Source organism: Hypanus sabinus, chromosome 6 (assembly GCF_030144855.1).
Source record: "Hypanus sabinus isolate sHypSab1 chromosome 6, sHypSab1.hap1, whole genome shotgun sequence".
Lineage (NCBI taxonomy): Eukaryota > Metazoa > Chordata > Chondrichthyes > Myliobatiformes > Dasyatidae > Hypanus > Hypanus sabinus.
The window spans coordinates 7,738,536-7,968,512 of record NC_082711.1 but is presented as its reverse complement, the minus strand read 5'-3'; the positions used below and the strand labels follow the sequence as shown (position 1 = coordinate 7,968,512).

Sequence of the window (229,977 nt, the reverse complement as noted above, 5' to 3'; positions counted from 1 at the left end):
ACTATAGACTCCATCATATCACACTGACTCCTTCTCAACTCCAAGCCCCCCCCCCCCCCGAAATGGAAAATACACTTCTCATTTGTACATTTCCAGTGAGGAATCTGTTGGTGGTCCGTTGAATCTAACAATGATAGGAGACCTGTGCAGGAGAATTTTTAAAGTGGTAAAGCTGTTGTACTGGGCAGTTCCACTCTCTCAACCTCAGAAGTCTGTGTCCAGTGGTATGAGTGGTCGTCACAAACTGGCTCTTCCTCGGGTGCAGTGGATGACCATGACTTCTTCGATGCCTCGTCACGTCCTTCGCTTTCCAGAATCGCCTTAGTAGATTTGGATCAGGCATGGATTTCTCTGTAACTCTCATTGGGCCAGGCTGCCAGAGCTGACTTCACACGCTAGGGCAGGCATGTCCCTATCTCTTCAGGGAATGAGGTCTGCTGGTGACCTTCACCTGGTTTAGCCCACTCGTCAAAGTGGTGTACCAGGTTGTGGTGGGTGGCAAAGGGAAAGCCAGCCCAGAATGGACAGGACAAGCCCCTTAACTTGACCTGAACAGCTGTTTCTCTCCCTATAACTCCTACCTGATCTGTTGATCAGATGTGTGGGAGATAAATTCATGGAATGAAGATAAAACGTTGTTCAAGAACACAAAAGGTGAAGACTATTTTAGTGTAATTGGGGTGTAGGGTGTCCAGGGAGGGGTAGCACCTTTCGTGAAAGGGCTTGTCGTGTCCATTCTGGGGCAGCTTGCTCACCTCTAGCTCAGAGTAGCTGTTTGCACCACACCCCAGTACACTACATCGACGGGTGGGCTCCATACCCCAGTGAGATGGGAACATGCCCATCTTTGCATGCTCGATGAGTCTTTCACTACAACCAAGGAAGGGCATACAGAGGAGTCACTTTAAAATCTCACTCCTGCCACATGGCCTTGTAGCATGAGGAACCACACATCATCTTCCATCTGGACCGGCTGCAGTTTTCAGAACAGTGTCTGTGCAGGGATATGGACAGTCACCACTTTGGGTTGAGATGGTGGATATTGAAGGAACCAAGGGATCACTGGTGAGACCAATGGCATGAGAGCTGTGTGGCCTCAGTTGCAGCACAGATCAGGCTATTGGGTCGCTCCGGGAAAGTGATATGACGTGGTGTCCGTGCTGGGTTGGGGGGCAGGCCCTTCCTGTTGGTGCTGCCCTCTAGTGTTCGCTTGGTGGAAAGCAAGCTGGCTTGCCTGTCTCCTGTTGCCCTTCCTGTTGGTGCTGCCCTCTAGTGTTCGCTTGGTGGGAAGCAAGCTGGCTTGCCTGTCTCCTGTCGCCCTTCCTGTTGCTGCTGCCCTCTAGTGTTCGCTTGGTAGAAAGCAAGCTGGCTTGCCTGTCTCCTGTCGCCCTTCCTGTTGCTGCTGCCCTCTGGTGTTCTCTTGGTAGAAAGCAAGCTGGCTTGCCTGTCTCCTGTCGCCCTTCCTGTTGCTGCTGCCCTCTAGTGTTCGCTTGGTAGAAAGCAAGCTGGCTTGCCTGTCTCCTGTCGCCCTTCCTGTTGCTGCTGCCCTCTGGTGTTCTCTTGGTAGAAAGCAAGCTGGCTTGCCTGTCTCCTGTCGCCCTTCCTGTTGCTGCTGCCCTCTAGTGTTCGCTTGGTGGAAAGCAAGCTGGCTTGCCTGTCTCCTGTCACCCTTCCTGTTGCTGCTGCCCTCTAGTGTTCGCTTGGTGGAAAGCAAGCTGGCTTGCCTGTCTCCTGTCGCCCTTCCTGTTGCTGCTGCCCTCTAGTGTTCGCTTGGTGGAAAGCAAGCTGGCTTGCCTGTCTCCTGTCACCCTTCCTGTTGCTGCTGCCCTCTAGTGTTCGCTTGGTAGAAAGCAAGCTGGCTTGCCTGTCTCCTGTCGCCCTTCCTGTTGCTGCTGCCCTCTGGTGTTCTCTTGGTAGAAAGCAAGCTGGCTTGCCTGTCTCCTGTCGCCCTTCCTGTTGGTGCTGCCCTCTAGTGTTCGCTTGGTGGAAAGCAAGCTGGCTTGCCTGTCTCCTGTTGCCCTTCCTGTTGGTGCTGCCCTCTAGTGTTCGCTTGGTGGGAAGCAAGCTGGCTTGCCTGTCTCCTGTCGCCCTTCCTGTTGCTGCTGCCCTCTAGTGTTCGCTTGGTAGAAAGCAAGCTGGCTTGCCTGTCTCCTGTCGCCCTTCCTGTTGCTGCTGCCCTCTGGTGTTCTCTTGGTAGAAAGCAAGCTGGCTTGCCTGTCTCCTGTCGCCCTTCCTGTTGCTGCTGCCCTCTGGTGTTCTCTTGGTAGAAAGCAAGCTGGCTTGCCTGTCTCCTGTCGCCCTTCCTGTTGGTGCTGCCCTCTAGTGTTCGCTTGGTAGAAAGCAAGCTGGCTTGCCTGTCTCCTGTCACCCTTCCTGTTGCTGCTGCCCTCTAGTGTTCGCTTGGTGGAAAGCAAGCTGGCTTGCCTGTCTCCTGTCGCCCTTCCTGTTGCTGCTGCCCTCTAGTGTTCGCTTGGTGGGAAGCAAGCTGGCTTGCCTGTCTCCTGTCGCTGCTGCCCTCTAGTGTTCGCTTGGTGGAAAGCAAGCTGGCTTGCCTGTCTCCTGTCACCCTTCCTGTTGCTGCTGCCCTCTAGTGTTCGCTTGGTAGAAAGCAAGCTGGCTTGCCTGTCTCCTGTCGCCCTTCCTGTTGCTGCTGCCCTCTGGTGTTCTCTTGGTAGAAAGCAAGCTGGCTTGCCTGTCTCCTGTCGCCCTTCCTGTTGCTGCTGCCCTCTGGTGTTCTCTTGGTAGAAAGCAAGCTGGCTTGCCTGTCTCCTGTCGCCCTTCCTGTTGCTGCTGCCCTCTAGTGTTCGCTTGGTGGAAAGCAAGCTGGCTTGCCTGTCTCCTGTCACCCTTCCTGTTGCTGCTGCCCTCTAGTGTTCGCTTGGTAGAAAGCAAGCTGGCTTGCCTGTCTCCTGTCGCCCTTCCTGTTGCTGCTGCCCTCTGGTGTTCGCTTGGTGGAAAGCAAGCTGGCTTGCCTGTCTCCTGTTGCCCTTCCTGTTGGTGCTGCCCTCTAGTGTTCGCTTGGTAGAAAGCAAGCTGGCTTGCCTGTCTCCTGTCGCTGCTGCCCTCTAGTGTTCGCTTGGTGGAAAGCAAGCTGGCTTGCCTGTCTCCTGTCGCCCTTCCTGTTGCTGCTGCCCTCTAGTGTTCGCTTGGTAGAAAGCAAGCTGGCTTGCCTGTCTCCTGTCGCCCTTCCTGTTGCTGCTGCCCTCTAGTGTTCGCTTGGTAGAAAGCAAGCTGGCTTGCCTGTCTCCTGTCGCCCTTCCTGTTGCTGCTGCCCTCTAGTGTTCGCTTGGTAGAAAGCAAGCTGGCTTGCCTGTCTCCTGTCGCCCTTCCTGTTGCTGCTGCCCTCTAGTGTTCGCTTGGTAGAAAGCAAGCTGGCTTGCCTGTCTCCTGTCGCCCTTCCTGTTGCTGCTGCCCTCTGGTGTTCTCTTGGTAGAAAGCAAGCTGGCTTGCCTGTCTCCTGTCGCCCTTCCTGTTGCTGCTGCCCTCTAGTGTTCGCTTGGTGGAAAGCAAGCTGGCTTGCCTGTCTCCTGTCACCCTTCCTGTTGCTGCTGCCCTCTAGTGTTCGCTTGGTAGAAAGCAAGCTGGCTTGCCTGTCTCCTGTCGCCCTTCCTGTTGCTGCTGCCCTCTGGTGTTCGCTTGGTGGAAAGCAAGCTGGCTTGCCTGTCTCCTGTTGCCCTTCCTGTTGGTGCTGCCCTCTAGTGTTCGCTTGGTAGAAAGCAAGCTGGCTTGCCTGTCTCCTGTCGCTGCTGCCCTCTAGTGTTCGCTTGGTAGAAAGCAAGCTGGCTTGCCTGTCTCCTGTCACCCTTCCTGTTGCTGCTGCCCTCTAGTGTTCGCTTGGTGGAAAGCAAGCTGGCTTGCCTGTCTCCTGTCGCCCTTCCTGTTGCTGCTGCCCTCTAGTGTTCGCTTGGTAGAAAGCAAGCTGGCTTGCCTGTCTCCTGTCGCCCTTCCTGTTGCTGCTGCCCTCTAGTGTTCGCTTGGTAGAAAGCAAGCTGGCTTGCCTGTCTCCTGTCGCCCTTCCTGTTGCTGCTGCCCTCTAGTGTTCGCTTGGTAGAAAGCAAGCTGGCTTGCCTGTCTCCTGTCGCTGCTGCCCTCTAGTGTTCGCTTGGTGGAAAGCAAGCTGGCTTGCCTGTCTCCTGTCACCCTTCCTGTTGCTGCTGCCCTCTAGTGTTCGCTTGGTAGAAAGCAAGCTGGCTTGCCTGTCTCCTGTCGCCCTTCCTGTTGCTGCTGCCCTCTGGTGTTCTCTTGGTAGAAAGCAAGCTGGCTTGCCTGTCTCCTGTCGCCCTTCCTGTTGCTGCTGCCCTCTAGTGTTCGCTTGGTAGAAAGCAAGCTGGCTTGCCTGTCTCCTGTCGCCCTTCCTGTTGCTGCTGCCCTCTAGTGTTCGCTTGGTGGGAAGCAAGCTGGCTTGCCTGTCTCCTGTCGCCCTTCCTGTTGCTGCTGCCCTCTAGTGTTCGCTTGGTGGAAAGCAAGCTGGCTTGCCTGTCTCCTGTTGCCCTTCCTGTTGGTGCTGCCCTCTAGTGTTCGCTTGGTAGAAAGCAAGCTGGCTTGCCTGTCTCCTGTCGCTGCTGCCCTCTAGTGTTCGCTTGGTGGAAAGCAAGCTGGCTTGCCTGTCTCCTGTTGAATAATGATTGGACTGCTGTAGGCTTATTCTTGCCAACAATATCCCAAGCACCAATAATCAACAGCACATGACAGTCAGAGACTTGGGCTATTTTCTTTTGTATGTCTTGTGCTGTGTATGACTGACAGTACGATGCAGTGCAACTTGGCCCCAGAGGAACGTTGTTTCATTTGGCTGTATTTATGTATGGTCAAATGACAAACACCTTGGAAGAGGGTGTTAGTGGAGCTGCGGTAGATCAATTGTGATCATACACACTAGGATAGGCACGAGGCAGTGAATGCCCATCTTGTACCTGTCTCACCTAAAAGACCGTAAGATAAAGGAGCATTTAGGGTTAATGAGCATTTAGCCCATTTAATCCTAGCTGAGCCAAAGGATTGCTCAATGCTGGATTTACAGAAGAGTCTTGAATCACAAAGAATTTATATAAGAACAAGCAGATTAATTTGGTGAGTTCCTTAAGATTCAGGATATAAAATTATGATGGTATAGGTACAGTGAATGCAAGCAGGCTTTTTCCACTGAAGCTAGAGGTTGAAAAAAACTCGAGGACATAGGCTAAGGGTGAAGGGGAAAAGTTTAAAGGGAACATTTGGGGGGGGGGGCTTCTTCACACAGAGAGTGGTGGGAATGTGGAATGAGCTGCCAGATGAAGTTGTAAATGTGGGCTCACTTTTAACATTTAAGAAAAACTTGGACAGGTACATAGATGAGAGGTGTATGCAGGGATATGGTGCAGATGCAGGTCAGTGGGACTAGGCAGAAAAATGGTTCGGCACAGCCAAGAAAGGCCAAAAGGCCTGTTTCTGTGCTGTAATGTTCAATGGTTCTAACCCTCACCAATGGCCAAACAAATATAACGCACAGTGGACATTACGTAGGCAGAAGAGATTAGTTTCACTAGCCATTTGATTTCTAATTGGTTTGGCTCAATATTGTGGGCTGAAGGGCCTGTTCCTGTGCTGTACTGTTCTATGGTCCAGAGGGGGCAGGAACCAACAGAATAGAACCGGGGAGGGGGGCTGTGGAGGAACTAATGAAGGATAGGCCTGATCGTGAAGTGGTTAAACTTTGCTTTGTCAATAGAAGAGCTTTCTAACCTGGGTGAAATTCTTAAGGAAAGACCATTATCCTTCAGCATACGTTGACAGATATCATTATGGGTGCTGGGCCTTACAATCTAGGGCACGTGTCCTGTAGCTAGGCAGTCAGAGTGTCTAGTACTCCTCTGTAACTCTTGTGAAGGCAGAGAACACAGTACAAACAAATAGAGAGCAACACACACAAAATACTGGAGAAACTCAGGTCAGGCAGCAGCTATGGAAAAAAGTAAATGGGTAACGTTTCGGGCCGAGATCCTTCATCAAGTCTGGAAAGGAAGGGGAGAGGAGGACAAACTAGAAGGTGATTGGTGTGTGTGGGGGGGGGGGGGGGAAGGGAAATAAAGTAAGAAGCTGGGAGGTTTTAAGTGAAAAAGGGAATGGGCTGAAAAAGGAATCTGATGGGAGAAAGTGAAGAAGGGACACCAGAAGGAGGCAAGGAGAGGCAAGAGGCCAGCGTGGAGAATTAAAGATGATGAATGTTTATGCCGTCAGGTTGGTGGCTACCTACATAGAACATGAGGTGTTACTTTTCAAATCTGGGAGGGGCCTCATCATGGCAGAATAGGTGGCCATGGACTGTCATGTAGGAATGGGAATGGGGACAGGAATTTAAATGGCTGGTCTCTGGGAAATCCTGCTTTTTTTGGAATGGACCTTTTATGGTAGTCATGGGGCTATCTTGTCCACTTGTGTGTGCCTACTCTTTTCACTGTATACACACCGGGAACTATGAAAGGCCTCAGTCCAAACACTTTGCAAAGCCAATCAGACTTAGTTAAAGAAAAACTACCTCAGAAATCTTGCCCCCACCCCCATAATTTCCTCAAATCACCTTAAAATGTTAGAACACAGCCGAGAAACAGGCCCTTCAGCCCATCTAGTTCATGCCAAACTATTAATCTGCCTAGTCCCAGCGACATGCCCCCCAACTATAGCAACCCCCCATGCCCCTCCCATTTATGTACTTACCCAGACTTACTCAGACCCCTCATCATTTTGAATAATTATGCTCCCCTCACCCTGGGACAAAGTCTCTGGATGTCCACTCAATCTATGCCTATGCGTCACAGGAGCTGTGCTTTTGCTGTTATGTGTGTCTAATGTGCTTAATGTTTCAGAAAATACAAAGGCAGAGGCAAAATACAGTCCTAATGCTGGAAATGAACTTCCAGACTTCGACCGTTGCTTCTGCCACACGTGGAAAGTAGTAGCTGCTGTGTGATGTACAGTGCATTCCGGTTCACTGGGTCATCGGGGGACAACTCTTACACTAATCGAGAAAATAACCAGGATTCCCTTTACTTGGGACAGGAGGCTATTGACACTTTCTAACTAGCATCAGTATGTGCACTTGTGTGGTTGTTAAACTTTTCACTGTGCTTAGAGCGACCAGTTTTTAAATAGTGATTTTTGTCATTGAGGTTTCAAGCATTCAGGCTTGGAGATGCCAGAAACAGCCAGGAGTGAAAATAAAACTATTCCACTATTTCAACAAATTAGGAACTACCAAGAACTTGAAGGTAGCAACAATCCTCTTAAAAATGAAGATTTGGAGGATGTAATTGTCAACAGCAATGTACGAAGGCAGTCCAAATTAGCTGACTGTAAATGAACAAATTTTTATAGTACTGTTGCAGTATTGATAGTGTTCTAATTAGTTCTGTATTTTATTCAAATGCATAATCTGCTACTCAGTTTGTTTTTTTTTTAAATACCTTTTTAGCTATTTTCATGAAACTTTGGCTAACTAGGTCAAAATGTACTGGTCCCAATTAACTGGAATCCACTGTACTTCTTTGAAACTGAAGCTCAAGACTTCTTTTAGATGGAAGAGGAAATAATGATGAAAGTGGGCCAGATTAAAAAATAACTTTTTTTTCCCCATCTGTTTTACAAAACGTTTTAAATACGAAAAAGACACAAAATACGTTCAAGCTAACTCATATAAACAAATGAAGTCCTAAAACCCATCTCCAGATCCTCTGCGGCTCATGACTCAGTCACAAAGGGGGAACCTTTAAGCGACACCCTTGTGTCCAGGTGGTGAACTTTAGAAAGCGCACACACCAATGCAAAAATGAATGTGATCACAGTGTTCCTTGTATTTCCGCCTTGTTTCCATCAGAAGTGGGCAGTAACCCGATCAATCTCCAGCACGTCTTCCAAGATCTGAAAGAAGAGGGGTGGGGAAAATGTAACAAGAGCATCCAGATATTCACAGGTAGGAAAGGTGCACTTTTAATCCCCAGACAGACAAGTTGACTGTGCTCAGTAGAATCAGCCCGGGGGAGGGGGTGGCAGCACAGTAGCAAGGTGGTTAGCGCAATCACTTTACAGCCCTGGAGTTCACTTCCCGCCACTGTCTGTAAGGAGTTTCTGTGTTTTCTCCATGACTGTATGTGTCTCCGGCGGGTGTTCCAGTTTCTGCCCACATCCCAAAGACATATGGGTTAGGGTCAGTGAGTTGTGGGCATAGTATGTTGGCACCAGAAGTGTGGTGACACTTCTGGGATCATTCGTTGGTGACACTAACAACATACTTCACCGTATGTTTCAAGGTTCCTGTGACGAATGAAACTAATCTTTAAAATCCAGACAACATGGTGGAAAGGCTGGAGATTGAATTGTTGGTCTCGGGACCCCACTAGCCCTGCTCGCATCATCAACCTTCAGGGATCCCTGTGCCACGCTTCCCGGGAGCCCGTTAACCCCGCACGTGGCCACACTCCCCAGAGGAAGCCCGTAAGCCCTGTACAGGCAGTCTCCGGGTTACGAACGAGTTCCATTCCTGAATCCATCTTTAAGTCGGATTTATACGTAAGTCGGAACAAATACATCCGGTATAATTTAGCGCCAGTTAGTCAAACGTTTGTCTTAGTATATAGTATATATTTTACCTTTCTATGCATATAAAACACTTAAGAAACATATGTATTCCAATAATTAAACCACTGCGTTGCTTAGTAATAATTGTAGCTTTCAATTGGGGCAGGGCCTTTCTCATGCTCCGTTATTCTCACTTTATCCTTTAAAATTGCTCCGATCTTTGACTGACTGTAGCCTAACGCTTTTCCAATGACCGATGGCATTTCACCTCTTTCCAAACGTTTTATTATTTCCACTTTTATCTTCAATTGCGATCACTTCCCGTCAACAGAAATGAAACACTGTGGGTGGCGGGTCCCAAGCTCCGCTGGGTCCTAAGAACCACCGCACTGAGACAGGTTAAATGGGACAAGTGCGGGCTGTGCAGGGTCTGGGTGTTTGATCCTCCACAATATTCCGCGTGGGTATCTAAACTGGAGGTGGCAGTGTTTGTTTTTTTACGAGGGCGAGTTGCAAGCTCGACATCAACCTGGCATCGATGGTACGGGAGTCACTGGATCGAACTCAGGAACCTCCGTTCTCGAGCTCGATGCTGATCTCACTGCGCCACCAGCCGACCAGAATTGGGGGGTGGGGGGGGGTGGGGTCAGGGTGAATCTTGCTAAGAAAAATTTAAGACAAATATAAAGTTACACACTTAATACAGCATCAATGGCAATGACTTAAAATGGCGGACGGCGTTCTCCTTCTTCAGTTTGTAAGTACAAGTTGTACGTAAGTCGGACATTCGTAACTCGGGGACTACCTGTACACCATTAATACTGTGCGTCCTGAGATACTGTTGCGTGCCTTGGCCTCAGACACCGATATAACCCCGTGAGCCGATGTCTAAGGTGCTGTACGTCAGATACTGCACACATTAGTTGTGCCCGTTAACGCACCACGCTCTCACCATATCTGGCGTGGTGCCGATTTTCTTGGCCAGCTCGCTGCGCTCCATGGTGCTCAGGTAGAGAAACTTGTTGAGCAGGTCACCGTCCAGGATGTTGCGCACGGCGTTCTGCAGGGCTCGGCGATCACAGTGCAGCATCCTGGGGAGCACAAAGCGGGCAGAATGAGACCATTACACCACAGTGGGCCAGTCTCCAGGGCAGCAGACAGCATGTGGACGTCCAGTGACCCACATCATCCACCCCCCAACCAACTGTAGCAGTTCAAAATGGCAGCTTCTCAAGGGATCTGGACTATAGAGTTAGGAAATAGGGCGGCTTCCCACTCCCATGACAAAGTTGGTCACATTTCCACAGCGGCAGATCGAGTCTGCTCTGCCTTCCATTATGTCTTATTTATTGTCCCTTTGAACCCTAATCTCATAAAATCATAAGATACAAGAGTAGAATCTAGACATTTGGCCCATTGAGTCTGCTCCGCCATTCCATCATAGCTGATTGTGCCTCTCAACCCAATTTCTTGCCTTCTCACCAGAGGGCACCACAATATTCACCTCTTTTAAACTAATCAACTTCAGAACTTTCCCTCACTGACCGCCTTTCACCAACTACCAACAAATTGGGCTATGAAATCCCTGTGAGGTGATGGTCTAGGGCCGATCGACGTGCTTAGAGAGACACAGTGAGTTGTTTTACACCAGTTTGAAAGAGCAGGTACTGAAAGACAGATGGTGACAAGAGAAAGTTCTGCTTACCTGAAGGCTTTGGGGTTGAGGCCAGCATGGTGTGGGATCATTGTGATCAGCGCATTCTGTAACATCAGAAGCCGCCTGTATGTCTTCTCCTGCATTGGTAACAGGAACCCAATCCCACCATCCAGCGTAGCTAGAAAACAAAGCCAAACATACAAAACCAGCTCCACAGTTGGACACAAGACGGTGATGGTAGAGGGTCGTTTGCTAGATTAGAAGCCTGCTACCAGAGGTTTGTTGGGTCCCCTGTGGTTCATCATTTATATTTACAATTGATATTACAGTGTACAGTAGGTGGCGTGATTAGTCAATTTTTGGAGAACACTATAGGTGGTGGTAGAGCAGAGACTGAAGAAATTTACCATGGGGTGCCACGGTAGGGTGACACCATCACAGGTTGGGTCACCAGAGTTCAACTCCAGCGCTGTCCATAAGCAGCTTCTATGTTCTCCCTGTGAACACATGGGTTTCCTCTGGGCGCTCCAGTATCCTCCCATATACTGAGACATACTGGGTAGTAGGTTAATTGGTCAGTGGAAATTGTCCTGTGATTAGGCTGGGCAGTGCAGCTTGTTGGGCTGGATAGGGAGAGACTGAGTGATAGGTGGCCCTGGGGAGTTGGAGAACAGTGAAACCAGTGGGTAAAGGTACACAGCTCCTTCAAAACGATGACACAGGGAGAGAGGGTAGTGGAGGTGTTTGGCACACTGGACAGGATGCTGAGCTTGTATGTTTGGAGTACCATGCACAGCTCTGGTTGCCTTGCTTTAGGAAGGACGTTGTGAAACTAAAAAGTGGGCAAACGAGATGGAAGTGAAAACGAGGCGACACACCAGCCTAGCGTTCAGCATAATGTTATCACTGCACCAATGACGTGGGTTTAATTCCCACCGCTGCCTGTAGGAGTTTGTACATTCTTCCCGTGACCACACAAGTTTTCACCGTGTGCTCCGGTTTTCTCCAATATTGATCACGTGTGTAATTATGCGGTAGGGCTCATTGGGCCAGAAGGGACTGGGACTGGAGTGTTTGAGTTATGAGAGGCTGAGACTCCCCCTACCCCGCACCCAGACAGCAGGAGGTTTACCAAGTGATAAGGTGGGTGGTCACAGGGCAGTGGAGAGTAAAACTGGAAGACAAAGGTTTGAAATAAGAGGGGAGAGATTTATTAGGAAGATGAGTGGCACCTGTTCTACAGAGGGTGGTGGGTATGTTGAACGAGCTACCAGAAGCTGTAGAGGCAGGTGCAATTACAACATTTAAGATATTTGGACTAGTTCAATGATAGACACAAGAGATCCTGCAGATGCTGGAAATCTAGAGCAACACACATAAAATACTGAAGGAACTCAGTGGGTCAGGTAGAACCTATGGAAATGAATAAACAGTCAATGTATTGAGACGAAACCCTTCATCAGTCCCGGAGAGGAAGTGGGTAACTGCCAGAGTAAGAAGGTGGGGGAGGGAAAGGAGAACAAGTTAGAAGGTGATAGGTGAAGCTACGTGGTGGGGGAAGGGGATGAAGTAAGAAGCTGGGAGGTGATAGGTGAAGCTACGTGGTGGGGGAAGGGGATGAAGTAAGAAGCTGGGAGGTGATAGGTGAAGCTACGTGGTGGGGGAAGGGGATGAAGTAAGAAGCTGGGAGGTGATAGGTGGAAAAGGCAAAGGACTGGTGAAGAAGGAATCAGAGGAGAGTGGACGATGGGAGAAAGGAAAGAAAAGGGAAGAGAATCTCTCAAAAGATGAAGAGGGATTTGGGACAAACACAGGTGAATGAGACCAGCTCAGGTAGGTACGTTGGTCAGCATGGACGAGTTGGGCAAAGGGTCTGTTTTCCCTATTGTCTGATGTCAGGACAAACACTGACAATGTAATGAACCAGAAACCTGATAGTTACCAAACCAGGTGATGTGCTTGTTCTCCCAAGCCAGGTTTTTCTTATTGGAGCCGTCCATGATGCCACGGCAAGGGGTTCGCCAGAAGGCATTCACATGAGCTCCCACATTGAAGTCAGCTCTCCGCAGCAGCCGTGTCCCTCCGTAGCTCTCTCTCGCTGGAAAAGAAAACCCAGAGTTTCTCTGAATGTCTACTCCTGTCATTCACTGGCCAGTGGTGATGCCCAATGCACTGAATAATATGCTCGAAGATCCTTCAAAGTTACCGCAAAAAACGGCAAAAGTTGTGTTGGCATTCTTCAGTGCCATGACTGAGTTTGAGAGCCATGACGCAATGTTGCATCTCTACCAAACTCTGGTTAGACAACACTGCGTTCAAATCAGGTCGGCTCATTACAGGAAAGATGTGAAAGCTCTAGAGAGGGTGCAGAGGCGATTTACCAGGATGCTGTCTGGATTAGACAGCACGTCTGATGAGGACAGGTTGAACGACCTACAGCTTTTTTATTTGGAGTGAAGGAAGATGAGAGGTGACTTGATAGAGGAGTACAAGGTAAGTAAGATGCACAGATAGAATGGACCAAGTGGATTTTCTCCTAGGGTGGCACAAGGCAATTGAAGGAAAGATAAGTGGGGATGTCAGAGGTAGTTTTATTTTAATGCAGAGAGTGGTGGGTATATGGAGGCCACTGCCTGGGACGGCAGTAGAGGCAAATACATCAGGGACATTTCAGAGAAGGCACATGGATGAAAACAATAATGAAGGGCCATGTGGGAGGGAAAGTTTAGATCAGGGGTTCTCACCTTTCTCATGTCATGGGCCAATACCATTAAGCAAAGGGTCTGTGGAACCAAGGTTGAGAACATCTGGGTTAGATTGATCTTGGATATAGACTTTGGATGAGAGTGGAAAGACTTTAAAGGGAACAGAGGGGTAAAATTTTCACACACAGGATTATGAGTATATGGAATGAGCTCCCAGAGGAAGTGGTTGATACAAGTACAATAGTATAATTTAAGAAACACCTGAACTGGTACATGGAATGGTGGGGCTTAGAAGGTAACTGGGAGCAGTTGGGTGAGCACCATGGTTGGTATGAACTGGTTGGGCCAAATGGCCTGTATTTCTTCACAACTCTACAACTACAAAGAGGCTACATAAAAATAAGTGGAAGCAGAAATTCAGCTATGACATTAGAATCCTAGATAAGCTCAGCACTGAAAAAGGCCCTCTAGCACATCTAGCCTGTGCCAAACAATTCATACTGCCGACTCCCATCGACCTGAACCAGGACCATAGCCCTCCATACCCCTAGCAACCGCATACCTATTCAAACTCAACTTAAACCCAGGAAGCTCAGCAGAAAAAGCCTGTTTGCATTTACCCTATTTATACCCCTCATAATGTTGTATACCTCTATCTAATCTCCTTTCAATCTTCTGTGTTCCAAGGAATAAAGCCCTAACCTATTCACCTTTCCTTATAGTTCTCGTCCTTCAGGCCCAGCAACAACCCTGTACATTTTCTCTGTACTCTTTCAACATGATTTACATCCATCCTGTAGGTAGGTGACCAAAACTTTACACAATAAACCAAATTAGGCTTCATCAATGTCTTACACAACTTCAGCACAGCATCCCAATTCCTGCACTCAGTACTTTGATTTAAGAAGGTCAATGTGCCAAAAGCTTTCTTTACAACCCTATCTACCTGTGACACCACTTGCAAGGAATTATGGATCTATATTTCCAGATCCCTTTGTTCTGCCACACTCCTCAGTGCCCAACCATTCACGGTGTAAGACCTACCCTGGCTGGTCCTACCGAAGTCCAACACCTCATGCTAATCTATATTAAATTCCATATGCCATGTTTCCAGCTAATTCAGATCCCACTGCAATCCATAATCGTCTTCAACACTGTCCACTATACCACGTCGTGGTGTAATTGCAAATTTGCTGATCCAGTTAACCACATTATCATCCAGTTAGTTGACACACGGACCCAGCACCGAACTGTGTGGCACTCCACTAGTCAGACAGGCACCCCTCTACTAACACTCTCTGGCTTCTTTCACAAAGCCACTGTCTAATCCCGTTTACTACCTCATCCTGAATGCCGAACCTTCTTGACCAGCATCCCGTGTGGAACCTTGTCAAATGCCTTGCTGAAGTCAATACAGACCACATCCACTGCCTTTCCTTCATCAACTTTCCTGGTAACTTCCTTGAAAAACTTGTTAAGATTGGTTAGACGTGACCTACCACATATGAAGCCATGCTGACTATCCTTAATCAGTTCATACATATCCAAATATTTATATATCTGGTCCTTCAAAACACCTCCTGCTGATGTCAGGTTCACCAGCCTATAATTCCGATTTATTTTTAGAGCCTTTCTTGAACAGCAGATCAACATTGGCTATCGTCCCATCCTCTGGTACCTCACCTCTTGCTAAGAAGAATTCAAATATCTCTGCTAGGGCCCCAGCAGTTTCAGCATTGATGAATACAGAGCAGGCTGAAAGGGCCACTTGGTGACTTTGCTACGCTTTCTGTTCTTAAGCAGATGACTGAATTAACAGTGTAATTTATAACTGACGAGTTGCTGCACTGTGGGAGTGCTGCATAGTCAGACATGATGCCCAGAGTAAACATCGAGGCCCTGTCTGTTCTTGAGTGGACAGGAACAATTCCATTATTTTGGAGAGCTGAGGAAATCTCCCCGTATCCTGCCCAACTTACGTGAGACTGGTGATTAGCTTTATTTGTCACGTGGACATCAGAACAGTGAAATACATTGTTTGCGACACCAACCAACGCAGTCCGAGAATGTACTGTACAGCCCACAAGCGTCACCATGCTTCTGGCACCATCATGGCATGCTGACAACCCAGTAACCCTGACCTTGGGAATGTGGGAGGAAACTGCAGCATCCTTAGAGTCAGCAGAGGGAACTGACCAACAGAGTCCTGGTTCTGACTGTTCAACTGATTAATTACCTGCTAATATTTTATGTAGATCTTATACATATAATTGTTTATTATGCTTCCTAGTGACAATAGTATATAGAAGCAAGTTCAATGCGTCCCCTAGTGGTTCTATAGGTATAATTCTGGAAACTTTTCCTGGTACTGAATTATTTGAATAATGCAGTTAACTCTTATTTATTCCCATTTACTTCAATTTCCCTTGTTCTATCAGTGTTTAGTAAAATCACTGTGAAACAACAGACTTTGTGCCTCTTTCCTGACCTCTGAAAGAAGCCTGGATCAGCGTCCACCAACCGCTGGCGATGTAAAGGCCGCGCTGACCGCTCCCCACACCCCAGTGCATCTGACTGCTACATCTTCAACATCACACTGCACACCAACTACCAAAGGGATTCCCTTGGTTATAGAACAGCCATGGATGTGCTGAGGTTGTGAAAGGTGACTAGGAGGGTGACTTGAAAGGTTCTTACCCGAGTTAACACCGAGTCAGATTAAAAAGATTGAGGTGTCGAGGCCAAGGGTGAATGATGAAACAGTATTCTCCTCACTACCTCATGAGGCTTTACTCACCTCAGCACTGAACTGTCTGTGTGACTGTGGCCTGCAGCCATCGACACTCACCTCAGCACTGAACTGTCTGTGACCGTGGCCTGCAGCCATTGACACTCACCTCAGCACTGAACTGTCTGTGTGACTGTGGCCTGCAGTCATCGGCACTCACCTCAGCACTGACCGACTCTGTGACTGTGGCCTGCAGTCATCAACACTCACCTCAGCACTGACCGACTCTGTGACTGTGGCCTGCAGTCATCAACACTCACCTCAGCACTGACCGACTCTGTGACTGTGGCCTGCAGTCATCGACACTCACCTCACACTGACCGACTCTGTGACTGTGGCCTACAGTCATCAACACTCACCTCAGCACTGAACTGTCTCTGTGACTGTGGCCTACAGCCATTGACACTCACCTCAGCACTGAACTGTCTCTGTGACTGTGGCCTACAGTCATCAACACTCACCTCAGCACTGAACTGTCTGTGTGACTGTGGCCTGCAGCCATCGACACTCACCTCAGCACGGAACTGTCTGTGACTGTGGCCTGCAGCCATTGACACTCACCTCAGCACTGACCGACTCTGTGACTGTGGCCTGCAGCCATCGACACTCACCTCAGCACTGAACTGTCTCTGTGACTGTGGCCTACAGTCATCAACACTCACCTCAGCACTGACCGACTCTGTGACTGTGGCCTGCAGCCATTGACACTCACCTCAGCACTGACCGACTCTGTGACTGTGGCCTACAGCCATTGACACTCACCTCACACTGAACTGTCCATGTGACTGTGGCCTGCAGTCATCAACACTCACCTCAGCACTGAACTGACCCTGTGACTGTGGCCTGCAGCCATTGACACTCACCTCAGCACTGAACTGTCTCTGTGACTGTGGCCTGCAGCCATTGACACTCACCTCAGCACTGAACTGTCTGTGTGACTGTGGCCTGCAGCCATCGACACTCACCTCAGCACTGAACTGTCTGTGTGACTGTGGCCTGCAGCCATTGACACTCACCTCAGCACTGACCGACTCTGTGACTGTGGCCTGCAGCCATCGACACTCACCTCAGCACTGACCGACTCTGTGACTGTGGCCTGCAGCCATTGACACTCACCTCACACTGAACTGTCTGTGTGACTGTGGCCTGCAGCCATCGACCCTCACCTCAGCACTGACCGACTCTGTGACTGTGGCCTGCAGCCATTGACACTCACCTCAGCACTGACCGACTCTGTGACTGTGGCCTGCAGCCATCGAAAACTCACCTCAGCACTGACCGACTCTGTGACTGTGGCCTACAGCCATTGACACTCACCTCAGCACTGAACTGTCTGACTGTGGCCTACAGCCATTGACACTCACCTCACACTGAACTGTCTGTGAATGTGGCCTACAGCCATTGACACTCACCTCAGCACTGAACTGTCTGTGTGACTGTGGCCTACAGCCATCAACACTCACCTCAGCACTGAACTGTCTGTGACTGTGGCCTGCAGCCATTGACACTCACCTCAGCACTGAACTGACTCTGTGACTGTGGTCTGTAGCCATTGACACTCACCTCAGCACTGACCGACTCTGTGACTGTGGCCTGCAGCCATTGACACTCACCCCACACTGAACTGTCTCTGTGACTGTGGCCTGCAGCCATCGACACTCACCTCACACTGAACTGTCTCTGTGACTGTGGCCTGCAGTCATCGACACTCAGCTCACACTGAACTGTCCGCATGACTGTGGCCTGCAGCCATCGACACTCACCTCAGCACTGAACTGTCTCTGTGACTGTGGCCTGCAGCCATCGACACTCAGCTCACACTGAACTGTCTGTGTGACTGTGGCCTGCAGCCATCGACACTCACCTCACACTAAACTGTCTCTGTGACTGTGGCCTGCAGCCATCGACACTCACCTCACACTAAACTGTCTCTGTGACTGTGGCCTGCAGCCATCGACACTCACCTCACACTGAACTGTCCGTGTGACTGTGGCCTACAGTCATCGACACTCACCTCACGCTGAACTGTCTGTGTGACTGTGGCCTACAGCCATCGACACTCACCTCAGCACTGAACTGTCTCTGTGACTGTGGCCTGCAGCCATTGACACTCACCTCAGCACTGAACTGTCTCTGTGACTGTGGCCTGCAGCCATTGACACTCACCTCACACTGAACTAACTGTCTGCGTGACTGTGACCTGCAGCCATTGACACTCAGCTCACACTGAACTGTCCATGTGACTGTGGCCTGCAGCCATTGACACTCACCTCACACTGAACTGTCCGTGTGACTGTGGCCTGCAGCCATTGACACTCACCTCAGCACTGAACTGTCTCTGTGACTGTGGCCTGCAGCCATTGACACTCACCTCAGCACTGAACTGTCTCTGTGACTGTGGCCTGCAGCCATTGACACTCAGCTCACACTGAACTGTCCGTGTGACTGTGGCCTGCAGCCATTGACACTCATCTCACACTGAACTGTCCGTGTGACTGTGGCCTGCAGCCATTGACACTCAGCTCACACTGAACTGTCCGTGTGACTGTGGCCTGCAGCCATTGACACTCAGCTCACACTGACCGACTCTGTGACTGTGGCCTGCAGCCATCGACACTCACCTCAGCACTGAACTGTCTGTGACTGTGGCCTGCAGCCATCGACACTCACCTCACACTGAACTGTCTCTGTGACTGTGGCCTGCAGCCATTGACACTCAGCTCACACTGAACTGTCCGTGTGACTGTGGCCTGCAGCCATTGACACTCACCTCAGCACTGAACTGTCTGTGACTGTGGCCTACAGCCATCGACACTCACCTCACACTGAACTGTCTCTGTGACTGTGGCCTGCAGCCATCGACACTCACCTCACACTGAACTGTCTGTGTGACTGTGGCCTGCAGCCATTGACACTCACCTCACATTGAACTGTGTGTGACTGTGGCCTGTAGCCATTGACACTCACCTCAGCACTGAACTGTCCGTGTGACTGTGGTCTGTAGCCATTGACACTCACCTCAGCACTGAACTGTTTGTGACTGTGGCCTGCAGCCATCGACACTCACCTCACATTGAACTGTGTGTGACTGTGGCCTGTAGCCATTGACACTCACCTCACACTGAACTGTGTGTGACTGTGGCCTGCAGCCATCGACACTCACCTCAGCACTGAACTGTCTCTGTGACTGTGGCCTGCAGCCATCGACACTCACCTCACACTGAACTGTCTCTGTGACTGTGGCCTGCAGCCATCGACACTCAGCTCACACTGAACTGTCTGTGACTGTGGCCTGCAGCCATCGACACTCACCTCAGCACTGAACTGTCTGACTGTGGCCTGCAGCCATTGACACTCACCTCAGCACTGAACTGTCTGTGACTGTGGCCTGCAGCCATTGACATTCACCTCACACTGAACTGTCCGTGTGACTGTGACCTGCAGCCATTGACACTCACCTCAGCACTGAACTGTCTGTGACTGTGGCCTGCAGCCATTGACACTCACCTCACACTGAACTGTCTGTGTGACTGTGGCCTGCAGCCATCGACACTCACCTCAGCACTGAACTGTCTGTGACTGTGGCCTGCAGCCATTGACATTCACCTCACACTGAACTGTCCGTGTGACTGTGACCTGCAGCCATTGACACTCACCTCAGCACTGAACTGTCTGTGACTGTGGCCTGCAGCCATTGACACTCACCTCACACTGAACTGTCTGTGACTGTGGCCTGCAGCCATTGACTCTCACCTCACACTGAACTGTCTGTGACTGTGGCCTGCAGTCATCGACACTCACCTCACACTGAACTGTCTGTGACTGTGGCCTGCAGCCATTGACATTCACCTCACACTGAACTGTCCGTGTGACTGTGACCTGCAGCCATTGACACTCAGCTCACACTGAACTGTCTCTGTGACTGTGGCCTGCAGCCATCGACACTCAGCTCACACTGAACTGTCTCTGTGACTGTGGCCTGCAGCCATCGACACGCACCTCACACTGAACTGTCTGTGACTGTGGTCTGCAGCCATTGACACTCACCTCACATTGAACTGTGTGTGACTGTGGCCTGCAGCCATCGACACTCACCTCAGCACTGACCGACTCTGTGACTGTGGCCTGCAGCCATTGACACTCACCTCAACACTGAACTGTCTCTGTGACTGTGGCCTGCAGCCATCGACACTCACCTCACACTGAACTGTCTGTGACTGTGGCCTGCAGCCATTGACACTCAGCTCACACTGAACTGTCTCTGTGACTGTGGCCTGCAGCCATTGACACTCAGCTCACACTGAACTGTCCGTGTGACTGTGGCCTGCAGCCATTGACACTCAGCTCACACTGAACTGTCTCTGTGACTGTGGCCTGCAGCCATTGACACTCAGCTCACACTGAACTGTCCGTGTGACTGTGGCCTGCAGCCATTGACACTCATCTCACACTGACCGACTCTGTGACTGTGGCCTGCAGCCATCGACACTCACCTCACACTGAACTGTCTGTGACTGTGGCCTGCAGCCATTGACACTCAGCTCACACTGAACTGTCTCTGTGACTGTGGCCTGCAGCCATTGACACTCAGCTCACACTGAACTGTCTCCGTGACTGTGGCCTGCAGCCATCGACACTCACCTCAGCACTGAACTGTCTCTGTGACTGTGGCCTGCAGCCATCGACACTCACCTCAGCACTGAACTGTCTCCGTGACTGTGGCCTGCAGCCATCGACACTCACCTCAGCACTGAACTGTCTCTGTGACTGTGGCCTGCAGCCATCGACACTCACCTCAGCACTGAACTGTCTCCGTGACTGTGGCCTGCAGCCATCGACACTCAGCTCACACTGAACTGTCTGTGACTGTGGCCTGCAGCCATTGACACTCCCTCAGCACTGAACTGTCTCTGTGACTGTGGCCTGCAGCCATTGACACTCACCTCAGCACTGAACTGTCTCTGTGACTGTGGCCTGCAGCCATTGACACTCCCTCAGCACTGAACTGTCTGTGTGACTGTGGCCTGCAGCCATTGACACTCACCTCAGCACTGAACTGTCTGACTGTGGCCTGCAGCCATTGACACTCACCTCATGCTGAACTGTGTGACTGTGGCCTGCAGCCATCGACACTCACCTCAGCACTGAACTGTCTGACTGTGGCCTGCAGCCATTGACACTCACCTCACGCTGAACTGTCTGTGACTGTGGCCTGCAGCCATTGACACTCACCTCAGCACTGACCGACTCTGTGACTGTGGCCTACAGTCATCAACACTCACCTCACACTGAACTGACTGTGCGATTGTGGCCTGCAGCCATTGACACTCCTTCAGCGCTGAGCTGTCTGTCGAGTCACTGAACTGTCTCTGTGACTGTGGCCTGCAGCCATTGACACTCACCTCAGCACTGAACTGTCTGTGACTGTGGCCTGCAGCCATTGACACTCACCTCACATTGAACTGTGTGTGACTGTGGCCTGTAGCCATTGACACTCACCTCAGCACTGAACTGTCCGTGTGACTGTGGTCTGTAGCCATTGACACTCACCTCAGCACTGAACTGTTTGTGACTGTGGCCTGCAGCCATCGACACTCACCTCACATTGAACTGTGTGTGACTGTGGCCTGTAGCCATTGACACTCACCTCACACTGAACTGTGTGTGACTGTGGCCTGCAGCCATCGACACTCACCTCAGCACTGAACTGTGTGTGACTGTGGCCTGCAGCCATCGACACTCACCTCAGCACTGAACTGTGTGTGACTGTGGCCTGCAGCCATCGACACTCACCTCAGCACTGAACTGTCTCTGTGACTGTGGCCTGCAGCCATCGACACTCACCTCACACTGAACTGTCTCTGTGACTGTGGCCTGCAGCCATCGACACTCAGCTCACACTGAACTGTCTGTGACTGTGGCCTGCAGCCATTGACACTCACCTCAGCACTGAACTGTCTCTGTGACTGTGGCCTGCAGCCATTGACACTCAGCTCACACTGAACTGTCTGTGACTGTGGCCTGCAGCCATTGACACTCACCTCAGCACTGAACTGTCTGACTGTGGCCTGCAGCCATTGACACTCACCTCAGCACTGAACAGTCTGACTGTGGCCTACTGCCATTGACACTCACCTCAGCACTGAACTGTCTCTGTGACTGTGGCCTGCAGCCATCGACACTCACCTCAGCACTGAACTGTCTCTGTGACTGTGGCCTGCAGCCATCGACACTCACCTCACACTGAACTGTCTGTGACTGTGGCCTGCAGCCATTGACATTCACCTCACACTGAACTGTCCGTGTGACTGTGGCCTGCAGCCATTGACACTCAGCTCACACTGAACTGTCTCTGTGACTGTGGCCTGCAGCCATTGACACTCACCTCACATTGAACTGTGTGTGACTGTGGCCTGCAGCCATCGACACTCACCTCAGCACTGACCGACTCTGTGACTGTGGCCTGCAGCCATTGACACTCACCTCACACTGAACTGTCTCTGTGACTGTGGCCTGCAGCCATTGACACTCAGCTCACACTGAACTGTCTCTGTGACTGTGGCCTGCAGCCATTGACACTCAGCTCACACTGAACTGTCTCTGTGACTGTGGCCTGCAGCCATTGACACTCACCTCAGCACTGAACTGTCTGTGACTGTGGCCTGCAGCCATTGACACTCACCTCACACTGAACTGTCTGTGTGACTGTGGCCTGCAGCTATCGACACTCACCTCACACTAAACTGTCTCTGTGACTGTGGCCTGCAGCCATCGACACTCACCTCACACTGAACTGTCCGTGTGACTGTGGCCTGCAGCCATCGACACTCACCTCAGCACTGAACTGTCTGTGACTGTGGCCTGCAGCCATTGACACTCACCTCACACTGAACTGTCTCTGTGACTGTGGCCTGCAGCCATCGACACTCACCTCACACTGAACTGTCCGTGTGACTGTGGCCTGCAGCCATTGACACTCACCTCAGCACTGAACTGTCTCTGTGACTGTGGCCTGCAGCCATCGACACTCACCTCACACAGAACTGTCTCTGTGACTGTGGCCTGCAGCCATCGACACTCACCTCAGCACTGAACTGTCTGTGACTGTGGCCTACAGCCATTGACACTCACCTCACACTGAACTAACTGTCTGCGTGACTGTGACCTGCAGCCATCGACACTCACCTCACGCTGAACTGTCTGTGTGACTGTGGTCTACAGTCATCGACACTCACCTCAGCACTGAACTGTCTGACTGTGGCCTACAGCCATTGACACTCACCTCAGCACTGAACTGTCTGACTGTGGCCTGCAGCCATTGACACTCACCTCAGCACTGAACTGTCTGACTGTGGCCTACAGCCATTGACACTCACCTCAGCACTGAACTGACCCTGTGACTGTGGCCTGCAGCCATCGACACTCACCTCAGCACTGAACTGTCTCTGTGACTGTGGCCTGCAGCCATCGACACTCACCTCACACTGAACTGTCTGTGACTGTGGCCTGCAGCCATTGACATTCACCTCACACTGAACTGTCCGTGTGACTGTGACCTGCAGCCATTGACACTCACCTCACACTGAACTGTCTGTGACTGTGGCCTGCAGCCATTGACACTCAGCTCACACTGAACTGTCTCTGTGACTGTGGCCTGCAGCCATCGACACGCACCTCACACTGAACTGTCTGTGACTGTGGTCTGCAGCCATTGACACTCACCTCACATTGAACTGTGTGTGACTGTGGCCTGCAGCCATCGACACTCACCTCAGCACTGACCGACTCTGTGACTGTGGCCTGCAGCCATTGACACTCACCTCACACTGAACTGTCTCTGTGACTGTGGCCTGCAGCCATTGACACTCAGCTCACACTGAACTGTCTCTGTGACTGTGGCCTGCAGCCATTGACACTCAGCTCACACTGAACTGTCTCTGTGACTGTGGCCTGCAGCCATTGACACTCACCTCAGCACTGAACTGTCTGTGACTGTGGCCTGCAGCCATCGACACTCACCTCACACTAAACTGTCTCTGTGACTGTGGCCTGCAGCCATCGACACTCACCTCACACTGAACTGTCCGTGTGACTGTGGCCTGCAGCCATTGACACTCACCTCACACTGAACTGTCCGTGTGACTGTGGCCTGCAGCCATCGACACTCACCTCAGCACTGAACTGTCTGTGACTGTGGCCTGCAGCCATTGACACTCACCTCACACTGAACTGTCTCTGTGACTGTGGCCTGCAGCCATTGACACTCACCTCACACTGAACTGTCTCTGTGACTGTGGCCTGCAGCCATCGACACTCACCTCACACTGAACTGTCCGTGTGACTGTGGCCTGCAGCCATTGACACTCACCTCAGCACTGAACTGTCTCTGTGACTGTGGCCTGCAGCCATCGACACTCACCTCACACTGAACTGTCTCTGTGACTGTGGCCTACAGCCATTGACACTCACCTCACACTGAACTAACTGTCTGCGTGACTGTGACCTGCAGCCATCGACACTCAGCTCAGCACTGAACTGTCTGTGACTGTGGCCTACAGTCATCGACACTCACCTCACGCTGAACTGTCTGTGTGACTGTGGTCTACAGTCATCGACACTCACCTCAGCACTGAACTGTCTGTGTGACTGTGGCCTGGAGCCATCGACACTCACCTCACACTGAACTGTCTGTGTGACTGTGGCCTGCAGCCATTGACACTCACCTCACACTGAACTGTCCGTGTGACTGTGGCCTGCAGCCATTGACACTCACCTCAAACTGAACTGTCTGTGTGACTGTGGCCTGCAGCCATTGACACTCATCTCACACTGACCGACTCTGTGACTGTGGCCTGCAGCCATTGACACTCACCTCAAACTGAACTGTCTGTGTGACTGTGGCCTGCAGCCATCGACACTCACCTCAGCACTGAACTGTCTGTGACTGTGGCCTACAGCCATTGACACTCAGCTCACACTGAACTGTCCGTGTGACTGTGGCCTGCAGCCATTGACACTCACCTCAGCACTGAACTGTCTGTGACTGTGGCCTGCAGCCATTGACACTCAGCTCACACTGAACTGTCCGTGTGACTGTGGCCTGTAGCCATTGACACTCACCTCACACTGAACTGTCTGTGTGACTGTGGCCTGCAGCCATTGACACTCACCTCACACTGAACTGTCTGTGTGACTGTGGCCTGCAGCCATTGACACTCACCTCACATTGAACTGTGTGTGACTGTGGCCTGTAGCCATTGACACTCACCTCAGCACTGAACTGTCCGTGTGACTGTGGTCTGTAGCCATTGACACTCACCTCAGCACTGAACTGTTTGTGACTGTGGCCTGCAGCCATCGACACTCACCTCACATTGAACTGTGTGTGACTGTGGCCTGTAGCCATTGACACTCACCTCACACTGAACTGTGTGTGACTGTGGCCTGCAGCCATCGACACTCACCTCACACTGAACTGTCTCTGTGACTGTGGCCTGCAGCCATCGACACTCAGCTCACACTGAACTGTCTGTGACTGTGGCCTGCAGCCATTGACACTCCCTCAGCACTGAACTGTCCGTGACTGTGGCCTGCAGCCATCGACACTCACCTCAGCACTGAACTGTCTGACTGTGGCCTGCAGCCATTGACACTCACCTCAGCACTGAACTGTCTCTGTGACTGTGGCCTGCAGCCATTGACACTCAGCTCACACTGAACTGTCTGTGACTGTGGCCTGCAGCCATTGACACTCATCTCACACTGAACTGTCTGTGACTGTGGCCTGCAGCCATTGACACTCACCTCACACTGAACTGTCTGTGACTGTGGCCTGCAGCCATTGACACTCACCTCACACTGAACTGTCTGTGACTGTGGCCTGCAGCCATTGACACTCACCTCACACTGAACTGTCTGTGACTGTGGCCTGCAGCCATTGACTCTCACCTCACACTGAACTGTCTGTGACTGTGGCCTGCAGTCATCGACACTCACCTCACACTGAACTGTCTGTGACTGTGGCCTGCAGCCATTGACATTCACCTCACACTGAACTGTCCGTGTGACTGTGACCTGCAGCCATTGACACTCAGCTCACACTGAACTGTCTCTGTGACTGTGGCCTGCAGCCATCGACACTCAGCTCACACTGAACTGTCTCTGTGACTGTGGCCTGCAGCCATCGACACGCACCTCACACTGAACTGTCTGTGACTGTGGTCTGCAGCCATTGACACTCACCTCACATTGAACTGTGTGTGACTGTGGCCTGCAGCCATCGACACTCACCTCAGCACTGACCGACTCTGTGACTGTGGCCTGCAGCCATTGACACTCACCTCAACACTGAACTGTCTCTGTGACTGTGGCCTGCAGCCATCGACACTCACCTCACACTGAACTGTCTGTGACTGTGGCCTGCAGCCATTGACACTCAGCTCACACTGAACTGTCTCTGTGACTGTGGCCTGCAGCCATCGACACTCACCTCACACTGAACTGTCTGTGACTGTGGCCTGCAGCCATTGACACTCAGCTCACACTGAACTGTCTCTGTGACTGTGGCCTGCAGCCATTGACACTCAGCTCACACTGAACTGTCCGTGTGACTGTGGCCTGCAGCCATTGACACTCATCTCACACTGACCGACTCTGTGACTGTGGCCTGCAGCCATCGACACTCACCTCACACTGAACTGTCTGTGACTGTGGCCTGCAGCCATTGACACTCAGCTCACACTGAACTGTCTCTGTGACTGTGGCCTGCAGCCATTGACACTCAGCTCACACTGAACTGTCTCTGTGACTGTGGCCTGCAGCCATTGACACTCACCTCAGCACTGAACTGTCTCTGTGACTGTGGCCTGCAGCCATCGACACTCACCTCAGCACTGAACTGTCTCTGTGACTGTGGCCTGCAGCCATCGACACTCACCTCAGCACTGAACTGTCTCCGTGACTGTGGCCTGCAGCCATTGACACTCACCTCAGCACTGAACTGTCTCTGTGACTGTGGCCTGCAGCCATCGACACTCACCTCAGCACTGAACTGTCTCCGTGACTGTGGCCTGCAGCCATCGACACTCAGCTCACACTGAACTGTCTGTGACTGTGGCCTGCAGCCATTGACACTCCCTCAGCACTGAACTGTCTCTGTGACTGTGGCCTGCAGCCATTGACACTCACCTCAGCACTGAACTGTCTCTGTGACTGTGGCCTGCAGCCATTGACACTCCCTCAGCACTGAACTGTCTGTGTGACTGTGGCCTGCAGCCATTGACACTCACCTCAGCACTGAACTGTCTGACTGTGGCCTGCAGCCATTGACACTCCCTCAGCACTGAACTGTCTGACTGTGGCCTGCAGCCATTGACACTCACCTCACGCTGAACTGTCTGTGACTGTGGTCTGTAGCCATTGACACTCACCTCAGCACTGAACTGTTTGTGACTGTGGCCTGCAGCCATCGACACTCACCTCACATTGAACTGTGTGTGACTGTGGCCTGTAGCCATTGACACTCACCTCACACTGAACTGTGTGTGACTGTGGCCTGCAGCCATCGACACTCACCTCAGCACTGAACTGTCTCTGTGACTGTGGCCTGCAGCCATCGACACTCACCTCACACTGAACTGTCTGTGACTGTGGCCTGCAGCCATTGACACTCCCTCAGCACTGAACTGTCCGTGACTGTGGCCTGCAGCCATCGACACTCACCTCAGCACTGAACTGTCTGACTGTGGCCTGCAGCCATTGACACTCACCTCAGCACTGAACTGTCTCTGTGACTGTGGCCTGCAGCCATCGACACTCACCTCACACTGAACTGTCTGTGACTGTGGCCTACAGCCATTGACACTCACCTCACACTGAACTGTCTGTGACTGTGGCCTGCAGCCATTGACACTCACCTCACACTGAACTGTCTGTGACTGTGGCCTGCAGCCATTGACACTCACCTCACACTGACCTGTCTGTGACTGTGGCCTGCAGCCATCGACACTCACCTCAGCACTGAACTGTCTGACTGTGGCCTGCAGCCATTGACACTCACCTCAGCACTGAACTGTCTCTGTGACTGTGGCCTGCAGCCATCGACACTCACCTCACACTGAACTGTCTGTGACTGTGGCCTACAGCCATTGACACTCACCTCACACTGAACTGTCTGTGACTGTGGCCTGCAGCCATTGACACTCACCTCACACTGAACTGTCTGTGACTGTGGCCTGCAGCCATTGACACTCACCTCACACTGAACTGTCTGTGACTGTGGCCTGCAGCCATTGACTCTCACCTCACACTGAACTGTCTGTGACTGTGGCCTGCAGTCATCGACACTCACCTCACACTGAACTGTCTGTGACTGTGGCCTGCAGCCATTGACATTCACCTCACACTGAACTGTCCGTGTGACTGTGACCTGCAGCCATTGACACTCAGCTCACACTGAACTGTCTCTGTGACTGTGGCCTGCAGCCATCGACACTCAGCTCACACTGAACTGTCTCTGTGACTGTGGCCTGCAGCCATCGACACGCACCTCACACTGAACTGTCTGTGACTGTGGTCTGCAGCCATTGACACTCACCTCACATTGAACTGTGTGTGACTGTGGCCTGCAGCCATCGACACTCACCTCAGCACTGACCGACTCTGTGACTGTGGCCTGCAGCCATTGACACTCACCTCAACACTGAACTGTCTCTGTGACTGTGGCCTGCAGCCATCGACACTCACCTCACACTGAACTGTCTGTGACTGTGGCCTGCAGCCATTGACACTCAGCTCACACTGAACTGTCTCTGTGACTGTGGCCTGCAGCCATCGACACTCACCTCACACTGAACTGTCTGTGACTGTGGCCTGCAGCCATTGACACTCAGCTCACACTGAACTGTCTCTGTGACTGTGGCCTGCAGCCATTGACACTCAGCTCACACTGAACTGTCCGTGTGACTGTGGCCTGCAGCCATTGACACTCATCTCACACTGACCGACTCTGTGACTGTGGCCTGCAGCCATCGACACTCACCTCACACTGAACTGTCTGTGACTGTGGCCTGCAGCCATTGACACTCAGCTCACACTGAACTGTCTCTGTGACTGTGGCCTGCAGCCATTGACACTCAGCTCACACTGAACTGTCTCTGTGACTGTGGCCTGCAGCCATTGACACTCACCTCAGCACTGAACTGTCTCTGTGACTGTGGCCTGCAGCCATCGACACTCACCTCAGCACTGAACTGTCTCTGTGACTGTGGCCTGCAGCCATCGACACTCACCTCAGCACTGAACTGTCTCCGTGACTGTGGCCTGCAGCCATTGACACTCACCTCAGCACTGAACTGTCTCTGTGACTGTGGCCTGCAGCCATCGACACTCACCTCAGCACTGAACTGTCTCTGTGACTGTGGCCTGCAGCCATTGACACTCAGCTCACACTGAACTGTCTCTGTGACTGTGGCCTGCAGCCATTGACACTCACCTCAGCACTGAACTGTCTCTGTGACTGTGGCCTGCAGCCATCGACACTCACCTCAGCACTGAACTGTCTCCGTGACTGTGGCCTGCAGCCATCGACACTCAGCTCACACTGAACTGTCTGTGACTGTGGCCTGCAGCCATTGACACTCCCTCAGCACTGAACTGTCTCTGTGACTGTGGCCTGCAGCCATTGACACTCACCTCAGCACTGAACTGTCTCTGTGACTGTGGCCTGCAGCCATTGACACTCCCTCAGCACTGAACTGTCTGTGTGACTGTGGCCTGCAGCCATTGACACTCACCTCAGCACTGAACTGTCTGACTGTGGCCTGCAGCCATTGACACTCACCTCACGCTGAACTGTGTGACTGTGGCCTGCAGCCATCGACACTCACCTCAGCACTGAACTGTCTGACTGTGGCCTGCAGCCATTGACACTCACCTCACGCTGAACTGTCTGTGACTGTGGTCTGTAGCCATTGACACTCACCTCAGCACTGAACTGTTTGTGACTGTGGCCTGCAGCCATCGACACTCACCTCACATTGAACTGTGTGTGACTGTGGCCTGCAGCCATCGACACTCACCTCAGCACTGAACTGTCTGACTGTGGCCTGCAGCCATTGACACTCACCTCACACTGAACTGTCTCTGTGACTGTGGCCTGCAGCCATCGACACTCACCTCACACTGAACTGTCTGTGACTGTGGCCTACAGCCATTGACACTCACCTCACACTGAACTGTCTGTGACTGTGGCCTGCAGCCATTGACACTCACCTCACACTGAACTGTCTGTGACTGTGGCCTGCAGCCATTGACACTCACCTCACACTGAACTGTCTGTGACTGTGGCCTGCAGCCATTGACTCTCACCTCACACTGAACTGTCTGTGACTGTGGCCTGCAGTCATCGACACTCACCTCACACTGAACTGTCTGTGACTGTGGCCTGCAGCCATTGACATTCACCTCACACTGAACTGTCCGTGTGACTGTGGCCTGCAGCCATCGACACGCACCTCACACTGAACTGTCTGTGACTGTGGTCTGCAGCCATTGACACTCACCTCACATTGAACTGTGTGTGACTGTGGCCTGCAGCCATCGACACTCACCTCAGCACTGACCGACTCTGTGACTGTGGCCTGCAGCCATTGACACTCACCTCAACACTGAACTGTCTCTGTGACTGTGGCCTGCAGCCATCGACACTCACCTCACACTGAACTGTCTGTGACTGTGGCCTGCAGCCATTGACACTCAGCTCACACTGAACTGTCTCTGTGACTGTGGCCTGCAGCCATCGACACTCACCTCACACTGAACTGTCTGTGACTGTGGCCTGCAGCCATTGACACTCAGCTCACACTGAACTGTCTCTGTGACTGTGGCCTGCAGCCATTGACACTCAGCTCACACTGAACTGTCCGTGTGACTGTGGCCTGCAGCCATTGACACTCATCTCACACTGACCGACTCTGTGACTGTGGCCTGCAGCCATCGACACTCACCTCACACTGAACTGTCTGTGACTGTGGCCTGCAGCCATTGACACTCAGCTCACACTGAACTGTCTCTGTGACTGTGGCCTGCAGCCATTGACACTCAGCTCACACTGAACTGTCTCTGTGACTGTGGCCTGCAGCCATTGACACTCACCTCAGCACTGAACTGTCTCTGTGACTGTGGCCTGCAGCCATCGACACTCACCTCAGCACTGAACTGTCTCTGTGACTGTGGCCTGCAGCCATCGACACTCACCTCAGCACTGAACTGTCTCCGTGACTGTGGCCTGCAGCCATTGACACTCACCTCAGCACTGAACTGTCTCTGTGACTGTGGCCTGCAGCCATCGACACTCACCTCAGCACTGAACTGTCTCTGTGACTGTGGCCTGCAGCCATTGACACTCAGCTCACACTGAACTGTCTCTGTGACTGTGGCCTGCAGCCATTGACACTCACCTCAGCACTGAACTGTCTCTGTGACTGTGGCCTGCAGCCATCGACACTCACCTCAGCACTGAACTGTCTCCGTGACTGTGGCCTGCAGCCATCGACACTCAGCTCACACTGAACTGTCTGTGACTGTGGCCTGCAGCCATTGACACTCCCTCAGCACTGAACTGTCTCTGTGACTGTGGCCTGCAGCCATTGACACTCACCTCAGCACTGAACTGTCTCTGTGACTGTGGCCTGCAGCCATTGACACTCCCTCAGCACTGAACTGTCTGTGTGACTGTGGCCTGCAGCCATTGACACTCACCTCAGCACTGAACTGTCTGACTGTGGCCTGCAGCCATTGACACTCACCTCACGCTGAACTGTGTGACTGTGGCCTGCAGCCATCGACACTCACCTCAGCACTGAACTGTCTGACTGTGGCCTGCAGCCATTGACACTCACCTCACGCTGAACTGTCTGTGACTGTGGTCTGTAGCCATTGACACTCACCTCAGCACTGAACTGTTTGTGACTGTGGCCTGCAGCCATCGACACTCACCTCACATTGAACTGTGTGTGACTGTGGCCTGCAGCCATCGACACTCACCTCAGCACTGAACTGTCTGACTGTGGCCTGCAGCCATTGACACTCACCTCACACTGAACTGTCTCTGTGACTGTGGCCTGCAGCCATCGACACTCACCTCACACTGAACTGTCTGTGACTGTGGCCTACAGCCATTGACACTCACCTCACACTGAACTGTCTGTGACTGTGGCCTGCAGCCATTGACACTCACCTCACACTGAACTGTCTGTGACTGTGGCCTGCAGCCATTGACACTCACCTCACACTGAACTGTCTGTGACTGTGGCCTGCAGCCATTGACTCTCACCTCACACTGAACTGTCTGTGACTGTGGCCTGCAGTCATCGACACTCACCTCACACTGAACTGTCTGTGACTGTGGCCTGCAGCCATTGACATTCACCTCACACTGAACTGTCCGTGTGACTGTGACCTGCAGCCATTGACACTCAGCTCACACTGAACTGTCTCTGTGACTGTGGCCTGCAGCCATCGACACTCAGCTCACACTGAACTGTCTCTGTGACTGTGGCCTGCAGCCATCGACACGCACCTCACACTGAACTGTCTGTGACTGTGGTCTGCAGCCATTGACACTCACCTCACATTGAACTGTGTGTGACTGTGGCCTGCAGCCATCGACACTCACCTCAGCACTGACCGACTCTGTGACTGTGGCCTGCAGCCATTGACACTCACCTCAACACTGAACTGTCTCTGTGACTGTGGCCTGCAGCCATCGACACTCACCTCACACTGAACTGTCTGTGACTGTGGCCTGCAGCCATTGACACTCAGCTCACACTGAACTGTCTCTGTGACTGTGGCCTGCAGCCATTGACACTCAGCTCACACTGAACTGTCCGTGTGACTGTGGCCTGCAGCCATTGACACTCATCTCACACTGACCGACTCTGTGACTGTGGCCTGCAGCCATCGACACTCACCTCACACTGAACTGTCTGTGACTGTGGCCTGCAGCCATTGACACTCAGCTCACACTGAACTGTCTCTGTGACTGTGGCCTGCAGCCATTGACACTCAGCTCACACTGAACTGTCTCTGTGACTGTGGCCTGCAGCCATTGACACTCACCTCAGCACTGAACTGTCTCTGTGACTGTGGCCTGCAGCCATCGACACTCACCTCAGCACTGAACTGTCTCTGTGACTGTGGCCTGCAGCCATCGACACTCACCTCAGCACTGAACTGTCTCCGTGACTGTGGCCTGCAGCCATTGACACTCACCTCAGCACTGAACTGTCTCTGTGACTGTGGCCTGCAGCCATCGACACTCACCTCAGCACTGAACTGTCTCCGTGACTGTGGCCTGCAGCCATCGACACTCAGCTCACACTGAACTGTCTGTGACTGTGGCCTGCAGCCATTGACACTCCCTCAGCACTGAACTGTCTCTGTGACTGTGGCCTGCAGCCATTGACACTCACCTCAGCACTGAACTGTCTCTGTGACTGTGGCCTGCAGCCATTGACACTCCCTCAGCACTGAACTGTCTGCGTGACTGTGGCCTGCAGCCATTGACACTCACCTCAGCACTGAACTGTCTGACTGTGGCCTGCAGCCATTGACACTCACCTCACGCTGAACTGTGTGACTGTGGCCTGCAGCCATCGACACTCACCTCAGCACTGAACTGTCTGACTGTGGCCTGCAGCCATTGACACTCACCTCACGCTGAACTGTCTGTGACTGTGGCCTGCAGCCATTGACACTCACCTCAGCACTGACCGACTCTGTGACTGTGGCCTACAGTCATCAACACTCACCTCAGCACTGAACTGACTGTGCGATTGTGGCCTGCAGCCATTGACACTCCTTCAGCGCTGAGCTGTCTGTCGAGTCACTGAACTGTCTCTGTGACTGTGGCCTGCAGCCATTGACACTCACCTCAGCACTGAACTGTCTGTGACTGTGGCCTGCAGCCATTGACACTCACCTCACATTGAACTGTCTGTGACTGTGGCCTGCAGCCATTGACACTCACCTCACATTGAACTGTGTGTGACTGTGGCCTGCAGCCATTGACACTCACCTCAGCACTGAACTGTGTGTGACTGTGGCCTGCAGCCATCGACACTCACCTCACATTGAACTGTGTGTGACTGTGGCCTGCAGCCATCGACACTCACCTCACACTGAACTGTCTCTGTGACTGTGGCCTGCAGCCATCGACACTCAGCTCACACTGAACTGTCTGTGACTGTGGCCTGCAGCCATTGACACTCACCTCAGCACTGAACTGTCTCTGTGACTGTGGCCTGCAGCCATTGACACTCACCTCAGCACTGAACTGTCTGACTGTGGCCTGCAGCCATTGACACTCACCTCAGCACTGAACTGTCTCTGTGACTGTGGCCTGCAGCCATCGACACTCACCTCACACTGAACTGTCTGTGACTGTGGCCTGCAGCCATTGACATTCACCTCACACTGAACTGTCCGTGTGACTGTGACCTGCAGCCATTGACACTCAGCTCACACTGAACTGTCTCTGTGACTGTGGCCTGCAGCCATCGACACTCAGCTCACACTGAACTGTCTCTGTGACTGTGGCCTGCAGCCATCGACACGCACCTCACACTGAACTGTCTGTGACTGTGGTCTGCAGCCATTGACACTCACCTCACATTGAACTGTGTGTGACTGTGGCCTGCAGCCATCGACACTCACCTCAGCACTGACCGACTCTGTGACTGTGGCCTGCAGCCATTGACACTCACCTCACACTGAACTGTCTGTGTGACTGTGGCCTGCAGCCATTGACACTCAGCTCAGCACTGAACTGTCTGACTGTGGCCTGCAGCCATTGACACTCACCTCACGCTGAACTGTGTGACTGTGGCCTGCAGCCATCGACACTCACCTCAGCACTGAACTGTCTGACTGTGGCCTGCAGCCATTGACACTCACCTCACGCTGAACTGTGTGACTGTGGCCTGCAGCCATTGACACTCACCTCACACTGAATTGTCTGTGTGACTGTGGCCTGCAGCCATTGACACTCACCTCAAGCTGAACTGTCTGTGACTGTGGCCTGCAGCCATTGACACTCACCTCAGCACTGAACTGTCTGTGACTGTGGCCTGCAGCCATTGACACTCACCTCAGCACTGACCGACTCTGTGACTGTGGCCTGCAGTCATCAACACTCACCTCAGCACTGAACTGTCTCTCTGACTGTGGCCTGCAGCCATTGACACTCACCTCAGCACTGAACTGTCTCTGTGACTGTGGCCTACAGTCATCAACACTCACCTCAGCACTGAACTGACTGTGCGATTGTGGCCTGCAGCCATTGACACTCCTTCAGCGCTGAGCTGTCTGTCGAGTCACTGAACTGTCTCTGTGACTGTGGCCTGCAGCCATCGACACTCACCTCAGCACTGAACTGACTGTGCGATTGTGACCTGCAGCCATTGACACTCCTTCAGCGCTGAGCTGTCGAGTCACTGAACTGTCTCTGTGACTGTGGCCTGCAGCCATCGACACTCACCTCAGCACTGAACTGACTGTGCGATTGTGGCCTGCAGCCATTGACACTCCTTCAGCGCTGAGCTGTCTGTCGAGTCACTGAACTGTCTCTGTGACTGTGGCCTGCAGCCATCGACACTCACCTCAGCACTGAACTGACTGTGCGATTGTGGCCTGCAGCCATTGACACTCCTTCAGCGCTGAGCTGTCGAGTCACTGAACTGTCTCTGTGACTGTGGCCTGCAGCCATCGACACTCACCTCAGCACTGAACTGACTGTGCGATTGTGGCCTGCAGCCATTGACACTCCTTCAGCGCTGAGCTGTCTATCGAGACTCGTCTCAGCGCTCAACTGTCTGTCGAGACTCGTCTCAGCGCTCAACTGTCTGTCGACATTTGTCTCAGTGCTGAACTGACTTCACGGTTGTGGACTCACTTTTAGAGACTCAGCAGTTCATGTCTGTCGTTTACTTTTAATTGTTTGAATGATTCGTTCTTTATTCACACATTGGATGTATGTGACTCTTCGTGGTGTGGATTTTTCTGTGAATTCTACAGAATTTCTTTGTTTTGTCGCTGCCTGTATGGAGACAAATCTCAAGGTTGTATATGGTATACACACTTTAATACTAAATGCGCTTTGACTTTGACACAGTAGGTAGTGCAGAGACTAGCACAATGCTTTACAATGCCAGCGTTCTGTGTTCAATTCCAGCTACTGTTTGTAGGAGTTTGTACTTTTTACCCATGACTATGTAGGTTTCCTCTGGGATCTCTGGTTTCCTCCCAAATTCCAAGACATACTGATTAGGGTTAGTGAGTTGTAGACTGCCACCAGCATGTCCTCAGACTGCATTAGTCACCGATTCGAAAACAATTTTGTTTCGATGTACACAAGACAAGGGGTGTATGGGGTGTCCGGGGAGGAGTGGCACCTCTGGTGAAGGGGCTTGTTGTGTCCATTCTGGGGCTGCTCACTCCCCCTTGGGCCATGCCGGATGCTCAGTCTCACCTGTGGTCCAAAGGAGCTGAGTACATGCCATAGCGACCACACCCCGGTACACTGCTTCAACAGGTGGGCTAAACCAGCAGGCTTCATACCCCAGTCTGTCCTAGCATGTGAAGGCAGCTCCAGCATTCTAGGTGGGCGAGAGCCAAGAAGGCAACTTCTGAGAACAAAGGGCATGACAAGACACATGGAAGTCATGGCCATCCACTGCAATCAAGGAAGACTGCAGTTGTGATTACTTGTTGTACTGTGAGGTTGAGAGAGAGCGGAAGTGCCCCAGTGCAATGGTTTTTCCACTTTAAAAACTCTAAGCACAAGTCTCCTGTCAATTTTGGATACAATGGACAACTAATGCATGTGATAAAGAAAGCTAATTTTTGAGTCTTTGCTTTTTGTGTTAAGATCCTGGGTTCACTCCTCAAACTGTGCTGGAGAGGTAACTGGGACACAGTAGCAATCATGCCAGGGGAACAAGAGATTGTGACAGAGGCTCCTTACCTTCAGGCTGATACATGTACACTAGCAGATTCTTCTCACGGTCAGACACTGAAATCAAAAGGAAAGAAAATCAGGCATCACCTCCCCAGTGTGCTTATAGAAAGAGGCAAAGAGAACAAAGTGTACACGGGCAAAACAAATGGCACGAAAACAATGAGTGGTACAACTCTACAACTCAGTATTATATATACACATTTTAAAAATTATCTGCATGATTTGTTATCTTATGCACCTTAGTTGTTTGTCAGTCTTTGTTATTTAGTTTTTCATAAATTCTATAGTATTTTATTTTCCTGCAAAATGAATCTCAAGGTAGTATATGGTAACAGATACGTACTTTGCTAATAAATTTACTTTGAACCTTAAAGCTGACTCACGTCTTACTCCATAAGATACAGGAGCAGAATCAAGCTATTGGCCCACCGAGTCTCCAACAACAGCCCGAGATTCAAAAACCCCAGTCAACTTTTCCCCTCACACATGTTAGCAAGAAGGGAACCATCCTGGCAAGATACAGAAAATACGGCATAAACTAATTACCAGGAGTGTTGCATACAGAGGGCAACATTTTCGATGATCTCTCCCACCTGCCCAACAATCTCTTTGACCCTCTGCCGTCAGGTTGGAGGCATCAAAGTATTTTGACAAGGACTGTTAGGGTGGGAAACAGCTTCGTCCCCCAGGCGGCAAGACCACCGAACTCCTTGGCACCATCCAGGTCTCATCATGCATGAAGCAGCAGTAGTGTTATACTGTTTAATTTTTAAACTTGTGTTGTAGATGTACCTTATTACTTGTTAATTTACTCGTAGTAATATTACTTTGTATTATGTACTGTGTTGTACACCTTGGTCTGGAGGAATATTGCTTCATTTGGTGATATACCTGTGTACGGCTGAATGACAATAAACTGAACTGGAAAAGTTACGGGGAGAAGGCAGGAGAATGGGGTAGAGGGGAGAAACAAATCAGCCATGATCAAATGGCACAGCAGACTCGATGGGCTGAATGGCCAAATCCTGCTCCCATGTCTTATTAAACATCGCAGAGTCCTATCCAGTTTTGCACTGGTACGTTGACACAGAACAGTACAGTGTGCAGAAGGGCAGATGGATTCATAACTCACCAAGGAATCCCAGCTGAGAGTTGTCCACCATGAATTCAATGCTGTAAACTTCCAGAAGCTTCGGATCCTGAGGGACACATGAATGCTGGAGGTGAGCTTTGGTAAAACATTGCTCCTAAATTTCCCATACCAGTCTCCTTCCCTTTCTTTCCCTGGGGTACAATTCCCAACCACTGCTCATGCACAAACTGAAAATGGTCATTGAGCCATTGTTTCGATGCTGGCCCTACTACCTCTGTTGGATCTGACTGTTTAGTTTGTAGATTAGACTGTTTAATTGTTATTCCCTTTGGAGCTTAACAATTAATTGTTTACTTGTATTTTATATAACTACTTACATACAAGTTAATGCCTATATGCTTCCTCGTGGTTACAGTACGTATATGCATTTGTTCAGCGGGTCCTTTAGTGGTTATATTGATATGAATCCGGAAGCTTCACTTGGTGCTACATTCTTGGAAAAAGAGCTTTTTCATTGGCTGATCCTTATCTACAAATTTGAATGAAATTTCCCTTATCCATTGGTATAAAAGCTGATCACAAGAAAGCACCACCTTAGATCTTAGCTCTTCTGATTCAGCCCCTCTTCAATTAGTAAACATCACTGTCCGTTTACAACTTGTCCTTATTATATTGATGCTTAATAAAACAATTGTGAAGAGGCAGACTTTGTGCCTCTTTTCTGACTTGGATGAAAACATCAGAATCCAGCAGCTTCTGGTCCAGCGTGGCACCCAAGCTCTCTTTAGATGCGACCCACCATCCCCTGAATGAAATTACTCTCCCCTCAGCTCTTCAGTGAGATGCAGCAACCAAGAACAAGTGGTCAAAACTAGAAATGTTTGAACAGCTTCCCCACTCTCCCCATCCGAAGGTGAACTGTCTTGTTCAAGAATGCATGGAAACAGTCTTTGGCCCAACCCATCCTTGCTGACCACCCACCCATCTGGCCTCACCTATCAGACGCCAGCTTGCACTCCTTCCCCTCCCACCCACCTTCTTATTCTGGCTTCTGCCCCCTTCCTTTCCAGTCCTGAAGGACCTTGGTTCAAAACGTCAACTATTTATTCCCCTTCATAGGCGCTACCTGACTTGCTGAGTTCCTCCAGCATTCTGTGTGTGTTGCTCAACACTTTTGGCACCTGCAGAACATCCCGAGTTCCCATCTAAGGTGGTGTCGTTTCTCTGCATTTGGCCCATATCTAAATTCTTCCCATTCATCTACCTGTCCGATTATTTTCTTCTTAAAACACTAACTGTACCGGCCTCTTTCACTTCCTTTGACAGCTTGTTCCTCCCAGCCACTACCCTCTGCGTGAAAAACTTGTGTCCTCTCAACTTAAACAGCACAAGATTGTACAAGCTCTCCTTATTGCACACGCTCTGTAATGTAGGTGGCATCCTGGTAAACCTGTGCTGCATCCTCTCTGAAGCCTCAATATCCTTCAACAGCCCACAATACTCCAAGCAGGACCTAACCAAAGCTTCCCCCTCACCTTGACAGCGCACCTTCTGGTATCGGACATTTAAACCCCGGAGAGAAGAAAGCAACTACCTAAGATTTTCCTAACGAACTTCTCTCACATATCCTCTCCCCTTAGCCTCTGCTGCTCCAGGGAAAACTGCTGATGCTTGTCCACCTCTCCTTACACCTCATGCTCTCTCATTCAGGCAGCATCTTAATAAACCTCTAATGCAGCCTCTCCAAAGCCTCCACATCTTTCCTGTCATGTGATTTACAAAGCTATCTTCACCACAGATATACCCGTGTTTCTTGTTCACAGGGAATACACAGTATCAAAATTAGCACCTTTCATTTCATATGAAAGGAACATGGAACAGTACTACACAGGCTACTACATGATTTTGTGCTGACTCTTTAACCTACTCCAAGATCAATCTTTCCCCCATATCCCCCCATTTTCCTTTCAACTATGTGCCTATCTAAGAGTCTCTTTAATTTCCCTAATGTAAATACCTCTACAATATCCTGGAAGCACGTTGCACACACACTTCACTATGTGTGTAAAAAATTGCCTCTGATTTCCCAACACCTTAAAGTTATGCCCTCGTATTAGCCATAATACCATTCATCTCACCTATTCCACGCACCCACCACTGTGTAAAAACATAGCTCTGACATCTCTAACTTTCTTTAAAGTTACAACCCCTTGTATTAGCCATTTCTACCTGAGAACAAGTCTCTGGTTGTTCACTCAATGCCTCTTATCATCTTTTACATCTCTATCAAGTTACCAGTTGTCCTCCTTTACACTAAAGAGGAAAGTCCTAGCGTCACATAATTTTATTTCTCAGGAATGCATCCCTTTTGCAAATTGAGGAATGGCTGTACTGGTTTAAACTCCCAGCAGTGAGTGGCAAAATGTCCATGTTCATCCCACTAACCCACTGGTGACCTACCCTGCTAACCAGTGACAGCGTTTTACTCTCCTCCTGATAGCGAAGGATGGAGACACTCTTCATGATGTCTGCAGCCAAGATGAAGTTCTTGACACTGATCATCTGGTGAATGTAGAGCTGGGTGTCAATGAAGGCCATCCCTGTCAAATCGTTGTCCTTCAGGCTCCACAGGAAAATCTGTACCACAGAGATAAGAGAGAGGGAACAGAACATCAGAATCTTTTTGCTGGACTAGGGGAGTCTAGAACCAGAGGGCAGCACAGAAGCAGACCATTTTCCAGCTTCAGCTGTAAATGGTAGGCTCATGGGGAGAATGGGGTATGGGCTAGATGGGCTGAAAGGTCTGTTTTTATCCTACAGTGCTCTGTGACTTTATGTAGTGTTGAACCGAGGGGCATATCAAAATGGGATCAGATTGGCAAATTGCAGGATTGAGGTTGGTGTCCTGTATGTGACTTTTTTAAGGATTCGGGGAACTGGGGCAGTGGGATTGGAGCTCCACTTTGTTTCATCTCCCTGTAGCCACATGGGTTTCCTCCCACATTATAAATCATACGGTTAGGGTTAGTGTGTTGTTGGTACAGGAAGCGTGGTGACACTTGTGGGCTGTCCCCAGCACATCCTCAGACTGTGTTGGCCGTTTTTTTTTCTCCACTGAGGCCAGGGGAGAAAAAAACCAGAGGTCATCGGGTAAGGGTGAAGAGGGAAAAGTTTAACGAGAACATTATGGGGGAGCTTCTTCACACAGAGAGTGGTGGGAGTATGGAATGAGCTGCCAGATGAAGTTGTAAATGCGGGCTCACTTTTAACATTTAAGAAAAACTTGGACAGGCACTTGGATGAGAGGTGTATGGAGGGATATGGGCCGGGTGCAGGTCAGTGGGACTAGGCAGAAAAACAGGTTGGCACAGCCAAGAAGGGCCAAAAGGCCTGTTTCTGTGCTGTAATGTTCTATGGTTCTAAATGACACATTTCACTGCATGTTTCAACATACATGTAACACATAAAGGTAATCTTAATCTTAAAATCTTACCTCAATTCTTAAAAGTGACCAAATTCAAGTGTTAGAATGACAGAGAGGTGGAGAGGATGGCAGCATCTGTTGACCATGAGCTGGAACAATTTGATTCATACTGGGAAAAATGGTTTGACTGCATGGTGCCTCGTAGGTCTGATTTTGTACTCACAAATCAATGAATCTGTTATGGGGGAAGGATCGCTCCCTACTTGTGCATAGTTCTTTCCTTTTGCTTGTTTTTTCTTTCCACTCTTTTCTGTGGGTGTTTGCCTCAGATAAATGCTTTGTGGAGATTTGTGATATACATGATTGTATAATGTATATGTACAACATCTGAAATACATCTTATGGAAATGTTTGTTTGATGATGAACTTCAATAAAAAAATAAATTAAAAAAAAATGACAGAGAAACAAAGTGATACAACCTGAACCAACCAGAATCTTTGAGACATCACTCAAGCAAAAAAAACATCAAATAATCATTGGACTCCTGACCTCACAATCCATCTCGTCATGACCTTGTACCTTATTGTGTTATTTCTCTGCAACTGTTTGACTTTATTCTGCATTCTGTTATTATTTAACCTTACTACCTCAATGCACCATGTAATGACCTGACCTGCACGAACATTATGCAAGGCAGTTTTTACTCAGTACATGTGACAATAATAAACCAATACCAATTCCAGGAATTTCGCCTCTAGCAGCAGGAAGAATTAAGGAAAAGAAGATAGGGAGGGATAGAACACAAGTACCAACATCACCAGGCAAGTGTAATGTGGAATCCCCAAGGGAAGCAGAAGAGAGACCAGTCAAAGAACACATTGCAATGCAAACTTCAAACTGACACCAACACGGGCTATAATTGTGGAAAGACAGGCCCCAGGACGGAAGACTCTGGTGAGCTGCTGTCAGCAGCCTATGCCCCAGTAGGGGTGATGGGCATAACTACCTCCAGCAGATTGAGCAAGAAAGACTCTTGCAGCGGGTTATGGGAGACTGGGAATACTGTGGTCTGGTACACAGGATCACAAGCAGCTGCAGAGTAGTGGACTTTGTCCAATAAATCACGGGCACATCCTTTCCCAGCATCGGTAGTATCTAGAGGGACTGCTTTAAGAACAGCTATTTCCCTTCAACCATTTGGTTTTTTAACCAACTGACAAAATCCTAATTACTTCAGTTCAGCAACACAATGACAACTTTGCCTTTTCTCTTGTTTTGATTGTGTTCTTTCTCGTCATAACTGCTGATAATATAGGTTTAATGTGTTGTTATTTTCCTTGTGAATGCTACATACATTATCATAAGAGCAAAAGAAATAAAAGCAGGATAAGGCCATTCAGCCCATCATCTGCTCCACCATATCATCATGGCTGATTTATTATCCTTCTTCACCCTATCTTCCTGCCTTTACCCCATGATCTTTGACACCCTGACTAAATAACTTATCAATCTCTGCGTTACATATGCTCAATGACTTGGCCTCCACAACTGTTTGTATCAATGAATTGCACAAATTCACTATTATTTGGCTACGGAAATTCTTTATCTCCTTTCTAAATAGACATCCTTCTAATCTGATGATGTGCCCTTTGGCTCTAAACTCACCCATTATACCACCCCACAATTATCAGGCTCTTGAGCAAAGGGGATAACTACACTCACTTCCCCATGTTCCCACAAGCAATGATCTCACATTTTATTTAGTTATCTCATGTTCTCATTTTTATTGCTGTATATCTATTTTTGTATTTACCCAGTTTATTGTCTTCTGTACTCTGATCCTGTTATAGTTACTATTCTATAGATTTGCTGAGTATGCCCGCAGGAAAATGAATCGCAGGTGACATATACGTACCTTGAACTTTACAGGAAACATCTTCTCCACATCCACTTTATTTAGGCCTTTCAGTATTAAACAGGTTTCAATTAAATACCCCCTTCATTCTTCTAAACTTCAGCGAGTACAGCCCCAGAGTATTGTGGAGCGTGGTGGTCAATTCCGGTCGCCTGATTAGAGGGGGGGTGTGGAAGCTTTATTTATTCCGAGATACGGCGTGGAACTGGACCCTCCAATTGCTGTGCCGCCCAGCAACCCACCTATTTAACCCTAGCCTAACCACTTACTAAGCAGTACCATTTTGGACTGTGGGATGGAACCCGCAGCACCCAGAGGAAACCAACAAGGTCACGGGAATAACGTACAAGCTTCTTACAGACAGCCTCAGAATTTTATTCTGATATCCAACGCCCCGAGCTGTAATAGTGTTGTGTTAACCGCTACGCTACCACTTTAGAGAGGAGAATTATCAGCATTTCTTACGTGACTGAGTGAGCTCGGGCAAATGACATGAGAGGTGACTTGATGAAATGATGAGGTGTAGATTGAGCGGACAGCCAGAGACTTTCCCCCAGAGTGGAAATTGCAAATACAATAGGCATAATGTTAATCCAATCACAGACAGAGAAAACTTGCAGATGCTGGAAATCCAAGCAATACACACAAGATGCTAGAGGAACTTGGGAGGCCAGGCAGCATCTATGGAGAAGAGTACAGTCAACATTTCAGGCCAAGGCCATTCAACAGGATTGGAGGAAAAGGCATAATGTTAAGGCAATTGGAGGCAAGTAAAGGGGGGCGTAGCAGAGAGATTTATTTATTAATTTTACACACACAGAGCAGTGGGTCAGTGGTGGTGGTAGAAGTAGGTACACTAAGAACATTTAAGAAACTCTTAGTGGATGAAATAAAAATGAAAGCCTATGTGGAATGTTCCGACTGATCTTAAAGTAGGTTAAAAGGTCAGAAAAACGTTTTGGCCCACTGTTCTGTTCTATGATACTATCTGCCTGTGATGCTGCTGCAAATTAGTCTTGTACATACCTGTATTTGTGCAACTGACAAGAAACTCTACTTTGAGTGGAACATAACTGAAGCTAAACTGGCAGTTATACACTACAGGGTCATCACCAAGACCTATGTAAACATCTGTGGGGAAAAAACTGAACAGTTAGTACCTATAATCTGGGACGAACAGCTCAGTGGACTATAGAGCTGGTGTGCTCGTTAACTAGGGACTGAATGAGGGTTGTGGTGACAGTGCAGTGCAGGTGTCAGGGGCTACTGTTACCTTCTGTCCGATGGCTGAAACAAGGTACCCGTTGCAGTTACACAGGGCGGTCACCGGGCCTTTTTGCTCCTTCTCGTACAGCACCTTGAATTTGTTCTTGGTCAGAGGCTGGCCAGGTTCAGGCACAACTTCGATCACATCAAGGATCAGAATCTGGAGAGAAGTGAAAACTATCACAGTCTGTGCTTTGATTTGAACTTTACATTCACAGCTTTCTAAAGGAGTCACATTCAGATTCACTCATTTATCACATGTACATTGAAACATGCAGTAAAACGTGCTGTTAGAAAACGGCTAACGTAACTAAGGATGAGCTGGGGACAGCCCGCAAGTGTTGCCACACATTATGCACCAACACAGCGTGCCCACAACGTTTAGCACAACAACCAACAGAACAAAACAAGCCCCTTTCCTCCCACTCACCCACCCAGATTCAGAATCAGGTTTAATACCACTAGCACATGTCGTGAAATTTGTTGTTTTGCAGCAGCTTTACATTGCAACACATCAATAAAAGGGCACCAAACAATAGCAAATTATTAAAATAAATACGTAGTGCAAAAAGTGTGATTGTCTATATGGGTTCATTGTCTATTCAGAGGTCAGACGGCAGAGCAGAAGCAGCTGTCCCTAAAAGGTCGAGTATGGGTCCTCATTGATGGTAGCAATGAGAAGAGGGCATGTCCTGGGTGATGGGGTCCTTAATGATAGATCTGCCTTTTTGAGGCATCACCTTCTGAAGGTGTCCAGGATTCTAGTGCTCGTGATGGAGCTGACTGAGTTTACAACATGCTGTAGCTTTTTCTGATCCTGTGCAGTGGCCCCTCCATAACAGATGGTGATGTAACCAGTTAGAATGCTTTCCACTGTACATCTGTAGAAATTTGTGAATCTTTGGTGAAGTAACATCTCCTGAAACTCCTAATGAAATACAGCCAGAGCAATTGGATCAATATGCTGGGCACAGGTAGGCCTCCAGTGAACATGCATGGCCGCAACTTGCACTTCCCTCATTTTTCACAGAAACTCCAGCCACTGCTGCTCTGCTATCCTTCCTGCTAGTGTCCCTTTCCAAGTCAACCTTGGCCAGTTCCCCTCTCATGCCATTGTAATTTCCTTTATTCCACTTTGTAGTTCCTCACTCCCAGCTGCTTCTAGCATCTCCAAGTCTGAATGCTTGACACCACGGTGAGTAAAACAGTCCCAACTTGTACGACTGCTTATTTTTCACCAACTATTAGAGATAAAAATCTCTGCGTTTTGAAAACAAGCATACTTAACTGATTCCACTTAAAAACAGTTTGCTCTAATGGCCTCAAGTACACGTGACTGACACTAGTTAGAAACTCTTCAGCAACAGTCTCCTGTCCCAGTTAAGCGGCATAGTGTCCCAAATAAACAAATGGAATTGCAGCTATTTTCGATTAGTTTTTGTTCTTTAAGATGTCCCAAATCAGTGGTTAACCCGATTAACCGATGGCCCAATATGAACCATCCCAATGAAAGACAAGGTTTTTCACTGCAGCTCAGTAAATGTGATAATACTAAACCAATTTCATCTCCACCCACCCACAGATGCTGTTCAGCTCACTGAGTTCCTACAACAGACTGCAACATCTGTAGTCTCATGTCTACGTAGGTACATAACGTTGATTACAGACAGAATGTAAGATTTCTCACTCACCCGGCCCCTGCATGTAACCTCCTCCCCTTGGGTGAGGCACGTCCCCACGGCGATGTAACCTTTCAGTCCTGACACAGTCTCCTCGCTTCTCAGGGACACCGTTTTCATGCAGGTTATGTGTTCCCAGTCTTCCATGTCAATCCTACATCAATTGAGAAGTGGAAGTCAGGAGAGTTGTGTTAACAAAGGCACTGGGTGCACAATCAGCTCTTCCGCCCCACCCTAACCACTGTTCTGCTCAACCATCAACACCCCATGCTCAACAACCTGCAGCAAGCCCAAGCTTAAATCCTTCCCAACCCTCCGTCACTTCAGCATGGTTCCCATACAGCACAGGAACAGGCCATTTGGCCCCCAATGTCCTGTTGATCCAATTCAATTAGCAATCAAATGGCTAAACTAATCTAATCTTTTCTCCCTACACAATGTCCAATTCCCTCACATTCATGAGCCAATCTAAACATCTCTTATATGTCCCTATAGCTTCTGCCTTTACCAACACCCCCGACACTTACCACTGCCTGTGTAAAAAAAAATCCCTCATATCAAATTACCCAATTCTCACTCCGTACTGGCAGCCTTGTCTCAAGGGTCCAAGTAAGGGAAATGCCCCATTGCAGCTCTCTTACCACTTGAGGTCAGCAACCCCACTGCTGATGAAGTTTTAAGAGTATTGGGGGACATAGTTAATTTATTGTCCCTCTGAGCACCATTCTCTTGCCTTTGACACCCTAACTAATCAAGAACCTCTGCTTTATATTATCTTCAGTGATCTGGCCTCCATAGCAGTCTGTGGCAATGAATCCATAGATTCACCACCCTCTGGCTAAAGAAATTTTTAAACTCTGATTTAAATGGATGCTCCACTTTTCTGAGGTGGTGCACACTGATCCTAGACTCTCTCACTATAGGAAACATCTTCTCTACATACACCCTATCCAGGTCTTTCAATATTTGCCGGGTTTCAATGAGACTCCCCCTCCCCTTATTCTTCTAAACTCCAGCAATTACAGGGCAGAGCCATCAAACACTCTTCATATGTTAACCCTTTCCTGCTTTGTTAAATTCCTCCAGCATTTTGTGTAACTCTTGCCACCAAGTCAAGTTGCTCTGACTTACCTGGTATTAGGAATGGCTTCCCAGCTGACAGGAGAGATCAGCTGAATAGAGAATTTATCCAGCACTGGATAGATATAGCGGTCATCTGCCAAAAGAGCATCATAACAACTTACACAGAATAACTAGAGTTTAGGTGCCACAGTAGCACAGTGGCTAGCGCGATGCTATTACAGCTCGGGCACTTGAGATTGGTGCTTAATTCTGATGACACCTGCACAGAGTCTGTACGTTCCTCCCATAGAGTGCATGGGTTTTCTCCGGGTGCTCCGGTTTCCTCCCACACTCCAGAGAAGTACCAGTTAGTAGACAAATTTGTCATTGTAAACTGTCCTGTGATTAGGCTACGGTTAAATAGGTGGGTTGCTGTGTGGCATAGCTCCCGGGCGTGGAAAGACCTGTTCCACACTGTATCTTTAGATAATATAAGAACCAGTGAGGATATATGGGGTGCCTGCAAGTATCATTATGCATCCGGTGCCAGCATAGCGTTTCCACAACTTTTACCCTAACTACATCTTTGGAATGCTGGAGGAAACTGGAGCACCAGTGGAAATTCACAAGGTTACAGGGAGAACTCCTTTCAGAAAGTGGTGACAATCAAGCCCTGATCTTACAGCTGGCACTGTAAAGCGATCCACCAGCTGCTACACTGAGGGCACCCTGTTACGTTACCATGTCAAGGAGAGCAGGTCTGTCCTTTTCATCATTGGTTAGAAGCTGCTGCCATTCATTTCAATAGAACATGAATGGGACAATCCCACAGTGCAGTGAGGAGCTAGTTGGGCTGTATAACTCATCTTTATACTTTTCCTTGAAATTCCTATTTCCCTTGGTTCGTTGCTGTGGACTTACTCACCACGTTCGACGTTCTCAAACTCTTTATCCTCCCCTGTCATCTTCGGTATTCGACTACAGATCTCTGGCACGCTCGTAGTTACAGCATACACCTGAAGAAGAGACACGAACATAGTACATACATACATGAACATACATTGAGGGGAGATTGGATAGAGGAAAAAAAAATTACGAGGGGTATAGATAGGTTAAATCTATGCAGGCTTTGGGTGGAGCTACGATATGGATTAAAGGTGAGAGATGAACATGAGGAGAGCATCTCCACTAAGAAGGCGGCAAGAGTGAGGAAGAAGATGCCAGCGGAAGTGGTGGGTGCATGGTCCATTTCAACATACAGGTGTCCCCCGCTTCACGAATGTTCGCTTTACGCCACTTCACTTTTACAAAAAACCTACATTAGTAACCTGTTTTCACATTACAAAGAGGATTTTCACTTTTACGAAGAATTTTCCCATATAAATTAATGGTTTTTCACTTTACACCATTTTGGCTTAAGAAAGGTTTCATAGGAACGCTCTACCTTTGTAAAGGGGGGGGTGGAGACACCTATACAAGAGAAATTTCGATAGGTACACAGATGGGAGGGGTACAGAGGGCTATGGTCAAGGTACGGGTCAATGGGACTAGAGTAACAGGTTGACAGGGTTTAATGTATATTATCAGTAAAGGACAAACACACTGGATTTCTTTTGTTGTGAAAAAGTACTGCAGTGACCTAATACAAGTCTATAAGATTAGGATAAACTATTATAGATTGAAAATGTTTCCACAGTTGTAGGGAAAAGTTTAATAGGTTAGGACTTTATTCCTTGGAGAACGAGGGGAGATTTGAGTAGGTACATGGATGGGAGAGCTATGATCTAGGTGCAAGTTGCTAGGACTAGGATGTTAATGGTTCAGCATGGACTAAATGGGTCAAAGGGCCCAATTCTGTGGATTATAGAGGACATCAAAGTGCAGATGACTGTGGCAGTGTGTAGTCACACTCAGACAAGGGAAACCTTTGAAGTGAGACTGCAACAGTCTGTATCAAGTCGACAAGCAAGGCCTCCAAAGTGAGACTTTTCTGGAAAGGTCTAAGAACATAGTGTCCCTTTACACAAGAGGGAGTGTCAGAGACAGATGATTTAGGAATAACAAAAGGATGGAGAACACACACTAACAAGCAAAGGACAATTGCTTTACTAACTTCAAAGTATCATTGGTTGTCAGCTTGTAGTTTCTATTGGCTTTTAACATCTCTATTGTGAATGGCAATTAATCTTGCAAATAAGGACATAATACAATTTACCAAATGGTCAATTTCTGTAACTGGTGACACCAACAGAATCAACAAACTCATTCGTAAGGCCAGTGATGTTGTGGGGGTAGAACTGGACTCTCTGACGGTGGTGTCTGAAAAGAGGATGCTGTCCAAGTTGCATGCCATCTTGGACAATGACTCCCATCCACTCCATAATGTATTGGTTAGGCACAGGAGTACGTTCAGCCAGAGACTCATTCCACTGAGATGTAACACTGAGCGTCATAGGAAGTCATTCCTACCTGTGGCCATCACACTTTACAACTCCTCCCTCGGAGTGTCAGACACCCTGAGCCAATAGGCTGGTCCTGGACTTATTTCCACTGGGCATGATTAACTTATTATTATTTAACTATTTATAGTTTTATATTGCTATATTTCTTCACTATTCTTGGTTGGTGCGACTGTAACGAAACCCAATTTCCCTCGGGATCAATAAAGTGTGTCTGTCTGTCTGTGACAGCATTCTGTTCTCCTTTTGCACAAGTGTGCAAGTGTTCTGCATCCAGTTATTTTATTTTATTATCAGCGATGACAGGACTTACAAAGTAGATTTCTTTCCTGCTTTAGCAAACAGCCAACCACCAACTGTTTAATTCCCCCACATTCCCACTAACTCCACTCTGCACATATCCAGACACTAGGGGTAATTTACAGCGACCAATTAACCCACCAACCCACACGTCTTGGGGATGTGGATGTGGGAGGAAACCAGAGGAGATGTCAATGTACCCACCCAGGGAGAACACGCAAGCTCCATGCAGGCAGCAGCCAAGATAAGGGTCCAACATGGGTCTCTGTTCAGGTAAGGCTGTGGTTCTACAAACAGCTGCAGTGTGCTGCCCCAAGATAAGAAAATGGTGAATAATTTCTTTTACTGTCATTATTTGGTGACTGATTGCTCTCTCGAACCTACCACATAGAAAGTTTGAAGACCTCTGCTTGAGTATCGGGCAACCTTTTTGAATTGAAATTATGAGAGGCATAGGCAGTCAGAATTTTTCCCCCAGGGTAAAAATGTCAAGTACTGGAGGATATACATTTCAGATGAGATGAATGAAGTTTCAAAGAGATATGCAAAGTAAATTTTTAATTTAAAACAGAACATTAGGTGTTTGGAATGGGCTGCCAGGAGTGGTGGAAGAAGCAGACACAGAAGTAGTAAATAAGAGGTTGATAGAGTGACACGTCAACAGGCACAGCATGGAGGGACATGGATCATGTGAAGGCAGAAGGGATTTAGTTTAATTTGGCATTGCATTTAGCACAACATAGTGTGTCAAAGGGTCTGTTCCTGCATTGTACAGTTCAATGTTTTACTTGAATTTAGTAAGGTGGAACACATTCCCAAATTCCTTGACTTATAATGAAGTAAACAGGACTAGATTTTTTAAGTGTTTTACCTTAGTTTCTACATGATAAGATACATAGTGTGCTGTGCAACGTAGAGGAATCTTCCGAACAGGCCACGGTGCATCGTACGACAAGTAGGTTGGCAACACGCTGATTCGGAGATCGCCCTACAGCAGAGGGAAAGACTGTAGATATGAAAAGGCAAGTGGGAGGGAAATGCCCTCAAATTCATGCTTTTAAAAAGAAACCTCCCGGCTGTAGTGTCTGCTAGGCCACTCCTCCATGGACTCTGTCTACACTTCATACTCAGTAATGCAACCCACATAATCAAAGACCTCAACCACCCTGGACACTCTCTTCCCTCTTCCATCAAACAGAAAACACAAAGGCATGAAATCACATGGCTTAAAGCAACTTCTTGCCTTGGGGTGACATAGGATCAGAAGACATAGAATCCCTGTGGGTACAGTTAAGAAACTGATGGGAATTATATAGAAGCCTCTGAATAGTAGCCAGGATATGGATATAAATTACAATGGGAGATAGAAAAGGCATGTAATAATGGCAATGTTACTATTGTAATGGGGGATTTCAATATGTAGCTAGATTAGGAAAATCAGATTGGTGCTAGATCCAAGAGAAGAAATCCAAAATGCCTACAAGATGACTTTATAGAGCAGCTTGTAGTTGAACCAACTAGGGGAAAGGCAATTCTAGATTGTGCAATAAATCAGATTTGATTAGGATGCTCAATAGGAAGCTTAAAGTAAAGGAGCCTTGGGAAGCAGCTTTCAACATATACATATTCTCAGTTCTAATCAACAAACTCCAAAACACAGGTCTCTGTACCACCTTCTGCATCTGGGTCCTTGATTTCCCCACCAGGAGACCATAGTCTGTGTGGATCTCCTGCTCACTGACAATCAATACTAACACTGAAATAGTGTACATGCTTAGCCCACAGCTCTACTCTCTCAACACCCACGACCCTCTGGCTAGGCAGAGCTCAAACACCATCTTTAAATTCGCCAATGACACAACTATTGTTTGCAGAATTCCAGATGGTGATAAGGTGGTGTGCATGAGCAAGGTAGATCAGCTGGTTGAATGGTGTTGTAGCAACAACTTGGTGCTCGACATCAGTAAGACGAAGATTGTGGACTTCAGGAAGAGGAAGTTGAGGGAATACACACCAGTCCTCATCAAGGGACCAGAAGTGGAAAGGGTGTCAACATCTCCAACGAGCTATCCTAACCTGATGCAATTACAAAGGCGGCAGCTATACTTCATTAGGAGTTTGAAGGGATTTGGTACGTCACCAAAGACACTCACAACTTTCTATCATGGAGAGCATTCTAACTGGTTCATCACTGCCTGGTATGGAGGGGCCACTGGACAGACTGGAAAAACCAGCAGAAGTTGTGAACACTGCCAGCTCCATCATGGACACTAGCCCCACCAGCATCCAAGACATCTTCAAAAGGGAATGCTTCAGAAAAGCAGCTTCCATCATTAAGGATCCCCCATCACCCATGCCCTCTTCTTACAGTTACCATCAAGGAGGTACCATCAAGCGGGGTAAATAGTGTTTATGGAAGCAGGGAGTCTGCAGAAGGACAGTTTGGGAGAATAGGCAAAGAGTGTAGGAAAGTGTATTCACTTTGGGAGCAAGAATGAAGGTGTGGATTATTTTCTAAATGAGAAGAAAATTCAAAAATCAGAGGTGCAAAGGGACTTGGGAGTTCTTGTGTAGGATTCCCTACATGTTAATTCTGACAACTCCCTTTACTTTCCTCCAATCACCTTAAAATTATGCTTCCTCATAATATCTATTTCCATCCTTGGAAAAAGTCTCTGGCTACTGCTTGAAGTACATCTCTTATCATTTTGTACACATCTCATTCTCCTCTTCAACATGAACAGCCCTAGCTTACTCACCCTATTCTCATGAGACGTACTCTCTAATCCAGGCAGCATCCTGGTGAATCTCCTCTGCACCCTCTCTAATCCAGGCAGCATCCTGGTGAATCTCCTCTGCACCCTCTCTAATCCAGGCAGCATCCTGGTGAATCTCCTCTGCACCCTCTCTAATCCAGGCAGCGTCCTGGTGAATCTCCTCTGCACCCTCTCTAATCCAGGCAGCATCCTGGTGAATCTCCTCTGCACCCTCTCTAATCCAGGCAGCATCCCGGTGAATCTCCTCTGCACCCTCTCTGATCCAGGCAGCATCCTGGTGAATCTCCTCTGCACCCTCTCTGATCCAGGCAGCATCCTAGTGAATCTCCTCTGCACCCTTTCTGATCCAGGCAGCGTCCTGGTGAATCTCCTCTGCACCCTCTCTAATCCAGGCAGCATCCTAGTGAATCTCCTCTGCACCCTCTCTGATCCAGGCAGCGTCCTGGTGAATCTCCTCTGCACCCTCTCTGATCCAGGCAGCATCCTGGTGAATCTCCTCTGCACCCTCTCTAATCCAGGCAGCATCCTGGTAAATCTCCTCTGCACCCTCTCTAATCCAGGCAGCATCCTGGTGAATCTCCTCTGCACCCTCTCTAATCCAGGCAGCATCCTGGTAAATCTCCTCTGCACCCTCTCTAATCCAGGCAGCATCCTGGTAAATCTCCTCTGCACCCTCTCTAATCCAGGCAGCATCCTGGTAAATCTCCTCTGCACCCTCTCTAATCCAGGCAGCATCCTGGTAAATCTCCTCTGCACCCTCTCTAAACCTTCCACATCCTTCCTATACTGAGGTGACCAGAACTGAACACAATACACCAAGTGTAATCTAACCTTGGCTTAACAGAGCTGCAACATTACCTCGAGGCTCTTGATTCAATACCCAGACTAACGAAGGCCAAAAGAAGCCTTCCGAACCACATTATCAACTTGGACAGCAACTTAGAGGAATCTATGGATGTGGATCCTAAGATCCCTCTGCTCCTCCACAATGGTTAGAATCCTGTCGTTAATTCTATATTCTGCCTCCAAATTTGACCTTCCAATTGAATCACTTCACATTTTTCTGGGTAGAACTCCATGTGCCACTTTTCAGCTCTGCATCCTGTCAACGTCCCATTGTAACTTAAACACCCTTCTACACTATCCACAACTCCCATCAACTTTTCCGTTATCTGACAGCTTATTAATTTGCCCTTTCACTTCTTCAACCAAATGATTTATAAAAATCAAAGAACATTACCTTCTAACTTTTGGGTCAAAAAGTAAAAGTAAAGAGCTTCCCTTTAAAACACAATTCGTCTCTATTGACTGATTTCCACGAGAGAGTCTGAGCTCCTCAACAAGAACCAAAGTTGCTCTGTCAATCAGCCTCATGACATGCTAACATGCATCTCTCCTCCATACCTGCTTGTTGAAGTACAAGAAGCCTTTCGGACAGTTGACATTGTGAAAGGGCGCAAAGGATTCAATCGGTCCATCGACCGTCATGGGGTGCAAGCGCAGGGCTCCTCGTGACGTCATGAACAGCCAGTGCGGGGATGGGCCACAGATGAATACCTAGGAACAGGACAGAGGGCACGTCAGCCATGCATTGAAAGCAATGTTTGCAGTACATTCCTTCTATCATATAACAGTGTGATGGATCTCTGAACAACACAAGAACGAGCTGAATGTCTCATACCACTTCTGGTGTTTCCTTGTTGAAGTTTCAGTACTCAGACACCTACAATAGTGATAAAATCAAAAATAGAGGGGTCGAGAAAGTTAAATTCAAGCAGGCTCTTCCCACTGAGTTTCGGTGAGATCAGAACTAGAGATCATAGGGTAAGGATGAAAGGGGGAACTTCTTCATTCGAAGTGTGGTGTGAATTGGAGCAAGCTTCCAGCAGAAGTGGTGGATGCAGATTCGATTTCGACACAACACAAGTACATGGATAGGAGGGGCACGTAGGGCTATGTCCAGGAGAAGATCAATAGGACGAGGCAGAATAATAATTCTAACAGACTAGATGGGCATCATAGTGCTCTTCAACCATCTGGGAGGAGATATAGGAGCCTGAAGACCCATACTCAATGAGTTAGGAACAGCTTTTTTCCCTTTGCTATCAGATTTCCGAACAGTCCATAAACATTATCTCATGACACCTCTTTTGCACTATTTATTTATTGTAACATAGTAATTTTTGTAATACTTTACATTGTATTGCTTCCACTAAGTGACAAATTTTACAACATGTCAGGAATAATGAATATGATTCTACCAGGACAATACAAGTACCGGGAAAGATTGCCAAAATCTTAAAATAACACGCTGGCCACTCAGGCAAAGATGAGGAGAAAACGCTTTCACCCAGATGGTGGGGATTCTTTGCATTTCTCCTAACAAGGCTAGTCAACAACAATTAGCAAACTTCTGGGTATTAAAGGGGGTTAATGCCAAGGTAACAGATTCGCCATGACCTTAACTAAAGGGGAGCACGTCATAGAGTCTGAGTCATACAGTAAGGAAATGGGCCTTTTGTCCCAACAGGCCCAAGATTAATTCCTAAATTGGTCCTGTATCCCTCCAAACCTTTCCGATCCATGTACCTGTCTAAGCGTCTTTTAAATGTTGTTAATGTACTTGCCTCAATTACTTCCTCTGGTAGTTCATTCCACATACATACCACCCCCTATGGAAAAAGTTGCTCCTCAGGTTCCTGTTAAACTTTCCTCCCTCCCTCTTCTGCCCTCCAGTTCTCGATTCCCCAACTCTGGGGAAAAAAATGACTCCCTCATGATTTTACACATATTTATAAGATCATCTCTCAGGTTCCTAGTTCCAATGAAAAAGTCCATGATTCAGACCCTCAAATCCTGTCTGCACACTTTCCTGCAGCAAGAGCTGAATGGCCTACTCCTGCTCCTGTTCATAATATTCTTCTACAGATATAGAACCAAGACCCTCAGGACTTGCGATTCAACACTGAACTGCATATTGGACACGAGTAGATAAAGGCTCTCGACCCAAAACGTCAACTGTTCATTCCCTTCCATTGATGCCGTCTGATGCTGAGTTCCTCCAGCAGATTTTTGTGTATTGCTCACAGGTGCAAGTCATTATTATTAGTGGGGGTGGATGAGGTGTCCAGAGAGGGGTACACCTCTGGTGAAAGGGCTTTCCATGTCCAATCTGGGGCAGCTCACTCACCTTTGGTCCCCACTGGACACTCAGCTCTTACCTGTGGCTCCAATGAGCTGTTTGTACATGACAGCGGCCACACCCTGATACACCACTTCAACAGGCTGGCTAAACCAGATCAGGTAGCCTCATACCCCAGTAAAGGAGGGACATCACTATCCGAGCACATGAAGTCAGCTCAGATGGACTGGGTGGATGAGATCCAACCGCCAGGAAGGTGGCTCTGCAACACTCCATGGAGAGCAAAGGGCACAACAAGGCACAGAAGTAGTGATGGTTACCCAAGGAAGACCCCAGTTCTTGACAGCTATTTGTACCACTGGACCCAAATTTCCGAGGTCCAAGAGAATGGAACAGCCCCTATTATGATGGCTTTTCTACTTTCAAACTGCAGCTGCATGGGTTTCCTATCATCGTCAGGTACAATGGACAACCACCAAAGTCATTATTTAAAAATTTGGCCAAGTTCTCAAAATTAAGATTTAGCAGCCCTGCATTTATATGGTGGCCACAGGATATTACAGTCAACCTAGGCACACTGTGGTGACATAGCAGCACTGGGCAGATAAAGCAACATCACTCGCAGAAAGATCCTACACAAAATCTGTTAGAGGAGCTCAGTGGGTCATGTAACATCTGTGGGGGGGAGAGAAATTGCCAGACTGATCCAGGGTTTCGACTGGAGATGTTGACAATTTCTTTCCCCCAAGAGGTGCTGTTCGACATGCAAAGTTCTTCCACCAGAACATTTGTTTCTGAGGCACACGCTTCTCAGATAGAACAGGAGACTGTACGACTATGACTTGTAATTTATGCACTATATTATTCCAGCGTTACGTTTCTGCTCAAAAAATGGATACTTCTACAATATGTCTACACATCCCTTACCCCCGAGTATCCAGATATATCTTCAAAATAGCGAAAGCGAGCAACCCTTGCTTTTGGGACTATCAGCTCCTCGCCCGTGGCAGACTCAACCTTCTTCTCCTTCTTGGACTGTTTGAGCTTCTTCTCCCTGAAGTTGATATTATGCGGCACCTGGGAAGGAATCGATTCATCATTCGACTAGCAGAAAAGAAGTGGCTTATTAAAACTGCCTAACAATTTCAAAGCATGCACGGAGGTTCTAACTCATCATTATTATGTGCCATGTCAGATGATGTTGGCGATTATGGTCTTACAACTGTTGACCATAATTATTCTTGGGTCGCGTCTTTACATTACAGATGACTAGAAGCCATTATCAATACTTTTCAGAGACCGTCTGTCTGGCATTGGTGATCACGTAACCAGGACATGTGATATGCACTTGCTTCTTATACCACCATCCACCACCTCCTCCCATGGCTTAGTATAATGCCAATTAGGGTGGGGGGGCTGAGCACACCCTACACCTTGCCCAAAGATGACCAGCAGACTAGCGGAGGGAAGGGAGCACCTTGCACCTCCTTTGGCAGAGACGTAACTCCACCCCATTCTAACTACATGAATGAAATTCAGAATGATGTAAGAGACAAAATCAATGAGGTTGCTCAATACTGAAATAGCCACTCCAATGTAAGGGTTTCTGTATGAAAAAAGACAATGAATTTCTGCACCACATACAAACTTCTAGAGTAGCTCAGCAATTCAGGTAGGATCCTCTCCGAGGCTTTAGAGAGGCTGCAGGAGGGGTTAACCAGGACGCTGCCTCGATTAGGGGGCACATGAGGTTGGGCAAACTTGGGTTGTTTTCTTCTGAGTGGCAGAGCAGGCAAATAATATCTTTTTCCCAGGGTTGAAATGTCTAACACCAGAGGACATGCATTTAAGGTGAGAGGGGGTAATTTAAGGAGATGTTAGAGGCAAGTTTTTTTTTAATATAGGGTGGTGGGTGCCTGGAATGCACTGCCTGGGGTGGGGACAGTGGTAGAGGCAGATACACCAGAGACTGTTAAGAGAAATTTAAGTAGGCACATGAATGTGAGGAAAATGGAAAGATATGGACATTGTGTAGTCAGAAGAGATTAGTTTATATGATAATTTATTTGTTTCACCACAATGTTTCTTTCTTTCTTTTTGTATTTGCACAGTTTATTGTCTTTTGCACCCTGGTTGAACGTCCATGTTGATGCGGTCATTCATTGATTCTATTGTGATTATTATTCTATTATGGATTTACTGAGTATTGTCAGAAGAAAACGTATCTCAGAGGGACATGCATGCACTTTGATAATATATTTATTTTCAACTTTGAACATTGGGCCTGTGCTGTATTGTTCAATGTTCTATCAAGACTGCATCTTCTGATGAAGGATCTCAGACTGAAATGTCGCCTGTTTAAACTCCATAGATCCTGCCTGACCTGCCAAGTTCATCCAACATTTTGTGTGTGTTATTCAAGATTTTCAGTATCTGCAGAATTTCTTGTGTATATAAAATGCAGTATTATAATATATAATTATACTTATAATATGCAGTCTTTCTATCCAAAAATACTACAGGATGAGTTTTTTTTTAAAAATGTTGCTACTTCTGTACATATGACAAAATATCTCTGCACTGCAAGGTCAAGGACAAACCAGTTAATTAGGTTAATTAATTAATTAACATTAATTTAAAATGCTCCCAATGGCATGCATCTCAACCAACCTCTGACAAATCCAGCTCCTGGCTTTTCTACTAACAGGAGAAGGGGTTGGTTACTAGCACCTTAAAACCAGTCGTTCCAGGCAAATGGGGCTCATCAGCTGTAGTTGGCAGCTTATCTAGAAGGAAAGTTCTATTCTCAACTCTCCACTGCCTTGCAGTCATACTTCCTCATGGGGAAGGCTCCGGGAGTAAATCCAGAGCTGCAGCACCGCAGCTGCCAAACGGCATCAGGTTCTGCCAATCCACTGGATTCATCAGCCGTGTGGAGAGGGGAGCGTGCTGCACAGGCGACAGCTTGCTCACTATATTGTACTGCCCTAGCTTGCATATACGTAGACAACTAGGACGCAACAACTATGGTTGACCCCAAACAACGGGGAGCCTCACATGTCTCATTATCTAAAATGGTTCATTTTATGGAGCCAGTGATATGGATGAGAGCCTTGAACTCACTGTTTCCACAGTGGTGTTACGTACCTTTTTAAATCGGACCTTCAAGTTGTTCTGGCTTTGCTGTGCGTCATAGGGAAAAGCCTCGTAGATCAGAAGCTCCTGTTCCACATGAACCTGCAACAGACAAGTTGCAAAGACATTTACTTCTGTTCCCAGAGCTGGCACTTATGGGCAGCACAGCAACACAGCAGGCAGCCTAATGGTGTACATTGTCAGCAATACCAAGGTCAGGGTTCAGTTTCCGCTGCTGCTTGTAAGAAGTTTGTACGGTCTCCTCCATATGGGAGCATGGGTCTCCTCCCATATTCAACAGGCTTAGTAAAGTTGGTGCCAAACACACCCATGGTTGTGATGGATCATTGACACATTTCATTGATGCATTTCACTGTATGTTTCAAGGTTTCAACGTACATGTGACAAAGCTACTGTTCAAACTGCTTTATGCAGGGATATATGTGGTGACAGATATGTACTTTAATAATAAATTTACTCTGAACTTTGAGATGGGGACACACATCTGCAGTATTTGTTAAACTGTCATCTGCTTTATTTTGTGATCTAGCCGCTCTTCTCTCGCCTGAAGCCTAACAGCTTGCAGCAAAACTTGTCCTGTGGGGAGGAAAGAGGGTGAGAACAAAGCCAAGGGAAACTGATGCGATGCATTCAAGTGTTTTGCAAACAATGGTTGAGGGGAGCCACAGTTCAGAAAGAAAGACAACATTTTGGAGATACCTGTACAGAAAATCAAGAGCATGAGATGAAGTGTCCTTGAAAGTGAGTCCATAGGTTGTGGGAACCATGCTCTTGATAGTTATTTATTTACATTATTATTTTATTTCTTTGTACTTACTGTGAATGAGTCTCAGGGTAGTATATAGTGACAGACACATACCTTGATAGTAAACATCAACACAATATTGTGGGCCAAAACAACATCTTTTCCCCTGGGTTGGGGTATCAAGAACTAGAGGGCATAGGTTTAAAGTAAGAGGGGAAATACTTAATATGAGCACATAGAAAATGGAGCATATATGGAAAGAGCTGCCAGAGAAAGTGGCTTAGGCAGGTAATAGTGACAAAACTCAAGAGGCACTTGGACAGGTACAGGTAGAAAACACTTGGAAGGTAATGGGCTGCCAATTACCGGCAAATGCGACTAACTTGGAAGGGGCATCTTGTTTGGCATGTTTCCGCACAGTGTCGTTTTATGACTGACCAGTTGAGAAGTCCAGCAGAAGTTCAGATTTCCAGCAGCTGCGGATTTGTTGATTTTCATCCACAGTCCTGAGGTAGGGAATTACCACAATTTCCAAGATTTTTAAAATTTTTTGAGATAAACCATGCAACAGGCCCTACTGGTCCAACAAGCTGCACTGCCCAGAAACCCACCTATTTAACTCTAGTCTAATCACAGGACAACATACAATGACCAATTAACCTACTAACCAGTATATCTTTGGACTGAGGGAGGAAACCAGTGAACCTAGAGGAAACACACACGCTCACAGGAAGGAATGTACAAACCTCCTACATGGGCATTGGAATTGAACTCCAAACTCCGTCATCCCCAAGCAGTTACAGCATTGTGTTAACTGCTGTGCTACCATGGCACCCCAAATACACTGGATGTACATTCACCACGCCAGTGCTTACCAGAAGGAAAGGCCTGGTCTGGCGATTACCGAGCCCAACCAACAGGACCTCTCTCACTGCTGGCATCTCAGTAAGGCGGGCAAACTCCTCTTTCTTGACCTCTCCCTGGGTAACGTGCTGTCCGGAGGAGCTGTCCACCAACACGCGCTGACCCACTGGAAAATTCTTCACCAGGAACACCAGGCGCCAGTCAGGCAGCTGGTAGATCTACACAGAAGCAAAGGTAGGGTTCAATCATGGCTGCTGGTGCTGGTCCCCTAACAAAGAACAAACTTGGTCATTTTGAAGATCAGCATGGTCATTTATGCATGGAGCCAAAAGAAATGGGGCAGATCTTAAATGGATTTTTTGCATCTATGGAACAGAGGCAAAACAACAGTGAGGTCATGGATAGTATACAGTTCACAGAAGAGGAGATGCTTGTTGTCAAGGCAGATTAGGATGGATAAATCCCCAGGGCCTGACATGGTGCTCCCTTGGACTCTGCATGTTTCAATGTACATGAGATAAATAAATGAATCTGAAAAGTTAAGAGAGGGGCAGGTCCGCCTTCTAATATTGTAGTTAATGGTTTGTTGCTGCACAGAGCCATTACTATCCCACTCATACAGTTCTGTAATACAGTTACAGGCCCTTCAGCCCAACTCATCCATGTTGGCCAAGCTGCCTATCCGAGGCCTTAGCTGACAGTTGCAGCAGGCACAGAGAAATCTTGAGGTTTATAAAAACATGAGGGATGTAGGTAAGGTGAATAGCCACAGACTTCTCCTCAGGGTAGGCGAATCCAAAATGAGAGAGCGTATATTTGGAGTGAAAGGTGGAAAAGTTCAAAAGGGACCTGAGGGGCAACTTAATCCATCCAGAGGATAGTGCGTATATCAAATGTCTGCCAGCGAAAATGGTTGAGGCTGGTACAGTTACAATGTTTAAAACTCATTTGGACAGGTACATGGATAGGAAAGGTTTTTAGAGGAACATGAGCAAAATGGGAATTGATCAGTTAGGCATCTTCGACAAGTAGGGCTGAGGGGTTCACTTTCCGTGCAATATTTCTATCTCTGGTCAGAGTCTATAGTGATTGAATAAAACAGAGAAGGTCACAAGGTGGAGAGTGATTCCAAGAATGAAAGTGTTGGACGGCTCTGGGCCACGCTGGGGGGTGGGGGGAGAAGAGGAGAGATCTCATTGAAATCTATCAAATATTGAAAGGCCTAGGTACAATGGTTTTGAAGAGGACGTTTCCTGTGGTGGGTTGTCTAGGACCAGAGGCACAGTCTCAGAATACAGGATGTCCATTTAGAACAGAGCTGAGGAGAAATTTCTTTACCCAGAGGGCAGTGAACCTGTGGAATTCATTGCTACAGACAGCTGTGGAGGCCAAGTCATTGGGTATATTTATAGTAGAGGTCGATAGGTTCTTGATTAGTGAAAGCATCACAGGTTTTGACAAAAAAAAGTAGGAGAATGGAATTGAGAGTGATAATAAATCAACCTTGACGGAATGACAAAGTAGATTCGATGGGCTGTAGGCCCTAATTATTCTATGTCTTATAGAAACAGCTTACAGAAAGCTAAGTTACTGCAAACATAATAATTCCATTGATACATTCACTACAAAAGAGATTTTACAGTGAAGCAGAACATGAGCTGACCTGATAGAGGTGTCCAACATCTGACAGATTGGACAGCCAGAGTCTTTTCCCCCAGGGTGAATATGGCAAATAGGAGAGGGCATAATTTTAAGGAAATTGAAGGCAAATACAGGGAATGCTGGAGGTAGGTTTTTTCTTAACACAGAACAGTGGGTACATGGAATGCACTGCCAGGGATGATGCTGAGGCAGATACATTAGGGATATTTAGATAGGCAGATGGATGAAGTAAAAATGGAGGACTATGTCGAAGAAAAGGGTTAGATTGACCTTAGAGGAGATTGCAAGGTCAGCACAAAATTGTGGGCTGAAGGGATTGTACTATGCTGTGCTGTTCTATATTTTATGTTCTCTAGAACCAAAGTTAGCAATCAACGCACAGTACCCTAACTAATGGGGGTGGTCCCAAGCCCTGTTGAAGGAGGAGGGGTAGCAACCACATTTCATAAAATCCCAGCACTACAAAAACTCCAAAGACCTCATCACTGGGAGAGGAAGGATCTTTGCTGAATTACACCTTGAATCACTTGCCCAGTACTGAGGATTCCTGCAAGCTGCTGTCGGTAGCATATGCCCCAGTAGGAGCAATGAGCTTAAGATGATAACAACACAGAGTAAACTGATAGGGAGGCTTTGCTGGCCCAGCCTCTGATTGGTGGCAAGCATGGGTGGGAGATTCCCCAGTGTGGTTCTTACAACACACACAGTGTGGCCAGACATAAAGGATTCCCTCTCCCTATTGTCCCTCCGCTCACCCATCACAGGACCCATTCTCACCTCCATGACGCCGTTCTCCCTCACCAGCATGCACCAGTTGGTGGGCTCTATTTTGAACTGCGAAGGCTCCTTCTCAGCCATCGGCACGGAGGTACGACTTGGCTCCTCTTTGGGAGGGCTGAAGAGTGCCGACCCTGACTCTCCATACAGCATCTCTTCCTCATCATCCACGGTGGTGCTGTTAGGGGTGGGGGGGTGAGGAGGAGCAAGTGAAAGCAACACATCAGTGAGGCAACAAAACTCTTGGAGGTCACAGACAAGGAAACTATTCAGCAAGTGTTAACCACGATGGAATGGCAGAGCCTAATTCTGCACCAATGTCTCATGGACCAACGTAGTCAGAGGATGTGGAGAGAGTGCCATACTTCCGGAGCCAACATTGCATGCCAACCCGTACATCTTTGTGGGAGGAAGCCAGACTGCCCAGAGGAAACCCACTTGGTGATGGGGAGAACATACAAACTCTTTACATACAGCAATGGGAATTGAAACCTGATCTTACAGCTGGTGATATAATAGCATTATGCTACCGTGCCGCCTCTACACCCTGTATGACCATGGAGTGATATGGAATTAATGCATGCAACTGGGATTAGCACAGATGAGCTGAACGGCCTGTTTAACAGACAAGTATTGTAGCTTTGCTATTTTATACTGGGGAGCAAGGGAGATAACCACGAGCAGAGAAATGTATTTGCCCTTTCCAGTACCAAAGTCTCAATGTGAATCGAAATCCAGGTTTAGGAATAGTTGTTACCTTTCAATCATCAGAGCCCTGAACCAGCATGGATAACTTCACTCAGAACTCTGTACTGATTCTACAACCTACAGACTCACTTTCAAGGATTCTACAACTCATGTTCTCAGTATTATCTATTAATTAATAATAATTATTATCATTAGTTTATTTGTATTTGCACATTTTGTCCTCTTTTCCACACTGGTTGTTCGTCAGTCCATGGTTATGTACAGATTTTCATAAATTCTGCTATATTTCATTAATTTCCTATAAATGCCTGCAAGAAAATGAATCTCAAGGTAATATATGGTGACATACAGGTACTTTAATAATAAATTTACACTGAACCTCTCTATTCCAGGCACCCTCTCTTCCGATGAGACGACCATAACTGAACTTTAGTAACCATGTGACTAAATTTGAGAGGGTGCAGCAATGATTGACAAAGATATTCAAAATTCAAAGTTCCATGCTCAATGTAAATTTATTATCTAAGTACCTATATGACACCATATAATACCCTGAGATTTGCTAAAGGTTATGCTAGCGTGCAGTTCTGGTCACCACACTACAGGAATGATAAGTGATGGGAGTCGTCAGAGCAAGAACATAAATACTTATAGTAAACCAATGGATGACTATTGGAGACAGATCTAGAAACAGGAATAGTAGGGTCGACAGCGTATACACTGTTAATATTCTTGTACGCCCCTCAAAATTTAACAAGAACAACCATAAGCACTGTTTAAAATCCTGAAGGCAAGGTATTAAACATGAGGGTTCAATGTCCTTACCTGATGTTGGTGATCATGGTTTCCATCTCTGACAGGCTCCCTTTCACCATGTCTTCCTTTATGGTGGAGGCTCGGCTTTCTGTGGTGAACATTCCACTGACATCCCGATAGGCACAAAGCGCTATCACCTTCGACAACTAGAGAGGCAGAATTTGAAAATGCAGTTATGGTATTTATTCCAGTACTTGCACAGTAAGGCATAGAACCGGGATAGCACAATGTCATGGTATCATCGCGGTTAGCACGACAGGACATTGGAGTTCGTTCAATTCCAGCATCCTCCATAAGCAAGTTTGGTATGCTCCTCCCTGTGTGCGCCCGAGTTTCCTCCCACAGTTCAAAGCTGCACAGGTTAGTAGGTTAAATGGTCAATGTAAATTGTCCTGTGATCAGACTTGGGTTAAATTGCTGGGTTGTTGGGCGGAAGGGCCTGTTCCACTCTGTACCTCTAAACAAAATAAAAATTTTCTGCAGAAAGTTTTTTTATCCAGCTATCTAGCTAACCTGCAACCCAAGTGAAAATACAATAATGGCATTTATTTGAGCACCTGCACGGTAGAGCACAGAATCAGGAGATCACTAGGTCACGGTATCGTAACTGTTAGCAAGGCACTATTACAGCTCGGGGCATCAGAGTTTTCTATAAACAAGTTTGTATGTCCCTTCCTGTGTGTTTCCTCTGAATGCTCCGGTTTCCTTCCACAGTCCAAAGACATACCATTGTAAATTATCCTGTGATCAGGCTAGGGTTAAATCGATGGGTTACCGGGAAATGTGGCTCAGTGAGCTAGGACTGGTCCACACCATACCTCTAAACAGAAGACCATAGAAACACTAACTTCACTGTTCCCTCAATGCAAGAAAAGGCCCATTGGAGCATAAACTGTACACAGGCCTGTTACGGCACAAAATGGTTATTCATGCCATTCCCAGTTCCATCCCCTTTCTCCAAGCACCTGTCCAATTCACTTCAAGCTCTCCTTGAATGTTTCCATCATCCCTACAAGCAAGTAGTTCCAGGTCAGTAAAATAAACATCTCCCACTGTCCAAAAGCCCCTCTGCAGAATCTTAAGCATGTCCTCCTTTTAAAAAATATTTAGAGATACAACAGGCCCTTCCAGACCAATGAGCCGCTGCCACCCAATTACACCCATGGGACCAATTAACCTACTAATCCAAGCTGTTATGCATCCAGATTGAATGTTTTTTAATCCTGTTCAGCTCTTGGGTCTTCTTCCACTGGTCTGTTAAGTTGAAATAATTTCCCTCAAAGATAATCTGCAGATCAGCATTTTTGAACTATGCTCCTAAACTGTAGACTTCAGAACCTAAAACTATACGGGATGCAACTTCAAGCACCAGCTCAAAACCTATTTATTTAACCTTGCTTTTAAAAGACAAAGATGTCAGTTACTTCCATGTTTATTTTCATTATTATATATTTTCATGTTTGCTCTTTATTCCAATGTAAAGCACTTCAAACTACATCATTGAATAAATAAGTTAATATTATTATTTATTCTATGGTACATCAATAAAATCCGTGGAGAACTTGGAGAGAATAAAATTAGGAGTCACACTGAATTAATGCGAATAGGTGGTGGAGAGACAGTACAGACTCAGTGGGCCAAATGGGGAAGCAGCTTCAGTCCTATGTCCACTATATTGATATAGTGATCCACAAAGGCACGACATCAGTCTATTTTGTCAGAGTGTGAGGACATTTGCTATGTCACCGTGTTTAGCTGATTTAAGTACCAAGCCAGATTAAAAAATTAAGATGTTGAGACCAAGGGAGCTTCAGGACCAGGTTCACTGGCTTCAGCGCTGATCTGCTTCCATGCCGTGGACTCATCTTCGCAGACTCTGCGGTTTATGGTCTGTGTATTATTACTTTTTTTAATTGTTTCACCATTCGTTTTTCTTTGCACATTGAGTGCTTGGCAGTCTTATTTTTGAATCAGTCTTTGCTGTGTAGGGATTTCTTTTGTGAACTCTATTGTGTTTACTTGTTTTGTGTCTGCTTATAAGAAGATAAATCTTCAGGTTGTATAAGGTACACATATTCTAATAATAAATGTACTTTCAATAGGCGTATGGTGGAGAACACTCTGATTTGTTGCACGAACGCTTGGTAAGAAGGCTCTAATGGATAGGATCACGAGGCTGCAGAGTCAGCCTTCCCACCATCGAGGACCTTTTCAAGAGGTGGTGTTTCAAGGCGGGGGCATCTAACATTAAGGACCCTCACCATCCCAGACCCCATCCACTTTTCTCATTACTACCATCAGGAAGGAGGTACAGAAGCCTGAAGACCCATACTCAACAATTCAGAAATAGCTTCTTCCCCTCTCCCATCAGACTTCTGAATTGTCCGTGAACACGACCCAGTTATTCCCTTTATTTTGCACTATTTTTTTATTTTGTAATTTATAATTATTTTACATCTTTGCACGAAACTGCTGCCACTGAACAAATTTCATGATAAAAAAAACCTTCATTCTGCTTCTTCAAGGACCCTCTTAATTGCTGCATTGCTCTCTGAATATCTCATTATTCCTGTTTTTATTTGCACTTACCTTGTTTTTTTTTGTACAATTTTGTAATTTAAAGTAATTTTGTTTTGCACAGTATTGCTAACACAAAACAACAAATTTCATGTCGTACAAGTTGGAAACAGTCAAACTTATTCTGATCTGTTTCCAACTGTAAGTTTGTTAATGTTAGCGAGAGCACCCTCGTTTCCTCAAGTTGTGATCGGAAAAGGCACGATGCTTTGCACATGACCAGGGAATTTGCTCCTTAGCCTCGTGTTATGCTGGAATGCTTACCATATGTATCTGTGGTTTCTGCATGGTCAGTCTGTGGGTGTTTCCTCCATACGTGTCACGCTTCAGAACAAACATGGTGACCTGGCCTTCCCCACTCATGATCACCACGTAGGGATCACACACTGCGCAGTGCATTATTGGCGAGCCCAGATCCACAGGAATGAAGTGCAGCTGGTTCACTGACAGGAAAGGAAGAGTTATTCAGAAGCAGCAAACATTGGAATTGAACAAAGGGCAGTACAGCACAGGAACAGGCCTTTCAGATAACACTGTCTGTGCCAACCATGATGCCAAACTAAATCTGTTTGCCTTCAATCCATATCCCTCCGTCCTCTGCACATTCATGTGCCTGTCCAAATGCCTCTTAAACGTCACTTTGTACCTGCTTCCACCGGCTCACCAGGCAGCATGTTCCCTGTACCCCAGTGCAGACTGTTGGTACAATAGTTTTTTTTTAAGATTTAAGTGTGACTGGAACTAAGAACGTAAACAGATTGAATCTGTGGTAAGACAAGCCAATACGAGGACTGGGTGTATCTATTGGGCTGCATCCACTGGGTGTAATTACTTACCGCCCTCCAATAACCGGATTCCCAATGGCGAAACCTGTACAATGTATTTATTGTCTCCGATGTTGCCTGCAAAAATGGTGGGACCTTGAGTGGCAAAACCACTGGCATCCAGCTCCATGATCTCCTGGCCCGTCTGCAGGATCTGCCATTAGGAGAGACAAACAGACAGACCAGCTAGTGTTAGATAGATATGAATGGATGTGGTGAGAATGCTTCCTCTAGTGAGTGAGTCTAGGACGAAAGGGCACGCTTCAGAATACAGTGATGCCCCTTTACAAGAGATGAGGAATTTCTTCAGCCAGAGTGTGGTGAACCTGTGCAAATTCATTGTCACAGATGGCCAGAGAGGCCAAGTCAATGCGTGTATTTAAAGTGAAAGTTGATGGGTTCTTGATTAATAAGACAAAGGTTATGGGAAGGCAGGAGAATAGGGTTGAGAAGGAAACTATAGCAGTCATGAGTTGAATTGACTTTGTTTCTTACATCCTCACATACATGAGGAGTAAAATACTTTATGTTATGTCTCTATCTAAATGTGCCATGTGCAATCATAGTAATTTACAATTTATAATAAATAGAACAGTAAATGTAGTATAGAGTACACTCAAATCGGCGTGAGTTCATCAGTCTGATGGCCTGCTGGAAGAAGCTGTCCCAGAGCCTGTTGGTCCTGGCTTTTATGCTGTGGTACCGTTTCCCAGATGGTAGCAGTTGGAATAGATTGTGGTTGGGATGACTTGGGTCCCCAATGATCTATGGGACCTTGTTACACACCTGTCCTTGTAAAAGTCCCGAACATGAGAAGTTCACAACTACAGATGTGCTGGGCTATCCACACCACTCTCTGCAGAGTCCTATGATTGAGGGAGGTACAGTTCCCATATCAGGCAGTGATGCAGCCAGTCAGGATGCTCTCAATCGTGCCCCTGTAGAAAGTTCTTAAGATTTGGGGGTCCATACCAAACTTCCTCAACCATCTGAGGTGAAAGAGGCGATGTGCCTTTTCCACCACACAGCTGGCCTGTATAAACCACGTGAGGTCCTCGGTGATGTAGATGCCAAGGAACTTGAAGCTGTTCACCCTCTCAACCTCAGATCCATTGATGTCAATATGGATTAGCCCCTCTCCATTCATCGAATAATAGAGCAGACACAATGGGCAGAATGTCCTAATTTTCTCCTTTGTCCTATGGTCTCACACATGACCTTACCAATTCTCGGAGTGTGCTGTAATTAGTAATGATGTTTCCTGCTTTATAACATTGATAACACTTAAAAATAACTCCATTAACTTAAAATATTATGGGTCAAACTGATTCTGTGAAATATACTACACACAAAAAAAAGATACTTGGTTCCTAAGGAATAATAAAGCACGTCAGCTGCTAGAATTGAATGCAAAAGCATCTTTTATAGATTATTCATGGAAATCCAAATGTATCAGAAATTAAATGTTATTCTTATATCACTCCAAGAGAGGAAGGTACAATGGTGATTATTCAGAAAGCACTGCCTACCATTGTTGAGTCCTCACGACTTAAAATAAGGAAACCATGTTTCTTCACGTCTTCCTCTGGGGTGACATCTTTAGATTCCTTCTCTGCCTTCTCTCCATCTCCTGATTGATCCTAAGCAAAGAATACCAAGATGGGGATCAAGAAATGAAATGCTCAGACAGAAACAACAAGTTTCATATAAAGTACGATCCTTCTAACAATTACCCAACCAATAATTGAACAGGTTAACATAGAACAGTACAGCACAGGAAAGGCCCTTTGGCCCACTATCTCTATGCTGACCACAATTCCAAATAGAACTAATCTCATCTACCTGCGCGTGGTCTATACCCCTCTATTCCCTGCCTGTTAAAGAGTTGCTATTAAGATTCAAGATTGGTTAACGTCATTTCTAGTACATAAGTGTTAAGCAAAACAAGACTGTTACTCCTACCCAGTCCAGCACAAAAAAAGATAAAGAACATAATAATAAAACACAATAAATATAAATAATAAGACAGTTTATATGCACAGATTGATTGTATGTCCATGAAGTGAGACTAGGCACAAGAGTGTCTGTACACAAGATGACTGTGACAGGAAATTATAAAATAGTGGTGTTTGGGGGTATGGAGGGGTGGGTTAGCGTTGATCAGCCTTGAGGAAAGTAACTGTTTTTGAGCCTGGTGGTCCTGGCGTGAATGCTACGTAGCCTCCTCCCTGACAGAAGTGGGACAAACAGTCCTTGAGCAGGGTAGATGAGATCCTTTGTGATGTTTTCAGCACCTTTCTGTTTACATGCCGGTAATGCATTGGGCAGTTTTGACTATCTATTGTAAAGCATTGTAGGAGGATTATTTGAATGAAAATATCCAGTTTGTACTGTATTTGTCAACGTGGAGAGGATAGCAAGTTTCTCAATCTGGTGGGAGCAAAGGTGGTTGGGATGGTAAGTGTGGAGCGCTGTGAGACAGGCTGCAGAGAGGGAGTGCAAGGGTGGGAAGGGAAACATGGGTTCAAATAGACCCAGCCCTGAGACACCAGGTAAGGTCATTTGATTCTAAACAATTGGTTTATTGCTCATTACAGAATATCTCCCTGGTGCTTCCTGCTCCCTACCCTCTCCCTTCCCCCTTTTCCCAACCATGATTCCCTCTCCCTGCCCCCTTCCCACTCTCAGGCCACAATAGCGATATCAGAATCTTGCCTAACAAATCTTTTGGAACCCTTTGAAAAAATAACAAGCAGGATAGACAAAGGAGAATTGGTTGATGCTTTCTACTCTGTTGGTCAGGGTCAATCTAGCTGTCTTTGTATATGCATGTCAGGCCAGTATGATATGGAGAGCAAGCTGTTGCCCTTGTAGCAGGCTCCCCTTCTCCATGCAGCTGATAAATCCAAAAGAATAACAGAGACTGATACAGTTTGGCACCAGCAGCATCACAGGAGTTGCCAGTCAACTTTGCACTCAATGTAGGACTGCCTTTGGGATTCCAGCTCCAGAATTTTCCTCAGAATTTATTCTCGAAGCCTTCTCCATGACTGGGTATAGCCGCAAGGCAGTGGAGGTTTGAGATCAAAGTTTTCCTTCTACCACTGACCTATAATTTCCTGGATTATTCCTACTGCCTTCTTATACAAAGGAAGGGTAGCTATTCCCTGGTCTTTTAGCACCTCATTGAGGCTCAGGTGGAATATATTTCAAAACTAAGTTTTTAGGGGGCATACTGAGGAATTGAAAGGTACCACAAACAAAAGATTCCCACAATCTCTCCTGTCACCTTGAAATTATGCCCCAGTATTAATTAGCTCTTTCCACCTTGAAAGGAGTCTTCGGCTGTCCACTCAATCTACGCTTCTTACATTCATTCATTAAGTGCCCTGTTGTATTGACACGGGTGATCATGCTCTATGACCATGATTGTTCTTGACAAATTTTTTACAGAAATAGTTTGTCATTGCCTTTTCCTGGGCATTGATTTTACAGGATGGGTGACCCCAGCCATTATCAATATTCTTCAGAGATTTTCTGCCTGGCATCAGTGGTTGCATAACCAGAACTTGTGATGTGCACCAGCTGCTCGTACGACCATCCACCACCTGCTCCCATGGCTTCATGTGACCCTGTTTGGGGTTGCGGGCATGGGGAGGGGGCTAGACAGCTGCTACACCTTGCTCAAGGGTGACCTGCAGACCAGCAGAGGGAAGGAGCTCCTTACACTTCCTTTCGTAAAGTAGTATCTCCACGCTGCCACCCAAACTTGTATACCTTTATCAAATCATCTCCCAACCCCCTTCTCTCCAAACAGAAAAGTCATAGCTCTTTCAACCTATCCTCACAAGATCTTCTCTCGAATCCAGGAAGACCCCTGGTAAAACTCCTCTGCTCCCTCTCAAAGTGTCCACATCCTTCCACCAATTAGGCAAGCAGAACTCATAATTTTAAGGGACCCAGTTTTATGGTGATTAGAGGAAAGCATAGAAGGTGATGTCAGAAGCAGCTATATTAAGGAAATTCAAGAAACTCCTATACGTGGATGATAGAAGAATGGAAGAGTTGGAAGAGTTAGATTGACCTTAGAGTAGGTTAAAAGGTCAACATAACATTGTGGGCTAAAGGGTCTGTACTGTGCTGTAATGTTTTATCTTCTAAGTTCTAGAATTGAATACAATACTCTATGTGATGTGCAATATACTGTGCTGGGAGATTAGGTTTAAATAACTGGTTAAAACATAAAACTTAACAGAAACTCCTAACTATCTTATTGCATACCTTTGTATTCACCTCATCCTTCTTATCGGAAGCAATCACCGTCCACATGTCGTGGCAACCAGGAAGTTCAAAGGTTGTCACCACCTGGGCTCGGATACTTCGCTGTTTGAAGACAAAGCACAGGGTTATCTGGTTAGCTCACCTTTCGGAACAATCACCATTGCACGCACTCTGGCAAGCCTCACTATTGTATGGGACAAACATTTTTAAGGGGATTTAAGCACTTAAAATATCCATTTAAGGGAATGCTACTCTGGAGCATTCCATGAGGAAGTGGAATAAATTGATCCAGAGATCAGTCACAAACAAATTTCTTTGGAATGACAAATGCTTTGCCACCTTGCATTATCTGCTGACCCAAAGCAAAACCAATGTTTAGATTCTTCGTAGAAGGCATGGCATAGTCGCAGCAACTCAAATCGGAGAAGGCAAAGTGTCTACGGGATAGAAGTACTGTAATAGCATGAAGAGACCCCACCATCCAGGTCATGCTCTCTTCTCACTACGGCTGTTTCCATTTAGCAGGAGCTCCGTAGCCTTACTTCCCACACCACCAGGTTGAGGAACAGTTATTACCCTTCAACCATCAGCTCCTGAACCAGCATGGATATCTTTACCTACAACACTGAACTGATTCCACATCCCTCTTTCCAGGACTTACCAACTCAGGTTCTCAGTTATGTTTTAAACTGCATAAATTGTCTTCCCTTGCACATAGATTTTTAACCTTTATGAATAGTTTGTCATAAATTCTAGTGCGTCACTTTATTTTTCTGTAAATGCCTGCAAGAAAGTGAATCTCAAGGTAGGATATGTTAACGTAGTGTGCGATAATAAATTTTACTTTCACTTTGATGAGTCATCGGCCTGGAGGAGATGGTGGCCAGCAGCAGCAGGTTAAACCAGAAGGGATATACAATAAAACTGAGCATTTTAATATCAAAAACATAGCTTGACAGGAAACCACATCAGTGAGAACGGGAATGACAGTCTTTGCAAAGGAGCTTTGGATGTCTTAAGTTTATAGAAACTGGATTAGGTAAGGATGGTTAAGGCAGCATTAGGAAAATGAAGTCTTATAGTTATGGATGGGACAGTATCATATCGCCAGCAGTCGGGACTCAATTCCTGCCATAGTCTGTAAAAGGTTTGTATGTTCATCCTCTGACTGCATGGGTTCCCTCCCACAGTACAAAGACATACGGGTTAGTAAGTTGTGGGCATGTCGGTGCTAGAAGCATGGAGACACTTGCTAGCTGACCAGCTCATCCTTGGACTATATTGATCTTTGACACAAATAATTAATTTCACTGTGTTTCTATGTATATGTGACAAATAAAGCTAATCTTTCATCTTTTAACTGAGACATGGATAAAAACCATTACTCATAACAAGTATAATGTTGTCTTCCACAGCTCAATGCTAAAGATAAAAGGTTACTTGAAGAATTGTGCTACTTGTCAAAGAGTCAGTTAAATAACAGAACTATCCTTGGGTGTTTACAGACTTTACCAATGATCTCTGGAAAAGTCCTGGTAATCCCAAGAGTTAATTTAGCACCACTGGCACTAAAATCTGCAAGAGTAATGTCTCACTAAAGCAGATAGTAGCTGGGTGCAAACTGATAACCAAGTCAAGAGTTATGCAGCACAGAAACAAGCTCTTCAGTCCATGCCAGCAAACTGCTTACTTGACAAGAGTCCCATTTCAGAATCACAATCAGGTTTAATATCACTGACGAATGTTGTGAAATTTATTTTGTGGCAACACTACAATGCAATATATATATATTTTTTTAAATCTAGAAATTACAATAAGAAATATATAGAGTGGATCCTAGCTCATCAGGACCAGTACATTTTGGCCCAATCAGACTGCTGCCCCAATTAGCTGGAGTTTCATGGCAATAGTTAAAAGGTAGAAAAAAGACAAACCAATGTTTAACTGAGTAACAAATTATGTATATAAATGAAAAAGTAAATTAGAACACTATCAACACTACCACAGTACTATAAAACTGTAATAGTTCCTAACAGTTGTTTTAGTGGTTGGCTGTCATATCCAACAATGACAGGGAACCTGGGCAGGAGAGTTTTTAAATGTGGAAGCTGCTGCATGGGGCAGTTGTGCTCCCGACCTCAGAAATCCAGGTCCAGTGGTACGAACAGCTGTCACAATTAGGCCTTCCTTGGTTGCAGTGGGTGACCATGACATCTTCTGTGCCTCGTCATGCCCCTCACTCTTCAGATTGTAACAGAACCATCTTCCCAGTCATCAGATCTCATCCAACCAGTCCGCTGGAGATGATTTTGCATATTAGGACAGGTAATCCACCAGCATACAAGGTCCACAGTTTATTTCTCGTGTCAGAGCAGGTAACCAGGTGTGCCCGCTGTCGCATGCAAACAGCTCCTTGGTGCCGCAGGTGAAATGTGAGTATATGCTGCCTTGTTCTTTTGATTGACTGTAAATGAATAAAAGTTTCCAAGGTTGTCAAGCCGAGGAGTGGTAGTGGGGACAAGCTCCTCACGTCGTGCGCCTGAAATAGCCTCTGACAACCAAGTCAACTCCTGGCCTTCTCGTGTGGCTTAGCCTCTAAGCCCAGCAGAACAGTTCCTACTGACAGGAGAAGGGGCAAAGGTGAGTCCTGGCACTTTAAAACCAGTGCTTCCGGTAGGTGGAGCTCATCAGCCTGGGAAGGCAGTCCATCTAAGAGAGGGAAAACTCTGATTTAAAACCTTGCGGCCATACCCACCTATGGGAAAGGCTTTGGGAGTAAACCCTGAGGACAAATCCGGAGCTGGAGTCCCTAAGGCAGTCCGATGTTGCCTTCAACCTCATTCTGGCAACTCCCTTGACGTCACCAGAGCCAAGTTGCATCGACCCTTGCCCTTCCCTTGGACAACGTTGGTGTCGTGGAGAGGGGAGACTTGCTGCTTGGGCAACTGCTGGTCTTCCATACAACCTTGCCCAGGCCTGCACCCTGGAGAGGCTGAAGCAAAACTTTCTAGGCGCAGATCCATGGTCTCTCGAGACTAACGGATGCCATTCAAATGAATAAAATCAGTGCAGACAATGAACTACCTTCATACAAGTTTTGATAATTGCATCCTCCAAATCTTCATTTTCATTGTAACATTCAAGATGATCGCTTACACCTTCAAATTCTTCGTAGCCCTAACTGGCTAAAGTAGTGAAATCATTTCATTCTCACTCCCGTCTGTTTCTGCATCTACAAGTCCAAATGCTTGAAAATACAGTGAACAAGACTGTTCTGAATTGTCTATCTGCTTATTTCTCACCAACTATCAGTGACAAAAATCACTGCCTTTTAAACAGAAGCACACACAAGCGTTGCTATTTCAAGACTGTTCACTCTAAGCACAGGTAGTGTGTTATGGCCACACAAGTGCACGCAACTGATGCTAGTTAGAAACTGTTCGACAACAGTCTCCTGCCTGCAATTAAGTGGCACAGTGTCCCAAATAAACAAAGGGAATCTCATCTATTTTCTCAATGAGTTTTTGTTCTTAACAGTTGTCCCAAATAAGCAGCTGCCCCAATTTACCAGAATTCACCATATATGATAAAAAATAAATTAAATAAGTAGTGCAAGAAGAGAGTAAAAAAAATAAGAATAGTGAGGTAATGCTCATGGATTCATTATCCATTCAGAAATCTGATGGCAGAGGGGAAAAAGCTGTTCCTGAAATGTTGAGTGTGTGTCTTCTTGCTCCTGTACCACCACCTTGATGGCAGTAACAAGAAGAGGGCACGTCCTAGCTGACGGGGATCCTTAACGATGGATGACTCCTTTTTGAGGAATCACCTTTTGAAAATGTCCCTGATACTGAGGAGGCGAGTACCCCTGCTGAAGCTGGCTGAGTTTACAACTCTCTGCAGCTTTTTCCAATCCTGCACAGTGGCCCCTCCATATCACACAGTGAGGCAACTAGTTAGAATCTGTAGAAATTTGGAGAGTTGCTTGTGACCTACACTGAATGCTAAGCTTGTAAACCATAAACCTTTTCTATCCATGTACTTGTCCAAATTCCTCTAAACAATAGACAATAGGTGCAGAAGTAGACCATTCGGCCCCTCGAGTCTGCACCGCCATTCTGAGATCATGGCTGATCATTCACTATCAATACCCAGTCCCTGCCTTGTCCCCATATCCCTTGATTCCCCTATCCATCAGATATCTATCTAGCTCCTTCTTGAAAGCATCCAGAGAATTGGCCTCCACCGTCTTCCGAGGCAGTGCATTCCACACCTCCACAACTCACTGGGAGAAGAAGCTCTTCCTCAACTCTGTTTTAAATAACTGACCTCTTATTCTCAATCCATGCCCTCTGGTACTGGACTCTCCCAACATCTGGAACATATTTCCTGCCTCAATTCTATCAAATCCTTTAATTATCCTAAATGTTTCAATCAGATCCCCTCTCAATCTCCTCAATTCCAGTGTGTACAAGCCCAATCTCTCTGCATAAGACAGCCCTGCCATCCCAGGAATCAACCTAGTGAATCTACGCTGCACTTCCTCAATTGCCAGAATGTCCTTCCTTAAACCTGGAGACCAAAACTGTACACAATATTCCAGGTGTGGTCTCACCAGGGCCTTGTACAAATGCAAAAGGACATCCTTGCTCTTGTACTCAATTCCTCTTGTAACAAAGGCCAACATTCCATTTGCCCTCTTCACTGCCTGTTGCACTTGCTCATTCACCTTCATTGACTGGTGAACTAGGACTCCTAGGTCTCTTTCCATTTCTCCCTTACCTAACTCTACACCATTCAGACAATACTCTGCCCTCTTGTTCCTGCTTCCAAAGTGGATAACTTCACATTTATTCACATTGAATGACATCTGCCAAGTATCTGCCCACTCACCCAGCCTATCCAAGTCTCCCTGTATTCTCCTAACGTCCTCTTCGCATGTCACACTGCCACCCAGTTTAGTATCGTCAGCAAACTTGCTGATATAGTTTTCAATGCCCTCATCTAAATCATTGACATAAATCGTAAAGAGCTGTGGTCCCAATACAGAGCCCTGTGGTACCCCACTAGTCACCTCCAGCCAGTCCGAGAAACACCCATTCACTGCTACCCTTTGCTTTCTATCTGCCAACCAGTTTTCTATCCATGTTGAAACCCTGCCCCCAATGCCATGAGCTCTGATTTTACTCACCAATCTCCTATGTGGCACCTTATCGAATGCCTTCTGAAAATCTAGGTACACAACATCCACTGGCTTACCCTCATCTAACATCCTTGTTACACCCTCAAAAAACTCCAACAGATTAGTCAAGCATGATTTGCCCTTGGTAAATCCATGCTGGCTCGGCCTAATCCTATTTCTGCCATCAAGATGTGCCACTATTTCGTCCTTAATAATGGACTCAAGCATCTTCCCCACGACATTGGAATTGTATCCATCTCTACCACTTCCATTGGCAGCTTGTTCCATATACTCACCACCCTCAGTGTGGAGAAAACTTGCTCTTTAAATTGTTCTCCTCTCGTCTTAGATCTATGGCCTGTAGTTTTAGAACTCCTCTACACTGGAGAAAAGACTATGACCATTCACATTTTTTAAATCCCTTGTGATTTTCTATGCCTCTACTGTCACCTCACAGCCTTTCACTCTGGGGGAAACAGTCCCAGTCTCTCCTTATTGTTTCTGCAAAACCCGTCAACCTTTTCTGCATCCTCTCTAGATTAATCACTTCCAATCCTTTCTATAGCTGGTTGAACTAAACTGTGCACAATAGTCCAAGGGCAGTCTCATCAACATTAACATAATGCCCCCAACTACTGTACTCAGTGCCCTGATTGATGAGCCATACATCTTCTTTGTCACCCTGTCTACCAAAGTTGCCACTTTCAGAAGAACGAGGGGAGAGTTTAAAAGGGGGAGAGAAGGAATGTCTCATCGAAACTTAGCAAATCATGAAAAGGCCTATTTAGAGTGGATGTCTTCCATAATGGGGAGCCTAAGACCAGCGGGCACAGCCTCAGAATAGAAGGACGGAGATGGGAAGGAATTTCTTTAGCCATTGGGAGGTGAATCTGTGGAACTCATTGTTAAAGATAGCTGTGGAAGCCGAGTCATTGGGTATATTTAAAGAGGAGGTTGATAGGTTCTTGATCAGTCAGGGCATCAAAGGTTACAAGGAAGAGGCAGGAGATGGGGTTGAGAGGGATAATAAATCAGATATGATGGAACGGATGAGCAGACGTGATGGGCTAAAATACCCAATTCTGCTCCTATGTTTAATGGTCTTTCCAGGGAGCAATGCATTTATATCTCCAAGGGTGTTCTACAACACCCTACAGCCTGCCATTAATTGTGCATGCCCAGCCCAAAATGCATCGCTTCACACTCGTCCAAGTGAAATTCCACTACAACTTCCCTCTTAACCTAACCAGATTCAACTTCTCAGATACATACCACAGGCAATTTACAATGGGAAACTAACCTATGAAACTCCACTACAGACTGTCCCTGTTGGAAACCAATGACGTACAGAGACTCTTTACAGAACAACACTGGAGTTGAACTCTGAACTCCAGAACACCCCGAGCTGTACCAGCGTTACTACCATGGTGTTATTTCTAGGATCATTCTTGTAAATCTCCTCTGGACCCTCTCCAATGCCAGCATAGTCTTTTTCAGACATAGATCCCAAATGATGCTGTTGATTAGCAAGAATTCTTAGGTTAGAAAGGAGAGATAAATCAGAGTGGAGAAGTCAAGAGTTCTGCAGCTTTGCTTTGAGGAGTTTTGGAGGAAATGAAAGGTGAGCTGATTCTAGCTGTATTCATAACACCCAGGAACTCAGTAAGCCAGGCAACATCTATGGAGGGGCCTAAACTGTTGACATTACAGTCCGAGTAGTGTCCCATATCCTGCACTACTTTTTTTCTACCTTTTCCCCAAGATCCACAAACCTGACTGTCCAGGTAGGTCCACTGTTTTAGCTTGCTTCTGCCGCAGTGAACTCATGCCTGTATAGCTCAATTCCGTTTTGTCCCCCTTGGTTCAGTCCCTTCCTTCTCAACCATTTCAATCACTTTAAACTCCCTGGCCCTGATCGACTCATCTTCACTGTGGACAGACAGAACCTATAGACTTCCAACAGTCCTGATGAAGGTTCTCGGACTAAAATGCCGATTGTTCATTCCCCTTTATAGATGCTGCCTGTCCTGCTGAGTCCCTCCAACATTTTGTGTACATCATTCAAGGTATGCAGAATATCAGCATATGCAGAATATCTTGTGTTTATAAGACAACAAATGCAGTTAGATAAGGTTTGCAGCGTCTACACATTGCATGCAAAGTCTTGTCAGAGTCTAAGCTGATATCAAGAGGCTGAGTGCAGCCCATTACCTGCAGAACAGAGAGTGCACCATTCTTTCCATATCCTGAACATACCACTACCTCCAGGTCAGGCTCCGGATTATTCTGAAACTAAAAACAAAATGGAAGGTTAAACAAAATGCACTGAGACAGAACGCAATATAGAAGATGCAAATAACTCATACTGACCACCACCATTGTGCAGGAGCTTCAGGAGCCTTAGGTCCGCACAACCAGGTTCAGGAACAGTTAATACACCACAACATCAAGCTCCTGAGCTAGTGTGGAAGACACCACTCACCTCAACTCTGAACTGATTCCACAACCTACTTTCAAGAACTCTACAACTCATGTTTTCAGTATTAATTAACCATCTGTTTGTTTATTTATTACAGTCTTCTTTTGCACATTTATTGTCAGTTTCTGTTTATGTATAGATTTTCATAAATTCTATCGTATTTCTACGTTTCCCTGTAAATGCCCACGAGAAAATTAATCTCAATATTTATTATATTAACATATTGTACTTTGATAATAAACTTACTTTGACTTTGGAAATACCATATGAATCTGTCAAATTTCCTTTTAAAGAACAATAATTACACATCGTCCCAAGATGCTGATGGTGACTTCCCCTGGCAGAGGGATGAGATCTGCACTAACTGGGCTTGTCTCGCAAAGGAGTTATTTCGTAAAAGTAAAGAACAGCAAGGTGTTTAAGATAACCGTGCAGGACCATTTGGCTAAACTGTTATTGCATTAGGGGAGGGGGCATTCATCCCATTAGGTCCATTCTGGCTCTCATTTAGAAACACCACCAATTCTGTTAAGTCATTCAAATCCACCCACCTCACAGGCAACATACTTTGGGTGTTAACCACTTTCCGTGCCAGAACAGCTCCTCTTATAATTTAAAGATTAAAGAAATTATTTGTCACATGTACATCGAAACATTGAGTGAAATGAGTTGGTTTATGTCAGTGACCAGCACATTCCGAGGATGTGCTGGGGCCAGCATACAAGTGTCACCACAGTATGCCCAAAAATTACTAACCCTAACCCATAATTTGGAAATATGGGAGGAGGAAACTTAAAACAGCCACAGGGAGGACACACCAACTCCTCACAAGCAGCAGTGGAATTGAACTCGGGTCACTGGCACTGTAAAAAAGTTACATGAACCACTACACTGACATGCCACCCGAAGTTTAAAATCTGTGTCCCTTGGTCACAGACTGAACAGAACACAGAAAATGGCCTTTCAGCCCATCAAGTCTGAGCTGAACATCAAGCACTCATTTCCACTAATCCTACACTGCCCATTTTCATTCTCCCTTCATTCCAATCCACCCATCCCTAATTCTACGGCTCACCTATATACAGTGGTACTTGAAAGTTCGTAAATTTTCTCAATTTCTGCATAAATATAACCTAAAATGTGATCAGAGCCTCACATAAGTTCCAAAACTAGATTAACCCAATTAAATATCACAAAAAATGATACAATATTGCACATTTGTTGGGGAAAAGGTAGGCGAACCTTTGCTTTCAGTAACCGGTATGACCCAATTATACAGCAATAACTCTAACCACACGTTTCCGGTAATTGTTGATCAGTTCTGCACATCAGCCTGGAGGAATTTTAGGCTATTCCTCCTTACAAAACTGCTTCAACTCTGGGACGTAAGTGGGCTTCCTTGCGTAAACTGCTTACTTCAGGTCTTTCCACAATGTTTCCATAGGATTAAGTCAGGACTTTGACTTGGACATTCCAAAACATGAAATTTCCTTTGCTTTAACCATTCTTCGGTGGACCAACTTAGCTTAAATGTTTAGTGTCATTGTCTTGCTGTATGACCCACTTTCTCTTGAGTTTTAGTCCACAGGCATTTTCCTGTAGAATTTGCTGGTACAATTCAGAATGTGTAGTTCCATCAAGGATGGCAAGCTGTCCTGGTCCTAAGGCAGCACAGCAAGCCCAAACCACGACACTGCAAGCACCATGTTCCACAGGTGGGATAAGGCTCTTGTGTTTGTCAAATGTAACACTACTCATTTAAGCCAAAAAGTTCTATTTTGGACTCATCCATCTACAGAACATTCTTCAATAGCCTTCTGGCTTATTCAGAAAACTTCATAAGGCAGCAATGCTCTTCTTGGAGAGTAGTGGGTTTCTCCTTGCAATCCTACTAAGCACACCATTGTTGTTCAGTGTTTGCCTGATGGTAGACAAATGAACACTGACATCAGCTAATGCAAGAGAGGCCTGTAGCTCCTTGGATGTTACCCTGGAGTTCTTTGTGACCTCCTGGAATATTACACACCCTGCTCTTGGAGAGATTTTTGTTGGTTAACCAGTCCTGGGGAGAGTAACAATGGTGTTGAATTTACACCATTTGTACACCATCTGCCTGACTGTGGATTGGTGGAGCCCAAATGGTTTTGTATCCTTTTCTAGACTGGTGACCATCAATAACTTTGTTTTATCTGAGGTCCTCAGAAACTTCCCTTGATCAAGGCACGGCACACTTCCAAATGTGTGGTCAAGATTTACTAGAACGTTACCTGGGTTTCAGCACCTAACTTATAGGGAAAGATTGAACAAGTTAGGTCTTTATTCTTTGAAGCATAGAAGGTTGGTTGAGGGGGGACTTGATAGAGGTATTTAAAATTATGAGGGGGATAGATAGAGTTGACGTGGATAGGCTTTTTCCATTGAGAGTAGGGGAGATTCAAACAAGAGGACATGAGTTGAGAGTTAAGGGGCAAAAGTTTAAGGGTAACACGAGGGGGAATTTCTTTACTCAGAGAGTGATAGCTGTGTGGAATGAGCTTCTAGTAGAAGTGGTAGAGGCCAGTTCGATATTGTCATTTAAAGTAAAATTGGATATGTACATGGACAGGAAAGGTATGGAGGGTTATGGGCTGAGTGTGGGTCAGTGGGACTAGATGAGAGTAAGCGTTCGGCACAGACTAGAAGGGCCGAGATGGCCTGTTTCCGTGCTGTAATTGTTATATAGTTAAGATCATACTTTGATAGTGAAGACACAGGTTTATGTTCTTTAAGTAGGGCAGGGCTTCCCACACTCACATCTGATTGTCATCCCATTGATTGAAACACCTGACTCTAATTTCCCATTTAAATGAACTGATAATCCCAGAGCTTCACATACTTTTTCAAATAAATACATGTGATATTAGATTATTTTTCTCAATAAATAAAGAAGTATAATACTTTTGTGTTACTTATTTAATTGGGTTCTCTATCTAGTTTTAGGACACATGCAAATCTGATCACATTTTAGGTCATATTATTCAGAAACAGAAAATTCTGAAGGGTTCACAAACTCTCTAGCATCACTGTACAAGTTACAGCGGCCAATGATCCGACTAACAGGTGGCACAGTAGCATTATGATTAACAAACAGTTTACCAGTGATCCCAATCAGGATTCAATTCTCGCTGCTGTCTGTAAAGAGTTTGTATGTTCCCCCATGTCTATGTGGGATTTTTCGGAGTGATCCAAAGGGTTAGTAAGCTGTGAACACGCTACGTTGGTGAGGGAAGAGTGCCATTACTTGCAGGCTGTCCAGCACAATCTTCCCAACGCAATAAAACTATTCTTTAATCTCCTTTAAGTCTGTCATTCTACTAGTCCTTTCTTCATCCCCAACACTCTTTGGAAAGTGGGAATGTATCCGATTTTCTCATAGGTGGAAAAATCCATACCCAAGACACTACCCTCCCACTCAGATAGACTGACCTGCTACATTTTTACTCTTCTTCTTAGCAACCAATTCTCACTCACCTCTTCAGAGAGGAAAGCAGGTTCTCCCATGGAAGCATTCACGCAAGGACCAATATTCAATATACTGTCACAGACCTGCAGGAAGACACCAAGGTTAAAGCAGAAGTTGATAGGTTCTTGATTAGTCAGGACGTTAAAGGTTATGGAGAGAAGACAGGGGAATGGAGTTGAGAGGAAAATAAATCAGCCACGATGAAATGGCAGAACAGAATTGACTGGCCAAATGGTCAATTTTTGTTTCTATGTTTACGGTCTTAAGTAAATTACTTTGACAGTAGGGAAGCCGGTGCATTTTCAAAACAGGCTTCCCTTCTTCTTCAGTCCTTTACCTCTTCCACCTATCACCTCACAGGTTCTCACTTCATCTCCCATCCCCACCCAACATTCTCCTCACCTGGTCTCACCTATCAACTTATATTACCCTCCTCCAACTGTGCCCACCCCCTAATTCTGACTTCTCTGCCCTCCCTTACCAATCCTGAAGGGCCTTGGTGTGAAACATCGACTGTTTATTCATTTCTGTTGATGCTGCCTGACTTGCTGAGTTCTTCCTGCATTTTGTGTTTGTTGCTCTGGATTTCCAGCATCTGCACAATCTCCTGTGTTTACAGTTCAAATTCTGGGTTTTAGCCCGTAGTGAGTCAAGGTACAGATAATACTTTCAAATCATAAAGTTCCTCAGAAAGGTAGCTCAACATATGTAACAAAAAGTTTGAAACAAATAGACAGACTTGAGCACAAAAATTTCTGCAGATGCTGGAAATCTTGAGCATCATTGTATGTTTTAATGTACAAGTTTTATTTTTATTTGGAGGTGCAGCTTAGAGTAGGCCCTTTTTGACTGCACTGCCCAGCAACCCACCAACTTTAACCCCAGCACATTCACAGGAAAACACAATGACCAATTAACATATTAATCGGTATGCCTTTGGACTGTGGGAGGAAACAAGAACAGCCAGAGAAAGCCCATATGCATGCGAGAAGAAACGCACAAATTTGCTTATGGTTGATGCCAGAATTTATACCTGACGTCCTAAGTTGTAATAGTATCCTGCAAATTATTAGCTACTATGGCACCCCGTGATAAGTAAATCTGAATCTGTGCTAAATTGCAGCATTTGCAATATTTTGGGTCTCCATGGTCACTGGCTCTCCATTAGCAGTGCAAGGCAAGTGAAGACAAGTTGTGCTTATTGTTATATGGTGAATGAGGATGCCCTTGGCCTGTGACTAATAACAAAAACTCAAGAGATTGCAGATGCTGGAGATCTACAGCAACGCACACAAAATGGTGGAGGAACTCGGCAGGTCAGGCAGCATCTGTGAAGGGGAATAAACAATCAATGTTTTGGGCTAAGACACTTCATCAGGACTCAGGTGCAAAACACTACAGCACAAAAACAGGCCCTTTGGCCCATCTACTCTGCCGAAATGTTAAATTGCACCCAGACCATTGCCCTCCATAACCCTCCCATCCATGTACCAAAAGTTGAAATCAAACCCAAATCTTACCACTTCCCTGGCAGCTCACTCGCACCACTCTGAGTGAAGACACCCCTCATGCTCTCCTAAAACATTTCACCTTTCACCATAAGCCTATGACCTCTTGTTCTAGCCTCACCCAACCTCGGTGGAAAAAGCCTGTTTACATTTATCTTGTCTATAACCCTCATCATTTTGAATACCTCTGTGAAATCTCCCCCATTCTCCTATGCTCCAGAGAACGAAGTCCTAATCTATTCAACTTTCCCTATAACCGAAGTCAATTCCCAGCATTATCCTTGTAAATTTTATCTGTACTCTTTCAATCATGTTGACATCTTTCCTGTGGGTAGGTGACCAGAACTACACACCATACTCTTTCATTCACAGCAGGAACACCCAAAATTAACAATTCTTTCTCCTCTTTGGTCACCTCAGTTGTGACTATGCAAAGAGAACAATTTGTCACAAGGAAGTGCGTCCCTGCTGAAATACAGACATTATCTATTAGCAGCAGCTTTACATGAATTGTTAAAGCCTGCAGGGTTTCAAAACCATTGAAAAAAGTGGTGAGTGTTGTCCACTCAGCCAGCTCCATCATGAGCACAACCATTGAGCACATTTTCAAAAGGCAATGCCTCAAAAAGGTGGCATCCGTTACTGACGATACCCATCACCCAGGACATGCCCTCTTCTCACTGACGACAAGCACTCAACATTTCAGAAATAGTTTCTTCCCCACCATCATCAGACTTCTGAACAGTCCATGAACCCATGAACATTACCCCACTATTTTTGCATTACTTATAAGAAATTTGTAAGAAATGTATAATAAATAGCAAATAACATAATAGTAATTTTTATGCACTGTACTGCTGCCGCAAAGCAAATTTCACGAAATAATAAACCTGATCCTGATGACAACTGACAAATCACATCGTACCTCAAAGGAATAGGTGGCTAGCTGAGTGCCTGATTGGGCCTCGTTCCCGTACACTTCAATCTCATCCATGTCATCCAACAGAGCAACATCACCAGCTGGAATAAACAATAACCATCGAGTTAAAACCTAGGACGAGAGATCATAGGTTAAGGGAAACCCAATGGGGAACTTCTTCACTCAGAGGATGGTGGGAGTGTGGAATGAACTGCCAACCGAAGTGGTGAATGTGGGTTCAACTGCAACAATTAAGATAAAGTTTGGATATGTATTTGGATGGGAAGGGTAAAGAGGGCAATAGTCCAAGTGCAGATTGATGGGTTTGGCATGGACTTGACGTTGCAAAGGGCCTGGGTCTGTGCTGTATTGCTCTATGACATAGGGTGGTGAAGTTGGAGAACAATCTCTCTCTACTACTGGTGGAAGCTAACTGTGGAAAGAGATGGTACCGTAAGGGACCGAGGCCGCCAACCATACACCATCAACTTGTCAGCTTTCTATTACAAATTCAACTTTATATCATGACATACTGCACACTGAACATGCTGCAGCTGTGTAAACCTTTGCTTCATTCCAGTTGGAATATTATATGGAGCACCCCTTGACAGGATGCTGCCTGGATTAGAGGATACGAAATGTAAGGAGAATTTGAACAAAGCTGGGTTGTTTTCTCTAGAATGAGGGAAGACTTGACACAAATTTATAAGATGACAAAAGTATCAGTGAAAATGTTATTCCTGCCAGAGCAGAATATCAAGTACCAGATGACGTTTTTAAGGTGAGAAGGGTGAAGTTTAAAGGAGATGTGAAGGGCAAGTTTTATTTGTATCATTATATCAAAGTTCAAAGTAAATTTATCATCAAAGTACATACAGTGGATTCCAGTTAATTGGTCCAATGGTGATCAGGGCAGCTGCTTATTTGGATCAACTGTTAAAGGAACAAAAACTAATTGAGAAAATAGCCAGGATTGCCTTCTTTTCTTTGGGACATTATGCCACTTAATTAGAACAGAAAACTGTTGCCGAACAGTTTCTAACTAGTGTCAAACATGTGGCTGTTAAGACACTGAACCGTACACAGAGCAAGCAGTTTTTAAATAAAATCATTTGCATGTGTTTGTGCTCAAAATGCAGTGACTTTTGTCATAGTTGGCGAGAAAAAAGCAGTAAGACAATTTGGAACTGTTTCGGTCACTGGCATTCAGGCTTGAAGATGTCAGAAACGGCTGGGAGTGAAAATGATTTCACTTCTTCAGGTTAGGGCTATGAAGAATTTGAAGGTATCAACAATAATCCCCACTGTTGCAATGGAAGGGAATAAAGATTTGGAGGATGCAATTGTTGAAAGTATTGTGTGCAGGCTGATCTTGTTCATTTAGTCAATTAAAACACAGCAGCGTATTCATTGTCATATGATTATTGCAGTGGAATCCGTGCGGGAGAGTTTTTAAAGAGTACATAAGCTGTTGCTCTAGGACAGGTCCACTCCCTTGACCTCAGAAGTCTGAGTCCAGTGGTACAAGTAGTCATCACAAACTGGGCCGTTCCTTGGTTGCTCTTCGCTCTCCATGAAGCGATGCAGAACATCCTACTTGTCCCTTGGATTTGATCTCATCCGCCCAGTTTGCCGGAGCTGACCTTACAGGTTAGAACAGGCATGTCTCCATTTCACCAGGGTATTGGGACTCACCAGCTACCTTCACTTGATACAGCCCACCCGTGAAGCAGTGTAGCGGGGTGTGGCCGCTGTTGCATGCAGTTACTCGGAGCCACAGGTGAGTGTCAGTGGGGTCCAAAGGTGAGTGAGCTGCCTCAGAATGGATACGACAAGCTCCTTCCCGAGAGGTGCTACCTCTCCATGGACACTCCGTACACGACAGTGTACACTGTGAATAACTATTAGGAACTAACACAGTTTTATAGTACTGTAGTACTATTGATAGTGTTCTAATTTGTTCTGGATCTCATTTAAATACATAATTTGTTACTGAGTTGTACAGTAGTTTGTCTTTTCTTATTCCTTTATCACTACTGGTCCCAATGTGCCCCAAATAACTGGAATCCACTGCATATGGCACTCTGTACTACTTGGAGATTCATTATCTTGTGGGCATTCACACTGGAGACAGAGTGGTTGGTGCCCTGAAGGGGTTGCATGACAGGAGTGGTGGAAGCAACTAAGTAGGGAATGGGGGATAAGAGTGATGTGCCACACAGGCAGAAAGGATTTAGTTTAACTCTGCCTTGTGCTTGGTGCAGACAGCCTTTGCTGAAGAACGTGTTCACTTGCTATAATGTTCTGTGCAGCTACTGATGAGTTGCACCCACTCCTCGGATGTGTAAGGAAACAGCCAATGGTTCCAGGAGATGCTCACCAATCCAGCCAGCAGACAAATCCAGGCGCTTCTTTTTGTTGGGTGGCTCTTCCTGCAGAACAGAACAAAACTTGAACAATCAGCAATACTGGCCAGGAAAATAATGCTTTTACCTTCTATACTACAAACTAACATTTCCCTGTGGTAGCAGTGAGCAACTAACCTTTCCCCATAGATTAACCTGAATGTGAACAGTACATTGACCTGCGATTTCGGCCCAAATGACCACTCTTCAATGTCCATGGATTTTCTCCTTATTTAGAAAATAGTCTGCACATTTATTTCTATTCCCCAGGGCTGAAATGGTTGCCACAAGTGGACACAGGTTTAAGGTGCTGGGGAGTAGGTACAAAGGAGATGAAAGTGTCATTTATTTCAGCCCTGGCAAAAGTCTCTGACTGACCATTCTATGTATGCCTCTCATCTTGTACATCTCTATCAAGTCACCTCTCATTCTCCTTCGCTACAAAGAGAAAAGTCCTAGCTCACTCAATCTATCTTTATAAGACATCCATGTACCCACCCACGTTTTATTAAATGAGATTTTTTTTTCACTATTAAACACTAACAGCAAAGGTAAATTACAGAACATTACACGTAATACCTGTTTCTCACGATCTTTTCCAACGTCCATTGGAGCTTCCTGCAGTTTCTCTGTATACCTCAATAGAAGGGAATTGCCCAAACGGGACCCAAGGAACAGATAGCCTGGCTCCAGAGTAGTCATCTGTGAACACAGAAGGACCAGATTCAGATTTATTTATCACATGTACATCAAAGCATGGAATGAAATGCATCGCTTGCATTAACAACCAACACAACCCACAGATTCGCTGGATCGCCCCACAAGTGTTGCCACAATAGCCGTGCTGTTATAGCATGCCCACAATATTCAACAGCACAACAGAAGCCGCAGCAACAAAACAGTAAAAAAAACAACAACAGCAAAACAAGCCCATTTCCCACCCACTCACACACAAAGACAGGCCTCTAACCCCAGGACAGGCCACCTCTGGGCCTCTTGTCCTTGGCACGAGGCTCTCAGACATTGGGCCACAGGCCACCAGACAAGTTGACCTCGGGGTTTCAAGCATGATGAAGGGTCTCCCCCGAAATGTCAACTGTCCATTTCCCTCCATAGATGCTGCCTGACCCAGTGAGTTCCCTCAGCTTTGTGCATGTTGCATCAGGGACAGACCTTTAGTTCTACCATTCCACTGGACTCCATTTATCATACCATACATGGGAAGATATCACTCCAGGTTCTGTAAGCTCCAAATACCCTCAACCACTGAAGTCATTTCATGGAAAAGTTCCAGATTTTTGGCATCCTTTTGTGGAAAAACAGCTTTCTAATTTTTCTTCTTTAAGTAACTAACTTAATTTTACCATTCATCACACCTCATCAGTTCTCACCACATCAGAATATACCTTTCCCATTTCCAGTCCATCACATTTCAAAAGTTTCAACTCCAGAGATTCTGCAGGTGTTGGAAATACAGAGTAACACCCAAAAAATGTTGGAGGAACTCAGTAAGTCAGGCGGCATCTATGGAGTGGAAGAGTCTCAGCCCAAAATGTCGACTGCTTACTCCTATCCTATGATTGATTATTCCTGGCCTGTGAGTTCCTCCAGCAATTTGTGTGTACTCAAAATTTTAAACTTATTCAAATTGTACTTGATTGTCTAATCTCAAATCATCAGTAAATATGACGGAAACTTCTAAGCAATTACAGTAGCAGTTCTACAACAGCTCTTGTTCACACTCATGCGTGTGTGCATGTGTGTATATAAAAACACACATACACAAACAAACAGCACTGATAGATCAGGAAGCAACTTGGTGTTAGAAATCTAAGATCAGGGGGAGACATTACAGCCCTCCCATTTTTTTTCCAAGATAGTTCTAGCAGATGGTATGGCGGCAGGATAGTGTAGCAGTTAGTGTAATGCACCCAGAGAGAGTTGCCCAGGTTTTTTCTGTGGTTTATAATGACGACTTGGACTATAGACTTTTTTTTCAAGTCTTATAGTTTTTATATTCTGTGTTTTCCCACCCAGTCTTCTCATTATTTTTTTTGTGTCGGAGGAACAATTTGAGGGTTGAAGATTATGCTGCCTTTCTTTTCTTTCTTGGTTTCATGGCTACCCGGAGAATTGAAGAATCTCAGAGTTGTATACTTTGATAATAAATGAACCTTATTAGCACCAGTTGTAAGAACAGGGTTCAATTCTCACCGCTATCTGTAAGGAGTTGCTATGTTCTCCCTGTGATTGTATAGGTTTCCTCTGGGTGCTCTGATTTCCTCCCACATTCCTAGGCCATACAAATTACTGTTCGCAAGATGTGGGTGTGCTGTTATTGGTGCCAGAACCATAGCAACACTTGCAGGCTGCCCCCTGCAGTCTATGACTGTACTGCTCGTTATCAAAAGCGATGGATTTCACTGTATTTTTTGATGCACATATGACAAATAAAGCTAATCTTTAACATGCAGAATTCCATATAGGATTGAGTATGCTTACAAAACTTCTATTAGTACTTAACAAGGAGCTCATAAAAGAAGAAAAATCAGAATAAGTGAGTGCTAGAACTTACACAAGTGGTAAGGACACTGGCCGCTGCCTTGTCGAAGTGGAAAGCACGGACACTCCTCATTCCGTCAGTTATCAGAGTCAACACATATCTGTGGGGATGAAACAATGACAGCTGCTCAGATGTCATTTCCAGTACACATGAGCAAAAGAGAATGAAACTCCATCAGTAACTTTCCCCAAGCAGTAAGGCTGATCCACCCACCAACTCCACCGCTACTTCGTTATTTCCCACCAGTCACCTTATGTACAGTCTAGTATCGCTTTATGGACATATTATGTGATCCTACTATTTTTGTTATTGTGTTCATTGTCTTAGGTGTGTTGCTTGTGCTGCATCGGATGTGGAGCATTTCATTCTCAATACACTTCAGTACAGAAAATAACATCAATCTTAAATCTTGAAATAATTGTTATTCTGAATCTGAGTCAGCACAAAAAACACAAGATAACTAACACAATAATAAAAAAAACACACAAAAAATATAAGTACATAAGATACATATATTGATTGCATGTCCAAAAAGTGATGTTAGCCACAGGAGTGTCAGTACATAAGGTGGCTCTGACAGGAAGTGATAAAGTCAGCTGGGCTGGGGGTGTTGAGAGGTGGGTTACTGGGTGGATGTGTTGATCAGCCCTACTGCTTGGGGATACAAGACCACAAGGTAAAGAAGCAGGAGTAGAACATGGATGGGTAGTGGCTAACGCAACGCTTTACAGAACCAGCGACCCAGGTTCCATTCCCGCCACTGTCTGTAAGGAATTTGTACGTCCTCCCATGACTTGGGTTTCCTCAAAGTGCTCTGGGTTCCTTCCACAGTCCAAGGACATATCGATTGGTGGGTTAATTGGTCATTGTAAATTGTCCTGTGATTAGGCTACGGTTCAATCAGGAGTTGCTGACCAGCGCAGCTCCAAGTGTCATAAGGTCCTATTCCACACAGAGGGTGAGCGCTGGCTGCTTGCCTATTGATTGGTTGCTCTGAACTGGATTGGGGAGAGCCTGCCACTGCACCCAGAGAGTGCTGACCAGGGTTTTCTGCGTTTTGGATGTGGACTTATACGATACTCTCTTTTTTCTTCTGTCTTCTTATATTCTATTTTTTTTTGCCTGATCTCATTATTTTTGTGTGGAGAGAGGGATCTGGGAGCCAATGTACCTGATCCATTCTGTTCATTTTATTGCGTGGGTGCTGGGATTTGCAGGGGAGTCGGGGGGTGGGGGGGTGATGTGCCTGATCTGTTTTGCCCGCATTTTGAGTGGGAAGAGAGATCGGGGGGGGGGGGGGGGGGTTGATGTGCCCATTCCGTTTTTTTCTTGCGGGGAGGTGGGATTCAGGAGTTGATGATCGTGCTGCCTTTCTTTTCTTTCTTGGATTCATGGCTAATTGGAGAACTGAAGAAGTTCGGAGTTGACTATTTGAAAATAAACGAATGTTTGGATCTGCCATTCTCTTGCCCACTTTGCCAATTGATTTAGTAGATAAACAACTTTCTTGGCTGGCCACTATACCATCAATTTTAGTGTTATCTGAAAATCTCTCCCTGCATTCATTTCCAAATCATGTGACAAACAGTAACGGACCCAGTACCAATCACTGTGGCACAGTACCATTAGACTCCTACCACAATGTTGTACCAACTTTACTAATCCACCCTGCAACCGTGTATTTAATTCTCTGGACATGCCTACCATGCAGGATGCTGTTAAAGGTTTCACTGCCTTATCAATACTGGGAACCAGGATGATAGAGCTGAGGATGAGCCAGCAGGTTTACAGGTAGATTATGGATGAACATGAATGTAAGGAAGGACAAGCCAATGATTGGATACAAATGCAGACAGAGCAAAGAGTTAAATTGTACCACAGAGGCAAAGTTCAAAAGGAGCAAAGTTCAAAAGGAGGCTGAAAGTGTTGTATTTAAATGTGCAGAGCATTTGGAATAAGGTGGACGAACCTGTGGTGCAATTAGAGACTGGTCAGTACGACATTGTGGGCATCACCAAGTCATGGGTAAAAGGCGGCCATAGTTGGGAGCTTAACATCAAAGGATATATCGAAAGGGCAGGTAGGAAGGCATAGGAGGTGGTGTCGCTCTGTTGGTAAGAGATGGAATTGCATTTTTAGAAAGAGGTGACACAGAGTTAAAAAACTGCAAGGATAAAAAAAACAATTATGGGAATCATATATAGGTCTCCAAATAGTAGCCAAGATGTGGGGCTGGGATAGCAAAGGGAGCTGGAAACAGCATGTAATAAGGGTAACATCACAATTGTAGTGGGGGACTTTAATATGCAAGGAGATTGGGAAAATCAGGTTGGTATTGGATCACTAGGAAGGTCATTTGTTAGATGGATAGCATTGTGCCACGGAAGTATTATTTCTCAAAGGCAGGGGTAGACAACCATGGCTGACAAGGGAAGTTAAGGATTGCATAAAAGCCAAGGAAAGGGCATATAAGGTAGCAAAAATAAGTGGGAAGTTGGATGATTGGGAAGCTTTTAAAATGCTAGAAAAGGCGACTAAAAAAAAAGCTGTAAGAAGGGAAGAAATGAAATATGAGGGCAAACTAGCCAATAACATAAAGCAGGACACTAAGTTTTTTCAGTTATATAAAGAGTAAAAGGGAGGTCAGAGTTGATATTAGACCACAGGAAAATGATGCTGGTGAGTTAGTAATGGGGAACAAAGAAATGGCAGATGAATTTAACGAGTACTTTGCATCAGTCTTCACTGTGGAAGACACTAGCAGTGTGCCAGAGGTCTGTGAGTGTCAGGGAGCAGGAGTGAGTGCCATTGCTATTACAAAGGAAAAAGTGCTTGGCAAACTGAAAGGTCTTAAGGTGGATAAATCATCTGGACCAGATGGACGACATCCTAGAGTCCTGAGTGATGTTGCTGAAGAGATAATGAATGCATTGGTCATCATCTTTGAAGAATCACTTGATTCTGGCAAGGTCCAGAGGACTGGAAAACTGCAAATATCACTCAACTCTTTAAGAAAGGAGGAAGTCAAAAGAAAGAAAATTATAGGTCAGTTAGCCTAACTTCAATAGACAAGTCATTGAATATATTTACAACGGAGTTTGAAAGGTCCTTCATTAGCCAGGGCACCAAAGGCTTTAGGAGAAGGAAGAAGAATGGGGTTGAATCGGCCATGATGGATTGGCAGAGAAGACTCAATGGGCTAAATAGCCTTATTCTGCTCCTATGTCTTATGGGCTTTCCATTCAAAGAAATCTTAACCTTTTTTTATTAAATTCACATTCTCCCAATCTATTTACAGAAGAAAGTTGCATTTAGAGCCCCTCACATAGAGTCTAATCTTCAAATGTTATGAAAACTGTTTATGGGAAGATACTTTGTTGCTTATCATATTATTATGTACCAAATACTTATTGAAATGAAAGAATAATACTTACATTTCACCTCCCTTTAAGGAAATGACCACTTTGTCATAGGACACAAAAGCAGCCTGGGCACAGTCCAGCGTAATCTTCACCGCCTCCTGAATCCCTTTATGATATAAACATAAACACTCAGAGCAATGGTTTCTGATACACAGCTAAAAGATGACCTGGTAAATGGTGAGAAGTCCTAGTTATATGAATATATCCCACAAGAACAATTATCAAAATCACAAGCACAAGAGATTCTGCAGATACTAGAAATCCAGAGCAACACACACAAAATGCAGGCAGAACTCAGCAGGTCAGGCAGCATCTTTAGAATTGAATAAACAGTTGATGTTTTAGGAAGAGACCCTTCATTAGGACTGGAAAGAAAGATGCCAGAATAAGGTGGAGAGAGGGGAAGGAGGACACAGCAGAAGGTGAATTGACAATTATTAGTTCACTGTACTAATAATTAATCTTCCCAACTATTCAACCAGTGGTGATGTAGATTCTAATCTGGTACTAAGCTATGACAAGCTTCATTCAGAACACAAGCACTATTAAAGGAAGGAAACAAAAGATAAAAGATGGCAAAACCAGGGATATATGGACAACTGACTTTTATTAAAATGTTATGTAATATATGTTGTTTTTTGGCAGCAGTACATTGCAATACATAATTAAAAGCTGTAAGTTATAACTAGAAAAAATATTAACTTAAATAAATGGTGCAAAAAGAGAGCAAAAGAAAAACAAAAGTGAGCTAGTGTCCATGGTTCACTGTCCATTCAAATCTGATGAAGGTGAGGAAGAAGCTGTACCTAAAACATATGATGTGTCTCTTCAGGCTCCTTGACGGTAGCAATGATGGGGGTCCTTAATGATGAATGCTGCCTTTTTGAGGGACTGATTCTGAAGGCGTCCTCAATGCTAGACAGGCTAGCGCCAATGATGGAGATGGCTGAATACTATTTGTATCCTTTCCTGTCACCACTGTGTGGAATTTATGTGTATCTTGTGAAGGCTGCAGATAAGGGCCCCCATCACCCAGGACATGCCCTCTTCTTATTGCTACCATCAAGATGATGGCACAGGAGCCTGAAAACTCAGCATGTAAACATGATTCACATTTCAACACACACCTGGGAGCTCAACAGGTCAGGCAGCATCTATGGAAGTGAAGTTGACATTTCAGACTGAGGCCTTTCATCAGGACTGGAAAGGAAGTAGGATGATACCAGAATAAAAAGGATGGGAGGAGGGGGAAGGAGGACAAGCTAGAAAGTGATAGGTGAAGCCAGGTGGGCGGTAGAAGGGGGTCTGGGAGGGAAGAAGAAAGAAGCTGGGAGATGATGGGTGGAAAAGGAAAAGGGCTGGAGAAGGAGGAATCTGATAGGAGAGGAAAGCGGACCATGGGAGAATTGGGAAAGGAGAGACACCAGAAAGAGGTGACAGGCAGGTGAGGAGAGGAGAAGAGGTCAGAATGGGAAACAGAAGAACGGAAGAGGGATAAAGAATTACCAGAAGGAGAAATCGATGTTTATGCCATTGAGTTGAAGGCTAGCTTATAAAAGATGAGGTTTTGCTCCTCTGTCACGGCAGAAGAGCAGACCATGGACTGACATGTCAGAATGGGAATGGGGACAGGAAGGAAAATGGTTAGCCACCAGGAAATCGCACCTTTTGCAGGTGGAGCAGAAGTGCCCAACAAAGCAGTCTTCTGATTTATGTTGGGTCTTACTAATGTAGAGGAGGCCACATCAGGAGCACCGGATACAATAGATGACTCAACAGATTTGCAGGTGAAGCGTTACCTCTCCTGGGAGGACTGTTTGGGGTGTTGAATGGAGATGATGGAGGAGGTGAATGGGCAGGTGTAGCATTTCTGTCACTTGCAGGGATGTGTGTCAGGAGGGAGATTAGTGGGAAGGAATGAAAGAACAAAGGAATCATTGAGGAAGTGATCCCTGTGGAAAGCAGAGTGCCCCGCGGGGGGAGGGGAGGTAAAGAAGTATTTGGTGATAGGATCCCGTTGAAGATAGTGGGAATTGCAGAGAATCATATGTAGGATGTGGAGGCTCATAGGGTGTTAGGTGAGGACAAGAGGAACTCTACCCCTGTTATGATGGCAGAAAGATGGGGTGAGTGTCGATGTCAAGAAATGGAGAAGATGAGGGTGAGAGCAACATCAATGGTGGAGGAAGGGAAACCCCATTCTTTGAAGAAGTAGGACATCTCTGATGCCTTGAAAAAGGAAGCCTCTTACTGGGAAGAAATCAGTGGAGACAAAGGAATTAAGAAAAGAGAATAGCATTTTTAATGCAGACAGGGTGGAAAGAGGTAAGTCAATAGCTGTGGGAATCGGTAGGTTTATAAAAGATGACGGCAGACAGTCTGCCTTCACAGATGGAGAGGGGGGAGAGGAGGGGGGGTGAGAGAGGTTGGAGAAAAGTGTCAGAAATGGACCATGTGAACTTAAGCCTGAATGGGGAGAAGACAAAGGAAATCATTGTGGACTTCAGGAAGGAGCAGATGAACCACCCCCTCTGCAAATACAAGACTCCTCCGTAGAGGGAGATAAGTGCACCAAGTTCCTGGGAGTTCACATCACCTCCCTGAACAAGACAGCACAGCAGCACCTCCACTTACTAAGAGTAAGACAAGCAAGGGTCACACACCCACCCCCCCCACCACAAAGGATTGTGAGAACAGCTGAAAGGATCATAGGGCATCTCCCTACCATCCACTGGGAACATCTATCAGGAGCGCTGAATACATAGGGCCCCAAGTATTATTAAGGATCCCATCCATCCATTCAGCATCCTCTCTGACATGGTACCATCAGGCAGGAGACATAAAAACAAGAACAGTTAGAATGAGAAAGTTACTTCCCCAAAGACATTAGGCTGCTGAACTCCCCCTCCACCACATTGTATTCGGAGGTCCACTGGTTAATCTGTTCTGCATCTTATGATGTTTAACGTTAATGCACTTTATTTGTGTGTGATTCATCCTTATCCTTAATATCATGTTAACTTGTGTTATGTGTACAACTGCGCTTTACATCCTGGTTCAGAAACATTGTCTTGTTTCTATCTACATTATAATGTTACATATGTTATATACATAGAAGTAGCACCAATGCAGTTGTTAATGTAGCAAGGAAAGAGATGGGGGAGCATTAACAGGGAAGGCTTGGAAGATGGATTGTTCGACATACCCAACGAAAAGGCAGGCATAGCTGGGACCCAAGCGGGTCCCCCACAACTACCCCTTGAGTTTGGTGAAAGTGGGGGGAGCCAAAGGGGAAATTATTGAGGGTGAGGACCAGTCAGGGTGGTGGTAGAGGAGGGGAACTGATTGGGTCTTTTGTCAAGAAAGAAGTGGAGAGCGTTAAGGCCTTCTTGATGGGGGAACAGAAGTTATAAGGACTGGACATCCATGGTGAAAATGAGGCACAATCAGGGCCAGGGAATTGAAAGTTGTTGAGGAGATCGAGAACATGCGAACTATCCTGGATGTTGGTGGGAAAGGACTGAAACAAAAGGACAGAATGAGTCGAGGTATGCGTGCATGCATTCAGTGTGACAGGAGCATCCAACTTCTGCAGAATCTCTTGTATTTACGATTCACATTTCAGATCTTTAATTAATACATGTCCCATGACGCTCCAGACCAGGGAAGACAAAACAATGTAAACTGACAACTTACGGAGTGGGAAAGACGTTGTCCCATTAGTCAGGCTGTTCAGGGACACCCCGTAGGGTGGGACACTCTGGTTGAGGTACAGTAATGAGTTTATTGCAAAGATGACCACACCACCTGCAAAATGGAGGCAGTCCACATCATTCTGACAGAAAATGAGTTTACAAGGCACTGGACTAAAGTAAAACCTGCATTACCCTAGCGTAGTGGTCACCAACCTTTTTAAGCCCAAGATCCCCTACCACGGCCTTAGTGAAAGGCAAGATCGTCCAAATCGGTTGGTCACACGCATGGCACTAGGCAGAAAAGACCGGGTTAAACCCCACAACCCGGAAGTAGAAATAATGTATGAACACCAGGGGTCACCACCCTTTCTTTGCACCACCGACCGGTTTAATATTGACAATATTCTTGCGGACTGGCCAACTGGGGGGGGGGAGGGGGAGGGGGGGGGTTGGGGTGTTAAACACGACCGGAATACAACGATACTCAAAGCAGGTTCCTTATGTCCAGTCTAATCCGCAATTTAGTTTTCATGGCTCTCAGCACTTGATTTTGTCCCGCTTGCTCATGTTTTTTCACTCAAAAATATTCAACGGGTTTGCTTTTAAGTGCAGGGTGCTTGGACTCAAGGTAGCGAAGCAGTTTTGAGTGCTTCATTGCCTCATTAGACAGCCTCCAGGCCCGAAATCCAGCCTCTGCCCACCTGCCGCCAGACGCCTTGGCTAGGTGCAGCTGGTTGTGGGTGGGGTGAGAGGACAAGGTCAGGACTGGAGGTCCCCGTGCCGGGGCCGCGGTGGTCACAGCCCGGAGAGAGCGAACGACCGAGCGAGGAGTGCGACAGGGTGCGCACCCGCCCCCCCCCCCCCCCCCCCCCCCACCCCTGTAGGATCTATCGGCCAACAAAAGTTTGGCTTGAGGGTAGATCGCAGCAAGGTAGCTGCTCTGCTACTTAGGTCGCCTGTGAATATTTTAGCACTGGGTTCCCCACAAACACTCTGTGTGCTAAGCAGGTTCAGAGGTGGCGCCCATCTGTCCGCACTCCAGGCCAGTAGCAACAGCACTTCCCGCTGCTGGTTACCCGAGGCTAACCAGTGATCCCTGGCGCAAGGGTATCACTGCACTTAGGCGACTGATAACCTCGCGTGGGTTCAATTTTAACAGTGGGCGTGACAGGGAATGAGGAAAGGTGCAGCTGACTCATATCGTTTCATATCGACAAATCATATCTATTGTAATGTGAGTATTATTAAAAGTACGTTAATATTAATCGGGAAGCTGTTGGCAACAAGATGTGGGTTCCGGGTTGGCGGGGTTTTTACTTCCGCTCTTTTCACTCCTGGTATGAATTGTATATGGTTCCTCCACCCATGCCGTACGAGGTACCTGGAAGCCTCTGTATTGTAAATATCATTTGCCGTCCCAGATAAAGGTGCTCTTTTGGCCATCAAATTGTCGAGTGGTTTTTTGTAAAGTAGAAGTTACCACAATATGGTTAACTCACAGCCCGGTGGTCGGGGACCACTGAAGTACACTGTGTGGTGCGTGGCGGGGGAGCTACACGCATGCACACTGGGCAGAAAGAACAGGTTAAACCCCGCAACCCGGAAACAATCTCTTAACAGTATTTGTGTATTTAATTTTCTTTTTTTTCCCCTCGGGATCTACAAGGAAAGTCTCAAAGATCGACAGGTTGGCGACCATTACCCTAGCTTGACTGGTGTCTGATTATGCAAATAAGCAATTTGAACATCCACAAAGTTACCAATTGGTCAATATCCGTATCCTAGCAGGGGTTCCCAACATAGAGTCTGCAGACTCCCTCGGATAATGGCAGGGATCCATGGCATAAAAAAAGATTGGAAATCCCTGCATCAATTTCTGTACTTGGGGAAAAAAGACATTTCATTATCTGAACTTCAGAACGATTTGATGAGAGGCAAGGCCGATCTCCTTGTGAACACGTAAATAAAGTATGATTGAGAAATGAGTGAGTTTTCATAGTCCAGTTCATCAGCAACATCCTCTTCCCTTCCTGAGACTCCACTACATCACCTTCCTTGCTGCAAGCCTGATTGTGCTCTCTTTGTCTTTCAATCCCACATCCTTGTGAACTTTCTGTTATCAGCCCTGTTTTAATTTGTATTAACTGACATCTGTCATACGCTCTTTTTTCCTGCCACTGTTTTACTCTGCAGCTTTTTTTTAATAAATGGGATCTGGAACTAATTCAGGAAGTGAAGGCATTTGCCGAATGTGATTACCTGAAAATGACTGGCTTCAGTTTCCCAGCCACTGACAGCAGAAACACGCACCAGTTGCCAGACATTCACACAAATACATTTTCCATCTGTGAACATGATGTTTCATCTGAACCCGAAAAAAAAACAGTACAGGAGCGGACTGATCACTAATTTACAATTGTGAAAGGCCAAGAACTTGACCAGCAGCAAAGAAAATAGAATATGGAAAGATTAAAAATAATGGCTTTATAATCCTCAGTAATCAACTGGTGCGTTGTAATTAAACAAAACAGACAGATTAAATCAGAAATGCAACATCCTTCAATGCACAGATGGAATGAAATCGAAGCTATGTAGTCATGCCACATATAATCATGGACAATGAATCAGCTGGCAGAAAGAGGAAGCTACAAGAACGTCTCCTTCATCAACAGCCTACCAGCCTAATGAGCCTGTGCCACCCAGTTATCCATGTGACCAATTAATCTACAGACTCTTGTGCTTTTGGAATGTGGGAAGAATCCCAGAGGAGCGTGGTCACAGGGTGAATGTACAAACTCTTACAGACAGCAGTGGGAATTGAACCTGCGTCATTGCCGCTGCAACAGTGTTCCAGTAACTGCCGCCTTTCCATGCTGCCCCTTTATTACGCTACTATCTCGTACGTCTTTGGAATGTGGGAGGAAACCAGAGCACCTGGAGGAGACCCACATAGTCACAGGGAGTATATGCGAACAAGCTGCTTACAGATACAGCAGAATTGAACGTGTCACTGGCATTGTAATAACAGCTACACTATCGTCCACCATACTATCAAAACAGATGGGCGCTAATCAGGGAACTACCCACCCCAAAAAGACGCAGTAGGAATAGCTTCATTACATTGTCTGTCACAGTTCAAGGATGAAACTCATCTCTCCACGGACAATTAGGAATGAGCAATAAATGCTAGCTAAGTGGGGCTCATTGCTGAGAAAATGAATTACAATAAAGACAATCACAAATGCATATATACATGGGCAATGTAGCAAACACACAGTAAGTCAAAGTATAACTTATTATACCTTAGACCCTACCAACTTAGAGGAGTACACAGCATCAGTGACCAGCTACATCAGCAAGCACATAGTTGATGCCACTGTGGCCAAGACCATCACTACACTCGCTAACCAGGAGCCATGGATGACCACGGAGGTGCGTGCGCTGCTGAAGACCCGTGACTCCGCCTTCAGAGCAGGCGACAAGGCAGCCCTAACTACAGCGAGAGCCAAACTGTCCCAGGCCATCAGAGGGGCAAAGCATGCACACGCCCGGCGAATCCATAGCCACTACCAGGACAGCAGCGACACACAGCGCATGTGGAAGGGCATCCAGGACATCACCAATTACAGGACAACATCACCTGACTGTGCGGGTGATGTCTCCCTCCCAGATGCGCTGAATAACTTCTACGCCCGACTTGAGGCGGAAAATGACGTCGCAGCAAGGAAGTCCACCCCTCCTACAAATGACCAGGTGCTGTGTCTCACTGTGGCCGATGTGAGAAGAACCCTGTGTGGGGTCAACCCACGGAAGGCTGCTGGACGAGAAAACATCCCTGGTAGAGTGCTCAAAGGATGTGCAGACCAGCTAGCAGATGTTCTCACTGACATCTTCAACATCTCCCTGAGCAGCGCCACCGTTCCAACATGCTTCAAGGCCACCACCATCGTCCCCGTGCTGAAGAAGTCTTCACTGTCCTGCCTAAATGAGTACACTCACGTCCATCATCATGAAGTGTTTCGAGAGGCTCGTCACGAGGCATATCAAGACCCTGCTGCTTCCCTCACTGGACCCCTTGCAGTTTGCGTACCATCCCAACCACTCAACAGACGACACCATTGCCACCACCCTCCACCTGGCCCTAACCCACCTGAACAAAAACAGACACGTATGTTCGTATGCTGTTCATAGACTTCAGATCTGCATTGAACACAATCATCCCTCAGAAACTGATTGGAAAGCTGAGCCTACTGGGCCTGAACACCTCCCTCTGCAACTGGATCCTAGACTTCCTGACTGGGAGACCTCAGTCTGGATCGGAGACAGCATCTCCAACACCATCACACTGAGCACGGGGGCCCCCCAGCGTTGTGTGCTCAGTCCAGGCTGTTCACTCTGCTGACCCACAAATGTGCTGCAACACACAGCTCGAACCACATCATCAAGTTTGCTGATGACACGATCGTGGTGGATCCCATCAGCAAGAACGCCGATTCAGCTTACAGAGAGGAGGTGCAGCGGCTAACGAACTGGTGCAGAGCCAACAACCTGTCTCTGAATGTGAACAATACAAGAGATGGTTGTTGACTTCAGGACGGCGCAGAGCGACCACTCACCACTGAACATCGACGGCTCCTCGGTAGAGATCGTAAAGAGCACCAAATTTCTTGGTGTTCACCTGGCGGAGAATCTCACCTGGTCCCTCAACACCAGCTCCATAGCAAAGAAAGCCCAACAGTGTCTCTACTTTCTGCGAAGGCTGAGGAAAGTCCATCTCCCACCCCCCATCCTCATCGCATTCTACAGGGGTTGTGTTGAGAGCATCCTAAGCAGCTGCATCGCTGCCTGGTTCGGAAATTGCACCATCTCAGATCGCAAGACCCTGCAGCGGATAGTGAGGTCAGCTGAGAAGATCATCGGGGTCTCTCTTCCCGCCATCACAGACAATTACACTACACACTGTATCCTCAAAGCAAACAGCATTATGAAAGTTCCCATGCATCCCTCATACAAACTTTTCTCCCTCCTGCTGTCTGGGAAAAGGCACCAAAGCATTCCGGCTCTCACGACCAGACTATGTAACAGTTTCCTCCCCCAAGCTATCAGACTCCTCAATACCCAGAGCCTGGACTGACACCTTACTGCCCTATTTATTATTTATTGTAATGCCTGCACCGTTCTGTGCACTTTATACAGTCCTGGGTAGGTCTGTAGTCTAGTGTAGCTTTTTTCTGTGTTGTTTTTTACGTAGTTCAGTCTAGTTTTTGTACTGTGTCATCTAACAACATGGTCCTGAAAAATGTTGTCTCGTTTTTACTGTGTATTGTACCAGCAGTCATGGTCGAAATGACAATAAAAAAGTGACTTGATTTGATTATCAATGTACTGTACATGTTCCTCTATTAGTGGTCCTCTATTGGTTGAATCGACCATGGACGTTGCGTCCTAGCTCTGTCAATATGTCAGCCAGGGCAGTACGAAGTGGAGAGCAAGCTGTTACCCATGCAGCAGGCTCCCCCTCTCCAGCCAGCTGATGAATCCAAAGGAGCAGCAGGTTGGCACCATCAGGAGTGGCCAGTCAATGTTGAACTAAACCTAGGGAATCCAGCTCTGGATTTTTCCCTCGGGGTTTACTCCCAAAGCCCTTCCCGTGAGTGGGTATAGCCAAAAGACGGCGGAGGTTTGAGATCAGAGTTTTCTTACTCCTTGATGAGCTGCCAACCACGGTTGACAAGCCCCATCTGCTCATCTACTACCCTGAGATTCACTTTCTTGCAGGCTTTTATAGGAAATTAATGAAATACAATTTACAAAAAAACTAAGCATACACAGTGACTGACACACAAATAATGTGCAAAAGAAGACAAGTTGTGAAAATTAAATATTCTACTGGCATTTAGAGGAAAATAAAGAAATACAAGGGCTAGGTAGACTGGATGTGGAGAGGATGTTTCCTATAGTGGGGGAAGACAAGGACCAGAGAGTTCAGCTTCAGAATAAAAAAAATCCCTTTAGAACTGAGATAAGGAGGAATTTCTTCAGCCAGAGGACGAATCATCTGTGAAATTCATTGCCATAAGCGGCTGTGGAAGCTAAGTCGTTGGGCATATTTAAAGTGGAGGTTGATAAGTCATGACATCAAAAGTTATGGAGCGAAGGCAGGAGAAAAGGGTTGATTGAGATGATAGATCAGCCACAATGGAATGGTGGAGCAGACTCAATGAGCCACAAGGCCCAAATCTGTTCCCAGGTATTATGGTCTAATTGGCAAAAAAAAATCCAGTAAATGCCTGCAAGGAAATAAATCTTAAGGTAGTCTATGGTAATACAATTTACTTTGACTTGATGTGCATGTCTACAGCATTCTCCGGTCACCAGCTTGGTCACTCACTCACTCACCTATGGGCTTTGGTACCGCCAGGGCCTGGGTGCAGTCAAATGGCAGGTTGCTCAACGACCAGATGACAGGATGAACCTTCTGCATGATATTTAACGAGATTGCAACAATACTGCAGGTGTCCTGTCGCACTGCCACTCGTCTACAGAGAGGGAAAGCAAAGAGAATTACAATGAGAAACACATTGTTCATGGTACTTCTAAACATTCTACACAGGTTGACTCTGTGGTTAAGAAGGCATACGGTGCATTGGCCTTCATCAACCGTGGGATTGAGTTTAACAGCCGAGAGGTAATGTTGCAGCTATATAGGACCCTGGTCAGACCCCACTTGGAGTACTGTGCTCAGTTCTGGTCATCTCTCTACAGGAAGGATGTAGAAACCATAGAAAGGGTGCAGAGGAGATTTACAAGGATGTTGCCTGGATTGGGGAGAATGCCTTATGAGAATACATTGAGTGAATTCAGCCTCTTCTCCTTGGGAGCGACGGAGGATGAGAGGGTACCTGATGGAGGTGTACAAGATAATGAGAGGCATTGATTATGTTGACAGTCAGAGGCTCCTTCCCAGGGCTGAAATGGTTAACACAAAGGGCATATTTTTAAGGTGCTCGGAAGTAGGTACAGAGGAGATGTCAGGGGCAAGTTCCCTTATTTTTTTACATAGCGAGTAGTGAGTGCTTGAAACGGGCTGCTGGCGGCGGCGGTGGAGGTGGAAACGATCGGGTCTTGAAGAGACTCCTGGATGGATACATGGAGCTTAGAAAATTAGAGGGCTATGGGTAAGCCTAGGTAGCTCTAAGGTAAGGACATGTTCTGCTCAGCTCTGTGGGCCAAAGGGCCTGTATTGTGCTGTAGGTTTTCTGTGTTTTTATTTCACCTCACAAACTACCAGAATCAGAGAAAAAGAAATCATTTTTGCAGAATGCCTGTGTACTGCTGAGTATCAACCGATTTGGAGTTTTCAGAAAAAATGTACTCAAGAACCTAATCCCAACTTCCAACTTTCCAGCTGGTTTAGGATTGAGTGGCTCTTCAGAAAATACATCCAAACTTTTTACATGTGCTCAGGGTTTGTGCTTCCATGATCATTTCAGGCAGTGAGCTCTGGACCCTCACAACCAATTATATTCAATTTTCATTTTCTCCCCCTCTCAAAGTAATGACTGTACAGTGCTAGCAATCTCCTTATAAACTCCTCCATACACTAATCGGTGCGATCAAATCTGCAGCAGCAAAACTAAACCAAAATCAAAAACAAAACAATGGCCACTATCCTACAACTGCCATGGGTTTGTTATACTTGCATGAAGCACCCACAGCTCCAATGCAAGAGTCCAATCCCTTATTTAATCCTTTATTAGCAATGAACAAATATACAATCTTGAACCGATATTAAGATACGATCTCTGCCAGCCCCGAGCTACAAACTGCCATGAAATAAACAAGAATATGTAACATACTCCCTTCGCTTTAACCACACCCCTAGTATGTAACTAATTACCATAATAAACATAAAAAACACACAGAAGATAAAGCAAATAGAGAACAAGGCTCCTATAAATTCTTTCCTGTAATATGGTGACCAGAACACAAGCAAGCATGAGGAGTGTTTGATGGCTCTGGACCTGTACTTCCTGGAATTCAGATGAATGGGGGTGGGGGGGGGGGGGGGGGGAGAAAGGGGATCTCATTGAAACTTAGTGAATACTGGAAAGCCTAGATAGAGTGGATGTGAGGAGGATGTGAGGGAGTCTGGGACCAAAAGGCACAGCTTTACAATAGAGGGATGTCCCTTTAGAATATAAGACACAGAAGCAGAATGAGGCCATTAGACCCACGTAGTCTGCTCTGCTATTTCATCATAGCTGATCCACTTTTCCTCTCAGCCCCAATCTTCTGCCTTCTCCCAGTATCCCTTCGTGCACTGGCCAATCAAGAATCTATCAATCTCTGTCTTAAATATATCTACACACTTGGGCTCCGCAGCTGCCTGTGGAAATAAATTCCACAGATTCACCACTCTCTGGATAAAGAAATTTATGTTCTAAAAGGATGCCCCTCAATTCTGAGGCTGTGTCCTTTGGTTCCGCCACAGGAAGCATCCTCTCCACATTCACTCTATCAAGACCTTTCACCAATCAATTGGTTTCAATGAAGTCACCCCCATTCTTCTGAATTCTAGTGAATACAGGCCCAGAGCCATCAAACGCTCTTCACACAACAAGCCATTCAAACCTGGAATCATTTTCGTGAACCTCTTTGAACACACTCCAGTTTCAGCACATTCTTTCAAAGACAATGCTCCAACTGAGGCCTCACCAGTGCTTTATAAAGTCTTAACATTACATCCTTGCTTTTATATTCTAATCCTCTGAAATGAATGTCAACATCACATTTGCTTTCCTCACCACAGACTCAACCTGCAAATTAACCTTCAGGGAATCCTGCACAAGGGCTTCCAAGTTCCTTTGCACCTCAGTTTTGTGTATTTTCTCTCCATTTAGAAAATACTCAGCCCTTTAATTTCTTCCCTACAGTGTATGGTCATGCACTAATCTGTCTAAATCCTTCTACAGCCTCTCTTCTTCCTCAGAACTACCTGCCCTTCCACCTATCTTTATATCATTTGTAAACTTTACAGCAAAGTCATCAATTCCATCATCCAAATCACTGACATATAACATAAAAAGAACCAGTCCCAACAGATCCCTGTGGAACACCGCAAGTCACCGCAGCCAACCAGAAAAGGCTCCCTTTATTCCACTCTTTGTCTCCTGCCAATCAGCCATTGCTTAATCCATGCTAGAATCTTCCCTGTAATACCATGGGCTCGTAGGCCGTTAAGCAGCCTCATGTGTGGCACCTTTTAAAGGTCTTCTGAAAATCCAAATATACAACATCAACCGATTCTCCTTTGTCTATCCTGCTTGTTATTTCTTCCAAGAATGCCAACAGATTCTTCATCAGGCAAGACTTTTCCTTAAAGAAACATGCTGACTACGGCCTATTTTATCATGTGCCCCCAAGTACCCTGAAACCACATCCTTAACAATTGATTCCAACATCTTCCCACCCACTGACGTGGGATTATAACTGGGCTATAAATTCTTTTCTTCTGCCTCTCTCCCTTCATGAAGAGTGGAGTATCATTTGCAATTTTCCAGTCTTCTGGAACCATTCCAGAATCTAGTAATTCCTGAAAGATCATTACTAATGCCTCAACAGTCTCTTCTGCCACCTCCTTCAGAATCTGGTCCAGGTGACTTATCTACATTCAGACCTTTCAGTTCCAACAGCCTTCTCTCTAGCTATGGTAACTTCACACACTTCATGACCCTTGACGCCTGGAACTTCCAGCATACAGTCACAGTGAAGACTGACACAAAATACTTATTCAGAGCGTCTGCCATTTCATTGTCTCTCCAGCACCATTTTCCAGTGGTCTGACCTCCACTCACCTCTTTTACACTCTATGTATCTGAAGAAACTTTGGGTATCCTCTTTAATATTATTGACTAGCTTACTTTCATATTCCATCTTTACCTTATTATTGACTTTTTAGTTGCTTTCTGTTGGTTTTTAAAAGTGTCCCAATCCTCTAACTTCCCACGAATTTTTGCTCTATTATGTACTCTCTCTTTGGCTTTTATGTTAGCTTTCACTTCTCACAGTTGTGTCATCTTTCCTTTAGAATACTTCTCCCCCTTTGGGATGTATATATCCTGTGCCTTTCCAAATTGCTTCCAGACACTCCAGCCATTGCTGCTCTGCCATCATCCCTGACAGTGTTGTTTTCCAATCAATTTTGGCCAACTGCTCTCTCATGCCTCTGTAATTCCCTTTACTCCACTGTCATACTGATACATCTGAATTTAGCTTCTCCTTCTTAAAATTCAGGGTGAATTTATTTATACTATGATCACCTCCCCTCCACCCAGCCACCAAGAGTGGTCTTTTACCTTAAGCTCTTCCAGTTCATTGCACAACTTCCAATCTAGAATTGCTGATCCCCTAGTGGGCTCAACCATGAGTTGCTCTGAACAGCCACTAAGTAGGCACTCTAAAAATTCCTCCTCTTGGAATCAAGCACCAACCTGACTTCTCCAAACTACCTGCATATTGAAATCCCCCATGACTATTGTAACTTTGCAGTTTTGGCATGCATTGTCTACCTCCAGTTGTAATTTGCAGACCACACCCTTACCACTGTCTGGGGTCTTTTGATCTCTGCTGTTCCTTAGCTCAATCCACAATGGTTCAATACCTCCATTCTTAGCCTTCCTATCCTTTTGATACAGTGTGCATCCTTGGACATTAAGCATTGAGTTATAAACTTCTTTCAGCCATGATTCAGAAATGCCTTCATTCATACTGATCTGTAACTATGCTACAAGTTCATCTACCTTATTCTGCATACCGCACACATTCAAATATAACACCTTCAGTCCTGTGTTCATCCTTTTCAATTTTGTCTTCCTTTTACATCGCAACTTATCCTGTTGACTGCAATCTTGCCCCATCATCAACCTCTCCTCACTCGGAGTCTCACTACACATTGCCTCTGTAAACCAACTACCTCATCTTCAGCACAATCACCGGTTCCCATCCCCCACCAAATTAGTTTAAACCCAACTGAACAATTCCAGCCAACCAGCCCACAAGGATATTAGACCCCCTTGGGTTCAGGTGTAATCCGACCTTTTGTACAGGTCATATCTACCCCAGAAGAAATCCCAATGATCTATAAATCTAAACCCCTGCCCCCTGCACCAGTTCCTCAGGCTTGGATTCAGCTGCCAAATCATACTGTTCTTCCCTCACTGGCACAAGCAGCAATCCAGGAGATCCTGTTTTACACCTAGTTTCCCAAAACCTCTCTTCAGGATCTCCTCAATTTATCTATCCATGTCATTGGTACCAATATGTACCAAGACTACCTGGTGCAGATGTGTATTTCTGGGAAGCTGGAGGTCTCCCAGATTTCTCACACCCCACACAAAGTACAAAACACTGCCCGTGGAGCCATTCTCACTAACCTACTATGCCCTTACAAATAAGGACAGAGAGAGAAACTTACAAGACCATTAACCACACCCAAGCCAGATGAGCCAAAGCCACTCTAAACACTGGCATACTCACAAGAATGGGAGCTCCACTTGACCTTGAATTATATTTTTTTGCCTTTCCTAATGAATTCTTCTTACTGAACGGTCGCTCCGAAGCTCTCCCTCTGAAACCTTGATCACCCTCCTGATTAAAAGGTCGCTCTTTTTACACAGCCCTGATGTAGATTCTCCAACTCAGAGAAACTGCTGCAAAACTCTGCCTTTGAAATCTTGATCTTTAGAACAGAGATGAGGAGGAATTTCTTAAACTAGAGGGTTGTGAATTATGGAATTAATTGCCATGGATAGCAGTGGAGGCCAAGCCATTGGGTATATTTAAAGTGGAGATTGGTAAGTTCTAGATTAGTAAGGCAAGAGAATGGAATTCCGAGGGATAATAAATCAGCCATTGAGCAGACTCAATGGGTTGAACAGCCTAATTCTGCACCTACGTCTTATGGTCAACAGGCCTTTCGGCCTACTGTGTACGTGCTAACCATCAAGCATCCACCCATCTACACTAATCACATCCACAATATCCTGAAGTGGGAAGGAGAACAGTCAGGAGCCGTGGTACACATTGGTACCAACGACATAGGTAGGAAAAGGGAGGAGGTCCTGAAAACCGACTAAAGGGAGTTAGGAAGGAAGTTGAGAAGCAGGACCTCAAAGGTAGTAATCTCTAGATTACTGCCTGTGCCATGTGACAGTAAGTATAGGAATAGAATGAGGTGGAGGATAAATACATGGCTGAGGAATTGGAGCAGGGTGCAGGTGTGACCTGAACAAAAAGGATGAGTTGCACTTGAATCCCAGAGGGACAAATATCCTGGCAGGAAGGTTCGCTAAGGCTATTGGAGAGAGTTTAAACTAGACTTGCTGGGGGGTGGGAATTGAACTGAACAGACGGGGGACGGGAGGTTGGCTCACAAATAGAGAAGGCTTGGAGACAGTGCGGGAGGGAGGATAAGCAAGTGATAGAGAAGGGATGTGCTCAGTCTGATGGTTTGAAATGAGTCTATTTTAATGCAAGGAGTATTAGGAACAAAGTGGATAAGCTTACAGCGTGGATCAGTACTTGGAACAATGATGTTGTGGCCATGACAGAGACTTAGATGGTTCAGGGGCAGGAATGGTTACTTAGAATAGATGTAGTAGGCTTTAGATGTTTCAGAAAGGACAGGGAGGGTGGAAAAAGAGGTGGGGCACTGCTGATTAGAGATAGTGAAGAGGCTGCAGGAAAGGAGGAAGTTATGGAGGGATTGTCTACTGAGTCTCCGTGGGTGGAAGTTAGGAATAGGAAGGGGCTCAATAACTCTACTGGGTGCTTTTTTTTTTTAAATAGACCACCCAATAGTAACAGGGACATTGAGGTGCAGATAGGGAGACAGATCCTGGAAAAGTGTAATAATAACCACATAACCATATAACAATCACAGCACGGAAACAGGCCATCTCGGCCCTTCTAGTCCGTGCCGACGCTTACACTCACTTAGTCCCACTGGCCCGCACCCAGCCCATAACCTTCCATTCCTTTCCTATCCATATACCTATCCAGTTTTACTTTAAATGACAATACTGAACCTGCCTCTACCACTTCTACTGGAAGCTCATTCCACACAGCTATCACTCTCTGAGTAAATAAATTCCCCCTTGTGTTACCCTTAAACTTTTACCCCCTAACTCTCAAATCATGTCCTCTTGTTTGAATCTCCCCTACTCTCAATGGAAAAAGCCTATCCACGTCAACTCGATCTATCCCCCTCATTATTTTAAATATCTCTATCAAGTCCCCCCTCAACCTTCTACGCTCCAAAGAATAAAGATCTAACTTATTCAGCCTTTCCCTGTAACTTAGGTGCTGAAACCCAGGTAACATTCTAGTAAATCTTCTCTGTACTCTCTCTATTTTGTTGATATCTTTCCTATAGTTCAGTGACCAGAACTGTACTCCAAATTCGGCCTTACCAATGCCTTGTACAATTTTAACATTACATCCCAACTCCTATAATCAATGCTCTGATTTATAAAGGTTAGCATACCAAAAGCTTTCTTCACCACCCTATCCACAAGAGATTCCACCTTCAGAGAACTATGCACCATTATTCCTAGATCACTCTGTTCTACTGCATTCTTCAATGCCCTACCATTTACAATGTATGTCCTATTTGAATTATTCCTACAAAAATGTAGCACCTCACACTTATCAGCACTAAACTCCATCTGCCATCGTTCAGCCAACTCTTCCAACTGGCCTATATCTCTCTGCAAGCTTTGAAAACCTACTTCATTATCCACAATGCCACCTACCTTAGTATCATCTGCATACTTACTAATCCAATTTACCACCCCATCATCCAGATCATTAATGTATATGACAAACAACACTGGACCCAATACAGATCCCTGAGGCACACCACTAGACACTGGCCTCCAACCTGACTAACAGTTATCCACCACTACTCTCTGGCATCTCCCATCTAGCCACTGTTGAATCCATTTTACTAGTTCAATGTTAATACCTAACGATTGAACCTTCCTAACTAACCTTCCGTGCTGAACCTTGTCAAAGGCCTTACTGAAGTCCGTATAGACAACATCCACTGCTTTACCCTCATCAACTTTCCTCAAAACCTCTTCAAAAAAATTCAATAAGATTTGTCAAACTTGACCTTCCACGCACAAATCCATGCTGACTATTCCTAAATCAGACCCAGGGCTGTCGTGGTGGGAGGTTTTAATTTCCCAAATATTGATTGGCATCTCCCTAGAGCAAGGGGTTTAGATGGGGTGGAGTTTGTTAGGTGTGTTCAGGAAGGTTTCTTGACACAATATGTGGATAAGCCTACGAGAGGAGAGGCTGTACTTGATCTGGTAGTGGGAAATGAACCTGGTCAGGTGTCAGATCCCTCAGTGGGAGAGCATTTTGGAGAAAGTGATCACAATTCTATCTCCTTTACCATAGCATTGGAGAGGGATAGGAACAGACGTTAGAAAAGTGCTTAATTGAAGGGGAAATATGAGGCTATCAGGCAGGAACTTGGAAGCATAAACTGGGGGCAGCTGTTCTCAGGGAAACGTACGGCAGAAATGTGGCAAGTGCTCAGGGTATATTTGTGTGGAGTTCTGCATAGGTATGTTCCAATGAGACAGGGAAAGGATGGTAGGGTACTGGGACCGTGGTGTACAAAGGCCACCACTATCTGATCAGAGGTGTAAATCTAGTCAAGAAGAAAAGCTTATGAAAGATTAAAAAAAAAACAAAGTAACGATAGAGATCTAGAAGATTATAAGGCTAGCAGGAAGGAGATTAAGAATGAAATTAGGAGAGCCAGAAGGGGCCATGAGAAGGCCTTGACAGGCAGGGTTAAGGAAAACCCCAAGGCATTCTGCAAGTATGTGAAGAGCAAGTGGATAAGATGTGACAGAATAGGACCAACTAAGTGCGACAGTGGGAAAGTGTGTATGGAACTGGAGGAGAGAGCAGAGGTACTTAATGAATACTTCAGTATTCACTACAGAAAAGGATATTGGTGATTGTAGGGATGACTTATAGTGGACTGAAAATCTTGAGCATACAGACATTAAGAGGATATGCTGGAGCTTTTGGAAAGCATCAAGCTGGATAAGTCACCAGGACCAGACAAGATGTGGGAGGCAAGGGAGAAGATTGTTGGGCCTCTGGCGATGATCTTGGCATCATCAATGGGGACAGGAGAGGTTCTGGAGATTGGAGGGTTGCAAATGTTGTTCCCTTATTCAAGAAAGGGAGTAGAGATAGCCCAGGAAATTATACACCAGTGAGTTTTACTTCAGTGGTTGGCAAGCTGATGGAAAAGATCCTGAGAGGCAGGATTTGTGAACATTTGGAGAGGCATAATATGATTAGGAATAGTCAACATTCTTTGTCAAAGGCAGGTCATGCCTTACGAGCCTGATTGAATATTTTGATGATGTGACTAAACACACTGAGGAAGGTAGAGCAGTAGATATAGTGTATATGGATTTCAGCAAGGCATTTGACAAGGTACCCCATGCAAGGCTTATTAAGAAAGTAAGGTGATATGGGATCCAAGGGCAAATTGCTTTGTGAATCCAGAACTGGCTTACCCACAGAATGCAAAGTGTGGATGTAGACAGGTCATATTCTGCATGGAGGTTGGTCACCAGTGGTGTCCCCCAGGGATCTGTTCTGGGACCCTTATTCTGTGATTTTTATAAATGACCTGGATGAGGAAGTGGAGGAAAGGGTTAGTAAATTTGCGGATGACACAAGGTTGAGGGTGTTGTGGATAGTGTGGAGGGCCATCAGAGGTTAAGGCAGGATGTGATAGGATGCAAAAGTGGGCTGAGAAGTGGTAGATGGAGTTCAACCCAGGTAAGTGTGAAGAGGTTCATTTTGGTAGGTCAAATATGATGGCAGAATATAGTATTAATGGTATTAATGACAATGAAGAGGATCAGAGGGATCTTGGGGTAAAAGTCCATAGGACACTAAAAGCTGCTACACAGGTTGACTCTGTGGTTAAGAAGGCATACGGTGCATTGGCCGTAATCAACCGAGGGATTGAGTTTAGGAGGTGAGAGGTAATGTTACAGGTATATCGGACCCTAGTCAGACCCCACTTGGAGTACTATGCTCAGTTCTGGTCACCTCACTACAGGAAGGATGTGGAAGCCATAGAAAGATGGCAGAGGAGATTAACAAGGATGTTGCCTGGATTGGGGAGCATGCCTTATGAGAATAGGTTGAGTAAACTCGGCCTTTTCTCCTTGAAGGTACAGAGGATGAGAGGTGACCTGATAGAGGTGTACAAGATGATGAGAGGCATTGATCATATGGATAGTCAGAGGCGTTTTCCCAGGGCTGAAATGGCTAACACGAGAGGGCATAGTTTTAAGGTGCTTGGAAGTAGGTACAGAGGAGATGTCAGGAGTAAGTTGTTTGTTTTTTTGGGTTTTTTTTATAACAAGAGTGTTGAGTACACTAATTTCATTGATTCCAATAAAAGGAAAAGACCCACTGGAGTGTGCATTCTATAGACCTAGTTCTTTACTGAATGTAGATTTTAAAATTTTCTCTAAGATTCTAGCAAATAGGCTTGAGAATATATTGCCTAATGTTATCTCAAATGAGAAAACAGGATTTATAAAAAAAACTCACATTTTAATATTCAAAGATTGTTCAGTATCATTTATTCCCCCTCAGCCAAAGAATCTGAAAGTATTGTATCTCTGGACGCAGAGAAAGCCTTTGATAGGGTGGAGTGGCCTTATCTATTTCAGGTTTTGAAGAAGTTGAATTTTGGTCCAGGGTTTATTTCCTGGATTAAATTGATTTATCATGCCCCAGTAGCTGCGGTTCTAACTAATAATCAAAAGTCTCCTTACTTTAGATTATATAGAGGTACCCGTCAGGGATGCCCCCTAGTCCTTTATTATTTAATTTGGCTTTAGAACCACTTGCTATTGCTCTTAGGGATTCTAATTCTGTGCAGGGTATTAGGAGAGGGGATAAATTACATAAGGTTCGTTATATGCGAATGATTTATTAGTTTACATCTCAAATCCTAAGAAATCTATTCCTTTTATGTTATCGATATTTATGGAATTTGGTATTTTTTTCAGGATATAAACTTAATTTACATAAGTGAATTATTTCATATCAATAATTATTCTGATTATTATGATCAAATACCTTTTAATATCGCCAAAAACCATTTTACTTACCTTGGTATCAAAATTACTAAAAATTTTAAAGACCTATATAATTTTTTTCCTTTAGTTGAATGGAACAGATTGACATTAGGAAGGAAACAGAGATGAGAAGACTGATGGGACTGAAGGCTGACAAATCCCCAGATCCAGATGGTCTGCATCCTAGGGTACTAAAGGAGGTGGCCCTGGAAATTGGTAATTATTTTCCAATGTTCCTTAGATTCAGGATCAGTTCCTGAGGATTGGAGAATGGCTAATGTTATCCCACTTTTTAAGAAAGGAGGGAGGGAGAAAACAGAGAACTATTGACCTGTCAGCCTGACATCGATGGTGGGGAAGATGCTAGAGTCCATTATTAAGGATGAAATAGTGGCATATCTAGATAGCAGTGATAGGATTGGGCCGAGCCAGCATGGATTTACCAAGGGTAAATCATGCTTAACTAATCTGTTGGGAGTTTTTCGAGGATGTAACCAGGAAGTTAGACAAGGGAGATCCAGTGGATGTAGTGTACCTCGATTTTCAGAAGGCATTTGATAAGGTCCCACATAGGAGATTGGTGGGTAAAATCAAAGCTCAGGGCATCGGGGGGAAGACATTGACATGGATAGAAAACTGGTTGCCAGATAGAAAGCAAAGGGTAGCAGTGAATGGGTGTTTCTCGGAATGGCAGGTGGTGACTAGTGGGGTGCCACAGGGCTCAGTATTGGAACCACAGCTGTTTACAATTTACATCAATGATTTAGATGAAAGCATTGAGAATAACATCAGCAAATTTGCTGATGATACTAAGCTGGGTGGCAGTGTGACATGTGATGAGGATGTTAGGAGAATTCAGGGTGACTTGGATAGGCTGGGTGAGTGGGCAGATACTTGGCAGATGACGTTTAATATGAATAAGTGTGAGGTTATCCACATTGGGAGTAAGAACAGGAAGGCAGATTATTATCTGAACGGTGTAGAGTTAGGTAAGGGAGAAATACAAAGAGATCTAGGAGTCCTTGTTCATCAGTCACTGAAGGTGAATGAGCAAGTGCAGCAGGCAGTGAAGAAGGCTAATGGAATGTTGGCCTTTATTACAAAGGGAATTGAGTACAAGAGCAAGGAAATCCTCTTGCATTTGTACAGAGCCCTGGTGAGACCACACCTGGAGTATTGTGTACAGTTTTGGTCTCCAGGGTTAAGGAAGGACATCCTGGCTGTAGAGGAAGTGCAGTGTAGATTCACGAGGTTAATTCCTGGGATGTCTGGACTGTCTTGCGCAGAGAGGTTAGAGAGACTGGGCTTGTACATGCTGGAATTAAGGAGATTGAGAGGGAATCTGATTGAAACATATAAGATTATTAAGGGATTGGACAAGATAGAGGCAGGAAATATGTTCCAGATGCTGGGAGAGTCCAGTACCAGAGGGCATGGTTTGAGAATAAGGGGTAGGTCATTTAGGACAGAATTAAGGAAAAACTTCTTCTCCCAGAGAGTTGTGGGGGTCTGGAATGCACTGCCTCAGAAGGCAGTGGAGGCCAATTCTCTGGATGCTTTCAAGAAGGAGCTAGATAGGTATCTTATGGATAGGGGAATCAAGGGATATGGGGACAAGGCAGGAACCGGGTATTGATAGTAGATGATGAGCCATGATCTCAAAATGACAGTGCAGGCTCGAAGAGCTGAATGATCTACTTCTGCACCTATTGTCTATAATATACTCAACAGGCGCTTTCTAAATGGTCACCTATGTCGATGTCATTGATAGGTCGAATAAATGCTATAAAAATGGTTATTCTACCAAAATTTTTATACATATTTCAAGCAGTTCCCTCTTTTGTTCTAAAAACATTTTTTGATAAAATAGATTCTCTAATTTTGTCTTATGTTTGGAATAATAAAAGCTCTAGAGTGAATAAACTTTTATTGCAAAAATCAAAAAAAAAAGGAGGACTGGCTTTGCCAAACTTTAGATTTTATTATTGGGCAATTAATATTCGTTGTATTACTTTTTGGATTTATGATACAGACGACCAAGATCACCCTTCATGGCTACAGCTGGAGGAAAATTCAGTAATGGGGTTTTCGTTGGCTTCTTTATTAGGAGCTCCTCTTCCATTTTCGCTCTCCAGAATAGGTAGACAAGCTCTTAACCCTATTGTTAAACATATTTTAAAAATTTGGTTTCAATTTTGTAGATTTTTTAAATTAATTGATTTTCTACTTTCTAGTAATATTTATTCTAATTTCTTTTTTAAACCATCAACTTTGGATAAGGCTTTTTTAACATGGAAAATTAAGGGAATAATAACTTTAATTTAGATTTGTTTTTACAAGACTGTTTAAGGTCTTTTTCACAGTTAATGGATAAATATGATATCCCCAATACACATTTTTTCAAATATTTACAGGTTAGGAACTTCTGAGGTGATTTTTTTTTACCGAATTACCCCTCAGCCTGCTCTTTAAATTTGGCTTATGCTATTTTTCAGTTTAAACCTTTTCAAAAACAATTAATAGTTATCATTTATAAACAGTTAATGTCACCTAATGATAGGGTTCAACGTACCTGGGAAGTAGAATTTCAACATTCACTTTCAGATAATCAGTGGAGTAAAATTTATTATTTAGTCAATAATTCATCTATCTGCGCACGCCATATCTTAATTCAGTTTAAGATAGTACACAGGGCCCATATGTCCAAAGATAAATCGGCGCATATTTTTCCAAATATAAGCCCTATTTGTGACAGATGTAATGCAGAAATGGCTACTCTAACTCACATGTTTTGGTCATGTGTAAGTTTAAACAATTTTTGGAGGGATGCGTTCGGAATATTTAGAAAGTTATAGATGTGGATGCTCAACCTAATCCACTTACAACAACTTTTGGGATTTTTCCAGAGGAACCAAGCAAAGTGTCTGCTTCCGCCCAACGTGTGATAGCTTTTTCAACTTTACTGGCTAGGAGAGCTATTTTGCTACACTGGAAGGAATCTAACCCACCTACTGTTTTCTATTGGCTCTCCTCCATTATGTCATGCCTAAGTTTGGAGAAAATTAGAAGCCGGACACTTGATACATCCTTTAATTTTGAACAAGTCTGGCGACACTTTATTCAATATTTTCACATGATTTAATTTATTTTTGTTTATTTATTTTTCTTTATTCTCTTTGGGGGAAATCCCTATCCATGAAGGGTTGGAGATGACTGGAAGGATGTTTCTTCTCTCTCTTTTTTTTAATCCTCAATTTTCAGGTTATTAGTGGGTTTTTTTTTCCTTATCAATATAATTTCCAATTTTTTTCTTTATGATTGCTATGAGGAGTTGTAGTTTCTTTTTTACCATTGTATATATAACAGCATAATATTTTACCTATTTGATTTTGACATTATATACTTTCTGTTTTTATTATTGCTGTTTATATGTCTTTTATATTATCTGTTTGTTAAACTCCTCTGATTTGTATATTCTTTATTTGAAAATCAATAAAAAGATTGAAAAATGAAATGAGTGTTGAGTGCATGGAATAGGCTGACAGCGACGGTGGTGAAGGTAGATACGATAGGGTCTTTTAAGAGACTCCTGGATAGGTACATGGAGCTTAGAAAAATAGAAGGCTATGGGTAACCCTAGGTCATTTCTAAAGTAAGTATGTTCGGCGCAGCGTTGTGGTCTGAAGGGCCTGTATCGTGCTGTAGGTTTTCTATGTTTCTATACGTTTCTATAAAGACAATCTTTGCTTTTCAGCAAGCAAAACTCTCAACTGACAGAAACATATGCACAAAAAGATTAGATTTGATTCAGTGGCAAATCTAGTCAATTGAATTGTAGCTTGGAATAAAAGCTTGGGCAAGTTGACAACAGATTGGAATAAAACCAACCCTTATTGGGCAAAGTGACAACGCAGATTGCTCAACCTAAGTAATTCTGTTAGGGAAGACAACTGCTAAATTAGGCAAATCACAGCACGATGCAATATGCAATTAGCCAACTATATGACTGCTGCAAAATCTATGTGCTACTAATGCAGTCTCCTCTGCACTGGTGACACCCAACATAAATTGGGAGACTGTTTTGTCAGCCACCTCAGCTCCATCTGCCCAAAGTGGAATTTCCCAGCAGCCAACTGTTTTAATTCCTATCCCCATTTCCATTCCGACATGCCAGTCCATGGCCTCCTCTTATGCCACGATGAGGCCCTCTCAGATTGGAGGAGTAACTCATCATATTCCATCTGCCTAGCCTCCAACCTGATGGCATGAACATCAGTTTCTCCTTCTGGAATTCTTTTTTTCCCTTCCCCCCCTTTCCTTCTTCTATTCCCTACTCTGGCATCCTACCTCTTCTCCTTACCTGCCTATCACCTCCCCCTGTGCCCACTCCTTCTTCCCTGTTCTCCCACAGTCCACTCTCCTCCCCTATCAAATTCCTCCTCCTCCAGCTTTTTGCCTTTTCCACCTGTCTGGGTTTCTAGCTGTCCTCCTTCCCCTACCTGCACCCTCTTACTCTGGCTTCTTCCCCCTTCCTTTCCAGTCCTGATGAAGAGTCTTGGCCTGAAATGTCAACATTTCTATAGCTACCGTCTGACTTGCCGAATTCCCTCCAGCATTTTGTGTGTGTTGCTTTGGATTTCCGCCATATGCAAAATTTTGTCTTAAAATTAATATAAAGTCTTGTTTTGTAAAATGCAGCAGTTGAACTATCCTTGAAAAAGCTTAACAGCAACTTCTCTTTAGAGTTATAGAGCACTACAGCACAGATACAGGCCCTTTGGCCCATCTAGTTCATTTGGAACTGTTAATCTGTCTAGTTCCATTGATCTGCACCTCGACCAGAGACCTCCATGTCCTTCCCATTCATGTACATATCCAAACTTCTCTTAAGCATGGCAATCAGGCCCGCATCCACTGGCAGCTTGCTCCACACTCACAGCATCCTCCAGTGAAGAAGTTCCCTCTCAGGCTTCTCTTAACTATTTCATTTTTTTAACCATTAACCTATGACCACTGGTTCTAGTCTCACCCACCTCAATGGAAAAAGCTTACATTTATCCTATCTACACCCTCATAATTTTGCAAACCTCTATTGAATCTCTCCTCATTCTTCTACACTCCAGGGGATAAACCCAAATCTATTCAATCCTTCCCTATAACTCTGGTCCCAGCAATATCCTTAACTGCAATTCAGGACTCTCTCTGTAAAAAATTAATTCATTTACTGCAGCTCGGGACTCCAAATTTTTCTGTAAAAAAAACTAATTGGTTCCGAAGAATATTATACCTTAGTATTTGTAGCTATAAGTCTTCTCCACAATTGTTCTTTCTAGCTCTCAGTCACTAATAACCATTGCCATTCCCAATGACCTCCAATTGTGTAATTTCCATTATGTTCTGCTTCCTTTTAATTAGCAATATCTTTTTTTCACCTCATCTGTATCACTGCGATTCCTCTACAGGGCGGCAGCAAAGTGTGTCACACAGCTCTGGGCCTAATTAAAAATCTGCATCTGTGCCTGTATTTCTGGGAGTTAATTGCCAGCACCAAAGCCATGAGCTGCAACAAGATTTGAAGAGGACATGGCTGAGTGAACACCACACAACTAATAATAACGGCTCAGCACTGCAGTTTTCTGAGACACCTCTCAGACAATACTCTGCATCTCGTAATCCCAGATTTGCTAATGAACCTTGCTGCACAAGTTGATAGGATGTTAAGAAGATGTATGGCGTGTTGGCTTTCATGAGTCGGGGATAGAATTTAAGAACTCCAAGGAAATGTTGCAGCTCTATAAAACCCTGCTTAGACCTCACCTGGAATATGGTGTTCAGTTCTGGTCATCTCATTATAGGAAGGATGCGGCAGCTTTAGAAAAACTGCAGGGATTTACCAGGATGCTGTCTGGACAAGGGAGCTTGTGTTGAGTGAGCTAGGCCTTTTCTCTTTGGAGTAAAGGAGGATGAGAGACAACTTGATAAGAGGAGTACATATAAGAGGTATAGGTCGAGTGGATAGCCAGAGACTTTTTCCCAAGGTGGAAATACCAGAGGCATAACTTTAAAGGAACAGGAGGAAATCATTGGGGGGGGGGGGGGGGAAGAGAGGCAAAAGATGTCAGACACAAGTTTGTTTTTAAACACAGTGGCAGAGGCATGAATGCCAGGGGTTATGGCACAGGCATCTATGTTAGGGTTATTTAAAAGACTCTCAGATAGGCACATGGATGATAGAAAAATGGAGGGCTATGTTGAAGAAAATGGTTAGATTGATCTTAGAGTAGGTTAAAAGACTGGTACATCATGCGCTGAAGTGCCTGTACCACGCCCTAATGTTATATGTTCTAACATTTTACAAAGGTTCATCAGTGTGGGTGAAAGCTCTGAAATTATTAATAAATGACTCAATTCCGACAAATAGAGTAAGTGCACAATTGAAATGCAGAGAATGACTGACAGAAGGGTCAGCAGGAGTCACTCACGGAGTGAGCACTGTTTCAGATTCGCTCCATAACCTTTACTTTTCTTAACCTATGATCACCCCTATTTAACTTACTTTTACCTACACCAAAAGATTCTTGCTACTTTTTTGGACTTATCTTTAAGAGTTTATTGTGAATTTTTGAAGAAATGAATACAGAAATGGCTCTTAGATCTAAAGGGCGAGAACCTGGGAAGGATCCTAACGGGAACGGGAAGAAGAAAAAGACCGATTTAAGTAAGTAAGCACACTGAATTGACATATGAAATATTACTGGAGGTTTTAAATGAAAAATTTGAAGAACAACGACAAATTTTTAAACAAGATATAAAGGCTTTTCAAGATTATATAGACAATAGACAGTAGGTGCAGAGGTAGACCATTCGGCCCCGAGTCTGCACCACCATTCTGAGATCATGGCTGATCATTCACTATCAATACCCAGTCCCTGCCTTGTCCCCATATCCCTTGATTCCCCTATCCATCAGATATCTATCTAGCTCCTTCTTGAAAGCATCCAGAGAATTGGCCTCCACCGTCTTCCGAGGCAGTGCATTCCACACCTCCACAACTCTCTGGGAGAAGAAGTTCTTCCTCAACTCTGTTTTAAATAACTGACCTCTTATTCTCAATCCATGCCCTCTGGTACTGAACTCTCCCAACATCTGGAACATATTTCCTGCCACAATCCTATCAAATCCTTTAATTATCTTAAACGTTTCAATCAGATCCCCTCTCAATCTCCTCAATTCCAGTGTGTACAAGCCCAATCTCTCCAATCTCTCTGCATATGACAGCCCTGCCATCCCAGGAATCAACCCAGTGAATCTACACTGCACTTCCTCAATTGCCAGAATGTCTTTCCTTAAACCTGGAGACCAAAACTGTACACAATATTCCAGGTGTGGTCTCACCAGGGCCCTGTACAAATGCAAAAGGACATCCTTGCTCTTGTACTCAATTCCCCTTGTAACAAAGGCCAACATTCCATTTGCCCTCTTCACTGCCTGTTGCACTTGCTCATTCACCTTCATTTACTGGTGAACTAGGACTCCTAGGTCTCTTTGCATTTCTCCCTTACCTAACTCTACACCGTTCAGACAATACTCTGCCCTCTTGTTCCTGCTTCCAAAGTGGATAACTTCACATTTATTCACATTGAATGACATCTGCCAAGTATTTGCCCACTCACCCAGCCTATCCAAGTCTCCCTGTATTCTCCTAACGTCCTCTTCGCATGTCACACTGCCACACAGTTTAGTATCGTCAGCAAACTTGCTGATATAGTTTTCAATGCCCTCATCTAAATCATTGACATAAATCGTAAAGAGCTGTGGTCCCAATACAGAGCCCTGTGGTACCCCACTAGTCACCTCCAGCCAGTCCGAGAAACACCCATTCACTGCTACCCTTTGCTTTCTATCTGCCAACCAGTTTTCTATCCATGTTGAAACCCTGCCCCCAATGCCATGAGCTCTGATTTTACTCACCAATCTCCTATGTGGCACCTTATCGAATGCCTTCTGAAAATCTAGGTACACAACATCCACTGGCTTACCCTCATCTAACATCCTTGTTACACCTTCAAAAAACTCCAACAGATTAGTCAAGCATGATTTGCCCTTGGTAAATCCATGCTGGCTCGGCCTAATCCTATTTCTGCCATCAAGATGTGCCACTATTTCGTCCTTAGTAATGGACTGAAGCATCTTCCCCACGACGTTGGAATTGTATCCATCTCTACCACTTCCATTAGCAGCTTGTTCCATATACTCACCACCCTCAGTGTGGAGAAAACTTACTCTTTAAATTGTTCTCCTCTCGTCTTAGATCTATGGCCTGTAGTTTTAGAACTCCTCTACACTGGAGAAAAGACTATGACCATTCACATTTTTTAAATCCCTTGTGATTTTCTATGCCTCTACTGTCACCTCACAGCCTTTCACTCTGGGGAAAACAGTCCCAGTCTCTCCTTATTGTTTCTGCAAAACCCCTGTCAACCTTTTCTGCATCCTCTCTAGATTAATCACTTCCAATCCTTTCTATAGCTGGTTGAACTAAACTGTGCACAATAGTCCAAGGGCAGTCTCATCAACATTAACATAATGCCCCCAACTACTGTACTCAGTGCCCTGATTGATGAGCCATACATCTTCTTTGTCACCCTGTCTACCAAAGTTGCCACTTTCAGAAGAACGAGGGGAGAGTTTAAAAGGGGGAGAGAAGGAATGTCTCATCGAAACTTAGCAAATCATGAAAAGGCCTATTTAGAGTGGATGTCTTCCATAATGGGGAGCCTAAGACCAGCGGGCACAGCCTCAGAATAGAAGGACGGAGATGGGAAGGAATTTCTTTAGCCATTGGGAGGTGAATCTGTGGAACTCATTGTTAAAGATAGCTGTGGAAGCCGAGTCATTGGGTATATTTAAAGAGGAGGTTGATAGGTTCTTGATCAGTCAGGGCATCAAAGGTTACAAGGAAGAGGCAGGAGATGGGGTTGAGAGGGATAATAAATCAGATATGATGGAACGGTTGAGCAGACGTGATGGGCTAAAATACCCAATTCTGCTCCTATGTTTAATGGTCTTTCCAGGGAGCAATGCATTTATATCTCCAAGGCCTCTGTTCTACAACACCCTACAGCCTGCCATTAATTGTGCATGCCCAGCCCAAAATGCATCGCTTCACACTCGTCCAAGTGAAATTCCACTACAACTTCCCTCTTAACCTAACCAGATTCAACTTCTCAGATACATGCCACAGGCAATTTACAATGGGAAACTAACCTATGAAACTCCACTACAGACTGTCCCTGTTGGAAACCAATGACGTACAGAGACTCCTTACAGAACAACACTGGAGTTGAACTCTGAACTCCGGAACACCCCGAGCTGTAAAAGCGTTACTACCATGGTGTTATTTCTAGGATCATTCTTGTAAATCTCCTCCGGACCCTCTCCAATGCCAGCATAGTCTTTTTCAGACATAGATCCCAAATGATGCTGTTGATTAGCAAGAATTCTTAGATTAGAAAGGAGAGATAAATCAGAGTGGGCGCATGAGTTCATAATTTGGTTAACCCTTTGTATATCAAAGGGTTGATTTCAGTAATATGGCTCAGATCATTAATTTTGTCTCTTGGAATACTAATGGCTTAAACCATCCAGTTAAACGGAAAAAGATTTTCAAAGTATTCCAAAGACTTAATGCTCATATTATTTTTGTACAAGAAACTCATGTGAGGAAAGAGGACAATTATCGCTTTTTTAGGTTTTGGAGGGGTCAACAGTACCATTCGAATTCGAATGCTAAAGTAAAGGGAGTTTCAATTTTTATTGACTCCTCTATTGCATTTGTCCAACACCATATCTTTTCAGAACCGAATGGCAGATTTTTGTTAATTATTGGCTTACTTTTTAACAGAAAGGTTGCTATGGTTAATGTTTATGCTCCAAATGTGGATTGTCCCGATTTTTTACGTCCTTATTTACTTCTCTACCTAATCTAAATGAATAAAGTTAATAATGGGTGGTGACTTTAATTGTTGTTTAAATCCTTTGTTGGACAAATCTATATCTACTCAGACTTTACCTAATAAGTCGGCCACTTGTATTAACTCTTTTTTGACTGATAATGGAATTTTTGATACTTGGAGATTTCGGCATTCTAAAGACAAAGAGTTTTCATTTTTCTCACATGTTTATCATTCCTACTCGAGAATTGATTTTTTTTTATTGACTTTTGTTTTATTCCATCGGTAATTGGTTGTAATTATGATATTATAGCCATCTCTGACCATGCTCCATTAAAACTTTCTATTAAATTTACGGATACAGCTTCTAGTGCTAGACAATGGCGATTTGATTCTACCTTACTGCAAGATCCGGATTTTATTAAATTTATGAAGGAACAGATCGATTTCATCTTTTCAACTAATTCCACGGATGATATTTCTTGCGGAACACTTTGGGACACTTTTAAAGCATATATACGTGGACAGATTATCTCCTACTCTGTTGGTCTAAGAAAACGCATTAAGAAGGAAACTCTTTTATTGGTTGATAAAATTAAAGAGATTGACAAGAAATATTCGATTACTCCCAGTAAGGAGCTTTACAAACAAAGGGTTGAACATCAAATGGAACATAGTTTATTACTTACATCTTCGATTGAAAATCAATTAATGAAAACTAGATCTGATTTTTATATACATAGTGATAAATCGGGTAAACTGTTAGCTAGTCAATTGAAGAATGCTTTGGTTAAACGTCAAATTACTAAGATCCGTCAGCAGAATGGGGATCTGACAGTTAACCATGATGAGATAAATAAATAATTTCAAGATTTTTATACCTCCCTGTATCATTCCGAATTCCCTCATGATCATAATACCATGTGTGATTTTCTTGGGAAATTGAATTTTCCAAAATTATCATCAGATGATCTTTCAATATTAGAAACTCCTATTATGGATGCAGAAATTAAAGGGGTTATTTCCTCTGTGAATTCTGGGAAAGCACCAGGTCCAGAAGGGTATACAGTAGAATTTTTAAAATGTTTTTCCACTACTCTTTCTCCTTGGTTATGCAGGGGTTTTGAAGAAGCAATTAGATTGGGCAATCTGCCACAATCTTTTTATACAGCTTCCATTTCTTTAATATTGAAGAAAGATAAAGACCCTACTGACTATGCATCCTATAGACCAATATCTTTATTGAATGTAGATTCCAAGATCTTTTCCAAGTTACTGGCATCCAGGCTGGAGAAGGTATTACCCCAAATTATTTCGGAAGATCAAACTGGCTTTATTAAAAATCGCTATTCTTTTTTCAATGTTAGGAGATTATTGAATATTGTTTATACTCCTTCAATAGCACTTCAGAATGTGTCATTTCATTCGATGCGGAGAAAGCATTTGATAGAGTTGAATGGCCATATTTATTTAATGTGCTTGAGAAGTTTAATTTTAGTCCGACATTCATTTCCTGGATTAAACTGATATATCATACTCCAGTAGCCTCGGTGCTTACTAACAATCAAAGATCTCCCTTTTCTCGTTTATTTCGGGGTACTAGACAAGACTGCCCTCTTAGTCCATTATTATTTGATATTGCTTTAGAACCTTTGACAATTGCTATCCGAGAATCACAGAACATTTTTGGCATTAATCATGGGACAGATATACATAAGCTATCATTATATGCAGATGATTTATTATTATTTATTTCTGATCCTGAGGAATCCATTCCTGCAGTTATATCATTGTTGGCTCAATTTAGTAATTTTTCCGGGTATAAGTTAAATCTTAATAAGAGTGAATTGTTTCCTTTAAATAGACAAGTTCCAATTTATTGAAATTTACCTTTTAAGTTAGTTAATGACTCTTATTTACTTAGGGATTAAAATCACAAAAAACTATAAGGACTTATTTAAGGTTAATTTTTTACCCTTAATCGATCAGATTAAATGTTTGTTTACTAAGTGGTCACCAGTATCTTTATCTCTGATAGATCGGATTAATGCCATTAAGATGGTTATTTTACCCAAGTTTTTATATTTATTTCAAGCGGTACCAATTTTTATTCCGAAATCCTTTTTTGCTAATGTTGATTCAAAAATTTCCTCATATATATGGCAGAATAAAAATCCTAGATTAGGTAAAAAATATTTACAGAAGGCAAGGAAGGAAGGTGGATTGGCATTGCCTAATTTTAGATTTTATTATTGGGCAGTTAATATCCAATATTTGATATGTTGGTTAAAGGACTGGGATATATCTTTTAGCCCTCGTTGGGTGAACCTGGAAATTAAATCTGTACAAGGATTTGCATTGGGTTCTATTTTAGGGACTTCTCTTCCCTTTGCTCTTTCTAAATTGCCGAAACGAATTGACAACCCGATAGTTAAACATACTTTACGTATATGGTTTCAATTTCGGAAATTTTTTGGGTTGACTCAGTTTGTTTTAAATATTCCTATTGTATCCAATTGCTTTTTTTATCCTTCTATTATAGACCAAGCTTATTCAGCTTGGAAGACCAAAGGATTACTATGATTTTCCGATTTATTTTTGGATAATTGTTTTATGTCTTTTGAACAATTATCTAATAAATATAATTTGCCTTGATTTCATTTTTTTTTAGATATTTACAGATTAGGAATTTCTTAAATACTGTACTTCCTACTTTTCCAAATTTTGTGTCTTCAGGTATTTTGGAGAATTTGTTTGAACTAAATCCTTCTCAGAAAGGGCTAATATCAAAACTTTACAATATAATTATGAAGATACGTTCAGAGCCCTTCTATAAGATTAAAAATGATTGGGAAAGAGAACTTAACCTTACTATCCCTATTGAGAATTGGGATAAAATTCTTCAATTAGTTAATACATCATCTATATGTGCTAAACATTCATTAATACAGTTTAAGGTTGTGCATAGGGCTCATATGTCCAAGGATAAATTGGCTAATTTTTATTCCTATATAAATCCTATTTGTGACAGATGTCATTTTGAGATAGCGTCTTTAACTCATATGTTCTGGTCGTGTCTGCTTTTGAAAAAATATTGGAAAGACATTTTTGATATTATTTCTACAGTATTGAACATTGATTTACAATCTCATCCTATTACTGCAATTTCTGGTTTACCAATGATGGACTCAATCCATTTATCCTCTTCCGCTTGTCGAATGATTGCATTTCTTACATTAATGGCTAGATCTATTTTGTTGAATTGGAAAGAAATTAATCCTCCTACCGTATTTCACTGGTTTTCTCAAACTATGTTATGTCTAAATTTAGAAAAAATTAGAAGTGTTGTATTTGATACTTCTATTAAATTTGAAAAGATATGGAGACCATTTATTCAATATTTTCATATGATGTAATATGACCCTGTTCCAAGCCTATTTGTTTTTCCAGTTTTGATTTTATATATGTTGAGAGGATTGGAGTTGACGACACTGATGATTTTGTAATTTTGTGAGATATTATAAACAGCCCTTTTTTTTCCATTTTTTCTTTTTCTCTTTTTTTGTATTTTTTCCTTATTAATTATTAGATTAATAGATTAGTTTTTTTGCATAATTTTTTTTCTTTTTCTTTTTTCTGTTTTTTTTAATATATATTATGATATACCTAGGTTTGCCTTGTTTATTTATATATTGTATCGTCCATGATTTGGGAATACTCATTTATACTGTGACCATTGCTTATGTATTCTTTCATGTTCAGTTGAAATGTGTATGTTTGTAATCCCATTATCTATGTATCAATTTTATTTTGTTGATATTAATAATAATAATAAAAAGATTGAAAAAGAAAGAGAATGACTGACAATAAGGAAAGCAAATACAAGAACAATCCAAAAAGAACCCTGAAAAATTGATTCTTCAACAAGTCTGATAGCTTCTGAAAGAAGAACCATAGAACACTACAGCACAGTACAGGCCCTTCAACCCTCCATGTTGTGCCGACCCATATAATCCTTTTAAAAGAAGTACTAAACCCACACTACCCCATTATCCTCCATTTTTCTTACATCCATGTGCCTGTCCAAGAGGCTCTTAAATACTCCTAATGTTTTAGCCTCCACCACCATCCCTGGCAAGTCATTCCAGGCACTCACAACCCACTGAGTAAAAAAAAAAACTTACCCCGATGTCTCCCCAAAACTTCCCTCCCTTAACTTTGTACATATGCCCTCTGGTGTTTGCTATTGGTGCCCTGGGAAACAGGTACTGGCTATCCACTCTATCTCTGCCTCTCATAATCTTGTAGACCTCTAAGTCCCCTCTCATTCTTCTACGCTCCAAGAGAAAAGTCCCAGCTCAGCTAACCTTGCTTCATATGACTTGTTCTCCAAACCAGGCAACATCCTGGTAAATCTCCTCTGCACCCTCTCCATAGCTTCCACATCCTTCCTATAATGAGGGGACCAGAACTGAACACAATACTCTAAATGCGGTCTCACCAGAGATTTGTAGAATTGCAATATGACCTCTCTACTCTTGAGCTCAATCCCCGTTTATGAAGCCTAGCATCTCATAGGCCTTCTTAACTACCCTATCAACATGCGCAGCAACCTTGAGGGATGTATGGATTTGAACCCCAAGGTCCCTTTGTTCATCCACACTCTTAAGTAACTGACCATTAATCCTGTACTCAGTCTTCTGGTTTGTCCTTCCAAAATGCATCACCTTACACTTGTCCGGATTGAACTCCATCTGCCATTTTTCTGCCCAACTCTGCAGTCTGTCTATATCCTCTTGTAACCTTAAATTGTGCAGATTTCCACACAAAACATGAATATAGCTTTTGGTCTTTCAGAAGCTGCTGGTGGGTATTTTTACAACTAGCGGATTCCAGATAACCTGGACATATCAACACCAGTATATTTTGGCCCAATTAAGCAGCTGCCCCAATTCCACGAAGTTTCATGGAAATAGTTAAAAGGTATAACAAAGGCAAACTACCATTTAACTGTTTAACTGAATAACAAATGATATATTTAAATGAAATAAAGAACAATTTAGAACACTGCCGATACTAGTACAGTATCATAAAAAAGTGTATTTGCTACTAATAGCTATTGCAAGAAGAATTCATGATTGCTGTGTTCTTTTGACTGACTGTAAATGAACAAAATCAACGCTGACATAGTGCAGATACTGGACTACCATCATTGCCTTCCTGCATAGAGTCAAAATTTTAAAAATAATCAAAAATCACTACTTTTTGAATTGGTGTTCATCATCGCAAAAGGATAACACAAACGACTGATGCTATTTAAAAACTATTCACTCTGTACTATGCAACAGCAGTTTCTGGCACCTCCAAGCCTAAATGCTTGAAACCATAGAAAGTAAGCAGTTCTGAATTGTCTAACTGCTTATTTCACACCAATTATCAATGAACAAAAACGACTGCTTTTTGAACAGAAACACACGCAACTAACGCTATTGAAAAACTGTTCACTTTAAGCACGGTGTACAGTTTAATGGCCACACAAGTGCACACGATTGACGCAAGGAAGGAACTGGTCGGCAGCAGTCTTCTGTCCCAATTAAGTGGCATTCTGTCCCAACTAAATGAAGGGTACCCGGCTATTTTCTCAATCAGCTTTTGATCTTTAAGAGTTGTCCCAATTAAGCAGGTGCGTGGATGAATCGATGGCCCAATAAACCACAATCCAAAGTATTGCATTTAAAAGAGAACAGTGTGTACATACCCAGGCCACGTCTGGTTAGGCTCATAGAGGATGAGTAGCGTGGGCTCATAGTAACCATAAAGGAACTGCATGTCAATCACGTTCAGCAGCTTCTCATCCAGCTCCCGAACGTCAATGATGTAACTGGGAAGAAAACTGGATTTCTGCCTGTGGGAAAGAGTGCTGATAAGTTTAATGTAATTTCCCTCTGCATAGATGCTGCTTTGAAATGTTATACAACCCTCCAAGTTAGCATGAAACAGAATCAGAACCTGGTTTAATATCACTGGCATATGTTATGAAATTTGTTGGTTTGCAATGTACTGCTGCTCCAAACCATAATAATAAAAACTATAAATTACATTAAGTAAATGGAAGGGATCAGAAAAAGTTGCAGAGTGGACTCCTGAAGAAGGGTCTTGGCCCAAAACATCAACTGTTTATTCATTTTCATAGATACTGCCTGACCTGCTGAGTCATCGTCCCTGTGCCGAAGAAGTCTTCAGTGTCCTGCCTAAATGACTACCATTTAACTAAATGACTACGTTGCACTTCCATCCATCATCATGAAGTGTTTCGAGAGGCTCGTCATGAGGCATATCAAGACCCTGCTGCCCCCCTCACTGGACCCCCTGCAGTTTGCATACAGTCCCAACCGCTCAACAGACGATGCCATTGCCATCACCCTCCACCTGGCCCTAATCCACCTGGACAAAAAAGACACATACGTTCAGATGCTGTTCATAGACTTCAGTTCAGCATTCAACACAATCATCCCTCAGAAACTGATTGGAAAGCTGAGCCTATTGAGCCTGAACCCCTCCCTCTGCAACTGGATCCTAGACTTCCTGACTGGGAGACCTCAGTCAGTCCGGATCGGGAGCAGCATCTCCAACACCATTACCCTGAACACGGGGGCCCCCCAGGGTTGCATGCTCAGTCCACTGCTTTTCACTCTGCTGACCCATGACTGTGCTGCAACACACAGCTGGAACCATATCATCAAGTTCGTCGATGACATGACCTTGGTGGGTCTCATCAGCAAGAACGACGAGTCAGCTTACAGAGAGGAGGTGCAGGGGCTAACAGACTGGTGCAGAGCCAACAACCTGTCTCTTAATGTGAACAAAACAAAAGAGATGGTTGTCGACTTCAGGAGGGCACAGAGTGACCACTCCCCGCTGAACACTGACGGCTCCTCGGTAGAGATTGTAAAGAGCACCAAATTTCTTGGTGTTCACCTGACAGAGAATCTCACCTGGTCCCTCAACACCAGCTCCATAGCAAAGAAAGCCCAGCAGTGTCTCTATGCGAAGGCTGAGGAAAGTCCATCTCCCACCCCCCATCCTCATCACATTCTACAGGGGTTATATTGAGAACATCCTGAGCAGCTTTATCACTGCCTGGTTCAGAAACTGCACCATCTCGGATTGCAAGAACATGCAGTGGATAGTGAGGTCAGCTGAGAAGATCATTGGGATCTCTCTTCCTGTCATCCCGGACATTTACACTACACGCTGCATCTGCAAAGGAAACAGCATTATGAAGGACCCCATGCACCCCTCATACAATCTCTTCTCCCTCCTGCCGTCTGGGAAAAGGTTCCAAAGCATGCAGGCTCTCACGACCAGACTATGTAACAGTTTCGTCCCCCAAGCTATCAGACTCCTCAATACCCGAAGCCTGGACTTGCCCTACTGTCCTATTTATTATTTATTGTAATGCCTGCACTGTTTTTGTGCACTTTATGCAGTCTTGTGTGGATCTGCAGTCTAGTGTAGCTTTCTCTGTGTTGTTTTTTTTTATTACGTAGTTCAGTCTAGTTTTTTGTACTGTGCCAAGTAACACCATGGTCCTGAAAAACGTTGTCTCATTTTTACTATGCACTGTACCAGCATATCGAAATGACAATAAAAGTTGACTTGACTTAACTTGACTTGTGTGTGTTACAGAGGTTGTAAACTCCGCCAGCACCATCATGGGCATTAGCCTACCCACAATTGAGGGAATCTTCAAAAGGCGGTACCTTGAGAAGGTGGCATCCATCATTAATGACTCCAACTATCAAGTACGTGCTCTCTTCTTGTTATTAACATCAGGGAGATGGTATAGGAGTCAGAAGACACACACTCAACAATCAGAAAGGAAATAGCACATAGAATAGTACAGCACATTACAGGCCCTTCGGCCCACCATGTTGTGCCGACCCTCAAACCCTGCCTCCCATATAACCCCCCCACTTTAAATTCCTCCATATACCTGTCTAGTAGTCTCTTAAACTTCACTAGTGTATCTGCCTCCACCACTGACTCAGGCAGTCCATTCCATGCACCAACCACTCAAGATGGGGGAACAAAATGAAAAACTCAAGAAATATATTTTACAAAAATAATAAGCTTACCCCTCCCCCATAACTCCATCTTGTTCATCACTTAGGGTGTCCCTCCGAAAAGGCAAGACCACTAGCTGCGTCCCATAAATTAGCATCACCGCACAACGTCCATCTGGGTCCACACGCACTAGAGGAATGTGAACATTTTGCACAAAGCCATCCTGTCAAGAAAGGCAGGAACAAAAAAAATACAGCACTTATTCCACAAATCCAACACAGAATTCAGGAGGAAGTTTTTACAAAACAGGACACACTACTGAATAAAACAGTTGAGAAAAGGATTTGAGTCACCATCCATCTTCCCACAGCTACCACCAAGCAGGAGGCACAGATGCCCGAAGTCCTGCGGCATGAGATTCAACAACAACTACATCACTTCAATAATTCGGCTCGAGCCAACTAGCACAATCTTCAAACCACACCATCCAGCAACCCCTGACAACCCCGATTTAACCCTAACCTAATCACAGGACAATTTACAATGACCAATTAACTTACGCAGTGTGTCTCTCGACAGTGGGAGGACATCAGAGCTGGGGAAAACTTTTTTCTTTATCAATCTTTTTATTAGTTAAACAAAAAAGTACATATAAACAAGGGGAGAATTATCACAAATACCTATATCAATAACAGTTTGAATAAAAGGAAAAATAAACATTGTCAAGATCAAAGTATTAATCTGATAGTATATAATAGAGAAAGGTAATTGATTCCCCTCTTATCCATAAAAAGGAAAAAAAAAGATAAAGAAACTTTTATAATTCACATAAACAGAAAAAAAACCCCAAAACACAAAAAAAAACAAAACAAGAAAGAAGAACTGGGCAGCTCAAACTGAGAGTAAAAGCCAAAAAAAACGAGGAAAAACTTTCTGATCAAATCCAATACTTCAAAAAGGTAACTGGAAGGGCCATAAGTCAGAGCATATGAAAATATTGAATAAGAGGTCACCAAGTCTCCTCAAATTTAGAGGATGTATCAAATATCCAACTTCGTATTTTCTCTAAACTTAAACAGGACATAATGGAGGTAAGCCAATGAAGTTGTAAAAACTATTATCCATTGAGCGGAAGCATGAATATTTCTGCTTCCGAAGGAATGATCCCAAAAATTGCTGTAAGTAAATTAGGTTGTAGAACCAATTCAGAACCTTTGACAAAGTTTTGAAGACTTCTTTCCAAAAATTATCTAACTTGATACAAAATCAGAACATATGTGTTAAAGTAGCCACCTCAATATTACATCTATCACAAATAGGATTAATATTAGAAAAAATACAGGCTAATTTGTCCTTTGACATATATGCCCAATGCACTACCTTGAACTGTATCAAGGTGATGACGGGCACAAATAGAAGAGGTATTTACCAAATGAAAAATTTTATTCCACTGATTATCTGAAAGTGACTTTCAAAACTCCAATTCCCATGCAGCTTTAATTTTATCATTAGATTACATACGCAAGTTTAATAACCTTGTAAATTATAGCTATGTCTTTTTTGAAATGGTTTGACCTGAAAAATATCATAGGAGACCATTTAGAAAGTACTTGCTGCGTATACTCAATTAATGGAAGAAATTTATATTTATACAGTTTGTTAAAATTTTTGGTAATTTTAATACTGAGATAAGTGAAGTTTAGCAATACTAAAAGGAAATTGATCATTTGATCAAAATAGTTAATAGGAAATAACTCACTTTTATGCAAATTTAATTTATATCCAGAAAAACTACTAAATTCAGAAAATATAGGTAACAAAGCAGGAATCGATTTCTCACGATCTGAAATATAAACTAACAAGTCATCTGCATACAACGAAACCTTATACACTTTATCTCCTCTCTTTATACCTAAAACCGCACTGGAGTCCCGAAGAGCAATAGCGAGAGATTCTAGAGCTAAATTAAATAACAGCAGACTGAGGGGGCAACCCTGCTGGGTACCTCTATATAACCTAAAATAAGAAGATTTTTGATTATTAGTTATAACTGCTGCCAAAGGGGCTTGATAAGTCAATTTAATCCAAGAAATAAATGGACCAAAATTAAATCTTTCTAAAACCTAAGGAGAAAACCCACGCATTCCACTGGTAGAGCATACAGATTCCTTAGAGGATGCTGCAATTGAACTCTGACGTCTGAGCTGTAATAACGCCACGCTAACCACTATGCTACTGTGGCATCCATTTACTAACTTTCTAAATTAAAATGTCAAAGAGAAAATAAAACAGACGAACACAAAGATTTTGTCCTGCAGTAACATTCACAAATGTCTTACCTTCAACTCAGGTTCTTCAAAATAATGTAGAGAGAGTGTTTTTAGATCATGGGTCCCAGGATCATACTCAACAACAGACAGCTTTAAAATGAAAAATAGTATTTCTTAGAAACAATTACTCCACCAATGGAGAAATAAACAGTCTTCTACGCTTTAATATAAAAAAAATTATTTTCCTCATTCTGTTATATAGAACACTACAGCTCAGTACAGGTTCTTCAACCCACAATGTTGCACCAATCTTCTACCTCCAAGAGGACCACAGCCTTGCCCTGATATGGGGGCTTGAGTGCCTCAATGACCCAGAGAGCTATTTTGGCTGGAGTCGCAGCTTTATCCTTTGGCTCTTGGTAGGGCCACCCATGCCAAACAGGTCAAAGGGTAAAGGCCAGACACAGACTGGTACTCCAGGTTCAGAGGTTCAGTTCAGGGCTAACAAAAACCAGTAAAACAAAAACGTTATGGAAATAATAATGACGAATTCTATATTGGAGTAGCCAAGGACAGACAGAGATAGAGTACATTCATTGCTGCCCTAAATGCCAGCAACATAACAAGCAGCAAGTAAGATCAATCTTAGTCTTCCCTCCCACAGAGCCCTCCACTTTTCTATTACCCATGAGGCTAAGACTCTTAAAAATCCCTATTGCAGGGGTTCCCAACCTGGGGTCCACAGACTCCTTGGTTTATGGTAAGGGTCCTTGACACGAAAAAAGGTTGGGAACCCCTGTCTTAGTGTAAGTGCCTCTATCACTACCCCGGCAGCATTTTCACACACCCACTACTCTGTGTGAAAAAAACACCTCTGAAATCCCCACATTAATTTTCTTCAATTTCATTAAAAGTATGCCCTCTTGTATTTGCCCTTTCTCCCCAAAAAAACTGGCGCTGGTTGCCAATTCTATCTATACCTCTTTTCATCTAACAAGATGTACTAGTTAGTAGGTTAACAGGTCACTGTAAGTTGTACTGTGATCAGGCTACGGTTAAGTAGGTTGGGCGGGGACCGGACACATGACAATGTGGCTTCATGGGCCAGAAGAGCCAGTTCCATGTTGTATCTTTTTTCCTGCAGCCCAATCAACTTGAGAGAGGAGCCTACACACAGGTCGGAGCAAGAAATTTAAAAAGGAATGTTCGCAGGCTTTCAGCTTTTTCTAGTGGCCCTATCAAATTACAAATTACCAGCGAGGGCAAATAAAAATAGAATAGGAACAAGTGGAGTGGCCATTGTGTGAATGGACCAGTGTTAAAGTGGGAAGTGGGCGGGAGTAATGATAGCGGGTTCCCTGGTTAGAGGAGTAAGCACGAGATTCTGCGGACGTGGAAGAAACATCTGGGTGGTATGTTGCTTCCAGGGACGTTTCAGATCGAGTCCACTGCACCCTCAATGGGGGAGGGTGCCAGAAGTACCTGCCAGAAGTCTTGGTACATATTGGTATTAATGACATAGGTAGGAAAGATAATGAGGTCCTGAAGAGAGATTCTAGGGAGCTAGGTAGAAAAATGAAAAGCAGGACCTCCAGGGTACCAATCTCTGGATTGCTGCTGATGCCACATGCCAGTGATGGTTAAAATACGATGATTTGGCAGATGAATGTGTGGCTGAGGAACTGGAGCTGAGGACAGGGTTTCAGATTTCTGGATCATTGGGAACTCTTCTGGGGAAGCGATGACTTATTCAAAATGGACAGGTTACACCTGAACCCGAACGGGACCAATATCCTAGCTGAAAGGTTTACTAGAGCTGCTAGAGAGGGTTTAGTTAAACTGGCAGGTGGGTGCTCTAAGGATGAGCAGTTGGTATACAATTAGATGCAGTGTGCAGTAAGACTGTCAGGAAGGACAGACAGATGATAGAGCTAAAGTGCAGTCAGTGGGATGACATGCAGTGTAACATGGGGGCAAAATCTAAAAGGGTGACAAATACAGGAGGTGTTATATTGATGGTCTCAGAATTGAAGGATGCCCCACTTGAACAGAGATGAGAAGGAATTTCTTTAGGCAGAAGGCAGTGAATCTGTGGAAATTATTGCTATAGGCTTATATGGCTACAAGTCATCGGATATATTTAAACAGGAGGCTGATAGGACCTTGATCAGTCAGGGTGTGAAAGGACACGGAGAGAAAGCAGGAAAATGAAGTAGTGAGGAAAAATGGATCAGCCGTGATAAAATGTCACAGTAGAGTCGATGGGCCACATGGCCTACTTCTGCTCATGTTTTTTGGTCTTATGGCCTCATAAATAAAATAAATAAAGTCACCTAAAGCCCTAGCTCACTCAACCTATCCTCATAAGACATGCTCTAATCCAGATAATATCCTGGTAATTTCCTCTGTACCCTCTCTAAAGCTTCCACATCCTTCTTACAATGAGGCGACCAGAAATGAACACAATATCCCAGAGGTTTATAGAGCTGTAGCATTACCTCATGGCTCTTGCGTTAAAGGAAGGCCTGCATACCATACACCTTCTTAAGCCCAACTCACAAAAACCTCCACTCACCCTGTTACTCACACACATAGATTGCACACTTGCCTTGGCATCCTTGAAACTAAGTAGGAGTGCGTCCCGTTTGGAACCTGCCAGTTGGACACTGGCGACGGACATAACATTGCCAAACAGGGAAAATGATGCCACCTGCTCCAGCTTTTCCTTACGACCTTTAACCTCTTGAGAAAACAGGAGACGCTGATTAACAAATAAATCCAATTTCTATCATTTTTCTTGCTAATGAAAGACAATGAATTATTCACTCCTCCTTTACTGTTAGTCATTTACAGCCCAGTCACCACAGCAAGTTTCAAAAATATCTCAGATAAAACTCTGAAAGTTCACATTGACTTTTTTAAATACAGTTCCACTTATACACACAGGTAGCCCACCATGCTGTATGGTTTACACATATGAAACCCAGATAATGAGACAAAGTTAAGATTTTAAAATTGGCTTTATTTGCCACATGTACATCTAAACACATAGTGAAGTGCATAGTGTCAACATAGTGCTGGAGGCACTCTGCAAGTATCACAATGCTTCTGGCACTAACCTAACAGGTCCACAATTTACTAACCCCTACCAACCTGTACATCTTCAGAATGCGGGAGGAAACTAGAACACCAGAAGGAAACCCACACGGCCACAGGCACGAGGTACAAACCCTTTACAGACAGCAACAGGATTTGTTCCCCGCTGCTGCTGTAAAGCATTACATTAACCGCTGTGCCACTGTGCCATTTTGTGCAAAGACTGCAGATGCTCTCTGCAACCTAATGGCATGAACAATGAGTTTTTCAATTTTAGGTAACCCTTTCCTCAGTGGATTTCCCTCTTCCCCTTCCTCTCTCCTTCTGACCTATTTTTATCCCCTTTCCTTTAGACTCCCTATCACCAATACTCATCCTCCTTCCCCTACTGGTTCCATCCATACTACATATAGTTTACCCATAAGTTCCCCATCACCACCTCTCCTATCTGCTTCTGGTCCTGCTTGCCATACATCTCTCACCAAGTGGTTCCCATTCTCACTTCTTTTATTCAGAGTCAGTGCACTTTGTATTCCTGTTTATCTCCCTCCAGCAACTGTCTCCAACCTCCACATTCCCTTCCCCACCATGCTCCACCCACCCCCCCATATTTTCCCCTCTTTCTCTTGTTCCACCTCTTTCACCAGCTACTATCTCCTAACCCCAGCCTTCTGGTATTAACATAACATGCCCAGAACTTACTAACCCTTACTAATCCACACATCCCTCTTTGAGCTGGCGCAAACTTCCTCGTCATCTCACACCCCTTAGCAGTACAAAAAGCACTGGACAGAGTCAGTGGGCCAGGCAGCAGGGAAAGAAATGCACCCCTAACATCATTTCCCTCTACGGATGCTGCCTGACCAGTATCTGTAGTCACTTGTCTGCATCTCACCCACTGGTCATCTCACAAACAAGAGAAAATCTGCAAATGATGGAAATCCAAGCAACACACACAAAATGCCAGTCCTGCTGAAGAGTTTCGGCACAAAACGTCAACGGTACATTTTTTCTATAGATGCTGCCTGGCTTGCTGAGTTCTTCCAGCATTTTGTGTGTGTTGCATCAGTCATCTCGGTCACCTGAATCTCTATTCCCCTTCTGCTCTCTCTACTGGCCTTCTCCCCTCTCAGTCTTGACCTAGGCATTTAACCCAAAACATCAACATCTCCTTTCCTCCTACAGATGCTGCTCGTTTACCGAGTTCCTCCAGCTGACTGCTGGTTGCTCAAGAGCATATATGAATCTGCTCTGCTGCAGTGATATCCTAATAATAGTTAAACTCGTGGTTGAGAGACCTGGGGCATGTAATCGGAGGATCTGGTGTCTATACCTGGAGAGTCCTAGGATCAAAGACTGAAGATCAGAACCATGATCAGAGAGTCCCCATTCTCTCTCTTTCTCCGGTCTTCGGGGAGACGGTATAGGAGTTTGAAAGCCAGGATGAGCAGACTTATGAACAACTTCTCAGTCCCTGCTGTCGGACTCCTGAATCAGATTCAGGTTAGTTTATTGTCATACACCAGGGTGCAATTAAATTCTTTGCTGAGAACTGTACACTGACGTACATGTAATACAACAATAAACACACTAACTAATGTGAAACAGCAGAATGGTGCAAGAACAGTAGTACTGTCATCTCTACTTGCTGCTGCCATCCGGAAAGTGGTACAGGAGCCTCAGGACCCACACCATCAGGTTTAAGAACAGTTGTTAACCCTCAACCACCAGCCTCTTGAACCAGTGGAGATAACTTCACTCATCCCATCTCTGAACTGCTCCCACATCCCATGGGCTCACTTTAAAGACTGTTCATCTCATCACCCATGCTGAGCTCATCAATTTCACTGACTTTGCCTCTAACTTTCACCCAGCCCTCAAATTCACTTGGTCCACCTTGGACACTTCTCTCCCCTTTCTCGATCTCTCAGTCTCCATCTCTGGAGACAGACTGTCCACTGACATCTTCTATAAACCCACTGACTCCCATAACTACCTTGATTATACCTCTTCCCACCCTGCCAAAATCAAAAATTCTATTCCCTATTCCCAGTTCCTCCGTCTCCGCTGCATCTGCTCCAAGGATGAGGCTTTCTGTTCCAGGACATCCCAAACATCCTCTTTCTTTAAGAATCGTGGTTTCCCTTCTGCCATCATCAATGATGCCCTCACCCGCATTTCCTCCATTTCCCGCACTTCAGCCCTCACCCCATAGGGACCGCATCCCCCTTGTCCTCACCTACCACCCCAACAGCCTCCGGATCCAGCATATTATCCTCCGAAACTACCGCCACCTTCAACAGGACCACACCACTAAGGGGATCTTTCCCTCTCTACCACTCCCCGCAAGGATCATTCCCTCCATGACTGCCTGGTCCACACATCCCTCCCCACAGATCTCCCACCTGGCACTTAACCCTGCAAGCGTTAACTGCTACACCTGGTCCTACACCTCATCTCTTACCACCATTCAGGACCCCAAACAGTCCTTCCAGGTGAGGCAACACTTCACTTGTGAGTCTGTTGGGGTAATCTATTGCATCCAGTGCTCCCGGTGCGGCCTCCTCTACATCAGTAAGACCTGACGCAGACTGGGGGACCGCTTCGTCGAACACCGACGCTCCGTCCGCCACAACAGACAGGATCTCCCGGTTGCCACTCACTTCAACTCTCCCTCTCATTCCCATTCGGATATGTCCATACATGGCTTCCTCTACTGCCATGATGAGGCCAAACTTCGGCTGGAGGAACGACATCTCATACACCGTCTGGGTAGTCTCCAGTCCCTTGGTATGAACATCGAATTTTCCAACTTCCGGTAACCCCCTCCCTCTCCCTTCCCCATCCCACCTCTACTCTGTCTCCTCTTCTAGCTGCCTATCACCTCTCATGACTCTGCCTTCTTCTACTACCCATAGTGCTTTCCCTTTAGATTCCTTCTTCACCTCTCCTGCCTATCACCTCCCTGCTTCCCCTCCACCACCCCTTGATCTTTCCTCTGATTGGTTTTCCACCCTCCCCCCACCTTCTTTATAGGGCCCCTGCCCCCTCCTTCCTTAGTCCTGACGAAGGGTTTCGACCGGAAACGTTGACTGCTTCTTTCAACTTTTCGTACGTCTTGATTTGACCACAGCATCTGCAGTGAACTTTGTGTTTATTGTTCATCTTATGTTCTTGCTATGTATTGCTTATTTATTTACTATTGTTTTTTTCTTTTTGTGTTTGCAATAAATTCCACAGATTCACCACCTTCTGCCTTGAGAAACTCCTTCTCTCATCTGTATCTTCATCCAAATTAAGTTTCCGTAAATGGCTCAAAAGTTCTCCACGAAGGGTCCATGCAACTCTACGAGAATCAATCAGGAAATAGCTGTATGATGAAAGGGCAGTCTTACCTGAAGATTTGTCTCCTTTTACTGTGCTCTGCAAATACAAACACAAAAGAAACAGATGTCATTGGTCCCGAGACTGAGATCAAAGCACTTGAATGCTGAAAATCTCAAAGGTTCTGGAAACTCTGCAATTCGGGGATTCAACTAGAGGCAGAGCAGTGGTTCGTTTTTCTTTTAAGATGGAGAATGCACTCAGTAGCCACTTTATTAGGTACACCTCATTAGTGCAAATATTTAAACAGCCAATCATGTGACAGCAACACAATGCATAACAGCAACGTCACGGTCAAGAGATTTAGTCGTTGCTCAGACCACCCATCAGATGGAGGAAGAAATGTGATCTAAGTGACTTTGACTATATAAAGATTGTGGAACCTGATGGGGTGGTTTGAGTATCTCAGAATCTGCTGATCTCCTGGGATTTTCACACAGAGTTTATAGAAAATGGTGCAAAAATAAAAACACCCAGTTTTGAGAAAAAAAACACTTTATTAATTAGAGAGAAGAGAATTGCCAGACTGGTTCAAGATGTCAGGAAGGCTACAGTAACTCAACAGTGGTGTGCAGAAGAACATCTCTGAATGCACAGCACATTGAACCCTGAAGAGGGATATGAAAAAGTCTCAATGACAGGTTTACCAGTCACCGGTTGTGCCATCCCTTCAGTGAGGATGGGAATGTTGATCTGCTCGTCAGGACCCCCACCATCCAGGTCATCCTCTTGTCTTACTGCTGCCATCAGGAAGCTCAGGACCCACACTACCAAATTCAGGAACAGTTATTAACCCCTCAACGATCAGGCCCTTGAACTCAAGGAGATAACTTTACTCAACTTCACTGTTCCCACAGCCTATGGACACACTTTCAAGAACTCTTTATCCACTGCTCTTAATATTTATTATTATTTTCTTTTCTATTTGCACATTGGTTGTTTGTCTGGTCTGTTGGGTACAGTCTTTCATTGATTCTATTGTGTTTCTTTGTATTTACTGTGAATGCCCGTGAGAAAACGAATCTCAGGGTTGTATATGACAACATATGTGCGCAGTGATAATAAAATTACTTTGAACTTTGACCTTTATCACCCCATTGTTGATTTCTATCCAAGTTACCCCCACTACAACATTAGCCCACTAATCATGCTTTCCTGTGTCCCGCTGTGATGTAACCTGCTCTTAGTTAAACCACTTGATTAAGCTATTAGAGAGGACAATGCATGTGGTCTCATTCACTAGTAAGGCAGCAACAAATAGGGAACAAACTACGAATTGTAATCACAAGAGATTCTGCAAGGCTAAAAATCAGAGCAACACACAAAAAATGCTAGAGGAACTCAGTAGGTCAGGCAGCGCCTATGGAAATGAATAAAGTTATCATTTCAGGACTCTGATGAAGGGTCTCGGTCCAAAAATATTGACTGTTTATTACTGCTGCCTGACCTACTGAAAACAAGCTGCAGCACTTCCCTTTAAAATAAGCGATAACACCCTTCCAAAGAAAAATCAGCATTGAAAGTTTTCATGAAGCTCACCTCTGCATCATGAATGAGTCTGTAGACCTGCAGCTGGGATGTTCCTGCCACCACCAGGTTGCGCTCCGCATTGGAAAAGAAGCTGCAGTAGATGGCAAACTCCAGCCCTGTTGGGGGGTGGACCTGCCGATAGACTGCATACATATCGTCAACTCCTGCAAACAGTCAAAATATAACAACCATGAGCTCCTGCTCACTCAATCTTCACTGGTATGGCACAGGCTGAATCAATATTTCTGCTCAGCTCACTGTGCAACTAAGACTTCTGAACTTGCCCCACTGTGCGTAACCATGGGGCAGGACAGTAGAGTAGTGGTCAGCTTTTCAGCACCAGTGGTCAAGGCTCGTAGAACAGTATAGCACAGAACAGGCTCTTCAGCCTACAATGATGTGCCAAACAAATTAAATGGCTTTCTAAACTAATCTCTTCTGCCTAAACAACATCCATATCCTTTCATTTCCCCCCACATTCATGTGCCCAACTAAATATCTCTTAAAAGTCTCTAATGTTTCCGCCGCATTAGGGTAACCCCAGGCAGCCACTATTGTATAAAGAAGTTCCTCCTCACATCTCCTTTAAAATAACCTCCTCACACCTTACATGCATGCCCTCCGGTATCAACATTTCAAACCTTGGAAATACATATGGTCTGTCTACTCTAGTTATGCCTCTCAGAATCTTATAAACTTCTATCAATTTTCAATTCCAAATACTTGTCTGTATGGAAATTTTATGTTCTCCCTGTGATCGTGTGAGCTGCCTCTGGGTGTTCCAGTCTCCTTCCACATTCAAAGACTGTGAAGGCAGATGATGCAAAAAACTCATTTCAGTGTATGTTTTGAACATGTGACAGATAAAGTTAAACAAATGTAATCTTTAAAAGGATAGCCACAAAAGCTTTGGAAATTACAGTACATTTATTATTTGATAAACTATTCTTTACTTGTCGTTGGCACTTGGCCTAGTGGATAAGGCATCAGACTAGTAACCTGAAGGTCACTGGTTCGAGCCTCAGTTGAGGCAGCGTGTTCGTGTCCTTGACAACACATTGCTCTGCGAGGACACCGGTGCCAAGCTGTATGGGTCCTAGTTCCCTTCCCTTGGACAACATCGGTGGCGTGGAGATGGGAAGGCTTGCAGCTTGGGCAACTGCCAGTCTCCCATACAACCCTGCCCAGGCCCGCACGCTGGAAATCTTCCAAGGCACAAATCCATCGTCTCACAAGACTAACGGATGCCTATATACTATACTTTACTTGTGGGACTTACCAATTCAATTCTTCTATCCTCTGATTGTCCTGACATTCTGAAATCTACTAGTTTCAGCTTACTTATCAAACGAGCATTCACAACCCTTCAAATCGATACCACAGGTCCTGGACCCAAGAGCATGTTGAAGCACCTGGGTCAGAGACTGAACGACAACCCAAAGTTTGGCCGATTTCAAGCGCTGGGCTAAATAGTAAAGGTCAGGGTGTCGGGGCTGAAGGAGAGGGACGGGCTGGTATTCAGATTATAAAGGTCAGGGTGTCGGGGCTGAAGGAGAGGGACGGGCTGGTATTCAGATTATAAAGGTCAGGGTGTCGGGGCTGAAGGAGAGGGATGGGCTGGTATTCAGATTATAAAGGTCAGGGTGTCGGGGCTGAAGGAGAGGGACGGGCTGGTATTCAGATTATAAAGGTCAGGGTGTCGGGGCTGAAGGAGAGGGATGGGCTGGTATTCAGATTATAAAGGTCAGGGTGTCGGGGCTGAAGGAGAGGGACGGGCTGGTATTCAGATTATAAAGGTCAGGGTGTCGGGGCTGAAGGAGAGGGATGGGCTGGTATTCAGATTGAAAAGGTCAGGGTGTCGGGGCTGAAGGAGAGGGACGGGCTGGTATTCAGATTATAAAGGTCAGGGTGTCGGGGCTGAAGGAGAGGGACGGGCTGGTATTCAGATTATAAAGGTCAGGGTGTCGGGGCTGAAGGAGAGGGACGGGCTGGTATTCAGATTATAAAGGTCAGGGTGTCGGGGCTGAAGGAGAGGGATGGGCTGGTATTCAGATTATAAAGGTCAGGGTGTCGGGGCTGAAGGAGAGGGACGGGCTGGTATTCAGATTATAAAGGTCAGGGTGTCAGGGCTGAAGGAGAGGGACGGGCTGGTATTCAGATTATAAAGGTCAGGGTGTCGGGGCTGAAGGAGAGGGACGGGCTGGTATTCAGATTATAAAGGTCAGGGTGTCGGGGCTGAAGGAGAGGGATGGGCTGGTATTCAGATTATAAAGGTCAGGGTGTCGGGGCTGAAGGAGAGGGATGGGCTGGTATTCAGATTATAAAGGTCAGGGTGTCGGGGTTGAAGGAGAGGGACGAGCTGGTGTTCAGATTGAAAAGGTCAGGGTGTCGGGGCTGAAGGAGAGGGACGGGCTGGTATTCAGATTATAAAGGTCAGGGTGTCGGGGCTGAAGGAGAGGGACGGGCTGGTATTCAGATTATAAAGGTCAGGGTGTCGGGGCTGAAGGAGAGGGATGGGCTGGTATTCAGATTATAAAGGTCAGGGTGTCGGGGCTGAAGGAGAGGGACGGGCTGGTATTCAGATTATAAAGGTCAGGGTGTCGGGGCTGAAGGAGAGGGATGGGCTGGTATTCAGATTATAAAGGTCAGGGTGTCGGGGCTGAAGGAGAGGGATGGGCTGGTATTCAGATTATAAAGGTCAGGGTGTCGGGGCTGAAGGAGAGGGACGAGCTGGTATTCAGATTATAAAGGTCAGGGTGTCGGGGTTGAAGGAGAGGGACGAGCTGGTGTTCAGATTGAAAAGGTCAGGGTGTCGGGGCTGAAGGAGAGGGATGGGCTGGTATTCAGATTATAAGGTCAGGGTGTCGTGGCTGAAGGAGAGGGATGGGCTGGTATTCAGATTATAAAGGTCAGGGTGTCGGGGTTGAAGGAGAGGGACGGGCTGGTATTCAGATTGAAAAGGTCAGGGTGTCGGGGTTGAAGGAGAGGGATGGACTGGTATTCAGATTATAAAGGTCAGGGGTTCGGGGTTGAAGGAGAGGGACGAGCTGGTATTCAGATTATAAAGGTCAGGGTGTCGGGGTTGAAGGAGAGGGACGAGCTGGTGTTCAGATTGAAAAGGTCAGAGTGTCGTGGCTGAAGGAGAGGGATGGGCTGGTATTCAGATTATAAAGGTCAGGGTGTCGGGGCTGAAGGAGAGGGACGGGCTGGTATTCAGATTATAAAGGTCAGGGTGTCGGGGCTGAAGGAGAGGGACGGGCTGGTATTCAGATTATAAAGGTCAGGGTGTCGGGGCTGAAGGAGAGGGACGGGCTGGTATTCAGATTATAAAGGTCAGGGTGTCGGGGCTGAAGGAGAGGGACGGGCTGGTATTCAGATTATAAAGGTCAGGGTGTCGGGGCTGAAGGAGAGGGACAGGCTGGTATTCAGATTACTGCTTCACATGGTTTACTCATCTGTGTGCAGAACTGAGACTGGGGCCTGCAACTAATGGGCTCCTGGACTGGCTGCAGGGATGACTGGCTTTGTGGCTCTGGACTCACTTTCATGAACTTCAGTTAGAAACAGAAAACCTACAGCATAATGCAGGCTCTTTGGCCCACAAAGTTGTGCTGAACATGTCCCTAGCTTAGAAATTACTAGGCTTATCCATTGGCCTTTATTTTTCTAAGCTCCACGTACCTATCCAAAAGTCTCATAAAAGACCCTATCATATCCGCCTCCACCACCATTGCTGGCATCCCATTCCACACACTCACCACTCTCTGCGTATAAAACTTACCAGATATCTCCTCTGTATCTACTCCCAAGCACCTTAAACTTGTATCATCTTGTGGCAACCATTTCAGTCCTGGGAAAAAGCCTCTGACTATCCATACAGTCAATGCCTCTTATCATCTTATACACCTCTATCAGGTCACCTCTCATCCTCCGTCGCTCCAAGGAGAAAAGGCCAAGTTCACTCAACCTATCCTCATAAGGCATGCTCCCCAATCCAGGCAACATCCTTGTAAATCTCCTCTGCACCCGTTCTATGGTTTCCACATCCTTCCTATAGTGAGGTGACTAGAAATGAGCACAGTACTCCAAGTGTGGTCTGACCAGGGTGCTATATAGCTGCAACATTACCTCTCAGCTCCCAAGTTCAATTCCATGATTGATGAAGGCCAATACACTGTATGCCTTCTTAACCACAGAGTCAACCTGCGCAGCTGCCTTGAGTGTCCTATGGACTCGGACCCCAAGATCCCTCTGATCCTCCACACTGCCAAGAGTGTGCAGTTCTGAATGTTATTCACTTTCTTTTATTGTTTGCATGATTTGGTTGTTTTTCTTCATATAGGGTGTTTGGCAGGTTCTAACGTGTTTCTATGCTTTAACCATATAACCATATAACAATCACAGCACGAAAACAGGCCATCTCGGCCCTCCTAGTCCGTGCCGAACTCTTAATCTCACCTACCCGCACTCAGCCCATAACCCTCCATTCCTTTCCTGTCCATATACCTATCCAATTTTACCTTAAATGACACAACTGAACTGGCCTCTACTACTTCTACAGGAAGCTCATTCCACACAGCTATCATTCTCTAAGTAAAGAAATACCCCCTCGTGTTTCCCTTAAACTTTTGCCCCCAACTCTCAAATCATGTCCTCTTGTTTGAATCTCCCCTACTCTCAATGGAAACAGCCTATTCACGTCAACTCTATCTATCCCTCTCAAAATTTTAAATACCTCGATCAAATCCCCCCCTCAACCTTCTACGCTCCAATGAATAGAGACCTAACTTGTTCAACCTTTCTCTGTAACTTAAGTGCTGAAACCCAGGTAACATCCTAATAAATCGTCTCTGCACTCTCTCTAATTTATTGGTATCTTTCCTATAATTCGATGACCAGAACGGTACACAATATTCCAAATTTGGCCTTACCAATGCCTTGTACAATTTTAACATTACATCCCAACTTCTGTACTCAATGCTTTGATTTATAAAGGCCAGCGTTCCAAAAGCTTTCTTTACCACCCTATCTACATGAGACTCCACCTTCAGGGAACTATGCACTGTTATTCCTTGATCTCTCTGTTCCACTGCATTCCTCAATGCCCTACCATTTACATGCCCTACCTATCCATTTGTGGCTGCCTGAAAGGAGACAAATCTCAAGGTTGTGTATGGTATACATACATAAATACATTTCAAACTTTGAGGTATAAACCTCTGCAATTCTCCGTCCCACTGTCCAAATTATTCCTCTTCTCATTCCTAAATGGGCAGACACCATAGTAAGACTATGCTAATTCTAGACATTTCAGCTCAAAGCAGAAGCATCTTCAATACAGTTCAGGCTTATTGTAATTTCAACCACACATATGTATACTGCCAAAGGAAACAATGTTTCTCCGAACCAAAGTACACAAAATTCACAAACAACACACAAAGTAATATTACCACAAATAAATTAACAAGTAAGTTGCATTTACCACACAAGTTAAAAAGTGAACAGCATAGCACTGTCATGAGACCTGGGTGATGGCAGGGAGTTCAGAGATCTCACGGCCTGGGCTAAGAAGCTGTTTTCCATCCTAACAGTTCTTTTCCTAATGCAAAGGTACCTCCTGCCTGATGGTAGGGGATCAAAGAGATCGCTGGACGGATAGAAGAGATCTAAGAGCCCTGCGTACATTGTAAATATCTCAGATGTCTGGAAGAGTGACCCCGATGATCCTCTCAGCAGTCCTTGCAATCCTTGGTAGGGTCAGAATCTTGCTGGGTTATTATTGCCACATGTACTGAGAGGCAGTGAAAAGTTAGTTTTGCAAACCATCCATACAGTTCATTTCAAAAACAAATACTTTAAACAGGACAAGGGTAAAGCGCTAACAGAAAGAAGAAAATAGAATCAAAATCAGTTATATTATCACCAAGATGCCATGAAATTTGCTGTTTTACTGCATCAGTGCAGCAGTACATTAAAAATTATCTTAAGTTCAATAAGTAATATAAAAATAAGTAGTGCAAAAACAGCTCAAAGTAGTGAGAAATCTGATGGCAGAGGGAATAACAACAGAGAAAGGGCAATGCTGGTAGACAATAAGATGCCAGGACCATTACAAGGTAGGCTGTGAGGTCAAGGGTTCATCTTGAACGCAAACAAAATGCATTTAGATATGCAGTGTGACAGAAGCTGGTCTTGATCCTGATGGTGCACGTTTTCAAGCTCTTTTGCAATGAGATTATTTTCCACTAAGTTTCTGTCACAGTAAACATATTTCCTTTATTCTCTCTTCAGTATACTTCATGTTCCTATAAATCTGAAACATCTCAACACCTCATTGTAGAGCATCAGTTTCAGTTAGTTTTGATCTCATCTTCTTTGGGGATTTTCCACCCACAACCTTCAACCTAGTAGCTCTCACAAGGACATGATTTTGGTTTTTTGAGGGAAAACCAAATTTGAGAAGGATGCTTTGCAGACCCTCTTGATCAACAGTCAAAGGATACAGCAAGGTAAAATAAACTATAACTATTGCTGTGTCCTCCATTTAAAGATTCACTTTATTTGTCACAAGTACATCAAAACATCAGTGAAGCACAATAGTTTTGCGTGAATGACCAACACAGAGTCCAAGAATGTGCTGGAGGCAAGTGCTTCCGATGCCAACAGAGCGTGTCCACAACTTGCTAATCAATACACCTTTGGACTCAGTACCCAGAGAGATGTCACGTGGTCACTGGGAGAACATACAAACTTACTACAGACAGTGGAAGGAACTGAACTGATCACTGGCACTGCAAGCTGCTACACTAACCCCTATGCTACTGTGCCACCCTATACACTTGGCATCAACAAGCAGTAAAGATCATGTTCATCTTGTTTGTAGACAGACAGAGTCCATACAAGGCCTAATGAAGCAACTCTTCAGTCATTGGGAGAAATAGTTAAGGAAGACATAAAGACGTTTTAAACACAAGAGATTTCACAGATGCTGGAAATGCAGAGCAGCACACACAAAATGCTGGATTAACTCAGTAGGTCAGGCAGCATCTATGGAGAGGAATAACTGAAGACAGATGAAGGGTCTCAGCCCGAAACAGTCCTGTTTCTAGATGCTACCTGACCTGCTATGTACCTCCAACATTTTGTGTGTTACAAAAATCCTTGTAGAAGGCAGCAGGGAGACCTCCTTTAACTATTTGGAATTTGAATTTTCTCACTTGATCTAGATGTGGAAGATTATTTCTGAATTTACTTCTGAAACTCCTCTCCAAAGTTCTTAAATCTGAGTAGGGATGTCATCTGCTCCTTAACATCACTACAATCTTAATTGTTATACAGCCTTCATAATTTCTTATTGGCCCAGGGTGGTGTAATGGATACATGGACAAGGAGGCATTGGTGAACAGGCTACCGGGTAAAATGACCTGCAGATGAGGTTTTTTTTTAAAAATTGTAAATTACATCAGGCAAATAGAAAACATCCAGACAACTGAAAGTCAATGTTGAACCAAAAACTGTGACATAACTGGTAGTTGTAGTTTTGATTCCAACATTTAAGAGAACTTTGGAAAATAATAAATAGGAGGGATATGGGACTATGGTTTGAGTGCAGGTTGATGGGACTAGGCAGAATAACTGCTTGACACAGATTAGATGGACCAAAGGATTTGTTTCTGCGAAGTGTTCTATGATTCTAAAGAACAGATGGTAGATGTAAGGAACACTGTAAGGTCAGCGATCCAAGAAGAGCAGGATGAGCTGCCTCAATGACTATCATCCAGTGGCATTCACATCCACTGTGATGAAATGCTTTGAGAGGTTGTCATGGCTAGAATCAACTCCTGATCATTTTGGTAGCATTGTGCATTCCTCTTCAGGCCAACGTCAAGCAGGCTCTAGATGATCTGAGTAAAGGATCAACATATACAAAACAGCACACCATCATTTTGTAGGATTTTAAACAGAGAAAAGTCACTAAATAATTACCATCAACAAATCACTTGTACTACCAGAAGAAACAACACACTAGACCACTGCTACAACACCAAGAGTGCTTACATTGCTATTCCACACCTTCTCGTTGGACAGTCTGATCATCTAGTTGCACTTCTTCTCCCGGAGTTTAGGAAGAGACTGAAGACTACAGCCCCAGTAGTGAGGATGAAGAAGGTATGGACAAGGGAAGCACAGGAGCACCTTCAGGACTGCTTAGAATTGGTAGACTGGACCCATATTCAGGGATTCATCTTCAAGTCTGGATGATTATGCCACAGTTGTTACCGACTTCATTAAAACCTGTGTGGATGAGTTGTGTGAACTGCCTTAATGACTATCGCCCAGTTACATGCACATCTACGGTGATGAAATGCTTTGAGAGGTTGGTTACGGTTAGAATCAACTCCTGTCTCAGCAAGGACATGGACCCACTGCAATTTGCCTATAGTCGCAATAGGTCAATGACAGACACGTTCTCGATAGTTCTTCACACGGCCTTAGGTTTTTATATTGTCCAGGTGATCTATGTCAGGATGCTGTTTGTTGACTATTGCTCAGCGTTTAATACCAACACTCCCACAATCCTGATGAATGAACTACAGAACCTGGTCTTTGCCACTGGAACCACAGTAAGTCAGTGGCTATAAAAACATAAGAAACAGGAGCAGGAGTAGGCCATCCGGCCCATCGAGCCTGCCCCACCATTCAATAAGATCATGGCTGCTCTGTCCATAAACTCAGCTCCATCTTCCTGCCTTTTCCCCATAGCCCTTAATTCCACTATGTAAAAACCTATCTAACTGTTCCTTAAATATATTTAGTGAAAAAGCTTCAACTGCTTCCCTGGGCAGAGAATTCCACAGATTCACCACTCTCTAGGAAAAAGACTTTCCTCACCTCCGTCCTAAATCTTCTCCCCTGCACCCTGAGGCAATGTCCCCTAGTTCTAGTCTCACCTACCAATAGAAACAACTTTTCTACTTCTATCTTATCTATCCCTTTCAAAATTTTGCATGTTTCTATAAGATCCCCTCTCATTCTTCTGAACTCCAGAGAGTATAGTCCCAGGCGACTCAACCTCTCCTTCATCACTGGAATCAACCTGGTGAACCTCCTGAACCTCCAAAGCCAGTATATCTTCCCTCAAGTATGGAGACCAGAACTGCACACAGTACCCCAGGTGCAGCCTCACCAGTACCCTGTATAGTTGCAACATGACCTCCCTGCTCTTGAATTCAATCCTTCTGGCAATATAGGCCAACATTCCATTTCCCTTAATAACCTGTTGTACCTGCAAGCCAACTTTTTGCAATTCATGAACAAGCATTCCCAAGTCCCTCTGCACAACAGCATGCTGCAATCTTTCACCATTTAAATAATAATCTGCTCTTCTATTATTCCTTCCAAAGTGGATGATCTTGCATTTACCAATGTTGTATTCCACCTGCCAGACGTTGGTCCACTCACTTAACCTATCTATATCCCTCTGCAGACTCTCTATGTACTTCTGTACAATTTGCTTTTCTTTGCTTTTCCACTCAGTTTAGTGTCATCAGCAAATTTTGCTACACTATACCCAGTCCTCTCTTCCAAATCATCAACATAAATGGTAAACAGCTGCGGGCCCAACACCGAACCCTGTGGTACCCTACTCACCACCAACTATATTTCATTAGGAGTTTGAAGAGATTAGGTTTGTCAACTAAAACACTCAAAAACTTCTACAGATGTACAGCGGAGAGCATTCTGATAGGCTGCATCACTGTTTGGTATGTGGGGGTGGGGGGGGGGGGAGGGCCACTGCACAGGACCAAAAGAAGCAATAGAAACTTGTAAAATTAGTCAGCCCCATCTAGCCTCCGTAGTATCCAATACATTTTCAAGGAGCAGTGTCTCAGAAAGTCAACGTCCATTATTAAGGACCCCCTCCATCACCCAGGGGCATGCCCTCTTTTCACTGTTACCATCAGGGAAGGAGGCACAGAAGCCTGAAGTCACACACTCAACGATTCAGGAGCAGCTTCTTCCCTTCTGCCATCCGATTCCTAAATGGACACTGAACCCATGAACACTACATCACTTTTTTTCAAATATATATTATTTCTGTCGTTGCACTATTTTAAATCTATTTAATATACATATGTATACTTAAAGTAATTGATTCATTTATTTTTTCTTTCTACATTATCATGTATTGCATTGTACTGCTGCTGCTAAATTATCAAATTTCATGACCCATGCTGGTGATAATAAACCTGATTCAGTCTAAGCAAGGACCTGGACCTGTTGCAATTTGCCTACTGCCACACTAGGTCTACAGTGAATGCAATCTCACTGGTCTTCAGCCTTTGATCACCTGGACAATAGCAAAACCTACATCAGGCTGCTGTTAATTAACAATACCTCAGTGTTCAATACAATCATACCCTCAGTTCTAATAAAAAAGGTCCAAAACCTGGATCTCTGTGCCTCACTCTACAACTGGATCCTTGACTTTTGAAGCGGGAGAACACAGTCCGCGCAGGTCAGAAATATCTCCTCCTCATTGACAATCAACACTGGTGGACTTCAAGCATGTGCACTGAGGCATTTTTCTACCGTCTCTACAACCATGACTGTGTCGCTATGCACAGCTCAAATACCACTTAATAAATTTGCTGATGGCACAACTTTTGTCAGCGGAATTTCAGATGGTGACGTTGAAGCGAACAGCAGTGAGACAGATCACCTGGTTGAGTGGTATCACAGCATAGCCTTCACTCAATTTCAGTAAGACCAAGGAATTGATTGTGGACTTCAGAAAGGGTAAGTCGACGAAATGCACACCAGTGCTCTTGAAGGATCAGAAATGGAAATGGTGAGTAGTTTCAAGTTCCTGGGTATCAACATCTCTGAAGATCGATCCTTGGGCCCAACATATTGATGCTATTACAAAGAAAGCACAACAGCAGCTATATGTTTGAGGAGAATAGGTATAAGACCATAAGGTATAGGAGCAGAATTAGGCCATTTGGCCCATCAAGTCTGCTCCAACATATCATGGTTGGTCCAATTTTCCTCTCAACCCCAGTCTCATGCCTTCTCCCCATATCCGGTATCCCCTCATGCCCTGACCATTCAAGAATCTATCAACCTCTGCCTTAGAGATACATTAAGACCTGGCCTCCACAGCTGCTTGTGTTAACGAATTCCAGATTCAACTACTCTCTGGCCACAGAAATTCCTCCCCATCTCCATTCTAAAACGAAGCTCCTCTATTGAGACCATGTCCTCTGGTCTTAGACTGTCCCATCCACTCTATCAAGGCCTTTCACCATTTGATAGGTTTCAATTAGGACACCCCTCATTTATTTTCAAAAAAATGAGGCCGAATCATCTCCTCAACCATTTTCTCAGTCTCAATTGCTATATTATACTAAATTGTTAACAAGTTTAATGATAGAACTAATCTAGAGGACAAGTGGGAAAGAGCTACCTTCCCACCACAACCAAGGTCACACCAACTTCAGTGAGCAGACAATGCTTTTCCATGTGTATGTTCAGTTCCAAACTGTCCACTCAGTCACCAAGACATATAACAGAATGGCCTCACACTAACATCTGCAAACCAAGAATGGCAATAAGGTTCCACAAAAAGACCCAAGAAACAGAAATCACTTCCCAAATATTAGGAGTCATCTCTTGGGGAAGTCAGATCATGATGCCATGGAGATCATTCTAACTGGTTGCATCACTGTCTGGTATGGAGGGGTCACTGCACAGGATCAGAAAAGGCTGCACAAAGTTGTAAACACAGCCAGCTTCATCATGGGCACTAGCCTCCAAGGACATCTTTAAAAGATGATGCCTCAAAAAGGTAGTATCCATCATTAAGGACACCATTACCCAGGACATGCCCTGTCATTGCTACCATCTAGGAGGTGGTACAGGAGCCTGAAGTCACACACTCAACATTTCAGGAACAGCTTCTTCCCCTCGGCCATCAGGAACAGCTTTCTGGTGTTCTTTACCTTTTGGTTCAGCGTTGCTTTGATGGCCAGGATGAGCAATTCAAGGCTGCATCTTCCCAAGAGGTGTAATCAATCTCAAGGGCCTTGAGCGTGTCCTTGAATCGTTTTCACTAACCACCACAAGAGCGCTTTCCTGTGGACAGTTCCCCAAAGAACAAATGCTTGTGAATGTGATCATCTGACATCCTGATTATTGATGTTTTGTCAGCGATGTGTGAACACATGTCTGCTAGACAGTGCTTCTGGGTCAGGAATTCTGTCTTGCTATTTAATGTTCATGATATTCCGTAAGCATGACAAGTAGAAGTGGTTCAGTCTACGCACATCTGATGTACACAGTCCACGTTTTACACACGCAGAGATGGTGCTGAGAGACTTCCTATTTGCTGACAGCTGCACTCTCAGCATAAACTCTGAGTCTGACATGCAGGGTATCATTGACAAATTTTCCACTGTGTGTAACAACTTTGGTCTCATCATCACCAAGACGGAAGTTTTGCACCAAGCAGCCCCAGATCAACCCTGTGTGGAGCCATCCATATTGGTGAAGACTAGCAGCTCCAGGCAGTTGACGAGTTCGCATATCTTGGCAGCACCCTCTCGAGCAGTTCGCATTGACAACGAGGTCAGCTGCAGGACCACCAAGGCTATAGCACAGTAGGCTTTCAGCTTGGTCTTGAGTAATTCCCCTGTGCCCCCAGATGGTGTCACATAGTCTCCTAAAACTGGCACTAGCCTTGGCGATCTGCAGTTGACCTCATCGTCAATGTGGCACCATAATACTGCAGATACATATCTGGGACTTTTTCACAGCACTGTAGAGAAACATTCAGGATGGCACAAGATTGCGGAATCTATTTTAGAAGCTTATGGAGACCCAACACTATATCTCCTTAAATCCCCCCTCGGCCAAGCACCTCCTATTCAATCTATGATTAATTCTGCAGGTCCAGCAATGACCTCATCAACTATCTCCTAACCCAATGAGCTGGAATGGAAGCAGATTACCTGGCTCCCAAGGGAAGAGGAATGACTGTTTTTCCCCAACACTGACTTGCCAAACTGATCTGCTGTGGGGTAAATAGGTCCCCCCTACAACATCGTCCTGGGATAATGAAAGTGGCGTGTTTCTCCGGGTTCTGGTTTCTATAAGTGATGCCAGGCACCAGATGCTGATGGCCACATGGCTAATTTATTATTTTGATAAATCAGTGTGCAAAACTGAAGGACGCAAAACTGGAAATAATACTTCATGGATTGATAATTAGTTGACAGACAGGAATAAATGGGCCACACACACAAAATGCTAGAGGACCTCAGAAGGTCACACAGTATCTATGGAAAAGAGTATAGTCGACGTTTCGAGCCAAGGCCCTTCAACACAACTGAAAAAAAAGATGATAAGTCAGAGCAAAACGGTGGGAGATGGGGAGGAAGAAGTACAAGGTAGTAGGTGATAGGTGGAACCAGAAGAGGGGGAAGCATGAAGTAAAGAGCTGGGATGCTGACAGGTGAAAGAAATAAAGGGCTAGAGAAGGAGGAATCTAATAGGAGGGTAGCAGACCATGGATAGCTTCCTAGGGTTGTCATAGCCAGGGGTGGTAGTGGGGATAAGCTCCCACTACCTATAAAGTATTCCAAATGGTGTGCGACTCTAACAGCCTCTGACAACCAAGTCCAACTCCTGGCCTTCACGTGTGGCTTAACTATTAGGCCCAGCAAAATTGTTTCTACTGACAAGAGAAGGGGCAAAGGCGGACAGACCACTGGCACCACAAAATCAGTCAGCCTTGGACAGCAGCCCCCCACCCCCCCACCTCCAGGAGAAGGAAAACTGATTTTAAACCTCCGCTGCCTTGTGGCCATACCCACCCATGGGAAAGGCTTCAGGAGTGAACTCCAAGGAAGAAATCTGGAGCCAGGGTCCCTAAGGCAGTTTGATATTGTTTACAACTTCACTCTGGCAACATCTGGAACGACACTGGTGCCAAGCCGTATCAGCACTTGCCCTTCTCTTCGACTACATCAGTGACGTGGGGAGGGGGAACCAGCTACATGGGCAAATCTTCCCACCCAGGAGAGGTCACAGTCCACCTCAGGCACAAACCCATGATCCCCTGGCATTGATGGCTGCCTATTACTAAACCATGGATTGCACCTATCAAGTCCCTCCTTATGAATGCACTGCGCCATCACAAGCAACGCGCTAATGAACCTACTCCATACCCTCCCCACTTCTACATCATATGACAAAGGAACAGAATTAGGCCTTTTGGCACAGCGAGTATACTCAAATCATGGCTGATTTCCCCCCCTAAATTCTCCCCATAAACTTTAACTCCTTCATCCATCAAGACCTATCAACTTCAGCCTTGATTTACACCCCATGATTAACAACCTACAACCCACTGTGGCAACAAATTCCAGATACGGCCCTTCTGGCTGGAAAAGTTCTCTTATCTCAGTTTTAAAGGGACGAACCTCTATTTTGATGCTGTGCCCTCAGATCCCAGACTCTCCCATTACGGAAACATCATCTGCACATACACAATCCGGTAGGATTTCTAATGAGATACCCACTCATCCTTCTGAGCTAAATCGAGTACAGGCCCAAAACCATCACACGCTAAGCCTTTCAACTCAGCATCATTCTTGTGAACCTCCTCAGGACCCACTCAGCACAGCTTCCCCTCCAACATGAGACTTCTGATCGGTCCATGAACACTACGTCGTTATCCATTGTAGGTACTACTTATTTTTGAGCAATTTGCAGTTTATTTTTGATTTTACACTGAACGCTAACGCAAAACAACAGATTTGACGTCAGTGATAATACATTTCATTCTGATCTGCCCTTGCACGAGGGGCCCCAATTCCTACAATCCTGAGAGTTAAACGCTGCGTGATCGCACATGGACTGCATGGTTATATCCCCGGACCCTTGTGATTCTGTGGCCGGTAGGGCTCCTGTCACCACAGACCGAGCATCCCTGACCACCTCCCCCCACCAAATGGGGAGACGCGGCCGAGGCACCGCGCCGGTTGCTTGTAAATTCCCCGACTCACTTACCACCAGAGCCCGCTAGTTAGCAGCACAAATCCTGCCTCCCCACACCGGGGAGGGTCACTTCTCCGAGGGCGGCGGGCGTGCGGAGCATCAACTGTGTCTCATTGACTGGGAGCCACTGAACGGCGCCGCCATGCTAACCGCTCTGCCCACCCCCACCTCGCCGAGCCGAGATCTCGCGATACCAAGCGATGGAGACGCCGGCTTTTCGCGTTGCACATGCGCAGACAGCCGGCTTGCGGACGCGCGCCACCGGCGGCATCTCGTTCTCTCGCTTGCGGAGAGGAAAATGGTGACACGTTTTGTTTGGGAGGCTAATTCAAATTGCACGGATTTCGTGCGGAACATTGGTTTGTATCACCGTCAGATATTGACGAAATCAGAAAAAGCAATATACAGCTGCCGCAAAACAAATTTTTTCGACATGTGCCAGTAATACCAAACCTGTTCTGATACTGACCTCAGGCTCACTAGTCCAGATAACGTATTCACATATTTCTTCAGCACCTTCTCCAGTTTGACAGTGTCCTTCCAATAACAGGGTAACCTGAATCGCGCTGGCAGCTCGTTTCACACTCACACCACCCCCTGAGTGAAGAATTCCCTCGTGTTCCCCTTAAACATTTCAAGTTTCACCCTTAACCCATGACCTCTAGTTGTACTCTTGCCCAAACTCTGTGGAAAAGGTTGAAATCTGTTCAATTTAGTTATAGTTTTTTTTAAAGAGTTAATTTATTTCATGAGGCATTGTTTTAAGGTGCTTGGAAATAGGTACAGAGGGGATATCAGAATTAAGTTTTTAACAGAGAGTGGTGGGTGTGTGGAATGCACTGCCAATGACAGTGGTGGAAGTGGAAACAACAGGGTATTTTAAGAGCCTCTTAGATTGGTACATGGAGCTTAGAAAAATAGAGGGCTATGCACTAGGGAAATTCTAGCCAGTTTCCAGAGTAGGTAACATGGTTGGCACAACATTGTGGGCCAAAGGGCCTATAATTTGCTGTAAATTTCTATGTTTTTAATATTTCATGGTGAGAAAAAAGGGATATTACTTGAAAAGCATGCAAATTGGTTTAGTTGAAAATTCTGAGAATCTATGCAAGGTATATCTTTATAGTATTGAACACTGAAGCTGTCATCTACTTGTAAGGGTTTGCATTCAATCTTCAGCACGCAATTGATTACTAATAGCTGGGGAGGGACAGTACACACCGTAGTCATTCCATAAACTGACTGATGCATGGATATAGCATATCTACATTTCATTTATCATATCCCTTTTTCAGGGGTACTACACTTACATTGATCTGATCTATTCCCCTCATGATTTGATATTCCTCACCTCCCACCCCCTTCACCACCATTCCCATATACCTCTCTCATCTTAGCCCCTTCCCTGCCTCTCTGATTCACCTTTTTTTTAGTTCTCCTCCCCCGTCCTTTTCTTCCATGGTCTTCTGTCCTCTCCTATCAGATTCCCCCTTCTCCAGCCCTTTATCTCTTTCACTACTCAACTTCCCAGCTCTTTCCTCCCCTTCACCTGGTTTCGCCTATCACCTGCCACCTTGTTCCTTTTCCAACCCTCTCCCCAACTTCTTACCCTGACTTTTTTTTCCCTGTCCTTATGAAGAGCTGGCTCGACAAATCAACTGGTCACTCTTTTCCATAGATGCTGCCTAGCCTGCTGAGTTCGTCCAGCATTTTGTGTGTTTGGCTTGGATTTCCAGCATCTGCAGATTTTCTTGCTCTTGTGTTTATATACTGCAAGGGTTGAGATAAGGTGAAATGACTGTTTAATCTGTGTCTTCCCCTTTAACTCATATTGTTTCCTGAATGGAGGGACATACAACTACTTCATATACAATTGTTTAATATAGTAGAGAAATTACAACAGTCTTTGAAAAAGTAAATGGTAATAATCTAATGCACATCACAAGAATATGTGGATTTCAGGAAGGGGAAGTGGAGGGAACACACACTTCTTTTTCTGTTCTTCAAGGGATCAGAAATGGAAAATGTGAGATCCTGGGTGAGGATCTATCCAGGGCCCAACATATTGAAGCAATTACAAAGAAGGCACAACAGCAGCTATACTTCATTATGAGTTTGAGAAGAATTGGTATGTCACCAAAAAATTTCTGGACATGTACCATGGGGAGCATTCTAACTGTTTGCATCACCATCTGGTATGGAGTGAAAAGAGCTGTAAACTCTGCCACCTCCATCAGGGGCACTATCCTCCCCAGCATCCAGGACACCTTCAAAGGACAATCCCTCAAGAAGACAGCATCCATCTTTGGGGAGCCCCATCAGCCAGGACATGCCCTCTTCTCATTGCTTCCATCAAGGAGAAGGTACAGGTGCCTGAAGACACACACTCAACATTCCAGGAACTGCCCTTTCCCCACTGCCGTCAGATTTCTGAAAGGACAATGAACCCATGAACACTACCTCAGTATTTTTTCTTCTTTTTTTGCACTACTTATTTAATTTTATCTTTGATAATATATACTACTTATTGAAATTTATAGTTTCTATTGTAATGTATTGTTGCAGCTAATAAACAACGTATACAGGTCTCCACATTTAAGGAAGGTAACGCCTGTTTTGGAGGCGTTGCGGAGAAGATTCCTTAGGTTGACTGCAGGGATGGATGTAAGAAGAAAGACTGAGCAAGTTGTACCAAATCTCACATGAATATAGAAAAAGGAAATATTATCTGATTCTTAGGGGAATTGACAGGGTGAATGCTGAGTATGTTGTTCCCCCTGCCCCCCCCCCATAAAAGTATCCAGATCTAGGGATTATAGTTTTAGAATAGTGGTTGCCCATTTCATACGGAGATGAGGAATTTCATCTCTCAGAGTTTTGACTCTTTGAACTTATTTGTTGAATCATTGAGTCAAGACAGGAAATCCTCTTGCATTTGTACAGGGCCCTGGTGAGACCACACCTGGAGTATTGTGTACAGTTTTGGTCTCCAGGGTTAAGGAAGGACATCCTAGCTGTAGAGGAAGTGCAGCGTAGATTCACGAGGTTAATTCCTGGGATGTCTGAACTGTCTTACGCAGAGAGGTTAGAGAGACTGGGCTTGTACACGCTGGAATTAAATAGATTGAGAGGGGATCTGATTGAAACATGTAAGATTATTAAGGGATTGGACAAGATAGAGGCAGGAAATATGTTCCAGATGCTGGTAGAGTCCAGTACTAAAGGGCATGGTTTGAGAATAAGGGGTAGGTCATTTAGGACAGAGTTAAGGAAAAACTTCTTCTCCCAGAGAGTTGTGGGGGTCTGGAATGCACTGCCTTGGAAGGTAGTGGAGGCCAATTCTCTGGATGCTTTCAAGAAGGAGCTAGATAGGTATGGATAGGGGAATCAAGGGATATGGGGACAAGGCAGGAACCGGGTATTGATAGTAGTTGTTCAGCCGTGATCTCAAAATGGCGGTGCAGGCTCGAAGGGCCGAATGGTCTACTTCTGCACCTATTGTCAATTGATAGACTGACAGACTTTTAGCCTGCAAGGGAATTAAAGGATATAGGGAGCGAGCCGGTATAGACTGTGTTACTGCCTGTGACAGGAGGGCATCAAAGGCATTGGAGTCAGTGAACAAGGGTGGTGTGCAGTCTAACAGCGAATGATAGTCTTGGGCGTTTCTCCTGTCATTGCAAAACCCTCATTTATTGCCTCATTGATAACGTAACTCTCATTTATTGGTTCGATAGGTAGCGGAGGAGCTGCATGGCCTCGGTCGTAGTGAGGCAAGCCTCAGGCTGTGGGCTTGCCTGTTGCAGCAGTTTAGGAGAGGACATGCCAGGGGTGGTATAGCTCATCATCCATGCTTGTTTGGAGGCTGGCCTCTCCCGTCAGTGCTGCATTCTGCTGTTCAATTGGTGGAATGACAAGCTGGATAGCAAGCATGTGTATGTTCATCTATAGACTGCCAAGAATTGCTTTTTTTGTTGCCAATAGCACCCATGCACCATCAATTTTGATAGCTGGCTGGAAATACATCTCTACCAAGGGAGATATAAGGCGGTCCTTCCCTCCACTAGCCTGCAGGTCAAGGTGTAACACCTGCTTAGCCGCCCAGTCAGGGTTAGGTGAAGCCATGGGAGAAGGTGGTGGATGGTCGTATGAGCAGATGGTGCATATCACCTGGTTATGTGACCATTGACACCAGGGAGACAATCTCTGAAGAGTAATGATAATAACTGGGGTCATCCATCATGTAAAGACAATGCCCAGAAGAAGGCAGTGGCAAACCACTTCTGTAGAAAAACCTACCAAGAACAACCATGGCGAGGAGACCATGACTGCTCATGTCATACGACATGGCAATAATGATGATGATGATGCTGTATATTTTTTAAATATATTTATTTGCGTGACTGTATGTTTACTTCCTATGTTATACATGCTTTGTGCTGTGTATGTTTTGCAACTTGGTCCCAAAAGAAAGCTGTGTCATTTAGCTGTATTCATGGAGAGCAGGAAAGGTATGTCAACCATAGTTTTACTAAATTGTGCAGCAGGTCAGGGTGCCAATGGCCTTTTTCTTCTCCTCTTCCCTATATGTTAATGTAAATTAAAACCTGTGTAAATTAGAAATGTGATTAGAGAAACATTTCTCTACCCATCAGTTAAAGCATCATGGATGAGATATGCGGCCGTTTCTAAACCGAGGTGAAAACACCAAAATATCTTGATCCTATGGATGGTCAACTTATTGAACATATTTATGTTTGTGATGGACATTTTGAATGTAGTGTAACACACACAAGATGCTGGAGGAATTCAGCAGATCAGACAGCACCTCTGGAGAGGAATAAACAGTCGACGCTTCGGGCCAAGACCCGTCTTTTTGTGTGTGTTGTTCAAGATTCCAACACCTGCAAGACCTCTTGTACAGTGTTTATACTTTAGGTGCAGTTTTAGTTTGGAGTAGTTCTTTGGACTATCTGGGCATTTTTGAATTCTGCATTGCCGTCTGAAATCTTGTGGACCAAAGAAAGGTTGAACAAACAAAAGCGCACTTTTCTTTTTAAACTGTGCTTTGTATGATCGTAAGACTGTACAGGACTCCAAGAACAATGGGTACAGCATGTGTACCGCATCAGTGATCTTTTCAGTTGTTATGAAATTCCCATAACTGGATCACTTACCAGCAAAGATAGAGAGGTCCATTGAAGTCTGATGGTACTATTTTTAAAAGTCTTTATTTATAAAGGGGCACAAAAATAAGATTAATACAGACATTCAAATAATATACATCGTCAATACTAAATCTAAGCGCGGGTATCATAATAATCATCAATTAAGCAATAGCTCTATCGTTTGTCGGGGATATTGTATTGTCCGATGGAAAGATAAAAGTCACTGTCCTTTCAAGCTGCAGCTCTTTGAGTTTAAGAGAGACTGTTTTAAACTTGCCCGGGTCTTTTATGAGGCCAATCCGTTGAGTCGGGGGAGTTGGTTCCCCGTTGTTAGTTCCAAGTCATTTTCTGTGGTACTAGCCACCAGCCCCCAGGCAAGGGAACCGAACGCACATGGCTTCCCGCTATTACGGGATCGCTAGCGTTTCTTCTGGTGCGTCTGAGGGGCTGTCCCTACTGCCCCCCCTTTTATCTTAACCCGCCGGGTAGTAGATGTCAATCAGGTTGGGGTGATGCAATCTCTCTCTCAACCAGCCCACTTTGCCCAAGGGCTTGCAAGTAGCATAGTCCCCAATCCACAAACGTTGTCTCCAGGAGACAATGGCCATGTCTCTCTCTCTCATTTCCTGGGTCTTCTGACCCAACCCAATAATGCTCTTGTGATTCTCACAAAGGAGGGGGCTACCCCGCACCCTTCGGCCCCTCAGAGCTGTGGTACATTCATAACACAGTGTTTGGAGCAGCCAGCCGAGGCATCGAAGGAAACAGTGGATGAGTTGGAGAAGGAGAAGCCAGTGCTCGGGTTGGAGAAGGAGAAGCCAGCACTCAGGTCAGAGAAGGAGAAGCTGGCAGTCAGCCGGTGAAGGTTCAGAAGAGCTGAATTAAGTGCAAACCATGTTACTGCTGGCTACTGGAAGACATCAGCATTGGTGCATGAAGGCAGTGGGCAATGTTACAGTGAGAAACTATCTTGCGATCACAAGACTCTGTTGGACATTGATAATGTAAGATGCCAAAGCCCATTTCCTTTGTTTGGTGGTGAGACAGGTGATGAGGCAGCAGCGTGGCCTCAGTTGTAGCGGTGAGAAGACCCTAGAGGCAGTGTAGTGTGGCGTCCATGCTCAGTTGGCAGCTGGCCTCTCCCATCAGTGCTGCCCCCGATGGTCAATTGATGGAATGACAGGCTGGATTGCCAAGAGCTGTACCATCAATTGCATGCCTCTCAGAGACTTGGACTATATATGTGTTTTCTTGTGTAATGATGTGTGTGTCCGTTTTTTTTCTCTCTCGCTACTTTGAATGTATGTAATGCACCTTGACCCAAGAGGAACGCTGTCTTGTTTGACCGTATGTATCCACATATGGTTTGAATGATAATTAAACTTGGTTTGATTTGGTGTTTTGAGATATAGGATATGGGCTCTGTTTGTTGGTGAATATTTCTGGGAAACGTGTTAGCTAATGTGTAGAAAGTGTAACGCAAAATTAAACCAGCATTATTTCTGTTACTCCATCAAAGTTCAAAGTACGTCTATTATCAAAGTATGTACACTGTATATAACCTTGAGGTTCTTTTATTTTGTAGGCAGCCACAAAGCAAAGCAACATAATATAAACCATTAAAGAAACCTACATAACAAAGACTGTCAAACACCCAATATGTGAAAAAGGAACACATTGTCCAAACAATAAAAAAGCAAACAAATAAGACACAGAACACGAACTGCAGCCTCTGAAAGTGAGTCCACAACCACTGAGCCAATTCAGGGCCATGGTGAGTGAAGTCAGTCCAGAAGCCCGATGGCTGCATTCTATAGCCATGGAGCAGTTCATGATATTACCTCAGTGCTCAAAGAAGTGTTTAGCTGTCATTGTAATGTTGTTGAAGATCCTCTCACAATGTTGTTAGACTGAAACTTTTTAAGCAGCTTTGATACAACTAGAGGTCAGGCTTTTCAGAGTCTGTCACTTGGCTATGTTTCTAGGCTAATATATAGACCAATTGTTTAATTGCAGCAGATTTCATTCTTGGTAGAAAGAATAAATGCATAAACTATTTTCCAAACAGGGAAAAAATTCAACAGTCAGGTGCAAAGGGATTTGGGAGTCTTTGTGCAGGATTCCCCAAAGGTTAACCTGCAGGTTGAGTTGGCAAGGTAGGTAAACGCAATGTTCCTATTCATTTCAAGAGGACTACAATACAAAAGCAAGGATGTAATGCTGAGGCTTTATGAAACATTGTTTTGGGCCCCTTATCTAAGAAACGATATCTTCGCATTGCAGAGTGTCTAGATGATGTTCATGAGAATGATTCTGGGAATGAAACAGTTAATGTATGAGGAGTGTTTAATGGCTCTGGGCCTGTACTCACTGGAGTTTAGAAGAATGAGAATGCCTCATTGAAAACTACAGATTATGGAAAGGCTGAGACAGAGTAGACATGGAGAGGCTGTTACTTATAGTGGGGGAGTTTAGGAACAGAGTGCACAGCCTCAGAAAAGAGGCACATCCATTTAAACAGAGATGAGGAGGAATTCAGAGTGTAGTGAATCTGTGGAATTCAGTGCCACAGATGGTTGTGGAAGCCAAGTTATTGGGTATATTTAAAGCAGAGTTTGATAAGTTCTTGTTTATTCAGGGTATCAAAGGTAAAAGGGAGAAGGCTGGAGAATGGGGTTGATGGAATGGTGGAGCAGGCTTTGATGGGCCAAATGGCCTATTTCAGCTACTGTTTTTAATGGTCTTATTCCCTAAACAATGTTTGTTGAACCAGATGGGTTTTTGTTTGGATATTGTAACCATTAGAGTAATGGTGTATTATCGCACAGAGCCATGGCCCTTCAGCCCACACTGTATAATCTGTGCCCACCTGGTCCTCTGCATAGTCCCATTACCCATTGCCCTCCATATCTCTCTCATCCATGTACCTATCCAAACTTCTCTTCAATGTTACAATTGAACTTGCATCTATCACTTGCGCTGACAGCTCAATCTAAACTTTCACCAGATACCACATCTTTTCCACTGGAGATGGATGGCTGCTTTTCCTGACATTTCTAGGAACCAGGGATACCTCCACGTACCACTTAAAATAAAATTGAATTGGATTTGCAGAATATACATGGTTGACTATATATGTTCCACCATCATGTTTACAGCTACAGCCCACTGTCCAGTAGTGAAGATTGAAAAAAGAGAACCATATACGCTGCACCTACAGAAAATATTCAGAGCAGGCGCATTGTGCTCTATCCAAATTGAATTTGATCCTCATAAAGTGATAATAAGAGTAAGATTGTCCAGCCGACCAATAATCCCAAATTTTGCAGAAGGAATAAAATCCAGGGATTTTTGCTCTTTGCTTCCATCATCTCTGGAATCTAAAGGAAAAAATGAATAAAAAAAATAAGGATTTTTCACCCTAGCAAACTTATTGGTAGAATACTTGAATGTGATATGTTATTACACCGCATGCTGGCAATGGAATGAGCAGCGTTTAAGTTTAAGAGTCCTTAAATTCTGTTATTCCAGTATAAGAATTTTCTCACAACTAGATGCATCTTCTAAGATCAGATTTCTTGGTTACTGTCTCACAATTTTGGTATCTCATAAGTAACTTGTAAAATTATTTAGTCAGCAATGCCTGTGGGTAGATGGGGGATAGAGGGATGAAATGAGATGCTACAAGGTGATCAATGAAAGAGGAAAAGGGCTGAAGAAGAAGAAATCTGATAGGAGAGGACAGTGGACCATGGGGGAAAAGAAGAGGGAGGAGGTGGACAGGTGAGGGAAAGAGAAGGGGTGAGGAGGAGCCAGAGTGAAGAATGAAAAAAGGAAGAAGGGGTAGGTGGAGAGGGCCCTACAGTTACTCCTACTAATGGACACAAACATTGTTGGCCAATTAATTTTAAAACACGAAGCTCTCAAGAGAACCCACCATTGTGAGACAGTAATCTATAAATGTGACAGTAGAAAGTATATCTAGTTGCAAGAAAATTCTTAGATTGGAATAATAACTGACCTGGTTTCACCTATCATCTGCCAGCTTGTACTCCTTCCCCTCCCCCATCTTATATTCTGGCTTCTGTCCCCTTCTTTTCCAGTCCTGATGAAGGGTCTCAGCCTGAAACATCAGCTGTTTACTCCCCCCATTGATGCTGCCTGACTTGCTGAATTCTTCCAGCATTTTGTGTGTATTGCTCAAGGTATCTGCAGAATCTATTGTGTTTATGTTGTTCCCCACCCCAGCCTGTTTCCTAATCAAATCTGCTCCTCTGTGTGCAGTTTTACGGTTTAACCCCACTTTCTGGTCCCGTCCTGCTCCTTCATCTTGCTAGCTGCTCATTGATGTATAACCTGGTTCAAAGTTCAAAGTAAATTTATTATTAAAGTGCACACATGTCACCATGTACAACCCTGAGATTAATTTTCTTTTGGACTGTACTCAATAAATCTACAGAAGAATAACCATAATAGAATCAATGACTTCTATGCTATCTGACCTGCTGACCTTCTCCAGTATTTTGTGTGTGTTACTCTGGATTTCCAGCATCTGCAGAATCTCTTATGGTTATTGATACAGTCCTAAGATTATTGGGCGGAATGATGATTGTAAGCTCATGGCAATGTAATTAATGTTAATTGTCTGTACATTTAGTGTGTGCTTTCTTCATTATACATGAACTCCAATCTAATTGTGAGCAACAATAATCTTTAACACATTAGAATTAGAATCAGGTTTATCACTCTCCTATATTGTGAAATTTGTTGTTCTACTCTTTGTTAACTTATTGTGGTAATATTACTTCATGTGTTTTGTGTGAGTTATACACTGTGTTGTGCGCCTTGATCTGGAGGAATGTTGTTTCATTTGGTGGTATATGTGTGTACAGTGAATGACAATAAACTTGAACTAGTTTTACAGCAGCAGTACAGTGCAATACATAAAAAAATAAATTAAGTTACAACAAGAAATATATAAAAAACAAATAAGTAGAGCAAATGAGAGGGAATGGTGATGTAGTGTTCACGGACCATTTAGAAAGCTGATGGGAGAGGAGAAGAAGCTGTTCCTAAAACATAGAGTGTGTGGAACACAAATATACATAGACTCTGTGGCTGGGCACAGTTCAAATGCTATAAATTTGCTGACAACACAAGTATTGTTGGCAGAGTTTCAGATTGTGATAAGAAAGCACTCAGGAGCAAGATAAATCACCTAGTTGAGTGGTGTTGCAGCAAGAACCTTGCACTCAATGTCAGTAAGACCAAAGATTTGATTGTGGACTTCAGAAAGGGTAAGACGAGGGAATGCACACCAGTCGTCGTAGAGGGTTCAGAAGTGAGCAATTTCAGGTTCCTGGGTGCCAACAATTTTGAAGATCTATCCTGGGCCCAACATATTAATGAAGTTCCAAAGGAAGCATGAGATTGACTATATTTCATTAGGAGTTTGAGGAGATTTGGTATTTCACCGAATACACTCACAAATTTATACAGATATACCATGGAGAGCATTCTAATTGGTTGCATCACTGTCTGGTATGTGGGGGGGGGGGGGGTTACTGTCCAGTATCAAAATACATTGCAGAAAGTTGTAAGCACATCCAGCTCCATCATGGGCACTAACCTCCCCAGCATCTGGGATATCTTCAAGGAATGATGCCTCAGAAAGGCAGCATTTATCATTAAGGACCCCCCCCCATACCCCCATCACCCAGGACATGCCCTCTTCACATTGCTACCATCAAGGAGGAGGTACAGGAACATCTTACTTTAATTTACAGTTGCTGTTACTATGCTATCACATAACAACAAGTTTCATGGCTTATGCCAGTGATATTAAACCTGATTCAGATTCAGATTCTGATATACGTACCATATCTGCAAGAGCCACATAAAGGAAGAGGCCTGTTGCTACAGTGAATATCCATTCTTGCACTATTTCATCTGTCGCAACACCTAGTGCTATGTATAGTCCAATAAAAGCGGTCAAGGCACTGCCAAAGTTCAGGAGGATGGATTTCTTGACAGAAATTCCAGAGTGCAGCAGAACTGCAAAATCACCTGAAGTAAAAAGGAAATCCATCTCATTATTATTGCCAAGAAATTTCAGGACCACACTGTTAATGTTTTACACCCAGTATTGTGAATGACACCATAGATCGATACACTCTGGAGCAGGGGAATAATACCAGTGTGTATTTAATATTTCTGTAATATTTGCGTAATCTTGTGTGTGTGTGTGTGTGTGTATATAGTTTCAGTGAGCATTATTGTTTGAATAATTCATATGTCAAAGTATGTGAATAGCATGCATCTATAACTCTACCACATAATTAAAGCACACCTCACTTAAAGTACACAAACTTCAATTTTCATTTCAGACTCCTGTGTCTTCCTTTGAATTAGTTTCATGTTTTGAAGTTACAAAACATAACAAATGCAATTCAAGAGAGTTGAAATTGGAGTTAATCAGTGAACTTGAATTATTCTGAAATCTACTGCCATCCCCAAAGTGTATTGTATTCAGTGCACCTCCACTTCATCTGCAAAAAGCAGGATTTCCTTGTGACCAACCATTTTAATTCCTGTTCTGACAGGTCAGTCCATTGACTCCTCTTCTGCTGTGATGAGGCCACTCTCAGGTTGGAGGAGCAACTCCTTATATTCTGTCTACATAGTCTCCAATCTGATGGCATGAACATCAATTTCTCCAACTTCAGGTAAGTTTTTTCCCCATTCCCACTTCTTCAATTCCCCACTCTGGCCTCATCACTTTTCTTCAACTGCCTATCACCCCCCCCCCCCCGGTGCCCCCTCCTCTTTCCCTTTCTTCCATGATCCACTCTCCTCTCCTATCAGACTCCTTCTTCTCCAGCCCTTTACCTTTTCCACCTATCACTTCCCAGCTTTGTGGTTTATCCCCGCCCTCCCGCACCCACCTGGCTTCACCTTCGCTTGCACTTCTTCCCCAACTCCACCTTCTTATTCTGGCATTTCCTCCTTTCTTTCCAGTCCTGAAGAAGGGTCTCAGCCCAAAAAGTTGACTGTTTATTTTTTACTATTGATGCTGCCTTACCTGCTATGTTCCTCCAGCATTTTGTATGTGTAGTTTTATACTCAGTGAATTTGTTACTGGTTTATTATCATCAGATGTAAGGATATGCAATGAAAAGCTTCTGCTTGCATGTCATCCCGTCAGATCATACCAAGTACTTCAAGGTAGTAAACAGAATAACAGGAAACGGAAGATAGTGTAGCTAAGGAAATTCTTAAACTATAGCCTTAATTTCTATTGCTGTATTGTTTCCAATAGAGCATATAGAACATAGAACTTCAGACCATGATGTTGCACCAACCATATAACATAGAACATAGAACAGGTCAGCACATTACAGGCCCTTCGGCCCACAATGTTGTGCCGACCCTCAAACCCTGCCTCCCATATAACCCCCCACCTTAAATTCCTCCATAACCTACTCTAAAGTCAATCAAACCTTTCCCTCCCACATAGCCCTTCATTTTTCTATCACCCATGTGCCTAGCTAAGAGTCTCTTAAATGTCCCTAATGCATTTGCTTCCACCACCACCCTGGCAGTGTGATTTTACCCAACCACCGATCGCTGTGTAATAACTGTATTTACGACGTCCTCCATATACTTTCCTCCAATCATCTTAAAATTATGCCCCTTGTTATTAGTTACTTCAACTCTGGAATAGTCTCTGACTGTCCACTCAGTCTATGCCTCTTATCTTGTACACCTCTGCTGAGTCGCCTTTAATCCTGTTTGCTCCAAACATGATCATTCCAATATATCCACTTTAAACATTATTAATGTTTAGTGTTTAAATGGATAAGTTCAAAGGAATTATGTCGTGCAATTTTTTTACATAGGGAGTGGTAGGTAGGTGCCTTGGAATGAGCTGTCAGGGGTAGTGCTGGAGGGGAATGCAATAGAGGCTTTCAAGAAGGCATGGAATGGACTTTGTGGAGGCAGAAGAGGCTTATTTAGTTAGGCATTTAAATACTAGTTTTATTAATTCAGCACACTATTGTGGGCTGAAAAGCCTGTACCTCTTCTGTACTGTTCTATATTCTATGTATGTAGGGCAGTGCAGTGTAATGTTTTACAGTGCTAGCAATGAATAATGGAAATTCCATTTCCACTGCAGTCTGTAAGGACTTTGAATTTCTCCCTGTGACCACGTGGGTTTGCTCTGGGTGCTCCAGTTTCCTCCCACATTCCAAAGACATACAGATTAAGGTTAGTAAGTCATGGGCATGCTATGTTGGTGCCAGAAGTGTGGCAACATTTGTGGTCTGCCCCAACACATCCTCAGACTGTGTTGGTCACAAATGATGCATTTCACTGTGTATTTCAATGTTTTGATGTACATGTGATAAATAAAGCTAATCTTTAAGTACCTGAATCATAAACAAAGGGGCCCAAAATAACTCAGAGGAAACTTAAGGTCTTTATGGACAGAAAAAATAAGTAAATTTTCATTTAGGTATTTTGTGGTGAAGGATAAACATCCAACTCCATAAAATATCTGTAGGAATAAATAATCAGAGCTGAAGTTTCATTTATCAGGGAGCACTAAACAAGAAAATCAAATCTTACCCATTTCATGAGGAAGCTCATGACAGAAAACTGCAAGTGTTGTGGCAAGCCCTGTTTTCCAGGAGACAGAGAAAGCTGCTCCCAGAGCCAGCCCGTCGGCAAAGTTATGGATGCTATCACCAATCACGATCATGTACGGAAGAACCCGCAAAGCTGTAGAAAAGGGAGGTTATTAAAGTTTTGTTGTGCTCATAAGCAGTACAGTATGTTGTGATGTAATTCCTTTGAGTGTTGTCTCGTTGGTTCACCAGAACATAAAACAGTAACATGTATACAGAAGTATGCTGGAGAAGGGCTAGTAATGTAAGATCCCACCCATCCTGCTCATGGGCTGTTTGTCCCACTCTCATCAGGGAGAGAGGCTACACAGCATCTACACCAGGACCACTAAACCCAAAAAAACAGTTACTTTCTCCAGGCAGTAAGGCTGATCAACACTTCCACCCACTAACCCACCTCTCCACACCCCAACCACTACATTTCCTGTCAGTCACCTTATGTACAGACACTCCTGTGCCTAGTGGCATTTTATGGTCATACAATCAATCTATGTACATAAGCTAACTTATGTACTTATATTTATTGTGATTTTATTATTGTCGTGTTCTTTATCTTATTGTTTTATTTTGTGCTGTGTCTGATCCGGAGTATCAATTCTGCTGTTCTCCTTTACACTTGTGTACTAGAAATGATATTAAACATCTGATTGGCCAAGGCATGAAAGGATATGGGGGAAGGCGGGAGATTTGGGCTGACAGAAAAAGTGGAACGCCCATGATGAAATGGCGGAGCAAACTCAATGGGCCAAATAGCCTAATTCTGTTCCTATATTTTATGGTCTTATTTTTAAAGGGTATAGTACAGTACAGGCCCTTTGACCGATAATAGTATACTAACTCTTCAACCTACTCCAAAAAATCAATCTAACCCTTCTTTTCCCATGTAGCCATTCATTTTACTTTCATCCACGTGTCTATCTAAAAGTCTCTTAAATATTCCTAATGTATCTGCCTCTATCACCACCCCAGCAGCGTGTTCCACACATCATCAACCTTTGTGTAAGAAATCTACCTTTGGCATCTTCCCAATACTTTCCTCCAAACAGCTTAACACTATGGCCTTCATAATAGCCACTTATGCCCGGGGAAAAAGTATCTGGCTGTCTAGTCTATCTATGCACTTTATCATCTTGTACACCTCTGTAATGTCATCTCCTATCCTCTTTTGCTCTAAAGAGAAAAACCATAGCTTGCTCAGTCTAATCTTCATAAGACTTGCTCTCTAATCCACACAGCATCCTGGTAAATCTCCTCTGCACCCTCTATAAAGATTCCACATCCTATAATGAAGTGACCTTTTCAGTACAGATACTCTGTACTTCTATTTGGTAACTTCTATAGATGAGTGGTGGAGAGTATATTGATTGGCTGTATCACAACCTGATATGGAAACACCAAAGCCCTTGAACGGTAAAACCTACAAAAGGTAAGTGGATATGGCACAGTCCCTCGAGAGTAAAGGTCTCCCCACCACTGAGCACATCTACATGAGTGCTGTCGTGTGAAAGCAGCATCCATCATCTGGCCCCACTATGCTGTCTTCCCACTGCACTCATCAGGAAGAAGGTACAGGAACCTCAGGACCCACACCACCAAGTTCAGAAACAGTTATTAGCCACCCCCTCCCCCCCAACCATCAGGCTCCTGAACCAGAGGGGATAACTTACTCATCCCATTACTGAACTGTTTTGATAACCTACAGACTCACTTTCAAGGGCTCTTCATCCTAATACAGCCAATGCATTTCACTGTACTTTTTGATGTACATGTGATAAATTAATCTGAATCTCCTCATTGTTTATCCTTCTGTATCAGAATCAGATTATTACTGATTTTTATGATGTGACATTTGTTGTTTTGCAACAGCCATTCAATACAAAGAAATAAAATTACTGTGAGTTATTAAAATGTATAAATAGTTTTGATAAAATGGAATAATGAGATAATGTTCATGGATTCGTGAACCATTTGCTAATCTGATGAAGATCCGAAAGAAGCTGCAGAAGGTTTGTAAATCTAGTCAGCTTCATCTTGGGTACTAGCCTACAAAGTACTCAGGACATCTTTAGGGAGCAGTGTCTCAGAAAGACAGCGTCCATTATTTCAGACCTCCAGCACCCAGGGCATGCCCTTTTCTCACTGTTACCATCAGGTAGGAGATACAGAAGCCTGAAGGCACACACTCAGCAATTCAGGAACAGCTTCTTCCCCTCTACCATCTGATTCCTGAATGGACTTTGAAGCTTTGGACACTACCTCACTTTTTTAATATACAGTATTTCTGTTTTTGCACATTTTTTAATAATCTATTCAATATATGTAATTGATTTACTTGTTTATTTATTAAGTTTTATTTTATTTATTATTATTTTTCTCTCTGCTAGATTATGTATTGCTTGAATTGCTGCTGCTAAGTTAACAAATTTCACGTCACATGCCCGTGATAATAATTCTGATTCTGAAAGGGAAAAAGCTGTTTCTGAATCACTGAGTGTAGTTTTTGAACAGAACTTTGCAGTGATTTCACCTCACCTGTAGAGAAATTCCCAAGGTGGCTGCAAGATGAATGAAATTCAGATCCAAGATCTTCGCAATCCAACAAAATATGAATATTTTTTGATTACTTGAAGGCAAACATACCTTTATTAGAGCGTTGACCAAAGTCACCTTCTAAAGACACATCTGAGGACATCTAAGCATGGAAACAGTAAGGAGATGATTAATTGTTATGTGCTGTGTTGTATAATGTGGGTGATCATGTATGAGGGGTGATTGATAAGTTTGTACCCTAAGGTAGAAAGAGTCAATTTTAGAAAACCTAGCATATTTATTTTTCAACATAGTCCCCTCCTATATTTACACACGTAGTCCAGCAGTCATGGAGCATACGGATCTTGGATCTCCAGAAAGTGTCCACGGCAGGGGTGATTAATAAGTTCGTGGCCTAAGATAGAAGGAGGTGAGTTATACAGCTCTCGTTACACGCACATGCAGTTCAACTCTTTGAGTGATTATGCAGAAAGTTTGAAGTTAATAACATCTCCTTTCTACCTAGGCCACAAACTTATCAATCACCCCTGATGAGCTATTAACTTCAAACTTTCTGCATAATCACTCAAAGAGTTGAACTACATGTGCATGTAACGAGAGCTGTATAACTCATGGTTAAGAAAATGTGTGGTGTGTTGGCCTATATTAGTCGGGGGATTGAGTTTGAGAGCTGTGAGGTAATGCCGTAGCTCGATACAACCCTGGTTAGTCCACACTTGAAATATTGTGTTCAGGTCTGACCTCATTATAGGAAGGAAATGGAAGCTTTAGAGAGGGTGCAGAAAAGATTTATCAGGATGTAGCTGGACCAGAGAGCGTGTCTTACAAGGACTGGTTGAGTGAGCTAGGACTTTCTCTTTGGAGCCTAGAGAGGATGAGAGATGATATGATAGAGGTGTACAAGATGATAAGAGACACAGATTAAATGGATACCCAGAAATTTTTTCCCAGGGTGGAAGTGGCTAATACAAGAGGGCATAATTTTAAGGTGATTGGAGGAAAGTATAGAGGGCTATGCTTTGAGGTAATATTTTTCCACAGAGAGTGGTGGGTGCATCGAATGTGTTGCCAGGGGTGGTGGGAGAGGCAGATTCATTTGGGATGTTATAGAGACTCTTAAACTGGAACACGGATGACAGAATAGAGGGTTACGTATGGGAGGGAATGATTAGATTGATCTCAGAGTAGGTTAAAAGGTCGGCACAGCCAAAGGGCCTCTGCAGGGCTGTGCTTTTCTCCTGTGTTCTAAACTGGGAATCAAAAACTTCAATGGATGTGGAGTCATAATTTTACCTGATCAGCTGGCAGATATCCTTCCCTTATGGATACCAGTGACGTAGATGAGGTTTATAATAAGCCATCAGCATCATAATCACCACTATGGATCCTCAGCTTTCAATTCCAGATGTATTGGGGTGTTTGAATTTAAATTTTCCAGCTGCTATAGGAGAACTTACACTCACATTCTGAGATCAACAGTCCAGATCTTAGTTCAGTAATTTAAGCACTGGGCTATCAGTGGTGTTGGTTTAGACTGTTCAATTGTTATCTTCTTTGTGTAGTTTAACAATTGACGTATTTTATGTTTAATATGCTTCCTAGTGGCCACAGTATGTATACACAGTTGTTCAGTGTACCCCATAGTGGTTACTCTCCTTTGTATAATTCTGGACAGCTTTGGAAGCTTCTCTGGTGCAGTCACTATTGAATAGCAGCTATCTGATTTCTGCAAATTTGAATGGAATGTTTCTTATCTGTGGAGTATAAAAAGAGCTAACCACGCCCTGCCACCATCTTTTTCTTCTTTCTGCTTCCCTCTCCCTTCACTCACTAGCCTATGCTCCTGTTTCAACTCTCTTTGTGCTTAATAAAATGATTATGAAGTAACAAGTTTTGTGCCTTTTTTCTGACTTCTGAGAGAATGTTGGATCAAAACATCAGAATCCAACAGTGGTGAAAGGAAGGTCTCATCAACCAAATCATGTAACATTCTCTGCCAGTTTCGCCCTATTTCTAGCTGAATCGAGAAATAATCCACCTTAATAAATAAGGGAATGTATAGTACAGGAAAGATGAAAAAATACAGGTTGGGGTCTGAGTTTGTAATTGATGCTTTAAAGATTCAAAGAATTAAAGTAAGTGTGCAGTACACTACTCTGAGACTCTTCCTCCCACAAGCAGCCTCGAAACAAAGATGCACAATAGAACTCGCTAAAACATCAAACACCCAATGTGCAAAAAAAGAACAAATCGTGCAAATATATTTTTAAAAAAACGAGTGTATAAGATACTGAGTATAGAACATCGAACTGCAGAGTCCTCGATACAGACTAGGAGAGTTCAGTTTAGCACTGTGTCGTTGACTGCAGCTCGTGTCTAAGTGCCCCAATCAAATCGCACAAAATAGCATTAAAAATAAATAAATCAAAAACACATATAACATGAACTGTAAAGTCCTCCAAAAGCAAGTCTACACTTACCAGTTCAACCTGGGATGTTGTCTGTTTTTTCTTCTGATTCTTTTTAAATGCTTGCAGTGCCAACTCATGGTCACAGTGGTGATGGCCCTTTTCAACCTGAAACCAGAAACACGAACGACATTATTTGCGATCACTTAATCAATGCGGCAGTGTTTATTCCTGTAAAAATTGTGTCAAATTTATGTGTTTCTTGTGAATACTGTTAATATAATGCTCTGTGCTTGTCATGTGCTACAGAAAATGCTCAGAGCATTCATCAGGCTGAAAGAAATAATTAATATTTCAGGTTTTAGACTGGAACAGTTAGTTTTATGTTGATGGAGAGACCAAAGTGAATGTCTCTTATGGGACAGGGATAATAGTTGCCCTGGTGACACATGCAGAGCTAATCTGTTGATAGAATTGATCTAGGCCTGTGCTCTTTGGAGTTTAGGAGAATGAAAAGGTGACTCATTGTAATCTACCAAATATTCAAAGGTGTAGGTAGGATGGACTTGGAGAGGTTAGTGGGTGAGTCTAGGACCAGAGAACACAACCTAAGAATCAAGGGATGTCCACTTAGAAGAGAGATGAGGAGGAATTTCTTTAGCCAGAGGATGGTGAAAGTGTGGAATTCATTGTCACAGATGGCTGTGGAGGCCAAGTCATTGAGTACATTTACAGTGGAGGTGCATAAGTTCTTGATTATTAAGGGCATCAAACGTTATGGGAAGAAGACAGGAGAATGGGGTTGATAGGGATAATAAATCAGCCACGATGCAATGGCGGAGCAGACTCGATGGGTCAAATGGCTTAATTTTGCTCCTGTGTCTTATCTTTTAGATTAATAAGAGTAATTCGAGGAAGAGAGGAAAGAAAGATAATAAACCATATAACAATTACAGCATGGAAACAGGCCATCTCGGCCCTTCTAGTCTGTGCCGAACGCTTACTATGAAAAGCTGTGAGATGCAGATCAGAACTGTTGCTTTACTTGAAACCTAAAAGGATGCAGGAAATGTCTTGTGCCTCCCCAAATCAGATTTTCGATCATTGACATAAATAATGCAAAATTTGTTGTTCTGCTGCAAACAGTACAGGGCAAAGGCATAGATTTATACATTGAAAATTCATGTGCAAAGGTATGGAAGAAGAGTAGAATTGGACAGTTAGCCTTTACATACATTATATATTCTTTATTAAAATAAAACAACTTACATCATCTTTTATGAATATTCCAAATAGCTTCTCCATCACAAAAAAAGCATAGATGCCTCCTAGAACAGCCAACAGCTTCCAGATGTGAGACTCTGGCATGTGTACGAGACTATTCCCATGAGAGTGCATGCCAAGAAACTAGAAAGAAGCAGGTAAAGCAATCTTTCTTTAAGTACGTATCATGAAAACAGGACAGTCAGGCCATCAAGTCAATATTTCTCACCATCCTCTTCAACCCTCATTAAATTGTTTCTTCTCCTTTGGTCTTGCTGTTCACTTAAACACTTTAAACCACTTTTTATAATACTGTTTACATTGAAAATACATGCTGGTATTTACGTATTTATGTTCATTTTATTTATTTATTGAGATTCAGCATGGAATAAGCCCTTTGAGCCACACTGCCCAGCAAATCCCCTGATTTAACCCCAGCCTAGTCATGGGACAATTTACAACAACTAATTAACCTACCTACCCATATGTCTTTGGACTGTGGGAGGAAACCGGAGCACCACACAGTCATGGGGAGAATGTACAAACTCCTTACAGGCAGCAGAGTAATTTGAACCTGGGTCACCTGTATTGTAAAGCTTTGTGCTAAACACTATGCTACCATGCTGCCCCATTTTTATATTTTATTCTTTATCCATATTTTAACCTCTAACTTTTTTATATATAATTTTTTATAGTTGTTGAATGTTGTTGCTTCTAGTTGCATGCTACGCCAACACCCCCCAAAGCAAACTCCTAATACATGTGAATGTATATAATGAATAAAGTTGATCCTTGAACCTTAACTCTTAATTATAATTCATTGAGGTAGTGTAATGTCTCTGGGTAAGACATTTCCTACCCATTTGCTATTACTATCTTATCAAGGGTTTTGGCCCAAAATGTTTATCGTTTATCTAGTTCCATAGAAGTTGCCTGACCTGCTGATTTCCTCCAGCACTTTGTGTATGTTGCTTTGGATTTTCAGCATCTGCAGAATCTCTTGTGTTTAAGAATTAAAAGGGGTTGCAGCAGAAGCCAGACAAGGTACAGTACATGATGTCATTAAATGGCAAAGTAAGCTCAAAGGACCAACTGGCTTTTGTTATTTTGTTCTAAAATTCTTAACAATTCTCAGGGCTTGATTGGCCTTCAGAACCAGTCTCAGTCAGCTAAGGGAACTGGAAAGGAGTTTCTCTTTTCTCTCGTTATTCTCTGATTCCACCTCGCTGCATCTTCAGCCTGAGAAGCCATGGGAGTAGGCTTATGATGTGCAAGTCATTACACTTGTATGGCTGAACCAATAGCTGGCATAGTGGTGAATTGTGACCACAGATGTCGTAGAATATAGAACACCACAGCACCTTAAGGGGTCCATCAGCCCACAATGTTGTGCTGACCTTTTAATCTACTCTAAAATAAACATAATGCTTTGTTCCATATCACCTTCATTATGTGCTGTGTTGTATGATGTGGGTGATCATGTCTTCCATCTCCCTCTAATCTAAAGCTCTTATTATTTTTTTCGCTTTCTATCACCATGATTGATCTTGGAAAATTTTTCTACAGAAGTGGTTTGCCATTGCCTTCTTCTGGGCAGTGTCTTTACAAGATGGGTGACCCCAGCCATCATCAATACTCTGGCATCAGTGGTCGCATAACCAGGAATTGTGATAGGCATCAACTGCTTATATGACCACCCACCACCTGCTTCACATGACCCTGATCAGGGGGCTAAGCAGATACTACACCTTGCCCAAAAGTGACCTGCAGGCTAGTAGAGGGAAGGAGCACCTTACACCTCCTTTGGTAGAGCTATACCTCCACCCTGCCACCCTTCTCTCCATATGGCCCTCCATTTTTCTTTCATCAATGTACCTATCTAAGAGTCCCTCGAAGAGACTAGGACTTCCAGGCTGAGTAACAGCTTCCTCCTTCAGGCTTGAGACACTAATCAATACCCTGCCACCACCGAGGTCTAGTCACCCAGACGACAAGTTGACAGTTAACCATTTACCCATACAGTGTACAACATGCATTTTGAATGATATTTTATTAACTTATAGAATTTATGGTAATATTTTGTTTTATGTGCTGCATGTGTGATATATGTTGGTGCACCATGGTCTGAAGGAACGTTGTTTCATTTCATTATATACACGTACAGTCAGATGGTAATAAACTTCAACTTGACTTGACTTCACTTACATCTTCCTAAAGTATCCACGTCTATCACCACCCCTAGTAGTGCATTCTATACACTGAACACTCTTTATGTGAAAGACCTACCTCTGAATCCATCCCCCTCTACTTTCCTCCAATCATGTTGAATTTATGCCCCCTCATATGAGCCATTACTGCCTTGGGAAAAAGTCTTTGGCTGTCCACTCGATCTATGCCCCATATCATTTTATACACTTCTATAAAGCCACGTCTCATCCTCCTTTGCTCCAAAGAGAAAAATCCTAGCCTGTTCTCACCAAAGCCTCCCACTCCGACAATGGCTGCTACACTTACACCTCACCTTTCTTTTTATTGGCTCAAATAAAGCATACTCTTGACAAGATTTGTTCTCGCCCTGCAATAATCACTCTCTCTCTCTTGCTACTTCAAATTATCACTCACACATGACAAGAAATGTTATTTTCAAATGGCTCTTACTCTACAATGATGTCTCTCCCCAGAAAAGAAGTCTCCAGCTATCCATTCAATCAATACCTTTTACCATCTTGTACACCTCTATCAAGTCACCTCTCAGCCCCTTCACTCCAAAGAGAATAGTTCTATCTCACTCAGTCCATCTTCACAAGGTATGTTCTCTAATCCAGGGAAATCTCCACTGCACCCTCTCTAAAGCTTCCACATCCTTCCAATAATGAGGCAGTCAGAACGGAACATAATGATAGCAATCATTTAAAGAGGAACTACTCAGATATACACTGTTAATACTTACATACTGACACTGCATCGTTCCCATTACAGAGTCAAGTTGCATAGGCAGCAAGCAAATAAAGTTAATTAGTTTTCAATATATAAAATGTAGGGATGTATGGGGAGTCTAGGGAAGGCTATCACCTCTGGTGAAGGGGCTTGTCATGTCCATTCTGGGGCAGCTTACTCACCTTTGGTCCCCACTGGACACTCAGCTCTCACCTGCTGCTCCAAGCAGCTGTTTACATGTGAGAGTGGCCACAGCCCGGTACATTATTTCGCCAGGTGGGTTAAACCAGGTGAGGGTAGCTGGCAGGCATCATATCCCTCAAGATGGGGACATGCCTGTTAACTCTGGCAGACTGGGTGGATGTGATGAACAGTGAGATACCATGGCCAGGAAGGCGGTTCTGCAAAGCTCCATGGAGAACAAAGGGTAGGTCAGCTGGTGAGATTCTGCATGGGGAATTCAGGGAGTTGGGTGCTAAGTTAAAGGGCAGGACCTCCAGGGTTGTGATCTCAGGATTGCTACCTTCGTCATATGCTAGCGAGGCCAGAACCAGGAAGATTATACAGTTTAATTTGTGGCTAAGGAGTTGCTTTAGGGAGAGAGAGCGTAAGAATTTTGGATCCCTGGGCTCTCTTCCAGGGAAGGTTTGCACCTGAACTGGAGGGAGACCAATATCCTTGTGGGAAGGTTTGTTAATGCTGCACAGTGAGGTTTAAACAAGAGTTGCAGGGAGATGGGAACTAGAGTGTCAGAACAGTTAGTGGAGAGGTTGTGGAGGCAGGTGTTGATAAAACATCAGACTAAATTAGGAATCAAAAGGTGCGACTAGTGTCCTGAGTTGCATATATTTCAATGCAAGATGTATTGTAGAAAAGGCAGATAATAGTGCTGAAGATAAGGTAGCTGGTTTACAAACAGAAGCAATGTGTAGTGAGGAGAGGCTGTTGAACGGGCAAAATTGCAGTCAACAAGATGTGCTGCAACGTAAAAGGTGGGTAAAACTGGAAAGGGTGAATATAGGACTGAAGTCAATTCAATTCATTTTGGGGCAAGTGATCATAACATGATTGAATTCACCCTGATATTTCAGGTGGAGAAGGTAAAGTCAGATGTATCAGTATTACAGTGGAGTAAGAGGAATTACATAGGCATGAGAGAGGAGTTGGACAGAATTGATTGGAAAAGAACACTGGCAAGGATGACGCAGAGCAGCAATGTCTAGAATTTCTGGAAGCAAATCAGAAGGCACAGGATATATGCATCCCATTGAAGAAGAAGTATTCTATAAGAAAAATGACACAATTGTGGTTAACAAGAGAAGTCAGAGCCAAGATAAAAGGAAGGGCATATAATAGAGCAAAATTTAGTGGGAAATTAGAGGATTGGGAAACTTATAAAAGCCAAAAGAAGGAAACTAAACAGTAATTAATAAGGTAAAGATGGAATACAAAAGTAAGCTAGTCAATAATATTAAAGTGATACCAAAAGTTTCTTCAGATACATAAAGTATAAAGGAGAGGTGAGAGTGGATGTCAGACCACTGGAAATTCGTGCCGGGGCAATGAAACGGCAGACGAACTGAACAAGTATTTTGTATCAGTCTTCACTGTGGAAGACACTAGCAGGATGGTGGAAGTTCCAGGTGTCAGGGAGCATGAAGTGTGTGAAGTTGCCATAAGTAGAGAGAAGGTTCTTAGACAGGATGTGCTCATATTGGAGAGGGTTCAAAGGAGGTTCACAAAAATGTTTCCAGATTGAACAGCTTGTTGTATAAGAGCGTTTGATGGCTCTGGCCCTGTATTCACAAGAATTCTGAAGAATAAGAGGGCGACCTCATCGAAACTTACCGAATAATGCCCTGATAGCATGGATGTGGAGAGGATGTTTCCTATGATGGGATAGTCTAAGACCAGAGGACACAACCTCAGAATAGAAGGGTGTTTGTTCAGAACGGAAATGAGGAGGAATTTCTTTAGCCAGAGAATGGTGAATCTGTGGAATTTGTTGCTGCGAGGGGCAGTGGAGGTCAGGTCTTTATTTACATTTAAGGCAGAGGTTGATAGATTCTTGTTTGATCAGGGTATGAAGAGATGCTGGAGAAGGCAGGAGACTGGGGCTGAAAGGAACTTTGGATCAGTAATGATGGAATGGTGGACCAGACTCGATGGGGCAAATGGCCGAGTTCTGCTCCTATGTCTTATGGACATGACAAGGTACAGAAGATATCATGGTCATCCACTGCAATGAAGGAAGACCCCAGTTGTGACGGCTGGATCCAGACTTCCAAAGTCAGGGGGAAGTGGAACTGCCCAGTGCAACAGCTTTTCCATTTTAAAAACTCCCACACAAGTTTACTGTCATTATCAGACATGATGAACAACCAACACCACCATATCAAATGTTATGAGAGAATGAAGTTCAAGTGTGCTCACCTTGGGTATGAGATGTAACACAGCATCGCCAGTTAGTGACCCCACAGCCAGGCTTATAAAGCCCTGAATGACGTACTGATAAACGTTGGTGCAGCTAGTGAAGAGAACAATTATGATCCCAAGCACTGCACAAAGACTGATAATCAATGTTGCAATTGATCCATAAATAAATTCTGGAAAATAGTTAAAGTTGAAATAAAGACAAATAAATTCATTTTCAAAGCGGTTATCTATCACCATACACTATCTTGCATTTCATTTTCTTGTGGGCATTTACAGGAAATTATTTTTCTTTTCTTTATTGATTATTTAGCATTGAGGACTCCTTCAAAAGGTGATGTGTCAAGAAGATGGCAACCTTCATTCGAAAGGTGATGCCTCAAGAAGATGGCAACCGTCATTACCGATGTTCATCATCCAGGCCATGTCCTCTTCACATTGCTATCATAAAGGTGGAGGTATAGGATCCTGATGGTATAGCATGATGATAAAGCAGAGATGGCTGATGTTTCTAGGAATAGTTCACAAGGTGCAGGATAGTATGACCCACAGAGGAAGAAGTTCTCAAATGGTAGGGGTAGGCAACTATGGCTGACAAAGGAAGTTAAAGACCGCATAAAAGCCAAGAAAAGGGCATACAAGGTAACAAAAGTGTAATGAGAAGTTGGATGATTGGAAAGCTTTTAAAATCTAACAAAAGACAACTAAAAAGCCATAAGAAGGGAAAAGATGAAATATGAGGGGGCAGACTGGCCAATAACATAAAGCAGGATACCAAAAGTTTTTTCAGTTATATAAAGAGTAAAAGGGAGGTGAGAGTTGATATTGGACCACTGGAAAATGATGCTAGTGAGGTAGTAATGGGAGACAAAGAAATTGCAGATGAACTTAATGGGTGCTTTGCATCAGTCATCACTGTGGAAGACACTAACAGTGTGTCAGAGGTCCATGAGAGTCAGGGAGCAGAAGTGAGAGCCATTGCTATTACAAAGGAAAAAGAGATTGGCAAATTCAAAGATCTTAAGGTGGATAAGGCTCCTGGACCAGATGGACTACATCCCAGAGTCCTGAGAGAGGTTGCTGAAGAGATAACGGATGCATTGGTCATGATCTTTCAAAGATCATTTGATTCTGGCATGGTCGTGGAGGACTGGAAGATTGCAAATGTCACTCCACTTTTTAAGAAGGGAGGAGAGCAAAAGAAACAAAACTATAGGCCAGTTAGTCTAACCTCAGTGGTTGGGAAAGTGTTGGAGTCTATTATTGAAGATGAGGTTTCGGGGTACTTGGAGACTAATGATAAAATAAGTCAAAGTCAGCATGGTTTCAGTAAAGGGAAATATTGCCTGATTAGATATGGCAAAGTTATTTCCCATGGTAGGGGATTCTAGGACATGACTTCAGGATTGAAGGATGTCCATTTAGAACTGAGATGCAGAGAAATTACTTTAGTCAGAGGGTGGTAAATCTGTGGAATTTGTTGCCACGAACGGCTGTGGAGGCCAAGCCATTGGGTGTATTTAAGGCAGAGATAGATAGGTTCTTAATTAGCCAGGGCATCAAAAGGGTATGGGGAGAAGGCAGGGGTGTGGGGATGACTGGAAGAATTGGATCAGCTCATGATTGAATGGCAGAGAAGACTTGATGGGCCAAATAGCCTACTTCTGGTCCTCTATCTTATGGTCTTAAATCTGTTAGAGTTCTCCGAAGAAGTAACAAGCAGGGTGGACAAAGCCAAAGGAGAGGCAGTGGATGTCATTTACTTGGATTTTCAGAAGGTGTTTGATAAAGTGTCACACATGAGGTTGCTTAATAAGATAACATCCTATGGTGTTACAGGATAGATACTGGCATGGATAGAGGAATGGCCGACAGGCAGGAGTCAGTGAATGGGAATAAAAGGGGCCTTTTCTGGTTGGCTGCCGGTGACTAGTGGTGTTTCTCAGGGGTCAGTATTGGGACCACTACTTTTCACATTATCGATGATTTAGGTAATGGAATTGATGGCTTTGTGGCAAAGTTTGCAGATGATATGAGGATAGGTGGAGAAGCATGTATAGCTGAGGAAACAATGTGATTGCAGCAGGACTAGACAAATTGGAAGAATAGGCTAAAGATGAAATAAAGTGTTGGGAAATGTATGATAATGTATTTTGGTAAAAGGAACATTAGTGCTGATTATTGTCTAAATGGGGAGAAGGTTCAAACATCAGATGTGCAGAGGGACTTGGGAGTCCACGTGCAACATAAGAAATAGGACCAGGTGGCCATCTAGTCCGTTGAGCTGCTCTGCCATTCAATAAGATCATGGCTAATCTGGCCATGGAATCATCTTCACCTACCTGCCTGTTCTCCGTAACTCTTAATTTCCCTACTATGCAAAAATCAGTCCAACCTTGTCTTAAATACATTTACGGAGGTAGCCTCCACTGCTTCACTGGGCAGAGAATTCCACAGATTTACTATTCTCTTGGAAAAGCAGTTCTTCCTCATCTCTGTCCTAAATCTACTCCCCTGAATTTTGAGGCTATGTCCCATAGTTCTAGTCTTACCTACCAGTAGAAACAACTTCCCTGCCCTATCTTATTTATCCCTTTCATAATTTTTTATGTTTCTATAAGTTCATATGTTTATATGTTTTTATATGTGCAAGACCAGGTCTCTGTGGTAAAGAAGGCAAATGCAATGTTGGCATTTATTTCAAGGGGAATTGAATATAAAAGCAAGGAGATAATGCTGAGCCTTTATAAGACACTAGTCAGACTGCACTTGGAGAATTGTTCACAGTATTGGACCCGGTACCTCAGAAAGGATGTGTTGTCATTGGAGAGAGTCCAGAGGAGGTTCATGAGGATGTTTCCGGGAATGATGGGGTTAACATATGAGGAGCATTTGGTAGCTTTGGGTCTGTACTCACTGGAACTTAGAAGAATACAGGGGGCATCTCATTAAAACCTACCAAATATTGAAAGGACTAGATGGGGTTGATGTGGAGAGGATGTTTCCTATGGTGGGATTAGCCAGAACTAGAGGGCACAGCTTCAAAATTGAGATGCGACCCTTCAGAACACAGGTAAGGAGAGATTTTTTTAGCCAGAGAGTAGTAAATCTGTGGAATGCTTTGCCACAGACTGCGGTGGAGGCCAAGTGTGTGGGAATATTTAAGGCAGAAGTTAATAGTTTCCTGATTGGTCAGGGCATCAGAGGATATGGTGAGAAAGCAGGTGTATGGGTTTGAGTGGGATCTGGGATCAGCCATAATGGAAGGGCGGAGCAGACTTGATGGGCTGAATGGCCTAATTCTGCTCCTATGTCTTATGGTCTAATGAGACTCACTCAATGTTTCAGGACCAGCTTCCTCCCCTCCGCCATCAGATTTCAGATTGGACAATGAATCCATGAACGTGACCTCACTACTTCTTTGCTCTCTTACTTAATACTTGTGCAATCAATGGGAAGTAAGTAAGTAAATTTCACCAAAATGTGTGTCATATTTATAAAATTACTGAAAGCCAGTACATAACAATTTGTTGGAGACCTTACTTTCCGCAGTGGTCAACTGATATTTGTGTGGTTCCTTCTCTTGTTGAACTCTGGTGCAGGCCTGACTTAGAAGCTGCTGAATTAACGCAGGGCTCAGTTGAACAAACTTGCTTTGGGAAATCATCTCATTGGCTGCAATCTGATGGATCGCCATTATTTCACTGGAACTAAAACATTTCTACAAACAGAATGAAAAGAGGTAAAGAAATAAGAGCCAATCAGTTCATATTCTACATTGAACTTACAAACTTTCTAAATATATTTTGTTTGGAAGATTAGGTAAAGATTGGTCAACTGTCCAACAATCTCTTTGACCCCCTACGATCGGGCAGGAGGTACCAAAACATTAGGACAAGAACAGTCAGGATGGGAAACAGTTTCTTCACCCAGGCCATGAGACTATTGAACTCCCTGCTCATTATGTGTAGAGCACCAGTGGCATTATACTGTTTACCTTTTAACTTGTATCATATATGCGCATCATTATTTGTTACTTTATTTGTAGTACTATTACTTTATGTGTTTTGTGTAAGTGTCATATGCACTGTGTTGTGCACTTTGCAGGGAGGAACGTTGTTTCATCTGGTGGTATACGTGTGTATGGTGGAATGACAATAAACTTGAACTTGTAATTAAACTTCTTGGCAAACATTTCTCTGCCATCAGATTACTGAATGGGCAACGAACCCATGTACAGAACCTCACCATTTAGTTTACATATTTTGCCCTCTTTCTGCACTACTTAATTAATTTAAAAATTTATATGTATTTCTTATTGTACTGTAATTTATATTCTTTATTATTGTGTATAGCAATTTTGTTCCTTAAGTGTTATCTCAAATAATCAGCTGCCCCAATAAACTGATGGCCCAACTACACTGTGCTTGGAATGAACAGTTTTTGAATAATGCCAGTTGCGTGTGTTTGTGTTCAAAAGCAGTGATTTTTGAGAAATAATCAGCAAGAAAATTCAGAACTGTTTTGCTCACCACGGTTTCAAGCACTCAGGCTTGGAATTGTCAGAAATGTCCAGGAGTGAAATTGAAATAACTTCACCACTTCAACAATTTAGGAACTACAAAGAATTTAAAAGGTATCTGCAATTATCTTGAATGTTACAATGAAAATGAAGATTTGGGTAATTGGGCAGCCACTTAATTGAGCTAAAATGTATTGGTCCTGAAATGCTCTAATTAACCTGAATCCACTGTATTTCTTCCTGAAGTGCTTAGATTAGCAGATGGAGGGAAATGGAAAGTTAATGCTTCAGGTAGAGATCCTCAAGAAACTTGACTGTTCATTTTCCCCTGTGGGTGCTCAGCATTTGCTCCGGATTTCCAGCACCTATAGTTTGTCTTGTGAAACTGAACTATAATACAGCTCTGCCCTCTGGTGGTCAGATAACTTTCCTAACATTCCCAGATGCATGAAGTTCTGTGCAGTGAACATTGTAAGAACAGTAGTATCTCCTGCTTAAATCAAGGAACTTAGAAATCACTTACATACACATGGTATGATTAATAAATTTAAATTGGGGAACATTAATAAGAGTGGTTAGCTCAACGCAACCACAGCTCAGGGCATTGGTATTCAGAGTTCAATTCTGACGTTATCCGTCAGGAGTTTGTACATTGCTCCCCATGAATGCATAGGTACTTATTTATAAAGCCATGCAGTCATAGAGAGAACATACAAATTCCTTACAAAAGGTGCCAGGGTTGAATGACCTGAGCTGTAAAAGTGTTCACTAACTGATAGGCTACCGTGTAATTATCCCTCATTCCTCTGACCTGAAATTAGTGTGGGTTAATCATCAGAGAACAGCCTCTCATTCCATTCCAGAAATCAATGTAGTGAATCCACACTACTACTTTCATGCTACCTTTAGATACCGATTTAGAAACTTCATACACACTGATCCAGCTGTGATCTTACTAAAACCCTGTAAAGTTACAGCAAGATAGCATTCTCCAATCTCCCTTTCTATTAAGGCCAACCAATTACCTGTCTAATTGTTTCCTGTACTCATATTCATTACTCAGCAGACCAGTTTACCTGTGTACCTCTACTATTACTAGTCTTACACTGTTTATAAAGGGTTCTTTTCTTACCAAAGTAATTAACTTCAATTGTTTTCCACATACCACTGCTTCTGCAATTCTATAAATAGTTTATATCACTTTGCTATCACTGCAGGACTTTGATACATCCAGGATAACTGAGTGGGCAGGAAAAATCATGGTGGATCCTATCCACCCTGAAAACTGCCTTTTCTGATAGTTCTCTTCTGGACTTTCTTCCTCCAATCAACCATTCCAGTTTGAGCCCCACACCCCTTTCTATCTCTTTCCTCAGTCACTGGAAACATTTTAAACCACTTTTTATTTATTGAATAGGCCCTTCTGGCCTTTCAAGCCGTGCTGCCCAGCAAACCTGTGATTTAATTTACAGTGACCACAGTGTCAGAAAACAGAGTACCCAGAGGAAACCCACGCGATCATGGGGAGACAATACAAACTTCTTACAGACAGCATTGGGAATTGAACCTGGGCCCCTGGTACTGTAAGTTGTTGTGCTAATCACTCTGCTATTGTGCTGCCCCCTACTGGTTACATTGTAAATACATGCTCATATTTACGGCCATTTTATTTCATATCTGTATTTTAACTTCTAACTTCATTGGCTTTATTTTATATATCATGATATATCATTTATTTAATTCTTTATAATTGTTTAAACAACGTTATTTTTTGTTGCATGTCACACCAACGCACCACAGCAAATTCCTAAAACGTGTAAATATATCTGGTGAATAAAGATGATTCTCCTTAATCCCTTACAGCCAGAGAATAATACAGCACAGAAACAGGCCCTTTTGCCCAGCTGGTCCGTGCTGACCACAGCATTCACCCTGCTATTCCCAGTTGCCCATGTTTGGCCCATAAGCCTCCATGTACCTATCCAAATGCCTTTTAAATAGTGTAGTTGTATCCACCATGACCACTTCCTCTGGCAGCTCATTCCAGTATTCACTACCCTCCATGTAAATAACCTTCCTCTCAGGCCTCCTTTAAAAATTTTGCCTCTTATTTTGTATCTGTGCTGTCTAGTTTTGGACCCCTGACTCCAGGGGTTAAAAAGATTATGACCATTCCACCTCATCTGTACTCCTCAAGATTTTATAAACTTCTCATTCTCCAGGTCACCTCTCATTTTCCAAAATGTCAAGGAATAAAGATCCAGCATTTTCATATTAGACCATGAGACATAAGACAGGCTATTTGGCACATCACCTCTATCCTACCATGGCTGATTTCGACAGCCTGGATGGGTCGGAGAGAAATTTTCCAGATTTTTTCTCCTCAATTGGCAAATCATTTTTCTGTTCCCCCGGGTGATCACATGGGTTTGGGTGGAATGAATAATAAAATAAAATGGGCGGCATGGTGTCCTGTTGGTTGGCACTGTTGCCTTGTGGGATTCGGTGAAAACTAGAGTTAAGATTGGATCAGCCATGATCTTGTTGAATGGCGGAGCAGGCTTGAGGGGCCGATTGGCCTACTCCTGCTCCTATCTCTTGTGTTCTTATGTTCTTATTATCCCTCTCAACCCTACTATCCTGCTTTCTCCCCGTAACTTTTGATGCCCTAGCTAATCAAGGAACTAGCAACCTCTACTTTAAATATACCCGATGATGGCTTCCAAAGCTGCCTGTGGCAATGAATTCCATGGATCACCTCCTTATGGAGAATTCCAACAGCAGTTTTTGGATTGTGATTAAGGTGGAAGTTCTGGATAAATTTTTATTTCATGTACCCAGGAATAAAGAGACTGGTTGTAACACCCTTTACTGACTACGCTCAAATCTCAGGACACCATATCAACTGGAACTTGACCGGTCCATGTGACTCATTGTGAAATCTGCTTCTTCCAGAGGTTACTCTGATAAGTCTTGTTTCTAAAGATCATGATCACTGAACCCTGAAACTGCTGATGCTGAGTATCCTGGCAAATGGGCAGTAAAAACTGATAGAGCAGTATTATTACGGACGAAGTTTTGGGGTACTTGCAGGCACATGATAAATTAGGCCAAAGACAGCATGGTTTTCTAAAGGGGAAATCTTACCTGACAAATCTGTTGGAATTATTTGAGGAAATAACAGGCAGTATAGACAAAGGAGAATGAGTGGTTATTGTTTACTTGGATTTTCAGCAGGCCCTTGACAAGGTGCCACACATGGGCTGCTTAACAAGCACAGTTAGAAAATTGTTTGACTGGCAGGAGGCAAAGAGTGGGAATAAAGGGCTCTTATTGTGGTTGGCTGTCATTGACTAGTAGCGTTCCACAGGGGTTTGTGTTGGGACTGGTATTTTTTAAGTTATAAGTTGATGTGGATGAAGTAATTGAGGAATTTGTGGCCAAGTTTGCAAATGGAATGAGGAAAGGTGAAAGGTCTTGTAGTTCTGAGGAAGCAGGATCTCTGCAGAAAGACAGATTAGGGGAATGAGCAAAGAAGTGGCAGATAGAATGCAGTGTAGGAAAGTGCTGATCATGCACTTTGGCAGAAGGAATAAAGGCATGGACTAGTTTCTAAATGGAAAAAAAAATTCAAAAATCAAAGGTGCAAAGGGAGTCATCATGCAGGATTCCCCAAAGGTTAATTTACAGGATGAGTCAGTGTAAGGAAGGCAAATGGAAAGTTAGCATTCTTTTTGAGGGGGCTAGAATACAAGAACAAGGATGTAATGCTGAGACTTTTTAAGGCATTGGTTAGATTGCCCTTGGAGTATTGTGAGCTATTATGGTCCCCTTATCTAAGAAAGGATGTGCTGGCATTGGAGAGGTTCTAGACGAGGTTCACAAGAATGATCTCAGAAATGAAAGGGTTAACATGTGAGGAGTGTTTGATGGCTCTGGGTCAGTACTTGCTGGAGTTTAGAAGAATGAGAAGGGGTTTTATGAAACCTATCTAATATTGAAAGGCCTAGGTAGATTAGATGTGGAGAGATGTTTCCTGTAGTGGGGGAATCTAGGACCAGAGGTCACAGCCTCAGAATGAAGCGACGTCCATTTAAACCAGAGATGAGGAGGAATTTCCTTAGCAAGAGGGTAGTGAATCTGTGGAGTTCATTGCCACAGACAGCTGTGCAGGAGTCATTAGGCATATTTAAGACAAAGGTTGATTGATTAAGCAGGGTGTCAAAGGTTATGGGGAGAAGGCAGGGGAATGGGGTTGAGGGGGATAATAAATTAGCCATGATGGATTGGCAGACCAGACTTGATGGGCTTCTTGATGGACTTGATGGTTTTATTATCAAAGTACATATATGTCACCATTTGCTGCCCGACATTCATTTTTTGCAGGCATTCACAGTAACTACAAAAAAACGCAATTTGCTGCCGATACAACCATTGTTGCTAGAATCTCAGGTGGTGACAAAAGGGCGTAAAGGAGTGAGATATGGCAGCTAGTGGAATGGCACCACAGCAACAACCTGACACTCAACATCAGTAAGACGAAAGAGCTGATTGTGAACATCAGGAACGGTAAGACAAAGGAATACATTTTCCAATCCTCACAGAGGTGGAGAGAGTGAGCAGTTTCATGTTCCTGGGTGTCAAGATCTCTGAGGATCTAACCTGGTCCCAACATATCGATGCAGCTATAAAGAAGGCAAGACAGTGGCTATACTTTATTAGGAATTTGAAGAGATTTGGCATGTCAACAAATACACTCAAAAACATCTATAGTTGTACCGTGGAGAGCATTCTGACAGGCTGCATCACTGTCTGGTATGTAGGGGCTACTGAGCAGGACCAAAAGAAGCTGCAGAAGGTTGTAAATCTAGTCAGCTCTATTTTGGGCATTAGCCTACAAAGTACCCAGGACATCTTTCAGGAGCAGTGTCTCAGAAAGGCAGCATCCATTATTAAGGACCTCCAGCACCCAGGGCATGCCCTTTTCTCACTGTTACCATCAGGTAGGAAGTACAGAAGCCTGAAGGCACACATTCAGTGAATCAGGAACAGCTTCTTCCCCTCTGTTATCCAATTCCTAAATAGACATTGAATCTTTGGACACTACCTCAGTTTTTTTTAATGTGCAGTATTTCTGTTTTTGCACATTAAAAAAAATCTATTCAATATACATAATTGATTTATGTATATAAATCAATATACATAATTGTGTATATTATGTATACATTCTGATTCTGATTCTGAGTCAATGAAAGACCACACTCAACAGGATAGACAAACAACCAATGTACAAACAACAACAAGCTGTGCAAATACACAAACATAAAAATACTAAATAAATTAAAATAAATAAATAAATAAATAAGCAATAAATATTGATAATGTGAGTTATCGAGTCCTTGAACGAGAGTTCATAGTTTGTAAAACCATTTCAGTGTTGGCATGAGTGAAGTTGAAGTTATGCCCTCTTGTTGCAGATCCCCTTATTCTTTGCACACTCATGTGCAGTGTAAGAGCCTCTTAAACATCACTATCATATCTGCTTTTAACAGATTCACATTTATTCATTATATGTGCTTTGAAATATATGGTTGTTAGTGTGAATCCATGCAAGGATTGCTAAGGGCAGCCTGTAGTGTTTCCACTCATTTCTGCACCAACATTACCTGCCCACAATGTTCAGCACTACAGCTCAAGGCACCTGCCTGTCCATGGCACCTACCACATTGTATGTAAAATAAAAACTTGCCCTGTACGTTCCCTTGAAACTTTTCTGCTCTCACCTTTAATGCATGTCACTTCATGAAGGATTCCACCCACCCTGCTCACGAACTGTTTGTACATAGCATCCACACCAGGACCACCAGACTCAAAAACAGTGACATTCCCCAAGCAGAAAGACTGATCAACATCTCCAACCACTAACCCCCCCCCCCACACCCCCGACCACCACTCCTTTATCATTTCCTTGTGTACAAGCACTCCTGTACCTATTATCACTTTATGGACAGACAAGCAATCTATGTATGTAAGTTATTTTATGTATTTATGTTTATAGTGGGTTTTTTTACTGTTGGGTTCTTAATCTTATTGTGTTTATTTTTGAACTGCATTCGGGAAAGGGGACTAACTTGGATATGGGATCTTGACTGGCATGGACTGCTTGGACTGAAGGGCTCTTTTTGCATGCTATGAGCTCCCCTCAGCCTCTGACACTCCAGAGAAAACAACCCAAGTTTGCCTCTTCTCTCCATATTCTCTAACCCAGGCAGCATCCAAGGTGAAACTGGAACTACACTCAACAAGGAGGAGGGAATTACTGTAAGGTGCAGAGCATTACCATGTCCCAGGAACTGTCCTCATCCCCCTCCTCCTGGCCATGACTTGGCAGCTGGTTGGACCGATGGCCCTGAGACCTCTCACCCGAGTGGTCTTCACTATGACTTCCACTGTTCTCTTGGTGTTGATGCTCTTGGTTATTGTGAGCTAAACCAATTTTATCCATCAAGTCTTCAAGTTCTGAAAGAAAAGAACATCTGCATTTATACACTCGCTGGTCACTCTGTTAGGTACACCTGTACACCTGCTCGTTACTGCCACTATCTAATCAGCCAATCATGTGGCAGCAACTCAGTGCAGACATGGTCAAGAGGTTCAGTTGCTTTTCAGATCAAACATCAGAATTGAGAAAAAATCTGATCTAAGTGACTTTAACTGTGGAATGATAGTTGGTGCCAGATGGAGTGGTTTGAGCATTTCAGAAACTGCTGATCTCCTGGGATTTTCACATACAGCAGTCTCTATGGTTAACAGAGAATGGTGCAAAAAAATATCCAGTAAGTGACAATTCTGTGGGAAGAAACGTCTTGTAATTGAGAGAGATCAGAGGAGAATGGACCGACTGGCTTGAGCTGACAGGAAGGCAACAGCAACTCAAATAACCACATGTTACAACAGTGGTGTGCAGAAGAGCATCTCTGAATGCACAACACGTTGAATGTTGAAGTGGATGGGCTGTGGATGTCCATGAACTACACTCAGTTGCCAGTTTATTAGGTCCAGGAGGTACATGACAAAGTGGCCACTGAGGGTATAATTCCTTTACCCAACACTGATCTGATTTCCTGCTCATCCTAATCTACCACAGGAGGTCCACTCTGTTCACTGCTGGAGTTTAATGTAGGCAACTGTAATGTTGTTCCTTTTGATGGAAGAAGGAGAAAGCTATCATATAAATGGTGAAACACTAGAGAGCTGCAGCATAACATGATTTGGGGCTCATTATACACAGATCTAGCACGCAGCAGCATCAGGTTATAGGGAAAGTCAGGAAGCATGGTATCCAAGGAGATTTGGCTGCATGGATTCAGAATTGGCTTGCCCATAGAAGGCAGAGGATAGTTATAGCTGGAGCATATTCTGCCTGGAGTTTGGTGACCATTGGTCTTCCACCTGGATCTGTTCTGGGACCCCTACTCTTTGTGATTTTTATAAATGACTCAGATAAGAGAGTGGAATGGTGGCTTAGTAATTCTCAGATGATACGAAGGTTGGTGGTGATGTGCAAGGTGTATAAGGTTGTCACAGGTTACAACGGGACATTGAGCTGACATGAGAAGTGGCAGATGAAGTTCAATCCAGAGAAGTGTGAAGTGATTCACTTTGCGAGGTTGCACTTGAAGACAGAATACAAGATTAATTGCAGGGTTTTTAGCAGTGTGGAGGAACAGAAGAATCTTGGGGTTCAGTCCCATAGATCCCTCAAAGCCACTGCGCAAGTTGATAAGGTGGTTTAGGAAGTGTATGGCGTGTTGTCTTTTATTAGTTGGGTGATTGAGTTTAAGACCCACAAGGTAATGTTCAGTTTCTTAAAACCCTTAGACCATCATGTTCAGTTCATGTCATCTCATTATAGAAGCTTCAGAGGGAATGCAGAGGAGAGTTATGCTGTCTGGATTAAAGAGCATGCTTTATGAAGGAAGTTTGAGCAAGCTAAGGCTTTCTTTTTGGTGTGAAGGAAGATGGAAAGCAACTTGATAGAGATATATAAGATGATAGGAGGCACAGACAGAGTGGATATCCAGCACCTTTTTTTAACAGGGCAGCAATGGCTAATTCTAGAGGACATGCTTTTAAGGTAATAGGAGGATACAGTAGAGATATCAGGGTAAATTTGTTTTTACATAAACAGTGGTGGGTGCATAGTATGTACTGCCGGGGTGGTGGTAGGTGCAGACACATTAGGGTCATTTTAGACACTCTTAGATAGGCACATGGATGATAGAGGATGAGGGTTATGTTTCAAGCTGAGATCCTTCACCAGGATCCAGTTTGAAATCCTAGTTACAGTGGCAGCCTTGGTCTCCCAGGACAATACATCTGTACATGTCACTATGAATCAGAAACTGAACAGAGAAGGTTTTCCTTACCTGTCCCAGTGAGATTCTGGTACATGTGAAATATGAAGTTAAGGAAGTATTCAGGCCTTGGCAATAGGTATCGGAGTAAGCAGTCTCCTCTTAAGACATGGTAAAGTATTACAGCAGAAAAGTGGCCAACATTAATTCCTGTCGTCCCATTGGACACCAGCTCGTACTCTTCTATGATTTGAGTGGAGTTGACACAAGGCTAGAGATGAAAAAAAAATTAGTTATCGAACATTACTATCAAACAAACATCCTGTAACAACCAACACATCTTCCTTAATCATCTATTCTCTCCAAACTTTTCTGAGGAATATTTATTTTTCCCTTTCTCCATCATCTTTCCCTGGTGCAGAGAGGGAATGGGATAGAATCATTGAGCACTACAGCACAGGTACAGGCTCTTCAGCCCATCTAGTCCATGTTGATCTGGTTTTCTACTAAATAGATAGATGGTGAAGAAAAATTTACACCAGATTGAGAACATAATCATTCCTCCAAAGTGCAAGTTCAAAGTTCAAAGTAAATTTACTATCCAAGTACGTATATCTCACCATATATAGCTCTGAGATTCATTTTCTTGTTGGCATCTGTTGTAGAACAAACAAGCACAATAGAGTACAATCCCTCTTACAAAGTGAAACCCAGCGACATAGGTGACAACAAAGCTTTGCTTCCAGATGAGCTCAATGTATTCTACGCTCACTTTGACTGTCAAGGCATGGAGGAACCTTCGCAAACTCCCACAGCCCCCCACTGACCCTGTGATTCCAGTCTCTGAGTCTGAAATGAGAACATTCTTTAGGAGGGTGAATCTGCGGAAAGCTTCTGACCCAGATGGGGTACCTAGCAGAGAACTAAAACCATGTGCTGATCAACTGGTTGGAGTGTTCACTGAGATCTTTAACTTTTCGCTTCAGCAGTCTGAGGTACCTACCTGCTTTAAGCAGGCTTTAATTATACCAGTAACTAAGAAAAACATGGTAACCTGTGTGTGATGAACTGCTTTGAGAGGTTGGTAATGAAATATATCAACTCCTGCCTGAGAAGTGACTGGGATCTGCTCCAATTTGCCTTTTGGCACAACAGGTCCAGAGCAGATGTTGTCTCATTGACTCTTCACTCAACCCTGGAGCAGCTGGACAGCAAAGATACATACATCAGGATGTTCTTTATCCATCACAGCTCGGCATTCAATATTATCATCCCCTCAAAACTAATCAATAAGCTTCAGACCTTGGCCTCAATACCTTCTTGTGCAATTAGATCTTCAATTTCCTTACTTGCAGACTTCAGTCAGTTCAGATTGGTAAAAACATCTCCTCCATAATCTTCCATCAGCATAGGTGTTCATCTCCTTATCCCCCTGCTCGACTCACCTTATTCTTCTGACTGTGAGGCTCCAATGCCATATTTAAGTTTGCTAACAACACCACTCGTTTTGGCTGAACCAAAGGTGATGATGAATCAGCATATAGGATGGAGATTAAAATCTGGCAGAGTGGTGCCACAACAACAACCTCAGGACCTAAAATGCCTGATTCAGGAACAGTTATTATCCCTCAGCCGTCAGGCTCTTGAACAGATAGGAATAACTTCACTCAACTTCACTCACCCCATTACTAAACTGTTCCTACAATCTATAGACTTACTTTTAAGGATTCTTCGTCTCATGTTCTTCTTCCTTATTGAGTATTTATTAATTTATTATTATTATTTCCTTTTTTTCTTTTGCATTTGCACAGTCTGTTGTCTTTTGCATAGTTGCTTGTCCATCCTGTTGGCTGCTGTCTTTCATTGATTCTATTACGTAACTTGGATTTACTGAGAATGCCCACAAGAAAGCAACTCTCAGGGTTGTATGTAGCGACATATATCTACTTTGATAATGAATTTACTTTGAACTATGAATTTTTAGGCAATGAAAAATCATTTACAACCAAAACAGATAAACAACCAATGTGCAAGTACAAAAGAGAAAGTAATAATAATAGATAATAAGTACTATAATAAATATTGAGAACATGAGGTGGACAGTTCATAGGTTGTGGGAACAGTTCAATGTTGGGGTGAGTAAAGTTATTCTCTCTGGTTCAAGAGATTGATGGTTGAGAGGTGATAACTGTTCCTGACCCTGGTGGCGTGAAACCTGAGGCTCCTGTGCCTCCTTCCCGATGGCAGCAGTGAGAAAAGAGTATGTCCTGATGCTTTCCAGCGACAATGCTTCATGTAGATACACTCAAAGGTCCATTCAAGGACTTTAGTGCTTATATACCAGGCTGTGATGCAACCTGACAATATAATCTCCACTACACATCTGTAGAAGTTTGTCAAAATTTTAGATGTCAGGCTGAGTCACCCAAGCTCCTAAGGAAGTAAAGGTGCTGCTGTGCTTTTTTTGTAATTGCACTTATGTGCTGGGCTCAGTACAGGTCTTCCAAAATAATAACACTAAGGAATTTAAAGCTGTTAATCCTCTCCAGGTCCAATTATGTCCCCAGTTTCCTCATATTAACCATTTTCATGTGTATGACGTTGAGCTTTTTTGAGTGACTTAAGAAACCAAGAATACTACCTCACTACTTTGCTGTCTTTTTACACTATTTAGTTACTTTTTATATATTTTTATTGCAACTTATACTAATTTTTATTTTATTTTACAAGCTGCGTCAGTGATAATAAACCTGATTCCGATTCTGATCAATTTTGCTAATTATTTTAGTGTCGTGCAGAGTTCGAAGTTATGCTGACAATACGTTATTGAATAAAGGAAAAAGAACAAACTGCCACGTGTTTATTTTTACTTACCTGACCTTTGTCCACTGTCAGATAGCTCTTCTGTATTTTCTGCAGTTCCTCTTCCACTAGGCTATGGGTGAGCTTGGGGATTTGGCTGGTATCAATTGCTGTCAATAGTTTCTCTGTGAACACCATTGTTTCCTTTTCCCACTGCTTGGCTTGTATGTCCTGGCACACTCTCTGTGGGTCAGTCAGAAAGAGCAGCAAGCCAGGAGAGATTTGGAAAAACTCATCAGGTGTCAGTGTTCTGCTGCCACTGTCATTCTTCCCAGCAAGTTCAAAGACATCATTGGCCAAAAAGCACTAGTTAAAAGAAGAGAGATAGAATAGTTAACAAACGGTAAAGTTACTTTCTTAACCACAAGAGATTCTGCAGATGCTGGAAATCCAGAGCAACACACACATCTTAGAAGGATCTCAGCAGATCAAGCGACATTTATGGAGAGGAACAAAGAGTCGCTATTTCAGGCCCAGCCCAATCATCAGTTATTTTCAATGTTCCGAGATGCATATGACAAATTAAGCTATGGGGTAAAAACTGTTTTTGAGCCTGCTGGAGCATACTGTCAAGCTTTTGCATCTATCACCACTGTCTTGGCCATGTTCACTTCTTGATGCTGCCAGGAGGCTGGAGATACAGGAGCCTCAAGATTCAACAACAGCTTCTTCCCCATTGTTATCAGGTTCTTGAAGCAGGCCCTGCAGTCCCGACAATACATTGGACGCACATGAAAACACAGGAGAGAATTTGTATTATGCCCAAAAGATGGTTGAGCTCACTGGGAGGAAGTCAATTTTGGATTGGGTGTTATGTAATGAACCAGATTTGATCAGGGACCTTAAGGTAAAGGAATCCTTCAGAGGCAGTGATCATAATATGATTGAATTCACCCTGCAGTTCAAGAGGGAGAAGCTAAAGTCAGATGTATCAGTACTGTAGTGGATTAAAGGGAACTACAGAGGCATGCGAGAGGAGCTGGCCAAAGTTGATTGGAAGAGGAGGGGACGTGAGCAGAGATTATGGCAGAACAGCAATGGCTGGAGTTTCTGGGAGCAATTCTGAAGAATACATGCATCCCAAAGATGAAAAAGTATTCTAAAAGGAGGATGAGGCAACTATGGCTGACAAAGGAAGTCAAATACAGCATAGCAGCGAAAGAGAGGCCATATGATATAGCAAAAATTAATGGGAAGTTAGGGGATTGGGAAGCTTTTGAAAACAAAGAAAGGCAACTGAAAGAAAGCCATAAGGAGAGAAAAGATGAATATGAAGGTAAGCTAGCCAATAATATCAAAGAGGATTCAATAAGTTTTTTTCAGATATCTAAGGTGTAGGAGAGAGGAGAGTGTGGATACTGGACTGCTGGAAATTGACGCTGGAGAGGTGGTAATGGGGGACTACAAAATGATGGATGAACTTAATGAGTATTTTGCTTCAATCTTCACTGTGATTGACATTAGCAGTATTCCAGAAATTTGAGAGTGTTGGGGGCAGAAGTGAGTGCAGTTACTATTACTGAGGAGAAGGTGCTTGGGAAACTGAAAGGTCTGAAGGTAGATAAGTCACTCAGACTTTATGGTTCTGAAAGAGGTGGCTGAAGAGACTGTGGAGGCATTAGTAATGATCTTGCAAGAATCACTAGATTCTGGAAGAATGGAAAATCACAAATGTCACTCAGGACCAAGATGTTACATGACACAGTACAAAAACTAGACTGAACTACGTAAAAAAACAACACAGAAAAATAACTACACTAAATTACAAACCTACCTAGGACTGTATAAAGTGCACAAAACAATGCAAGCATTACAATAAATAATAAACAAGACAATAGGGCAGTAAAGTGTCAGTCCAGGCTCTGGGTATTGAGGAGTCTGATAGCTTGGGGGAAGAAACTGTTACATAGTCTGGTCATGAGAGCCCAAATGCTTCGGTGCCTTTTCCCAGACGGCAGGAGAGAGAAGAGTTATAGAAATTTAAGTTTATGTTAACTTACACTCAGTGGCTAGTTTATTAGGTGCACCTGTACACGTGCTCATTAATGCAAATATCTAATCTAGTGTGACAGCAACTCAATTTATAAAAGCATGCAGACATGGTCAAGAGATTCAGTTGTTGTTCAGACCAAGCATCAGAATAGGGAAAAATGTGATTTCAGTGACTTTGACAGTGGAATGATTGCTGGTGATAGACAGGGTGGTTTGAGTATCTCAGAGACGGCCGATCTCCTGGGTTTTTTATGCACAACAATCTCAGTCATCAATCTTCACTGTGGAACAATGCAACAGTCTTCACTAGCAGAGTGCCAGATGTTGAAGGGTGTGAGGGAAGAGAACTGAGTGTAGTTACTATTACAAGAGAGAAGGCGCTCAAAAATCTGAAAGATCTAAGGGTACATGAGTCAACTGGACCAGATGAACTGCACCCTAGAGTTTTGAAAGAGGTAGTGGTAGAGATTGTGGAGGCATTAGAAATGATCTTTCAAAAAAAACCATTGGACTCTGGAATGGTGCCAGCAGACTGGAAAATTGCAAATGTCACTCCACTCTTTAAGAAAGGAGAGAGTCAACAGAAAGGAAATTATAGACCAGTTAGCTGGGATCTCAATTGTTGGGAAGATATTGGAGTCAATTGTTAAGGATGAGGTAATGGAATACTTGGTGACACGGGACAAGATAGGACAAAGTCAGCATGGTTTCCTTAAGGGGAAATCTTGCCTGATGAACCTGTTGGAATTCTTCGAGGAGATTACAAGTAGAATAAAGGGGATGTTGTATATTTGGACTTTCAGAAGGCCTTTGAGAAGGTGTCATACATGAAGCTGCTTACCAAGTTAAGACCCATGGTATTACAGGAAAGTTACTAGAGTGATTAGAGCATTGTCTGATTGGTATGTGGCGAATGGAAATAAAAGAATCCTTTTCTGGTTGGCTGCCAGTGACCCCTCCACAGGGGTCGGTTTTGGAACTGTTTCTTTTTATGCAGTATGTCAATGATTTAGATGGTGGAATAGATGTCTTTGTTGCCAAGTTTACAGATGATACAAAGATTGGTGGAGGGGCAGGTAGTGTTGAGGAAACAGGTAGGATGCAGAACGACTTAGACAGATTAGGAGAATGGGCAAGAAAGTGGAAAATGAAATACAATGTTGAAAAATACGTGGTCATGCACTTTGGTAGTAGAAACAAATGTGCGGACTATTTTCTAATTGGGGAGAAAATCAAAAAATCTGTGATGCAAAGGGACTTGGGAGTCCTTATCCAGAACACCCTAAAGGTTAACTTGCAGGTAGAGTCAGTGGTGAGGACGGCAAATGCAATGTTAGCATTCATTTCAAGAGGTCTAGAATACAAGAACAAGGATGTGATGCTGAGGCTTTATAAGGCACTGGTGAGGCCTCACCTTGAGTATTGTGAACAGTTTTTGGCTCCTCAACTAAGAAAAGATCTGCTGGCATCGGAAAGGCTCCAGAGAGGTTCACAAATATGATTCCGTGAATGCAAGGGTTATCATATGAGGAACATTTGATTGTTCTGGGTCTGTACACACTGGAATTCAAAAGGATGAGGGGAGATCTCATTGAAACCTTTCGAATGTTGAAAGGCCAAGACAGAGTAGATGTGGAAAAGGTGTTTCCCATGGTGGGGGCTTCTAGGACAAGAAGGCACAGCCTTAGGATAGAGGGGGATCCATTCAAAACAGAGAAATTTCTTTAGCCGGAGGGTGGTCAATTTGTGAAACTCATTACCACAGGCAGCTGTAGAGGCAAGGACAGGCAGAGTTTGATATGTTCTGACTGGACACAGTATCAGAAGTTACAGGGAGAAGGCTGGGAGTGGGACTGAGGAGGGGGAGAAAGGCTCAGGCATGAGTGAATGGTGGAGCAAACTCGATGGGCCAAATGGCCTAATTCTGCTCCTATGTTTTATGTCTGAGGTACACAATAATGTGGCCACTGAGTGTATGTTTGTCATTGTTTGGATTTACTGTGTTGTTGCTGCAGAAGCCAGTTTTCATGGTGTTGATACATTGTATGACAACAAACTTTAACTTGGCAGGGAAACCATATTAATGAATCACACAGTACTGAAGGGAACCAACTTGTTTAAACAATGCCTTTACCTGTCACAGTTGCCAAGTTTTAGGGCACTATTCCCTTCTTAACCCAGAAAGTCAAATTGCTGTGAACTGCAGAGTTGGTTAGACATTAACTGCATCTGGCAAAGGTAATCTGCAGATTTCCTCAAGCTCATAAATCTTTGGCACCAGTTCTGTAATGATCTCTTTTTGATTATAGTTAGGGCTACATTGCACTCAATTACAAACTACTGAGTTCAAATAATAAATCTTATGAAGTTAGGGCATAAACTTCAACTTGGGACTAACTTTTATTTGGTCTGGAGAATAAATTGCAGCACTAATCCTATCCTGGCACTATACTACAAGGTAATTGGAAAACCGTATTGTACTCTTAAAAGTAGACCTTGCCCCATTAGACACGAATGTAGTATCTTTATACTCTGTCCTCACACAGGTGCCTGTTGAACAACTAGATGCAGGATTATAAAATGATTATAAAATGCAGGATTATAAAATACAGGAGCAGAATTAGGCCATTTAGCCCATCGAGTCTGCTCCACCATTGCATCATGGCTGATCCATTTTCCCTCTCAGCACCAGTCTTCTGCCTTCTCCCTGTATCCCTTCATGCCCTGACCAATCAAAAATCTATCAACCTCTGCCTTAAATATACCCAGTGACTCAGCCTGCATAGCCGCTCTGGCAACCAATTTTATAGATTCACCATTCCCTGGCTAAATAAATTCCTCCTTACCTTCATTCTAAATGGACTTCCCTCTACTCTGAGGCTGTGTCCTCTGGTCTTACACTCTCCCACCAGAAGAAACATCCTCTCCACATCCACTCTACTGAGGCCTTTCAACATTTGATAAGTTTCTTTTGAATTCCAGTGAGTGGAGGCCCAAAGCCATTAAGCGCCCCCATATGATAAACATACCCCAATTTACATTGGTCTCACGAATGTAGAGGAGGCCACATCGGAAGCACAGGATGCAAAAGGTGATTCCAACAGATTCACAGGTGAATTGTTGCCTTACCTGTAGAGACTGTTTGGTGCCTGGAACGGAGGCGAGAGAGGAGTTGAATGGGCAGGTGTAGCATTTACCTCATCCTTCTCTCTAATGCGTAAAGTCCCAGCTCGCTCAGCCTATCCTCATAAGGCATGCTCCTGGTAAATCTCCTTATCTAAAGCCTCTACGTCATTTCTATAACTGAATATTCTGAGTGTGGTCTAACCAGGGATTTATAGAGCTGAACCATTACAGCGTGGCTCTTGAACACAATCCCTCGACTAATGAAGGCCAACACACCACATGCCCTCTTCACCATCCTATCAACTTGACGCAATGTGATGAGAAGATGAGTATAGGTGTCACAGCAACACTGAGGAATGTTGCTACATGTCTGTTGCCCTGTGAATTATTTGCAACAATTTGCTGTGTCATTCACAGGAAAGCAGAACAGATCCTTTCAATCATATCAGTCTCCAGATTTCTCTCAGAAACTTGCCCTCAAATGTTTTATTTTACTTAGGATCAACTTTATCCGCCATAGACCTTTACAGGTATTAGGAGTTTGCTGTGGTGTGTTGGTGTGACATGCAACAAAAGACAGTATTCAACGATTATAGCAAATAAAGAATTATATAGAAATAAATTAGAAATTGAGATTTGGATATGGGATAAAATATGCATAAATATATAAATACCAGCAATAATGTAAACAGCATTATAGAATGTGGTTTAGAATGTCTACAGTGCAGTCAAGGGACAGGGGTAATAGAGAGAGAGGGTGAGGGAGGGGCTAACTAGAATGGTTGGTCAGATTAATATTCTGGAGAAAGAAATTTTTAAGTTGGCATGAAGTTTCTGTTTTAATATCTGTATTTATTAACAAGGATATTCATTAGATAATATAAACAAATAAAACCGTTTTGTTGAACTGCACAAAAAGTATCTGTGGCAAGAAGAAGCAAGCCGAGCAGGTCAGGCAGTGTTCGTAGAGGGGTCTGCATTTGGCCAGTCTCTCACTCGCTGCCGTGCCAGAATGCTGCCGGGGTCCGGGGTCCTGGACAAGGTTAAATCAATGTGGTCTGTGGATTGGACTCTGCAGTTCACGTTATGATGTGCTCCTCGTTACTCCTTTTTTATTGCTACTTAATGCGATTTTAATCAGGCTGGACTGGCTCCGCAGCCTGCAGTCCATGAATGACATGGCGCTAAGCTGAACTAAACTGAACATTCCCAGACTGGTTCAAAGACTCTGTTCTTTGATGTTTTACATTTTGTGTGTTTTTCACTCGTTTTTTTCTGCTGCTTGCACAATTTGTTCTTTTCATTTCTGCATTGGGGATCTGATGTCTTTCTCTCTGAATGGGTTCCATGCTGCTTCTTTGTTTTATGGCTGTTTGTGGGAAGACGAATCTCAGGGTTGCATATTGCACACATACTTTGTTAATAAATGTACTTTGAATCTTTGAAATAGAATTTAAGTTCATGTTCATTGTCATGGGAATCCATACGCAGGATGTAAATGCAATGAAAATTAACTTTTTGCAACAGCAGCACAATAAATTACAAACGCGGCAAGGATAAATGAGCATGAACTTGGAGCAACGCACACAATGCTGGAGGATCTCAACAGGTCAGGCAGCATCTATGGAAATGAATAAACAGTTGACACTTTGAGCTGAAACCCTTCATCAGGACTGGAAAGGAAGGGAGAAGGTGCCAGAATAAAAAGGTGGGGGAGAAAAAGGAGCACATGCTAGAAGGCAGGATTTTAGCCTGAAACGTCAACTGTATTTTTTTCCACAGATTAAGTCAAGTCAAATCACTTTTATTGTCATTTCGACCATAACTGCTGGTACAGCACATAGTAAAAATGAGAATGTTTTTCAGGAACACGGTGTTACATGACACAGTACAAAAACTAGACTGAACTACGTATAAAAAAACAACACAGAGAAAGCTATACTAGACTACAGACCTACACTGGACTGCGTAAAGTGCACAAAAACAGTGCAGGCATTACAATAAATAATAAACAGGACAATAGGGCAAGGTGTCAGTCCAGGCTGTGGGTATTGAGGAGTCTGATAACTTGGGGGAAGAAACTTACATAGTCTTGTTGTGAGAGCCCAAATGCTTCGGAGCCTTTTCCCAGACGACAGGAGGGAGAAGAGATTGTATGAGGGGTGCATGGGGTCCTTCATAATGCTGCTTCCTTTGTGGATGCAGTGTGTAGAGTAAATGTCCGTGATGGCGGGAAGAGAGACCCCGATGATCTTCTCAGCTGACCTCACTATCCGCTGCAGGGTCTTGCGATCCGAGATGGTGCAATTTCTGAACCAGGCAGTGATGCAGCTTCTCAGGATGCTCTCAATACAACCCCTGTAGAATGTGATGAGGATGGGGGGTGGGAGATGGACTTTCCTCAGCCTTCGCAGAAAGTAGAGGCGCTGCTGGGCTTTCTTTGCTATGGAGCTGGTGTTGAGGGACCAGGTGTGATGCTGCCTGGCCTGTTGAGTTCCTCCAGCTCTTCATGTGTGAGGCAGATAAAATAACAGCTTTTAAAGGTGGTAGACAGGTACGTGGGTTGGAAGGTTTAGAGGATTATGAGCCAATCGCTGCCATAAGGGATTAGCCTGGATGGGGCATTTTGGTGTGGCTGGACCAGCTGAGCCAAAGGGTCCATTTCCATGCTATATGACTTTGTGACAAATTAATAGAACTTATGCATAATTTACACAATAAACTTAATGGCAATAACGTAAGTAGAGTGAAAGAAGAAAGAAGTGCAGTCTGAGGTAATATTAGTGGTTTTCACACTGAGGTGGTATCTGGGTTTTTCAGAGCACAAAAAAATTGCTGGAGGAACTCAGCAAGTCAGGCAGCTTCTATGGAAATGAATAAACTATGGAAATTAACTGTTGATGTTTTGGGCCAACACCTTTCATCAGGACTGGAAGGGAAGGGGTAAGATACCAGAATAAAAAGGTGGAGTGGGGGGAGGACTAAGAGGACAGGCTAGCGTGTGATAGGTAATGCCAGATGGTGGGTGTGGGGTCGGAGGGATGAAGTAAGAAGCTGGGAGGTGGGAGGTGGAAAAGGCAAAGGGCTGGAGAAGAATGAATCTGATAGGAGAGGAGAGTGGATCATGGGAGAACAGAAGGAGGAGGCGCTAATAATCAGTTGAGGGGAGGAGTTTAGATGCCAGAGTGTGGAAATGAAGAAGAGGGAAGGGGGAGGGGAAAATGACCAGAAGTTGGAACAATTGACATTCATGCATCAGGTTAGAGAATATGAGGTGTTGTTCCTTCATCCTGAGGGAGGTCTCATCGTGGCAGAAGAGAAGGCTGTAGCCCGACATGTCAGAACAGGAATGGGGATAGGAATTAAAATGGTTGGCCACCGGAAAATTCGCCTTCTGCGGATAGACTGCTGAGGGGCTTGACAAAGCGGTCCCTCAATTTATGTCGGGGCTTCATCAAAGTAGAGGATGTTGAGTGAAAGGAAAAAGACATAATATCTGAGGTAGTATTAGGGTTTTTCAGTTGACATTTTGGGTTAAGACCCTTCATCTGGTCTTTTCCTTCCACAGATGCTGCTGAACCCAAAGTTCCTCCAGCCATTTTCTGCTGCTGACTCTAGTATCTGGTGTCTCCAAAACCATTGGTGAATTATCAGTAGACCATTGTTGTCTCATGTGCTGAGGTACAGTGGAAAACACCGATACACATGAATGCAGTTTGGCTGTGTAGAGATGAACGGCAATTAAACCTGAACTTGAAAACCTGTTTTGCCTGCCGTCCATACCTGACACTAGATTACAACAGTGCAGTGAGGTTGTACAAGGGATAGGGCAAGCCCATAATGAGATAGGTTGTGAGGGCAAGAGTCCATCTTAATGCACTAGGGGACTAGTCAATAGTATTATAACAGCGGTATAGAAACTTAAAAATCAATAAAGTAAAATCTGGCTCAAAGGCTTCCATCAGAGTCAAGATGGTGCCAGTGAACAATGTCGATGTCCTGTAGACAGTTCACAAAACTGCTTATTTTATTTCTTCTTTCAACTGTGATTCTCCTACTAATGTGCATGCAATGGGAGCCAGTGATCTACATTTTGATGGAGTGTTTTGGGAACGATTGAGCGATCTGGTGCTTTGCCTTCTCTGAGAGCGTTTGGTGAGGTTGGGAGCAGAGTGTGTGGGCTGGTGGCCTAGAGGCAGGACTACAAGTCAATGATGATGAGCGGAGGATGGATGGGTGTTCTGCCTTTGACCGGTCTTCCTCTCCTTCTCACTAGCTGCTGTTGGAGGAAAGTGTGGAGGTCTTGGGTTCTATGTTGCATGGCTGTGCTCTTGCTTTGGGGGACTTTAAGGTTCATGTCACGTCTGTTCTGGATTCTGGTTACTCTTTTGTTTTGCTGTTTTTGAGCAGTTTGATCGAGGCAATTGGCAAGGACAAGTTAAGACTGGCTTTGTGGCTTGCAGACAGCTGTTGGCACTGCACTGAACTGAACTAAACTGAATATTACTGGACTCCTGGTTGGATGTTGATATTCTGTGTTGTTTGCTTGCTTTGTGCCGTTTGCGCAATGCGTTCTTTTTTTGAGCATTGGGTGTTTTTTTTTATTAGTTTTTTAATGCATTTTCTACATCGCTACAGATAGAAAAAAACACCCAATACAAAATGAAGAACATTAATACAGTGCAAAAATAAACATACAATAATAATATAATACAAAAAAGATAATTGAGAAAGCACCCAAGCTGAAGACATGTAAAATTAGTATCCTCCCCAAGCCCCGCAACAAAAAAGAACTCCAGACCAACCACAACACAATATAGAGAGTATAAATCAGGACATTCAAACCCCCAAAACTGTAAATACACTTAAAAACAGAAGATAATAATGCCTACTACCAAATAAAAAGGAGCTGAAAGCAAGGGACTGAAAAAAAAACCTTAGTTAGGAGGAAGGTTAAGAAAGTACTCAATAAAAGGTCCCCAGTGCTTATGGCACTTTGTATCCGAATTAAGAACTGAATAATGAATTTTTTCAAGGTCTAAACAGGACATAATATCATTAAGCCATTGAGCATGCGTGGGCGGGGCAACATCTCTCCATCTAAGGAGGATTAAATGTCTAGCCAGGAGAGAAGCAAAAGATAATATTCGACACTTAGTCGAACTCAAACGTAAATCTGTCTCACCCAAAAAACCAAGCAAAGCAATTAAAGGGTTAGGTTCTAAGTGGTAATTCAGAATATAAGATAAAGTTATGAAGACATCTTTCCAAATTTTCTCCAAGCTAGGACAGAACCAGTGCATATGAATAAGAGAGGCCTCGCCCCTTTTGCATTTATCACAAAGAGGACTAATACTAGGGTAAAATCGAGATAATTTAGATTTAGACATATGGGCTCTATGAACAATCTTAAACTGTAAAAGGCAATGGCGAGCACAAAGAGAAGTTGAATTAACCAATTTGAGAATCGAGTCCCGAGTCTCGTCAGATAAAGAAATATTTAAATCATGCTCCCAAGCCATTCTAATTTTATCCACAGGGGCATGCCATAAGAATGCTAATTTATAATGAATAAATGATATTAAACCTTTACCCAGTGGATTAATAGAAAGAAATAAATCCATAACATTTTTCTCAGGCATTTCAGGGAAGTTAGGAATTAAAGGATTAATAAAGTGTCTAATTTGGAGATATCTAAAAAAATGAGCATTAGGCAGACTGAACTTAGCAGAGAGCTGTTGAAAAGATGTGAAGCGATTATCAATAAAAAGATCTTCAAGATGTCTAATGCCCTTCCTATACCAATCATGGAATGTTGAATCATACATAGTAGGTAAAAAAAAGGTGATTATGTAAGATAGGACTAGAAAAGGAAAAACCATGGAAACCATAAAATTTCCTAAACTGAACCCATATTCACAAAGTGTGTCTAACAAGAGGATTAACAATTAATCTGGACAAACTACTAGGGAGTACAGAGCCAAGAAGTGCAGAAATGGATAAATCTTTGGTGGAACTCAACTCCATTGCCACCCAATTAGGGCACTCGGGTTGGCCATGGAAAAAAGACCAAAAGGTAGCACAACGTATATTGGCTGCCCAATAATATAAACAAAAGTTAGGTAAGGCCATGCCACCCTCTTTTTTAGATTTTTGGAGATAAACTCCATTAATTCTAGAACGCTTATTCTTCCACAGATATGACAAAAAAAATAGAGTCTAAGGAATCAAAAAAGATTTAGGAATAAAAATTGGAATTGATTGAAGTAAATATAAAAATTTAGGGAGAACATACATTTTAACAATGTTAATACGACCTACCAAAGACATAGATAGAGATGACCATTGTAACAGACTCTGTTTTGTAGTATATCAAAGATTGGCAAAATTTTCACGAAAAAGATCTTTAAACTTCCTTGTGACTGTAATCCCAAGATAAGTAAATTGATTATGAACTACTTTAAAAGGGAGGTCACGAAATGTTAATTCTTGTGCTTCTTTATTAATTGGGAAAAGTTCACTCTTATGTAAATTAAGTTTATAGCCAGAAAACTGGCTAAACTGATCAAGAAGTGAGAAGATTGGAGGTAAGGATGTAGACGGATTTGAAAGAAAAAGTAATAAGTCATCAGCATAAAGAGAAACTTTATGCTCAACATCCGCCCTCCAAATCCCGGTCAATTCAGGACAGCTTCGAAATGCTTTCGCCAAAGGTTCTATAGCCAAATCAAAGAGAAAGGGACTTAAAGGGCATCCCTGATGGGTGCCATGTTTGAGGTTAAATAACCGGGATTTCTGAAAATTAGTCAAAACAGAGGCAGTAGGACACAGATACAGCAATTTGATCCAAGAGATAAAACTTCGACCGAAGTCAAATTTTTCTAAAACTGCAAAAAGGTAGTTCCACTCTATACGATCAAATACTTTCTCCGCATTGAGGGAAATAACACATTCAGGAATCCCAGTTGAAGGTGAATATAAAATGTTAAATAAATGCTGAATATTAAAAAAAGGAAGACGGTTTTTAATAAAACCAGTTTGATCATCAGAAATAATAGAGGGAATAACAGTTTCTAATCTATAAGCCAAAACTTTGGCCAGGATCTTAACATCAACATTAAGCAAAGAAATCGGCCTATATGAGGAACGCTCTGTTGGGTCTTTACCCTTTTTTAATAAAAGAATAATAGATGCCTCATTAAAAGAGGGTGGCAATTTATCGTAATTAAACAAGTCAGATAGTACTGAGAGTAACTGAGGAGAAAGAAGTGAAGAGAATGATTTATAAAATTCTACGGGGAACCCATCAGGTCCAAGAGATTTCCCTGAAGACAATGCAGAAATTACAAAAGATATTTCTTCTGATGACATAGGCGCATTAAGTTTGGCTTTAAAATCAGATGAAAGCGAAGGAATATTCAGATTATTTAAAAAATGATCAACAGAAATATTCTCATTCAGAGATTCAGAGGAATAAAGTCGAGAGTAAAAATTTTTAAATACGTCATTGACTTCTAAGTGATCCAATGTAAAGTCTCCATTCTCCTTCCGAATCTTTGTAATATGTTGTTTAGCTTTGGAACGCCTCAGCTGATTAACTAGAAATTTACCAGATTTGTCACCATGAATATAAAAGCGACTCTTACTTTCAAGAAGTTGGCGTTCAACAGGTTGAGTAGACAGAAGATTAAATTTAGTTTGAAGTTCTACACGCTTCTTGTATAATTCAGGATTCTTAGTTTGAGCATACAGTTGATCTAATTCTTTAATCTGATTAATGAGGTCTAATCGATCTGTACAGGACTTTCTATTAAGATTTGCTGTATAGGAGATTATTTGACCCCTCAAATATGCTTTCATTGCATCCCAGACAATCTGGGATGACATTCCAGATGACGTATTGGTGTTAAAATAAAAGGTTATCTGATCCTTAATAAATTTTAGAAAATCATCATCCGATATCAAAGTCGAGTCAAAACGCCAGTGTTTATTCCTCTGAGGGAGACCAGGAAAATTTAAAGACAAAGTAATTGGGGCATGGTCAGAAATCAGTATACTCTGATAATCACAAGAATAGACAAATGGAATAAGTTGATTATCAAGTAAAAAGTAGTCAATTCTAGTAAAGGTATGGTGAATATGTGAAAAAAAAGAATAGTCTCTCTCAGTAGGATGAAGGAAACGCCATATATCTGAGATACCATAATTAGAAAGAAAAGAGTGAATAGCTAAGGCAGATTTAGTAGGTAATCTAGTAACAGAGGATGATCGATCCAAATTAGGATCTAACCAACAATTAAAATCGCCACCCAGTATAAGAGAGTATGAGTTTAAATCTGGTAGTGAGGAGAAAAAAACGTTCAAAAAAATTAACATCATCAAAAGTGGGAGCATACAGGTTTGCTAGTACAACTTTAGTATTATATAATTTACCAGAAACAATAATAAAATGGCCATTTGTATTAGATATCTTATTATGGAGTTCAAAAGGAATATTTGAATTAATAAGGATGGAGGACCCCCCCCCCCCAGCTTTGGCGGCAAAGGATGAATGAAAATGCTGACCCGTCCACTTTGACAAAAGTCGAGAATGATCAAAACTACGAATATGAGTTTCTTGAAGGAAAGCAATGTCAGCTTTGAGTTGTTTAATATACGAGAAGACCTTCCTTCTTTTAACAGGATGATTCAATCCCTTTACATTCCAGCTCACAAATTTAAGTGTATTAACCATTATCAATTGTTAGTGCATAGAAGGTAGCAGGCATATAAAAAATCAAGCAGTACAATAACAGTCTTGCTACAAAGAAGTTTCAAGTGCTACTTGAGACTATTAGGAACAGATGAATTTTCCATCAGGAAGGAGGTACTGGAGCCACAGGTTCCACACCACCAGGTTCAGGAACAGTTACTATCCCTCAACCATCAGGCTCCTGAACCAGAGGGGACAACTTAACTCAACTTCACTCACACTGTCACTGAAATGTTCACACAAATTATGATTCACTTTCAAGGACTCGCCATCTCATGTGGTCAATGTTTATTGCTTATTTACTTATTATTATTATTCTGACTTTTTTTTTCTCTTTTTGTATTTGCACAAATTGTTGCCTTTTGCACATTGGTTGTTTTGGGTGCAGTTTTTTGTTGATTTTATTGTATTTGTTTGTCTTTACGGTGAATGCCCACATGAAAATTAATCTCAGGGTAGTATATGGTGACATATATGTACTTTGGTAATAAATTTATTTTGAACTTTGAACTGTCTCTCCCTTATAGCTGAGAAAATTACTTATTTATTGAGCTTCAGCTTGTGGTTTGCAGTATTTAATTTACTGGCTGAGTTTTGTATTGCGGCATTAAATATGATACTACTGGCAAGAAGGTGAAGAAGACTTTACTGTTATTACACCCTTTCTCAGATGGCACTATCATCATTCAATCTGTCTTAACACCCACAGTTACAGAATCCTCATTGTTCTCTCCACTCCACCCTCTTCTCTGCAGTTTCAAAGGTTTAATGTGAGGCTTTACCCAGAAAGATGAAAGGTCACTGATTTAAAACATTAACTTTGTTCTCTCTCTCTCTCTCTCTCTCTCTTTCTTTCTTTCTCTCTCTCCCCCCTCTTCCTCCCTCTCCCTCCCTCACTCTCCCGCTGTCTCCACCTCTCCCTCTCTCTCCCCCCTCCCCCTCTCTCTACAGTCTTGCTGAGCACCCTCCCCCTGTAGAATACTGTGGACTTGATCCAAGACATTCCTGACCCTGGTACCTGGAGGCAACATACCATCTGGGTGTCTCTTTCACATTAACAGAATCTCCCTTTGCTGTTTTAACTATAAATCCTCTATCACTACTGCAGTTCTCCTCTTTCCTCTTCCCTTCTGATCTGCAGAGCCAGAGCCAGAGATCCAGTTCCTCTCATGGTAGGTTGTCTCCCCCACCAGTATCAATCACCATAACTCCAAGATATACAAGCAGAATCAGGCCATTTGGCCCATCAAATTTGCTCTGCCATTTCATCATGGCTGATCCATTTTCCCTTTCAGCTCCAATTTCCTGCCTTCCCCCCATATTCATTTATGCCCTGACTAATCAAAAATCTATCAACCTCTGCTTTAAATATAACCAATGACTTGGCCTCCACATTTGCTTGTGGCAAATGATTCCACAGATTCGCCATTCTCTGGTTAAAGAAGTTCCTCCATTCTAAAAGGATGCTCTGTATTCGAGGCTTTGTCCTCTGGTGTTAGATCCTTCCACCTCTCCACATCCACTCTATCAAGGCCTTTCACCATTTGGTAGGTTTCAATGAGGTCACCCCTCATTCTTCTGAATTCTAGTGAAGGCAGGCCCAGGGCCATCAAATGCTCTTCATATGACAAACCATTTAATTCTGGAATTATTTTTGTGAACCTTTTTTGAACCATCTTCAGTTTCAGCTGATCCTTTCTAAGATAAGGGTCCCAAAACTGCTCACAATACTCTAAGGGAGGCCTCACCAGTGCTTTATAAAGCCTCAACATTACATCCTAGCTTTTATATTCCAGTCCACTTGAGCTCAACCTGCAAGTTAACCTTTAGGGACAAGGACTCCCAAGTCCCTTTTTGCCTCAGTTTGTATTTTCTCTCTAGTCAGAAAATAGTCAACCCTTTCATTTTTTCTATCAAATTGCATAACCATCTACCTCTCAACATTGTATTCCATTTGAAACTTCTTTGCCCATTCTCCTAATCTGTCTAAGTCCTTCTGTAGACTCTCTACTTCCTCAAAACTACCTGCCCTCCACCTATCTTCATATTGTCTCCAAACTTTGGAAAGAAGACATCAATTCTGTCATCAAAATCACTGACATATAACAAAAACAATTGATCCCATCACAGACCCCTGTAGAACACCACTAGTTACTAGCAGCCAACTAGAAAAGGCTCCCTTTGTTCTCACTCTTTCTCCTGCCAATCAGCCACTGCTTTATTCATGCTTGAATCTTTCCTGTAATACCATGGGTTCATGGGTTGTTAAACAGCCTCATGTGTAGCACCTTGTCAAGAGCCTTCTGAAAATCCAAGTACACAACATCAACCTATTCTCCTTTGTCTATCCTGCTTGTTATTTCTTCAAAGAATTCCAACTGATTTGTCAGTAAGACTTTCCCTTGAAGAAACTATGCTTACTATGGCCTTAACCACATCCCTAACAATTGACTCCAACATCTTCCCAACCACTGAGGTCAGACCAAATGGCCTATAATTTCCTTTCCTCTGCCTCTCTCTCTTCTTGAAGAGGGGAGTGACATTTGCAATTTTCCAGTCTTCTGGAACCATTCCAGAATTTAGTGATTCTTGAAAAATCATTATTAATGCCTCCACAATCTCTTCAGCCACCTCTTTCAAAACCCTGGGGTGTACATCATCTGGGTCAGGTGTCTTATCTACCTTCAGACCTTTCAGTTTCCCAAGAATCTCTTCCCTAGTTACGGTAACTTCACAAACTTGGTGAACCCTGACGCCTGGAACTTACACCATTCTGCTACTGTCTTCCACAGTGAAGACTGATGCAAAACTGTGCAGCACTTTAATAAAACATTTTATAAAAGGAAAGTCCAGCTGGGCAGAAACAAAGGTGCGTGGGAGCATTTCCATTACTGTGCAGCCGTGCAGCTTAGGCTACGTCCACACTACACCGGATAAATCTGTAACCGAAGCTTTTTCTCTTCATTTTCACCCTTCGTCCACACTAAAACGACGTTTTCGTCCCCCGAAACTGGAGCTTTTCAGAAACACTCTCCAGAGTGTGTAATTTTGAAAATGCCGGATTGGCCGGATCAATGTGGATGGGGTAACAGGAGACTTCTGAAAATGCTGTCAGACGGCAGCGCGCTATTCCATTGTTTTCTTGAACGCAACCTAACAATTTCAGAACAGATGGCAACAAAACTGATGCCAGAAGAGTTAGAAATGTACTCACCAAATACTTTGACCCATAACTTACTGAATAAATAAGCATACTCACTTTGCCCTGGTTTCTGTCCTTGCTCATATGAAGGTGGTTTACCTATTTATGCAAGTACTTCTCTGACGATAGATGTAACATTGTATGGAAATACAGGATAACACTGATGCAGACATGTCTTATACATTTATCAAGGTGCTTTATTAATGCTAAAAGTTAGTCAGTTTTTCAATGTTCATCGTCAGCCAGGTCAACCTGTCTGGGTCAACCCCGTCGGTTGCCTCCGTACGCTTCAGTATTTGTTTTTTTTTTACTTTTAAGTTCTCCTGCACAAAAGCCAACAGCTGTCCATTGTCTTAAGTTTTCCTAGTCTGTAACTACACAATCACGCACTTTTACGGCAAGATTCGACACCAAACATATCACTTGTTTGTGGTAGATGTGTCCTGCGCATGCGCGGAGGAGGAGGTTCGCTGAAATCTCCATTTCAATGTGGATAGGGATATTTTTTAAAATGTATAGTGTGGATGCCTATCATTTTTAAGTGAAACTGGCATTTTCAAAATTATCCGGTCTAGTATGGATGTAGCCTTAGCGGGACAGTGCTCTCCCCCTCTCCCCACATCAAAGCATCTTCCTCTCTCTCATAATGACTAAACCATTTGCAATGCTGAATAGTGCGGAATATTCCTTCCCTTTAATCTCTCCTGCTTGTCTTTAGGAACTTACAATATAGTCATGTTCCTCCAGCCACTCTCTGGGACTTTTAACATGATCTCGTGTGAAACGGGGTGCATTATGTTAGAAGTCAGTAAACGTATGTGTGGAAATAACTTTTCATTGCAAAATGCCTGTGTCACTTTTAAAAAGCTAATAGATGATTCCATTTCTCACACAGAGAAAAGGTCTGGTAAACTCTTGGGTGGTTTGGTAGTGTAACACTTTGCAGGATCAGCGATTGTTTCAATTCTGCCAACTGTCTGTAATGAGTTGTATGTTCTGTGATACTGTGAATTGCTTCTCTGCTGGACTTCTTGTTGCTGCTTCTTCCACTATGATTGTCATGATTTAGAGATATCTAAAACTTTAGCACAGCAGACCCTTCTGCCCATCTACCCTGTATCAAATTGTATCTCCCTAGCCCCACCAAACCTCACCTGAACCACAGCCCTCCATACCCCTACCATCCACGTACTTATCCAAACAATAATTAATTAGTGAACAAAAGGTATTTTAGTAAACTATTACACAACTACATCAATTATGGCATTTTAAGTTTAACTTGTTCTCAGTGAAAGAAATGTTGCTTCTCTTTCCTGCCAAAACTTCTCACTGGAGTTTCTTTTTAAGCTTTTGTACTTTTCTTTCAAAGTCCAAGTTTAGTTTATTGTCCTGTGCCGAAGTCCACTTATGAACAGGGGCAATGAAAAACTTTTTTACAGCAGCATCACAGGCACAGAGAATCAGATAAACAGCACTGACAAGAAAAACATAAATTATACATAATTCTTATGTGAAAGAACACAGAACAAAAAAATCCACTGAAGTGCAAAGAGATCAAGGTGTCCGTAATGTTGCTGAACTGCAGTGATTCAGATGGTGCAGATTGGCTCAAAAACTCAGTGGTTGGAGAGAAGTAACTCTTCTTGAACCTGGTGGTGTGGGAAGTCGGGCTTCTGTCCCTCCTGTGTGATAACAGCCGTGAAAAGATGTGTGACGAATGTTCAGATCTTTAGATCTCCCAGGGCTGAGAATTCCTTCCCCATCTGTAACTTCCATCTGTATTGTATTGTGTGAACTATATTGTTTTCCCCACAGTAGTGATTAAACCTTTTGCAATTGCTCCAATGCCAAATACTTGTAAACAGTGCGGAATATTCCTTCCTTGTAATCTCTTCTGTTCCTCTAGAAATTTACAACAGTCATGTTCCTCCAGTCACTCACTGGGATTTTTAACATGATCTCTTGTGAAACTGGGGTGCATTATTTTAAAAGTCAGTAAATGAATGTGTGGAAATAACTCCCTCATTGAATGCCCGTGTGTAATCGATGATATCATTCCTCACACAGAGAAAAGCATTGAAACGCTCTTGCGTGGCATGGTAGCATGGTGGTTAGTGTAACACCTTTCAGAGCTAGTAAACAGGGTTCAATTCCTGCCACTGCCTGTAAGGAGTCTGAGAGTGAGAACTGTGTGGGCTTTCCCCAGGTCTCTGGTTTCTCCCCACGTTCCACATTTGTGAGACTCTTGGATAGGAACATGGGGGTGAAAGGAAAACGGAGGCTATGTGGGATGGAAGGGTTAGATTGATTCTGGAGCAGGTTAAGGGTCAGCACAAAATTAAATGCTGGATTGTTCTATGGGTTAATAATAGTTAGTAGGCATGCTGTGTTTGCACTGAAAGAATGGCAACTCTTGTGGGCTGCCCCCAGCTCATCCTCAGATTGTGTTGGTCGGTGATACAAACAACACATTTTACTGTATGTTTCAATGTGCATGTGACAAATCAAGCTGATCTAATCTAATCATAATAAAGCATCGAGGTAAAGCTTCTGCCTCACATTTCTAGCGTTCGAGGTTCAATCCCAACTACTGCAGCTTTATCAAACTCCATTGCTCTGTCTCCCACGGTCACCCGGAGAGACCAGTTGCTAGCCCATTTTAAATTCCTCTCTCCATTCCCACACTGACATGGTAAGTCAACCATGTCCTCAACCTCCTCCACTGACAGGGTAAGTCATAGTCATGGAAAACTACAACTCAGAAACAGGCCCTTCAGCCCATCTAGTCCATGCTGATCCATGTAAACTGCCCAGTTCCATCGACCCGCACCTAGATCACAGCCCTCCATACCTCTCCCATCCATGTACCTATCTAAACTTCTCTTAAACTTTGAAATCGAAATTACATTCACCACTGGCGCTAGCAGCTTGTTCCACACTCTCATTGCCCTCTGAGTGAAGAAGTTTCCCTTCATGATCCCCTTAAACATTTCACCTTTCACCCTTAACCTATGAGATCTAGTTCTAGTCTCATCCAACCTCAATGGAAAAAACCTGCTTGCATTTACCCTACCTATACTCTTGATGATTTTGTATCCCTTTATCAACTCTCCTCTCAATATTCTACATTCCAAGAAATAAAAGCTTTATTGATTCAACCTTTCCCTGTAACACGGGTCATCCAGCCCCAGCAACAGCCTTGTACATTTTCTCTGTACTCCTTCAACCTTATTAACATCTTCCCTGTAGGTAGGTGACCAAAACTGCACACAATATTCCAAACCAGGCCTCACCAATGTCTCATACAACTTCAAAGCCGAATACAAACTAAAGGGACATCCTGGGTAGCCCACATAGAACATACAGCATGGCCCATAACTTTGTCCTGATTTTGATGTTAATTTATACTAAATATCTTCCTCCTGTGTACCATCTATATTCCCTTCATTTCCTCCATTCCCTTCATATCCATGTGTCTGTATAAGAGCCTCTTAAACTCCACAAAACTGCCTGATTCCAACTACTATTACTGATAACTCATGAATATTTCTTTCTCTTGTCTTGGGTAAACAGCTCCTCCTCTACTTCCTTTAGAGTTTGTGAAGACTCAGCATGACAGCTAAAACTTTGACGAACTTCTCTAATGGGAAGTAGAGAGTATACTGACTGGCTGCATCACAGCCTGATATGGGAACACCAATGCCCTTGAATGGAGAACCCTACAAAAAGTACAGGACACAGGCCGGTCCATCACGGATTAAGCCCTTCCCACCACTGAGCATGGAGCACTGTTACCGGAAAGCTGCATCCATCATCAGTGACCCCCACCACCCAGGACAAGCTCTCTTCTCACTGCTTCTCAGGTCTCACACCACCAGCTTCAGGAACAGTTATCACCCCTCAACCATCAGGCTCTTGAATCAAACTTCACTCGCCCAATCACTGAAATGTTCCTATAACCTATGGACTCACTTTCAAGGACTCTTCATCTCATGTTCTCAATACATTTCATTTATTTATCCATTTATTGATCTATTCAATCTATTTATTTATTTATCTATCCATCTATTTATTTATCTATCTATCTATCTATTTATTTATTTATTGTTTCTTCTTTTTTTGTCTTTTGCACAGTAGTTCTCTATCCTGTTGGTGTGGTCTTTCACTGATTCTGTTATGGTTATTGAATTTATTGAGCATGCCTGCAAGAAAATGAATCTCAGGGTCGAATATGGTGCCATAGACCTACTTTGATAATAAATTTACCTTGAACTTTAAACAATGTAATTTCTCTCTCCTCATCCACCCAGGTCCTCTACAAACAACAACCCCGCTTCTCATCACCCGACTTCTTTCTTCTCCCCAACCCTTCTGCCCATAAAGGGCAGAACAGAAGGAACAACAACACACACAAAATGCTGGTGGAATGCAGCAGGCCAGGCAGCATCTATAGGGAGAAGCACTGTTGACATTTCGGGCCGAGACCCTTCGTCAGGACTAACCGAAAGGAAAGATAGTAAGAGATTTGAAAGTGGGGGAGGGAGGGGGAAATGCGAAATGATAGGAGAAGACCAGGGTGGGAGGGTGGGGTGAAGCTGAGCCTGAAAGGTGATTGGCGAAGGGAAAGAATCATGGGATGGGAGGGGCTTGTTAGTCCTGACAAAGGGTCTCGGCCTGAAACGTCGACGGTGCTTCTCCTATAGATGCTGCCTGGCCTGTTGTGTTCCACCAGCATTTTGTCTGTGTTGTTGTTTGAATTTCCAGCATCTGCAGATTTCCTCGTGTTCGCAGAACAGAAAGAAGTGGGTAGCGTAATGCTTTACAGCACCAGCTGTAAAACCTGGTTCAGTTCCCAGCACTGCCTGTAGAGGTGTACACCATCCCTGTGAGTGGTGGGCATGCTACGTACGTTGGCACCAGAAGCATGGTAACACTTGTGGGCTGCCTCCAGCACATCTTCGGTGCAAACTGAGGACTGCCAGACTGAGTAACAGCTTCTTCTCTCAGGCTGTGAGACTAATGAATACCCTGCCACCACCAAGGTCTTGTCACCAGGACAGCAAGCTGTTTACTGTTTACTCGTGCTGCCCATTGAATTATATTTCATTCATTTATTAGTGGAAATATTTGGTTTTATGTGCCATGTATGATACATATTTTGCGTGTGCTCCATGGTTTAGAGGAACATTGGTTATATATATGTACAGTCAGACATTAAACTTGAAGACGTTATCGAAGTACATGTGAAAAATTAATATAATCTAAACATAAATTAATATCTTAATCTTAACTCCTATGTTGCCTCCACCTATCACCTCCTAGCTTCTTGTGCTATTTCCACTCCTCCCACATCCATAGGCTCCATCTGTCAATCAGCCCATCTCAGCTGGATCCACCTATCTCCTGCTAGCTCTTGCTCTGCTCCTCCCCTTCAGCTCTTTGTACTGCCGATCTCTGCTCAGGGCACTTGAGAGTCCTCTTGCAGGATTCTCTAAAAGTTAATTTGCAGGTGGAGTCTGTGGTGAGGAAGACAAATGTAATGTTAGCATTCATTCTGAGAGGATTAGAATATAAAACCAAACACAAGACACTGGTGAGGCCTCACTTGGAGTGTTGTGAGTAGTTTTAGTTGCCTCATCTACGAAAGGATGTGCTGACATTGGAGAGGGTTCAAAGGTGGTCTCGTGAAAATGATTCTGGGATTGAAAGGTTTATCTCATGAGAAGTATTTGATGGCCCTGTGCCTGTACTCACTAGAATTCAGAAGAATAGGGGGAGGGGAAGAATCTCAATGAAACCTTTTGAATGTTGAAAGGCCTCGATAGCGTGGACAAAGACAGGATGTTTCCTATAGTAGGAAAGTCTAAGACCAGAGGATGCAGCCTCAGGTAGAGGGGTGTACTTTTAGAATGGAGATCTGGAGGAATATTTTTAGCCAGAAAGTGGCAAATCTGTGGAACTTGTTGCCTCAGGTGGCTGTAGAGACCAAGTCACCGAGTATATTTAAGGCAAAGGTTGATAGATTTATGCCATGAAGGGATATGGAGAGAAGGCAGGAGATTGGGGCTGAGAGGGAAAATGGATCAGCTGTGATGAAATGGTGGAATAGACTCGATGGATTTAACGTCCCAATTCTGCTTCTGTATCTTATGCTCTTATGGTCTCTACTCTTTTAGCCCAAGTGAAGGGTCTTGGCGCAAAGCATTGACTGTCCATTTCCCTCCACAGAAGCCCCTCACTGCAGCCGCTGCAGTTTCTTTGCGTCCCTGCTATTGTCTTCGTGGCACTTGCATGTTCTCCCTGAAACTGTTTTTGCTGAGTGCTCTGCTTTCCTACCACAATTACAAACATGTAGATTAGTATGCTCATTGGTTATTGAAAATTGCCTCAGTGCGCACACATTCTGGTAGATTCTGGGGGTCGATGACTGATGGGAAAGTGGGGGAATAAAATGGATGCAGAGCAACACACACAAAATGCTGAGGCAACACCGCAGGTCAGGCAGCATCTATGGAGGTGAATAAGCAGTCAACGTTTCAGGCTGAGACCCCTCGTCAGGACCCAACAATGGATACAGACTCAGCACACACTTTTGGACAACATGTTCTAGCCTTGTAGCAGAACCCTCCCCCCCTCTCTTGTCGTTTGTCCAGTAATTTTAAACGTGTTCTTGTTTACCGACTCTGTGGCTATTACAAACAACATTCCTTATTTACTCTGTGAAACTTCTTCCCACTCATAAATGCCTCTTTCCAAAGCATTTAAACTTCTCTTCTCCAGGAGAATTATTCCACTTCTCTAGGCTCTGTGTAATGGAGGGCTCTCATTGCTGGTTACCATTCCAGCTGTTCCCTCTCTCACTGTCTCATTGTTAACGACAAGTGATACAACCCATCAATCATCCCCCCCCCATCTCCCCACCGGCATTCAATCAATCGGCATAATATAACAATGAACTGAGCAAAAATACACAGTTCAGAAAAGGGAATATTTTCTGAAACTCATTCCTTGAGTTTCTGCAGTCAGTGGAATTAGATTGTTCTTATTTACAAAATATATTCAAATTTATTCATATTAAACAAATGTCAGGACTCAAGTTACAAAATCTTAATCCACATCATATAGAACAGATAGTCTGATTATCGTGCTAATTGATTTGAATTTAAAACCAACTGAGAACCTAAGTTAGTGCTTAAAGCCGCCTTGAGGTGGCACCAGCAGACTCTCTGGAGTTTGTCCCGAAACTCAGTGATCAGAAAGCCTGGCACTTACCTTTTCACACGGCACCTCAGTACACTGCACACGGTTCTCTAAGATACTTAATAAAGAGGTGACTGCTGTCTCACTCAGGATGTCTTCTCCAGGCACTAGGAGATCCACCACTCTTCTGAAGAGCTCTTGTTCAGTGACAAAGAGAGATTCATTTCCTTGTGAGGCTGCTAGTTTCAGGACAGCCAGAAGCACAGGGAGCAGTACAGATAGCCAAGTCATAATGTAGCAAATTTTTAAAAAACAATATAGGAAAAGGTCTTTGCAGCTCCTTCTCACAATAGAGCCCCTTAACAGAACCTTGTGTACAAAGAGATTCAAATGGCTGACGGTTTAAGTTGATGAGTTTTATATCTAACCTAGTGCCAAATGCCCCCCCTCCCTCCCCCTTGCTCTTGATTGGTCAGGGAAAGATTTCTTCTCGACGAATAGGAAACTCCCAGGTTTGCAACTCTTACTTTGATTGGCACAGAACCTTTCAATGAAGTTGCAAAGAGAACACATCACCTTGAACATATATATTTCAATTTAATTCACAAAAAGTCTAAAAAAGAATATATATATATGTACCGAACTTAAATGAAGTTACCTTCAACGATGTGTGATCCAAGTCACATGTTTTCCTTTAATAAATTATTGAGACATAAAAGGAAATATCAGGTAAATTTCGTGACTAAGTACAAATCCATACTTTATGTCAAACATCTTTGCTCTGGATGCTGTCCAGTTATTCTATTTTATTTTCTTGACCTATTTTGTCTTGTTTAGAATAACCTGTCACGATGAAATATTTTAAATACTTTTCCCCTCTCTTTCTTCCTTGTCGTCTTCCACCAGTTTCTGCCGAGCACTAGGGGCATTCTCTGCTGGCACATTTTCAAGCTGGCACTAGAAATCCTCAGTTAGTGCAAATGACACATTTCCCTGTAGGTTTGCATGACATGGGACGGCGCAGTTAGCATGATGCTGTTACTGCTCTGGGCGTTGGAGTTCAATTCCAACATTCTCTGTATGAATTCATTCTTCCCGTGAGTGCGTACTGGTTTCCTCCAGGTGTTCCGGTTTCCTCCCACAGTCCAAAGACAAACCGGTTAGTAGGTTAATTGCTCATTGTAAATTGTCCCGTGATTAGGCCAGGGTCAAATAGGTGTGTTACTGGGCGGCACAGCTCACGGGGCCAGTGCTCTATCTCTAAGTAGATAAAGATTTGATAAGTAAATCTGAATCCTTTGGTTCCATTTATTCTTTGTGCAAGTGTGTTTTCATTTTCAGAGATGTGTTAACATAGAACAAGCACAGAAAAGATTTTCTGATTTCATTAAACTAGAGAGAGTGCTGAAGACATTTGCCAGGAAATTTATTTATTTACTTAGTGGAATAGGTCCTACCGGCCCTTCAAGCAGCGCCACCCAGCAACCCGAATGAACCCTAACCTAATCACAGGTCAATTTACAATGACCAATTAACCTACCCTTTGCATAGTGGACAGTAGGAAACCGGGGCACCAGGGAATGTCCACATATTCCACGGAGAGGACGTAAAGAGACTCCTTACAGAGAACGGTGGGATTGAATTCCGAACTCCGACACCTCGAGGTGTAATAGCGTTACGGTAACTGCTACACTACTATGGCACCCATTACCCAGACTCAGGGAGCCAACGTTGCAAGAAGAGGTTTCGTAAACTAGTACTTTCTTCCCTGGAATGAGAAAATTGGCGGGTTACCTGATAGAAGTATGTATATTTAGTATCAACGTATATATATATATATATATATATATAGTCACCATATACATTACTGTGCAAAAGTCTTAGGCACCCTAGATGTTTTACATGGCTTCAAATGGTGTGGCCTACACCAGCCTTGATCTCAAACCACCCAGGCTGTCTGGGATTACCCAGAGAAACGGAAGCAAGGAAGACAGCCAAAATCTGCAGAAGAACTATGGCAAGTTCTTCAAGATGCTTGGAACAACCTCCCAGCCAGTTTTTGTATAAAACTGCATGACAGTGTACCTAAGAGAACTGATGTAGTTTTAAAGTCGAAGAGTGGTCATACCAAATATTGATTGATTTAGTTCTTTACTGTTTACTGCTCATTATAATAATTGTTTTTGACATTTAGAAACATTTAATTTCATTATTTTTGAAAGCATCTTTGCTTTACAAATTTTTTTTTAACATTGGCCTTAGACTTTTGCACAATACTGTAGAACACTGAAATTTGATTTCTTGCGGGCATACTCATTAAGTAACTGAAATTGCTGGAAGTCATCCTCACCACAACTGGAGACACTGCTGTTGGAATAAGGTTAAACCCATTGGCTGACTCAAAAGTATCGATGTTCAGAATCAAAAACGAGAAAATCTGAAGAAGCTTGAAATCCAGGCAACACACACCAAATGCTGGAGGAGTTCAGCAGATCAGGTAGCATCGATGGAAAAGAGTACCATCGACGTTTCAGACCAAGCACTTCTGCAGGACTGTGCAGAGTGTTTGTCAAAAGTCATGGAACAGTAGAGCACAGGAAAGACCTTTAGGCCCATAAAATTATGCCCAACTAAATCGATTATTAATTAACCACCTAACTGACTAATTCATTTTGCCTACACAAGGCCCATACCCTTTTATTCACTGCATGTTCACAAGGCCATTGAAGAGCCTCTTAAACACCCCTATTGTACTTGGCTTCACCAACACACCGGCAGTGCTTTCCAGGAAGACATCAGACTCTAGGACGCCATGGTGGTGGGGTGGTTAGCCCGACACTATTTCAGTCACTACTCTATCACGGTTAGCGGTTACCTCGACACTATTCCAGTCACTACACTATCACGGTTAGTGGTTAGCTCGACATGATTCCAGTCACTACACTATCACGGTTAGTGGTTAGCCCGACACTATTCCAGTCACTACACTATCACAGATAGTGGTTAGCCTGACACTATTCCAATCACTACACTATAAAGGTTAGTGGTTAGCTCGACACTACTCCAGTCACTACACTATCACAGTTAGTGGTTAGACCGATATTGTTCCAGTCACTACATTATCACAGTTAGTGGTTAGCTCGACACTATTCCAGTCACTACACTATCACAGTTAGCGGTTAGCCTGACACTATTCAAGTTACTACACTATCCTGGTTAGTGGTTAGCTCGACACTATTCGAGTCACTACACTATCATGGTTAGTGGTTAGCCCTACACTATTGCAGTCACTACACTATCCTGATTAGTGGTAAGGATGACACTATTCCAGTCACTACATTTTCACGGTTAGTGGTTAGCTCGACAATATTCGAGTCACTACACTATCATGGTTAGTGGTTAGCCCGACACTGTTCCAGTCACTACACTATCACGGTTAGTGGTTAGCCCGACACTATTCCAGTCACTACACTATCCTGGTTAGTGGTTAGCATGACACTATTCCAGTCACTACACTATCACGGTTAGTGGTTAGCACGACACTGTTCCAGTCACTACACTATCACGCTTAGTGGTTAGCCCGACACTATTCCAGTCACTACACTATCACGGTTAGCGGTTAGCTCGACACTGTTCCAGTCATTACACTGTCACGGTTAGTGGTTAGCCCGACACTATTCCAGTAACTACACTATAACGGTTAGCGGTTAGCTCGACACTGTTCCAGTCACTACACTATCACAGTTAGTGGTTAGCTCGACACTATTCCAGTCACTACACTGTCACGGTTAACGGTTGCCCCGACACATTTCCAGTCACTGCACTATCACGGTTAGTGGTTAATCCGACACTATTCCAGTCAATACACTATCACAGTTGGTGGTTAGCCTGACACTATTCCAGTCACTACACTATAATGGTTAGTGGTTAGCTCGACACTACTCCAGTCACTACACTAACACGGTTAGCGGTTAGCACGACACTATTACAGTCACTACACTATCCTGGTTAGTGGTTAGCATGACACTATTCCAGTCACTACATTTTCACAGTTAGTGGTTAGCTCGACACTATCCGATTCACTACACTATCATGGTTCGTGGTTAGCTCGACACTATTCCAGTCACTACACTATCACGGTCAGTGGTTAGCCCGACACTATTCCAGTCACTACACTATCACAGTTAGCGGTTAGCCCAACACTATTCAAGTTACTACACTATCCTGGTTAGTGGTTAACATGACACTATTGCAGTCACTACATTTTCACGGTTAGTGGTTAGCTCGACACTATTCGAGTCACTACACTATCATGGTTAGTGGTTAGCCCTACACTATTGCAGTCACTACACTATCCTGATTAGTGGTAAGCATGACACTATTACAGTCACTGCATTATCACAGTTAGTGGTTAGCTCGACACTATTCCAGTCACTACAATATTACGGTTAGTGGTTAGCCCGACGTTGTTCCAGTCACTACACTATCACAGTTAGTGGTTAGCTTGACACTATTCCAGTCACTACACTATCACAGTTAGTGGTTAGCTCAACACTATTCCAGTCACTACACTATCATGGTCAGTGGTTAGCCCGACACTGTTCCAGTCACTACACTATCACAGTTAGTGGTTAGCCCGACACTGTTCCAGTCATTACACTGTCACGGTTAGTGGTTAGCCCGACACTATTCCAGTCACTACACTATAACGGTTAGTGGTTAGCTCGACACTACTCCAGTCACTACACTATCACATTTGTGGTTAGCCCGACGTTGTTCCAGTCACTACAATATCACAGTTAGTGGTTAGCTTGACACTATTCCAGTCACTACATTATCACGGTCAGTGGTTAGCCCGACACTATTCCAGTCACTACACTATCACAGTTAGCGGTTAGCCCGACACTATTCAAGTTACTACACTATCCTGGTTAGTGGTTAGCATGACACTATTCCAGTCACTACATTTTCACGGTTAGTGGTTAGCTCGACACTATTCGAGTCACTACACTATCATGGTTAATGGTTAGCCCTACACTATTGCAGTCACTACACTATCCTGATTAGTGGTAAGCATGACACTATTCCAGTCACTACATTTTCACGGTTAGTGGTTAGCTCGACAATATTCGAGTCACTACACTATCATGGTTAGTGGTTAGCCCGACACTGTTCCAGTCACTACACTATCACGGTTAGTGGTTAGCCCGACACTGTTCCAGTCATTACACTGTCACGGTTAGTGGTTAGCCCGACACTATTCCAGTCACTACACTATAACAGTTAGTGGTTAGCTCGACACTACTCCAGTCACTACACTATCACAGTTAGTGGTTAGCCCGACGTTGTTCCAGTCACTACAATATCACAGTTACTGGTTAGCTCGACACTATTCCAGTCACTACACTGTCACGGTTAACGGTTGCCCGACACATTTCCAGTCACTACACTATAATGGTTAGTGGTTAGCTCGACACTATTCGAGTCACTACACTATCATGGTTAGTGGTTAGCCCTACACTATTGCAGTCACTACACTATCCTGATTAGTGGTAAGCATGACACTATTACAGTCACTGCATTATCACAGTTAGTGGTTAGCTCGACACTATTCCAGTCACTACAATATTACGGTTAGTGGTTAGCCCGACGTTGTTCCAGTCACTACACTATCACAGTTAGTGGTTAGCTTGACACTATTCCAGTCACTACACTATCACAGTTAGTGGTTAGCTCAACACTATTCCAGTCACTACACTATCACGGTCAGTGGTTAGCCCGACACTGTTCCAGTCACTACACTATCACAGTTAGTGGTTAGCCCGACACTGTTCCAGTCATTACACTGTCACGGTTAGTGGTTAGCCCGACACTATTCCAGTCACTACACTATAACGGTTAGTGGTTAGCTCGACACTACTCCAGTCACTACACTATCACATTTGTGGTTAGCCCGACGTTGTTCCAGTCACTACAATATCACAGTTAGTGGTTAGCTTGACACTATTCCAGTCACTACATTATCACGGTCA

The 229,977-nt window shown here is 43.9% G+C and overlaps 2 protein-coding genes across 2 annotated transcripts; both read right to left on the bottom strand.

Moving 5' to 3' along the window:
* Nucleotides 1–7,578: 7,578 nt before the first annotated feature.
* On the bottom strand, nt 7,579–158,657 carry cpsf1 (cleavage and polyadenylation specific factor 1). The gene is made up of 38 exons (XM_059971633.1): nt 158,499–158,657; nt 143,433–143,587; nt 141,905–141,932; nt 138,022–138,155; nt 135,483–135,563; nt 133,215–133,366; nt 130,835–130,981; nt 104,322–104,461; nt 97,924–98,034; nt 94,240–94,333; nt 90,818–90,905; nt 88,822–88,944; nt 88,218–88,269; nt 85,844–85,938; nt 83,419–83,493; nt 79,641–79,721; nt 72,248–72,349; nt 69,496–69,606; nt 67,979–68,120; nt 67,407–67,585; nt 64,575–64,711; nt 63,042–63,219; nt 60,614–60,820; nt 58,985–59,074; nt 56,765–56,914; nt 54,100–54,252; nt 50,790–50,906; nt 48,085–48,175; nt 47,229–47,313; nt 46,110–46,251; nt 44,426–44,578; nt 40,273–40,449; nt 37,852–37,918; nt 36,726–36,773; nt 12,150–12,305; nt 10,256–10,385; nt 9,503–9,641; nt 7,579–7,893 (listed from the first exon to the last, which is right to left on the bottom strand). The coding sequence occupies exons 2-38, from the start codon at nt 143,574–143,576 to the stop codon at nt 7,846–7,848; spliced, it is 4,347 nt and encodes a 1,448-aa protein (XP_059827616.1). The 5' UTR covers nt 143,577–143,587; nt 158,499–158,657; the 3' UTR covers nt 7,579–7,845.
* A 6,445-nt stretch (nt 158,658–165,102) lies between these two features.
* slc39a4 (solute carrier family 39 member 4) lies at nt 165,103–224,236 on the bottom strand. Its single transcript, XM_059971303.1, has 12 exons — nt 224,018–224,236; nt 199,686–199,979; nt 196,884–197,082; nt 194,795–194,973; nt 187,476–187,653; nt 183,933–184,105; nt 178,569–178,706; nt 177,372–177,467; nt 174,982–175,033; nt 172,283–172,435; nt 169,533–169,720; nt 165,103–167,034 (listed from the first exon to the last, which is right to left on the bottom strand). The coding sequence occupies exons 1-12, from the start codon at nt 224,234–224,236 to the stop codon at nt 166,903–166,905; spliced, it is 2,001 nt and encodes a 666-aa protein (XP_059827286.1). The 3' UTR covers nt 165,103–166,902.
* Nucleotides 224,237–229,977: the final 5,741 nt, after the last annotated feature.

Bases quoted from the DNA above. Each gene is read 5' to 3' on its own strand.
- slc39a4 (XM_059971303.1), bottom strand. From the start codon at position 224,236: ATGACTTGGCTATCTGTACTGCTCCCTGTGCTTCTGGCTGTCCTGAAA. The intron at 187,654-194,794 runs GTAATGCTCTGC...TTCTGTTTGTAG, and splicing joins AGGACAGTTCCTGGGACATG to AAATGTTTTAGTTCCAGTGA. The intron at 172,436-174,981 runs GTATGTTTGCCT...CCTTTTCTACAG, and splicing joins TGGTCAACGCTCTAATAAAG to CTTTGCGGGTTCTTCCGTAC.
- cpsf1 (XM_059971633.1), bottom strand. From the start codon at position 143,576: ATGTATGCAGTCTATCGGCAGGTCCACCCCCCAACAGGGCTGGAGTTT. The intron at 94,334-97,923 runs GTAAGTTGTCAG...TATATCATAAAG, and splicing joins GACAACGTCTTTCCCACTCC to GGATTCAGGAGGCGGTGAAG. The intron at 60,821-63,041 runs GTGAGAATGGGT...GCTTCTGTGTAG, and splicing joins GGGAGAACGGCGTCATGGAG to ATCTACCAGCTGCCTGACTG.